Source organism: Microcaecilia unicolor, chromosome 2, assembly GCF_901765095.1.
Source record: "Microcaecilia unicolor chromosome 2, aMicUni1.1, whole genome shotgun sequence".
NCBI classification, from domain to species: domain Eukaryota; kingdom Metazoa; phylum Chordata; class Amphibia; order Gymnophiona; family Siphonopidae; genus Microcaecilia; species Microcaecilia unicolor.
The window spans coordinates 128,424,918-128,654,693 of record NC_044032.1 but is presented as its reverse complement, the minus strand read 5'-3'; the positions used below and the strand labels follow the sequence as shown (position 1 = coordinate 128,654,693).

At 42.3% G+C, this 229,776-nt stretch overlaps 1 protein-coding gene across 1 annotated transcript; it reads right to left on the bottom strand.

Moving 5' to 3' along the window:
* Positions 1-8,260: 8,260 nt before the first annotated feature.
* Positions 8,261-129,121, bottom strand: LOC115462292 (zinc finger protein 366-like). Its single transcript, XM_030192302.1, has 5 exons — positions 129,050-129,121; positions 57,365-58,682; positions 50,039-50,230; positions 25,336-25,510; positions 8,261-8,828 (listed from the first exon to the last, which is right to left on the bottom strand). The coding sequence occupies exons 2-5, from the start codon at positions 58,670-58,672 to the stop codon at positions 8,320-8,322; spliced, it is 2,184 nt and encodes a 727-aa protein (XP_030048162.1). The 5' UTR covers positions 58,673-58,682; positions 129,050-129,121; the 3' UTR covers positions 8,261-8,319.
* Between the last annotated feature and the right edge of the window lie 100,655 nt (positions 129,122-229,776).

Genomic DNA, 229,776 nt, shown 5'->3' with positions numbered 1-229,776 from the left:
GATAGTGGGGCTCCCCAGGGGTCTGTGCCAGGACTGCTGCATTTTAACATATTTATAAATGATCCAGAGATGGGAATAACTAGTGAGGTCATTAAATTTGCTGATGACACAAGTTATTCAAAGTTGTTAAATCACAAGAGGATTGTGAAAAACTGCAAGAAGACCTTACGAGACTGGGAAACTGGGCATCCAAATGGCAGATGATGTTTAATGTGAGCAAGTGCAAAATGATGCATGTTGGAAAGAGGAACCCAAATTATAGCTACATGATGCAAGGTTCCACATTAGGAGTCACCGCCAAGGAAAAGAATCCATGTGTCATCCTTGAGGCCCCACTTGGAGTATTCTGTTCAGTTTTGGAGGCTGTATCTTTCTAAAGATGTAAGAAGACTGGAAGTGGTGCAAAGAAAAGCTACGAAAATGGTATGGGATTTGCAACAGCAAACCGTATGAGAACAGACTTGCCGACCTGAACATGTATACCTTGGAGGATGGGAGAAACAGGGGTGACATGATACAGACGTTCAAATATTTGAAAGGTGTTAATCCGCAAAGAAACCTTTTTCGGAGACGGGAAGGCGGTAGAACTAGAGGACATGAATTGAGGTTGAAGGGGGGTAGGCTCAGGAGTAATATCTGGAAGTATTTTTTCACAGAGAGGGTGGTGGATACATGGAATTCCCTTCTGCGGGAGGTGGTGGAGATGAAAACGTTAATGGAATTCAAACATGCATGGGATAAACACAAAGGAATCCTGTTTAGAAGGAATGGATCCACGGAATCTTAGCGGAGATTAGGTGGCAACGCCGGTAATTGCGAAGCGAAGCCATTTCTGAGGAGACTTCTACGGTCTATGCCTTGATCATGGCTGACTAGATATGGATGGGCTGGAGTGTAAATTTAAGGGGTTTCGATGTTAGCTTCAGAACTTAGTAGAAGAACAGTGCTGGGCAGACTTCTACGGTCTGTGGCCTTGAGAATGGCAAGGACAAATCAAACTTGGGTATAAAGTATCACATACCAGGTAAAATGAGTTTATCTTGTTGGTGCAGACTGGATGGAACCGTACGGTCTTTATCTGCTGTCATTTACTATGTTACTATGTTTGATGATACGTGAAACTTCTCTGCTCAGTGTGCAACGGTGGCTAAGAAAGCAAATAGAATATAGGAACTAGTAAAACAGGCCCTTTTCTGACATAAATGAACTGGGTGCTAGCAAGGTTTTCCTCAGAGTATGTATGTTTGAGAGAGAGAGAAAGTGTGTGTGAGAGATGGAGTGTAGTTGGTGTGTGGTGTGTGTGTGTGTGTGTGTGAGAGAGAGAGAGTGAGAGAGAGAGAGAATGAGTGAGAGAGAGACAGAGTGTGTGTGTGTGTGTTTGTGTCAGAGAGAGAGTGTGTGAGCGAGAGATAGTGTGTGAGAGAGAGAGTGTATGTGAGTGTGTGTGTGTGGGGCTCTGAGTTCCATGACCCCCTCCTTCCCTCCCTCTCCTCCGAGTTCCAGGCCCCCCTTCTGTCCGAGGTGCAGGCCTCCCTCCCTCTCCCTCCTCCCTCTCCTCCCCTCAGAGTTCTTGCCCCCCCCCTTCCCTCCGAGTTCCATGCCCCTCTCCCTCTCCTCCCCAGCGTGTTCCATGTCCCCCTTTCCTCGGAGTGTGTATGTTTGAGAGAGAGTGTGTGGGTGAGAGATGGAGTGTGTATGTGAGAGACAATGAGTGAGTGAGAAAGAGAGAGACAGACAGAGTGTGTGTGTGTGTCTGTGTGTGAGAGAGAGTGTATGTGAGAGACAGAGAGTGAGTGTGTGTGTGTGAGAAAGTGAAGTCTTCAAGCCTTGAAGCATTTGTGCGCTCTGTAAGGCTCCATCTCCTCAATTGACGACACGTAGTTCCGGAACGTTGCAGGAATGCTTCAAGGCTTGAAGGCTTCACTTTCTCGGCTGCAGAATGTTGGAGGTGCGTTTTATTATATAGGATTATTAGGAAAGAAATGGATAACAAAAAATGAGAATGCACCTGGAGTATTGTGTTGTTTTGGAGGTCGTATCTTGCTAAGGATGTAAAAAAAATTGAAGTGGTACAAAGAAAAGCTACAAGAATTGTATGGGATTTGCGTTACAAGACGTATGAGGAGAGACTTGCTGGCCTGAACATGTATACCCTGGAGGAAAGGAGAAACAGGAGTGATATGATACAGACGTTCAAATATTTGAAAGGTATTAATCCGCAAACGAACCTTTTCCGGAGATGGGAGGGCGGTAGAACGAGAGGACATGATATGAGAGTGAAGGGGGGCAGACTTAAGTGAAATGTCAGGAAGTATTTTTTCATGGAGAGAGTGGTGGGATAAACATAAAGGAATCCTGTTCAGAAGGAATGGATCCACGGAATCTTAGCAGAGATTAGGTGGCGGGGCTGGTGGTTGGGAGGCAGGGCTAGTACTGGGCAGACTTCTACGGTCTGTGCCCTGAAAATGGCAGGTACAAATCAAGGTAAGGTATACACAAAAAGTAGCACATATGAGTTTATCTTGTTGGGCAGACTGGATGGACCGTGCAGGTCTTTTTCTGCCGTCATCTACTATGCTACCATGTTACTATGTTATAATGTCTTTGTATCACTTCATGGTGGGACTGCACCTCAAATACTGTGTGCAATTCTGGTCACTGCATCTCAAAAAAAAATATAGCAGTATTAGAAAAGATACAGAGAAGGGCAACAAAAATGATTAAAAAAAAAATATGGGATGAGTTCCTTATGAGGAAAGGCTAAAGCAGCTAGGGCTCTTCAGCCTGGAGAAGAGACGGCTGAGGGGAGATATGGTAGAGGTCTATAAAATATTGAATGGAGTGGAATGGGTAGAGTTAAATCACTGGTTTACTCTTTCCAAAAATACTAGGACTAGGGGGACGTAATAAAGCTACTAAGTAGTAAATTTAAAACAAACTGGAGAAAATATTTCTTCACTCAGCATGTAATTAAACTCTTGAATTCATTGCCTGAGAATGTGGTAAAAGCAGTTATCTTAGCAGGGTTTTTAAAGGTTTTGATAATTTCCTAAAAGAAAAGTCCATAAGCCGTTATTAAGATGGACTTGGGAAATTCACAGCTTATTTCTAGGAACACAAAATCTGTTATACTGTTCTGGGATCTTGCCAGGTACTTATGACCTGGATTGGCCCCTGTTGGAAACAGGATACTGGGTTTGATGGACCTTCAATCTGTTCCAGTGTGGCGATGCTTATGTTCTTATATGCTTATATTCAATTGCCACCAAGTCTGAAGCTCCATTCTTTTCTGTTATCCTATCAGCATCCGTTTCCCCAACTGTAGAACACAGGCTGACATTGTCTAAGAAGTGTACTCAGAATTCACCACCTCAGTCCACAGAGGCACCAAAAACAATGGTAGATGCCTACATGGCTTCTGCAGCATTAGGCAACGAGGCATATGGTTGTGCAGGAAGAGTTCTTTGCTCCAGACTCAAAATAGTATCCAGGCCAGGAGAGCTCATCAGTCCTCCTGTCTTCAAGGAAGCCCCCAGCAGCCAAATATCACCACAGCTAATTGCTTGAGTTTCCTCATGTTGAACATTGGTCCGGAAGGTGAAAGTAACAGGGCCTGCAAGGGAAAAACCCAAGTCCTGCCTTTCTGCTTCCCTATTAGGTAATTCAAAAAGGCAAAATACCCTAGGGAAGAAAGTCATCAGCCTGCTGCCATCTTGACTCCTCCCAAATGCACAAATGTGTCTTCTTGAAAAGATAAAAGGCTAAAGCAATGAGAGTTTCAAGTTGTGTCTGTTCACTAGAGTGGAAGAACTGAGGAGACCATTGCTCAGAGCTCTGAACTGAGGTTCTGAGCTTTGAAAGAGCAGTTCCATCCCTGTGCCATCCAATGATATCACCAGCTAGTGTGCCTGACTCAGTCCTGCTTGTCGAAAGAAAAGCTTATGTAGTACATATTATGTGTGCTGTTTTATAACAGAAAGAGAGAAGGCCAAAGAAGATAGACATTAACACACACTTGATTATTTTTTTAAAACTACATTTATTTAGACAACAAAATATATTTCCAAGCCAGAAGTTTACTGATGAAACTGTTCTTCAAACTGCTAATAAAGGCCCAATGTACAAGTTCCAGCTGAATGCCATATTTGAGCTGAAGTGATACACTGCATCTGTGTTATGTCCTCTGCACAATATGTGCTGAACTGGAGCAAGACTGGAGCATTTAATTTATTTATTTATTTTATTGCATTTGTATCCCACACTTTTCCACCTATTTGCAGGCTCAATGTGGCTTACATAGTTTGTTATGGCTTAGTCATTACATGATATCAAATACACTTAGTATTGTATAGAGATTAAGTAAGGGAAGAGAGAATGAAGGTGTTAGACAGGATAGTGTAGAAGGTGGACTTTAATAATTGGAAATATTGGTGTGGTAATGTTGTACAGGGTATGGGTTCTCTTAATATGCCTTGTTGAAGAGATGTGTCTTCAAAGATTTGCGGAAGTTAGTTATCTCGTCAATAGCTTTCAGGGCTGTAGGCAGTGTGTTCCACAACTGCATGCTCATGTAAGAGAAGGTGGTGGCGTGCATCAGCTTGTATTTTAGTCCTTTACAGCTGGGGAAGTGCAGGTTGAGAAATTTGTGGGATGATCTTATGGCGTTCCTGGGAGGCAGGTCCACGAGGTTTAGCATGTAGATTGGGGCGTCTGCGTGGATGATTTTGTGTACAATCGTACAGATTTTGAACGCAATGCATTCCTTAAGTGGGAGCCAGTGAAGTTTCTCTCTTAAGAGTTTTGCATTTTTGTATTTGGTTTTTCCAAATATGAGCATGATTTCTAGAATGGGTGAAACATCCTGTGTAATTATTTGATTTCTTATTTTTGACTTCCCTGTCTTTATTTACCTGCTCTTCTTTTATAGCGGTCTAAAGAAGAGTTGTAAATTATCTCTATGGTTTTGTGTTTCCTATGTTATATGTACGTCTGCATTTCTGTATCAAGAAGTGTCTTGTAATTAATTTTGAAATGCTTTAGAAATTATTTTTAAAAAGGATCACAGACTCAGGTAAAGGAAGAAAGTGGAGTATTGCAGGGTATATGCAATGCTGTACAACCTCAGGAAAGAAAGGCTACCTCAAAGTGATACTTGTTTTGTATGTATTTTCAGTAAAGAGAGATGGAATACCCCATCTCTCTCTCTTAGTTATCCTTTGGAGAGACTTTCTACTGCAGAGCCTTGAAAAGAAATCCCTTCCCCATGGAGAGAACCTGTTCCCCTACCTGAAAGTATGCATGCTAAAAGAGGAGAGGGAACCAGGAAGAAATAAGTGTTCTATGGGAGCCATGAGGTGCGAATCCATCAATGTACTACCCTTTGATTGGGGAGAGGGAATTTGGGATATAGTGGGGTAATAAAAGACCCTAGTTATTGTTAACTATATTGCAAGTAGGATATCAACAGAATTAACATATCTCCTGCTTAATTTTATGGTTATATTGTTCCTCTAAACAAAATGAATGGAGGGGGTGTATTACAGATGGTATAACCATAAATGTGAATTTAAAGAGTAATGTTTGTATTGTTACTGTGTAATGGTTGTTAATACACTGCTTTGATTAATAATACAGTTCCAAATGAAATGCACAATGCACTAGCATACATTAAGGCAAAGGTGTTTGACTAATGATGTATTCATATAGTCCAAGATACAACAAAGTGTAACCATTAATATCAGTAAGCAAAATATGAGTGTATTATCCTAGAATAATCTCAGTAAACTAACTTTTTCCTTAGGCTACTCATACAAAAATTATTTCTTATATTATATTCTGTGGTCATTTTTCTGGTTGCTAGCTAAAAATACAAGAATACTATTCTCACTAACAACAGCTATAGCTTTATTCTTTGGCTCTCATGTATCAATTTACTCTTGAGTCTTTGCTTCAATACCCATATCTTTTTACAAACAGCTGCCATAATCTAAACACCTCCAGTATTTCTCAGTTGTTTGACATCTGGGGCTTCAGTAGGATTTCAAAGAGAGCTGTCATTAGCTCAGAACATGATCATAGTTCATAGCAACCTAACTGCATTGAAACTTCCATGATTTATATTTTCAAGAATTTATCTAACACTTTAATATAACATATCATTGATGATATTACTATTAAACATGATAACAGTCTTTGTGTTAATCAGACTGAGGGGCCCTTTTACTAAAGGGCTAGCATGCGGCAACAGGCTTACCGCGTGCCAGTCTAGAACTACTGCCAGGCTACCGCAGAAGCCCGGCAGTAGTTCCTACCTCCAGCATGTGCCATTTCCAACGCTACAAAAATATTTTCTATTTTTGTAGCGCTAGTCCCTACCCGGCGGTAATCGGGCAGCACCACATACTGCCCAGTTACTGCTAGGTTAGCAAGAGAATCCTTACCGCTACCTCAATGGATGGCGGTGAGCGCTCCCCCCGAAATGACCACGTGGCAAGTGCTTCACTTACCACACAGCCATTTCTTTTTGAGAACAAAATCAGCCTTTTACCCGTTGCAGTAAAAGGGGGTCTCAGCACGCATCAAAAACATGCACTGATGCTAGCGCAGACCCCCTTTTACTACAGCTTAGTAAAAGGACCCCTGAATGCTGAAGTGTGTAACAAGCATTAATTTGGCAGTGGAAAATAATTTGATTGCACATTTATGATTCGGTTGCATTCTGACCCAGCACATTAATATTGCCTCAGGGGCCCTTTTAATAAGCTGCAGTAAAAAGTGGCATGCATTAGTTTGGACGCGTGAAATTAGCACGTGCTGGGCCATTTTTTACCACGGCAGGTAAAAAGGTCTTTTCTTAATGGGGAAGAAATGGCCGTCCGCTAATATTAAAAGTAGCGCAAGGCTATTGACTGCCTGAGCCCTTACTGCCACCTATTAACTTGGTGATAAGGGCTCACAAGCAATTCATGCAGTAATCAGTCAGCGAGCGGCAATGTGGCCATGCTGCCAATTACCATCAGAAACGCCCCCCTTGGTAGAAAATAGAAAATTATTTTCTACCAAGGGAAACAGTGTTGAGTTTGCACGCGCTACCCGCATGTTAGCCCTACATGAGGAGATTCTATATATGCAACCTAAAAAATCGGCACTGATTTTGTATTCTATAATCGGCACCTAGATTTAGACGCCGATTATAGAATTTGCTTAGTTGATATTTCAGCATCAATATCTGTGCGCATGCATTTATACCAATGAAAACCTGGTGTAAATCTCAGCGTGTAGATTTAGGCGCCCTGGGCCATATTCTATAACTAGGCACCTAAATTTTTAAACGCTCCTGAAACGCCCATTTCCTTCCCCATAACCACGCCCCTTTTTGCCTACATGCGTTAGACATTCGGTGCACATGGTTACAGAATACGCATAGTGAGTGGTGCGCCTAAATTCTAATCAGTGCCAATTGGTGTTCATTATTTATTTATTTGCAGGCTCAATGTGGCTTACATTGTAATGTAATGGCGATCGCCAGTTCCGGATCAAGAAATACATAATGTTATTAAAGTAAAGGTCAAACTAGATAAAGTAAGTTAAGCAATCAAGTGTAAAAGTTTTTTCCGGTGAAGAAATCAAGTGATATTGCTTGTTAAGTGCTGATATCAGTGCTCATTAGCTTGTTAAGCCAATTAAGTTACACGTGGTGTTATAGAATCTGCGCCGATTCTGGCGCCTAAATCTAAGCACACTATATAGAATCCGGGGACAGCAGCTTAGTAAAAGGGCCCCTAAGTTAATGGCAGTTTTCATCTAAAGCTGTTCTTAATGTTCAATTTTCAACATTTTTGTCTGATTGCAGACCACACCAATTATTTTCTGCTATCTAGAGGTCTACTAGTTTGTTATATTTCTTATCCTTCTTATAGGTCATCTATTATTCCTTAATGGCAGCCAGAAATGTATTTATAGATAAATGTTTTGGTTGGATGCATACTTGTATATGCAGGGCAGCTCTAGAAAGAAGAAATGTACACTTTATCACTTGCTCTAGATCTCCTAAAAATAACATAATACAATTAATACATATAAGTTTGTTATATTTTATGTTAATAATTGAAGTACTGTAAAGCATTCTGCTGAAATGATTCTCCGATTGCATCAGGGTTTTGCTACTTTAAGGTATAGAGATTGTTTTCATTTGTTCATCCATGAACACCCTTCGAGCTAAGAGCCCAAAGCAAATTATAGTTCGAGTCAAAATAGGCCTTTGATTTTGACATTTTCAAGTTTTCTGTGTTTCCTAAATGTACTTTAAAACCTCTTCATTTAAATTCCTAAAAGAGCTGTTTGGTTTTCAATGACATTCTGCATTTTCTTGTCAAATAATTTCCTTAAACTCCCTTTCCTGTGTTTAAAATAAGGGTAATCAGTGGTTGAATGTCTCCGGCTACTATTTTCAAAGCATCTTAAGTTCAGACATTCTTCTTTATCGTTGTCCTCTTCTTCTTCCTGACTTGCTCTCTCATTCTCTTCCAGTCCATCTTCTTCACTTAACATGTCCTCCTTTTCATCACAGTAGGGTTCTCTAAAGATGTGTGCAGGTTTGTTAGATATGCCCTCTGGCAGATACACCTTGTCACGATGGCGGTATGTACCAGGACTATAAGAGCTGTCGTCCTCTTCCTCATGACAGGAACTGCCCTTAGCACTCTCTCCATCTGAATGAAATGAAGTCAGCTGCGCTCTTCTTTTCTTGGAGAGGTCAAAGGGCTCCTCTTGTTCTAAGTTCCTCACGACATCTGCTTGAGACGGTACCATTCTTCCTCTTCCATACCCTGTGTCCAATGCATAAAAAATGTTGTTACTTTATTTATCCAACAAATACTATGATCTGTCCCTGGTATAATTGACTCAATAAAACCAACTGAGACATAGGAGGTCTTTTACTAAGCTGTGGAAGTGTTTTTAGCTTGCGGTAGAAATGAGCTGGTGGTAAATGCCGAGATGCTCATAGCAGTGGCGTAGCAAGGGCGGGGCGGTGGAGGCGGTCCGCCCCGGGTGTCAACGGGTGGGTGGGTGCTCCATCCACCCCCCCCCGGCGCAACGCCTCTCCCCCCGACAGTCCCCACCTGCCTACCAGCTGAGCTCCGGCCAGCACCTCCAATCTGCAGCGCTGCTGACTTTAAATGAAGAAAACTGTCTCGTCGTTGGCCCTTCACTACTGAGTCCCACCCTCTGATATAACTTCCTATTTCCTCGAGGGCGGGACTCAGTAGTGAAGGGCCAACGATGAGACGGTTTTCTTCATTTAAAGTCAGCAGCGCTGCAGATTGGAGGTGCCGGCCGGAGCTCAGCTGGTAGGCAGGTGGGTACTGTCAGGGGGAGTGAGAGGCGCTGCGCCGGGGGGGGGGGTAGGGTCCACGCCAGGGGGGTGCTGCGCAGGGGGGTGCCGTGTTGCACTGCACCCGGGGGGGGGGTGCGCACAGCAGCGATCCGCCCCGGGTGTCAGCCAAGCACGGAACGCCACTGGCTCATAACAATATAATGAGCGCTCGGCGTTTACTGCCAGCTGATTTCTACCATGTGCTAAACACGCTACCGCAGCTTAGTAAAAGACCCCCATAGAAAATAATGGCAGATAGAAGGAGAAACCCTAAGAAGCTAGACTCTGTGAGCAGTGCAGTACTGAGGAATAAGAAACAGAAATTAATTTTCTTCTGTTCTTTGCAAAATATAAAAAAATAAAAGAGATGTACATTTCCCAATATTGACATACTCCAATCTCTATTAACTAGAAATAAAATGTTCTCTTTTCTACCTTTGTATTTTTTTTTAATTGGGTTGGTCTCAGACTTTCTTTTCCACTTTTCTCTTGTTGATCTTCTCCTTAGGTGGTTTCCAGTAATTTCTTTCCATTGTCTACTTTTCTCTCCCCTTCTTTCCCTACATCTGTCTCTTGCATTAATCGTTCCATTTCATCATTTTTCTCTATTTCATCTACCTATCTTCGCAAAGCTAAATTTCGCCCCTCCTTTTCTTCCTTTCACACCCTCCAGTCTTCATTCTCTGTATTTTCAATTTGATTAAAATCATTTGGGGGCCCTTTACTAAGCCATGGTAAGGCTCATTCGAGGGAAACGCGTGCCAAATTGACACTACCACCAGTAGCGCGGGCACCTGGTGGTAATTCTGAAGCTGGCATGCACGCTGTTTCCCAGAAGTCATCGGCAGCACGGCCACATTGCCAAGTGCTGCCTGATTACTTCACGAGTAGCGCATGAGCCCTTACCACCAAGTAAATAGGTGTTACTTTTAATATTAGCGCACAACCATTTACTTCCCTATTTTAAAAAAGGCCTATTTACCCACCATGGTAAAAAAATGGCCCGGCAAGTGCCAATTTCACACGTCCAAATTAACGCAGGCCATTTTTTACCACAGCTATTAATAGGACCACTTATAGACTACCCCTCTAAATATTTCTATCTACTCAGCTTTCTGTCTTCCATTCTCACCTCTTCCCATTTCCATCTTTCCTTTTTTCAGCCTCATATTTCCCCTTCTGAATTTCACCTATTCCCTAACCCCATTTCCACCCTCAGTATTCATGTTCTTCCTATCTCTCAAACTGCTTCCTATGAGTCTCATTTTCTCACTAGCCACAGCTCCTTTCCAATTTCTCATCTCCTCTTGGCATACAGCAACTTTCTTCTCTCTTACCTCCCATCCACTTTCTTATTGCTTCTCTTTCACTTTCTCTTCAGTCCCATTTTCATACTGTCCCTTTCCTTTGTCTAATACCCCTTCCACAGCCTCCTGCACATTTCCTTTAGATCCTTCTCTATATTTTCCCTCCCTCTAGATGCTCTTCTCTCTTCTCATCCCTTTTTTTTTGTTACATTTGTACCCAGCGCTTTCCCACTCATGGCAGGCTCAATGCGGCTTACATGGGGCAATGGAGGGTTAAGTAACTTGCCCAGAGTCACAAGGAGCTGCCTGTGCCTGAAGTGGGAATCAAACTCAGTTCCTCAGTTCCCCAGGACCAAAGTCCACCACCCTAACCACTAGGCCACTCCTCCACTCCCTTCTACTTTAAAGAGCCTCTTACCTTTTCTCTCTCCTTCCATCTTTCCAGAAGCTATTCCCCCTTCTCATCCCATCTTTCTCTCAAAATTTTCCCCCTTTGTCACCCCTTCTCTCTTTCCAGACATGATCCCCCATCACCCCTCCTTTCCTTAACTCTTAGCCCTTCACAATCTCTCCCTCTTTCTCTCAGCTATTCCTCTGTTATTTTCCCCTTCCAGATATTCTCCTTCTTTTTACCCCTTCCTCCTTCTGCATACTCTTTCTCTCTTCTCAGCCCCTTTCTCCATCCCTTCAGATGCCTTTTGCTTCTTTTCATGCCTCCCTTCACTCTTTATATACATACTAACAAAGTAACATTGTAAATGAGGGCAAAGAAAGACCAATATGACCCATTGAGTCTACCCAAGAAGGTTGCTGGGGTTGTGCCTGCCGCACAGTTTACTTTCCCCATGCTTCTACTGTTGGAGTTGTACCTGCTGTGCCATGCAAGTTCCTTTCCCCATGATTTCTTAGAAGTGCAGATCTGTAGCTGAACTGCTCTACACTGTGTATATATCACTCTTTTTTGAATTCCTGCATTGTTCTTGCTTCCACCATCTCTTTTGGAAGGGCATTCTAGACATCCACTACCCTTTCTGTGATAAAATACAGTGGTGGAAATAAGTATTTGATCCCTTGCTGATTTTGTAAGTTTGCCCACTGACAAAGACATGAGCAGCCCATAATTGAAGGGTAGGTTATTGGTAACAGTGAGAGATAGCACATCACAAATTAAATCCGGAAAATCACATTGTGGAAAGTATATGAATTTATTTGCATTCTGCAGAGGGAAATAAGTATTTAATCCCTCTGGCAAACAAGACCTAATACTTGGTGGCAAAACCCTTGTTGGCAAGCACAGCGGTCAGACGTCTTCTGTAGTTGATGATGAGGTTTGCACACATGTCAGGAGGAATTTTGGTCCACTCCTCTTTGCAGATCATCTCTAAATCATTAAGAGTTCTGGGCTGTCGCTTGGCAACTCGCAGCTTCAGCTCCCTCCATAAGTTTTCAATGGGATTAAGGTCTGGTGACTGGCTAGGCCACTCCATGACCCTAATGTGCTTCTTCCTGAGCCACTCCTTTGTTGCCTTGGCTGTATGTTTTGGGTCATTGTCGTGCTGGAAGACCCAGCCACGACCCATTTTTAAGGCCCTGGCGGAGGGAAGGAGGTTGTCACTCAGAATTGTACGGTACATGGCCCCATCCATTCTCCCATTGATGCGGTGAAGTAGTCCTGTGCCCTTAGCAGAGAAACACCCCCAAAACATAACATTTCCACCTCCATGCTTGACAGTGGGGACGGTGTTCTTTGGGTCATAGGCAGCATTTCTCTTCCTCCAAACACGGCGAGTTGAGTTCATGCCAAAGAGCTCAATTTTTGTCTCATCTGACCACAGCACCTTCTCCCAATCACTCTCGGCATCATCCAGGTGTTCACTGGCAAACTTCAGACGGGCCGTCACATGTGCCTTCCGGAGCAGGGGGACCTTGCGGGCACTGCAGGATTGCAATCCGTTATGTCGTAATGTGTTACCAATGGTTTTCGTGGTGACAGTGGTCCCAGCTGCCTTGAGATCATTGACAAGTTCCCCCCTTGTAGTTGTAGGCTGATTTCTAACCTTCCTCATGATCAAGGATACCCCACGAGGTGAGATTTTGCGTGGAGCCCCAGATCTTTGTCGATTGACAGTCATTTTGTACTTCTTCCATTTTCTTACTATGGCACCAACAGTTGTCTCCTTCTCGCCCAGCGTCTTACTGATGGTTTTGTAGCCCATTCCAGCCTTGTGCAGGTGTATGATCTTGTCCCTGACATCCTTAGACAGCTCCTTGCTCTTGGCCATTTTGTAGAGGTTAGAGTCTGACTGATTCACTGAGTCTGTGGACAGGTGTCTTTCATACAGGTGACCATTGCCGACAGCTGTCTGTCATGCAGGTAACGAGTTGATTTGGAGCATCTACCTGGTCTGTAGGGGCCAGATCTCTTACTGGTTGGTGGGGGATCAAATACTTATTTCCCTCTGCAGAATGCAAATAAATTCATATACTTTCCACAATGTGATTTTCCGGATTTAATTTGTGATGTGCTATCTCTCACTGTTACCAATAACCTACCCTTCAATTATGGGCTGCTCATGTCTTTGTCAGTGGGCAAACTTACAAAATCAGCAAGGGATCAAATACTTATTTCCACCACTGTATTTCCCTGATGTTGTTCTTGACTCTACTACCATGTAGCTTCATATCATGTTCTCAAGTTCTAGAGCTTCTCCTCATATGGAAAACACTCATTTGTTCAGTAATTCCTTTCAAATATTTAAAGGTCGGTATCATAATTCCTCTGTTCCTCCTCTCCTCAAGGGCAGTGATTCTCAAACCTGTTCTGGAGGACCAACATCAAGTCGGAATTTCAGGATACCGCTCATGAATATGCATGAGAGATATTTGCATATAATGGAGATGCAAATTTATCTCATGCATATTCATGATGCTCCTTATAAAGTAACTACCATAAATAAGTATAAATTCTTTATTAGTATCAAAAAAATATTTAAAACATTTTTTTCACAATACTACAATACAATTCACCAACTTCTCCTGCTTTCCTATCTTACACATCCACAACTCTAACACACCTTCTTTCACAACCTACCACATTCATACACTCCACCTCGCACAGATTAATTAAAAAGGTACAGAGATATCCCATACATATAATAATACTTATTTTATTTTATTTTCTCCTTGTTATTTTCCACTATATGGCACCTTCCTGTTATTAGTAAACATTCTTCAATCTAAAGCTAGATGGACCGTGCAGGTCTTTTACTGCCGTCATCTACTATGTTACTATCCAGCTCATTTTCAAAAGTGATCGCCAGCCATTTCCCGATATAAATTGGGAGACGGCCGGCGATTTCTTAAAAGCGATGAAATCGGTATAATCGAAAGCGGCATTTTTGACAACATCGCCGCTTTCCCGTTGCTTCGCTTTCACGACCAAGCCTCAAAAAGGTGCCCCAACTGACCAGATGACCACCGGAAGGAATCGGGGATGACCTCCCCGTACTCCCCCAGTGGTCACCAACTCCCTCCCACACTAAAACAATAAAACTAAAAACCTTTTTTGCCAGCCTATATGCCAGCCTCAAATGCCGTACCCACCTCCATGACAGCAGAATGTGTTCTGACAGCCTTTCCCTGGTTGTGATGTGGCTCTCGGGTGAGTGTGACACCTTTTCTGCTAGGTGCACTGCAGAGTCACATTAGCAATGCATTGTGGTGGGTGTAGGGTAGTGGGCTCTACTCCCATGTTGCTTCCCCCCCTGTTAACTGGGTCAGAGTGTGTCCAGTTTTGTTTCCGGTAGTCCATGAGGTAGTGGCCATTTTTGTCAGCCAGTTTTAGATCCCTTTCATGTGTTACCCACGTTAGAGAACTTAATTATTACCTTGAATGTTGCTGAAAGAGGGCATTGTACACCATTCTACCAGCTCTGACCTACTGCTAATCTCAGTACCAGGGAGACTCTTTGCCAGTGGGGCACAACTTCTGATCTGCAGTTAACTGTGAGTAAACGTGCTTATTCAAATAAAGGACTTTTTCAAAGAGATTAGTCTTCAGGTGTCAACTGGTGTGCCAAGGTTATACAGCAGCAACAAGTCCTAGAGTCCAGCCGAGCTGAAGTCCTCTTCTTCCCAATCCCGCGCAAGGCTACGTTCTAGTCTGACGTCCTGCACGTTGTACATGCAGGACATCAGACTCACAGAAACAGAACAAAGCCTTGCAAGGGGGGGTCGAGAGGGTCATCGGCAGGGGGTCCAGAGGCAAATCTACAGGGGCCCAGGCCCCCGAGGCCCCATACTGGCTGCGCCACTGGTGTGACCCCCTATCTGATGCACATTGATGTGCTTTCCTGTTAATTTCTCTCCAATATTTTGCCCCCTAGTATATGCAAAACATGGCTTGGCTTCAAACCCTCGGTGAACCCCCACAGTCATTCACAAAGGAAAAACATTCAACATAAAGGAATCCTTCACATGCTCATCTTCCAATGTGGTATATATCATTCAGTGTAAAAAATGTAACGAAGGATGCTATATTGGAGAAACAGGCCAGATGCTTAAGACAAGATTCAATTTACATAGACACAACATGAAGAAAGCCGGTGCCAGTCAGATTCCCACCCCTGTGGGCCAACACTTTACAGGACCAGGACACTGCACCAGTGATTTCACAGTAAGAATTCTGAAAGGTAACTTTAAAACAATACAGGAACGTAAGACCTTTGAAGTCAGAATGATTGAATATTTTGACACCCAACAGACAGGACTTAACAAGGATCTGGGTTTTCTAGCCCATTATAAACCATAAAGTTGTATTTCTCTGTTTATCACTCTCCTCTCAACAACCCACACCCATCTTGTTAGACTATCAATGAAATGAAATGCTTTGATGTACCCATGCATACCTCCTACCCACCCCCACCTTGCTAGACTGTCATTGAAATGCTTTGAAGCTTCACTTATATATATTATCAACTAACACATTTGCTTATTTCCGATCTGACGAAGAAGGGCAACCTTTGAAAGCTAATCAAGAAATGTATTACGTTATGTCCAATAAAAAAGGTATTATCTTATTTTCTTTTCCATGTTTTATTTTGTTTGATTTCTATTGATAATCTATCAACCAGACAAAGAAGTCAATCAGATTCATTTGGTATGTTCTACCCTCTGGTAAAACCATGTTGCATTGGATCTTGCAATCCACTAGACTGTAAATCTTTTTCTACCACCAAGGGTGAGGCTTACTAACTTGAGGTTTTCCACCTCTTCTTTGTTACCACTTTTGTGAAGAAGGACCACATATGCTTTTCTCCAGTTATGTGGAACCATCTCCAAAGATCTGCTAAATATGTCCATCAGGGGACCTGCCAGAACTTCTCTCTCATTATCTTGGATTGTATTTCATAATGTCCCATGGCTTTGTCTGCTTTCAGCCCTACAAATTCTTCACAAACATCTTCTTCTTTGAATGGTACCATATCTACTTCATTTGGATATGTTGTTTTGCTAGTTACTTTTGGATTCTCTCCAGATCGTTCTTCTGTAAAACCAAACAAAAGCAATTTTTTTTAGCATTTCTGCTTTTTTTCCTCATCATTCTCCACATATCAGTCTTCATCCTCTTTCAGTTTTAGAATTCCACTTATGGTCTTCCTCCTTTCACAGACAGGGGTAGATAAGATGGAAGTGGAAGAGGAAGAAGGAAGGCGGCTCATGAGCAGACGTAGGCAGAACAGAGCCTTGCCTCCATTCCACCCCCAGAGAGTGAGAGAAGTAGTAATTCCCCCTAGAAAAGGGTGGAGGGAAAAGGACTACATTACCCAGCATCCCCCGAGAGAGAGAGCAGAGAAAGGGTCGTGACCCCTGTAAAATGGAGGAGAGGAAGAGACTACATTTCCCAGCAACCTCGGGGCAAAGCCTGGTACAGAAATTACCTTCCCCAGCAGGAACAGGGGGAGAACTCTAACAAGGAAAGGGTGGTGCCCCTGCAGGGTAATCAAGGGAAAGAGGAACAGCTGCCAAGTGGGTGGGACGGGGAGCCCATGGAGTATCAAGAAGCTGGGCAGAGAGAAAGAGAGGAGAGCGAGGAACAGCCTATGGACCTCTCAGCCTGGGCTCACTCCTTAGGTAACAAAATAAGAGAGCAGGTAACCTCATGGTATGGTAGCTGGGCTAAGAGAGGAAAGAGGAAAGGTCATGTGGGAGGATGGGTCAGTGCTTAGAGAGAGTGACCCAGATGGGTGGGGCCTTTTCATTTTCCAGAGCTCAGGCTGTGATTGAACTGTGAGTTTAAAGAGTTCTGGTTGAAGAGGGATGAGAGATTTTCTCGGAGTGGGCTGAGCCCCAGCAGGAGGAAGGTGGAGTGTGAACTGTGGCTAAAAAGCCTAAAAGAAGCTGAAGGGGTTTTGAGCTGTGTGCTGAAGCCTCAAGAACTGTGTTTGTTTTTTTTGGGCTGGAACTGCTTGCAGTGTTTTGCCCCCTCCCAAGGGAGAGAAAGGGAGAGGGGGGGGGGAGAAAGAAGACCCAGGGCTAAAAAAAACTGTCTGTAAGGAACCAGCTGGGTGCTGGAAGCCTGGGAGTTAAAAGTTGTTTTTTTTTTCCTTGCTGTGGTTGTACCCCTGAGAGGAGCAACAGGGGGAATTGGGAGGGTTTTTTTTTTTTCGCTTCAAGTATTTTGTCTTTTTGAACTGCTGGACTGTTGGATCCCAAGCAAAATAAAGAACTTGTTAGGTTTGCTTTGAAGTTGATTTCTTTGAGCCCTGCCCTGTGGACTGCAGTGAACCAGGAGGTGGAGTAGCAAGGGTGAAGGGGAGATCCCGAGGACCTTCAGGTGGAAGGGAGGATCATTTACAATCTACAGAAAGTCTTGTCACTTTTTTTTTTACATCTTGGGTCATCCTTTCTTTTGCTCTTGCTTTCACCTTTCTGATTTCTCTATTTGTTTCTTTCAGCTTTACCTGATTTCTCTTCAATATTCTTCCTTTTGTGATGCTTTGTCCTTTGTGAACACTAGCTTTAGCCCTCATTTTCTCAGCCACCACCTTGCAAAAACCATAATGATTTTCTTTTCCCTTTGCATTAAAAAGTCCATGTCCCCTTTTAGAGCTCCTTTTCATTTGTCCCACTGTCCTTCTACTTTCTTTATCCTCTCCCACCCTACCAACATTTCTTTCAGGTATTGTCTCATTTTGTTAAAGTCAGCATATTAGAAATCCAATATTCATGCAATATATTAATTACTGCACCCAGGTGGGTCCCTATTCAGCAGTGGCGTAGCAAGGGGGGGCGGGAGGGGCGGTCCGCCCCGGGTGTCAGCTCAGGGGGGGTGCTCCCTGCCAGCTCCCCCCCTCGGCGCATCGACACCCCCCCCCAGTGCCCACCCTCCTCCGTCCAACCAGCTCCCCCTACCTTTAAAAAAATATCGGAATCTGAAGAAAGGCGCAGCTCCTCGCGCCTGCACGTAAAAGAAATGTGCAGTGTCTCATCGGTCTTCTCTCACTCTGTCTGTCCCGCCCTTGCGAAAATAGGAAGTTGCGTCAGCAGAGGGCGGGACAGACAGAGCGAGGGAAGGCCAGATGAGATGGTGCACATTTCTTTTATGTGCAGGTGCGAGGCACTGCGCCTCGCTTCGGATTCTGATATTTTTTTAAAGGTAGGGAGCTGGTTGGACGGAAGAGGGCGGGCACTGGGTCGGGGGGGTGTCGATGCACCGAGGGGGGGTATGTCATTGTGCTGCACCCGGGGGGGTGCAATGGCGAACCGCCCCGCCCCGGGTGGCAGCCCCCCTCGCTACGCCACTGCTATTCAGACATTAGACACTACGGGGGCAATTTTATAACTGGGTGCCTTCATTTAGATGCTAGTATTCTAGACATGTATGCCAGCAAAGGGCACGCAAATGCAGGCACCTAGATTATAGAATTGCCCTTCACTGGGGTAATCCTATTATTAGGTGCTACCTTTTAGGCACCCTGAGACTGCGTAGGAGAAGCCTATTCTATAACAGAACCAAGGAGCCTAGGATCCATTATAAAATACTAGCTATGCCAGCCAACACTCAACATATAATTAAACTCTGGAATTCGTTGCCAGAGAATGTGGTAAAGGCAGTTAGCATAGTGGGGTTTTAAAAAGGTTTGGATAACTTCCAAAGAGAAAAGTCCATATTTCTGTAATAGTGGCTACATCTAAGTCCTCTTTCAACATTAGAGCTTGCAGCTCTGGTTTATGGTTATGGTTTATTAAATTTGCTATACCACTTAAACTGGCTAGCAGAACAAAGTGGTGTAGAGACTAATTAAAAAACAACAAACAATAAAAAGAAAAGGAAAAGGAACTACAATAACTACAGGACAGCATACAGTTATACAGAAAGGACAAAAAAGAAGGACAAGGCAAAGAAGAGTAAACAACTAATCAGGCAAGCTCCATTTTGAAGGCCATCAGGTGCCATCTCCATATGCCTGGCCAAACAACCAGGACTTTAATTCACACTTAAACATTTTGAAGATCGAATTGCTTTGTAAAGTGAGCGGAAGCCTATTCCAAACAGAAGGAGCAAGAACAAGAAGGCAGTGTAGATTCCAATTTTGCTAATCTAGGTCTAGGAAGAACCAAGCGGTAGTTGTTATGTGAACAAAGAAGTCTTAGCGGTGAATAAGTGTTTCTTTGGGATGAGAAACTGTAAGCAGTCAAGTCAGCCTCCAGGAATAAATGATACATAGACAGAAGACTGCCAAGGTAGAAGAGAACCTTGCAGAATATTCCTAAAGTATATAAATTTGATGTGTGTCCAGAAGGGACCTGAGGTGGCATTAGTTGCCAGAGTGTTTGAGCCTGGCTAGGAGCCAGCCCCATGAAGAGTACTGGTTGTGAATGTGTTAAGAGAGAGAGAGAGACTCTACTTAAAAGGACTAAGCCTGTGAAGTAATAGAGCTGACCTTTTGTGTACATAAAGCACTTTTGACTTTTACCTGCAACCTGTGTGTGAGTCTGCCACATTTGTGTGAAGTCCTGCAGCCAGTCGCTAGCCACGCTGCCACAAAGGGGAGCAAATCTAATGAATAATCATGTTCCAAAACCGCTTGTTTTTGAAAATCCAATACACAATGTAACAAACCAGCAAAATAGCTAATGCGGTCATGGCACACTATAAACTTTAAATATTGCCAGAAAATAATAAATAAACTAAGATAAATAAATACATTTTTTGTTATTGGAGATACCCTCAAATTATAAATTCACACTTATAGGGCTAGATTCAGTAAATGACACCTAAAAAATTGGTGCTGAAACACCCCCCCCACCCCACACTTAAGCGGCATTCTATAAGCCATGTCTAAAGTTTGGCGCAGTTTATAGAATAATGCTTAAGAGTAATGGTTGCGTGTAAATGTAGGCGCGACCATTTGAGCTATCGCAAATGTGATGCAAATGCCCATGCCTAAATTTAAGTGCGGAACACCGTTACTCTGTAATTGCAAGTGTAACAAAACCACATCCCTGTTCCACCCTGAAATGCCAATGATGATCCCCTTTCTGCGCACCCTTTTTCAGACTGTGCATAAAGTTTAGGGCTAACTTTATGCACACAACACCTAATTAAATCTAATTAGCACCAATAATTGCATGTTAAAAAGCCAATTATTGGCACTAATTGGCTTGTTAATCAAATTGCACACGCAAATCGGCACCACGACTAAATTTGTGTACACAATTTTTGGCGAACTTTACAGAATCAGGGGGATAGTGCCTGATTAACTAGACACCTTGAGGTGAACATGTCTTCTCTTTCATCGGGTTATTTCCATCATTTGCATTAAAAGCAGGAAGCCGGCTAAAGAATTGGTTAGGCCGCTGGACGAAAGTGGTGTTAAAGGGGTGATCAGGGAAGACAAAGCCATAGCGGAGAAATTAAATTAATTCTTTGCTTCAGTCTTCACCGAGGAGGATTTGGGAGGGACACCAGTGCCGGAAAGGGTATTTGAAGCAGGCGAGACAGAGAAACTAAACGAATTCTCTGTAAACTTGGAGGATGTAATGGGTCAGTTCTGCAAACTTAAGAGTAGTAAATCACCAGAACCAGATGGTATTCATCCCAGAGTATTAATAGAACTGAAAAATGAACTTGTAGAGCTACTGTTAGTAATATGCAATCTATCCCTAAAATCAGGTGTTGTACCGGAAGACTGGAGGGTAGCCAATGTTACTCCGATTTTTAAAAAAGGTTCCAGAGGAGATCTGGGAAATTATAGACCGGTGAGTCTGACGTCGGTACCGGGCAAAATGGTAGAGGCTATTATTAAGAATAAAATTACAGAGCACATACAAAAACATGGGCTGATGAGACAAAGTCAGCACGGATTTAGTGAAGGGAAGTCTTGCCTCACCAATCTACTGTATTTTTTTGAGGGGGTGAACAAACATGTGGACAATGGGGAGCCGGTGGATATTGTGTATCCGGATTTTCAGAAGGCGTTTGACAAAGTGCCTCATGAAAGACTCCAGAGGAAACTGGAGAGTCATGGGATCGGAGGTAGGGTATTACTATGGATTAAGAGCTGGCTGAAGGATAGGAAGCAGAGAATAGGATTGAATGATCAGTATTCTCAATGGAGAAGGGTAGTTAGTGGGGTCCCTCAGGGGTCTGTGCTGGGACCACTGCTTTTCAACATATTTATAAATGACCTAGAAATGGAAGTAACTAGCGAGGTAATTAAATTCGCAGATGACACAAAGTTATTCAGGGTCGTCAAGTCGCAGGAGGAGCGTGAAAGATTACAGGAGGACCTCGCGAGACTGGGGGATTGGGCAACCAAGTGGTAGATGAAGTTCAATGTTGACAAGTGCAAAGTGATGCATGTGGGTAAGATGAACCCGAATTACAGCTATGTCATACAAGGTTCCGCGTTAGGAATCACAGACCTAGAAAGGGATCTGGGAGTCATCGTTGATAAGACGTTGAAAACGTCTGCTCAGTGTGCTGCGGCGGCTAAGAAAGTGCACAGAATGTTGAGTATTATTAGGAAAGGGATGGAAAGCAAACACGAGGATGTTATAATGCCATTGTATCGCTCCATGGTGCGACCGCACCTCGAATATTGTGTCCAATTCTGGTCGCCGTATCTCAAAAAAGATATAAAAGAATTGGAGAAGGTGCAGAGAAGGGTGACGAAAATGATAAAAGGGATGGAACGACTTCCCTATGAGGAAAGGCTAAGATGGTTAGGGCTCTTCAGCTTGGAGAAAAGGCGGCTGAGGTGTGATATGATAGAAGTCTACAAGATAATGAGCGGATTAGAGATGACAGATGTGAAGCATTTGTTTACACTTTCAAAAAATAATAGAACCAGGGGACACAAGATGAAGCTAGAATATGGTAGATTTAAAACAAATAGGAGAAAGGTTTTCTTTACTCAGGGTGTAGTTGGACTCTGGAACTCGTTGCCAGAGAGTGTGGTGTCAGCAGCTGGCCTTATGGAGTTTAAGGGGGGTTTGGACAGATTCCTGAAGGAAAAGTCCATTGAATATTATTAAATATATTTTTTTTTTTGGGGTGGGGGGAGGTTGCCGGGTTCTTGAAGCCTGGGTTGGCCACTGTCGGAGACAGGATGCTGGGCTTGATGGACCCTTGGTCTTTTCCCAGTATGGCGGTGCTTATGTGCTAACGGGATAGATGCTACTGGGCAGTAGTTGGTAATGTCGTTTGTTTTTTTCTTGGTATCTTTTGGTATTGGGGTGAGCAGGATGCTTCCTTTTTCTTGAGGGTAGATACCCTGTTGAAGCATGAAGTTTAAGTGGGATGTGAGATCTATTATGAAGCGGTGGGGGGCAGATTGTATTAGGTAGCTGGGGCAGATGTCCAGTTGCCAATGGCTGTTTGAGTATTGTTTAATCGCTTGGGTAACTGTGTCAGTGCTGAGTAGAGCAAAATTTGACCATATTGGTCAGTAGGGTATTCACCCGGGGTTGGGTCTAGATCATTAATGAAGTTTTCTGTGTCCATGTTGTTCTGAGGTAGGGTTTTGCGTAGGTTTATGATTTTTTTCATTGAAATATTTAGCAAGGCTGTCTGCAGATGGGATGTCAGTGTTGGTTGTGGTGATCGGTGTTGTGTCTAGTAGTTTGTTCACGAGATGGTATAGTTTTTTCGTGTTTTTGTAGTCCGGCCCAATTTTAGTTTTGTAGTACGACCTTTTGGTCTGTTTTATTGCGTATTTATATTTTCTTTGAAGTTGTTTCCATGTGTTGAGTGTTTGTTCGTCTTTTATTTTTTTCCATGCGCGTTCCAGTTTCCTAGATTGTGTTTTTAGTTTTTTCAGTTCTTCATTGAACCATGGTATCGAGTTGTGTCTACGTGAAGTTCTTATTTGTAAGGTTGCTATTTCTCTAGTATGTGTCTGCATCTTTTGTCCCATTCTGAGAGGTAATATATGGATTCCGTTTGTGCTGTCCAATCGTTGTTGTATATCTATTGCCAGAAAGTATCCGGGTCTATTTATTCTCTCGTGGTATAAGTTGTGTGTTCTCATGTGTGGGGAGAACCCCTTTTTCGCCATTTTAGGGCTAGGCTTAGTTTGTAATGGTCAGTCCATGGTGTTTCTGTCCAACTAGTTTGTGTTATGGTTAGGTTCTGATCAGTGGACAATTTGTATGAGATGAGGTCGAGTGTGTGACCCTTCACGTGGGTTGTTTGCATGTTTGGCCATGTAAAGCCACATAGGTGAAGGAAGTCCTTGCAATCTCGTGCGTTGGTAGAGTTAGGGTCTTCAAGGTGAAGTGGGAGGGTGAAGAACCCAGCTGAAATGGAGATATTGGGAGTTAAGTGACAAGGGATGTCATATGAGGGGTTTGGATGTTGTTGTAGTATTAGAGATCATACGATCCTTGGTTGCCTTCACCCCAACCAGGACCCATGAGGACAGGAAGCATCCTGGTCAGGCCCAATAACTTAAGGCTGAATCAAGAGGTAGATTCTGCTCACAAGAGCAGTAGCTGAGAAGAGAGCTCCAGGAGAGTAGAAAGGGTAACCCCACCCCCACCCTGGGAGCAGAGCAGAAAGAAGCCTGTTCAGTGCCAGAGGCATCAGCTCAGAGAAGTGCACCTCTGGAGGTAAAAAAAACTGACAAGGCGGTCCAATCCTGAGTGGGTCCAGTGGCTGGGAAAATGCCCAGTGGGATGCTTGCCACAGAAGAAGTAGGAAGCCACAGCCTTGGATTGTTCTGCCAGAAAGGATAAGAATATAAGTGTTGCCATACTGGGACAGACCAAAGGTCCATCAAGCCCAGTCTCCTATTTTCAACAGTGGCCAATCCAGGTTACAAGTACCTGGCAAGATCCCAAAACAGTAAAATAGATTTTATGATGCTTATCCTAGAAATAAGCAGTGGATTTCCCCCCAAGTCCATTTTGATAATGGCATATGGACTTTTCTCTTAGGAAGTTATCCAAACCTTTTTAAAACCCTGCTAAGCTAACTGTTTTTACCACATTCTCTGGCATTGAATTCCAGATTTTAATTACATGTTGAGTGAAGAAATATTTTACATAAGAACATAAGAGTAGCCATACCGGGTCAGACCAGTGGTCCATCTAGCCCAGTATCCTGTTTTCCAAACAGTGGCCAAGCCAGGTCACAAGTACCTGGCAGAAACCCAAATTGTGGCAACACTTCCTACTACAAATCCCAGGGCAAGCAGTTGCTTCTCATGTCTCCAATTAGTTTTAAATTTACTACTTAGTAGCTTCATTGCATGCCCCTAGTCCTATTATTTTTGTAAAAAGTAAACAAGTCATTCACGTCCACCCATTCCATTCCACTCATTATTTTATAGACCTTTATCATATCTCCCCTCAACTCTCTCTTCTCCAAGTTGAAAAGCCTGGCTGCTTTAGCCTTTCCTCATAGGGAAGTCGTCCCATCCCCTTTATCCTTTTCATTGCCCTTCTCTGTACCTTTTCTAATTCCATTATATCTTTTTGTGAGATGCGGTGACCAGGATGGCACACAGTATTCAAGGTGCAGTCGCACCATGGAGCGATACAAATGCATTATAACATTCTCATTTTTGCTTTCCATTCTTTTCCTAATAATACCTAACATTCTATTTGCTTTCTTAGCCGCTGCTGCACACTGAGAGAGATTTATAAATATGCAAATACTCTAAGATTTTTTTCAAGTGAATATCAACTCAGTTATTAAGACCTCTACCAAATACAAAGACTGTTACCAATGCCTCTACTAATGACAGAGACTGCTGTTAATGTCTTTATCGATAACGTGGACTGTTTGTTAAGCGAATAGATGTAGTTTGGATATCTGCCTGTGGCAATGTTGCAGTAAAGTTATTGCATTTAATACAAGTTGTAGAGTAAAGAGTTTCTTCAGAGTGTGAGTGACGTCAATTTGCTCAAAGTCTACAAGAGTAAATAATCAAGCCTGGCCCCAGCCTGCACCCAGCTCAGTAAAGCAGAACTGTTGTTTGTGACTCTGGTCTCAGATACCTGATCCGAGAGCTTTGCTGATGCCCAGGAATTGTGCATGAGACCAAGGTTACATTTACATTACTGTGATATGCAAAGGAAGCTATTTACCTTACGGATTGGCACTGATTTGAATTCCTGGACAGTCAGGTTAATTATTCTTACCTTTGGAACTAAATCCTCTTTCCATAATGCCATGTTTGACTTTCATGTGCCTTGTAAGATTTCCCTTCAAGGTGAATTTGCTGGGACAGTAGAGACACTTGAATGGTTTGCTGTCTGAGTGCAAGTGCATATGACCCATTAAATTGTGCATTCTGTTAAATTCCTTTCCACACAGCTGTCAAAAACAAAGAGAGAAAAATGAGTAACCCTGTGATATTCTAACAAAAGTGTAAAAATGGATGTCCATTTGCAGATCAGAAACCACCATACATTGGACTTTGATATAAAAAAATTATCAATTGGACATGTATGGGCTTGCGTTTATAACAGGGGGTCTCTTTAGAGTAGCACCTGGTGGGGATTCCTGTGCTTACTTTGGGCACAAGGACAGTGGCCTGCAAAGCCCCAGAATTATATAATTTTGCATGTATTATTTTAGAAAGTCCCTGACCCCATTTGGGGTAATGGAGTTTGCAATACCACCTTTCTATGGTATGATTAAAGCAGTTAACTATTATTATATACAGGTCCATGTTCTGTCCCTAGTGGGCTCATAATCTAAGCGTTGTACTTGGGGCAAAGGAGGGTTAAGTGACTTACCCAGAGTCACAAGGAGCTGTAGTGGGAATCTAACCCTCTGCACTAACTACTAGGCTACTCCTCCACTATGGGAGTTGGGTGCCCAGGTTTACAGAATACCATGCAGTCAATTTATTGTGCAATTTCCTCTTATTTGCTCCATCATCTTCAAACTCTTCAGAATTCTGCTGTCAGGTTCTTATGTAATGCAAAACAACAGGACCATTGGTTATCCTTTCAATATAGATGTTGATTTAAGGTTCTTTGTCTTACCCACAAAGTCCTTCACCTAGGTTCCCCATCTTTCCTCTCTAACAATTCCATACACCACCTCTCGCATACTGTGTTCCCTCCTCCTAAATCTGCTCATGAGTCTACTTGTAAACCTGCCGTTTTTTTAAATCCCATTTTCTTTGGAATAATTTGCCACCCATACTAGGTCTGAATTGTCTTTTCCTAAATTGAAGGTTTTTTTAAAACCCCATTTTTTCCAATTGGCTTTTGGCACCCCTGACCTTGAGCCGCTGGCTTGTCATAAGAACATAAGAATAGCTGTACTGGGTCAGACCAATGGTCCATCTAGCCCAGTATTCTTCTTCCAACAGTGGCTAATCCAGGTCACAAATACCTGAATCCCAAATAGTAGCAATATCCCATGCTACCAATCCCAGAGCAAGCAGTGGCTTCCCCATGTCTGTCTCAATGCAAGACTGTGGACTTTTCCTCCAGGAACTTGTCCAAACCCAGATACACTAACCGCTGTTACCACATCCTCCGGCAATGAGTTCCAGAGCTTAACTATTTGTCGAGTGAAAAATTATTTCCTCCTATCTGTTTTAAAAGTATTTCTATGTAACTTCATAGAGTGTATTTTGTGAAATAGTAAAAAATCAATCGACAACCGGGGTGCTGAATGTTTGGTCTTATCATTATCTCTGTCTGTTTGTTTGATCCTATTCTTTCTTACACTCGGTTGGAGTTCCTTTCTTTCTTTATGTAATTTGTATTTTATTGTGAGCTGCTGCGTTCTGTGCACAGTAACAACAGGATATCAAGTCTTTTACTAAACATTTGTGCAGCCCTCCTAGACTTTTAATTCAAATGTTTAAATAGTGAATATTGTTGCTCCCAGATCACCCTAACCTGCCCCCTTTTTGGATGGCTAACTTTGACTGTATAACAATTTGTACATCCAAAATTATTTAGTCAGCTCCCAAGAATTTTTTTAATTAAGAGCACTTTTGCAGCGGTCACTGCCCCAACCACATAAATACTTTTGAATATTAACCTCATAGGGCTTTCTAAACACATGTAACTAGACATTCAAGGGGTCTTTTACAAAGTAGCGCTAGTGTTTTTAGTGCATGCTATGTTTTAAAACAGGCTAAATGCTAGAGACATCCATATATTCCTATGGGTGTCTCTAGCATTTGACGCATCCTTATTTTTAGCGCGCTCTAAAAACGCTAGTGCGCCTTCGTAAAAGGACCCCTCATGTTCCTACCTAGCAGGGGCAGACTGACCATTGGGACAATAGAGCAGTGCCTAAGGGCCCACAACAGTGGGGAGGCCCACTTTCCCCTAGTTTTCATCTAGTTTAATCATTTTTGATAGATGGTTAGGGGCCCACATCACTGTCAGTCCGCCCCTGCTACCGAGTCATCCTATACAATGTTTTCCTCCAAATCCAGCACTAAGTAGCAAAACTTGACCAGACCCTGCATAATTTTTCTTTAAGCTTTTGTCCTTTCAGATATTGCAGGAAATTAAGGCCTTGAGCACAAGATACACAATTAAAAGCTGTATTTTTTTAATAACTGACTCGAAGTCCTTTGCACAGCTGTGCCTATATTTTTTTAAATATCAGACTGGATTACTTCAGAAAACCTCGATCTTATCCTTATCAATGAAACATGGATTCACAACCAAAAGGACCCCGTAATCCTTGAACTATGCCCTCCGGGCTACAAAATCACTCATCGGACCAGACTAGAAAAGAGAGGCGGGGGCATAGCATTAATCTACCGAGAACAATTCACCATCGAAACCATCACGGACTCCATAACACCCCAACTAGAAATTGTCTCATTTAGAATCCATAACAATGCCCTGATCGATCACCTGAACTGTGTCCTGTTCTACAGACCACCTAGCAACCGAAATGAAACCCAGCCCATTTTCACAGACTTCATATCAAACAATTGTGTAAACAACTCCAACACACTAATACTAGGTGACATTAACCTTCACCTAGAGGACCCCAACTCCACCAACGTACAAAAATGTAAAGAATTTCTACAGTCCTCAGATCTCAAATGGCCTCACATGCAACCAACCCATATCAAGGGTCACACACATTGGACCTCCTATCACATAAATTGTCCACAGATCACAACCTATTAATGACAGACATCAAATGGACAGCAACACCTTGGACCGATCATTACAAATTGAACCTAACTTTAAACTGGCGGAAGAAGGGTTCAAACCGCAAACCAGAACATACAACCTACACTACAAGAGGGCAAATAGATCTACAAGTATTCTGGCAACAGATATACGACAACGAATGGACAACACGAATGGACTCTTAACTGCTGGGATGACAGATGTAGCAGCGTATTAAACAAAATAGCACCCTTAAAAACAAGAATATCAAAAAGACAGAATACAATACCATGGTTCAATGACGAACTAAAAAAACTCAAAACACAATCCAGGAAACTTGAACAAGCATGAAGAAAAATAAAAGACGAACATACACTCAACGCATAGGAAATACAAATATGCAATAAAACAAACCAAAAGCTCCTACTACAAAGCCAAACTAGGGCCGGATTACAAAGATATGAAGAAACTATTCCAACTCATAAATAAGTTACTGGACACCACCCCTATCACCACAACCAACACAGACATCCCACCCGCAGACAAACTTGCTAACTAGTTCAACGAAAAAATAATAAAACTACGCAGCACACTTCCTCATCACAACACTAACATCGAAAACTTCCTCAATGAACTGGACCTAACCTCCGACGGATACCCAGCTGACCGTATCTGGACAGTATTTAATCTCATCAACACCGAATCAGTTACACAAGTGACTCACTGGTTTGCCAAGACCCACTGCAAACTGGATACATGCCCCAGTTATCTACTAAAATCCGCCCCCGATCGCTTCATATTAGTCCTCACATCCCTCCTAAATTTCATGTTACAACAAGGTCCCTTCCCTGAGGAATATGGCAACATCCTACTCACCCCAATACCAAAAGACGCCAAGAAAAGCACAAACGATCTCACCAACTAAAGCCCAGTTGTGTCTATCCCATTAGTAGTAAAAATGATGGACAGTATGTTGACTAAACAGCTGAAGAAATACCTGGACAAGTTCTCAATACTACATAATTCACAATCAGGATTCCGCTCCTACCAAAGTACCAAAACTGTACTAGTCACCCTCCTGGCCAAATTCAAGCAGGAGATAGCCATAGGTAAAAGCATACTCCTCCTCCAGTTCAACATGTCGAGTGCATTTGACATGGTAAACCACAATATACTACTAAGACTACTTAGCCACTTCGGGATTGAAGGAAATGTACTTAATTGGATTAAAGTTTTTCTAACCACCAGAACTTATCAAGTTAAATCAAACTCAAACATATCACCACTGTGGAAAGCAGTATGTGGAGTACCTCAAGGATCACCATTATCACCAATACTCTTCAACATGATTTTATTTTATTACATTTGTATCCCACGCTTTCTGGCTTACATATTATATACAGGTACTTATTTGTACCTGGGGCAATGGAGGGTTAAGTGACTTGCCCAGAGTCAAAAGGAGCTGCCTGTACCTGCAGTGGGAACTGAACCCAGTTCCCCAGGACCAAAGTCCACCACTCTAACCACTAGGCCACTCCTCCACTGATCCACTGATGATGATTCCACTGGCACAGTCCCTATCCAATTGAGGCCTCAACCCGTTCATTTACGCAAATGATGTTACAATCTACATCCCCTTCAGACATGACCTGAAAGAAATAACTAATAAAATCAACGATGGCCTGAACATTATGGACTCCTGGGCAAACTCATTCCAACTGAAACTGAACACTGAAAAAACACACTGCCTCATCCTCACTTCTCAACATAACAAATACAAACCCACAACTATAACTACCCCAGGACACACCCTCCCTACCTCAGACAGCTTGAAAATACTCGGCGTCACACTCAACCACAACCTTACTCTCGAGAGCCAAGTAAACTCTGAGATAAAGAAAATGTTCTATGCAATGTGGAAGCTCAAACGACTAAAACCTTTCTTCCCAAGGGAAACCTTTTGAAACCTAATATAATCAATGGTCCTAAGACATGCAGATTACTGAAACGGAATCTACACGGGATACAAATAGAAAAAGGGGTGGGCTTTCCTTTATTTACTACAAACTGGAAAGATGTGTGTGTGTTGGCAGATGAAAGAATCATGGGGCCTTTCTTCACGTGAGATGTGAGATCAGGGACCTTCCTTTATTTTGGGGGAATGCAGATATAGGGAATGAGGATCATCAGTTTGGGGGGTAAAAGTTGGAAAGGGCCAGGGATTTGGTCAAGACTTTAGTGGATTTCCTTTCAGAATGAAGGCCCAGAACACTGCCTTTCTCCATTGTAACGTTGTAATAAAAAGGATTTTAGAGATTGCTTTTCAACTCTATCTGCCTTGACCAACAAGTGCACTGAGGGGTCTGTATTTGTGATAAGTAATTTTGTTTAAAAATGATTTTTTAACTTTGATTGTGTGAAAATAAGTTGGAATGTAGCTCTAATTAATTTGTTATGTGAAGGGAAAGATGGAACTTGTTTTCGAGTTCAGATTGGCCACCTGGATTTGGAAACATGTGACCACATTCCCACAGTATGGTTTGTTTACGTATTCTCAAGCAATCTGTAATATTCCGTAGCTCTGAACATGAGTTCTAAGCCTAATAAAAAGGGGAGTTTCTTTCAATGAAATTGGGAGCTCATCTATGAATAACGTACGAACTGCGCAGAGAACCTTGTTTCCTGGTCAAAGAAGCTCCTGGCTTTCGCTTTGAACAGGCCCCCCACCCCCCCCCAGCTGATGATAAGAGCCTGGATGATGTAAGGACCAGTGGATTGTATATAGTGTATTATTGCTTCTTTTCCTGGTCAAGGAACTCTTAGCATTGCTTAGATGTAGAGACCAGTGATGTAATGATTGTTTATAGATAGGTATTGCTTCTTTTTAGTTATATAGCTAATCATTGTGTGTATATATAGCTAATCATTGTATATGTCTTAATCATTGTATATATCTTAATCATTATAGATTTTAGCACCTCTAATAAAGGTCTCATTTACCTAATACGAATTCAAAAGAATCCACAGTAATTATTGGAGAACAGGCAGCTGAGGGGAGATATGATAGAGGTTTATAAAATATTGAGTGGAGTTGAATGGGTAGATGTGAAGCGTCTGTTCACGCTTTCCAAAAATACTAGGACTAGGGGGCAGGCGATGAAGCTACAATGTAGTACATTTAAAACGAATCAGAGAAAATGTTTCTTCACTCAACGTGTAATTAAACTCTGGAATTCGTTGCCAGAGAATGTGGTAAAGGCGGTTAGCTTAGCGGAGTTTTAAAAAGGTTTGGACGGCTTCCTAAAGGAAAAGTCCATAGACCGTTATTAAATGGACTTGGGGAAAATCCACTATTTCTGGGATAAGCAGTATAAAATGTTTTGTACATTTTTGGGATCTTGCCGGGTATTTGTGACCTGGTTGGCCACTGTTGGAAACTGGATGCTGGGCTCGATGGATCTTTGGTCTTTCCCAGTATGGCAATACTTATGTACTTATGAGTAGTCTGTGTTAGTGAAGCAGGCTGTAAATCCATAGCAGTACAAATGTCTAGCACACTGACCAAGTTGGTGCACCTTACCTACGCTTCCAAATATGGTGATAAATTTACTCTGGAATATGCTAGTAATAAATTTATTGTAATTTTATAAATTCTGTGGGTGGAAATGACTAATGAGCTAAATGCCATGGTATTTGCATGTTTTACAAATGTCACCATGTTAAATTTAGCTCACCCTTGTTATTTGTTTTCTGCTTAACTGTGTTAAGGGGGGTTACCACTCACAGTAGTCCATTTTGCACATGGGGCAAAATTTAACATGTGCCCTTTGTAGATAATTAGTAGATAAAACCATTTTTAACTAGTAACATGTGTTCCAACAACTGTGCTTGATAAGGATGAAAAGGCCTGCAATGCCTGTGTTCTTGTGATTGTTATAGATAAGAACCTGATTTGCTGTAGATTATGCTCCATGCAGGTCAGTGTGTACTGTAAGGTCTTTTTCCTTTTGCTTTGATTTTCTTGTGAGAAACAGAAGAAGACTGAAGCCTGCAGTGAGGCACAAAGGCCACTGCTGTGCTGTCCTTCCCTTGCCTTCTTTTATTATTTTTTTCGAATAAGAAGGGTGTTCCTTTCCTCAAACACAGAGAGAGAGAGAAAGAACAAGAGACTGTAAACTGTGCAAAAGGGCCGTGAGAAAACAGGAAGCTTTGAAAAGTACAAGAGAAAGCAAGATGAAATCTGTTTGCAGGCTGTCCCTCAGGGATATGTGAGCCATTGTTAAGTCGGGAGCTTATGCAGCTATATCCTTCCTTCTGATGAGGGGCAATCTTTTGCCAAAAGGCTGCTATCTGGTCATTGCCTTAACCCTCTGAACACCAGTTAAGTCCACTGGACAAGACCAAGAGTCCTTCATACTGGCTTACGGTCATTAGAAAGTGGCATCAAGACCTTTTTATTCTAAATTGGCATCATAATGAATTCTGCAAACGGTAATCTTGTTTTGCCTAAAGAAATGAACAGTGGAAATCCGAGAACACAAGATACTGGCATGCTTGTCCATGATAACTTAAAGTTATTTATTTTATTTATTTGTAACATTTCTATCCCACATTTTCCCACCTATTTGCAGGCTCAATGTGGCTTACATAGAACCGCAAGGCGTTAGTGTTGTTACATAACTATAGATCAAGAATAAAAGTGATGTTGAACTGTCAGGGACACTCAGGCTTGGTGCTATCAAATGTCTACATGTCATGAAGGAATTGGTCCTGGTTTTGTCCTCCTACTGGGATCTATTCTTTAACTGGGCACCTCAAGTTAGGCGCCTAGATGCAGCATGCTGACTGCTAATTCTATAATGGTATCTTGGTGCCAACATTACATAAGAACGTAAGTGTTGCCATGCTGGGACAGACCAAAGGTTCATCAAGCCCAATATCCTGTTTCTAACAGTAGCCAATCCAGGTCACAAGTACCTGGCAAGATCCCAGAACAGTAACATAGATTGTATGCTGCTTATTTTAGGAATATCACAAAAAGTGGCACTGAGTGTATAAAGATGAGTAACCTTACAATAAGAGCTGTTGTAATAACTAGGTGGATTAGAGTCTCATACCTTGCACATGATTATTCACATCACACCCAATGGTGCATCACTTTTACGTGCCCATTTACTAATCATTGACTCAACCTCCACCGGCCCATAGTTACCATTACATTCAGCCCCGTTAGTTCACGATTATTACGGCTGAATGATGTAAGAAACTTGTGACTTGAAAGCACTCAATGCAAAATATAACATATAATCAGCACTTAGCTTGTGCCGGCTGGCGAACTCTTACACCCCGACAGGTCCCCGTTTCGTTAATCTTTTTCAAGGGGGAGTAACACCGCATCTAGCAAGAAAAAAAGTATAGTCACATCTATAATTTATGTAATCTTCAACAATACTCACTTAAAACACTTTTACTCAATTTTTCTACATAGCATAACTTAGCTTAGCTGTGTGTGCTCAACCGCTTCTCACAATGAAAAATGACGCTCAGTGTTCTTATTAATGCTTTCAACCGGAAACAGCTGTCTACTAACCCTCCCCCCAGGATGCGTCACAAGTTATATTAGCAATCTGTCAGACCATCAGAAAAAACAGCCCCACTGTGAGTAAGTGTTCAAACCATAAGGTTCAATGGTATTTAAGGTGAAAGTCCAAAAGGTTTCACGTTGCAACACTCTTCTATTATAGTCACGCATCCTGGGGGGAGGGTTAGTAGACAGCTGTTTCCGGTTGAAAGCATTAATAAGAACGCTGAGCGCCATTTTTCATTGTGAGAAGCAGTTGAGCACACACAGCTAAGCTAAGTTATGCTGAAATTCGGTAAGCCAGGGGCATGCTAACAATGTAGAAAAATTGAGTAAAAGTGTTTTAAGTGAGTATTGTTGAAGATTACATAAATTATAGATGTGACTATACTTTTTTTGTTGCTAGATGCGGCGTTACTCCCCCTTGAAAAAGATTAACGAAACGTGGACCTGTCGGGGTGTAAGAGTTCGCCAGCCGGCACAAGCTAAGTGCTGATTATATGTTATATTTTGCATTGAGTGCTTTCAAGTCACAAGTTTCTTACATCATTCAGCCGTAATAATCGTGAACTAACGGGGCTGAATGTAATGGTAACTATGGGGCGGTGGAGGTTGAGTCAATGATTAGTAAATGGGCACGTAAAAGTGATGCACCATTGGGTGTGATGTGAATAATCACGTGCAAGGTATGAGACTCTAATCCACCTAGTTATTACAACAGCTCTTATTGTAAGGTTACTCATCTTTATACACTCAGTGCCACTTTTTGTGATATAAGTCTATACCTGAGTGAGGCCACTTTTATAGTGTCAATAATATTTTAGGAATAAGCAGTGGATTTTCCCAAGTCCATCTTAATAATGGTTTATGAACATTTCTTTGAGGAAATAGCCAAACTTTTTTTAAACCCTGCTAAGCTAACAGCATTTACCACATTCCCTGGCAACGAATTCCAAAGTTTGATTACACGTTGAGTGACGAAATATTTTCTCTGGTTTTTTTTTTAATTTACTACTTAGTAGCTTCATTGTGTGTCCCCTAGCTCTAATATTATTGGAAAGAGTAAACAAACGATTCACATCTACCCATTCCACTCCACTCCACTCAGTATTTTATAGACCTCTATCATATTTCCTGCCAACATTTAGGCATGCCCACTTACACAATGCCAAAATCAGGTGTAAGTGGGCACACCTAAACGTGGCCTTACACCTGTAATTTACAGTATTCTATAAGTTATGTATGTCGATGTTTGTCCTGCCTATGCCCCACCCATACCTCTCCCCTGTGAACACCCCCTTGCATTTACATCTGAGTGCACTGTGCATGTAATGTATAGAATAGCACTTACTGCTAGATTCTATATATCGCACCTTAATTTTCACGTGGAAATAGAAGAGTATTCTATAACAATGTACATAACTTAATTGGTTAACTTGCTAATCAACATTGTTAATTGGATGTTAACAAGCAATTATCAGCACTAATTGGCATTAATTAACATTTATGCGCACAAATTGCTGTCTATTCTGTAACGTGGTGTGCGTAAATTCTAAGTCACGTAGTTGAAAAGGGGGCGGGGAATGGGTGTTTCTAAAATCTATGCACGTTGTTATAGAATACACCTGTTCTGCACCTTATTTTGACATCGAGATTTACGCCAAGTAAAGCATAGCGTAAATGGCTACAACTAAATTTTGTCGCGTGAAGAGGCGCTCGACATATTCTAAGTCGGAAATTTAAGCCTATTCTTTAAAATTTAGGCATACTTTTTTTCTGAGCGGAATTTTCAGGCACCATATATAGAATCTAGCCCTTACACATATAAGTCTTATAATTGTCTTATAACATTTGCTTGTTACACTATTATCATGTTTTATCATTATCATGCTACCCAAGATCCTTCTGTAATACTAAATGTCTATTTTCTCATATATTTCCACCATTCATGATGTATTGTAAGCCACATTGAGCCTGCAAAGAGGTGGGAAAATGTGGGATACAAATGCAATAAATAAATAAGTGTGCACTTAACCTGGTAAATGCTAGTCTTCTATAAATCTACTTGTGTAATCGGTGAACAAATTTGGGCACCAAGTTAGAGAATGAGAAGGTCACAATGTTCCTTCTAAGCTGAGCGGGGGGGACCTCCAACTGCATTGCTGCCAGTAGGGGGTGGTGTTTCAATGTTGTGTTTTCTTGTCCCTAACTGTTGAAAACTTGATAGTGAAACAGCACCCACACCCCACCCCACTGACAGGACTGTAGATGGAGGACTCCCACTCAGCTTAGAGAGAACAGTGGAGGGACAGTGTGGGTAAACTTATGCATCTGTTTTTCTTAGGAGAAATCGTTGTTATCCTCACTCCTTTGCAGTCGAGGATAATCCTCCTATTTATGGGCCTGGAGATGACTGGCGAGACCAATCCAAGATTCACAACAAACCAGTCACATGACTAAGTTATAGCTCTGCTAGCTGTTGTATCTTGTGTAGAACACTTTTCATGATTAGCCACGTAATACTATTGGAGTAATAAATAAATAAATTTAATGACTGATGGCAAGTGATATAGAGCAACTCTGCCATAAATATTTAGAAGGGGTAATCTATTTCATGCAATTTAATTTAATAGGAATACCTACATGCCACCTTTTTATTCTGCCAATTTGCAAAGTGGCTAACAATTCACAATTGTCAGGCAGCATGGGATTTTTTTTAAATTTCCCTCTAAATTATTTACTTATATTGTTAACTAATTGTCATCCATGCTAACACATCCTCCACATGCATAATATACAACACCTTTTATCCATACTTTCATATCTCAGGTGCATAATATGTTTCAAAAGCAAGTTAAAAAAATGAAAACATGCTCCAAGCAAAGAGACACATAAGCCTTGTGATCTCCAAACGTTCATGGCTGAAGCTCATGGCTCTCAGATTCACAAAGATATGACACAGTCTGCATATCAACAAAAATCCCAGAAACAGCCTTCCATCTCACTCTGGCAGTGTTCCATTCTTTATGCTATGGTTCCTTTTCACAATGTATTTTATTTTATATATCACATGATATTTACAATCTCATATGTACAATTTTTATTCTATCTTTTTTATCTGAGTTTTAGTATTTCAAAGTCTTTATTAATCAACATTGCTTTTGTCAATACACGACACCTTTTATTTGATTCCTGTGTCTTACGTTTGTTTTTAAGGTTGTATGTGTTCCAGCTATATCAACTGTTGTAAATTTTATTTAATTATTTATGTATTTGCTTGTAGACTCCTGAAGCAGGCACACAGCCGAAACACGGTGCCGTGTCAAGTTGAGTCCAAGTCCTCGATACAATAAAGAGGTTTTTTTAAGATCGGCTCCTTGGTCCTTGGAAGAGTTATGTTGGCCACACTACTTTTTTTGTTGACTGTTCACCTATAGTATTTCACTTCCTTCCACCTCTGTGGCTTCCTTGCCTTTCCATACATTTATCTGACAGCTGAAATCTGACATAAACAACAATGTTGCAAACAGATGGTTTTGGAAATGGGCAAATGTTAAAAATCCCTGTATAGTTAATCTTTGCCTATTGCAGTCTCCATTGGATTTTTGTGAATCTTACACATGGGAATTTATAGCTTGGAATGTTCAGGCCAGTGGCGTAGCTACGTGTGGCCACGGGGGCCTGGGCTCCCGTAGATTTGTCCCTGGACCCCCTGCCAAAGACCCTCTCGACCCCCCCCTCCCACCACCAACCCTCCCTTTGCTGGGGGGGGACCCCAATCCCCGCCAGCTGAGGTCCTCTTCTTCTGACTCACAGAAACAGAACGAAGCCTTGCGCCAGAAGAAGAGGACCTCGGCTGGCAGGGGTTGGGGTCCCCCGCCAGCAAATGTAGGCGACTGCGAGGGAGGGTTGGCGGCGGGAGGGGGGTCGAGACTCTCAGCAGGGTTGTCGGCGGGGGGGGTCAAAGTTGTTGGTGGTGGTGGCTGCGGGGGGGTCAGCAATGGCGGGGGGGGTCGACGGCATCAGGGGGGGCTAAAATGTGCCCCCTCACCTCAGGCTCTGGAGCCCCCTCCTGCCGAAGTCTGGCTACTCCCCTGGTTTAGGCACTGTGAGGTGTTTTGAAAGTGAGACTATAACAGAGCACCTAGGATTAGGCGTCTGGAGGGCTTGCAGTAGGTGCCTACTTTCCTTTATGGAGTACTAGCATAACCTGTATATACACGCTTAACATTCAGGAGTTTGTACTTATTCTAGTCATAGAGCTGGAGTATGCGTGTGTGCCTAAGTGTGGCAGGTACCTGTGTAACTTTCAGTATGTGCACTACCATAGGAGCCAACTTTTTAAAATGATTGGGGGTGCTGAAAAATTTTTTTTTTTTACAGGTGGTGCATTCCCCCCCCCCCCCCCCCCCCCCCCTCCCCACCCCGGTACCTTAACAGCCTATCTGCTGCAGTCTTCACCTGAGCAGTGGCAGCGCCACTTATAGGCTGCCTGCAACCTGCACCAGGACTTCTTCCCTGAACAGTCCCGCCCCTCAGTCCCCCTGTATTGTGCAAATATTATACTATAAGTTAACAAATATAAATAAAACAAAAAATGGAAAACATGATAATATCATTTTATTGGACTAAATACATTTTTCAATCAGCTTTAAGAGGCAAAAACCTCTTTCCTCAGGTCAGGACAGTATACTGCTGTTGTGGTATTCTGTTCTGACATGGGAAAGGAGGGTTTGGTCTCCAAACATTAGTCAAAAATGTACTAAAATTAGTCCAATAAAGATATTAACTTATTTCCATTTTCTGTATTTATTAACACAGCTACCACACTATTTTATACTAAAATAAAATTCATTTTTTCCTACCTTTGTTGTCTGGCCCTTTACAGTTTCTAATTGTGTTGGTCTCAGTCTCTTGTTTCTTTGTTCCTTGATCTTAACTCTCCCCCCCCCCCTTTCCATCCAGCATCTACCCCCTCTCTCTCCCCTTTCCATCCAGCATCTGCCCCCTCTCTTCCCTCTTTCCATCCAGCGTTTGCCCCCTCTCTTCCCCCTTTCCATCCAGCATCTATTTTCTCCATCCATATGTAATTTTTCTCCTCTTTTCCCTTTCCCTCATCTCAGTCAGTATGCATCTCCTTCCTCTTTCTTCCCTCCCCTCCATCCATATGCATCTCCTTCCTCTCTCTTCCCTCTCCTCCATCCATGTCCAGCATTTTTCCTCTACTCCCTCCATCCATGTCCAGCATTTCTCCTCTCTCCCCTCCATCCATGTGCATCTCCTCCTCTGTCTTCCCTCCCCTCCATCCATGTCCAGCATTTCTCTTCTCCCCTCCATGTGCATCTACTTCCTCTGTCTTTCCTCCACTCCATGTCGTCCAGCATTTCTCCTTTCTCCCTTTCCCTCCATTCAAGTGCATCTCCTTCCCTCCATTCATGTGCATCTCCTTCCTGTCTTCCCTTCCCTCCATCCATGTCCAGCAACTCTCCTCTCTCCTCTGCCCTCCCCTCCATCCATGTCCAGCAACTCTCCTGTCCCTGCCCTCTTCTCTTCCTGCCCTCTCCTCCATCCATATCCAGCAATTCTCCTCTCTCCCCTGCCCTCTCCTCCATTCATATCTAGCAATTCTCCTCTCTCCACTGCCCTCTCCTCCATTCATATCCAGCAATTCTCCTCTCTCCCCTACCCTACCCTCTCATCCATATCCAGCAAATTCTCCTCTCTCCCCTGCCCTCCCCTCCATCCATCCATGTCCAGCAAGTCTCCTCTGTCCCCTGCCCTCTCCTCCATCCATATCCAGCAATTCTCCTCTCTCCCCTGCCCTCTCCTCCATTCATATCCAGCAATTCTCCTCTCTCCACTGCCCTCTCCTCCATTCATATCCAGCAATTCTCCTCTCTCCCCTACCCTACCCTCTCACCCATATCCAGCAAATTCTCCTCTCTCCCCTCCATCCATCCATCCATGTCCAGCAAGTCTCCTCTGTCCCCTGCCCTCTCCTCCATTCATATCCAGCAATTCTCCTCTCTTTCCCTTGCACTCCCCTCCATGTCCAGCGATTTCTCCTCTTTCCCCTCTCATCCAGCGATTTCTCCTCTCTCCCCTGCCCTCCCCTCCCTCCCTCCATCCATGTCCAACAAGTTTTACCTCTCCCCTACCCTCTCTTCCATGTCCAGCGATTTCTCCTCTCTCCCCTGCCCTCCCCTCCCATCCCCTCCATGTCCAGTAACTCACCCCAAATACCACCTGCCCCTTTTCAGCCCCCCCCCCCGAGTTTCAGTTCCAACCCCAGCCTGACCTCTTCTCCCACAACAGTCCTCTGTCCTCGCCTTCCTGCTGCCCAGAATGTAAAACTCATTTTACCTCAGGTCGTGGTGGCAGTGAAAGGCGAGCAGGCTCGTCTTCAGCCTTCCCTTCTCTCTGAGCTCTGGTCCAGCCCTTGCGGAAACAGGAAATGAGGGCGGGACCAGAGCTGAGAAAGAAGGGAAGGCTGAAGACGAGCCTGCTTGCCTTTCACTGCCGCCGCGACCTGAGGTAAAATGAGTTTTAAATTCTGGGCGGCAGGAAGGTGAGGACGGAGGACTGTTGAGGGAGAAAAGGGCAGGCAAGTCGAGCTGGGGTTGGAACCGGAGCTTCTGACGACTCGTTCTGGTTGGCTCAGGTGATGGTGGGTTAGAAAATATTGGGGGTGCTCGAGCACCCACAGCACCCACGAAGTCGGCGCCTATGTGCACTAAGCATGTAAGTGGAAGCCCCCCTGCCTATGTATCGCCTAAGCTCTGCCCTCTTTCAAATACATGTTCCTCCTTGCTCTCAGGTCCTTTTACAAAGCCATGGTAAAACGTGGCCTACATTAGTGTGGGCGTGTCCTTTTGGTGCATGCTGGGCCACTTTTTACCACAGCTGGGAAAAAGGCCATTTTTTAAAGGACCAGGAGATGAGCATGCGCAAAAATTATAACTATTTATTGCCTGATCCCTTACTGCCAGCCAATGACCTAGTGGTAAGGGATCACATGCTACCCATATGGTAACCATGCAGTGGGTGCCAACAAGGCCACGCTGCTGATTACCACTAGGAATGCCCCTCGCAGTAGAAAATAGAAAAATATTTTCTACCACAGGATTTGGCGTGCGCCAAACAGAATTACTTACTACTGTGTGCGTACTGCAGCTTAAAGGGCTTATCACGGGGCACGGCGAGGCATCCTGCAGTAAGTTTTTATGTATGTTTTTGTATGTTTCTGGGAGGGGGCATGTCTGGAGCACAGAATGGATGTTTTTGTGCTAATCAGTTAGTGTGTCTTCATTACCATGTACTAACTAATTAGCATGCATGTGTTGTCAGAGTACAGAAATAAAAGAAGTGGGAAAAGTGAACCAAGCTTGTCCAAATAACTGGGACCAAACAAATAATTAATAATAAAATCAAGACAGTTTATTAATATTTCCTTAGAAAACACTCGACACAACGTTGTGTTTCGGCCTGATGGCCTGCATCAGGAGTCTATAAATAAAAACATCAAACAATGTGTAAATACAACAAACTTAAAACAAAAATGAAAATAAAATTAAGGATAAGAGTGACAATGGTCAAAAAAAAGAGAAACAGTATCATTAAAGGTTTATAACATGAAGAATATCATACAAAAAAATAAATAAGATATATCCATATAAATAAAGGACTATCCACTGAATTAAAGGAAATATTAATAAACTGTTTTGATTTTATTATTAATTAATTATTTGTTTGGTCCCAGTTATTTGGACAAGCCTGGTTCACTTTTCCCACTTCTTTTATTTCTGTTTGCTGCCCCGTGGGATCTATTGAGTTCTCCACGCATGTGGATCCTCTTTAGCTTAGTTGTCAGAGTACAGAACATATTTGCAGTGGCTGCATGTGAGGGCTTGTATTTGGGCAAGTGAGGTGGAATATGCCCTTGTGAATGCTGTTAGGTCATATATGTCCTGTCCAAATGTGGTGTCGCCTCTCTTTCCATTTCCTTTCCCTTCATACATGCTGGTGATATGTCTCTGGCCCATCTGCAAATCAAACCCATGCAAACCAATTTTATGCATGCATATATTTTCAGTCATGTCTATTTCCCTTGCATATCCAATCATTTAGTCCTCTCTTCCCAGTTCTGGCCCTTTCTGGGGCATGATGATTGCCTATTAAACATTAATCCCAGTCTCCCCCAGACCCATACCACCAAAATACTGTAGTCATGTTAGTGCAGCCATTTTGTGAGTGTCCCTATGGCATCCACCCACATGTGTACATGCACGCATGCATGTGCTGATCACTAGATGCCCCACAGCATTTGAGTGCTTCCATTTTTCATTATACGCACCAATTCTGTAAAGTGCGCACCTGCCTGCTCACCCTTTATAGAATACATGTGCACATTTTGAAGCTGCTATTTAGGTGCGTCCCCATTAAAGTGCGTACCTTTTTTAGAATTGCTCTTTATGTGTATAGATATTCTTTCCCCTGCCCCATAAACTCAATTCCTCAATCTCCCCCCCTTGCACTGCATTGTCTTCCTTCCCATCCCTCTCCCTCTTATATTCTCTCCCACCTTGCACACCTGTCCTATATTTATCCTTCACTCACTCTTCCATCCCTCCCTCTCTTCCCCCTTGTACTATCGCCATCCTTGTACTCACTTTTCCATCCCTCCCTCCACTCCCCTTTGCACTCTCACCCTCCTTGTATTCCCCTTCCCTCCTCTCCCATTTGGATTTCCCTCCATTTTCAGTACCTTATTCTGCATCTGAGTCCAATCTTCTCTTCTGCCTCCTGGGGTTGAGACCCAGGCAGCAACCTGCAGCTAAGTTTGCTGCATTCATGGCTTCCTCTTCTCCTGCCATCAGAGATTATGTCCCTGGCAGCACACAAATAATAGTATTGCCATGGGTTATTTTCTTTTCACTTTTATGGTACTTCAAGGGTTGGCCTTACCTCCAGCACCAACTTTCTAAGGGATTGATTTCCCCACTGCCCCACTGACTTCTGTTTCTGACTTTTACTGTCTTTATTCACATGCATAGGTTTGCCTATGGATTGACCCTCTCCAACAGGCGCTATCACATGAGCAAAATGTGCCTATAAAGGAACAAGAATAAAAATCATGAGACCTCATTAGGGGTAATAACAAATTTCATTTTATGCCAGTGTGCCTATTTTTTTTAGTCAAAATTCTGGTCCCATTACTTCATTCCACGTGTGAAGTTATGAAAAAGACAAAAATGTTGCACTCATAAAGAAAAATACCAAAACATAGATTAGAATTATGTTTACAGCAATGTGCGGAGTCTGTAGGGTTATGAACAGCTTTGGTTTGTCGTTGTTTCTAAGATGCTGAGGGGCCAGAAGTACTCACGTTGTGAAAATTGGTGGAAAAACTGAATATTTTTTATACAGTTATTTCAAAATATATTTATATAAGTAATGCCACACTGGGAAAAGACCAAAGGTCCATCAAACCTTTGGTCTATAGCTACATAAAATATGTATTTTTTTCATATTTAATTGATCCATAATAAAAATGGAAAGGGCTTGGGCATATATAGTTGTGTATAAAGGTTTCATTTAATTGCTAAGTGAACAGAAACTGATACAAACTCTACATTGTACAAAATATAACATCATTTTGCAATTTTAATTTAAACTACTACTATTTATTTGCTGATTTTAATAGATTGAAAATAAGATTAAAGTGAGTATGGCATGTGCAACAGTGCAGGTGTGGTCCCATTAATTCATTATTACTTTAATATTGAAGACCCAATGAGTCAATAAACTATTGTGCTTATTAATTAATTATGTGAATACAATTCCAAAGCAGAACACTCTGACCCTTCTAACTTCTCTGGCTATGGTTGTTGCTTTATCTATTTTCAACAACCATAGGCTCTTCTAATTTGAAAATGAAAACAAACTGTGAGCCTACTAGGGACAGAGAAAGTACCTATATATAATAAGTAAACCACTTTGGTTGTACCACAGAAAAGCAGAATAAAAAATGCATTGCCCATTACACAGATAATTCACTCCTACGAAGCAGGGAGATGCTATAAAAATCTTTAAGCATTTCCAGCCAGCAATTTCAATGTCAGAAACATTTTTAAGAAATGGAAGTTACATAGAACTGCTGAAGACAATGCAAGATCTGGAAGGCCCAAAACAATCTCTGATAGAACTGCCCAAAAACTGGTCAGACTTGCAAAACAGAATGGATAGATCATGGCAAATGGCCTGCTGAAAAGTTTAGTTAAAGGGTGCAGTAGCATTTTTAGTGCGTGCTAAACGCTAAAGATGCCCATAGGAATATATGGGTGTCTCTAGCGTTTAGCGCACGCTAAAAATGCTTGTGCACTTTAGCAAACAGGGCTCTCAGTCTGATTTTCAAGGCCCTTAAAGGAAATGGCCCCGAGTACTTGAAGAACTAACCCTAACCACACCCTCTCCAAAAAACATTACACAATGTGATACCCGCAAGCGAACCTTCTCCGGAGTAGCTCCCACACTGTGGAATATATTCCCTGAAAGGCTCCGCTTAGCACAAGACTATCTCTACTTCAGGAAGGTGGTGAAACTTGGCTCTTCAACCAGGCCTTTAACGGAAGAAGTAACTAACTTGTTAGTCTCACACATACACACGAGGAGTGACACAGGCTGTATATATTGAAGTAGGACATGTTTATCCACTCCTACCCTAGCTGAGATAATATTTAATCATCTCTCTGACCTCATATGCAACTTTCTTTAAATTAGTCACCTTATTTTCTAACTTCTCTTACTCTCTTACCTGTCTATATGTTTCATCTTTGCTTATACCTACGCAGTCTATTACAATGTTTGCTATTGTGTTGACATTGTAAGTAGTATACTATGCCATACTTTGTATTGTTATTTGAATATTTTTACTGCTGTCATTGTCTATTGCTTATGTGTGATTTATTCTTACTGTACACCACCATGAGTGAATGTCTTCAAAAAAACGATCAATAAATCCTAATAAATAAATAAACATACAACAATGTTCTGCAAGGGACTATTGTCAGAAGAAAACCTTTTCTGCATCCTCATCATAAAAGTCAACATATAAAGTATGCAAAAGAAAGCATTGATAAACCTAAAACCTTGCAAAATGAAGTGTTTTGGACTTTTGAAATGAAAATTGAACTGCTCATTCACGACCACACAAGATACATTTAGGGAGAAGGGTGAAGCATTTCAAGAAAAGAATACCTTGTCAACTGATTAGCGCTAGAGTGGAACTGTTATGCTTTGGGATTGTGTGCTAGCAGTCAGCACAGGAAATACTGCGCAGGTGGAAGAAAGAGTGGATTCAACTAAATATCAACATGTCCTAGAAGAGACTGCTCCTCAGTCAGTGAAGAAGCAGAAGCTGAAAAGTGGCTGGATATTTCAGCAACACAATCATCCAAAACAGAACTCAAAATGAACCTTGAAGTACTTCTAGGAAAGAAAGATGAAGGTTTATGAATGGCCATCACAGTCCTCAAATCTGTGAGATCTCAAACATGCAGTGCATGCAAGGAGGCCTAAACGTGCTTCAATACTAGAAGAATTCTGCAAAAAAGAGTGGGAAAAGTTCCAAAAGCAAAAATCAAAAGGCTCTCAACTGGCTACAGGAAACATTTGCAAAGCTATTATTTCTGCCAAAGGAGTTGTTACGAAGTACTGACTGAAAGGGTTGTCCATATTATGGACCTGCTATAGTGTCTATTCATTAAAAAAATCACTAAAAGATGTCAGTTTTTAACCCTGGGCCCATTTAGAGGTTGTGTCAGAATCAATTCACTTAGGGGTCCTAACACTGACATTCGCACATCGTCATTCATTTTCCCTTCCTTCACCTAACTTCAACAAATAACACTACTAGTCTTCCTTGGCATAAATTTGGCCACAGCTTTATTAAAATTATATAATTTGGTGATATTACTTTAACTTTAACACAATACATTAACTTCTTCCAGTAAGATGTTGGCATCCACAAAGCGATTTTGAACAATTCGGAACCATTAGATAATGAAACTAGCTCCCTACCTTATCCCCAATTACCCCCCTTCAGTCCATGTGACTCATGGTACCGTCAAGCCACAGTTCACTCGTGGCGGTTCCACCCACGAGTTACCCTTTAATCAAACATCCTTTAACCAAACATTAATTTCACCACATCTGGAGCCTCTTTCTCTCCTCAAATCCCACCGACTACAAGCTGCGACTGACCCCCCACCCCCAAACCCCAGGCAAGAAAATTCAACCTCAACAAAATACTAACCCACCCCAACCCACTACCACTCCTAATACCAGACAAAACATAACAAACCAAGACAACAGACGTATAAGACCAATAGGGTGGGTAGGGATGGGCAAAATTTCCTAACCACCCCAGCCACCCACATCCGCTCCTGCCCACCCAAAGATTAACAAGAAACTGCCAAAACCTTTCAGCTTTCCCCAAGCCATCTCAATGCCAACCACCAATCAAACACCATTCATAATCCTCCAATCCGCTTCTTTCTAGTTGCTATCCTACTATAATGTACCATTAACCCTTTCAACCCTTCCTTCCCATTCCTCCGTTCTTACCCACCCCTCCCTCCCCACCTTTTCCATATCTATTATCCATCCATTCCTTCCTCTGACTCAGTCAGCATTATACATCCTCACAGTCAAAACTTTGGGGTCCCCTTATACTAAGCTGCGGTAAAAGGGGACCTGCGTTAGTGTCAACACATGTTTTTGACACCACTTGCCAAGTTGCCATTTTGGGGGGGTGGAGTACCTACCACCACCCATTGAGGTGACAGTAAGGACTCCCGAGCTAACCCAGTGGTTACCTCTGGGTAAGCACCGGTGCTACAAAAATAGAAAATATTTTTGTAGCACCGGAAATGGCGCACGCTGGGGGCGGGAACTACTGCTGGGCTGTTGCGGTAGCCCAGTGGTACTTCAGGATTTGTGCATGGCAAGCCTGTTGCTGCACACCAACCCTTTAGTAAAAGGGCCCCTTAGAGAGTAATTGAAATATACAATTATGCTAGAGTGCCTAAACTTTAAACACACAACCGTATATGATGCTACTGGAAATGGGCCCTACCACATTGCAGCATCTGCTTCCTCCCAGTCTATGCAAGCACTGTATACTACTAGGCGCTACAATCAAATAGACTCCAAGATCTTTATTTAGAAATTTGCAGAAAATCAGTGACAAACACAGAGGAAAAACACTGCATGTTAATAAAATCTTCTGCAACAAGCAAGTATTGTCACTATATTAGCCCTTTAAATGAATTTCCGGTTTATGTCATCTTTCACTAGAACGGGCTTCACTGGGACTAAAATGTGACAGGACTTGGGCTGTGCAGGGGTTTAATAGAAGATTATTGGCATTGGAACTGCTGAACTCTCCTTTTCACTGGTCTGCAGCTGCAGCAGCTTTAATAGAAATGGTAACATCCACTTAAATAGCCAGAGGGAAAGACAGTTGGGAAGTCTGACTGTAACTTGCTACACTGATATAATGGAAAAATTACTGAGTGGTCAAAGGAAAAATATAGAAGCCAAGAAAGAGAAGAAAGTTTTTCTAATTTTCACCATAAGATTTATCTTTACACATAACCACAAACTTGCCACTACTCACTGCAGATACATTGGTGGTGTTTGGAAAGGGTAGCCCACAGCCAACTACATGTAGTCTTGGCAGCTTCACTGAAATCAGTGCAGACATCACAACTATCTAGACGGCAATCAAAGTTTGCCTTCAGTTTCAGATTTGGCACAGAAACTGGCCAAACTCCAACAGTCACAACAAGGGTAACAAAGGGCAGGGCAGCAGACAATGTTCAAACTAACACCTTTATTAAACATCTAGGACTCGACACGAGTCGTGTTTCGGCCCACAAGGGCTTGCCTCAGGAGTCTTTGGTTGGATGTATGCTGATGTACAGCTAAGTCCAATGTGATGTAGGTAATATTTAAAACCTTGCTGTTTTCTTCCAATAAGCCCTGTGAAATGCTTGAACTCTCTAGAGCACAAACTTCAAGCGCTTCACAAGGCATCATCTGCTGCCCTCTCTTTTGTAACCCTTGTTGTGACTGTTTCGTCAGTGCGACTACAAGGGTTTTTGTTCTGCTGTTGTCCGCCAAAATCCATTTTTGGCATGATTTTCCTTTCAACAAAAAGTAAATTAAAAGTTTCGGCCTGCTTTCAGTTTCAGCTGAAATTTCCTGTGTGTTTGTGCCTTGGATGTTTGGTGACATTGTAAACACTGCAGCAGTATACAGAGACATGAATAAATTCAAAAGTATTGCTTAAACTTGTTAATTCCGCTGTTAGTTCACATAACAAAAGTTTGGGTTTTGGCTTCAGTTTCAATGAGTTTCAACAGTAGTTTCAGTTTCAGCTGAAAGTGTTCAGATAGGTTCGGTCAGCCTCTACAACTGCCAGTACCTGACACATGCCAGCAAATGACTCTGCACAAATTTAATCTCATTAATTAATGTTAGATTCATAGTGTGTGAAGAAAAGTGTACTTTGCTATTCTGAGTACGTAAAGTTTATCTTGAGCAATGTTTAATAAAGACTTCTATAAATTAAAAAAAATTGCTGCATGGTGCCATATGCTGTGAGACTGGCAATGTAGCCTGGTGCCTACTGCTCAGAAGTGGGAAGCCCAGAGACCCAGATGGTGTTTGAAGCCCATGTATTGTGTGAACTCCACAACAGGACCTGTTTATCCACTCCTACCCTAGCTAAGATAATATTCAAGCACCTTTGTGACTTGATGTGCAACTGTCTTTAAATTAGTCTCCTTATTTTTTTTTACTCCTGTTACTCTATCTTACCGATCTGAGGGGCCCTTTTACTAAGCAGCGGTAGGACTAATGCATGGGTAATGCACGCCAAATTGACACTACCGTCCGGGTAGCGCAGGCACCAAACAGTAATTTTGAAGTTGGCGTGCACTGGTTCTCAATTCAAGACACCATGGCTGAATTTGGTAGCACGCCAAAGAGTGTTTCAGAGGGGATCTGCTCCTGAGGAAGAACACGAAACAGAAACTCTGTTGAGCAGCGTCCTGCTTCTATTCATTCAGATAAGTGTTGCTTGACTGTATATATGGGCATTTTTTATACACATTTGTCTGAAGTGATGGCTGTCTATTGGAGTAATTTTGTATTTTGAACATGAATTGTGGACTGTTTTTGATTTATAGACACATTTCACTGATAGTTAAATAGATATGGAAATTTCTGTGATGTAAGGAGAGCACATTGAATGGCCTATCAATTTGGCAATTTCATGTTAAACTCTTAGGCTCAAGTGAGTCCTCAGTGATGAATTTCCACAATTTCACAAATATTTTTTAGAAATCAAGCTTAGATAGGAGGCATGAACACTTTGCCTGCTCAAGAACAGGTATAAATGCATGTACATACAATATGAACTTTTGTATGTGTTTTATAAAATATGCACATAGATCAATACTCTGCCCAAACTCCGCCCCTGAGCATACCTACTGTACAAGTTCATGCTGGTTTGTACCATGCGTACTTTTAGGCGTGACCTAATTTTACAAGATCTCATTTACAAGAGAAAATGGTTTATAAAATTACCTCCTAGGAGGGGATTACAAAGGGAACGTGTCCTTCCCCTCTTGGTAGATCTGAAGGCCTACTAGCAGTGCTCCATGTTGTTAGGTAGAAAACCCAGGCTTCATTCCCAAGCCTAACCCCTAGTTCTAAGGCCAGCAGAGTCTGGGAATACTTTGGAGTCAAAGTTCAAAGTCCCTCTCTCATCATGCAAAGAGTAACACATGCTAGCTACATTCATGGTGTACACTCACTAGATTCTGGAGAGAGCCTGAGGATTCTTACCGGGTTGGCTGAGCTAGTTGGCAAAGATAGGGTTAAAGTAGGGGAAGAACATTGCAGGAGGAGGTTCAAAGCACCATGGCCCCTACAGGAACAGTTACTTAATTGACTTTGAAGCCAAAAAGGAATAGAAGGAAGCCGTCAGGAATAAACAAAACATAAAGATGTCCTGCACCCAAAAAGATATAGCAAAAGACATGCTGAGGTTTCTGTATAACTTCAAAAGAGATGTGCATTACCTACCTTGCATTTAAAAGGTTTGACATCAGAGTGGACAATCATGTGTGCCTTAAGGGTCTGTTTCTGCACAAAGCTTTTGAAGCAGAGATGGCACTGGTATGCTCTGATATTGGTGTGGATGAGGATATGCCTCTTCATGTTAGCTAGGAGGGTGAACTCACGACCACAGATGCCACATTTATGCTCTTTCACACCCTAAAAGAATAATACACACTTGAAAACAGAATAATAAGAGAAGCACAGTACAGCATGAAGAATTTGTTTGAAGCAAGGATTTTGTAATCTTATAGAAATGATTTAGTAAGGTTTTCATCCCATTGTGACTATAGGGAAAAAAAGCTTATAGAATTAGGCCCTTGGGACAAGGGGATTTTGCTTACTCAGAAATGCTGAGTAACACCAGTGACGCTATGTCAGAAAACACTATAGACAAAACCAAACATACTTATCAATTCTAAATAAAAGCAGTGTACAGTTTTCAAAGATTTACTGTGATCATTTGATGCAAATCGGAGAGAATTTTTCTTCGCTCGGCGTGTGATTGAACTCTGGAATTCGTTGCCAGAGAATGTGGTGAAGGCAGGTTGGCTTGGCGGGGTTTGAGGGAGGTCTGGACAGCTTCCTAAAGGAGAAGTCCATGGACCATTATTAAATTGACTTGGGGAAAATCCACTGCTTATTTCTGGGATAAGCAGCATAAAATATATTGAACGTTTTCAGGATCTTGCCAGATATTTGTGACCTAGATTGGCCACTGTTGGAAACAGGATGCTGGGCTTAATGGACCTTTGGTCTGTCCCAATGTGGCAATTCTTATGTACTTAAGAACTTTTTCAACAAAATAAATATCTTGTTGCTTAAACAGAGTTGTGATTCTGAAAGTCTGAATTAGTCAATTAGGATAACATTTAGGCAAGTCAGCTGGGTGGGGCATGAACCAACTCAGTTACAACTACAGTGACTCCACAGAATGTCTATATGTTTAGCTGATTATAACAGGAATTGTTTTGAAGTCTTAATTATATAAGAAACAAAATTCAGCAATCCTGTAGCCAAAATTCAGTACTTCAAGGTAACAACAAATTAATGTGGGCTCTCCAAACTGGTTAACAGCATCCTATTAACACTACACATTCTGTAATATTTGAGGTAGGAATTTAATTTAGGTTACAATGTAATGGATTCTTCTTTTTCCTTGGCCTTTCTTTTTTTCCCCCGGGTCTTTATTCTCCTTCTTCTCAATGATTGATTTAGAAGCTCTAGTTGTTTAAAAGCTCAAGAGGACACCTCATATTGAAATCTCTAGTATTGCTGTTGTGCCAATGGAGGTCACTTCTACAGTGGCAGCTACCTTCCTACACAAACCTCCACCCCAAGTTCACCAACCAGGTGCATCAGCGTATCACCATTATCGCAGTCCTGAGCACTCTCAGACCTGCTGGGGGATCCTTATTTTAATTAACTTATAACTTGGTGATATCATGTCATTGTAATCAGGCAGTCAAAACAAAATATATCCCACTGAATAGTACATAAGTTCATAAGTATTGTCACACTGGGACAGACCAAGGGTCCAACAAGCCCAGCAGTGTTTCCAACAGTGGTCAATTCAGGTCACAAATATCTGTCAAGACCCCGAAAAAGTTCAATACATTTTATGCTGCTTATCCCAGAAATAGCAGTGGATTTTCTCCAAGTCAATTTAATAATGGTCTATGGACTTTTCCATTAGGAAGCCGTCCAGACCTTTTTTAAAACTCCGCTAAGCTAACTGCCTTTAACACATTCTCTGGCAACGAATTCCAGAGTTTAATTACACGTTGAGTGAAGAAATATTTTCTCTGATTCATATTAAATTTACTACTTTGTAGCTTCATCGCATGCCCCCTAGTATTTTTGGAAAGAGTAAACAAACGATTCATGTCTACCCGTTCCACTCCACTCATTATTTTATAGACCTCTATCATATCTCCCCTCAGCCATCTTTTCCTCAAGCTGAAGAGCCCTAGATGCTTCAGCCGTTCCACATGACATATGTATCAGTTATTAGAGATTTCTCATAAAAAGTTGGCAACTACCATCAATTCAACTTTAATTATTTCGCTGTTAAATATGCTATGCCCAATGGTGTCAAAACAGGGCTTTTATTTGGTTACTATAGTATATCATAAGCCTGTTAATTAGAATACTTTATTGAGTTATCAAATTCATCACCCTCAATCTTTATGTAAGGCTTTACCTATAGGACAGTTTTAAGGGTTAGGAATGAACTGTCTACTATGAGATCTATGAAATGTAGAGTGCCTCAAGGCTCAGCTCTGTTTGGGATGTTGTTTAATATCTATAGAATCTATCGATTGTAAGCTCTGTCGAGCAGGGACTGTCTCTTCATGTTCAAGTGTACAGCGCTGCGTACGTCTAGTAGCGCTATAGAAATAAGTAGTAGTAGTGCAAGATTCTCAGGAAGTTTGGAGTGGCATACTGCATTTATGTGGATGACGTTCAATTTTTTTCTCCCACTGACAGAGCCGGTGCCTGATATGGTTACTCGATTGCAGGTAATTTTAGGAGGAATTGCATCATTGGGTACTTCAGAACAATTTATCCCTAAATATGAATTACTGTTGGCTACTACTGAATCAACAATGTCTTTTCCATCTGAAGTGGTAATATCAGGTACTGTGTTTCCGATATCTACTATTGTAAAAAATTTGGAAGTATTGATTGATACTACACCGTCTTTTTCATCTCAGATATGTTCTGTGGTGAAAAGATCGTTTTATAAGCTACGACTGTTAACTAAATTGCATCCACTAATTTCTCAAGGTGATTTTTGTAAGGTACTACAGAGTTTAGTGTTGAAAGGTTTGGATTATTGCAGTATTTGTTATGTGGGCTACCTGCTGCACGTATACAAGTGCTCCAGGTTGTGATTGAATTCGACAGTCCACTTGTTATATGGGCTGTCAAAATATGAACACATTATATCTTGGTTTCAGAAGTTAAATTGGTTAACCATGCATGATAGAATTAAATACAAGGTGCATGAACACTGTTAATGCTGGTTCATTATTGTGTGCATCATGATTCATCTCAGTTTTTGTCAGATTGTATTCATCTATATTGCCCACAGCAGGCGCTTCGTTTGGACAATACTTGTTTGTTAAAAGTTCCAGACTTTCAATTGTTTCGTTTGGAACAGACAAGGAGGCATATCTTTTCTGTTGCTGGACCGCAAGAGTGGAATAAGATGCCAGAACATCTCAGGACACAGAAGAATTCAGGATTGTTTAAGAAACTGCTGAAGCAGCACTTGTTGGCACAGGCTAAACAGTGACTTAGGCCTTATGGACTTTATGTATGTGTTGATTTGGCTTTTGTTCTGTTTTGTTGGGTTGTTGTTGTAGCTGTTTTTCTTTTTTGTAATATTTGATTATGAATGTATGTTATGTACACCGCTCTGGATAAGGGCGGTATATAAATGATAATAAATGAAAATGAAATGAAATGATTCAACACATTTGTTCTCCTGAGGATCAGCTTGTGCCAGATCCCTATTTCAATGACTGCTATCTAGGTGGTATCCCCTAAACATTATTTGTCCTGCTTTTTAAAGAGCCATATGCATGCAAAGATCTGTGTTATTGTCTGGCTCATCATGTGAAGCTATGGATAAGTTTGTGTGTGTTTTGGGGTATTAAATTTAGCTCCCTGAATAGCCAGGATTATTTTTCATCACTGGCATATATTAGCTATACATCCAGTTTATCATCCAAGTCCAAATATTGCCTATTTTAGGGGCAAATATATATGTGATACTTCCCCCTTTAGATACGTAATTGGAGGCATGAAAAAGGGTCATGGTCGTGTGGGGAATGTAGCATTTGTGAATCTACATTGGATAAACCCTGTTACAGCAAAGACGTGATAATATTTTAAATCCTCTACCACTTGCAAGTCATCTTTTATTTGTTACGTTATTGATGTCCTTGTCAAAAGCTGAAAGAACAAAAGGGGGGATGGGATGGAAGGATCCAAAACTCACAAGCCAGGACGATGTAAAATAGACTCAATTTATTCAAACATAAAACAAAACACAGTTTTCCTGAAGCAAATATCCAATGTCAGTGGACAAAAACAGCGGTATACAAGATGTACTTGCCCTCCTTTAATCTCCAACTATGCTCCACCTCCCCCACTCATCAAAATGGTCACTGTCTTGATCTCATCTTCTCCTCCAACTGTTCACCCTCTAGTTTCCTTGCCTCTGATCTTCCCTTCTCTGATCACCATCTTATAACTTTCACACTGAAATCTCCTCCCTCCCAGTCCCATCCTATCTTATCTAATTTATCTAGGAATCTTCACGATATTGACCCTTCATCTCTATCCTCCCATGTTTCAAACCTCCTCTCTACTATGGCACCATCCACATCTGTCAACGAGGCTGTTTCTTCTTACAACAATACTCTATCCTCTGCCTTAGACACTCTTGCACCTTTGATGACCCGCCCTGTAAGGCGTACAAAACACCAACCTTGGCTGACTTCTAATATCCGCTACCTACGTTCCTGTACCCGCTCCGCCGAATGCCTCTGGCGGAAATCTCGGGCCCTTGCTGATTTCTTACACTTTAAGTTCATGCTGACCTCCTTCCAATCTGCTCTTTTACGTGCCAAACAGGACTATTATATTCAACTGACCAACTCTCTTGGCTCTAATCCTCGACTTCCCTTCACCACATTGAACTCTCTCCTCAAGGTGCCCCCTCCCCCAACTCCCCCTTCATTATCTCCTCAGACCCTTGCTGAATTCTTTCACAACAAGGTTGAAAAGATAAACCTTGCTTTCTCTACCTCACCACCTCTCCCTCCACTAGTCCGTTCCCCTATCTCTCCTTCCCCTCATTCCCTTTCCTCCTTTCCTGAAGTTACTATTGAGGAAACTACACTTCTCCTTTCTTCCTCAAAATGTACCACCTGTTCCTCAGATCCCATTCCCACCCACCTTCTTAATGCCATCTCTCCTGCTCTTATTCCTTTTATCTGTCACATTCTCAACCTTTCACTTTCCACTGCGACTGTCCCTGCTGCCTTTAAACATGCTGTGGTCACACCTCTCCTTAAGAAGCCTTCACTCGACCCTACTTGTCCCTCTAATTAACGACCCATCTCCCTCCTTCCTTTTCTCTCCAAATTACTTGAGCGTGCTGTTCACCGCCGCTGCCTTGATTTTCTCTCCTCACATGCTATTCTTGACCCACTACAATCTGGTTTTCGCCCTCTCCACTCAACCGAAACTGCGCTTACTAAAGTTTCCAATGACCGATTACTGGCTAAATCCAGAGGTCAATATTCCATCCTCATTATTCTTGATCTTTCCGCTGCTTTTGACACTGTCGATCACAGCATACTTCTCGATACCCTGTCCTCACTTGGATTCCAGCGCTCTGTCCTTTCCTGGTTCTCTTCCTACCTCTCCCTCCGCACCTTTAGTGTTCACTCTGGTGGATCCTCTTCTACTTCTATCCCTCTGCCTGTCGGCGTACCTCAGGGTTCTGTTCTTGGTCCCCTCCTCTTTCTATCTACACTTCTTCCCTTGGTTCATTAATCTCATCCCATGGCTTTTCCTACCATCTCTATGCTGATGACTCCCAAATCTACCTTTCCACCCCTGATATCTCACCTTGCATCCAAACCAAAGTTTCAGCGTGCTTGTCTGACATTGCTGTCTGGATGTCTCAACACCACCTGAAATTAAATATGACCAAAACCGAGCTTCTCATTTTCCCCCCCAAACCCACCTCCCCGCTCCCCCCGTTTTCTATTTCTAGGGAATGAGAAAGTTGCTGTAACCTGCCGGGAGGGTAGGGAACATCTGGCATTGATATCGGGGGAGATATTGGGAGGACATTCGCAGGGTGGGGTTCTTTTCAACAGCACTTTTGGGGGGGACTTCTATACAATGGCACTTATATTTATGTAACAACTATACAACATATACTGCAAATGTGTTGCCAGGTAAATAATACACCATAGAAATGCTCAACTCATGGGTGGTCAGAGGAGAAAAGGCCTCAGAAATCTTCGCCAACAAGCTGCATACACACTAGCAGCATGGCTGCATTCTCATGAGCAGCTAACTTTCAATCACTGTCCATAAAGACAGTTTTTTTTTTAATCTTTCTCTTTACTTTGTTTAAATTATTTTACTACTTTTAAGTTCAATTTATATATGAAAAACAACGCCAGGACAGTGCTGCTCTTATCTTTTAAAGAGACCTAATACTTATATTTATGTACCAGATGTGTGCGTAAATGCCAGTATTCTGCTTCAGCACTATTCTACAACCACAGACATATCTTTGATAAATACACATGGATGGATTCAGAGCAGAGCATGAGTGGGGATACACAATTGTGTGTATATCTTATAAATAGTATAAATTATGTGTGTATCTCCCAGAACTAGGTGAACGCATTTACACCAGCTCCATGACTGGAATATGTGCTTACACCTAAGCGCATATGCATGTATATAGCATTCTATAAAGGAAAGTAGGTGCCTATATTCCTTTATATAATAAGCTCCAATTAGGCAGCCTCTGAGTATCTAATTACGGGTGCACAGTTTTAGAATTGCCCTCTACAAGTATTGCCAATAGTACAGATGCTAACTATGTCCCCAACAGTAACTGCATAGGCTTTGCAGCTACTGTGAGGCTGGTGGTATGGAATGTTGCTACTCTTTGGGATTCTGCCAGGTACTTTTGTCTTGGCATGGCCACTGTTGGAAGCAGGAGACTGGGATAGATGTTCCATTAGTCTGACCCAGTATGTTCTTAACATTTGCAACTAATGCATCATAATTGCAAATCTCCATCACTCTTCAGTAAACAGGCCTCAAAATGTGTGAATGCCTCTCTCAAATGTGGCTAAACGTGTACATGGTGTAGGACAATTTGTATGACATTTAGCCACAGTGTAGGAGGGCAATTTTCAGATGGACAGTTCAGATGAGTAACTTACCCTTTGCTTGCCTAAACAGTTTTGAAAATTAAAGTACTGGGTGACTATTAAATTTTAATATTAAAAGTAATTAAATTACGGTAGATAGAAATTAGGGCACAGTTGAGTCTCCTACTGTTGTGGGCCGTCAGGCACTGCCCTATTGTCCCGGTGGTCAATCTGCCCCTGCTATAAGGTCTCATAATTCATTCATTGAACAAAACTTAGACATGGACTTTGTAAGATCTTTTGCACCACCCACAACATAAAACTGAAGAGCTTGTTGAAAACATGGATGAAGTAATCTATCTCTGGGACCTACCTTGTGTGTTAAAGAATGCTGCTTGAGATGGTGAGGTTGTACAAATTCCATGCCACATTCAGTGCAGATATAAGGGCGAATATCTTTGTGCTTCATCATGTGATTCTGTAGTTGGCTTGGATACTGGAACGTTTTGTCACATTCAGTGCAATTGTATTGGATAGGGCCTCGGTGACTGGTTAAATGCCTCTTTAGCTGTGCCAAGGTTGGAAAGTCAAGACCACACTCCACACATATATTTTCTCGTCCACTCTCATGCTTCAGTTCATGGGCCTTCAGTTCACTTGGATATGCAAAACCTCTACCACAGATTCTACAATTGTATGGCTTGACATCACTATGTTGCATCAAATGTCTTTTAAGGTGGCTAGTTTGAGTAAAGGCCTTGTGACAAACTTGGCACTTGTGGGGTCTAGTGCCTTGGTGGGTCAACATATGAGTATGCAAGTGACTTAGCTGCTTAAAAAGTTTGCCACACTGGGTGCAAGCATGTGGTTTTATGCCACTGTGTCCTAAGATATGAGTTACCAAGTTGTATTTGGATGTATAGGACTTTTCACACATTGAACATTTCCACCGTTTCTTGTCACCTCCTACATCAACATAATAGCTGTCATCGATCTGAATGTTGACATCTATCCTTTCCACATTTTGCTTACTGTCATCGTTCTCTTTAGGTACAGCCCTTTGAAATGATTGATCTTCTGATTTTTTTAAGTGGAAGGGATGTCTGAAGTACATGTTGGGTGAAGGCATAAAGAAAGGAAACATCATATTAGGGTGGACTTTAGAATAGTAAGGGTAGGTAGGTTGTAGGAAAGCATGACTGTTATACCACATCATACTTGGGCTTATAGGCTCTTGTTTTATTGGCTTAGCTCCCAGATGTTCCAGATTGCTATATAATTGAAGTCCAATGTTACACAAGTTGATCATCCGGGAATTACACTTAGGTGGCTGAGGTTGTGGAAATATTAAAGGAAGAGCTCCCACATTATCATCATTCATAGATCCATGAAAAGATGCATTGTAATCTTCAGAGACACTGCCATAAGGCATCTTAGAAGGCTTTCGCTTTCGAGATCCTCCTTCTAGGGATCCATGAACTTTTTCTAAATCCACCAAAGAAGGGCCGTAATGGAATGGTATAAGTTGTTGTCTGCATTCTTCACTAAATGGTGAAAATCTGTTACATTTCATGACGGAGGGCAGTTGTTGCAGGCCGTGTAGAAAGGGAGGTGGTGCTTCCTTAATGTCCACATTAAAGCTTGTGATTTCATTTCTGGCCTGATGAACTTCCTTCTGCATAGCTGTTTTCCTTCAAAAATAAAAAGTTTTACAAATTCATTCCTTAATTTTTTTAGATTAAAAAACTGGACATATCTAAAATGTATTGATAGACTGCAGAATACAGATCTAAATAGGGAAATAGGCTATCAAATAAAACTAGATCAAAGCTCCAGTTATTTATTTTTAGTTAAAAAATATTTACATTTTTAAATTCAAAGATATGATACTGCTGAAAGTTATGTATCAGGAGGCCAATTTTCAAAGCAATTTCTACAGGTAAAAAACATTTGACTGTATAAATCAGCCGTTTGGAAATTGCCAGCCTATATATGCATGCACTTTTACTCACTTTTGGGGAGTGGAATTTTAAAAAGCACTTGTAATTTTAGTAGACCAAATTCTCTGCACAAGAAACAGGAATGAGTGTGTGTGAGTATGTTTTTCTTAGGCAATTTTGATTGTAAAACTATGCATACATACTTGGAAAATTAATGCAAAGTCTGCCAGTAAAAGTATCTATGGACACTGAAGCCAGGTAGATAGTTTGAAAATTACCCTCAGTATTTAATCATATGGGGAACCTGGACAATTTATCACCTTTTTAAGAATAAGAAATTACAGCATTCTGCAACCTGTTGCAAGGATGTAATGTTCCTGTTTGCACTGGTGCTCACAATAGCACCTAGAGGCAATGCTACACCCAAATTTGTGATATTCCAGGATATTTAATCCACATATACTGAAAGCAGTTGGAGTGGACAATGACATTTATTGAACATTAGTACAGTTGTTATTTTTCCCTTCTATATTTGTTGAAGTTTTAAAGTTTAGAACAAGTAATTAAAAGTTGTACAGAAAACAAAGGGCCCAATATTCAAAAGCAGCAGATGCTGACTACATAAATACTTAAAAAAATGTTTCAATATTTGTAATAGATAACTATTCGCTATGTAGGCAGCTGTGAGGGTAATTCAATTTGAGGGTACACAGGCTCCTATTTTGAGTCTATTCTATAAGTAGGTGCCTAGTTTTCTTTGTAGAATACTAGCATAAGTGGCAGAAAACACATTTACATTTATGGCACAATCACTGTAAATGATTGGATGTTAGCCAGAGCATGCATAAATTATAGAATGCTTTAATTTACATGCATGTTTGTATGCTTTGCCCATGTTCCATCTAAACTCCATCCATGTCCATACCCACAGGCACTTATTTATGCAAGTTTTAAAATTCTTTAACTTGTAAGAATTTGTTGAAGGAGATGGTTTTGTAGACTGATGTGATGTACTTGATGCCATCAATTGTCGGGAACAGCAAGTATGCAAGGAAGTTTTGCAGTGATGCTCCCCCCCATCATAATTCTATGGATAGAGTATGGTTTCCTATAAAATTGATTTCACCCATGGGTTCTCATTCCAAAGCTTCTAAGGAGAAATGAGATCTTACCTGCTAATTTTCTTTCCTTTAGTCCCTTCAGAACATTCCAGACATGTGGGTTATGCACTCCTACCAGTAGATGGATTGAGAACAACTGGCTTCAAAGTCATCTTATAAATATCCTGTGCAGTACACAGCCAGCCAGTATTTCATACCAAATCTAACAAATCTATCAAGTAATCATAACTTAACCCCATAAACTAGGGAACAATCAGCAACAGACTACACCACACATTGTGCCCAAATAAAACCAAGGAGCACAGAAATAAACACCATGCAAGTCTGAAGTCTCTGCCTTTATTCTTCTAGGAAACAATCTTTTAACTGCAGATCCCCAGTGGGTTCTGGAATGGTCTGGACTGGAGGGACTAGTCACAGGCAACGTACATTCCATCAAAACATGGCGCCTACTTTTCTGCTGGTCAATATTCTATAAGAAGACATTTTTGTACGTAAGTGGCCATTTATATGCAGAAATGACTAGAATATTACCATTTATGTATGGTCCTGATGCCTAAAACTAGGCAGCTTCTGATGGAATCACCCCATAAGTGTAATTCTACATGGAAGCACCTAGATTTAGAGACTAGGAAAGTGCTTATTTGAAGCCTTTTCTATTAAAGAAAGTATGCGCCTACTTTTCTTTATAAAATATTATCATAAATGGCTGAAAACACCCCTGTATTTAAGGCAAAACATTTACACTGCATCATAGAACTGGTATAACTACTCTTTCCTAGATAGCAAAAAACAGCATGTAGATTACAAGATTTTATAATTCACCTGGTCAATATTCAGCCAGTTGCAGTCAGCATTTTTTTAAACACTGACTGTCACCAACTAAATTAGTCCTGAATATTCAATGCAGGGCCATGTACAAGCACTGGCATTGAATATCTGGGCCTGACTGGACGCCACTGGACGCTAAAACTTTGCAGGTCCCAAATGATATTCAGCAGGGACCTGCATAAGATACTTATATGGGTCCCAGTTGAATATCAGCCAGGACTCACATATCTCAAAGCTCATCACTCTCCTGTCCCCCTAAAGCATCTCCAATCTCCCCTCCCACTCTCCTGGAGCACCTCTGATCCCCCCTCCCACCTTACCCCTGAGCCCAGAAGAGCCTCTTGGGCCTAATTACTGATCTGGGTGGTCTAGTGGTCCATGGGGCAATAGGAAACCCCACTCATTCCTGCCCGACATGGTTCCTCATCGAAAATGGCAACCTCAACCTCTAGTGGTAGTTTTGTGATACTTCAAGAATACTGCTAGAGGTTGCAGGTCCCATTTTCAATGAGGAATCTAGTCCTGTGCTTGTAAGTGCTGGTATTCTAGACATTCACCTGCACAAGGGGTGCATAAATGCAGGCGCCAAGATTATCGAATTGCCCTTCACATGCCCAAAATTATCTGTTTAAAATTGGGGTGGAATTTGTGTTGGTCTAGAGGCAGTACCAAAAATTACACAGACAGTAGCAAAATTCAGCCATTTTCTGGATAACTTATGCATTCGAGTCTGAATGCAAAAATAGAAAAACATTTAAATGGATAAGTTATTCATTCAAAAGTTATGCGAGCATTTTCTGCATTCACACTTAAATGCAAAGTTCCGCTACATATTTCCATAACTGTAAACAGATAACTTAGGTTTCCTTCAGTTTATCTGTTCTCTGTGCCCTTACCTAGATGACACATCCTATGTGACGCTGCTCTGTTCTTTGGTTCTTACCTGGCTTGATTACTGCAATGCTGTTTTCCCCGGTCTTCCTCAGGCTCCACTTTAAAGACTTCAGACTACTCAGAATACCGCAGTGAGGCTGCTTGCTCATGCCTGCAAGTTTGACCATGTCTCACCTTTGCTGGCCCACCACCACTGGTTGCCTGTCCCACTCCAGGTCCAGTTTAAGCTTCTTACTCTGGTTCATAAGATCCACTATACTGGTTGTGCGTCCTTCTTGTCTGCCCTAATTTCTTCCTATACCCCAGCCCAAGCCTTACGTTCTGCCTTAACCTTCTGCCTTAACCTTCTGCCTCTCCCTCCCTCCTACCCACTCTGCTCACCCAGCATTCAGCCTTCTATTGTTTGGCCCCTTCCCTATGGAATGCACTCCTTCTAGTCCTTTATGCTGAACAGTCCTATCCATGTTTGTGGGTGCTCTTGAAGGCCCACCTCTTCACCATAGCTTTCCCCTCTTGAGTTGTTGCACGCTGATGTTTGACCGTCGGTCCTGGGCCAACATGTGGGGGGGTTTTCTCTTGCTGTCCTTTTCTAAATTTTTTGGATGGAGTTCCTTTCCCCTTTGAATATTTATTGCAAACCACTCCGATGCCTGTGAAGGGCAGTATATCAAGCACTCAAGAAACTAAACGAAACTAAACTTATTTGTTTAAAATGCATTAGATATCCTACTGAATATTGACCTCAAACACCAACTTCTCCCATGTTGACAGGGTTTCCTACCGCCACCATTGCAAGATCCCTTGATGTTCTAGAACTCAAATTAACAGGAGCTGCCTCCTGCTTCAGCAAGTCACCACTGGCAAAAACCCACAGAGAACTCACTGGAAAGGAGTGAGCAGTCAGGTTGGAGAAACCTCCCTCTCCAAGCAACACTGCCTCTCCACCAGCAGGGGCTGCAGCAGAAGACTGACCCGACTGCACAGAGGGAAGTGGGTAAGCAAATCACTAGATCTTAGATTGAGAGCTCTGCTGCACAGATTTAGCAGATGGGTAAACCTGAATCTTACCATGCTGTTTGGTAATATTCAGGTTTACCCATCAGTCGATTCTGGTAACAAATCCAATGGTAAGAGCAGAAGCTCTCAGAATGCTAACAGCACCTGCCACCATATTGACTCCACCCCAACTGTTACAAATTATATGGAGCATTCAAACTGTCATAAAGGACTAGATTCTATATATAGCCAAGAAAACCAGTGCCAAAAAAAATACACTTAGTGGATGGTCTATGTGGTTTTCATTATAAAGGATAACATGAGTCCACGAAAGACACATTGAACATGAACTGTTGGATGGATAATGATATGGGTCTTCTTGCCTGATTTACTTTTCCCACCATAGATGTTGAATGAGGAAAAAGTCTTAGTGAATCAGACCCTAATTAGTTTTAATAAGTGACTTTTGTGTTTGCTGTTCCCACGCTCATGCCAATCCAGCTATTTAAGTACATATGCAGTTATCTAATTATATGGTTGACACTTGCTTATAATTATATGATCTGTCTCAAAGTTCTGTTCAGGCTTCTGTGGTCTCTAATTTGGAATCATCAAATAAGTATTTATAATCCCCTTTTCCAAAGTGTAATACTGAATATCTTTATATGCACAAGCAAAAATAGTTCTAATTGCTAATGCCCTCTCTCCTTGGATAAAAACTATTTAGACATGCACCTTTAAAAAATGAATCAAACAACCCAAAAAGTAACGATGTCTTTCTAAAACAAAACAAAGAAGATGATTCTAAGTTAACGATAGGTTCCTGCCTGTTGAAAACGAAGAAATAACCATTCAAAAACAGAAACCATAAAGAGCAGCCTCATAAGTGTGCAGGTTTTATCTCCTGATAATGCAGGCAAGAAAGTGTTAAGGATCATAGGCCATGAGAACAGATTGAACGCAACCTGTTACAATGTACTTTAAATTCTGAACAAAGATTTGTTTTTACACTATTTGTATAAAATCACATTCAAGCTTGACCAGATGACCACAGTCGTAATAATAGTCATCTTTATTCGATATAACACTCATCAAATGAATATCTAAGTAATAAAAAGTAATAAAATAAGGGAGAAAAGATGGCAAGGAGAACACAAGGGGAGGCCTTGGTTACAACGTCGAGCAGCATTTTAAAAGGAGCGTAATATCCAACTCAAAATAAGGACCTCCAGGAAGTACTTTGCCAGCGGTGGTAGTATTTTAGACCAGGGTCTGCTGACAATGAGGGGCATAATCGAACGGCACCGGCCATCTATATGGCCGGCCATCTTCGGGGCTGGCTCTGCAAAGGGGCGGAGCCAACCGTATTATAAAAAAAGATGGCCAGCCATCTTTTCTTTCTATAATACGGTTGGGGCCGGCTAAATCTCAACATTTAGGTCAAATGTTGAGATCGGCGGGTTTAGAAATGGCCGGCTTCGGTTTTCAGCCATAATGGAAACTGGGCCCAGACATCTCAAACCCAGCAAAATGCAAGCCTTTTGGTCATGGGAGGAGCCAGCATTTGTAGTACACTGGTCCCCCTCATATGCCAGGACACCAACCGGGCACCCTGTCATGGTAGCAGCTAACGAAAACGGAATGCAAATGATCTACAGGTTATTATAATGAGCTAATTAAGAGATTCACAGCCGTTTTCCAACCCCATGCACCGTGGAAAAAACAGGAGATCTATACCTCTCGTTGGGGCTGCGTGAGACCCATGCACGGGAGGACGCCCACGCTGTTGGGATATGGTACTTCTGGATGTTTAGATCTTGCTGATCAGTTATGCTATGACTTACTTGTTCTGGAGTGCTGTATTTTGTGATGCTGTTTTGATAAATGTTCAATAAAGACTTCACACAACTTTAAAAAAGTGGAAAAAAATCCAAGTGCTTGTCAGGGACATCCTTTTTTTTTTTTTTGCACAGCCACTTCTGGATTGGATATGCACTTTTTTTGGCTGGCCATCTCTGAATTACAAGACCAGTGCTCTAACCACTTGGCCACAGCTCCACTTAATTGAATGTCCCTCCCTTTTGATTATGCCCCTTCAGGTCTCTCTCAGCCAATCACAGCGCATTTAGCTGTCTGTGAGTGGCTGAGAGACCCCTGTCTGTGATTGGCTGAGAGAGACCTGAAGGGGCATAATCAAAAGGGAGGGACATCCAAGTAGGTGGAGCTGTGGCCAAGTGGTTAGAGCACTGGTCTTGTAATCCAGAGGTGGCTAGTTCAAATCCCACTGGTACTACTGAAAAAGCTGAGCAAAAATAGCTTTGATTTAGGACATCTCTGACGAGCACTTGGATTTTTTATTTTTATTTTTTTGGGGGGTGGGAGGGGATTGGTGACCACTGGGGGAGTAAGGGGAGGTCATCCCTGATTCCCTCCGGTGGTCATTTGGTCAGTTGGGGCTCCTTTTTTAAGCTTGGTTGTGGAAAGAAAAGGGACCAAGTAAAACCGGCCAAATGCTCATCAAGACCGGCTTTCTTTTTTCCATTATCTGGCGAAGCCGGCCATCTCGTGAGCACGCCCCCATCCCGCCCCCATCCCACCCCCGTCCCGCCTTCACTACCCTACCGGCTTTCGATTATACCGATTTGGCCAGTTTCAGGAGATCGCCGGTCATCTTCCGATTTGTGTTGGAAGATGGCTGGCAATCTTTTTTGAAAATGAGCTGGATACAACCTGTTCTAAAATACATGAGAAATGGACTTCCAAGTGTTGGTGACGTCCAGCATGAACATTCTTTTTTCAAACTGAAACATCCAAATTATGAATGGGACAAAATAAGGTACTTGGACATCATTGTGGCAGCATAGGACCATCCATGTTATAAAATGACCACAAAAACATCCATGTGAAGTGGAGGGGTAGCCTAGTGGTTAGAGCAGAAGGCTGAGAAACAGGGAATGCCAACTAAAATCCCATTTCAGCTCTTGGTGATTTGTTTTTTAAACTGTGAGTTCTCTAGAAACAGAAAAATATCTATTGTACCCAAATATACACCTTCAGTAGCCTTCAGGTTTTCGGTTTTCTTATACATTCAGGAACAGGCATTTTTCTGTCCCTGAAGGGCTCACAATTAAAAAAAAAAATCACGAAGAACTGCAGTGGGATTTGAATTAGGACTGTCTGGTTCTCAGCACCCTGCTCTAATCATTAGGCTGTACCTCCACTCCACATAAAGGTCTATTCTGGTGTTAAAAAAGCATTTTAGAAGCATAAACATCCATAGTCCCTGAAGCTATCACAGAGTCCAATATCCCTTGCCAGTTTCACATTCAGGGAAGAGAGAACAGCAACAACAGAGGAATTAAGGAGGTGACTTCCCATAATCTCCAGTTAAGAGTTGCTCATTCAGAGGACCTTTCTACCACTTGGACGTGCTGGGTACTAGGTCTACATACCAATATTCCTTCCCCTTATGAAATCAGTAGGACATACGTATTTTGACTCCTTCTTAGTCCTGCCCAAAACAGGCCTAGACAATGCCCCCATGCCATAAGGTCGTACTGCAGTTTTAGACATCTGTATCCTGACTTTATAAGGGGATTTGGACATCCATGCAATATAGATGTCTAAATGCTGGTTTTCAGACATCCAAAACATCAATAGACCTCCGAAAATAAGGACCATAGTGTCAATAACATAAAGAAAAATAGGTTAAAATGACATTGCTGCTAAGATACCAAAGGAAGGGAGTTTGGGGTCCCTTTACTAAGTCATGGTAAAAAGTGGCCTGTGGTAGTGAGGGTACATGTTTTGGGTGTGCACTGGGTCATTTTTTTACCGTGACTGGGAAAAGGGCTTTTTTAATGGGCCGGGAAATGGGCATACGCTGAAATTAAAACTAGCCTATTTATTTTATTTATTTATTAGGATTTATTCATTGCCTTTTAGAAGAAATTCACTCCAGGCAGTGTACAGTATGAATAAATCAAACATGAGTATTAAACAGTTACGACAGTAAAAATATTCAAATAGCAATACAAAGTATGGCATTGTATACTATTTATGACCTAAGTACTTACCATCACCCACTGACCTAGCAGTAAGGGCTCACGCGATTCCTGCACAGTTACCATGCAACACACGCCAACTGCTGATTACAGTCGGGAATGCCCCCCACGGTAAAAAATATAAAATTATGTTCTACCACAGGATTTAGCGCGTGCCAAACTTAGATTTTGCGCCGGGCGCATTCGCTAGCCCAGCAGTAGTGCCAATTTGGTACCTATTACCTGTGCGTTAGCCTTCCCACGCCTTAAAGGGCCCCTTAGTGAGCAGAGACAAGACAGTGAAAGAAAGACAACATGTTGCTAATGGATCCACCAGAATCTGTCCTAAAAGCCAGTAGGAAGCAGCTACGATATCAAACTGATCTATAAGAAACGTGGTGATTCACGGGGAAAGCCTGGGTAAAACAGTTTCATTACTTTGATCTTCCTAACCTTAGCAAATTTTTGTGTTCTTGAATGTAGCCCATGCTTCTCCACTTTTAGTTCAAGGTACGTTAGATCCAGGTACAGTGAATATTTCCCTGTCCCCAGAAGGCTTACAATCTAATGAGCTGATATTCAAATAAAGATATACATTCACAGACAGATAGCAACCCCCCCCCCCCCCCCCGCGCAAGTCAAAAACCTCCATGGTGGTTGCATTTGACAATTTACCAGTAGCAAACACTGACCAATGCACAAAGAGGATGGCATGCATGAAAATTTAACAGTGACCTTTGTGCATTGGCCATTAAATTTCCCTTTGTGCATCAATTGCTGTTTGCGACTCAGTAAGCTCACCCACTGCTGCTGTATTTAATGACAACCTCTGTGCATCGGGGCCTCATGGCACAGAAATGCTCATTTTAATACTTATGAGCTCATTGTAATGCATTTGCCTAGGGTTGTCTCTAGCTGCTATGAGGAGCGGTAAAAGTAATGCAGAACCCTTTTGTGCATTAGACGCTAAGTGTTGCAAGTACAGTAAGCTTTGGGCATCAAGCAATTAGTTCACTGCTATAGTTGCCAATATAATTGCAAATAGCATGGTCACTGGTGCTCCCGTTGGCTGAACAATGATGGAATCCATTCCAGCATTCCCTAATGTGCTTCAGAGCTTTCTCACTCATTACTTTCCATGCATACTTGCTCCCTGAACTGTCCCAGTACCCAGTTCAGTTTTCTCCCCCCTCCCCCGTTTTCAGTCCCCATGCTGCTCGTTTAATATCTTCTGTACCTCCAGTGTTGAATCAATGCAAATTCCAGAGAGGCACAGCAAAAGTCATTTTCATTTTCTCTGTGTAGTGTGATGACTGGCATAAAGAAGCAGCACCACTTGTAGTAGGAAATGCCTAATTATCTGATTTATCATGTTACTCATGAAAAGGGAGGTCTCTCTCCCTGTTAGTAAAACATATTCTGTAAAAATGATTCATCTCCGTATACGCATAAGGCCAGATTTTTATAAACGGCACCAAAAATTCAGTACTAATCAAATTTGGTGGTCAACACTAAGGATACTTCAGGATAGCTTTGGTGCCAAATTTGGTACTCAATTTGGGCACTGAGTTCAGCACTCAACTTTGGGCACAAGGACTTATGCCAGCTAAAACCAACACTGTGCATCTTTTATGAATGCCCCTGACCAGCCCATGCCCTACCCATGGCCACACCCCCTTTTAAAAGTTGTGCGTGATCTAATTTAGACGCCCATTGTTAAAAATACAGCATTGCCAGATTGGCACCCAAGTCATAATTAGTGCCAATTAAGTGCTTGTAAGCACCAATAATTATTTATTTATAAAACAACATATGCATCCAGCTTCTCTTATATAAGCACGCAACTATGGAATGCACTTCCAAACGTCATGAAAACAATGCATGACCTAACAAACTTCCGGAAATCATTAAAAAACAACCTGTTCACAAAGGCATACCAGAAAGATCCAACCTAAACACCTGAACCCTGCAACATAATCGAAACCCTTACCAGAACTGGACAAAACTTAACTCTCTCTCCTTGAATACTTAATATACTCTATCATCTATGAACATTAACACTAGACCACTCTGTATTTCTCTTACCGGAATTGGCGATCGCCATCATGGTACTATGTAAGCCACATGGAGCCTGCAAATAGGTGGGAAAATGTGGGATACAAATGCAACAAATAAATAAATAAATCATTTGAGCCCAATTTAATTGACTAATGAGCTAATTAGTGCCAATAATTGGCTTGTTAACAAGCAAGTATTGGCACTAATTAGATTTAGTTGGAATAAATTTAGGTGCAGGATCCGCCTCTACATTTTATGCCCAAGTTTTGTTGTCAAGATCATCTTGACCTATTTGTCAGCTATAGTATTGGTGTTTTGAGTCAGCTGCCTTCTTTTTGTAGCGTCGGAAGGCTGACTTCCATTTGGATTTATCAGTAGTATCTGTGTTCTTTCTCATCGCTTCTCAAGGCGCCAACATTCCTTTTATAGGATGGATAGTTCCTCTGTAAACCATGATGAATTTCTGGATGTCTTGACCTTTCTAATGGTAAATGGAGCAATTTTGTCTAGTATGGCTTTTACCTTACAGGCTCATTTTCGAAAGAGAAGGACGCCCATCTTTCGACACAAATCAGAAGATGGGCGTCCTTCTCCCATGGTCGTCCAAATCGGTATAATCGAAAGCCGATTTTGGACGTCCCCAACTGCTTTCCGTCACAGGGATGGCCAAAGTTCAAGGGGGCATATTGGAGATGTAGCGAAGGCAGGACATGGGCATGCCTAACACATGGACGTCCTCGACCCATAATGGAAAAAAAAGGGCGTCCCTGATGAGCACTTGGACGACTTTACCTGGTCCTGTTTTTTTTTATGATTAAGGCACAAAAAGGTAGCTGAAATGACCAGAAGACCACTGGAGAGAATCGCGGACTACCTCCCCTTACTCCCCCAGTGGTCACTAACCCCCACCCACCCTCGAAAAACATTTTTAAAAATATGTCGTGCCAGCCTCAGATGTCATACTCAGGTCCATCACAGCAGTATGCAGGTACCTGGATCAGTTTTAGTGGGTGAAGTGCAGGCGGACCCAGGCCCATCCCCCCTACCTGTTACATTTGTGGAGGAAACAGCTAGCCCTCCAAAACCCACCAAAAACCCACTGTACCCATATCTAGGTGCCCCCCTTCACCCATAAGGGCTATGGTAGTGGTGTACAGTTGTGGGTTTTGGGGTAGTTTGGGGGGGCTCCGCAGACAAGGTAAGGGAGCTATGTTCCTGGGAGCATTTTATGAAGTCCACTGCAGTGCCCCCTAGGGTGCCTGGTTGGTGTCCTGGTATGTGAGGGGGACCAGTGCACTACAAATGCTGACTCCTCCCATGACCAAAGGGCTTGCATTTGGTCGTTTCTGAGATTTGGTTTCCATTATCGCTGAAAATCAGAAACATCCAAGTCTAGGGACAACCATCTCTAAGGACGACCAAAATTTCAAGATTTGGGCATCCCCGACTTTATTATCGAAACGAAAGATGGACTTCCATCTTGTTTCGATAATATGGGTTTCCCCGCCCCTCCATCGGGACGTTTTGCAAGGACATCCTCAACAAAACTTGGGCGTCCCTTTCGATTATGCCCCTCTTGGTGTTTCAGTGGGATTTGATCGAACCATGTGTAGGAGATGCAGTACTGAGAGAATCTGTTATCTCAGACCAGAAAGTAGCCTTGTTGATTTTACCTCTAGTGGAGATGAGTTTGGATGACTTGTGTCTGGTTAAGCTTAACATACAGATATCAATGGTGAATCTAGTTGGAAATGGTCAGACCACGGTACTGACTTCCATTTGAATGAACTAATCAAGCTATTAGGATAAGACGTCACGAAGTCTAACATATGTCCTTTTTCATGAGTTGCACCCTCAGAGAATGTAGTTAGTTCGCAGTCCTTCAGGAATGATTTGAAGTTGTGGACATTGGTATCTGCATCATTTTCCAAGTGTAAATTTAAGTCTCCCGGGACGATAATCCTTGAGAATTGTGACTATGGCAAAGGAAGTAATCTCTACAAGTAGTGGTTCTGCCTTGGACCAAGCTCCTGGAGGATGGTAAATGAGGAATGGGGTGATTTGATTAGCCTCTTTTGAATCATCACAGAATTTGCATAGCATGTATTCCAGTTCCGGGAAAACCCCAGAACTAACTAAAAACACGTGGAAAAAATCTCTTAAAGATAAGAGCAAGTCCACCTCCTTTTTTACCCTGTCTTAGAGAAGGAAGAATATCATAACCGGGTAGATAGATGTGGGGCAGTATCAGACTATCAACTTCTATGAGCCATGTTTCTGAGATAAACAAAAAGCCCAGATCTGAAGATTCTAGCAGATCCCTGAGTAAATGAGCCTTGTTTCCCCATAGATCTAGTGCTGATATAGATGGCTGGGACAGGAGTGAGTTGAGACTTGTGTTCCAAAAAGGAGAGTTGTTTGGTTAATTGCAAAGGGTAGCGAGGTGTTTTAGGCTGTTGAATGTTAGCCATTTTGTTCTAGTCTGTAACCATAGTATTATTCTGATGATACATTTTGGCATTGTCTAGCAGATATCTGACATTACAATTAGGGTCTTTTGTAGTACAGGGTTTTCTAGACTGATTATAAATTAGGGGGATAGGATTAGGCATGAAGTTATCTGGTAGGTTGCTGCCCGATGTGCTCAAGAGAGCTAAGCAAATCCATGTGAGCCACTTCATGGTGATAGCTTTTGGAGCTAGTTTAAGTCAGTTAGGTTTAGCACTCTTTTATCAGTTTTAAATGTGCACTGTTAAAGATTTCAGAACTGAGTTCTCCTTGTAGGTAGAAGCTACCAGTGGTGAGGAGAAGTCATGGTGTCTCAGGGACTCATAAGGTGGGGAGCTGTGGATGTGCCAGTGTGGCAGACTTCAAAATGACGCTATGACTCGCTGCAGTTAGGTAGGGTTCCTCATTTAATCTGCCATTCTTCCAAAGTCAGTCATGCAGCAGTAGGGAGAGTTTATATCGGGCAAGAGACCACAGTGTATCTCTCTTGTTATAGAGTTGTTGATTTCCTTTGTTTGCTGTTTGAAGTATGTCTATAAGTACAGAGCTGAGCAGGTCACGTATTTGGAGAGAATTGACCTTAAGCATTCCTTGGGTTCCTCTAACAGGCTGCCATTCTTCCATAGTCAGTCATGCAGCTTTGAAGGGAGAGTTTAGGCCAAATACCGGGCCACAGTGTGGCTCTCATGGTTGTAAATCCAGATAGTTCTCTTATTTACTCAGGAAAAATGTCAGGAAGTTTTATTTCACGGAGGTGGTGGTAGATATTTGGAATGCCTTCCCGCGGGAGGTGGTGATGAAAATGGTAACAGAATTCAAAAGTATGTGTGATAAACCAAAGGAATCCTGTTCAGAAGGAATGAATCCACTAAAGCTTAGTGGAGATTGGGTGGCAACACCAGTAATTGGGAAGCAAAGCTAGTGCTGGGCAGAATTCTATGGTCTGTACCCTGAAAATGGCAAGGACAAATCAAGGTCAGGTATGCATATAAAGTATCACATGTCATGAGTTTATCTTGTTGGACAGAATGGATGCACCATACAGTTCTTTATCTGCCGTCATCTACTATGTTACTATATATTCAAGATACAGGCTTGGATTTACTGCAGGCAATGGAGAGGGGAGGAGGAGATGATCTGAGTAGTTCAGGTATTTGTGAGACAATGTGGCGTCATTGACCTTAACCATACATTGGAATGTAGCCAGGGGAAATGCGTGGTAATTTGGTTTTTAAAGTCCAGTATCTAATACTTAAGAGAAACTTCTGTTCATTAGAGACATGCATCAAATGGATATGTGAAATTATTTTGAAGTTTTAATGCTGATGAAGCTTCTGCAAGATAACAGAGCTTTAGAGATAGTATAAGTTATAGATATGAACTTTAACTCACAAGTTGTAGTGGTGGTTTCAGTTAGCAGTTTCTGATCCTGGTGTCCTTTGCTCCAATTGATGCAGCTTTCTGAAGGTTTTTCAGTTGTAAATTCAGCTTATTTTACAAGCAAAGAGAGTCAAAGATCAAAGGTTTCCAGCAATAGAGAAACAAATGGCTGTACTTAGCACTTCTATGTGAATATCTTTGGAAACTTAATGCAGAAAAGATTGATGGATGACTTTAGTTTTAAGGAATCTAACAGATTTAGAAATTGTTATGTAGTTAAGATAAAACTTTAACTCGAGGATTGTAGGCGTGAACGTTATAATTTCTAGTTCTGATATCCTTAGATGATCCAATTGATACAGGTTGCTGTAGGCTTTTTCTTTGTTGTCCAGAAGGAGGGTTAGATGTAAATATAGATCCAGCACTGATCACAGGGCATGAGGAGTCTTTTCTCCAGCCAAAACATTAACACTGTGGATCGCAATATCATGTTAGCACAACTGTCAGAAACAGGTATCAGTGGATACTTGACTGCCTCAGTTACTCTGTCACGAATGAACTTTAACGCAATACCACTTTATTTCTCATTACAAATATGAATTCTCTATACTTGACTGTTTAATCTACTCTGTCACTTATGAACTTTGTATTTCTCATTCCAGAAACGGCGATCGCCATTATGGAATAATGTAAGCCACATTGAGCCTGCAAATAGGTGGGAAAATGTGGGATACAAATGCAACAAATAAATAAATAAACAGTACTTGCCTGCTTTAGATCCAATCAGACAGGCAACAGTCCATATTGTTCAGCAGTACCTCATCGCCACCATGGGCACTGACCTGTGGGGTACCACAAGGATTGTTACTGTCACTTATTCTGTTCAATATCTACTCAAACCACTAGCTGAGCTGATTCATTTAATGGACACTCAGTTCTACATCAATGCAAATGATATGCAGCTACTCATACCCATTTAACCTGCCTTGCCCATAGCCTTGAATAAAATGACTACCTGTCTAACATCAATTCAAGAATGGGCTACAAACAACAAAATTTGCCTGAACCCAAGTAAAACCGAGCTTCGATGGGTCCCTAACACCAATTTGCTTCATTTCTTTGAAGGCGAGAATAAACATGTGGATAAAGGTGAGCCGGTTGATGTAGTGTATCAAGTTTTTCAGAAAGCTTTTGATAAAGTTCCTCATGAGAGACTCCTGACAAAATTAAAGAGTCATGGGATAGGAGGCAATGTTCTGATGTGGATTAGGAATTGGTTATTGGACAGAAAACAAAGGATAGGATTAAATGGTCATTTCTCTCAATGAAGGAGGGTGAACAGTGGAGTGTCACAGAGACTGGTACTTTTTAACATATTTATAAATGATGTGGAAATCGGAACGATGAGTGAGGTGATCAAATTTGCAGATGATACAAAACTATTCAAGTTTGTTAAAGCATGTGCAGACTGTGAAATATTGCAGGAAGACTTTAGGAAATTGGAACACTGGGCATCCAAATGGCAGATGAAATTTAATGTGGACAAATGCAAGGTGATGCACATTGAAAAGAATAATCTGAATCATAGTTACCTGATGCTAGAGTCCACCTTGGGGGTCAGCAATCAAGAAAAAAGATCTAGGTGTCATTCTAGATAATACGCTGAAATCTTCTGCTCAGTGTGCAGACAGAATGCTAGGAATTATTAGGAAAGGGATGGTAAGTAAGACCAAAAATACTATAATGCCTTTGTACCACTCCATGGTGCGTCTGCACCTTGAGTATTGCATTCAGTTCTGGTCGCCGTATCTCAGAAAAGATATAGAGGAATTAGAAAAGGTTCAAAGAAGAGCGACCAAAATGATAAGGGATGGAACTCCTCTCACATGAAGAAAGGCTAAAGAGGTTAGGGCTCTTCAGCTTGGAAAAGAGACGGATGAGGGGAGATATGATTGAGGTCTACAAAATCCTGAGTGGTGTAGAATGAGTAGAAGTAAATCAATTTTTTACTTGTTCCAAAAGTACAAAGACTAGGGGACACTCAAGGAAGTTACATGGAAATACTTTTAAAACAAATAGGAGGAAATATTTTTTCATTCAATGAATAGTTACGCTCTGGAACTATTTGCCGGAGGATGTGGTGACAGTGGTTAGTGTATCTGGGTTTAAAAAAGGTTTGGACAAATTCCTGGAGGAAAAATCCATAGTCTGCTATTGAGACAGACATAGGAAGCAACTGCTTGACCTGGGATTTGTAGTATGAAGTGTTGCCACAATTTGGGTTTCTGCCAGGTACTTGTGACCTGGCTTGGCCACTGTTTGAAAAACAGGATACTGAGCTAGATGGACCACTGGTCTGACCCAGTAAGGCTACTCTTATGTTCTAAGTGGGCACATAACTGACATCAAAATCTCTTTTAGGAAATATGAACTCTCCCTCAAATCACAAGTCAGGAACCTTGGAATACAGCTAGATTCAACACTCTGATCCCCCAAATCCAAGCAACCTTCAAGAGCAGCTTCTATCACTTGCAACAGCTACGCTGTCTCTCTCCTTACACTGAGAAGGCAACTCTTGTCTCAGTTGTGCATGCTATGATAATATCAAGACTGGATTACTGTAATGCAATCTACACTAATCTAACTACATAGGGTCTACATCAGCTCCATTTGATTCAGAATGCTGTAGCAAGTCTAATAGAAGGTTGTAAACAGCGTGACCACATCACACCATTTTTGCAAAAACTTCACTGGCTACCAGAACAACACAGGGCCAAATTTAAAACTCTAGGTTTGATCTTCAAGGCCCTTAAAGGAAATGGCACAGAATACTTGAAGAACAGAATCTCGCTCTACACACCTCCAAGGTCACTGATGTCCTCCCAAGGAGTATCCCTAGCCACACCCTCTCCAAAGAGCATCACACGATGTGATACCCACAAGCGAGCCTTCTCCAGAGTAGCCCCTACACTCTGGAATGCACTCCCTAAAAGACTCCACCTAACACAAGACTGTCTCTACTGCAGGAAGCAGGTTAAAGCTTGGCTCTTCCACCAGGCCTTTAATGGAAGTAACTAACTTGCTAGTCACATACATACACACACAGACAAAGAGTGACACCGGCTGCACATACTAGAGCAGCACATGTTATCCACTCCTACTCTAGCTAATATTCAAGTACCTTTCTGACCTCATTTGCAACTTTCTTTAAATTAGTACCTTGTTTTCTTACCCCTGTTACTCTATCTTATCTATCTGTATGTTCATAAGTACATAAGTACATAAGTACATAAGTAATGCCATACTGGGAAAAGACCAAGGGTCCATCGAGCCCAGCATCCTGTCCACGACAGCGGCCAATCCAGGCCGAGGGCACCTGGCAAGCTTCCCAAACGTACAAACATTCTATACATGTTATTCCTGGAATTTTGGATTTTTCCAAGTCCGTTTAGTAGCGGTTTATGGACTTGCTTATATCCTATGTTGTCTATTAAAATGTTTTATTGTGTATTGTGTTGACATTGTCATGTAGCATATATTTTGTGTTGTGTATTGCTATGTTTGAGATACTTGCAGTACACCGCCTTGAGTGAATTCCTTCAAAAAGGTGATAAATACATCCTAATAAATAAATAAATACCCCAGATTCTTCCTCCAAATATTTGGGAGTTATCTTGGATTCAATGCTGATATTTCAGCCACAGATTAATGGGTTAATAAGCATTTTTTTTAATTAGGACAACTAAGATCTATCCATTCTCTGTTTAACTCTACTCACTTTGCAGTATTAGTTCAATTTACAGTTCTATCACAGCTTGATTACTGCAACTCCCTTTATGGGGGTATTGCAGCAGGAGTTCTAAAGAAATTGCAACTGATCCAAAACACCGCTGCTCGTATGATTTTCAGACAGTCAAAGTTTGACCCTGTTACTCCACTCCTAAGGAAGTTCCATTGGCTCCCTGTACAGGCATGGATTGCTTTTAAAATTTCCTGTTTCGTTTTAAAAAATTTTAATGGATTAGTCCCAGATGAGCTTTTGGTGCTTTCCTTCAAGCTTGGTGGCTTGTCGGCAATTCTGCATTAATTTTTCCTTCTTCTAAATCAATCTGTTTTAAAAGGATTCTGGAATAATCATTTTCCTATAGGACTGTCTCTGTCTAGAATTCCCTTCCATTTTATATTCAGAACTGTAATTCTTACCCTCTATTTTGTAGAAATGTAAAGACTTTTCTTTTTTTAGAAAATAATGCTTAACTCTTATATGTTATTTTATTATTGTTATTTTCTTACTCTGTTTATTTCTTTTATTTACTTTGAAAACCACTTTGGGCTCTGTTTTCAGGGAAGAGGTGGTATTAGATTAGATTAGAGAGAGAGGGGAAGATACTGGATCATAGGTGGGGTGGGGATGGAGAGAAATACCAGATCCCTGGGTGGGGAGGGCACAAATCCAAAAGTTGGCTCAGGGTGCCACAGACCCTTGAGCTGGCCCTGAGCAAACCTTTACACCCATACATAGTTCATTTCTTCTCTAAAACCACAGGTTAAAATCAGTCTAGACTTCAAGTGAAAAGTTAGCCAATGCACAAAGTTCCTACACAAAATTAATTCAGGCCCAGCCAATTCCAACAGGAGATGTTGAATCAATAAAAACTGTAATTTAGGATGAAATCAATGGGCATGTAAGACGTGCATAAGGTTTTTTATAAGACTTATTTTGTTGTTGCAAACCTTTTTATTACTCCTTATTTCCAATATATACAACAGAATAATCCAGGCTTCATACAATTCCCAACATATATAAAGAGAAAAAAAAAACAAGGAAGAAAAAATCAAAAGGGACATTGAATTTACAGCATTCCTTGTTGGAAATCAAGTCATCTGTTGCATGTACATTTACTGTTCACAAGAAAAGGTATAATACAACAAACAAACAAAAAAAAGCTAAGGTAAAAAAAAAAGCTAGCAATAGATACACACTAGCCTACCTGGGATGTGCGCCCCACTCCATAGATGGAAGAACTCTGAATCCAGGCCAGAAGCAGGGCTCTTAGAAAAATAATAGCAGCCCCTGAGTCATAATTATTTAGAGGAGAAGTCATCAACATGCGCTACCATTAAGACAGGCTACTTTACTACTAACTCAGGCTACTTTAGCACAGGTTCCATTTTATGCAATGAGTCCTAGCTAATAATGACCTGGGTTACCAGTGAAATAACTTGTCTCAATGGTAGCCCAGGTTGATAACTCCTCCCCCCCCCCCCTCCTTATTATGGCAAAAAGTGGTGTGAATCCTTTTATGCAAAGTTTTTCACAAATTTCCAAATTTGTCAGCTGCTTTGCTTGAAGTTGCATTGCACCTTCTCATTAATTACTAAATCTTAACATTATACACGATCTATACAAATCCGAACTTTGATCACATGACTGCTTAACCTCTTTACTATTAATGATCAAGCACTACCACTTTAAACCTTATGTTGAATAGGACTTCTTTACAGTCAATGACCTAATGTCTGTCACAATCTAATTTATTACTCAGGAACCTTCTTGCACTACCATAACGTATTCTTTACCATGTATGTATTCACATGGCATATATATATATACCACGATCGGTTCCATATACACAATGTTCCATATATGTTACCATGTATGTATGCACCATGTATGTTACCATGTATGTATGCTCCTTAATGCAATACCATCTGTAATTTTGTTACCCGGAAATGGCATCCACCAGTACGGCAAATGTAAGCCACATTGAGCCTACAAATAGGTGGGAAAATGTGGGATACAAATGCTACAAATAAATAAATAAATAAATAAAATTAATGTGAGAACTGTTCTAAAATACATATGAGATGGACATTCATGTGCTGGAAACATGCAGCATGAACATCCATTTTACAAAATGAAGTATCCAAATTATGAATGGCACAAAATGAGGGACATGAGCATCTTTGTGACAACAGAAGAACATCCATATTAGAAAATGGCCACACAGATATTGATATGGGAGAATAACCTAATGGTTAAAATAGTGAGCTAAGACCTAGAGCAGCAATCCAGAGATAGCCAGTTCAAGTCCTACTGAAGTTTTTGTATTTCTTTTTTTAATTGTGAGCACTCCAGGGACAGAAAAATACCTACTGTGACTCATAGGCGCCCCATATAAGAGGACTGGGGAGGCTAAGCCTCCTAGCCCCAAGCATTAACTTCCCCTTTCTACCCAAGTCCACGGTGGCAAGAACAAATAGGAACAGTGATCTTCCCTTCCTTTCCCTGCTGCTGGCAGGGCCGGTCTTAGGCAGGGGCGATAGGAGCGGTTGCACAGGGCCTCGTGCCTCAGGGGCCCCACGGCGCTTCCTCCCACTCCCTGCCATTTGATCCTCAGCTTTCCTTCCAGCTGCCCTGCGTTTAAAAAGTCACAGTGGTGGCAGCGGCAGAGGCAGCAAAAGAGCAGGCTTGCCTCTAGCCTTCCCTTCTCTCTCAGCGTGCACTGTGCCGCCTTCACGGAAACCGGAAACAAGAAATTGCATCAGAGAAAGGCGGCACAGTGCATGCTGAAAGAGAAGGGAAGGTTAGAGGCAAGCATGCTGCCGCTGCAACTTTTTAAACACAGGGCGGCTGGAAGGAAAGGAGGGCTGTGGAAAACTGAGGGCACAGGTGGGGCTGGGGTTGAGAACTGAAACTCAGGGGCTGAAAAGGAGGGGTAAGTTGGGGCCTGGAATGCATCACTGGACATGGAGAGGAGGGCAGAAGAGAATTGCTGGAAATGGATGGGAAGGGAGGGGAGGGCAGGGGACAGAGGAGAATCACTGGATGTGGATGGAAGAGGAGGGCAAAGGAGAATTGCTGGACATGGATAGGTGGGGAGGGCAGGGGAGAGTGGAGAGTTGCTGGACATGAATGGATGGAGGGGAGGGCAGGAGAAATGCTGGACATGGATGGAGGTGAGAGAAGACAGGAAGGAGATGCACATGGATGGAGGGGAGGGGAGAGAGGAGAAATGCTGGACATGGATGGAGTGGAGGGCAGGGAAGAGAGTAGAAATGTTGGAGGGAAGAAAAGACAGAGGAAGGAGATGCACACGAATGGATGGGAAAGGAGAGAGAAGAAATGCTGGACATGGATGGAGGGGAGGGAAGACAGAGGAAGTAGATGCACATGGATAGAGGGGAGGGGGAGAGGAGAAATGCTGTACATGGATGGAGGGGAGGGAAGACAAAGGAGGAGATGCACATGCATTTAGGGGAGAGGAGAAATTCTGGACACAGATGGAGGAGAGGGGAGAGTTGAAATGCTGGACATGGATGGAGGGGAGGGAAGAGAGAGGAAGGAGATGCATATGGATGGAGGGGAGGGAAGAAAGAGGAAGGAGATGCATACTGACGGAGATGAGGGAAAGGGAAAAGAGGAGAAAAACTGCACATGGCTGAAGAAAATAGACAAAAGCTGGATCCACTCTATACCTCCTCCAGTCAAGTCCGCGGAGGACCCAGCTTTTACCTATGGATGTAGGGCAAGAAATAAAGAAGAAAGGAGGAAAGTAAAAAAATAAATGGAAAGGAAGCCCTGGAAGTGGAGTTAAGGGAGCAGTTAGAGAGCAGCAGGATCAGAGACTGGGACCAACATGATCAGAAAAACAACGTCACAAGACAACAAAGGTAGAAAAATTCATTTTATTTTCATTTTAGTGTTTGGAATATGTCCAATTTAAGAATTTACATCTGCTGTCTTATTTTGCAATGTATAGCAATGTTCTGTTTTTCTGGTATTGTGCTGCATGCAGAGTCTGTATGCTAATTTGGTTTGTGTCATTTTTGGTATACTGGAGCTGTACATAAGTACATAAGTAATGCCACACTGGGAAAAGACCAAGGGTCCATCGAGCCCAGCATCCTGTCCACGACAGCGGCCAATCCAGGCCAAGGGCACCTGGCAAGCTTCCCAAACGTACAAACATTCTATACATGTTATTCCTGGAATTGTGGATTTTTCCCAAGTCCATTTAGTAGCAGTTTATGGACTTGTCCTTTAGGAAACCGTCTAACCCCTTTTTAAACTTTGCCAAGCTAACCGCCTTCACCACGTTTTCCGGCAACGAATTCCAGAGTTTAATTATGCATTGGGTGAAGAAAAGGTTTCTCCGATTTGTTTTAAATTTACTACACTGTAGTTTCATTGCATGCCCCCTCATCCTAGTATTTTTGGAAAACGTGAACAGACGCTTTACATCCACCTGTTCCACTCCACTCATTATTTTATATACCTCTATCATGTCTCCCCTCAGCCGTCTCTTCTCCAAGCTGTATAGCCCTAGCCTCCTTAGTCTTTCTTCATAGGGAAGTCGTCCCATCCCCGCTATCATTTTAGTCGCCCTTCTCTGCACCTTTTCCAATTCCACTATATCTTTCTTGAGATGCGGCGACCAGAACTGAACACAATACTCAAGGTGCGGTCGCACCATGGAGCGATATAACGGCATTATAACATCCTCACACCTGTTTTCCATACCTTTCCTAATACCCAACATTCTATTCGCTTTCCGAGCTGCAGCAGCACACTGAGCAGAAGGTTTTAGTGTATTATCGATGACGACACCCAGATCCCTTTCTTGGTCCATAGCTCCTAATGTGGAACCTTACAGCTTACAGAAATTATTTATAATGAAAAAAGTTATTTTTCTTCTCCTGTACTGGTGTAATATTTTCAATGATTACTGTTTACATGCGCCATGGCTGGTGAAAGGGTGTGGCTAAATGTGCCAACATTGTCCAGTTCAGCACACTATTAGCAGCCAAATTCATACAAAGTTAATTATGTTTAGTGGAAAATAAATCTGTTGGCTCAGGCTGCTTGCTATCTGAATATTCAATCACTGTTTCATTATTGCTACCAAGTATTACATATTAAGGGGGTTCGTTTTAATTCATTTATCCAGTCCTTACGTGCACATGGTTTTGCTTTTTAAACCCAAAGGTTTCCTAGTATAGCATTTTTCATGTTTGAATTAGTTTTTGTATACAAGTTTTGCTTGATTTGTCTTTATTTGGAGCATACACAGAAAAAGACCTTTTGGGGTGTTTTGGGGGAACCTGGCACTTAGTATAAATCAGAGAGGAACGGGACTTTGTTACCAGCTACCAGCATTAGGCAATGAAGTGTCAGAAGAATAATATGTTCCTTCTTATCTTTGATCCAAGCCCAAATACCCAAATAATGAAAGAACTAGCTCCACACCAAAGATATTATAAAAATATAGAGCTTATTTATTTACAACAGTAGCAGAAATAATAAGCAGACAAGAATAAAGACAATGAAAATCTCACCATAAAAACAGCTCAGAGTAAATGCACATTACCCTAGACAGACTTATAAATCCATCAGCTACTCTACCCCCACAGCACGTCTAAACATCAATACATGGCAATTATATTATCTTAGTAGATGATACAGGCATATTTATTTATTTGTTATTTATTTATTTATTGCATTTGTACCCCACATTTTCCCACCTCTTTGCAGGCTCAATGTGGCTTACAATACATCATGAGTGGTGTACATATATTAGAAAATAGACATTTAGTGTTATAGAAGGATCTTGTGCAACATGCTAATGAAAAAACATACTAGTAGTATAACAAGAAGGAAATTTGGGTAACATGGTAATGAGAAAATGTGATAGTAGTAAGACATGCAGATATTGTAAGATAGTTCTAATGTATGTGGGGGAGCTGCGTATAATCACATTGGCTGATCTTTGTTGTTTGCCTTGTTAAAGAGATGGGTCTTCAGTAGTTTGCGGAAGTTTGTTAGTTCGTAGATCGTTTTTAAGTTTTGCACGGCAGTGCGTTCCAAAATTAGGTAAAGTTTGACGTCTGTGCGTTCTTCAGATGGTTAAACAGATGCGGAGATAGGCCTTACTCCAGATGTAATCCTCACCTATCCTAGCTTGCAAGCTCTCATACTGAAAAGAGCCCAACTGAGGCTAGGTTGATAACATACATTCTTGGCCTTGTTGTCAATGCACAACAACTTATTTGTCACCAATGCTGTGGCTCTAGGGTCCACAATATTGTCCCGCTGGCACCACAGTGAAGGGCACTTTAACTATGAGGTCAATATTTCTTCTGGGGTGCAAAGGTGCCACTAAGTCTAGAACAATAGGCTTGGTGTCATTCTGCTGCTCCAGCCATTATGTCATTTTAGTCACCAAGGGGATTTCCAGGAGTCCTTAGCCAGCTGGCTGGCAGTCCTTGATGAGGTTTGTATTGCTGACTACATACATATTCACAGGCCTTAGCAACAGGCTTCAACAGTGAAGGATGAAGTTAGCAAAAGTCTGTATTTTCATGTCAGGTTGGAAATGCCAAACAGTGCCATGTATTGGAACCCATATACTTTTGTTATATTGGCAGGTAGTGCTTTATAATGCTTGTCTTGTTCCTAAAGTCTCTCTCCTCCTTCTCCCTCCTTGAAACAGGAAGTTACATCAAGGGTGAGTGAGGGAGGAGGGAGACAAGCAGATCTGGCAGCCATGCGCATAGGGCTCCAGTCCCACACATGATTTCATTTTCTTTGCAAGTTGGTGAGACAGTGGCAGGGAAGGGAAGGGACGATCACTGTTCTTATTTATTCTTGCCACTCTGGATTCGGGCAGGCAGCAGCCTGATGGATGTATCAGTGAGTGAAGGGGGACAGAGGGAGAGATGGGGTGATTGTGGGATGAGGGAATGAGATGGGACAATGGTGAGAGATGGGACTCATGGTAGAAAAGAGAAAAAAGGACTGTTGGGGGGAGATAGACAGGTGATGCAGGATGGAGAGGGGGAAAGAGATAAAGGGACAATGTTGGGTAGGGGCAAAAGAGAGAGAAACAGAGGAGATCCTGGATGGCTGAGAGAGAGACAGAAAGAGAAGAGATACTGCATGGCAGGTGAAGAGAGACAGATGAAATCCTGGATGGCTGGAGTAGGGGAAAAGAAAGAAAGAGAAGATCCTGCATGGGTGGGGTATGGGCAGGCAGGCAGAGAGAGAGAGAGAAAGAAAGAAAGAGAGGAGATGCTGTATAGCAGGCATAGAGACAAACAGGAGATTCTGGGTGGAGGAGGACAGAGGTGATGCTGCATGGTTCTGGGGGAAGAGGAGGGGAGATAGGAGATGCTGCATGACTGAGGTGATAGAAGAGAGATACAGAGAGAAGATGCTGCATGATGGGAGGAAAGAGAGATATAATGTAGATTATGTTCCTCTACATTAGAGTTTAAAAGGCAAGCAGAAATTTTGAAAACTAGATTTAGGGAGAAACAATACCCGGAGAAATCTTTAAAAAGAGCATATTTGCGTGCACGATGCTGTGTGGCAGAGCGAAGAGAGGGAACTAAGTGAAAGACCGGGAAATAAGAGACGCAGAATGGGGAGACCAGGGTGGAATGGGAAACTGTAGGTAGATTGAAGAGTGTAAACTAAGCATGAATGAAATCTGAGTGGACAGAGAAACAGTAAAATAGAAGAAAGCTGAATGGAAAAGATCAGTGTCGGAGATGGATGTGGAAGAGGTGAAGAAGATACGAAGAGAGATGCGACAGGGTCGCCTGGTAACATATCATCGAATATGGGACTCATATACTGAATGGTTGGCGCAGCCGGACCCTGCCTTGACAGTCACTTAATAGGAAGGGGGGGAGGGAGGGAGGGTGGGGGAGGGGGCATGGGCTGAACAGGGGGGATTATAGAATATTAGGAACAAAACAAAATTTATGTTGATATTGAAGAGTGCAATGGAGACACTGTTTGTTCATAAGTTTTTGATGTGCGATTTGTGTATGTTCAATAAATATAAATAAACATTTTAAAAAAAAAAAAAGAAGATACGAAGAGAGAGAAAAATGACAAATGGAATGAGTTAACAGAAGATAGGAAAATAGTAACCAGAGACTGCCACCTACAATTAGAAAAATTAAATGGCCAGACAACAAAGGTAGAAAAAAGAATTGTAAATTTTATTTTTAAATTTAGGGTGAAATAATGTGTAAGCCATGTTAGTCCACATTAAAGTTGATAAATAAAAATAAAAAAACAGAAAATAAAACAATACTAGGCCAAAACATACATTCCTCAGGTAAGTAAACTATCCTGACCTAAGGAAGGAAGTTTTGGCCTCTGAAAGCTAATCAAAAATTTATTAAATTAGTCCAATAAAAATGTATAATCTTATTTTCTATTTTAGTTTTATTTTTATGTATACATTTTTAATTTAGTGAGTAGAATACATGCATTTTTAAATTTACATCTGCTATCTTTATATTTTGCACAGTACAGAAGGAAATGCATCACTGTTTCTAGTTCTCTGTGTCCAGCTTCTTGGGGTTTCAGTTTAATTTTGTGTACATATTTCTATTTTCAGTTTGTAGTTACTTATCGGTTATATCTGTGTGCTGCATTTGTGAAAAAGGCCAGTTATTCTGATAGCATTGAATGTCTGTGTAGAATCAATCTATACTAATCCAGTTTGTTTAGTAGGTATATTAAATACCTATGCATAGGTATATGCAACTGCCTATGCATCAAGTTTCTCCTATATAAGTGCACAAATATGGAACGCCTTCCCAAAAGCTGTGAAAACAATCCACAACCACCTAAACTTCAGAAAATCACTAAAAACCAACCTCTTCAAAACGGCCTACACTACAGATCCAACTTAAATCCCCACATCCGGCCATACAACTAAACCAAAGACCATACTGGACAATATACAACCTCCCTCCTTTCGACCCTAATTGGAGCTTGAAACACATCTACCTTATTCGAACACAACATAACCTTGTATCTGTTCTCTCTACCGGATTTGGCAAACGCCTTACGGTACTGTGTAAGCCACATTGAGCCTGAAAATAGGTGGGAAAATGTGGGGTACAAATGCAACAAATAAATAAACCCATTAGTGCCCAATGTTCCCATAATAAGTGCCCATATGGGAACATTGGGCACTAATGGGTTAATGTTCTTGTGTCCACTGATACATTTACAGCATTACCTTTTCCTAGGTAGGCCCTTGTTCTTTGATTTCTGGAAGTAAGTCTTATTATGGTACAAGCAAAAAGCCCCTTTCACGAAAAAATGAAATGGGCCACAGCAAGGCTTTCCTTGCTCAGGACCATCTATGACTTTTATAATTGCATCCGAAGACTTTCGAACGCGGGAAAATGCCACATACAGTTGTCCATGACTAAATACTGGTTCTGACAAGAAAATGCCAACTTTTTAAAAAGTCTGCCCTTATGATGTGTTAATTGTCATTGCAAAAGCCAATTTTACAGGAAACTGCTTTCGACGCAATGTAAATGGGAGGTCTGCGTTAGATGAAAACACGTGGAGTCAGTTCTGCACTTCAGAACCAACAGAGACACTATTTTAAATTTGGCAGATCCTGGTGGATAGTAGTTAAGGTGTGTTGCAGTAGATGGCGTGTGATGTACAGTAGGTTGGAGTGTGCTTCTGCTTCCCTGGAGCAGTGTGTGGTGGTGGGAGCTCATTTGCATACGGTTACGAATCCAGCCATCCAGGGCCGCAGATTGACAAATTATTATAGGAGATGGTAGCTTTGCTTTCTTTGTCCTGTGTGACTTTAAAGTTTTATATTACTTCACATTATGCCTAATACTCGATTTTGGATTTGGATTTAGCTCATGCCATTCTAAATTGTAGCTCAGTGTAGCTCACTGTTCCCATGGCCAAGAGGAAGAGACTGGACTTGGAAGCTAGGACTGACTGGGAGCCAAATGTTAAATTATCTCCATATATTTCCAGAATGATGCAAATACTGTTTTGTTTAATATGTTGTATTATTTTGGTGCATTGCTTTGAATTTGATTTTTGGCACATTACTCCCTGGAGTTAATATAGGTACTAGGTGGGGTGGGGGGAGATAGCTGTATTCAAAAGTGCCCCCACTGTCCCTTTACTGCTGACACAGGGCTGAATGTGTCACACCCAAAGGATTTTAACTTGGACCACCACACCCTATATCATCACACCCTATCCCCACCTCAGCCCCGCCCCAATTTAGCGTCCCCAAATATCTGAGTCACCGACCACCTTTGCTATGGCTTCTTTTAGCTCCATTCTGTGGAGAATTGCTCAATCAGAGCAAGTTTCTGTAACCTCGACATGTCAAATACCAGGTCTAAATACAGAAATCCATCTTTTTTTAGCATGGACAGTTCTTCCCCTTCTGCAATTGGAGCTGGGTGTCCATTTTTTGGCCCCTCCCTAGTGCCACCCAAAACACATCCCTGCAGCATTAGACATCCATATATAAAACTGGTATTTGAATGTCTATGCAATATGAATGTCTAAATGCCAATTTTCAGACATCCAAAACATGGCTAGAGCTTCTAAAATAAGCACCATACTGTCACAACAGCTATAATCCTGTCCAGTACAAAAGATCCAAGGTGAAATAGTGGGTCTGGTTTAAAATCCTAGCTTACAACTTTGCATGCTCTGAACAATAAAGGGGCACATATTTTTAGGAACTAAAAGGCATCTATTTTGAGCCTATTCTCTAAAGGAAAGTAGGCATCTACTTTCCTTTATGGAATACTAGCATAACATTTCAAATTTGTGCCTATATTTAAGAACATAAACATTGCCATACTGGGACAGACCAAAGGTCCATCAAGCCCAGTATTCTGTTTCCAACAGTGGTCAATCCAGGTCACAAGTACCTGGGAAGATCCCAAAACAGTAGAACAGATTTTGTGCTGCTTATCCTAGAAATAAGCAGTGGATGAATTGTTTGTTTACTCTTTCGAAAAATACTAGGACTAGGAGACATGCGATGAAGCTACAATGTAGTAAATTTAATACGAATCAATGTGTAATTAAACTCTGGAATTTGTTGCCAGAGAATGTGGTAAAGGCGATTAGCATAGCGGGGTTTTAAAAAGGTCTGGACGGCTTCCTAAAGGAAAAGTCCATAGACCATTATTAAATTGACGGGGGAAATCCACTGCTTATTTCTGGGATAAGCAGCATAAAATGTATTAAACTTTTTCAGGATCTTGTCAGGTATTTGTGACCTGGATTGGCCACTGTTAGAAACAGGATACTGGGCTCGATGGACCTTTGGTCTGTCCCAGTGTGGCAATACTTAAGTGCTTGTGATGTTCCCAAGTCTATCTTAATAATGGCTTATGGACTTTTCTTTTAGGAAATTATCCGAACCGGTTTTAAACCCTGATAAGCTAACTGCTTTTACCACATTCTCTGGCAACAAATTCCAGAGTTTAATTACACATTGAGTGAAGAAATATTTTCTCTGGCTTGTTTTAAATTTACTACTTAGTAGCTTCGTTGTGTGTCCCCTAGTCCTAGCATTTTTGGAAAGAGTATACAAGTGATTCACATCAGATCACTCAGTATTTTGTAGACATGCCCCCTTATACCAATCATAGAGCTGGTGTAACTGTTTGCACCTAGATTGAAAAGAATACAGAAATAATAGTATTCTATAATTCACATACATAACTATGCACCCGCTGACTCTCTGCATCATCACATTTAGGTGTCATGTATAGTGCACACCGGATATTGGCATGCATGTGTGTGCACACCAATATTCCAATCATTTATGCATTATCTTGGTGGCTAAATGTTGGCACCCTCCTTATAGAATTGCTGTTATTTAATAGTCACTCAAAATTATACGTTTTATGAGTGACCAAAAATGTTTTCATCTACATTATTTATTTTTTGCATTGAAGGTTCTTGGCTAGGAGAGAACAGCTGTGCAAGCCCGTTTTAGTCAGGACATAGAAATTGGCATTGATACATCCTGCTTGTGACATGTACAATTCCAGTGATATTTTAGAAAAGGATCTGCCAACATCAGGAGTCCTTTTATGATGCTGCAGCAAAAGGGGGCCTGCGCTGGCATTGGCGCGTATTTTTGACGCGTGCCAAGGCCCCCTTTTACCGCAGCAGGTAAAAGGCAGGTCTTTGCTTTTTTCAAGAAATAGCCGTCTGGCAGGTTGTCACGCAGCCACCGGGCAACACGCGGCACTGCACAATTACCGCCGGTTACACACCGGTGCTACAAAAATTGAAATGGCATGCGCTGGGGGAGGGAACCCCATCGGGCTGCTGTGGTAGCCCGGCGGTACTTCCCTTTTAGTGAGTGGTTAGCCCCTGTTGTGTTTACCACCACTTTGTAAAAGGGCCCCGGAGCCTTTTCTAAACACATGGAGGAGTGCACATGTTTTTGCCTGCATGTGCAGTGGAAGCAACCATTTTTCTAAGATACATGCTGGAAAAACTAAATGGAGGAACTTGGCAACTAAAACATACAAAATTGCACATGCAAGTTGTTGTCTCCGAACTTATATATGCAAGTTACACACGTATGTTGTGAAGTACCAGCTGGCACGTGTGACTTACAACTAACAGCTATATGTGTATGCTTACCATTTTGCAAACCTATGCCACTAATTTATTTATTTATGCATTCTTGTATTTTCCCAAAACAAGTTTCGGTTCAAAGTGGCTTACAATTTACAATCTGGCGAGATTACGGTAATGTTTTATTTCAAAATGTCTCCAGAATATATGCTAGATTTGGTTGAACTATCCGCAAGAAATGCAAGCCCAGAAACCACAGGCTACCTACTTCTTCACCTACCAACTGCAGAAGCATAACTTATAAAACCATCTACACAGCTGGATTTGGTTATCTGGGTTCCAAATGGTGGAACTCAATACCCAAAGCCATAAGAAGCATTACTAACTATCTACAATTCAGGAGAGAGCTGAAGATCCACCTTTTCAAAAATTTTGTAACTAACAGCCTAAGACACCACTTCCTAGCCGTAAAACATTACTGTAATTAGCAACCAAGGCTGCAGTCCTTATTTATTTTCATTTTGGAGGGCAAAATAAGCAACAGAGATCAAGGGAGAGAAATCCCTTAGACCTTCCAGTAAAGGGCTGCCCAAATGAGCAATTTTTACAAATGTATACGTGCTAGGGAGCAGCTGGAATTCCCAACATTGATATGTCAGGACATGCACGTGCATTCCCTAGTTCTGCCCAAATCCCGCCCAAACTACACCCCCTAGAGGATTTACACATGTAAAAACTGGCTTTCAAACTTGGATTTTACACATGTATGTGATATACACATGTAAATTTAGGTAGTTGTATGACTAGGGCTTCTAAAAGAAGAGCCATTAATTAATTAGAAAGAAATTGACAAGTGGATGTGACTGAACATTTACTCTGCTCTTTCTCTGATTGTGAATCTCCCTCCGATGCTCAAAGAACAGCTGCTTTGTTTTTCACTTCTGTCTGGGAAATTACCTTTCTTTACTGATTGAGATAGATGAAAAAAACTTCTCTTTTTGAAATGAAAAAATTTCAGATCCTCATTTTTACTGTATGTTTAAAAGTGGAACAGAATGACTGGCAGCTGCCTCTGATTGCTGCTCATAGAATCAGGGACCAAATTAGTTTCCCACTGACTTCTGAAATAACAGACATTACCATGAAAACGTTTCTGCTGTGTAGCTGATGCGTCACAGTTCTTAAGCCTGTGATTATTTTAATGTGGCATAGGATCAGAAGTACTAAGCACTTTCCAATAGGTATAAACCCACGGATTCTATATAGAATGCCTAGATATCTGTGCCAATATACAGGCGTTTTCTATAATAGCGCTCGTAACTTAATCGACTTAACAAGCTAATCAGAATTGATAACAGCACTTAACAAGCAATAATAAATACTAATTGGTAATAATTAGAATTTACACGCACAACTCACTAAGCATATTCTGTAATGAACTGTGCCTAAATTCTAATGCACACAGTTCAAAAGGGGCATGGCTATGGGCAGGGAAATGGGTGTTTCATGGGCATTCCAAAATTTACACGTGAAGTTATTGAATATGGCATGGCCCAGTATGTTTAAATCTACTTGCAGGGATTTACGCCACGTTTTCATTGGTGTAAATGGAGGCACGTAGTTTTAGACACTGGGATATTGACTAAGCATATTATATATATTGCGGTTAAACCTAGGTACTGTTTATAAAATGTATAAGATTCCCCATAACGATCTGACTTCCTAATTATTCCAATCACAACTATTAAGGAACCCTCCTATCTGTTCAACCTAATTACATCCTCATGACTGAATATTATATCTTGTCCTGATATCATTATGTTATGTTATGTTATGTTAATCTTTCAATCCACTTCCAATCCAATATGATTTACTTATGCACTCTTATTTGTAATAATTATAAAATTATTATTCCGTTAATATGATTGCTATGATATTCTATGTACCCATCTATATCTATATTCTGAAATTCTTATCCTATAATGTGTACACGTTGCTATAACATTTTGAAAGCCACATTGAGCCTGCAAATAGGTGGGAAAATGTGAGATACAAGTGCAGCAAATAAATAAATAAAATATGCTTAGTCGGAAATGTTTTCCATGGGAGTTTTTAGGCATCATGTATAGAATCTGGCCCAAAGGTGCCTAAAAAATCTGCACAGTAAACATTTCTACCTAAGCATATTCTATAAACGGCGCCTAGATTTAGGCAGGGCCGCCGAGAGGGGGGGGCAGGGGGGACAAAATACCCTGGGCCCGGGCCTCCAAGGGGGGCTCGGCACCGCAGTCCCCTCCACCCTTCGGGCCTTCCCTCCCTGTGTCCCGCTCTCGTCTGACGTAACTTTCGCTAGGGCGGGACATAGGGAGGGAAGGCCCGAAGGAAAGCAATCTGCAGACTGCCACTGCTGCACTTCTTTCACACGGAGCGAGGTCGAGGTGAGGCGCTATGATTTGAATTCAGGGGGGCCCGGCCCGGTGGTGAATGGAGGGGGGCAGGTGGAGGGGGGTGGCAACGACGACGACCTCGGGAGGGGGCAGCGATGGCGGGGCGGGGCCTCAGGTGCGGCCTTGCCCCGGGCCCAGCCCAGTCTCTCAGCGGCCCTGGATTTAGACATGGGTATATAGAATATGCTTAGTTGATATCCCAGTGCCTAAAACTTTACACATCCATTGACACCAATGAAAATGTGGCATAAATCCCTGCATGTAGATTTATACGCACTGGGCCATATTCTATAAATACTTGTGTAAATTTTGGAATGCCCATAAAACACCCATTTCCACGCCCATACCCATGCCCCTAATTTAGGTGCTTCCATTTATGATAGAGCTATTGTAAGTTCATGTGTCCAAGTGTGGTAAAAAGGTGTGCAAACTATAATCTCTATATATAAAAGGCACCACCAACGTTCTAAATGAAGCCTCCAGCCGGAAGTGTGAAGGGGGAGAGATATCCGGTTTCCCCATGAGTGTCTGCCCCGCCCTCGCTCTCTCTGTAACACAAACAGTGAAGGAAAACACAGCAAAGCACGAAATCAAATCGCTCTCTCTGTAACAGTGAAGGACTCAGAGGGGGGAGGGGAGAGAGGGCAGAAGCCCTCACTATCTCTGTAACACAAACACAGCACAGCAGGAAACTTAACACTGAAGGACTCGACTCCGAGGGGGGAGGGGACAGAGAGGACAGACAGCACAGGGGAAGGGAGAGAGGGCATAGGGCAGAGACACACACACTTCCACATGCACACAGAAGAAAACCTTGCTAGCCCCCATTTCATTTGCATCAGAAACGAGGCTTTTTTACTAGTATTATATATTATCCCCCTGATTCTATAAAAGTCACCAAAAATTGCGTGCACAAATTTAAGTGTGCGCTCAATTTGCACACACAATTTAATGGAATAAAGAACCAATTAGTGCCAATAATTGGTTTTTTAACAAGCAATTATTGGCACTAATTAGATTTAATTGAGTAAATTTAGGCATGGAATCTGCACCTAAATTTATGCACAGCCCAAAAATGGGGACATGTAAATAGAAGAGTCATGGGCATTTTGGGGTGGATCAGGGGCATGGTTTTGAGTTATGTGCATTATTACAGAGTATGGGTGCTCCACGTGTAAATTTAGGCATGGACATTTGCACCACGTCTTTATTAGTGCAAATAATGGTGCCTAGATTTATGCACGACCTCTCTGCATAAGCGTTATTCTATAAACCACGCTGAATTTTAGGTGTGGTTTATAGAACATTGCTCAAGTGGGGGGGGGGGGGGGAGGGTTTCAGCACCAATTTTTTAGGCACAATTTATAGAATCTTACCCTATGTTTGTAAATAGGAACCCTACCTATGTCCTGTCCATTCCCCACTCCTGTGTACACCCCACCCCCTTGCAAATATGCACTATGTAAGTTAAGCTGATAATTGCAGAATAATGTTTAGGCACAATTATAGTATTTATGCATATTAAGTGTTTGGATAGTTTCCCAATAGAAAAGATCAAAAGCCATTATTAAGATGGATGTGGGAAAATCCACTGCTTGTTTCTAGGATAAGCAGCATAAGATCTGTTCTTACTACTTTGGGATCTTGCCAGGTACTTGTGACCTGGATTGGCCATTGTTGGAAACAGGATACTGGGCTCGATGGACCTTCGGTCTATCCTAGTATGGCAACGCTTATGTTCTTATGTTCTAATACGCTCATAAATGTTAGTATTCTAAACATTATGAAAATGGCAAAAAAAAAATTTCAGTTACAAAAATAGAATAACCACCTTTGTCAATAGCATTGGAATTTAAACTGATTGTTCTTGATGAGTTTGTCAAGAGCTCAGTTGTCCAATTTGATGGATTTCACTCATACCATCAAGAATTAAGCACTCACTTTGTCATTGGTCTTTGTTTACATATATTTCATTTTTCATATCTAAATGTTGTCCCCAGTGGGCTTCTAATACCTTATATGCATAAAAGACAGAACACTTATGTTTGTCAGCTCAGTACTACTTACCCCTGAGCTGACAAAGATAAGTGTTCTGTCTTTTATACATATAAGATATTAGAAGCCCACTGGGGACACTTAGCAAATTGAACTATATATATAAATGTTGGGAAAAATGAGGGAAAAGAAAAAAAGAAAAGAAAAAAATAGCAAAGCGACTTGAGATCTTATATGGGTTGATCAATGAAGAAGTGGGCGTCACCATTATAATGCTGGGGGTTTCCCCAGATGGTGGAGGTGGTCAAAAAATCTGACGATCCCTGTTTAGAATAAAAAGAAAAAAAAACAATGTGTAGCTATAAATAGTTTTGGATACTGCTGTGATAAATTTAGGCATGGGCATTTACACCAGCTTTTCATTGGTATAAATGACTGCATCTAAATTTTAGTCGTGTGGACGGTGCTATGCGTATTCTGCAAAATGTGTCTAACTTTAGGCGCTGTTTTGTAGAATACGCATAGGCATGTTTTCCACATTGGCACTGATATTTTCAGTGACAAATATAGAATTTGGCTCTGAGTGAAGAAATATTTTCTCTGGCTTGTTTTAAATTTACTGTGTAGAAGTTTCATTGCATGCCACGTAGTCCTAGCATTTTTGGAAAGAGTAAACAAGCAATTCACATCTACCCTTTCCACTCCACTCAGTATTTTATAGACCTCTATCATATCTCCCTTCAGCAGTCTCTTCTCCAAATGGAAGAGCTCTAGTCACTTTAGCCTTACCTCTTAGGGATGTTGTCCCATCCCCTTTATCATTTTCATCGCCCTTCTCTCTACCTTTTCTAATTCTGCTTTATCTTTTTGAGATGAGGTGACTAGAATTGCACACTGTATTCGAGGGGCGGACCCACCATGGAGCGATACAAAGGCATTATACATTCTCATTTTTGTTTTCCATTCCTTTCCTAATAATACCTAACATTCTATTTGCTTTCTTAGCCGCCACTGCACATTGAGCAGAGGGTTTCAACATATCATCAACGATGACACCTAGATCCTTTTCCTGGGCAGTGACTCCTAATGTGGAACCTTGCATCACATAGCTATATTGTGGGTTCCTCTTTTCCACATGCATCACTTTGCACTTGCTCATATTAAACATCATCTGCCATTAGGATGCCCAGTCTCGTAAGGTCCTCTTTAATTTTTCACAATCCTCTTTCAATTTAACAACTTTGAATAACTTTGTGTCATCAGCAAATTGAATTACCTCACTAGTTATTCCCATCTCTAGATCATTTATAAATATGTTAAAAAGCAGTGGTCCCAGCACAGACCCATGGGGAACCCCACTATCTACCCTTCTCCATTGAGAATACTGACCATTTAACCCTACTCTCTGTTTTTTATCTTTTAACCAGTTTTTAATCCACAATAGGACATTACCTGCTATCCCATGACCTTCTAATTTCCTCCAGAGTCTTTCTTGAGGTAGTTTGTCAAAAGTCTTTTGAAAATCCAGATACATAATATCAACCGGTTCACATTTATCTACCTTAGTAAAAGCAGCCCAAAGAGAGCTATCAGGAAAAGTAATGAGAACACTAGAAACATTTTTTTTGTTCTATTTGGCTAAAGGGAATAGGAAGGGACAAGTCATTTTTGTAATGAATTGACTCATAGACATACAAAAGAATCCATTGGTAATCAGTCAGTTTTATTTTGAGAGATTTTATATTCTTTGAGGAGAGAGCGAAAAAAGAATACCCAGAACTGTCTTTTTATAGCGCCATCTGCCATTGCACATACAAAGAGTGAATGCTCTGTATGGGTTTGCTAAGTAGATGATTTGCTTGTCATTAAGCTAAATTGGAAAGAACAAGTGGTACTTCAGTTGGTGCACTTCTGGAAAAAGCTAGTTTTAAGGTTTTTGTTTGGTCTGTTGTGGTTTCTGTAAAAAGAGAAGCAAGATGTAGCATTGAAATACAGCATACGGTGAGGGGCATTTTCGATATGACATCTAAATCCGATTTTGGATATTTTACTGAAAACATCCAAAAATCAAATAGTGAAAATGACTATTTTCAGACTAGAAAAATATCTATGAAAATAACCTTTTCCTAGATATTGTGCTTAGTATGTCTATCTTTTTGGAGTATTAAAAAAAAAAAGTCCAAGTGCAAAACATACAAAATCAAGCCATTGGACATAGGAGGAGCCAGCATTCTTAGTAGACTGGCTGTACAGACATCCCAGCAGAGCAGTGGGGCACCCTAGGGGACACTGCAATGGATTTCACATAAAAGGTCCTAGGTACACATCTTACCATTACCCCCCTTATGGTGAGCCCTTCAAAACCAACAAAAAACCTACTATACCCAACTATATACCACTACAATAGCTCTTATGGTTGCAGGTGTCACCTATATGTAGGTACAGTAGGTTTGGGGGGTTTCTTTGGGGGGGGGGCTGACACCACGTGTAATAGTTAGAGTGGATTATGGGCCTGGGTCACCTTCTGTACAATCCATTGCACCGACCACTAGGCTATTCCAGGAACCTGCTTGCAGCTGTAATAGGACTGGCCATAAAATCTGAAGCTGTCATAGAGGCTACTATCTATTGTTTCATTTACATCATTGCGGGGTGGGAGGAGTTCAGTGGTCATTTAGGATACTTTTTTGTGGCTTATTCATCAATAAAACAGGTATAGCCCTGGATGTTTTTGTTTTGTTCCATTATGGCAGAAACACTTCCAAATGTTAGGATCACCCAGATCCCACCCATAACACACCCCTGACACGCCTCCTTGTGATTTGAATGCACTTTTGATGGACGTCATAGAAAAATATCTAAAAATTGGTTTTGATACCAATTTGGATGTTTTTGTGAGAAAAACGTCCAAATGCAGCTTTATGCCATTTTGTGGATGTTTTTCTCTTTAATAAATGAGCCCCATAGTAACCTGGTAGATGACGGCAGATAAAGACCTATACAGTCCATTCAGTCTGCCCAAACAAGATAAACTCATAGCATACACGCATGAGCCTTCAAATTATCGAACTGCCTATTCCTTGACTCTGTTACTTCCTATTTTCATTGTATCCCTTGGTCCAATTTATTTTTAGGAGGGAGGCTAACTTTATTTTGTTTCTCTTTAAGGGCCCTACGCACTAATTCTTGAAAATGCTCATGGGTTATTACCCATCTCTGCACAATTTGAGCTATGAGATGCAAATGAACTCTTGGCTCATTTGATTCCTTAGCTAAACTTTGCAGATAATTTCTTACACATTGTCACAGCCACAAACCTCACGTGTTTCTTGGGAGCAATTTCTACAAATGGGTTAGTTTTGCACGTGGAGAGACAGACAGTGGGAAATTGACCATGAACTCAAGAGTCAGGGACAGCGAGCTTAAACTTCTTAAGCTGATATTATTGATCAGAAACTCGACACAGTACTGTGTTTCAGCCACAGGCTTGCTTCAGGAGTCTTCTAAGCTTGTTGGAAAGTATCGAAAGATCCAATATGCGCTTATGCTTGAATAGTAGTTGTAAAACCTGGTCTTGAAAAAGACACTTTATGAAGGATTATTGGGTGACGTGGAGGGGAATTTTCGATATGACGTCTAATCCGAATAGGAAAGGTTATTTTCAAAAAAGAAAAACGTCTTATCTTTTGTTTTCAAAAATACTGTTCCGAACAACATTTTGTGATTTGGAAGTTTTGTTTTTTGGTCCATTAAAAAAAAAAAGTCCAACTGCAAAGCGCACAAAATCAAGCCATTGGGATGTAGGAGGAGCCATCATTTTTAGTAGACTGGTCCCTCTGACATCCCAGGACAGCAATAGGGCACCCTAAGGGGCACTGCAGTGGACTTCATAAAATGCTCCCAGGTACACATCTGACCATTGCTCCCTTACGTTGTGTGCTGAACCCCCCAAAACCCACTACCCCCAACTGTACACCACTACCATAGCCCTTACGGGTGAAGGGGGCACCTATATGTGGGTACAGTGGGTTTCTGGTGAGTTTTGGAGGGCTCACAGTTTCCTCCAAAAGTGTAACAGGTAGGGGGAGGTAGGAGCCTAGGTCCACCTGTTCACAGTGCACTGCACCCAACACTAAACTACTCCAGGGACCTGCATGCTGCTCTAATGGACCTGAGTATAACATCTGAGGCTGGCATAGAGGTTGGTAAGTAATGTTTTTCTTCACATTTGGGGGGATGGAAGGGGGTTAGTGACCACTGGGGGAATAAGGGGAGGTCATTCCTGATTCCCTCCAGTGGTCATCTGGTTATTTAGGGCACCTTTTTGTGCCTCATTCGTAATAAAAACAGGTCTAGCTCAAAACGTCTTAAGCTTTAGTCCTGGATGGTTTTGTTTTGTTCCATTATGGCTGAAAAACGTCTAAGTCTTAGGAACGCCTAAGTTTCGCCCTGAACATGCCCCTGGCACTCCTCCTTGAGATTTGGAGGCACTTCTGGCAGACGTCAGAGAAAAACGTCTAAAAATAGGTTCAGAAAATACTGATTTGGACATTTTTGTGAGAAAAACATCCAAATGCAGCCTTATGCCACTTTTTTGATGTTTTTTTCTTTAAAAATGAGCCCTATAGTATCGTTGTAGTGCCAAAAGTAGCAAAACGCCAAAACACGGTACTGTGTCAAGTCTCTGATCAATAAAATCAATGAGAAGTTTAAGCTTGCTGTCCCTGTCTTTCGAGTTCATGGCTGATTTCCCACTGTCTGTCTCTTCTTGGGTACCTCTCGTGAGAATTCAGTGTTCTTCTACCTTGGTGGACTTCGATTTTAGTTTTGCACATACAATGACAGGACCAAACCTCACTCCTAAGCCAGGATATGTGGAGTATGATCTCGGTCTCTCAAACTTAATGCTAACCTCGCAGTAGTATTTTGCATTATGCCAAAGGGAGCTTCTTTCTGGAGTTCATAAGATGTAATTTGTATGGGCAATTTATCCAGGTGTGCTTGGAAGTTCTTTTCAATCAGGCCTGTGGCATCCAAAATGATGGGAAATATTTCCATATCTTTCTGCCACATTTTCTTGGTCTCGGATTGCATTTCTTGGTACTGGAGGATCTTCCCTCTCTCCACGCAAATCACCAAGTAATCACTTGGGACTGACACCTCTATAATCAACAAAGTTCTGATGTTTTTCTCTTTTACCACTATATCCAGTTTTCTGGCATCCAGCTTTTTATCAGTCGGGATTGTGATGTCCCAGGTGATCACAACCTCTTTGTTTTCCACAATTCTTTTAGGGTCATGATCCCAATGCTTTTCCGGTACACTGATGTTGTAATGCTTACAGAGTTTCCAATGAATGAGACCTGCCACCTTATTGTGTCTTTCTGTGTAAAAAGTTTCCATCATCAGCATTTCATAGCCAGCCTCAAGATGAGTAACTGTTTCTAGCTCTTTCTTACTGAATCTACAGTTATCTGCGGCACCAGTTTATTCAATGCTTGCTGTAAACCATCTCATCTTTAATCTGCTGTCCTGGGCTGCAACTATCAATTGCTCACCCTTAGGTTTCAATTCACCTCTCCTTAACCATTCATGTGTCCAATGTTGATCCACGAATGGTTCCTAGAGTAGCATCTTGAATTTCCCACTGTACTTAGGCATTTACCACTTATTGTTTCTCCCCTGCTGCTCCAATTCCTTGAAGAATGTTTTCTCTTCCTTTGCAAATTCTGTTGCTTCCTTTCCTTTTGGCACTGATGGATTTTCACCCATTCCATCTACTCTTCAGAACACTTATCCAAGTTTAATGATGGAACTGGATTCTGGAAGTTTTCTTTCATATTTCATCACCTTTTATGCATTGGGGTCTGATGATGTGATGAGGTAAGCCTGGAGGTAATTTCTCATGCACTGACACAGCCAGAAACTTCACATATTTCTTGCTGTGAAAAGTGAGAAGTGTTTTTTAGAATTTTTCTTCACATGGTGGTATAGTAAAATTAAAGGGCCCAGGACCCCTGGACCTCCTCTCCTGGGAGACCTTGATGCACTGGTGGCCTAATTGGCTCAATGCCTCCCCTTCCCAGCCACGACATGAGGATAAAAGATTTAGTTTAGTTTATTTGAGGACTTATTATATCACCTTACAACCTTTATTAGAGATAAAAACAAAGTGGCTTTCCCTCAAAGGCCTCCCCCTTATGAATGAAGATCATACTGGTCCCCCCATATCCCCTCCCCAGTATCCTCATCTTCCCCTGCAGCTCAGCTGACTCCAAAGGGTCAAGGGGATGAGGAGGGGAAGAGCAATCCCCAAGGCTCCTGCCCTGTAGTCTGCTGGCTGTAAAATTGTGCAGGGCAGCCCTTATCACTGGTCTTGTGCTACCACAAACGGTCAGATTGCAAGACAAGTGCATGTGCTCCTTATTTGGCAAACTGAGCATAGCAGTGGTACCACAAAACTACTGGCAGGGGTGAGTGTGAGCCATTTTGAAGCTGTAGCTTGTGGAGCAAGAACGAGAGGGGATCGATCCTGCCCCATCAATCCCCTGGACCCCTTCGGTTGAGTCAAAGGAATGAGAGAATGCTAGGCCAATCCTCACCTCATAAGGGGTGGGACTTCAGGATGAAGAGAGTTTTAAATCATTTAACCCCCACATCAGGGTTGAGGAGGGAGAGTATTACCAGGAACCACTAGGCCACTAGTGTTCAAGTCACCCTGGAGGAGGCAGTCCAAGGGAATCTCTGATTCAGGCTGGCAGACCCTTTAATTTTCAGTAGCCGCCATGTGAGGAGACATCATTTGTGTTTTGCAAATTTGGAAAAAGTAACTACAACTATTACACTGGTTATTTTCTCAGTGAAAAAAAGGCCTATGAAGCCTTTTTCACATGCTCATTTTTAAGCATAATGAGCTGCTTTGCATGATTTTGCACTGCAGCAGCCCATTAATTTCAAATTCACATAAACTTTCATGTGAAACAGACTGTACAAGTTTACTACAGCAAGGTCTACTTTTTCAAAGCGACTTCAAAAAAAGTTCTCTTTGCATGAAAAATAGCACAAAATATCATATTTCCCAGTATTTGGCATTATTTTTCACATGAAGAGCTCTTTTGTGAAGTTTATTGACTCCTGATATAGCCTCAAGGTATTTAAGTAATTTGCTTAAAGAACTACATCAGATGTAGACGTAGCTGTCTTTTAAGTAATCTCAGTTGAGATGTATGTCAAGGACCCTAATGCTGTCTTTGCATCTTCAGCTGCCTAACCAGGGCAACTGTATCCAATACATCATTAAAGGTATCACTCAACACATCTAGTGGACACATTCAACACATCTAGATTTGGAAGTCAAGGAATCATGAAATCCTTTAAATCTTTGATATCATTAGGACTATGCATTGTTTTGATTGTAAGGGCAAGAATTACAGCGGTCTAAAAAAAGGGAAATTAAATAGTGGATCATATACAGTACAATAGGAGAACTGAATCAACTAATTCCTTAAGAAAAACAATCAGATCGAGAGATTGACCATCCACATATGTAGGTTTGACACTGTCATTTGGGAATAGACCAGGGAGGCCATTAACTGAAGCAAGCTTTCACAAGTAGATGATAGAGATACATTATGAAAATGTAAACTAAAATCACCTAAAATTAGTGGCACTAATGCACGTGATCAAAAACAGACCTTTCAATTAATGAAAATAAGTCAGCAGGGTAGGAGGACAATAAACTACACATAAATTAATTAATTTTATTCATTTATTTATTTACCACTTTTTTTAAAGGAACTCACTCAAGGCAGTATACAGCAAGAATAAGTCAAACATGGGCAATAGATAATTTTAGGAGCCATACCTCATGAAGGGTTTCATTGTTTCCCTCAAATTCATGTCAGAAAGTTAAATACACTCTTATAATTTGCAAAAATATCATGTCCCCATTTTACAGTCTATGGCTTCAAGATAATGTCTCCAGAATATATGCCAGATATGATTTATTTTATTTATTTATTTTTGTTACATTTGTACCTCGCGCTTTCCCACTCATGGCAGGCTCAATGCGGCTTACATGGGGCAATGGAGGGTTAAGTGACTTGCCCAGAGTCACAAGGATCGAACTATCCTCAAGAAATGCAAGCCCAGAAACCAGAGACTACCTACTTCTTTAGCTACCCAACTGCAGAAACATAACCTACAAATCCGTATACATGGCTGGATTTAGTTACCTGGGTTCAAAATGGTGGAACTCAATACCAAAGATCACAAGCAGCATCACCTGCTATCTACAGTCCAGAAAAGAACTGAAAACATATCTCTTCAGAAAATTCTACAATTCAATAACTTAGCTATCGATGTCCCCACTTCCTATTTGAAATCCATCTTTGTAAATTCAACCAGAATGTAAACTGCCAAACCATCACTGTAGCTTTCAACCAATATGTAAATTGTAAGCCACTTTAAACTGAAACCTGTTTTTGGAAAACAGTGGGATACAAGAATGCATAAATAATATAAATAAATATACAATTGAATAAGAGAATGGACATAATTGACTTAATAGCACAGAATCAGCCTCTAATAACCATGATTGTGGTCTCTTCTCAGCTAATAAATCAAATACAACAGAGACTTTGTTCTTCCTTTAATCCCTTGTGTAAGGCCCAGGCTGAAACGAGCACATATTGTAAAATCCATGCATGCCCTGGCTATTTATAAATGAGGTGCAAATTACAAGCAGCCTGATCTGATGCCAGCACTGTTTAGTGCACCAGTACTGACCTCAGCTCTATACATCAGAGTCCTACTGGAAAAAGGCTTTTTCCCAACAATTTCTACAAAGATAGGAAGCTTGGTAATAGTCCTAAGTGGATAATTGTGTGGAGCAAGCCTCATACTTTGGAAAAAAAAACATAATCCTGGAGTGCAATGAGGTCTGGGCTTTGCAGCCAGCATTTTCATTTGGAACTTGTATTAAACAGCCTGTTATTTTTTTTTATCTGTTCTTGATTTTAATATGGAAATCACAGCACAAGTGAGTGAGTGAACACAGCGTGCACATTTAGTGGTCGGTATTCAGCCGGCAACACTCAGAATTTTGCTGATTGCCACCAGCGTTATACCTAGAAATTTTATGCCAGGCCATGTCCGGGCACCAGCATTAAATTTCTAGGTTTACGGAGCCGGCAAAGTCATAGCCAGTTAAATGCAACATTCAGCACTTAACCAACTACGATGAACTGCAGAAAGATAGGACTGTTTTATGCTGTCCTATTTATGTAGTTATCTTAGCTGGCTAAGGGCTGAATATTGGCACTTATTTATTTATTGCACTTAACCAGTTAAGTGCTGACTCTGCCCCTGCAACTCCCAAAAGATGTGCATTCCCCTTCTGAAATGGGAAATATATGTTATAGTTTGGCCCTTCCCTAATCCCACACAAACCACAGTCCTTTGCACATATAAACCCCGGCTTTCTAAAATTGGGTATTTGGGTTTTACATGGGTAAATTGCGAATAGAGCTTCTAAAATAATGCATACATTTCTTTGTTGTCTTTTTTCCCTTTTTACTCTATAGCATCTCAGGAAATGCTTACTGGCCTAAGGGCTGTCTCAGCACTACTTATTAGTCAGCCCAGCCATCTTCCCTCCCTCTTTGGACCTGAAGGTATCATTCTTGATGACACACCTATGTCCAATCAGGCATTATAGATTTGAATCATTATGAGTGGTGGTATTATCAAGTTTCAATAAATAAATGAATATCTGTATTTCCCGGCACACACAGTAGGAGCAGCCATTTCACAAATATATATGTGGGAAACAAACCAGCACAAACCTGGCAGCTTCCACATGAAACTGTCCGGACTTCCACTGGAACCAGATGTTTTGCTACTTCCATTTGTAAGTGGCACCGCTTCCCTGTGTAGCTATCCCATTTTACAAACATGTGGAGATACATCTAAACCACAGGTGGGCAACCTCGGTCCTCGAGGACTGCAACCCAGTCAGGTCTTCAGGGTTTCCCCAATGAATATGCATGAGATCTATTTGTATGCACTGTCCCCATTGTATGCAAATAAATCGCATGCATATTCTTTGGGGAAATCCTGAAAACTTGGCTCGGTTGTGGCCCTGTAGGACCATGGTTTCCCACTCTTGGTCTAATATGGGAGGAGCCTCTTACTGAATAGCACCTGATCATCAACTCAGATTTTATTCTGATTGAAAACAAACTGAACCCTGGGAATACAGCCAAACTATAGAACACATAGATCTGAATTCTCCTTCAAATATAGCATCTTTTTGTAAATTTCATATATTTTCTTTGTACTCTTGCTTTGGATCCTGATCATCCCAACATCGCGAGCCCGTAAAAATGCATAATTGGACATCATACTTTAAAATATTGCATTGTTTTGCACATGCCTGTTTGTGTCTGTGTGTGTGTATATGGCTCTTTGAGTTTGTGTGGCTGTTTTGCTTTGACTGCAGCTGTTTTTTGCTGCCAAACCAATCCCTAGGCAAACACCTAATCTTGCCTAATGGTTAAGTCAGCCCTCACAACATGATTCTGACACTAAGAACCAGATTCTATATATGGTGCCTAAAAAATTGGCACTGAAAAAAAAACATGCTTAGCACTCTTCTATAAATCTCACCTTAAGTTAGGTGCAGTTTATAAAATATGCATAGTGTCCATTGCCATGACTAAAATTTAGGTGCAACCATTCATGCCAACTAAAACCTAGTGTAAATGCCTGCACCTAACTTAGACATGGATCAGGCATATTCTATAACAGTGTGTGTCATTTTTAGGAATGTCCGTGATCCACCCATGCCCCTCCCACGGCCACGCCCCTTTGGAGAACCACACGTTAGAATTTACGTGCTGTACTTTACAGAATACGCTTAGAAAGTTGTGCATGTAGCATAGTAACATAGTAGATGACGGCAGAAAAAGACCTGCATGGTCCATCCAGTCTGCCCAACAAGATAAACTCATATGTGCTACTTTTTGTGTATACCTTACCTTGATTTGCATCTGTCATTTTCAGGGCACAGACCGTATAAGTCTGCCCAGCACTATCCCTGCCTCCCAACCACCGGCTCTGGGACAGACCTTATAAGTCTGTCCAGCAATGTCCTCGCCTCCCAACCACCAGCCCCGCCTCCCACCACCAGCTCTGCCACCTAATCTCAGCTAAGCTTCTGAGGATCCATTCCCTTGGAACAGGATTCCTTTATGTTTATCCCACGCATGTTTGAATTCCATTACCATTTTCCTCTCCACCACCTCCCGTGGGAGAGCATTCCAAGCATCCACCACTCTCTCTGTAAAAAAAATACTTCCTGACATTTTTCTTGAGTCTGCCCCCCTTCAATCTCGTATCGTGCCCTCTAGTTCTACTGCCTTCCCATCTTCGGAAAAGGTTCGTTTGCGGATTAATACCTTTCAGATATTTGAACGTCTGTATCATATCACCCCTGTTTCTCCTTTCCTCCAGGGTATACATGTTCAGGTCAGCAAGTTTCTCCTCATACGTCTTGTAACACAAATCCCATACCATTCTCGTAGCTTTTCTTTGCACTGCTTCAATTCTTTTTACATCCTTAGCAAGATACAGCCTCCAGAACTGAACACAATACTCCAGGTGGGGCCTCACCAACGACTTATACAGGGGCATTAAAACCTCTTTTCTTCTGCTGGTCACTCCCTTCTCTATACAGCCTAGCAACCTTCTACTTATGGCCACCGCCTTGTCACACTGTTTTGTCGCCTTCAGATCCTCAGATACTATCACCCCAAGATCCCTCTCCCCGTGGGTACCTATCAGACTCTCCCCGCCTAACACATACATCTCCCGTGGATTTCTACTCCCTAAGTGCATCACTTTGCACCAATCAGTGTCAATAATTGCTTGTTAGTTGCCAATTATCGGCACTGATTGGCTTTTTAAACAATGAAGTTGCGCACGCAACTTTAGTCACCATATATAGAATCCGGGGGTAATTCTTTAAAGAGCCACTAAATTTAGACAACAGAAATGCACATAAATGCCAGTATTCTAGTCACATATATGCATAAGTGGACACACACCCATAAATATCATTTTCTAGCTAAATGCCAATATTTGGTGAATATTTTGCCGGTGGCTGTTCACATGGGCAGAGTTGGGCAAAGCATGAGCACGATGCACAGTATAAAACACTATAATGGACATGCATTCCTTTAAAATCTCAGTATGAGCTTTTACACCAGCTCTATGGCTGCTGTAAGTAATTGCACTTAAAATATAGGTATGTTTTTGACCTATTGCATTTGCATTCTATAAAGAAAAGTAGGCACTTGCTTTTTCTTATGGAACACGCTCCAAATAGGCAATGTTGTTCAAAGTACTTAAGTAAAAGTAAAAATAAATGTGCATTTTAATATTTAAGTAAAAGTAAAAAAGTTATTGCCTAATACTATACTTTTTGAGTAAAAAGTAAAAGTACCACAACTACAATAAATACAACTATTGTTAACGTTTTTAGCCCATCAACTTTATTGCTCTACAATTCAATCCACTTTGTTGTTAGTAAACTAAATTTGTTTAAATGACTGTCACTCATGCCAGTGAGTCATTAGTCCAGCACAGCTAAAAAGGTGTTTAACTGCACTAGCAGGAAGTTCCTTCAAATCAGGTCAGTTTGCAATATTACTGATGCCTTCTGACTGGGTCTGCAGGTTTTGATCAAAGGAATCTCTGAAACACTTGACTTCCATATAGAAAAGAATAATTTATCAAGTAGACTTCCTCTCTAAAGACTCTATCAATGCAGTGGACAGTCATCCCAATGTAAAATTTTTCATGGGATGATCAGATATAAACATATGTCTGTTCACCAAGAATTGCTAAATGCTTCAGCTTCATCTCCACTTTAAAGTGACCAAACGCATCACTTTTCTGTTTGGCTGGAGACCAGTAACCAGTTCAACAAACACAGGCAACTTCACTGTTCTTATAGGATATATTCACTGAACTATAAAATTTAAGATGAGATGATCTCTGTTTGTGTGACAAGGTTTGCAATAGCAAAATCTTGTTCCAGGTTTTTTTGGTTTCATTTAGTTTACTGTGGAATCATCATTTACATTTCGCTTCCATTTTTACTTTCTACTTTTAACTGCAAACATCGGATGTAACTTGAGTAAAAGTAGGAAAAAATGGAAAAATTGGAAAAATTATTACTTTTGTAAAAGTAACAAATGTTATCCCAGTAGTGAACTGACCATTCAGGCAACCAAGAAGTGCCTGAGGGACCAGAGGCTCTAAGGGGCCTACAGGTTGCCCGCCACCACTGCTGCCTCATACTACAACCCTCCCGGTCCTACCTTGAAGGGCCCTGGTGGTCTAGTGGCCTCTGCAAGGGGGCAAGAAAGAACAAGTCTCTTTCCTGCCCACTGCCGCTATTCTGCCCAGCGCTACCATGTTTTAAAAATGGCTACCAAGACTCCCTAAGGCAGTCTCGCGAGACTGTCGAGACGCAAGAAACTACCGTGGGAAGTCTCAATCACCATTTTGAAAACATGGTGGCACTGGGCAGAATAGAGGTAGTGGGCAGAAAGCTACTAGATCACCAGGGCCAAGATAGGACCGGGAAGGGTCCACTGAGGCTTGGGGGACTATGGTGTGTGGGAGGGGAGCGGCAGCTGTGGTGGTAAGAGTGGCAGCAGCACAGCGATGGAGGGGGCCCAGATCACTCTCAGTCCACCCCTGTGTTATCCTGTGAAAAAACTTTTACTTAAGTTCAGTAACTAGTTACATTTACTTAGTTACTATATAACACTGCAAATAGGTGCATTCTTGGCACCTAGAAATAGGCACCTCTTTATAGAATTACCCTTCATATGCTTTTGAAGAAATAAGGGAACAAAAGAGAAAAGATGGTCATGTTATGAATTAAGGGCCCCTTTTACTAAACCGCATTAGTGATTCCCAGCACGGCAAATGCAATGCGGCCCATTCAGTTTCAATGGGTTTCATCGCATTTGCTGCATGGGAATCGTTAGCGCAGTTTAGTAAAAGGGACCTTAAATGAAGCACAAAAATTAGTAATGCTGATATTTGGTTAGATCGTGCCAGAAGATGTAGTTAACAGCAGTTAGCACATCTGGGTTTTAAAAAGGTTTGGACATGTTCCTGGAGGAAAAGTCTGTAGTCTGCTATTGAGACAGACATGAGGGAAGCCACTGCTTATCCTGGGATTGGTAGCATGGAATGTTGCTATTATTTGGGTTTCTTCCAGGTACTTGTGGCCTGGATTGGCCACTGTTAGAAACAGGATACTGGGCTGGATGGACCATTAGTCTGACCCTGTATGGCTATTCTTATGTTCTTAATCAATTTGTGTTTACCTTTTCAAGTCTACACAGGATTTTGTAGACATCTGTCATATCCCTCATCAGCCGTCTCTTCTCCAAGACATCTATTTAGCCTTTCCTCACATGAGTCTTGTTCTATCACATTGATAATTTTGCTCGCCCTTCTCTGTACCTTCTCTAATGCCACTATGGGCTAGATTCTATATATGGCACTAAAAAATGAGCACAAAAAAGAGAGTGCCAAGTGCTATTCTATAAATGATGCTCTGAGTTGGGCACCATTTACAGAGCAGAGTTTGGCGCCAGACTCCACACTCAAATTTACACCAACTAAAACCTGGAGTAAATCCTCACACCTGAAGTAGGTGCGGATCTGTCTTCTTCTGTAACAAAGTGCACAAATTCCAGGAATGTCCCTGACCCGCCCATGCCCATCCCATGGCCATGCCCGTTTTCAGATCCATGCGTATAGAATAGCGACTATAAAGATGCATATGTAAATTCATATTATTGGCAATTAGCACTAATAATTGATGGTTGACACCAAATTATCTGAACTAATTGGCTCATTATGCAATTAAATTGTGCATACACTTTTGATCACCATAAATCGAATTAGGAAGTTTAACCAGAATTGCACACAATACTCAAGGTAAAGTTGCACCATGGAGTGATAAAGAGGCATTATAAATGTCCTTTGTTTTATTTTATTTTATTTTCCTTTCCTAATTTATTTATTTATTTGTTACATTTGTACCCCACATTTTCCCACCTATTTGCAGGCTCAATGTGGCTTATATAGTACCGTAGAGGCGTTTGCCAATTCGGTTGATAGCAGTTACAAAGTTATATTGTGGTCAGATGAGGTAGGTGTGGATCAGGCGTCATGGGGTTGAAGGAAGTGAAGATTATAAATTGTCCAGTACAATCATTAATTATGCTGTGTTGCTGGGTGCGAGGATTTATGTTGGATCGGTGGGATAGGCCTTTTTGAAGAGGTGAGTTTTGAGTGATTTCCTGAAGTTTGAGTGGTCACAGATTGTTCTCACAGCATTTGGGAGTCCGTTCCATAGTTGTGCGCTTATGTAGGAGAAGCTAGATGCGTACGTTGTTTAGCTCCTAACATAGAATTAATTGACATCTCAATGAATGGTGTGAACCAGTGGCGTACCAAGGGCGGGGCAGTGGGGCGGTCCGCCCCGGGTGCACGCTGCAGGGGAGGGTGCAGGGAACAGCCGCGCAGCTGTCATCTCCGCCGGTTCCCTGCTCCCTCTGATGTTACTTCCTGTTCCAGGGCAGAGGGAGCAGGGAACCGGTGGAGCTGACAGCCGTGCGGCTGCTCCTAGCACCCCAGGAGGTAAAAGCAATGCACCAGGGGAGAGGGTGTTTGGAGGTGATGCACTTGGGGGATGACGATGCTGCACCTGGGGAGGGGGACAACGCTGCATCGGGGGGAGGGGGTTGCGCAGCAGTGACCATGGAACACCACTAGTGTGAACCCTTGGTACAAACAGTTCCCTAACACACATGCCTGGCACCAGGGGTGGACTAACAGTGATCTAGGCCCCCAGGCACTAAGGCTTGTGCACCCCTAACCACTATCACAAATGATTAAATTATATGGAAGCTATGGGAGCATGGGACCCCCTACTGTTGTGGTCCCTCAGGTGCTGCCCTATTGTTCCAATAGTCAGTCCATCCCTGCCTGGCCCAAAACAAGTGTAAATGCTAATGTTCATTTTTTTCTACATATAGGTATATTTGCATTATAAAATTGAGAATATATGCATAAGTTAACTTCATTTAGTTTATTTGTACTTGATAAAACCACTGTTTGTAAATTTGCCACAGCGGTTCACAACTGTTATATTAATGGTAAAAGAGGTGAAAAAGAAAAAATACAGTTACATCTTCAAAAGCAAAGGAGTTATGCTGCTGAGGTCTCTGCCCCGCTCAAACATGTCCATTACATGCCCACAACCCAACCCTTTCCAAACTATGCACTCTGTGACTTTTTCACAAGCAGAGATTTTCTAAAAATGCTTAGTAAATGTGTTAGTCATTTGCAGGTGTAAATGCCACTACTGATGCAATGCAAGTCTTTTAAAATCACCTCTCACGTCTGCTTGAGCACTAAATACTATATGTGGCTGCTGTAAAAATAACATCTGGGTACTAAACTAAGCAGCATCAATTCCCTTTTCATTGTAGCTCTGTTTTTGTGCTCGAAAGCTCTATAAAAGTTAGGTACAAGGATCTGGGTATCAGTGCAGAGGAGAAGAGAGCAGCAAGCTGAGAACCAAAGAAACCAGGGATCGAATCCCACTGACACTGCTTGTGACTGTGGACAAGTCATTTAACCCTCCATTGTCTCAGGAATGAACTTAGGGGCCCTTTTACTAAGCAGCGGTAGGGCTAACGCGTAGGTAGCATGCACCCAATTGGCACTACCGCTGGGGTAGACTTTCTCCCGGCGCCAATTCAAAATGGCTGCCAAGAGTTCAAGCAGTGACCTTGCAAGACTTTGGCAAAAGTCTCACGAGGCCGCCACTTGAACTTTTGGCAGCCATTTTGAATTGGTGTCGGGAGAAAGACAGACGCACTGGACAGGAAAGAGGGGGCTCTTTCCTGCCCCGAAGAGGTCACTAGACCACCAGGGCACCACACTAAGGTAAAGGAGAAGAGGAGAGGAGAGGACGCCCGCCTGCCCGTCCGCCCACCAGCCTTCCCGTTTGTCCATAAATCTGGACAAAAGGACAGGCTGGCAAAACCCGCCCAGTTGCCCAGCCATGTCCTCAAAAAGAGGACATGTCCGAGTAAAACCAGATGTATGGTAACCCTAAGCAGAAATAACCCTGATCCTGCTCCTCTATCAGGGTTGGCTCTGCAGGTACCCCTTTTTTGTTCCAACGGGTCACTTGGCGGGAGTTATAGACTTCTTAACACAGGCCTCATCTCTGGCCATCTTCAAATGTAGGCTAAAAACCCACCTCTTCGATGTTGCTTTTAACTCTTAAACCTAAACCTTCAACTGTCCCCTATCCCTGATATGTCCTGTCTGTCCTAACCCTTATCCCTTACTTGTCCTGTCTGTCTGTCTTAATTAGATTGTAAGCTCTATTGAGCAGGAACTGTCTCTCCATGTTCAAGTGTGAAGCGCTGCGTACGTCCGGTAGTGCTATAGAAATGATAAGTAGTAGTAGGCTATCAAGGACAAATCTTACAGTACTGTCCTCCCTTATACAGAGATCATCAGCTCCACCCCACACTGAAATTCTAAGAATCAGGACATCCTCAAGTGTGAGATGGACTCATGGCTCACTTCCATGTTAGACTCCTCCTATCCAGGTTCCAGTATAGCAAAGGGTTACACAAGGACTCCCAACAGCATGTGTCTCCTATGTTTCCCATGAAGGTAGAGGACATAGGGAAAGGGAAGGGATGGGATTTGATGTACTACCTTTCTGTGGTTACAATCAATATGGTTTACATATTATATACAGGTACTTATTTTGTATCTGGGGCGATGGAGGGTAAAATGACTTGCCCAGAGTCATATGAAGCTCCGCATAGAAGTGGAAATAGAGAGAGAGAGAGAGGGAGGAACAGGAGACAGAGGCTATCCTAAAAATTACAATGGAAGGCAAGGCATGCAAGGTATTGGTGCTTGATGCTCATCACTGAAGAAGAAAACAATCACATTCTGGAGCTGATATTGGAAAATTATGGTGTGCTTTTTGGGAGATATTTCAAAAGAAAATCACTGACAGCATAGGAGCAAATTTCTAAACGATAATCATTTACATGTTTGATGTAAACTTCCTGGACTGGCACAAGAAGTACTAGTGGCGCTGCAGAGAGCCGGGTCCTGCGTGTCTCCCATAGTAGTTTATTAGCGAGGTCCCAGCAGAGGTGCACGGGAGGGAGGAAATGAGACTGTGCTGCAGAGCCGCAGTGGATGGGAGGGGGGAGAGAGAGAAAGAAATTAGGCAAGACTGGATGGACGGTGATGGAGATATAGAGTAACAGAGAGAAATGGGATGATACTGGAGGAAAGGGGGGGAGACAGAGGCTATCTGGGGAGAGAGAATTTAGGCAAGACTGGATAGGTAGGGAGGGAGAGAGAAACAAGGCAAGGTTAGATGAGAGAGGAGGAAGAGAGAGAGAGAGTGATAAAGAGAGATGGAGCGATACTGGATAAAGGGGGGAAGAGACAAAGGCTATGGGCTGGGGATGGTGAGAGAAATTGGGCAAGATTGGACAGATGGGGAGGGAGAGAGAAATGAGGCAAGACTGGATGGGGATTGAGAGAGAAAGAGATGGAACGATACTGGATTAAAGAGGAGGAGAGACAGAGGGTATGGGCTGGGGACAGGGAAAGAAATTGGGCAAGACTGGATAGGTGGAGACATAGGAGTCAACTTTTCAAAATGATTAGGGATGGTAAACCCAATAGAAATTAACCCTCCATGGACACAAAGGGTTTGCTCAATATTCAAGGTGCTCAAGCATCCACAGAACCGGAACAGATCAGTATTGTAGTGAAAGAGGTGAAGAAGAGAAGAAAAAAATGGCACATGGACAGGAGAACTTGGATAGAAAGTTAAAAGAAGAAAGGAAAACAGTAACCACAGACTTGGACCAACACAGTTAGAAAAATTAAATGGCCAAACAGCAAAGGTAAAAAAATTTGGGGGGGGGGGGGTGCACTAGCCGTGTTAGTCCACCTTAAAAATTAATAAATATAAAGAAAAGAAAAATAAAAAAAAAATAAGGTGACACCTTTATTTTGGACTATATACATTTTTTACTAACTTTCGAAGACCAAACCCTAGTTCTTCAGGTCAGGACAGTATACCGCTGTAATAGTATGCTTCTCCTGACTTAAGGAAGGAAGTTTTGGCCACCAAAAGCTAGTCAAAAAATGTAGGGCCCTGTTTACTAAGCTGGGCTGTAGGCGCACTAATGCTGGAGACACCCGTATATTCCTAATGGGCGTCTCTAGCATTATCACATGCTAAAAAGTTAGTTTGCCTATAGCGCGGCTTTGTAAACAGGGCCCATAATGTTTGTCCAATAAAATGGCATCATTTTATTTTCTGCTTTTGTTTTATTTGTTCATTTTTAATGTAGCAATTGAATATGTAAGTTTTTGAAATTTACATCTGCTCTCTTTTATATTTTACCTGGTACAAAGGGGATGTGTCACTGTTTCTGCTTCTTTGGTTTTGCACTGCATGCAGAGTATGGCTTCTTGGGGTTCAGTTTAATTTTTGTCTACATATTTCTATTTTTAGTTTGTGGTTACTTATTCTATACTTCATGGGGGGCTTCCACTGTTCATATGTGAAAAAGGTGGGGTATTCTGTTAGCATCAAGTGTCTATGTAGGACTAATCTGTACTAATCCAGTATGTTTTGTTTTCCAATAGGTGTATTAATGGTTTTCTGCCCAATGCAATGTTCAGGGTGGTTTTTTTTTCTGGGAAGGACCTTGTATGATCCCCCTAGAAGTTAGCTTGTAAACATGCTAGATTCTGTGATTCAACTTGTTAAGAATACTTTTTATTTATAATAAAAAAAAAGTAGTTTTAAGAGCTGTACTCTGTACTTTATTACTTTTACTTGAGTACATTTTTTGGTTAAGACTTTCTGGTTTTACTTCACTACTTTTGAAGCCAGTACTTTTAATTTTACTTAAATACTTTTAAAAAGTAATGAATCCATCTCTGCCCTCTTAATCCTCTATGCCCTTCCTCCCAAAAACACTCCGCTCCATGGATAAATCCTTCTTATCTGTTCCCTTCTCCACTACTGCCAACTCCAGACTTCACGCCTTCTGTCTCACTGCACCCTACGCCTGGAATAAACTTCCTGAGCCCCTACGTCTTGCCCCATCCTTGGCCACCTTTAAATCTAGACTGAAAGCCCACCTCTTTAACATTGCTTTTGACTCGTAACCACTTGCCTCCACCTACCCTCCTCTCCTTCCTGTACACATTAATTGATTTGATTACTTTATTTTTTGTCTATTAGATTGTAAGCTCTTTGAGCAGGGACTGTCTTTCTTCTATGTTTGTGCAGCGCTGCGTATGCCTTGTAGCGCTATAGAAATGCTAAATAGTAGTAGTAGTAGTAGTAACTGGCAATTGATACTAGTCTCTATGACAAGCTTCAGGAAAAATAAACATTTACGTTTCTAAAATGGCTGACATAAATATTTATGTTCCCACCACACAAACATTAATGTTGCTATTTCATAAGAAGCATTTATGTGCTGTCATAAACGTTAATGTGCCCATGTTGATCTGTTGGTATTTTAGAAATTTAAGAGTCTAAAATGGATGCTGCTGCACATAACCAGCACATGAATGTCAATTTCTCCATGAATTTTAGAATGTGAGATGTCCTGACCTAGATATCTCAATTCTGATTGGAATGCCCTTTCCAAAATCTGCCTCTACTTGGATGTCCTAGGTTCGCCCTGTTTTTATTTTTATATCTGAGCCAAATATATAAGCTATATATGGCACCAAAAAAATCAGCACAAAAAAAGTGCTATTCTTTAAGCCACACTTAAAGTTAGACATGGTTTATAGAAAAGCACTTATGCCTGTGGAGTGGCGGAGTGGCCTAATGATTAATGGAGCAGGCTTTGATCCTACTACTACTACTACTACTACTACAGTCAAATTGGTGCAGTCTAGATACCTGGGCTTAATTCCCACTGCAGCTCCTTGTGACCTTGGGCAAGTCACTTAACCCCAGGTACAAAAACTTAGATTGTGAGCCCTCTAGGGACAGAGAAAGTACCTGCATATAATGTGTACAGTGCTGCATACATCTAGTAGCACTATAGAAATAATTATTAGTAGTAGTAGAATCACACCTAACTTTAGGCACAGCCATTTGCACCAAGCATAGTACAGATGTACACACCTACATAAGGCACATAGCCCCCTTATTCTATAACAATACGTGCTAATTTTAGGAACACCCCTATTACACCCTCCTATTTCCACACCTCCTTTTTCAAATCACATATAAATGCCAATTAAATCTAATTAGTGACAATAATGCTTGTTAAGAAGCCAATTATTAGCACTAATTAGCTCATTTTTCAATTAAGGTGCACACTCAAATTTGTGCATGCAATTTTTGGCCACTTTTATAGAATTAGAGGAATAGAGACAAAATAGTGCCTATGCATACAAACCGTGGGGGTTGTTTACTAAAGCTTAGCTCAAGTTATCTGAAGCAGGGCCCATAGGAATAAAATGGGCCCTGCTGAAGATAACTGGAGCTAAGTTTTAGTAAACAAACCTCTATATGTATTTTCCGGCCCACCATGGCATTCCTAACTCTAGGGTTACCATAAGTCCTCTTTTAAGAGGACATGCCCTCCTTTTAGACTCCTTCAGATATGTCCTCCAGGTTTTTAAGAAAATATCCTCTTTTCCGTTATGTACTTATGACCAATACACCACATAATGAGGAGGAGTATGGCTGGGTCATGAAAATGTCTGTGGAATATGCACATGACTTACAAAATACTCTAAGTTACACGCACTTTAGGGCACTATTATGTAACCCATGGTTTGTCTAAGAACATGATAGAGTGGGCCTCCGGGTAGCAGGTCATTAGGGGAGTGATTGGAGGACCTGGGAGGAGCTCAGAGGGTATATAAGGGAAACCCTGTGGGAAGGATTTTGTCTCTGGTTCTGCCTCTTAAATAAGTAACCAGCTGTGGTGTGGGAGTTAGGTGTTACTGTTAGTTCCCCTGCCAAATGACCCACTAAAGAGAAGGGGAAGTCCTGTAGTATTGTGACAAGTGGATAGATTACCTGGACAGTAAGCTGTTATATTGCATCAGCCATTAGAGGAGCCAGAAACTTGGAGGATTTGGGAGTCCGTCCGTAACCAGGGCTAGGGTGGAATTGTAGTGTACCTTGGCTGATAGCGAGACCTTTGGGGTGGCAGCCCGAAGGGAGTATGCAGTTACTGGAAGTCTAGACATGATGGTACTGAAGTATATCAGGAGTGTGAAATCCGCTCTGGGTTGTAACTGAGCTGCAGGACAGGCATGAGGGTTAAGCATGTGTATTAACTCAGAAAATGTATTATTGCTTATGATCATCTGGAAAGCAATATGATCTATAATTGACTGCATGAAGACCAATGCAGTGAACCATCAGTTAAGAAATGTTCCAGTTCTTTTAATCCTATGAGTGTCATATGGTTCCTGAGTAGATGGATTGATGGGACCAGAGTAAGTGAGTAAGTGATAAAACATTCAGTGCCTCTTGAGCCCCTTCTAACCCTGGATAGTAGGACCGGGTTACAATTAGGCACCAACAGTTACAACTATCATTGACTTGTAACTGTTGTCACCTAACTTTAGGCTCCCCAGTGCCAACTTAAGCCAGCATTGCTTTATGGAATCTTAGCACGAAAAGCCATTATAGAATTTGCACTAAGGAGTGAATTCTATACATAGTGTCCAAAAAACTGACGCTGAAAAAAGCACTATTCTATAAGTCATGCTTAAAGTTAGGCGCAGTTTATAGAATAGCTCTTATACCCAGGAATTACGCCTAAGTTTAGCCGTTGCTATGTGCACCAACTGAAACATGGTGCAATATCATGTCCTGTCATGGACCTGGAAGAGTGCCGTCATCCAGAGGGCGAGAGGCAGCCAACAGTGCCCTTAGTTCTTCGCCTAGACCAGCCACCATTCCCTGAAGGTTGAACCCTTGGGTGTGGGCAGCCAGCAGGACTTGGGATCCTTAGGGGAAAAGGCATATGTCAGACCGGCCACACTAGAAGATGATAATAAACCAATACAGAGTAGGACAGGCGGCGAGCACAGCGTGGCTGGAAATCAGCATAGGTCAGGATATGCAGCAAACACAGCATGGTCAGAAGTCAGCGTGGGTCAGGACAGGCAGCAGAAACAGCGTGGTCAGAAGTTAGCATGGGTCAGGACAGGCAGCAGAAACAGAATGGTCAGAAGTCAACATGGGTCAGGGAAAGCAGCAGAAACAGTGTGGTCAGAAGTCAGTGTAGGTCAGGAGGGGCATAATCGTATGCAAACGCCTATCTCCATGGGCGTTTATCTCCGAGAACGTGTCCGTGAAGTGGCGGGCCGAACCGTATTTTCGAAAAAATGGACGTTTGGTTTTTTTTAGCGATAATGAAAACTAAAAACGCCCAGCTCAAAAACGTCCTAATCTGAGCCATTTGGTTGTGGGAAGGGCCACGATTTGTAGTACACTCGCCCCCCTGATATGCCAGGACACCAACTGGGCACCCTAGGTCAGTGCGGTGGACTTCAGAAAAAGCTCCCACATGCATAGCTCCCTTACCACGGGTGCTGAGCTCCCAACCCCCTCCCCCAAAACCCACTACCCACAAATGTACAACACTACCATAGCTCTTAGGGGTGAAGGGGGCACCTACATGTGGGTACAGTGGGTTTTGGAGGCCTCCCATTTACCAGCACAAGTGTTACAGGTGGGGGGGATGGGCCTGGGTCCACCTGGCTGAAGTGCATTGCGGTACCCACTAAAAGTGCTCCAGGGACCTGCATACATGCAGGCCTCTAGGACTTGTTACTGCTGTATAACATTGGCACACCAGTTTACACCTGAAGACTAATCTCTCCGAAAACATCCTTTATTGGAATAAGCACGCTTACTCACAGTTAACTGCAGATCAGAGGTTGTGCCCCACCACTGGCAACGAGTCTCCCTGGTAGTGAGATTAGCAGGTCAGAGCTGGCAGAATGTTGTACAATGCCCTCTTTTAGCCACATTCAAGGTAAGAACTAAGTTCTCTAACATGGCTAACACATGGAAGGGATCTAAAACTGGCTTACAAAAATGGCCACTACCTCATGGACTACCGGAAACACAACAGGGCACACTCTGACCCAGTAGGCAGGGGGAAAAGCACCATGAGAGAAGAGCCTACCAACTACCAACATCGTGAGACTGTAACAGAAGCTAATGAAATCACGGAGCCCAATACCCTACACCCACCACAATGCAATGCTGATGTGACCCTGTAGTGCACCTGAGAACCACATCTGACCCAGGGAAAGGCTGTGACAGGATCGAACATATTCTGCTGTCATGGAGGTGGGTACAACATTTGAGGCTGGCATAGAGGCTGGAAAAAAGTTTTTAAAGTGGGTTTTTTTCTGGTGGGAGGGGGTTAGTGACCACTGGGGGAGTCCGGGGAGGTCATCCTCGATTCCCTCCAGTGGTCATCTGGGCACTTTTTTGGGACTTGCTCGTGAAAAAAAAGGGTCCAAAAAAAGTGACCCAAAATCGCGGTAAAAACGCCTTTTTTTTTCGATTATCAGCTAAAGACGCCCATCTCTCCTCGGCTGATAACCACACCCCAGTCCCGCCTCCACCACGCCTCCGACACGCCCCCGTCAACTTTATTCGTTTCTGCAACGGAGTGCAATTGGAAATGCCCAAAATCGGCTTTCAATTATACCGATTTGGGCGCCTTTGCGAGAAAAACGCTCATCTCCCGATTTGGGTCAAAATATAGGCATTTTTCTCTTTCGATTATAAGCTGGCAGGACAGGCAGTAGAAACAACATGGTCAGAAGTCAGCATGTGTCAGGACAGGCAGCTGATACAGCGCGATCAGACGTCTGTGTGGGCCAGGGCAGGCAGCAGATACAGCATGGTCAGAAGTCAGCGTGGGTCAGGACAGGCAGCTGATACAGCATGGTCAGAAGTCAGCGGGGTGAGGACAGGCAGCAGAAAGTGTGGTCAGAAGTCAGCAAGGGTCAGGACAAGCAGTAGATACAGCATGGTCAGAAGTCAGTGGGGGGGTCAGGACAGGCAGCAGAAAGTGTGGTCAGAAGGCAGCGTGGGTCAGGAACTGGCAGCAAACACCAAGCAGAAGATAAGGCACATGCAGCCACAGCGCCAAGAGACAGTTGGCGAAGCCACAAGCGAGCTGTGGAGGTGTAAGAAGAAGGGACACACAGCCAATGTCAGAGGATACCCGACGGCCTGACATCACCAATGATACGGGTTGGAGGATTCTGCGCGTGAGTGAAGGTGGCGCGCTGGAGTGGGCCCAGTGCTGTGGGAGGAAGCCACAAGCCTGCACGGTTGCAGAATATCCCTTGCCCCTGTGTCGGCCCTCAAAGATCTGCTGGGTTGAAGACACCCCTGATGTTCCCCCCAGGTATGAGGGCAAGACATGCAAATCTATGCACCTAAATCAGGCGCGTATCCCCTTATTCTATAACAACATGCATAAATGCTAGGAATGCCCCTTTTTGGCCCATGACCCTCCCATTTCCACACCACCTTTTTATTTAATCACACTTAAAATTTAGGCATGGATCCCACACCTAAATGTATGCACGTAAATTCCAATTAAATCTGATTAGTATCAATAATTGTTTTTTTAAGCCAATTATTGGTGCTAATTCACTTGTTATTCAATTAAATTGTGCATTCAAATTAGGTATGCACCCAAATTTGCATGCGCAATTCTTTGCAACTTTTTTATACAATTAGGGAATAATCGTATGGGATTGGGGTGCCTAATTCTTGGTGCTACTTTGTAGAATTGCCACTATAATGTTTTAATTATAATGTTCTGTGTAGTTTTGATTTTATGGGTTGTTCTCAATGTTTATATTGTAAAGCACTTTGGGCAACTTATTTTAGTCAGAAAGGTGGTCTAAAGTTTGTAAATAAAATACATATATGCCAACCTTTTTGTCTTTCCAAGTGCACAACAAAACACATATCTCAGCTGCCTGTAGTCAGTGATCTCTGGACTTTTTCTCTGTGATTTTCTGTAGAGTTCCTGCAGTTTCATCACAGTCTTGGAGGTGGCAGTGACATCTAGTGGTAGGAGTAGAAATTACTTTCACACCACAGTCCCAGAAGGGACATTGGTTTTAACCAATCCATACCCTGCAATCTGAAAGTTATATTGCATGTATAGAGCTTAGGGACCCTTTTACTAAGCCGCTGTAGGCTCTACGCACATGCAGTGCGTGCTCAAACGAGACTACCACGAGGCCAGTTCACCCTCCTGGTGGAAATTTCAGATTTGGCACGCGCCCATAATGCATGGATGAATTATTTATTTATTTCCATCTATGCGTGCCAGTTCTGGCGGTACCAACTGGTCACCGTGCATGTAGTGCGTGAGTCTTTACCACTAGATCAATGGGTGGTGTTACAGGCTCAGGCCGGTTTTGGGCGCGTGCTGGTTTCATTTTTACCACAGGCCCTTTTCCTGTCCCATTAAAAAGTAGCCCTTTTTTGTAGATGTGGTAAAAACTGGCCCAGCGTGTGCCCAATATACTCACCTACACTACCACAGGCCACTTTTTACCGCTGCTTAGTAAAAGGGCCCCTCAATGTCTGCTAATGGAATGATTGTGTGCTAAATGTTAAGAAGCCCATAGATATAAAATGCGCTTCATAGCATTTAGCATGCACTGTTAGTTCTCTGCTCTCTAAGCTATAGTAAAAGGACCTTGAAATCTCTATCTAGTCAGAGATTTGATTTATTTTTATTTGGTCATTCTTTCCTTATATATAATGTGTTAAACCATTTATTACTGAATAATAGAAAGTAAAATATTATGAGCTAAATATTCTTTGTCCTGTAAGGGACCTAAGGCCAGAAGTCAGTTTCCAATATGCAAACCAGAGGAGATAACATTATGTAAAGCAAAAGTTGGCTTTGTTCAGGAGTATTGCAATGGAGGGCAATTTTCAAAGTCATTTCTGCTAGCAAAATAGCATTTTATCTGCAAAATTGGTCATTTAACAGTTGCTCCTCCCTTCTTGTAGGTAAATAGTGCATGCATTGATCAGCAATGTGTATGTTTATCTAACCTGAGTGGAGGAATTTCTGGGGGCATAAAGTTAAGGCATGGATTTAGACCACATGCGTACTTTTACCCCAGCTCAGGGTTAGGGCATGAATTGCAATAACACACATGCTTTTCTATTTCTAAAATAGCACAGGCCCCACAGGACAAAGTAGAGATCAATGCCTGTGTGGATTTTTTCCTCAGGCAGTTTTCAAAGTGCAAATGTGCCCATGCTCTCATTTTTTAAAGTGATGCACAATGCACAAGAAAAGGTACCCGTGAACTTTGCCACAGTGCAAGCAGTGTGCTTTGATAGAGAAAATCCACCAGGTATAAAACCCAATACATTTTTATTCCTTAGATACTTGATGTTTGCGTTAATTTTTCTGTATGTTCAAAAAGGTACCATTTTGATCATGTATTGATCACAAATCACAGGGAGAAAAAAAACATCTGTTAATTTGTTGGACTTAGCAAGGACTTCCTGTCACTCATGGCAGGCTCAATGCGGCAATGGAGGGTTAAGTGACTTGCCCAGAGTCACAAGGAGCTGCCTGTGCCTCAGGTGGGAATTGAACTCAGTTCCTCAGGACCAAAATCCACCACCCTAACCACTAGCCACTCCTCCACATTGAAATAGGTGCTAACATTTACATGTCTGTTATATATGTAAATGTTTAGAATAATGGCATTTACATGTATATGTATTCACATGCACATGTAACTGCCAAAAGTCTGCCTAAGCACTATTCTATAAATACAGTTAACTTACATAGGGGTCCTTTTACTAAGCTGTGGTAAAAAGTGGCCTTAACATGGAGTAGAGGAGTAGCCTAGTGGTTAGTGCAGTGGACTTTGATCGTGGGGAACTGAATTTGATTCCCACTGCAACTCCTTGTGACTCTGGGCAAGTCACTTAACCCTCCATTGCCCCTGGTACAAAATAAGTACCTGAATATATGTAAACCGCTTTGAATGTAGTTGCAGAAACCTCAGAAAAACGGTATATCAAGTCCCATTTCCCTTTCCTTTATACAGGTCTTTCCCAGCCCTGGACCGACCCGCCGTCATCGTCTGCTACCCTTGCTGGCAGGGGACCCCAACCCCCGCCACCTGAGGTCCTCTTCTTCCTTCATTCTGAGTCTGACCTCCTGCACGTACAGCGTGCAGGATGTCAGACTCAGAACGAAGGAAGAAGAGGACCTCAGCTGGCGAGGGTTGGGGTCCCCCGCCAGCAAAGGTAGCAGACGGCGACGGCGGGTTGGCAGCGGGAGGGGGGTCAAGAGGGTCATCGACGGGCGGGGGGGTCAAAGTTGGTGGTGGCGGTGGCGCCGGGAGGGAGGCTAAAATGTGCCCCCTCACCTCGGGCTCTGGACCCCCCTCCCGCCGAAGTCTGGCTACACCCCTGCTGTTTACTAAGCCATGCTAGCATTTGTACTGCACGCTAAGCATTAGCGCGGTATCCGTGTAGATGCCCATAATATTCTTATGGGCGCTTACATGGTTAGCATGTGCTAAAAACACTAGCGCACCTTAGTAAACAGGGCCCTAAGTTTTTAATAATAATAAACCCTTTTCATCCAATATTTTCCAAAACCTTTTAAACAATATAACCTATCCATTGGAGTCCAATCTGAAAATCCTAGGAATAACTATTGATCAACAATTATCATTTGAACCACAAGTATCCACAGTAGTGACTCGTGTCTTCAAATCACTGTGGAAATTAAAAGATTGAGACCATACTTTCCAAATTTAATTTTCAGATCCTTAACTCAATTACTAGTATTATCTGAATTTGATTGTTGCAATGCCATTTATGCAAGTCTAAAACCTCATTAATCAGAAAATTACAAACTGCCCAGAACACTGCAGCTCACCTTGTACTCAGAGTTCCCCGTTATTCTAAAGCAACCTCACTTCTAAACTTACATTGGCTTCCAATAAACACACGCATCACATTCAAATTATGTGTGCTCATTTATCAAATAATTTATAGCCTATCTCCATCTTATATGCAGAACCTTATTGAGTTGCCAACACATAACGCTAAGAAATCCTCGAGAGACTTCCTTGTCTTACACTTACCTCAATGCAATAAAATTAAATATAAAATAATTCACACTGCTGGATTCTCCTATCAATGTTCTAAGAGAAGGAAATTCATTGCGTAAGCAATTACATCACACTGCTGAATATTTCACATTTCACAGATTGCTAAAGACACACCTGATAAGATCGTTTATTAATGACAGAAGCAACCAATCTAACATCTAAACTACAGGCTGCAACACTCATGACTCCATCACATTTTATTCTGATTATCACCATGTTTTTTTAATATAATCTGACTTTTTTAATTGATGTTACCTGGATTTGACCCTACAAGTTCTATGACAGCTACAAAGATCTTTGGAAATAGGTTCACCGAACCTTAAACAATTTTACAGGTTTATTAAAGTAGCTCAATGAATTAAAACAAAAATCAGCAAGATCTTGAGTGTGTCAAACAATCTGCTTCAGATCTTTAAAATCTTGGAACTGGATTTTGTTAAATCAGTGTGTCTGCTTGGTATTTTCCAAAGATTAAAAGTGCATTTAAAAAAAAATCAAATTCAGATTTTGCACAGTTAAGCATTTCTCTGGTAAATCTAAGGAAACCAGGCTTCAATTCACTTGAAAAATGCTTGGTTCAAGTTAGACTGTAAGGGGGTGAAGTCATCAACATGGACTGCCATTAAGATGGGTTACTTTACCACAAGTCATGCTGTTTTAACAATAGCGTTGCCATTTCACGCAATGTGACCCCGTGCTAAACTGGTATGATGTGTGGTAAAATAACCCAACTTAATGGTAGTCTATGTTGATAAAGTCCCTCCTAAATTGTTTACGTATTTCTACTCAAGGCATACAGGGTGTCTCTTGCCAAGGTGCATTAACGGTTTTAGTGCACGCTAATGATTAGCACACACTAAATGCTACAGACACCCATAGGAATAAATGGGCATCTCTAGCATTTCGCACATGCTTATTTTTCATGCATGCTAAAGACGCTCCCGCGCCTTTGTAAAAGGGCTCCACAGTTTCTTCAATCTTCTAGATAAATTCTTTTAGAAAACAGAAGTATAGATTTTAGAAATTATCCATAAAAATATTTCACTTACATGACACTGAAGTACAATGTACATATAAACTTATTATTATACTATTATATTTCATCTGCTTATAACAATCATCAGCAAACTGAACAATGCCTGAACTACTACTACTACAAATCATTTCTATAGCGCTACCAGTGGTACGCAGCACTTTACAATTGAACATGAAGATGAGACAGTCCTTGCTCGAGAGCTTACAATCTAAATCAGGACAGACAGACAGGACAATTAAGGGTAAGGGTAGGACAGACAGATAGGACACATAGGGATGAGGGACTATTGAAGAAAGGAAGACAAGATAAAGGTTATGAACAAGTGAAAAGTTAGGAGTCAAAAGCAACATCAAACAGGTAGGCCTTTAGTCCAGATTTGAAGGCGGCTAGAGATGGAGCTTGACGTAGCCGCTCAGGAAGTTTATTCCAGGCATAAGGTGCGGCGAGATAAAAGGAATGGTAACCTCTCCAAAACTGTAAAATAGTCTTTCAAACATTTTATGTAAATACAGTAGATAATTTAACCCTGTTTAAAGCTTGTGATAGAAAACTTATTATCTAAACAGACCATGCTCTCGTGTTTTAAACTGATGCACAAGAAAAGGTACCCGTGAACTTTGCCACAGTGCAAGCAGTGTGCTTTGAAAGAGAAAATCCCCCAGGTATAAAGCCCAATACATTTTTATCCTTTAGATGCTTGATGTTTGCATTAATTTTTCTGTAGGTTCAAAAAGGTACCATCTTGATCATATATTGATCACAAATCACTGAGAGAAAAAAAAACATGTTTTAATTTGTTGGACTTAGCAAGGACTTTCTATCACATCAGGGCCATAGAAATAGGTGCTAATATGTAAATGTGCACACAAAACGTGATCTGATTTTCACACAAATGATGAATTGCGAATTTATCTTTCAATTATAAAATCTACTACTGTAACTATGAGTTATGGTGTGACAGCATTTCTAAGAAAGCCAACTGCCCCTACTAACAAAACTCTCCAAATCAGTAAAGTTCACATTCACATCAGAGTCAGAAAATTTCTCTGATCCCTTTATCTGTCAGGTTTACTCAGTTGCTTCAGGTGGAATAAAATTTGAGTCTGATGTTGAACTGAAGTATTCGTAATTTAGGGCCTCTTTTACTAAGGTGAGCTACCGTTTTTAGCATGTGCTAATATTTAGGGTGCACTAAACTTTAGAGACTTCCATAGGAATATATGGACATCTCTATCGTTTAGCGAACCCTAAATATTAGCGCGTACTAAAAACGCTAGCCTGCCTTAGTAAGAGATCCCCTAAGTCAGAAAACATATTTACAAGGATCCAATGAATGTTTACATTACAGAAATTCAAAATTGCATGGTCTGAAAATATCTTCATGTTTCTCTTGTCTTTGGAAAATTAAAAAGCAATGAAACCCCAAATTAGAAAATAAAAAACATCTAAGTAAAGGTTTTTATTTTATAATTGGGGCTTCATTGTTTGGAGAAAGAGGGGGCAAAAGTAATTAACTTCTAATTACTTCTGCCCCTCTTTCCTTATGCTTTTTTGTGGATGATTTCCTGATCTGATGAAGAAGGGCAACCTTCGAAAGCTAATCAAGAAATGTATTAAGTTATGTCCAACAAAAAAGGTATCATCTTATTTTCTTTTCCATGTTTTAATTTTGTTTGATTTCTATTGATTACCTGCAGATATTTGGAAGCCAGTCATAGAACTTGTAGGGTCAAATCCAGGTAACATCAATTAAAAAAGTCAGATTATATAAAAAAAAACATTGGACATAACTTAATACATTTCTTGATTAGCTTTCGAAGGTTGCCCTTCTTCATCAGATCAGGAAATCATCCACAAAAAAGCATAAGGAAAGAGGGGCAGAAGTAATTAGAAGTTAATTACTTTTGCCCCCTCTTTCTCCAAACAATGAAGCCCCAATTATAAAATAAAAACCTTTACTTTGGTGCACATCTGCTATGCGCGTCTGAAAAATATTTTTTATTTTCTGGTGCGCGTAATGGACATGCGCCAAGTGGCATTTGACGCGCGTAGGTCATTACCGGCCAGATTCTTTACCGCTAAGTCAATGGCTGGCAGTAAGGTCTCAGACCCAAAATGGAAGGGCGGCAATTTTGATTTTGCCACAAGTCCTTTTTTGGCAAAAAATAGGCCTTTTTTACAGGCACGCTAAAACATGGATCTGCGTGCACCCAAAACCCATGCCTACACTACCGCAAGCCATTTTTCAGTGCGCCTTTGTAAAAGGACCCCTTAATTGGTGATAACTATCAATAATTGGTCTTATCAAGTGCAAATTGGCACAAATTAGCAGTTACGTGCATAACTGATCTACACCCTATTCTATAAACTGTGCACCTAGGTGCAGATGATCATAAGCCCCACGCTGTTCCAAACAGTGCTCTAAAATTAGCACCCAAACAGCGCAGGGCAATAATGCCCCTATGATCAAAGCTAATTGCAGGCAAATTTATGGGCGCTATTATCTCTGTGGTCTGTAGTAGTGTGGATGCATCTTTTGGGTGCACACTGGACCACTTTTTACCGCAGCTGGATAAAAGGCCATTTTTTTTAAAGGGCCGGGAAATGGGCGTGCACAAAAATTGAACCTAGCGCACACCTATTTACAGCCTGAGCCCATACCACCAGCCACTGACCTGGCAGTAAGGGCTGATGCACTACCACACAGTAGCCATGCAGCATATGCAAAGGAGGCCACGCTGCCGATTACCACTGCAAATGCCCCCCATGGTAGAAAATAGAAATATATTTTCTACTGCAAGGTGATGCATGTGGGAGAAAAGAACCCGAATTATAGCTACGTCATGCAAGGTTCCACGTTAGGAGTTACGGACCAAGAAAGGGATCTGGGTGTCGTCATCGATAATACACTGAAACCTTCTGCTCAGTGTGCTGCTGCGGCTCGGAAAGTGAATAGAATGTTGGGTATTATTAGAAAAGGTATGGAAAACAGGTGTGAGGATGTTATAATGCCGTTGTATCGCTCCATGGTGCGACCGCACCTTGAGTATTGTGTTCAGTTCTGGTCGCAGCATCTCAAGAAAGATATAGTAGAATTGGAAAAGGTGCAGCGAAGGGCGACTAAAATGATAGCAGGGATGGGATGACTTCCCTATGAAGAAAGACTAAGGAGGTTAGGGCTTTTCAGCTTTGAGAAGAGACGGCTGAGGGGAGACATGATAGAGGTATATAAAATAATGAGTGGAGTGGAACAGGTGGATGTGAAGCGTCTGTTCACGCTTTCCAAAAATACTAGGACTAGGGGGCATGCGATGAAACTACAGTGTAGTAAATTTAAAACAAATCGGAGAAAATGTTTCTTCACCCAACGCATAATTAAACTCTGGAATTCGTTGCCGGAGAACGTGGTGAAGGCGGTTAGCTTGGCAGAGTTTAAAAAGGGGTTAGACGGTTTCCTAAAGGACAAGTCCATAAACCACTACTAAATGGACTTGGGGAAAAATCCACAATTCCAGGAATAACATGTATAGAATGTTTGTACGTTTGGGAAGCTTGCCAGGTGTCCTTGGCCTGGATTGGCCGCTGTCGTGGACAGGATGCTGGGCTCAATGGACCCTTGGTCTTTTCCCAGTGTGGCATTACTTATGTACTTATGTAATTACCGCTGGTAGCACACGCTACCCCGGCAGTAGTGCCAATTTGCCGCAAGCTACCCGTATGATAACCCTCCCGTGACTTTGTAAAAGGGCCCATAGATGCACTAATGTGCCATTCTAGAACACTAGCTGAGCATTATAACAGACTAGATGCATTAATGTGACCTTATAGAACAGTAGCTGAGAACTATAGCAGATTAGACGCACTAATGTGCCACTACAGAATACTAGCTGAGCACATTGGCATACTGAGGGCGGGGTGGTGGGGGCGGTCCGCCCCGGGTGCACGCTGCAGGAGGGGTACAGGGAGCAGCTGTACAGCTGTCATCTCTGCTGAATCCCTGCTTCCTCTGATGTTACTTCCTGTTCCGGGGCAGAGGGAGCAGGAAACCAGCGGAGCCGACAGCCACACGGCTGTTCCCAGCACCCCAGTAGATAAGAAGAATGCACCTGGGGGGGGGGGACGGTGATGCACCAGGGGGGGATGCTGCACCCGGGGGAGGTGTCATGCTGCACCTGGGGGGGACGGGCAATGCTGCACCCGGAGAGGGTGCACAGCGGCGATCCGGCCCGGGTGACAGCCGACCAAGGAACGCCACTGGCTGAGCACTATAACAGACTAGATGCACTAATGTGCCCTTATAGAATAGCAGCTGAGCACTCTAACTTTAGGTGTCTATGTTTGAGCGTCCTTTTATTCAGCTGACCGCATAGTGCGCCCTCTTTCAAAAGAAAGCTTGTTCAATAACTTTGCTCCTCTGATGAAAAAAATGGCCAAAAAAAATGAACATCCCCGGAAATGACACAGGACACAAAACGAAACAACATTTTTTCTGGTTGCCCATCCCTAGTTGCTAGCGTCTAAAACTAAGCATCAATTTATAGCATTAGCCCATATGTGTATTTTATATAATACACGTGTGCATTGCAGCTCTGCCCCCACCTGCTAATGGTACATGTAGCGGTACACATGATTATGTAAGCACACATAGATATGCATGCACACACATAAATGGTTATACAGTTTTATAAAAGGCCTTTTCTGTGCATAAAACCAGCCTTGCACATGGGAAAACCTGTATAAAATCGCCCCTATAATGCTAAACTACTGACATGAGCATGAGCATTTGTAGTGCAACCTCTCTTTCTGAACATAAGTACAATATCTTAGAAAAACAAACCATGCTCTAGGTCATGGCATCAGTCTGCAGTACTGCATGACATCTCTAAACTTAGCAAACACTATAGCCTTCAACCAAAATAAATCATAGAACGCCCTTTTAACTTAGTACTAAGTATCAGTATATAACATATTTTGCACTTCTAAATAAAGTCAATTCACTCATATCAGCCAATGAAGAAGACACCCCAGGGTTCCTACCTGCTCTTCCCAGTTTTCTGTCACCGTCTTGTGCAGAGACTGCAGTGTCACAGGAGCTAGCAGGGACAGCCTTTAATGTGACTTAAGAAAGAGAACAGAATGGTCACTTGCTTCTCTTTTTTTCTTAGATGAGTACCTTCGGAAAGAAGGAAGGAAGGGAGGGGAGAGGAAGTCAACAACCCTTAGCTTTCCTGAAAAAAAAATAAGGAAATGGCAGATAGACATCTTTTGCTCCTCGGACAAAAAAATGTTTGGCATAGAGAAATGAAAAGAATTCCACAAGTATTAGAGCGTCTACATTGGTTTTACAAAACAAACAAACAAAATGGGTAAACTATATGCGATTCCTTCAAAGCACATTTTCTGCAGATAGGTTTTGGTTTTGACGCTAAAATGTGCACATTCCAAGGCTTAATTCTATCACTCAGCGCCTGCATTTCTGCGCCATTAGCACCCCTAAAAGTACAGAACACTAGTATTTTGGCAGATAAGCGTACACTTACACAGGTCAATGGCAGCAAATCGACTAAGCACTGTTCTGTAAGGGTACCCGCAAGTGGCACACCCCCTAATTCTATAAACTTGCCCTGGGATTGGTAGCATGGAATGTTGCTACTATTTAGGATTCTGCCAAGTACTTGTGACCTGGATTGGCCACTGTTGGAAACAGGATACTGGGCTAGATGGACCGTTGGTCTGATTCAGTACAGCCATTCTTATGTTCTTATGCTTAGTGCACAAATTTGTACATACAATTTATAGAATAAGGTCAGTTTAGCACACAACTTAATTTAATAATTGGCTGTTAATTGGAATTAGCAGTCAATTATTGGCTTAAATTGGTGTTAATTGGCACCAATTGGCAATTGCACACCCAAATGCCCTTAGTTGCTATTCTAGAAGTTCTACGTGGAAATTCTATTGCGCTCAACTTCCAGGAGGTTTAGATGTGGGAGAGGCATGGGCAGATCCGGGGCATGCCTAGGAGTTAAGCACACATGTTATAGAATTATGGAAGTTATGTGCCTAACTGCCAACAGTTAAGGTGCAAGCGCTTATACCAGCCTTTGACGTGGTATAAGTATTTGCACGTATAGTTAGGTGCAAACCTGCAGACTTACAATAGTATTCTATAATGGCAGTTCCACACAGAACATTTATAGAATTCACAGCTAGCACACATCATCCTGGCACCTAAATTCTGGCGCTCTTGCTTGAATTTACCCCACAGTTGTAAATGCAAGACATGAGAGGGGCATGGGCAGTGCTGCTACTTACACGTGCAACTTACTGTAAATAAATAAGTAAATATTCCTTTTTTTAAAAAATTCTATCCCAGAACATGCTAACATGCAACACATAAAAATATGTATATTCAGCACTCCTATATGAATAAGTGATGGCAATAAACATACATGGACAGTGCTCACCATCAGTGACTAGATGGATAGTAGTGATATTCACCCATATAGTTAAGGAGGCCGATATTCAGAAGAATATGGTCGCTAAAATGGCACATAGGCAGCTATCTGGCGATATTCAGCGCTGGATAACTGGATATCTGGTGCTGAATATCGCTGGTAAGCGACTTAAAGTTAGACGGTTGTATCACGCGATATAACCAGCTATACGCTGATTTTAAAAGTCAAACCAGCCGAGTTTGGTGGCCATATTTGACCGCCACAATAGGTGGAATAACGTTGGCTGGTCTGACTTTAACTGGCCAGTGCTGAATATCAGCTTGGCTGGTTAAAGTCGGACTGGCCAAAGTTAAATTGGTTATTCAATGCTGATCACTGGAAATGGCCTGGCATTGAATATCTGGATTCAGCGTGGACTGTGGGAGACAGTCCGGCTATCTCCTGTGGTCCGAAAATTGAGCGGTTGAAGTTTAATTTAGAACACTTTCAAATATCTTGAACTTCCATCCACTCCGTAAATGCCCCTGGCTCACCCATGTCCCTCCCATGGCCATGCCCCTTTTTGAGTTACACACAATCCAATTTAGGCACCCATTTTTACAGAATACTGCATAGCCAGATTGGCACCCAAATCATAATTAGTGCAAACCCCACATAACCAACAAAAACTCCAAACTAAGTAACATAACAATTAACTAAGTAACGGGCAATACTCAATCGCTCACCGAACGATACCACCCTTGCAGCCTGCATAGAGCAAACCGCCCTAAATCTTTAAATTGTACGATCTACTTTGTATTTGTTCACACTAGAGTCTGTAACAACCTCTCCGGAACTATGTAAGCCACATTGAGGTGGGAAAATGTGGGATACAAATGTAACAAATAAATAAATAAATAACATTAAGTGCTTGTTAATTCTAATAATTAAATCTTTGGAAGTCATTAACTAATTAATTTGGGCACCAATCTGGGATCTGCACCCAATTTTGACCGCCCTTCATAGAATCCAGGGGTTAGCACCCAACTATCACTTACGCACAAATAGCACTTAAATTTAGGCACTGAAGTTATAGAAAGAGTGGGGAAGCATTTAGGAGTTCAGCTTCTCCTGAACTGACTGTAACTATACTTCAACATTTTTGCTTAGCTAGAATCATTTTATTCATTTCATATTGCATCAGTAAATGTAATACTTCAGTATCCAATTGGGATTCATCCAGTTTTCAAAGGTCCAATGGCCTTTACTCACTCTTCATCCTTCATGACCTGCTATTTTTGATACTGTTAATCACTACCTACTCCTTGATTTGCTCGCCTCACTTAGATTTTGGGGTTCTGTTCTAGCTTGGTTTTCTTTTTACATAGTACAGTGGAACGGAATTTTAGAAAGGATGTCCAGCTCAGAATATGGGCATCCAAGTCTGTATATCAGATATGGACATCCATTTCTCATATATTTTAGAGCAAGGCCTGCTGACATACAGCCTATTCCAAAATACATGAGAAATGGACATCCATGTGCTGGCTACATCCAGCATGCAGTGTTGTTCAGAGTACTAGGTCAAAGTAAAAATAAAGGTATGTTTTAATATGTAAGTAAAAGTAAACGTTCAGTGAAAAACACATTAAGTGAAAGTAAAAAAGTTATTGCCTGATATAATACTTTTTTTTTCCAAATCATGTTTATTGATTTTTTTCAAATAGAAATCAACAATGACAGCAAGTATTGTTAACATTTTTATCCCAACAACTTTATTGCTCTACAATTCAATCCACTGTTTTTAGGGGCCCTTTTACAAAGCCGTGGGAGGGCTAACATGCGGGTAGCACATGCCAAATCATCACTACCGCTGGGGTAGTGTGTGCACTCGGTGGTAATTCTGAGTTTGGCACGCGCTGAATCCCACAGTAGAACTCTCGTCAGCCATTTTGAAGCAGCGCCAGGAGTGAGAGGTCTGCAGCAGCACCGGGTAGGAAAGTGGGGGCTCTTTCCTGCCCTGAAGAGGCCACTAGACCACCGGGGCACAACAGTAAGGTATAGAAGGTGAGGGGAGAAAAGGACACCTGGAGGGCCACCCACAAGCAAGCCTGTCCGCCTGCAAACCTGTACAAATGGGCAGGATGACAAAACCTGCCTGGGTGCCCCGCGGTGTCCTCAAAAAGAGGACATGTCCGGGTAAAACTGGACATATGGTAACCCTAATCCAGTACCCACACCAACGATGCGCTTAAGACGGGCTGGGGTATAGTACCATTGAAAGAGTATCATGTACCAATATTCCACATAGTTTGAGGCAATGGAAACCTTTAGCAAGTTCACATAAAGCAAGAGACTTGCAGGGAAGGCTGGGGGAGCTCAGTAAGAATAAAAAGAACATCATCTGCATAAAGTAAAAGTTTCTGGACCTGATCACCTACCCATTTCCCACACACTTCCAGACTATCCTGAATCACCTGGGCTAGAGGCTCCATGACCAATGCAAAAATTAATGGGGAGAGCAGACATTCCTGTTGGGCGCAGTGGTGCAAGGCAAAAGAGTCCGTATATGCCCCAGTCACCTGCAGACAGGTCACCGAGTCCTGATAAATCAAAGAGATCCAACTCAAAAAATGCCCATGAAAACCAAAACACCGAAGGGTAGCCATCATAAAGGGCCAGCAGACCCAGTCAAAAGCCTTCTCTGCATCCACTGCCAACAACACCACTGGAGAAGGCCTCCGACCAGCCACCCAAACCAGATCCAGAACCCGTCAAACATTGTCATTCTTATTACCGGCAATGAAGTTGGACTGATCACCATGAATAAGCTCCTGAAGGAAACACTGAAGCTGGGCAGCCAATATCCAAATCAGTAACTTATAATTGACCCCCAGCAGAGAAATACGCCATTAAGAGGCACAGCAAACGGGTTTTAGTATCAAAGTAACTCCTGCTTGATGCAAGGACAGGGGAAGCAGATCCTCCTGAAGCAAAGAGTTATACATATGCATCAGTGGCTCCACCAGCAGATGCACAAACATTTTGCAAAAGAGATTAGTAAAGCCAACTTACCCAGGGGCCTTAGAAGAAGGCAGATAAGCTATGGCCTCCAGGACTTCCTCCATCACCACTGAAGCTGACAAAAAATCCTGCACATTTGAGGATAATTCTGGAAGCATAAGTTCCACCAAGTATGTCTCAGTGTCGCTAAGCGGACCCTCAGCTTCCAGCGAGTACAACTGAGCATAGTATTGCGCAAAAGCGTTACCAATAGCTGTATCACCCTGCACCACATGGCCTGCTGAGTCTTTCACAGGCACAATCAAATTTCACACTTGTTGCTTCTTAAGCTGAGTGACAAGCAACCACTCAAAAAACTCTTAACGGACCCACTCAAGCGTATAGTCTACATCCAGGACCCTTCTACTCTGTCCTCCAGTGTTTCAAATCTCTTCTCTACCACCATGTTATCCAAGTCTGTCAATGAGGCTGTCTCTTCCTATAATACTATCCTCTCCTCTGCTCTGGATACTCTCGCTCCTGCCATTCCCCGTTCTATAAAACGTACCAAACCCTAGCCTTGGCTGACCTCTAGAATCCGCTACCTACGTTCCTGTGCCCGCTCTGCTGAACACCTTTGGCTGAAATCCCGTGCCCATGTTGACTTCATACATTTCAAATTCTTGCTGACCTCCTTCCAGTCTGCTCTTTTACTTGCCAAACAGGACTATTACATCCAGTTGACAAATTCTCTTGGCTCAAACCCTCGACGTCTCTTTGCCACACTGAACTCTCTCCTCAAATTGCCTTCACCTCCAGCTCCCCCTTCACTTTCCCCCCAGACTCTGGCTGAGTACTTTCATGATAAGGTTCACAAGATTAAACTTGAATTCTCAACCAGGTCACCTTCTCCTCTCCTTCCCTTAGTCCATTCTGTCAACCCTCCAACCCCTGCCTCCTTTTCTGAAATCACTGAAGAGGAAACTACACATCTTATTTCCTCCTCAAAACTAACTACCTGTTCCTCTGATCCTATTCCCACCCATCTACTTAACACTATCTCTCCTACTGTCATCCCTTTTATCTGTCATATCCTCAATCTTTCACTTTCCACTGCAACTGTTCCTGATGCCTTCAAACATGTAGTCACACCACTCCTTAAAAAACCTTCATTGGACCCTACCTGTCCTTCCAATTATCACCCCATCTCCCTCCTCCCTTTCCTATCCAAAATACTTGAACGAGCTGTTCACCGCCGTTGCCTTGACTTTCTTTCATCTCAAGCTATTCTTGATCCACATCAATCTGGCTTTTGCCCCCTTCATTCAACTGAAACAGCGCTTGCACTGTTCCTGGCCAGATCCAAAGGTCTCTATTCTATCCTCATCCTTCTCTATCTATCTGCTGCTTTTGACACTGTTGATCACATCCTACTTCTTGATAAGCTGTCCTCACTTGGATTTCAGGGCTCTGTTCTTTCCTGGTTTTCTTCTTACCTCTCCCAGCGTACCTTTAGTGTATACTCTAGTGGATCCTCCTCTACATCTATCCTACTGTCAGTTGGTGTACCTCAGGGATCTGTCCTAGGACCTCTTCTTTTCTCCACATATACTTCTTCCCTTGGTACTCTGATCTCATCCCATGGTTTTCAGTATCATCTTTACGCAGATGACTCCCAGATCTACCTTTCCACACCAGAAATCTCAGCCGAAATCCAGGCCAAAGTATCAGCCTGCCTGTCTAACATTGCTGCCTGAATGTCTCAGCGCCATCTGAAACTAAACATGACCAAGACTGAGCTTCTTATCTTTCGCCCTAAACCAACCTCTCCTCCTCCCCCATTCTCTATTTCTGTGGATAACACTCTCATCCTTCCTGTCTCATCAGTTCGTAACCTTGGGGTCATCTTTGATTCCTACCTTTCCTTCTCTGCACATATTCAGTAGACTGCTAAAACCTGTCATTTCTTTCTCTATAATATCACCAAAATTCTCCCTTTCCTTTCTGAGCACACTACCAGAACCCTCATCCACACTCTTATCATCTCTCGCTTAGACTATTGCAACTTGCTTCTCACAGGTCTCCCACTTAGCCATCTCTCTCCTCTTCAATCTGTTCAAAATTCTGCTGCACGACTAATATTCCGTCAGTGTCATTATACTCATATTAGCCCTCTCCTCAAGTCACTTCACTGGCTTCCTATCCATTTCCACATACAGTTCAAACTCCTCTTATTGACTTATAAGTGCATTCACTCTGTAGCTCCTCAGTACCTCTCCACTCTCATCTCTCCCTACATTCCTCCCCGGGAACTCCATTCACTGGGTAAATCTCTCTTATCTGCACCCTTCTCCTCCACTGCTAACTCCAGACTCCGTTCCTTTTATCTTGCTGCACCATATGCCTGGAATAGACTTCCTGAGCCGGTACATCAAGCTCCATCTCTGGCCGTCTTCAAATCTAAGCTAAAAGCCCACCTTTTTGATGCTGCTTTTAACTCTTAACCCGTATTCACTTGTTCAGAACCCTTATTTTTATCATCCTCACTTTAATATTCCCTTATCTCTTGTTTGTCCTGTTTGTCTGTCCTAATTAGATTGTAAGCTCTGTCGAGCAGGGACTGTCTCTTCGTGTTCAAGTGTACAGCGCTGCGTACGTCTAGTAGCGCTATAGAAATGATAAGTAGTAGCATCATCAAGATCAAGCTTCAAAAGCTTCCGCTGACAACTCCCTAAATCCTGGAGAACTTTTGCACACCATAGCTGAGCCTTATGCAAAAGGTCAAGCCTACCATGCTGAAGCCATAGAGTCAACCAACGCTCCCAACACCTACAATTGTGAAAACTGCTGCAAAATGCACATTCCTCTCATTTAGGATTTAAAGCTCTCTCACACTGTCACAGGTCCCAGTTCACCAGTATCACTGAAAACAAAAAACTCGTTAACATCAGCCTCTAATTCAAGCAGTGTCTGGGGGGGGAGTCCAACAATAACTGATCGTTAAGTCTCCAAAACCAGTGACCCCCAAAACCATTAGCAGGAACAAGATGCAGGGCAACTGGGGCGTGGTCAGACCAAATGCGAGGATCAACATGCACTCCAGAGAACATAGAGCAAAAACCCTGCTTAGGCAGCCAGAGTTCTATCTGGGAATAAGAACTATGGTTAATTGAATAGAAATTATAGTCCTGCTCACCTGGGTGATAAAGGCGCCACACGTCCTCCAGACTAATCCAACCCACAAGCCCACGTAGACAAGCCCTATCCCATTTAACATAATGAATCTGCAAAGTAGAATTATAATAGCAAGGATCACAAGTCAGATTAAAGTCTCCACCCACTAACAGGACACCTTCCTGAAACTCCAAAATCTTCTGCTCTATACATTCAAAGAAAGAGCATTGATCAGTATTGGGGACATAGAGTCGACCTTGTAGCTCAGCCTTCACAAACAAATAACGACATTCTGGGTTGGCCAAAGTATCACGGACCACACACCTGACCATCTTATGGATCAAAATTGATACCCCGTTGGTCTTTTTACACCTTTTAGTAGTAGCTTGAAAAATAAAGGGATAGTTATGCACTAGCAACTTTTCATACAGTGGAAGCAGATGAGTCTCCTGAAGAAACCCCACAGACATATTGGTGCAAAGAGCTTCCTTAAAAATGAGCTTCTGCTTCTGGGGTGAAGTTAGGCCTTTAACATTAAAGGTGAGAAAGTGAAAGCCAAACAGAAACAGGAACCAAACAAACACAGCTTTCCAAGCAGCATCCCTCCACACACACACCCCACACTATCCAAACACCCCATTACATGCACAAAATCCAAAGCTCCATCCAACCACTCAAGCACACCAGTCCCACCCCCCCCCCACCCCACTATCAGACTGAGATATTATAGACAACACAACACCCCACCCCAACCCATTCTCATCCCTCCCTCTTTCCTTGTCCCCCTTTTCCCCCTCCTCCTCCTCACCTCACACAAAAATTAGGACCCATCACTCAACTAGAGGGCCCACCAAAAGAGGAAGAGCAAGTATCCAACTTATAGAGCCACCCCATAGCTTAACAAAACAAACACAGAAACTGCTTAGGCAAAGCTAACCAAAAAAACTTTGAAATATCAAGATAAATCACACATGCAAAAGTGCAAAGTACCCCTTAGCAAACCAGTCCATTGACAGCGAACAGAGGTGCAAAGAGAAAGCAAAAGCAAAGCACAAATGGATTAGAGAATCAAACAAGTTTCCCAGACTTTGAGACCTGCTGCCAGCCAGGTCCACACAGGGAGCACTTAGGCTGCAGATGGCTGGAGAAGGGTCTGAATCTGTGAAAGCCACCAGGCTCACAACAACCAAATGATCCTTAACAGTAGCAACAGTAGTGACTGTATAGGTTTTACCCTGCTGCACTGTAAATGCCAGCCCGATGAGAAACAGCCACCGATACCGGACCTGCTTCTCCCGTAGTAGTTGAGTCCAGCCCCGATACTTCCTCCGAAGGAGCAATGTGGCTGGGGCAATGCCAGGGTAAAATTCTACATTGAATTCATCCTAGCGCACAACACTTCCCTTGTGGTGAACCGCCTGCAGGATCTGTTCTCGCTCCACATACTTGTTAAAACAGATGATAATATTCTAGGGCGATTATCACCATGAGGACCCACTGCACAATGTGCCTGATCCAACACAGGCGGAGGAGTCAGAGGCGTAGAGTCCCCTCACATTCTAAAATAATGCTTACTACCTCCATGCAGAGCATGTCCATCACCGTGTCTGGGGCCCCCCTCCCCAGAAGTGAATGTTGCAACACCTCAAGCAATTCTCAAGGTCTTCCATCTTGAGCGCTGCTGCCTCAGCTTGCTGCTCAAGCTGACCCACATGCTCTCGCAGGCGCACCAGGTCCTCCCTGTGAGCCTCCAACTGCACCTCTGTCTCTTCTACTCTAAGCCTGACGTTACCAATATCCTTGTGCAAATCCTCCTGGATATCTTGCAGCTCTGACCGCACGGAGGTAAGGTCCAATTTCATTTCCTGGAACCAACCCTTCATCTCTGTCTGGAGGAGAGTAAGTTTGGCATCAGACCACACAGCGGGGCCTGGTGGTCCCGCATCACTCGTCACCATCTTGCCCTCATGGTGTTGCCAACATTGGGGAGACACTCGAGGAGGATTTAAGCTCGGTCTATCATTTCCTTGTGGACATCCTCAACCACCCAGGAAGCTGGAGCAATAAACGCATAATATGAAGCAGGGGACTCCGGAGCAGAGCAGTCAAGCTAACATCTCATCTGGTGACATCACTTCCTCCCACTACACCAATAATTTAAAAAGTTTGATGCTAGAAAACCAGACTTACTTGTACAGGAGAAAACACAAGGAAAATACTGCTGATGAAAGTATCTGCACCGAGTAACTATTCTGCACTTGGTACAGAGTGAAAAGAACAAAGTGCCAAGGGATGCAATCAGAGACAAAAGAAATGTGGTACAGAGATAAATAAATCACGGCATCTGTGGTATGCTGGGTCAAGGTCCAGACAAATCCTCAGTTTCTTGGCTAACAGGCCATCCTTTCTGCCCGAAGGTGACCCCCCCATCAATTGACGGTACCCCTGTTCCCCTGACAAAGTCCTTCGGATATCTTGGTGTTATTTTTGATCAAAAGCATAGTTTTGATCTTCATGTTTTCTACACAATAAAATCCTGTGTTGCAGCTCTCTGATACTTTCATGTCATACGCCCTTCCTTTGATGAAACAGCATGCCGCTTAGCTTTATTTGCCCTAGACCTCTCACACATGGATTAATGCAATGTTGTCTATTCAGGGTGATCCGGGAAAATACAGACAGGTAAGCCTAATATCAGTGCCGGCCAAAGTAGTGGAAACTATTATAAAGAATAAAATTATGGAACACATAGACAAACATGGTTTAATGGGACAGAGTCAGTATGGGTTCAGCCGAGGAAAGTCTTGCCTCACCAATTTGCTTCATTTTTTTGAAGGCATGAATAAACATGTGTGGATAAAGGTGAGCCGGTTGATGTAGTGTATCTAGATTTTCAGAGGACTTTTGATAAACTTCCTCATGAGAGACTCCTGAGAAAATTAAAGAGTCATGGAATAGGAGGCATGGTTCTGGTGCGGATTAATAATTGGTTATTGGACAGAAAACAGAGGGTAAGGTTAAATGGTCATTTCCCTCAGTGGAGGAAGATGAACACTGGAGTGCCGAAAGGGATCAGTACTGAGACCGGAGCTATTTAACATATTTATAAATGATATGGAAATCGGAACGACAAGTGAGGTAATTAAATTTGCAGATGACACAAAACTATTCAAGGTTGTTAAAACACGTGCGGACTGTGAAATATTGCAGGAAGACCTTAGGAAATTGGAAGACTGGGCATCCAAATAAATGGCAGATGAAATTTAATGTGTACAAATACAAGGTGATGCACATTGGAAAATAATCCGAATCATAGTTACCTGATGCTAGGGTCCACCTTGAGGTTCAGCACTCAAGAAAAAGATCTAGATTGTAGATAATATGCTGAAATCTTCTGCTCGGTGTGTGGCAGCAGCCAAAAAGAGAAATAGGATGCTAGGAATTATTAGGAAATGGATGGTGAATATGACCAAAAATACTATAATGCCTCTTTATCGCTCTATGGTGCGACCGCACCTTGAGTATTGCATTCAGTTCTGGTTGCCATATTTCAAAAAAGATACAGTGGAATTAAAAAAAAAAAAAAGAAGAGTGACCAAAATGATAAAGGGGATGGAACTCCTCTTAAATGAGGAAAGGCTAAAGAGGTTAGGACTCTTCAGCTTGGAAAAGAGATGGATGAGGAGAGATATGATTGAGGTCTACAAAATCCTGATTGGTGTAGAATGAGTAGAAGTAAATTGATTTTTTACTCATTCCAAAAGTACAAAGACTATGGGACACTCAAAGAAGTTACCTGGAAATACTTTTAAAACAAATAGAAGGAAATATTTTTTCATTCAGCGAATAGTTAAGCTCTGGAACTCTTTGCCGGAGGATGTGGTGACAGCGGTTAGCGTATCTGGGTTTAAAAAAGGTTTGAACAAATTCCTGGAGGAAAAATCCATAGTCTGCTATTGAGACAGACATGAAGAAGCAACTGCTAGACCTGGGATTTGTAGCATGGAATGTTGCCATGATCTGGGTACTTGTGACCTGACTTGGAAACAGGATACTGGGCTAGATGGACCATTGGTCTGACCCAGTATGGCTACTCTTTTGTTTTTATATCACAGCATAAAATGATTTCAATCAGTGCAAAACACAGCAGTCCATATTTTATTTTTCAGAGCTAGGAGGTTTGATCGGGTTTCTCTGCTTCTCATATGCTCACACTGGGTTCCTCTATCGTACAGAATTCAGTTCAAAATTCTGATTTTGACACATAAGTCTCTCTTTTCTACTGCCTTTTCTTATGTTTCTTCTTTAATCTCTACATATGCCCTGGTTAGAACACTGCATCCAGCCTATGTGCGTATGTGCCCATCTGTCTACTGCTCCTGACTTGATTTGACTCGTCAAGCAACTTTTTTTCTGTATGGCCCCTACATTATGGAACACTCTCCTTATCCCCCTCCATTCAAAACAGTTATTTATTTATTATGTATTTATTTATTGCATTTGTATCCCACACTTTCCCACCTCTTTACAGGCTCAATATGGCTTACAACCTGCTGGAGTCTGAGACCTGGCCGGATGGCCGATGATCTTCTTCCCTTCCTTTATTAATCTTCTTTTGATTTGTATTCTTTTCTGAATTATTTGCAAATGGATTTCCTTTCTTCCTTTATTGGTTAGTCTGTAAACCACTCTGTGTGTTCTCGTTTGGGCAGTATATTAAAAATTTAATAAACATAAAAATAAGTTAGCCCAATTATTTTAGGTGCAACCAGACTGATTTAAAAAAACTTCCAGGTGCATGTTAGTAAGTTGTTTGTATAAATAAATAAACTAAGTTTCAGGCTAGGTACGTATCAAGCTGCCAAATAAGGGAACACTGCCATGTTTGACAGCTGTAGTATAGCAAGACTACCACTAGGGGTCCGAGGCTGCCATTTTTACAGAGGGAGCCACTGGGGCAGAAGTGACCACAGATAACTCTTCTTCTCCACTACTCATCAGGGGTATCACCAGTAGGTACTAGAGCAGGTGTGAGGTCTTTTCATTTCAATGGGATCAGGGAGTGGGAGGAGGCTATTAGGGAAAGGGAAATGGGACTTGATATACCGCCTTTCTGAGGTTTTTGCAACTACATTCAAAGCAGTTTACATATATTCAGGTATTTATTTTGTACCAGGGGCAATGGAGGGTTAAGTGACTTGCCCAGAGTCACAAGGAGCTACAGTGGGAATCGAACTCAGTTCCCCAGGATCAAAGTCCACTGCACTAACCACTAAGGTACTTGTGATTCAAACAGATCAGGAAATTGTGGGTATCCAGAGGGGGGGTCTTGTCTTTTCAAAGAGAATAGGGGTGGAAGTGATTTTGAGGGATCTTGCCATTTTTCACAGGGATTGGAGGTGGACGGCCTACATTTTTCATCATGAGCTGGCTCTTCAAAAGATAGCGGGACCGATCTGGGACCCATTATCTTTGCTTTTCTGCAGCTAGGAACATAAAGAATTCTGAGCTGCAACAATGCACAACCAAATTTGCTGTAGAGTTCAATAATGTACAGCATTGAGGTACCGCAAGTTAGTTTGATTCAACAATCAAGTAGCACACAAATGTACTAGTTTACCACAGGTTGGTAAAAAAGCCCCTATGTTTGTACCTGTAGGATGACTTGACAGAGGTCACAAGGACTGTCATTGGGATTTGATCCTTCACTCTCAGCCTCTTGTTCTAACCACTCTACTACTCCTGCATTCAGAAAGTGTTGCCGATATGTTGTAATACATCAGAAATTGAATTAATAAAAATAGTCCGCGGCTAAATTAGACCCAGCTGTGTAGTGGTGGGTCCTATTCGGGCAGTGGCACTAAATATCCAAGCACAAGGCAGCCATGGGGAGTACCAGGTACCACTGATATTCAATGGTGCTACCCAGATAGCTTAAAAGAGCCTTTTTCTGTTCAATGCTAACTGTGTAGTTATCTGGGTACCAACAAGAAAAAGGAGTGAGGTAACAAAAAAATGAGGATCCCAAGCATACAGTACCAAAAATCTTTTATATGTATCACATCCAAAGGCCTATTGTGGGAAGACTCGACACGGACACGTTTTGGCAAGTGTGCCCGCATCAGGAGTCATTATCCCTTATCGATCGGCAATCAGTATAATCAAAGCAAAACCAGGAATAACACAATTTGTATCGAACGCGAAGCAACAACAGTCTAAGGAGGAGCAGCGTCTCGCTGCTGCATATCTGTGAAGATTGGACCTTCTCCTTTTTTTTTTTTTTTGTTATCTGGGTACCACAAATATCAGCAATGCCTAAGTAACTCCAGGCTCTGTCATCTCTACCCCTGGACTGCCCCAGCACAACCCAAATAGTGCCATGGCGGTCCCAGCTGATATTCAGCAGCTGTATCTGGTAAAGCTGACTATCAGCACCTGGTCATGTCAGCACTAGATAACAGGTAAGAGGCCCTGTCCTACCTGGTTAACTAGTGCTGAATATCACCCCACCATTTATACTAGCTTTCATTTTGGTTTCTGAAAATTTAGCTACTTCTGAACTAAGCTTTGTTTTACTTGAGGTTATAAATCCATTTTAAAATCTGGCAACACTATATGTGAGGCAGTTGCAGACAGAGCTGCATCTGTGGAAGGAAGAAAGAAGAGGGAGCCAGGAGCTTCTTAATCTGCTGGATTTTTCAGCAGAAGTGCTGCTTCAGCGGTCTGGTGACGCCCTCTGCCTCCTCTGTGGAGCTGTGATATGAACTGCATTTGGATTTGCTGTAAATCGACCAGATGTGGACAGGTTGAGGGTGAAGAGAGAAACAGGAACCAGTGTGAGCTTTTGTCGTCTCCTGTTAACAGCTCCAGTGTCTACTTGCTACTGGGCCTGAAACCACTTCTGCCCTTTGAGAGGACACAAACAGCACTATCTTTTCTGTGACTGCCTGAAAATCCCCAGAGGAGTGCCACTGTGCCCAGAAACTGACTGCTTCAGTTAATCAGGCGCAACCAATAGAAATATAAGCCATAAACTGGACACTTTCCGTTCTGGAATAAGTGATTCTGAGCAAGCACAGCAATGACAGAAACCTGTTTGTTTCCTTTACAGTGCCAGATGCTCACAAATGTTGAGTTGCTTTTTCATATAGTTTTGTTGTCTGCATCATTGGGTTAAACTGCCTTATAGGTTGCTAAATAAAGGTGTTTGATATTTCAATAACTATTAGATTTGTATCTGTCTTTAAAAATGTAGCTGGAAGGAGGGACCAAGCAAAGCCCATTTTAAGAGGTTTTGTGTAGCAATAATAACCCCAGAGATGCACAAATTCATTTACTGACAGACAGATTATCAAAACCCCGCGCTGTTCCAAACAGCACTCTAAAAGTAGCGCTGGAACAGCGTGAGGCGTTAATAGACCTGTGATCAGAGATAATTGCATGCAAATTTAAGCACGCAATTATCTCTGATAATGGGGTAGAAGTGCGGGAGAATTGTGCCTGAGCATGTGCTCAGCACAATCCTCCCGCACTTGTTTGACAGGTCTGGGCTGTCAAAAGTCCAAATCTGTAAAACACAGGGGCTGGAGGTCCATGGGATCACCAGGCCCCAACTACCCCTGCCCCGAGCAACAGGGGGCTGAAGGTCCGGCGGACCTCCGGTCCCCCCGACGATCCCCCCCCCAGGTTCAGGGAGGGCTGGAGATCCATTGGGTCTCCAGCCCCCTCCCTACTCCCCCAGCAAAGGGTCCCTGGTGGCCTAGTGGGCGGCCAACCAACCCCCCCCCCCCCCCCAGTGACAGGGGGACTGGAGGTCCGCTGGACCTCCGGTCCCCCCCAACGATCCCCCCCCCCAGGTTCAGGGAGGATTGGAGATCCAGTGGACCTCCAGCCCCCCCAGTCCCCCAACAAGGAGTCCCTAGTGGTCCAGTCCCCCCTACCCCCCTTCCTTGTGTGTTGGAGGAGGAGGGTAGCCTGCCTCCCTCCTCTTCCTGCGATGTCGCAAAATGGCGGCGCCAGCCCTGCCCAGTGTATCCTGGGATGTGCTGGGCGGGGCTATACACCATATAAGGGAGTTTCTGTCGCTGGGGGGGGTTGGTTGGTCGCCCACTAGGCCACCAGGGACCTTTTGCTGGGGGAGTTAGGGGGGGCTGGAGACCCACCGGATCTCCAGCCCTCCCTGAACCTGGGAGGATCTCGGGGGGGGGGGGGGACCGGAGGTCCGCCGGACCTCCAGTCCCCTGTCACTGGCAGGTTTGCTGTTGGGGGGAATGGGGGCCTGCTAGCATAAAAATGCATGCTGGACAGGGCTCACCATTCCTCCCCAATGATCTGCAAACCCTAACGCTAGCTCGGAGCTAGCGTAGGGTTTGCCGCGGCCAGCGACCCAATCTTTGGCACGCTGGCCGCTGATCATTGGGGATGAATATGTTTTGCCCTGTTTGGCATGCATTTCCATGCTAGTTGCATTCAGAGCCCTTTAGCGCATTGTTTCATGCACTCAAGGGCTCTGATCAAGGGGCGTTAGCAAACGCCAGCGCTAGTATGGTGCTAACAGCCTCTAGCGCCGGTGTTTGCTTCTGATCATCCCTCTGTGAATGTTTCTGTTTCCAGAAATGAAACAGAAGACCATGAAGAAAGATCTCTTCCCCTGCTGCAAACAATGCATTTTGTTATAAGCATTTGGTGAAGTAAAGTTTCTTTTTTACTGAATGCCCTTCACTCCCTGTAGGGTAGTCACAGGTAAATAAAGACTGAAAAACTACCTAGTGCCCTTATCTTGCTTCCCAGCTGCTAATGATCTCTTGGGCTTCTCCTATGCTTTGTATGTTCATATTATGCATTTATGCAGGGGAAGGCTCTGGTGGGGGGGGGGGGGCATCCTGAATGGACCCTTATTTATTTATTTATTTATTTATTTGTTTGTTTTTTAAAATGCATGGCAGTACCCTTCTTCCTGCCCTCACTCCCACTGCCACCCCCCATTCTCTGCAGGAATGGCACTCTACCCCCTCCCCACTTTGCCCCTGCTCCTAGGGCCAATGCTCAACACCCACAATGCAACAGCAATGCAAAACAGCAGCACAGCGATGCTCAAAACAAATCACATTTAAATTTTATGCACGGTTAAATTGTGCTATTAAACCAAAAGTGGGAGGAGGAAAGTGCCTGGCACAGGTACAGAAAGGTTTTACGGTAAGCGTGGCTCTTGTGCACATGCCCAGACAAAAACGGAAGTGTCAGCACACATCAGCGCATTTTCTTCAGCAGCTAAATATGAGCCTCACAAATATTACTAGCATATTAACTTTTGCAAGGCTCATATTCAGGCACAGAAGAACAGGCAAGGATGTCTTCTTTTACTTTTGGTTTTGCTCAGATTATATATGTTTATTACTTCCTGTCTATCTTTAAAACTTGCAGGAGCCTCCTTCTGCTTGTAAAAGAAGACAAAAACCAGCAAGTCAATGTGAAAATTTGACAATAAATCCTGTCCTCAAAACCTTCAACACTGCTCCTAACCTGGTGAAAACCTTTCATCGTTAGAGGCCATCATTTCTTTCTTCCCTGTGCATTGTGAAGAAATGCTAACTGACCTCATTAATATCTATTTAAATACATTTTAGTACAATTTGCAGCCATCTTTATTGCACACGTTAACACCCACACTCAAGCTCTCTGAGTATTCAGCATACAGTAACGTGAGCACACATCCAGTGTTAACTGCTCATTTATGTTCACAGTAGCTTTGACCATCAGGCCCCCACTCCCTGAAGTAAAAGACCTTCTTGAAACCTCCTTTTCTTTTCTTTTTTTTTTTTGGCAATAGGGATGGCCTGGAAGAATCAAAAGCAACAATGGCAAGGCTATTTTGAGGTGAGTAGGCAGGACATTGGCATGAGTGTGGAAATTTCCTTTTCCAGTTCATGTATGTTCTCAGTCTCTCTTCTCCTCCTCCTCCTCCTCCTCATAGCTCCTGATAATGCTCCTTATAGCTCCTTCCGCTATTTAGGTATCATTTTGGACTCAACCTTTTCTTTTCTCAACACATTTTTTCTATTCTTAAATCAGGATTCTTTTCTGTTCATCGCCTCCACTCTATTCGTTCCTACTTTGACTTTGAATCATTACATACTCTGGTTCATGCTTTTGTCATTTCCAAAATCGATTATTGTAATTCTGTCTTCACAGGCCTCCCAAATTCTCAACTGAAAAGACTAAAAATTCTTCACAATTCAGCTGCTCATTTTCTCTGCAAGGCCAAACGTTCTGACCATGGCACTCCTCTGTTGCCTTTCCCTTATCAGTCTTTTTTCAAGATTCTCTGTTTAGTTTATAAGGCATCACACTGGTTTCCCCTCTTTCCTCTCCTCTGTGATCATTCCCTACACAGCTGCAACATTACTGCATTCCCTCCACTCTCACCGTTTGGTTCTTTCCACTCCTAAGTTAGCACATTTGGAATCCACACCTCATTCTGCCTTTTATTTTCTTGGCCATAAACTTTGGAATGATCTCCCTACCCCCCTCACCACCACCACCACATGCTTGGAACCCTCCTTAAAAAAATTTTCAAGACTCTCCTTAAAACACACTTTTTCTCCAACGCCTTTGGTATCAACTCCTAGTGAGACTTTGTTTTTTGACTTGGGCTTTTCCATTATGAATATTATTTAAGATTTTGTATGTCCCTATTTTCATATTATCTTTCCTGTCTCAATGGAATTCTTTTTCTTTTTTTTCTTTTTCCTTCTCTATCTGTTTTAAAATGCATTATTTTTGCATTGTTTTTAGTTTTGTAAACCGCCCTGACCTGTTTGTTCAAATGGGCAGTATAGCAAATTTTAATAAGCATAAACATTGCCCCAGGAGATCATTGTACTCCTACACTAAATTAAATCTGTATTTATGTGGACACCATTTCTATTTGACAGCTGAACTGCATTCTTTTGTTCACCCCTGAGTTTACCCTCATCCCCAACTCAGTACTGAAGGTCATACTTGAGAACGCTGTGATTGGCCCAGGGACTCTCCATCAAAAGCCCCACACTGGGTATCTGGGATTTCCCAGATTCTCCAAACTGTTGAGCAAAGAAAGACAAAAAGATTTTTTAAAATCCCACGGTGGAAATGGTGCACAAATTAGTGCAGGGGTTCCATGGCTAAAAATACACGCAAAAACTAATGTACAAGAATGTCAAAAAAGAGACTAAACCACAAAGTTAGAAAATATATTTAATACACAAATTATAGTTATCAGAACTAGCTAAACAAAATCTATTAGATCAAAGGACAAGAAAAACAACCATTCTCAATGATTATCAATCACAGTTAGAAAAGTACTACGTTATGCTTGCATAATAACTCATAAACATGACATAGCCATCCAAGTTTCATAGATGCTCGTCTCCAAAGAATCTCACAATACAACTCTCACCTAGAAAATACAGCTTTCAGGATCAGAGACTGCCCGATAGTCCATAAAGTGAACAGTGCTCACTTTAAGAGACAAGAACAAAAAAGGAGGACAGGCATAAGAGCACAGATACAAAGACAAGAAACCTAAAAATGCTTAGAAATGGCCTAGAAATCTATACCTAGTTTTTTGTGGGGGGGGGGGGTATTTTTTTGGAGATTTTCCACATGTAATGCTTGTTTCACGTACAAAAAAGGGCTTCTACAGCATTGCATGACAGCATATTCACATAGAAAGTATGCACATGTGAAGGTTGCACCACCTATTTTGTTAGGGGGCTTCGACATTAACTTCAGAAATTTTAGTACAAGAGCAGTGCTGGGCAGATTTCTACGGTCTGTGCCCTGGAAATGGCAAGGACAGATCAAAAACAAACAAAGAGGAGGAAACGCCATAAGATCAGCCCGCAAATTTCTCAATCTGCACTTCCCCAGCTGTAAAGGACTAAAATACAAGCTGATACACGCCACCGTCTTCTCTTACCTGAGCACGCAGTTATGGAATGCATTACCTACAGCCTTGAAAACCATTGACGAAATAACCAACTTTCGCAAATCTCTGAAGACTTATCTCTTCAACGCGCCTACAAAGAGAACCCATAGCCTTACAAAACTACCTCACCACCAACCCAGCCAGTTATTAAAGTTCACAGTCTATACTATCCTGCCTAACACCTTCCTTCTCTCTTCTCTTACTTAACCTTTGTACAATATCAACTGTATTTGATATCATGGAATGACTATGTCATAACAAAACTCTGTAAGCCACATTGAGCCTGCAAATGGGTGGGAAAATGTGGGATACAAATGCAATAAATAAATAAATAAATAAGGACCTCACGAAGCCATGAGAAACAAAACAAACCAGTGAGGTGAATCCAAGGAGGATAATAAAAGATCCTTTATTGAAAATACATAAAAATGACCGACACGGCCATGTTTCAGCCCAAAGGCCTGCCTCAGGGGTCTTGATGAATCTCTGATGTTGTAAAATAGGGCTTGACAACAGGATAAATTGTTGTGAGGATCTAGCTGTAAAGTCCTTCAATTATCTTCTGTCTTGCGGATGTGCTGAAAAAACAGTGGCCATATAGTTGGACTCACCTCACTGGTTTGTTTTGTTTCTAAGGACAGATCAAGACAGATATACATATGAAATATCACATACTATGTGTAATAAGTTTATCATGTTGGGCAGACTGGATGGACCACACAGGTCTTTATCTGCTGTCCTAGACTATGTTACATGATCTGTGCTCCCTGGAGCAGAGGGAAAGGCAGAATTGTGATGTATGCACATATTCTATAATCTACTTATGCATACCTATAGGGTATACCCACATCTTAGACCTTTCTAGAGCAGTTGTAAATTTTTGTTTCGGTATTTGTATGCCATTAAGGCTGGTTCTGGGTATCTAGTTTATAAAAGCACATAGGTGCTTATTTCCCCTTTATAAAATAAGCTTTAAAAATGTGCCTTTTTGATTTTTCACCTAGGTATCCTTAGGGCCAGCTTAACCATTAGACAAACTAGGCAGTTGCCTAGGGTAGCGCTTCCAGGGCTGGAGGGCAAGGGGCAGTGACAGAGAGCAGCTGCAGAGACAGCAAAATAGTTCCTGACAACCACACAGGTCAATATTCAAAGCGATTTAACCTGCCAGAAATGGTTTTTGCCTGGTTAATGCCAATTAGCACTGATAATTGATTGTTAGGGCTCAATTATTGGTGCAAATTAGCTTGTTGGGAGAATTTTATGAAGTCCATTGCAGTGCCCCCTAGGGTGTCCTATTGCTTTCCTGGGATGTCAGGGCAACCAGTCTACTAAAAATTCTGGCTCCTCCTACATCCCAATGGCTTGATTCTGTGCATTTTGCACTTGGATGTTTTGTTTTGTTTTTTTTAATGGACCAAAAAAGAAAACGTCCAAATCACAAAACCTTGTTCAAAACGGTATTTTCAAGAAAAGAAAAAAAAAGATAGACGTTTTTCTTTTTTGAAAATGGCCGCCTTTCCTATTCGGATTTTGGACATTTTTTGCAAAACGTCCAAAGTCGGACTTAGACATTATATCGAAAATGCCCCTCCACAGTTTTTCTTTGTTAATGTCTAATTTTCTTGTATACATATATCATATGGTAAAATGTTATAATCTCAATTTTAAAAACACTGCTGCTCCTTGTGATCTTGGGCAAGTCACTTAACCCTCCATTGCCTCAGGTACAAGCTTAGATGTGAGCCCTCCTGGGACAGAGAAATATCCAGTATACTTGAATGTAACTCACCTTGAGCTACTACTGAAAGAGGTGTGATCATCCAAATAAATTAATTAATTAATTATTATTTAATTAAATTGTGTGTGCACATTAGGCATGTGCCCAAATTTGTGCACACAGTTTTAAGTACCATTTATAGAATTTGGGGGGACATGTATAGCTATGCAGTTTAAGTTAGAAAGCCCTAGTGGCTTTCCTATCCAAAGAGTTAGGTGGAATGCCTATGCTCCACCCCAGCACCATTCGGATAGTGCTAGGGTGGCATGTAAAACTTTTCAGTAGCACCATCTAGCCAATGCTCCTGAAAATTCATGGCTACCACCCTTATTTTCTATCTAACTTGAATATAACTCTGTTATCTCTCTCTGTATGTTCCACCTCTGCTTACACCCTGTGCTGTCTATTAAGGTTTTAATGTTTAATTGTAAGTAGTATACTATGCCATAATATGTACTGTTATTTGAATCCATTTACTGCTGTAATTGTCTATTGACTAAGTCCAACTTATTCTTCAAAAAGGCAGTAAATAAATACTAATAGATAGATTATATAGGCAGATAGCAGTGGCGTAACCATTCAAGGTGCGTGCAATTCGTATGCACTCCCTATCAGACAAGTACTATTAATGGTGCCATCCTGCATTTCTCTCTCTTCTCCCTCCACACATGGTCCGGCATCTCTGCCTTCCCTTTCTGGCACTGCAGAGCTTTCACAATTCCCTCCCTCTCCCCGATCTCCCCACTCCCCCCATCCATGCCTTAAAATCACCTCCAGACTGCACTGGAGCTTTCTCTCTCAACCATCCCGTCCCTCCTGATACAACTTCCTGTTTTCTATCAGTGGGACAGTTCAGAGAGAAAGCCCCAGTGCAGGCCGCAGGCAGCCTATGATTTCTACTGCCCTTTCAAAAACTGGAGGTGATTTTAAGGTACAGGAGGGGAGAGAGAAGAGGAAGCAATTACAAGAGCTTTGTGGGCTGGGAAGGGAAGGGAAAGATACTGGACTCTAAACAGAAGGGGGGAGCACAGGAGGGAGGAAATTGTGAGAGTTTTGTGCACTGGGAAGGGAATGGAGAGATATCGGACTGTAAATGGAGGAGTAGGAGGGAGGGAATTACGAGTGATTTGTGGGCCAGGAAGGGAAGATACCAGACTCTAAACAGGGGTGGAGGGATAGGAGGGAGGAATTATGAGAGCTTTGCAGGCTGAGAAGGGAAGATACCAGACTATAAATGGGGGTGGGGATGGGAGGGAGGGAATTGCAAGAGCTTTGGAGGCTGGCCTAGAGATGCACTGCCTATTGAAAATTCCTAGCTACGCCATAGATAGATAGATAGATAGATAGATAAGAGCTTTTTCAATCCTGGGCCATCTACATTTACTCCACTATCAGTACCTGTAGATACTATGGCATTTTATTTAAATTTCTAATACTAATCAATTGTTACAAACAGAATATAAACAGGATGGAGTTGGTCCAGAGGGTAGCTACTAAAATGGTCAGCAGTCTTCATCATAAAGTGTATGGGGACAGACTTAAAGATCTCAATATGTATAATTTGGAAGAAATTACATTTCAAGTTCAGGCAGCTCCAAGCAAACAGAGCATCATGCCACCTACATAATTTTAGGATCTTAGCCCAGGTGATTTTGTTGTTACTGTTGGATTATTGCAATTCCTTACATGGGAAAGGGAAATGAGAGTTGATATACTGCCTTTCTGTGGTATTTTTGCAACTACATTCAAAATGGTTTACATATATACAGGTACTTATTTTGTACCTGGGGCAATGGAGGGTTAAGTGACTGGTCCACAGTTACAAGGAACTGCAGTGGGAATCAAACCCAATTCCCCAGGACCACAGTCTGCTGCACTAACCACTAGGCTACTCCTCCACTCTATATGGTGGCATCTCAGTTAAATTGCAACATCAGTTACAACTGTTACAAAACACAGCAGTTAAACTGATATTTAGTACAGGTCGCTTTGATTCTGTGCCTAGCTTTATGAAAGATCTTCACTGGTTGCCTATTAAACAATGGATTAGATTTAAACTAGCTTGCTTGGTTTTTAAAGCAATTTGCAGCTTGAATTCTGAAGATGTAATAGATCTTTTGGTTTTTCTGACCATTGGGCAGAGTAATTGTTTCTTACACACTTTACAAATGGGCTATCCCACATCTAAAAACATACGTTTAGAAAGGGTTCATGAGAATTCATTTTCTTTTTAAGGCAGTCAAGGTTTGGAATGATCTCCCTTGAGACATTAGGGGCCTTATTCTATGAAGATTAAGCTCCTAAATTTATGCTCCTAAATTAGGAGCATACTGTATGCTCCAAAATAGATTATGCTCTTAATTTATGAACCCAAATTTAGGAGCGTAAATTATGCTCATAAATTAGGAGCATAAATTTTAGGAGCATAATTTAGGAGCATAACCTTTATAGACTAAGGCTCTAGATCTATTCCATCACATTTTGCTTTTAGAAATGCCTTTAAAACATTTTTGTTTGAGTTATGACATAATTGTACTTGTTTGATGTAACTTATAGTTAACTAAACGCAATTCCCTTTTATGTGAAGGTTTAATCTGTTTGTCAACTGCTTCAGATCCTTTGAGAGAGTTTGCAGTATATAGAATATGAATAGAAATAGAAATAGAATAGAAATAGAAAAGGCGGGAGGGGGAGATATGATAGAGACATTTAAATACCTATACAGCATAAATGCACAGAAGGCAAGTCTCTTTCAATTGAAAGGTAGCTCTAGAACGAGGGGACATAGGATGAAGGTGAAAGAGGATAGACTCAGAAGTAACATGAGGAAATACGTCTTCACAAAAATGGTGGAGGATTCGTGGAACGGCCTCCCGGTGGAAGTGGTAGAGACGAAAACAGTATCTGAATCTGGTTGAGTTTTGGACAAGTACATAGGATCTCTAAAGGGAGTGTAAGGAAAGTAGATGACATGGATGGGCAGATTGGATGGCCATATTGTCTCTATCTGCCTACATTTGACTATGTTTCTATGTTTTCAAGTATCTTCAATATGGTTTGATTAGACTTTTCATTGAATATAGCTGCTGAAAGAATATAATGACTCTATTACTTTATGTGTTTGAAAATCCCATCCTGATTTTTTTTTTTAGTTCAGCTCATTCTCACACTGCAATTTTAGCAAAAGTCATAATCATTTTAAACTTCATAATATTGTGTATGCTGGAATCAACCAGCCTAATAATTAATTGATGGATTTTCCAGCTACTTGGGTTGCTCACAGAATAGTAATGAACAGTGCTTTCATTCTTCATTCTGCATTTAAAAATTAACTACCAAGTTGAACTTGTCATAGCAGAAGTGTCCACTGTACAAGACCTGTACAAAATATCCACACAAAAGAGAAACAGAAATAATCCACTGAGGGAGAAATTTAATCAATGTAGGCTACCATTAAGCAGTGTTATTTTACTGTTAACTCCAGTTATTAGTAACTAGGGGCCCTAAAATATGGGCTTAACGCATTGTAACACAAGATTTCACCGCACATTAGGCCCAGATTTTATAAGGCACCTTCTGGAGGTGTTCCCTCTACTTTTTATTGCAGGACATGCATTAATGTTACCACTGGTGCAAGGTACCTGCAGGATATTAACATAGGACCCCTTACTGCCTCTTATTTACATAAGTACATAAGTAATGCCACACTGGGAAAAGACCAAGGGTCCATCGAGCCCAGCATCCTGTCCACGACAGTGGCCAATCCAGGCCAAGGGCACCTGGCGAGCTTCCCTAACGTACAAACATTCTATACATGTTATTCCTGGAATTGTGGATTTTTTCCCAAGTCCATTTAGTAGTGGTTTATGGATTTGTCCTTTAGGAAACCGTCTAACCCCTTTTTAAACTCTGCCAAGCTAATCGCCTTCACCACGCTCTCTGGCAACAAATTCCAGTATATAATTATGCGTTGGATGAAGAAAGATTTTCTCCGATTTGTTTTAAATTTACTACACTGTAGTTTCATTGTATGCCCCCTAGTCCTAGTATTTTTGGAAAGCGTGAACAGACGCTTCACATCCACCTGTTCCACTCCACTCATTATTTTATATACCTCTATCATGTCTCCCCTCAGCCGTCTCTTCTCCAAGCTGAAAAGCCCTAGCCTCCTTAGTCTTTCTTCATAGGGAAGTTGTCCCATCCCCGCTATCATTTTCGTCGCCCTTCGCTGCACCTTTTCCAATTCTACTATATCTTTCTTGAGATGCGGCGACCAGAATTTAACACAATACTCAAGGTGCGGTCGCACCATGGAGTGATACAACGGTATTATAACATCCTCACACCTGTTTTCCATACCTTTCCTAATAATACCCAACATTCTATTCGCTTTCCTAGCCGCAGCAGCACACTGAGCAGAAGGTTTCAGTGTATTATCGACGACGACACCCAGATCCCTTTCTTGGTCTGTAACTCCTACCGTGGAACCTTGCATGACGTAGCTCTCATGCCTCTCCTCTCATGCCATCCTTGATCCGCTTCAATCCGGTTTTCGCCCTCTTCACTCGACAGAAACAGCACTTTCTAAAGTCTGTAATGACCTGTTCCTTGCCAAATCCAGAGGCCACTACTCCATCCTCATCCTCCTGGATCTATCCGCTGCTTTTGACACTGTCAATCATGACTTACTTCTTGCCACACTGTCCTCATTTGGGTTCCAGGGCTCTGTCCTCTCCTGGTTCTCCTCCTATCTCTCCCACCGCACCTTCAAAGTTCACTCTCATGGATCTTCCTCCACCCCCATCCCCTTATCTGTTGGTGTTCCCCAGGGATCGGTCCTTGGACCCCTTCTCTTCTCAATCTACACCTCTTCCCTGGGCTCCCTGATCTCATCTCATGGTTTCCAGTATCATCTCTATGCTGATGACACCCAACTGTATCTCTCCACACCAGACATCACCGCGGAGACCCAGGCAAAGGTATCGGCCTGCTTATCCGACATTGCTGCCTGGATGTCCAACCGCCACCTGAAACTGAACATGTCCAAGACCGAGCTTATCGTCTTTCCACCAAAACCCACTTCTCCTCTTCCTCCACTTTCTATCTCAGTTGATAACACCCTCATCCTCCCCGTCTCATCTGCCCGCAACCTCGGAGTCATCTTTGACTCCTCTCTTTCCTTCTCTGCGCATATCCAGCAGATAGCCAAGACCTGTCGCTTCTTCCTCTTTAACATCAGCAAAATTCGCCCTTTCCTCTCTGAACACACCACCCGAACTCTCGTCCACGCTCTCATTACCTCTCGCCTGGACTACTGCAACTTACTCCTCACCGGCCTCCCACTTAGCCATCTATCCCCCCTTCAGTCTGTTCAGAACTCTGCTGCACGTCTCATATTCCGCCAGAACCGATATACTCATATCACCCCTCTCCTCAGGTCACTTCACTGGCTTCCGATCAGATACCGCATTCAATTCAAGCTTCTCCTTCTTACCTACAAATGCACTCAGTCTGCTGCCCCTCACTACCTCTCTACCCTCATCTCCCCTTACGTTCCCGCCCGTAACCTCCGTTCACAGGATAAATCCCTCCTCTCAGTACCCTTCTCCACCACCGCCAACTCCAGGCTCCGCTCATTCTGCCTCGCCTCACCCTATGCTTGGAACAACCTTCCTGAACCCTTACGCCAAGCCCCCTCCCTGCCCATCTTCAAGTCTTTGCTTAAAGCCCACCTCTTCAATGCTGCGTTCGGCACCTAACCCTTACCGTTCAGTGAATCCAGACTGCCCCAATTTGACTGCCCCGATCGGACCGACCGTTCACTTGTCTATTAGATTGTAAGCTCTTTGAGCAGGGACTGTCTCTCTTTGTTAAATTGTACAGCGCTGCGTAACCCTAGTAGCGCTCTAGAAATGTTAAGTAGTAGTAGTAGTAGTAGCTATAATTCGGGTTCTTTTTTCCCACATGCATCACCTTGCAGGAGATAAGTGCTCCTGCATTAACTCTGTGTTAGCCAATTAGCACACACTAAAGGGCATTTTTACTAAGGTGCGCTAAGAGATTTAGTATGCACTTAGGGGCCCGTTTACAAAGGCATGCCAAAAACTGGCCTGCGGCAATGTGGGTGCATGTTTTTGGCACCTGCCGGACCTTTATTGTACCCCGTGTGGAAAAAAGGCATTATTTTAATGGGTCAGAAAATGGATGTGCAGCAAAATGAAAACCAGCATGCATCCATTTTTGGCCTGAGACCTTACCGCCACCCATTGACTTAGCGGTAAGGTCTCGCACACTACCTGGGCAGTAAGCATGCAGCGCATGGCAACTGCCGTTTACCGCTGGGTAGGCACCCCGCGGTAGAAAATATAAAATATTTTCTACTGTGTGTTTTCGGCATACGCCAAATTCTGTATTACCTTGGGGACATGCAGTAGCTGGGCAGTAATGACAATTTATCACACTCTGGGCATGTGTAGGCCCTTACATGCCTTTGTAAAAGGACCTTAAATGATAAAACACCCATAGGAATATAATAGCTGTCTTATCATTTAGCGCATGCTAATCATTAGTGCGCACTAAATCTATAGCGCACCTTAGTAAAAGGACCCCTAAATAGAACATGCTAGCTGGCTAACACTTCCATGTCCTCTCAAAGAAAATTTCAGAAAAATGTAGTAACTCATGGTTTAACATGTTTTTAACAAGCAAACTACTGCAGAACCCCTTAACGTGTTTCTGTGGTAGCCTGTTACCATGCGCCAACTGCACATTAACCCCCAAATTCTATAAATGGCGCTCAAAATTGCACATCTTGGGTGTGCACCCAAGGGCCTTTTTACTAAGGTGCACTGAAAAATAGCCTGCGCTGGTGTAGATGCTTGGATTGGACGCGTGCAGGTCCATTTTTCAGCGCACCTGTAAAAAAAGGCCTTTTTTGCTGAAAATGGACGTGCAACAAAATAAAAATCAATAGGCGTCCATTTTGGGCCTAAGACCTTACCACCATTTATTGACTTAGCGGTAAGGTCTCACGTGTTAACCGGGCGGTAATCGTCACCACGTGTACACTGCCCGGTTAGCGCCATGCGGTAGAAAATAGACATTATTTTCTGCCACGTGTTTTGGACACACATAGAAATTAGAATTACCGCCAGGGGCATGTGGTAGATGGGTGGTACTGTAGTTTTAATTTGACGCATGTTGTACACATATAGGCGCCTCCGCATCTTAGTAAAAGGGCCCCCCAATTTGCGTGTGCAATTTTATTGAGTAACAAACCAATCAATGCCAATAATTGGGTGTTCCATTCTACACAAGTTTCTAAATGAATAAATACTGCACACATGTGTATGTTAAGGAGGCAAAAGCCTCGAGCAAACTCCTGTTTAACTACAACCAATGGTTTAGTAGGAGTTGGACTTCCTCATCATCGGCTAAAAAACCTCCTGGGTCAGATTTTAATGCTATACTGTGTTTCAAAATTCTGGACTATCAATGCATTCTAAACGTAGCTTTAACACTTAGTTTAACAGTCCTGGTCGCAATGCCTTTCTCCAGACGGTAACTGTGATCATGTCGGCCAGCGTTTCGAATTACTGCTTCTGCTTCAGGATCACAGGCAAAAAGTTCTGAAAATCAAAATCAGTATGATATTAGGAGATAAACGGCATTCATTATTCATATGTAATTTAATGTGTCTACCTCTGCTCAATTAAGCCGGCAGTCGCTACTGAGAAGCCCTTCCTAGGAAATGGCGGATGTTTTAAAAGGACTTTGGATGTCTTACGTCTTACTTATGGTCCCTCCTACTTACGTTACCGTATATCTTTACAGAATTGTCCTACCTAACTCAGACATTTTTGAGGGTCTTTTAACTAGAGAAAATGGATCCATGGGTGGGTCAGGGGTGTTCACTACAGATGTGTGCAGTATTATAGAATACAGATGATCTACATCTAACTTACACCCCTGTTTACTTAGTTGCACTAGCAGCTGCCATTCACTAATGCCAACACAGCCCATTCACTTTGTTAGTGTTGCTGTGTGGCAGCCGCTAGCACAGTTTAATAAACAGGGGTTTAGTCATGAAGATTTACACCAGGGTTCAGTTGGTGTAAATCCTTGTGCCTAAAATTGGGCGCAGGTCCTGGCACCAAGCATTATTCTATGAATGGTGCCCAACTCAGAGCACCATTTATAGAATAGTGCTCAGTGCTCATTTTTTTCAGTGCCCAAATTTGGTCACCATTTACTGAATTTAGTCCTAAGTGCTTAACACGCTTATTCATGTATGTATGTATGTATTTATTTTTTAATTTATATACCACTTAAACCTAGGTGGTTTCCATAAAAACATACATAAGAAGACAGTTATACAAGCTTTATTTACGCTGATGACATTACTTTAATCTTCCATGTTACTATTACGTAACTAACTGATAATGAGGCATATTTTCAAAGCACTTTGGGAGGCTAAGTTCCATAGGTTTCTATGGAACTTTGGGAGGCTAAGTGCTTTGAAAATGAGCCTCACTGTCTCTCACTGTTTTCTTGCTGTTGCTAAGTGGATGTCGTCTCACCATTTGAAATTGAATAAAGAAAAAACTAAATTTTTATTAGTAGGGGCACAACATAACAAAGAATTAAGATCAAATCTGTTGATTGATGGGAACCATTTTGTGCTTGATAAACCCATAAAAATTTTGGGTGTTATATTCGATAATAAATTATCTATGAGACACCAAATCAGTGACGATCCTAGGTCGGCTGCCACCCGGGGAGGATCGTCGATGCGCACTTCCCCCCCCCCCCCAGGTGCAGCACAACACCCCCCCTGGTGCAATGACACCCCTCCCCTGGTGCAATGACACCACCACCACCACCCCCCGGTGCATCAAACCCTCCCCCCGCCCCCCCGGGTGCATTCTTAGCTGCTGGGAGTAACCTGTTCCGGGGCAGAGGGAGCAGAGAACCAGCAGAGCCGATAGGCGTGTGGCTGCTCTCTGCACCCCTCCAGCGGCGTGCACCCGGGGCAGACCGCCCCCCACTGCCCCGCCCTTGGTACACCACTGCACCAAATAAATTCCAAAGTAAGGAGTGTGTACTATACAATGAGAAAATTAAGAATAATCCATAAATACCTAACAGCACATTTGTTTCAATTGGTGGTGCAGGTCCTGATTCTTAGTAAACTCAACTACTGTAATATAATCTACTTGGGACTACCAAAACATCTAATAAGAAAAATTCAAACAGTTCAAAATGTAGCTTTACACGTAATATCCTCTTTACATAAAACAGATAGAATTACTCTTTATTTTATTAAGGTTCACTGGTTGACTGTTGAGGCGAGGATATTTTTTAAGCTGGGCTGTTTGTTATAGAAAATTACATTTGGACAAGTTCCATTATATATGATCAATCTTGTACATTATACATTAACGAGCTATCTATATAATTTCCAGAATTTGTCATTATTTGATCTCCCGAGTCCTAAAGGCATCACCTCACAGAAGCTTTTTAATTTTCTGCTTGCTTTTCAAGGTGCAAAATTCTGGAAATTTTTACCAATCTTAGAAATATTACCAATTATACCATATTTAAGAAAGGTCTGAAGACACTACTGTTTCAGATCTATTTGATCCATAGTTGCTTTCTGTCTTTCTTTCTTTCTTATTATTAGTATATTATATTATTTTAAGGTTAAAGTAATTGTTGCATTTATATTATGTAACTTCATAGACAATTGTGCTCTGGAATCTTACTGTAATCCGCTGTGAACTATATTCATGGGAAACGGCAGACTATAAATGAACTAACTGTAACTGTAAAAACGCAAACTGCAATGTGCTATTACATGAACACAGTTGACCTGCCAAGGCATTCCATAAAGATACCCCTGCCACAGAGAAGGCTGAAGCTCTGGTCACAGCATAGGGAATGTTAACAATATCACTCACAGGGAGGTGCATAGCAGTCCCAGATCTTAATGACCTGCTTGGACAATAAGCACGAAATATCTGTTTAAAATAAAAAGGAGCACTTGGATAAAGAGTCTGATGCACAAGTACGAACACCTTAAACTGTATCCTTTGTTTAATAGGCAGCCAATGTAATTGTTTAAGTATCAGAGCCATATGAACAAACTTAGATACACCCACAATTAACCTTCCAGCTGCACTCTGAACCACTTGTTTGTTTAGATTTTGCTCACACCTTTTTCAGTAGATGCTCAAGGTAAGTTACATTCATGTACAGGGGTATATCTTTGTCCTGGAGGGTTCACAATAGAGAATGACACAGGGCACAGGTATAGGGACCAACCCCCCCCCCCCCCCCCCCCCCCGTAACTGCAGGGACAGGGACAGAGCCTGAGGGGATGGGGCGGGGACAGGAAGAGATCCTGCAGGGAGGGGGCAGGGATGGGGACAGTGCCTCTGGGGATGAGGATAAACTTTGTGCCCATGTCATTCTCTACTTTGAAGCCTGTTCATAAACTGGACCATTATTTATGTTTGAGTAATGCAGACAATGATATTTTGATTTTTTGGAAAAACAAGCAAACATGCTGGCCACAACTGGCAAAATTTGCATGGAGGACTCTGTACATTCCTGCTACCAGCACATCTTCTAAGAAAACATCTTCTATTGCAGGAAGGACTGTGGAAGGCAGGAGAGCTAGACTGAATCCTGAGACTGTTGATGACTTATTCATCCACCGATTAAAAAATCATAGCAGTGCTTCATAGGGCATATTTGTCCCCTGCTAGGGCATACAAAATGGGTTGTATTTTGTACCCCTATACATTTTAACAGGGTGGATTAGAATTCCTTGGGATAGTAGAAGTCAACTGTTGTTGGGGTTAGAAGGGTAGAGGGTGATGATGATGGGAGGGTTTATTATAGTTGCTCATTGTTATTATTGTTTTCTATTTGTGATTTATAAACAGTAGTTATACAGCATATTGTTCCTTTTTATACTTTAATAAAAAGATTTAAATATAAAATCATGAGTGTTTAAGACTTCAGCAGATGAGGACAGAGCCTGCAGGAATGGGTTGGGAACAAACTTTGTCCCCCATGTCATTCTCTAGCTCATAATCTAAGATTGTACCTGAGGCAATGGAGGGTAACGTGACTTGCCCAAGATCACAAGAAGCAGCAGTGGGGTTTTAACCAACCACCTCTGGATATCAAGACTGATGCTCTAACCACTAGGTTACTTCTCCACTCCATGTAGCAATACCTTTTATACCTGTAGCCACTAAGGGCCCCTAATTCTCATTGCATAAAATGGGACCTGTGCCAAATAATTATACATAAAATAGAACAAGTTAGTGATAAAATGTATTTCCTGCCTCTGTGATTTTGTATACCGCGTGAACTCTTAGGGGACATTGTGGTATAGAAGTGTAAAATGTATTATAAAATAACAAGTCTGAACGGTAGCCCACATAGTATATACATCACAGAATATTATGAGAATGCAGAGGTTCTGGCAGAGCTGTTGAAGAAATTATTCAATACATCTGTGGAATAAGAAGTAGTTTTGAAAGACGAGATGAGTGGATGCTGCCCCTCTTCATAAATGGTTAATAGGAAGAAGGTGGAAAATGGTCTGAAGGAATGTGCATTTGTCTGAAAATGAAATGAAAACACAATGAAACAGGCTATTTCTTTTTGGGTCATTTTGAAAGTAATGAAATATTAATTTCATTTCCTTTTTATTGTTGTTTATTTGCCATTCTAGTCCATGGGCAATTAAAGTCTATTATGAAACAAAAGCACTGTATGCTTACTGTCAACCCTAGCAGCCTAAGGGATCCTTTTAAAAGGTGCACTGAAAAATGGTTTGCAGTAGTGTAGGCACGGGTTTTGGGCGCATGCAATCCATTTTTAGCGCACCTGTAAAAAAGACCAGTTTAAAATTTTTGCCAAAAATGAACGTGTGGCAAAATCAAAATTGCTGCGAGTCCATTTTGGGTCTGCAACCTTACTGCCAGCCATTGACCTAGCGGTAAAGTCTCACGCGGTAACCAAGTGGTAATGACCTGCACATGCCAAATGCCACTTGGCACGCATCCGATATGCGCGTCTAAAAGTAAAACTTTTTTCGGCAACGCATATCAAACAAACACCAAAAATGAAATGACTGCAAAAGCATGCGGTAGCTGGGCGGTAACTCCATTTTGGCACGCGTTGGGCACACGTAGATGCTTAAGTGGCTTAGTAAAAGGGCCCCTAAAACCGGTAAGGGAGAGGGAATGGAGCAGGACCAATTCCTTGCAAGCAGGTTTCCATTCAACCAATCCAAGATTTTCCCAAAGTGAAACCAAAAAACAAGTCACTGTTTTGCAGCCCTTGTTGAAAGTACATAAGTAATGCCATACTGGGAAAAGATCAAAGGCCCATCAAGCCCAGCATCCTGTCCCCGACAGCGGCCAATCCAGGTCAAGGGCACCTGGCAGCTTCCCAAACGTACAAACATTCCATACATGTTATTCCTGAAATTGTGGATTTTCCCCAAGTCCATTTAGTAGCGGTCTATGGATTTCAGACAAGCAATTTTTGAAGCTCTGTGTTTCTTGGGGTAGAGGGAAAATCAACTTTTTCAACTGAAGGAAAACTCTGGAACGAGGGGGCTTATGATGAAGTTATGAGAGAATAGGCTTAGGAGGAATCTAACAAAGTATTATTTCACAGAAAGGGTGGTGGAGGCGTGGAATGGCCTCCCAGAGGAGGTCGTGGAATTGAGGACTGTGTCAGAATTTAAGAAAGCATGGGATAAGTACGTGGGATCCCTTAGGAAAAGGAAGTTGGCCTTTATCTGTCGTCATGTTTCTACTATGTTTCTTCTCACCTCAGAACTTCCTGTTACAGAGAGACGCTTCAGGCTAGGTGAGAAGCAGCACTGTTCTCATTGGGCATGACCTGATATCACAGTGGGATCAATGGTAGCCGAGCAGATTCTAGAAAATAACCCCTCACTTACCAGAAGATAATCTATACGAGACTGAGTTTGATGTGCTCGAGACAAGTGTGTGAAATCCCTTGAAGGCAGGGCTGCTGAGAGACTGAGCCGGGCCCGGTGCAAGGCCACCCCCGGGGCCCTGCCGCCGCCCTTCCCAATCGCAACTCAGGCCGCCGGCGCCACAGTCCCCAGTCTCCACCCGCTGACCCCCAGCCCCATTGACAGCCCCCCTCTATCCGCTATCGAGCCCCCTGCATTCAAATCGGCAGCGCCTCACCTCCGTGGAAAGCGCAGTGGCAGATCGCCTCCCTTCGGGCCTTCCCTCCCTGTGTCCCACCCTCACGGAAACAGGAAGTTACATCAGATGAGGGCGGGACACAGGGAGGGAAGGCCAGAAGGAAGGCGATTTGCCGTTGCACTTTCACACAGAAATGAGGCACTGCCGATTTGAATGCAGGGGGCCCGGTGGCGGATGGAACGCGGCTGTCGACGGAGCTAAGGGTGGGCAGGTGAGACCAGGGACTGCGGTGCCAGGACCCCCTTGGAAGCCCGGGCCCAGGGAATTTTGTCCCCCTGCCCCCCCCCCCTCTCGGCGGCCCTACTTGAAGGGATTCCTGCGAGATTCCTACAAACCCTGTTTCCATGCAATTGTACATCCAAAGCTCAAGACTGCATGGATCAAGAACTCTAGGGAGAAATAGCTAGGACTGGATTTGCTGTTGAAAAAAAAAACAAGCCAAAAATTCAGTCACAGATAAAACTACTGCAGATGCCACAGGGGCTCAGACGCAGTTCAACGTGGATGATAATTTCTTCACTTTCAACACAGTAAACACCAGCACCACAAGTGTCAATGCTATTCTGTCTACCTACATGAACAATGTAAATTCTTTGTCAGAACTTGTTGGATATCCTATTCTCAAAGACGACTTTTCTGAACTAAACACTGTTTTACCAGCCAGTGCTGCATGTGAATGTTTGTTTAATGCTGCTGGACAGTTGTTTAGTCCAAAAAGGGGTAAAAAGACTGATGACTATTTTGAACCTCAGCTACTGTTGAGCCTTAACTCAGCAGTTGATAAAAACTCAAATGAGAAAGACTAAAATAATTACATGCCCAACTTGTTCAATAACCTCAGCACACATCACACTTCATGGGGACTGGGAGGGCGGGGAATGACAGATTTTTGGTCAGACCTGGTATTTGTAGTCCCTGATTCTGCTTGTACTTGTGTTTATCATGTTGAGACAAAGATGTGGATTCTGTTTCTTTTCCTTAGGTAAAAGTATCACTCTGGTGTGAATGCAGATTAGAGTTAGAAACAGTGGTTTCTGGTTTTCCTCAGCATTCAATATGAGTTTAGGGAAAGGGGCATATTCCACCAAAATAGTTTCAGCACAGGCTCACAAATAAATTTAATAAGCTCGTTAAAAAGGTATTAATTTACATTTGTAATTTCATTTATTAAGTTTCTGTTCCATTGTACCCTCAGCGATCTAGACAGATTACGACTTCATATGTACACATGATCCTTGCAAATTTTTGAATCAACGTCTCTCTGTTGCATCAGGAGTCCAGAAACTCTAAAAGACAAAACATTTATAAAAGTAAAATTAATCTACATTGAAAAATGCTGTGCAGATAGGGCCTCTTTTATAAAGCCGCACTATCGATTCTCGGTGCGACAAATGAGAGGAAGGCCATTCAATGCCTATGGGCTTCCTCTCATTTGCCACATGGGAATAGCTAGCGTGGCTTTGTAAAAGAGGCCCATAGTTATTAAAGATGTAGTAACAGGAATCATTTGAAAATGTAAAACACACACCCCTTCCCTCCTTCACCCGCTCACAAATAAATTTAACAAGCTTGTTAAAAAGGTATTACTTTAAATTTGCAATTTCATTAATTAAGTTTCTGTTCCATTGTACCCACAGAGATCTAGACAGATTATAAATTGATGTGTGCATAATTGTAATACAGTACTGCTTGTAAACATGTAAGATTCTGTTGTTCAACTTGTTAAGAATACTTTTTACTTTGTAATAAAAAAGTAGTTTAAGAGGCTGTACTTTATAACTTAGTTGAGTATTTTTTGGGGTAAGACTTTCTACTTTTACTTCACTACTTTTGAAGCCAGTACTTTTACTTTTTACTTAAGTACATTTAAAAAGTAACAACCCCATCTCTGCTCCCCCTCTTCCCTGGAGGAATATCCTCTAAGAAGGTTTCAGAATAAAACTCACCCTTCTTGAAGAAGCTTGGTGCTAACTCCCACCTTGTCCTGCTCTCTCTAACAGCAGCAGTAACAAAGGCTCTTTAACACCAGCTTACCCAATCTCCATAAAGCACAGTTTCTTCCTACACTCAAGCAATGGCCACCATAGGATATCTTCTGGACAGAGAAGGGTCCCCGCACGGGTCTACTGGGCCCAGGGACCCAAAGTTCTGGGGGGCCCTTTTCATTATCGAGGTGGGCTTTGCGCAGCAGCAGCCTAGTGGTTAGGGTGGTGGACTCAAATGAAGAGGTGGAAAGGACTTTAAGTAACAGGTTGAAGAGACAAGATGTGCAGTCCTAGTGGAGGAGTGGCCTAGTGGTTAGGGTGGTGGACTTTGGTCCTGAGGAACTGAGTTCAATTCCTACTTCAGGCACAGGTAGCTCCTTGTGACTCTGGGTAAGTCACTTAACTCTCCAGTGCCACATTGAGCCTGCCATGAGTGGGAAAGTGCAGGGTACAAATGTAACAAAAAAAAATCCAGTGGTTGTGTTTTTCAGGAACATGATAAATCTATTTATAAACCCTGAATCTGCTGAAACCCTGATGTTTACCATTTATTAATGCTCATATCAATACTCTATAACAGTAACTTGACCAAGCAAAATATTTTCTTCCATCTACCAATATATACAGTTCGTACTCTATGCAAGGTAACCAACTTCTGCTTAGGTCATTGACATTTTGACACAACTGGGCCAGATTAACACTGTATTGGGCCCTAGGCAAGCATATATTTGTGGGCCTATGGCCCTACCATGGGCCCCTTCCCAGATTTACTTCTTTTCTCACCTCTGCCCTCTTCCCCCCCCCCCCCCCCCCCCCCCCCCCCACTGCATTTTCCTCTCCAAAAGTAGCAGGGGAAATGCAAAGCCTAGCTGTGAGTATGATAGCATAATAGTTTGTGATTGAAGTGGAGAACTACCAAGTTACCCAGGTCCATTTAACATTTATTTTCAGATTTGTGAACAGCAACAGTAAAGCTGTAGAATGATATGTAATGTTCTAGCCAATCTAAAGCCACACCGGAGAAAGTTTGGCAGATTGTATGGAGTTGATAATCTTTTATTAAGATTTAGGGATAGATACACAGAACTGCCACAGCCAGATGTGTGATAATGCCAGTAATATATCTGGAACCTACAATGTCTAGCAAGCAGAGGCAAAGCTAGGTGGGATTCAAGGGGAGCAGCTGCTCCCCAAACAGATTTTGAATGAAATAGTGCCTATGCAGACTGTCCCTTCAGCCTTGCACCGGCACCTTTTTTACAAAAGGTCTGCTCCCCCTGACATCAAAACCTGGCTACACGTCTGCTTGCAAGCACGGCTCAAGAAAAAGAATCCTTTGTTCCAATATATCCCTTGTACTGCACATTTGTTGAACTTAGTTGGTGTGAACAGTATTGATCCATGCAAGACAGTAGTTCATAACTACTTTGACCTGCTGCAAGCTCTCTATGAGTATACATCTTCTTCCACCAATCATTGGAACATGGTGTTTCCAAATGCCAATTTGCCTGTCACTCTAACATTAAAATCTCTGTTGACCACACGATGGAGTGCTCAGGCAGATTCTCCCAAGTCCTTTGTAATAACTATAGCAATATAAAGTCAACATTGCAGGAGATGTAGCTGAAAATTGCGACACACAGAGAGAAGCTGATGGACTCTGTGGACTGTTAGCCACTGTATAAATTAGCTTTCATGGCAAATTTCTGTAATACTATTCTAGCTCGACTCAATGGAACATCTGCTGTACTGCAACAAAGCAATGTTAAACTTGCCACGGGTGTTGGAACCCTCAAGTCACTGCTGACTTTCCTGGATGAGCAAAGAAATTTGTTCGACAGCTATGAAAGCGAAGCTCTAGATGTGCCTAGTGTTAATCAATCCTACAAAAAGAACATCCAGCAGAGAAGGAAACACAAGTATTTTGATGATGAAACTGATGATGAAGATTCATACTTTACTCTCAAAGGCAAGAGAACATTTCAGATAGAGACATTTAATGTGGCTCTTGACAACTTAACCAGTCTCAGGCACCATTCTGATGCTCATAAGCATCTGTTTATGCTATTTAGCGTACTTTTTGCTACAGAGGCAGATCCTACTCTTTCAATCATCAACAAGGTCAAGCACCTCTCAGTCACGTATCCATCAGACCTAGACAGCAGCCTGGGCGATGAGCTGACTCACCTAAGAGCATTTCTCATCTGGTGTCATGGACAGGAGTCAGATGGCAGAATGCTGCCACAGAAACTGATGGCTACTTTGCTGAAATAATGAGTTGGAATCGCTGTTTCCTCTAAGCTGGTGCTCAGCCATGCACCTTTTGATAAGAAGTCACACAGCCGGCACACCAGGCCTTCCCACACCACTCTGCCACCCTCATAAGTACATAAGTATTGCCATACTGAGAAAGACCAAAGGTCCATCGAGCCCAGCATCCTGTTTCCAACAGTGGCCAATCCAGGTCACAAATACCTGGCAAGATCCCAAAAAAGTACAAAACATTTTATACTGCTTATCCCAGAAATAGTGGATTTTCCCCAAGTCCATTTAATAACGGTCTATGGACTTTTCCTTTAGGAAGCCGTCCAAACCTTTTTTAAATTCCGCTAAGCTAACCGCCTTTACCACATTCTCTGGCAACGAATTCCAGAGTTTAATTACACGTTGAGTGAAGAAACCTTTTCTCCGATTCGTTTTAAATTTACTACTTTGTAGCTTCATCGCATGCCCCCTAGTCCTAGTATTTTTGGAAAGCGTGAACAGACGCTTCACATCTACCCGTTCAACTCCACTCATTATTTTATAGACCGCTATCATATCTCCCCTCAGCCGCCTTTTCTCCAAGCTGAAGAGCACTAGCCGCTTTAGCCTTTCCTTATAGGGAAGTCGTCCCATCCCCTTTATCATTTTCGTCGCCCTTCTCTGCACCTTTTCTAATTCCACTATATCTTTTTAGAGATGCGGCGACCAGAATTGAACACAATATTTGAGGTGCTGCCTTCCCGAATCTGCAGCAAAAAACAAAAATTCAGCAGTCACGGGACCTTCCTGTACACACACGTGGCTGCCGGTCTGCCCTCCTCCGTTGTCACTTCTTGTTCCAGAGCCGGCAGTCGCAGTTATGTACAGGAAAGTCCCAGCGCATCTGGTGTATTTTGGTTTGTTGCTGCTGGTTCAGGAAAGCAGCTTGGTGGAGTCCATACTGGCCACAGCTTGATGTAACAGTGCTCATCTGTAAGGAGAATCTCTAGGAACAAGTTCTTGTGGCCTAAAACTAAGTGGCGCCTTTTGGAATGACTGAATTTCAGGCCCATGATTTCAGGGTTCTAGAAGGAACACTGGGGAATGGTCTCTGACTAAGGCCATTGCTTCAGTTACCTGACTGATACAAAGGTTTAATGAAAAGCAATGCCTTCACCTCCATAGCTTTTGTTGAAATCAAGATAATGTAATGAATAAAAGATGAAAATAATGCTTGCAACTTGCTCTTTTATTACATGTATTTACTTTTTTACATAGTCACCACCATTCACCATACATTTCTGCCAACAGTGGAGAATTTTTTGAAAACCATTGCAAAAGAACTGCACATCTTGTCTCTTCAACCAGTTACTTAAAGTCCTTTCCACCTGTTCATTTGAGTCGAACAGATGCCCCCAAAGGTATTCCTTCAACTTTGAAAAAAGATAGAAATTGCGTGGTGCTAAGTCTGGACTGTATTCTGTGGTATTTAGTGCTTTGTGAAGCTTAGCTCATTCTTTCAAGATTCTCAGGGTTGCAATGTAATACTTTGAGTGATTCTCTGATTCTCCTTTATGAGTTCATCAACCTATCTCATGTGAGACTTGTCCTTTGCTGCCACAGTCAGCCATTTTTGATCACACAAACTAGCCCTTGCCAGTCCACAATCTTTACATTTGTTTTGCCCAGTGATACACAGTACTCACATTAGAACATAAGAACATATGACTAACCATACTGGGTCAGATCAATGGTCCATATAGCCCAATATCCTGCTTCCAAAAGGGACCAATCCAGGTCACAAGTACTTGGCAGAATCCCAAATTGTAGAAAGATCCCATGCTACTGATCCTAGGGCAAGCAGTGGCTTACACTTGGTCTATCTCAATAGCAGACTATGTACTTTTCCTCTAGGAACTTGTCCAAACCTTTTTTAAACTCAGATATGCTAACCACTGTAACAAATAGAAGGAAATATTTTTTTCACTCAAAGAATAGCTAAACTCTGGAACTTGTTACCAGAGGATGTGGTAACAGCGGTTAGCATATCTGTAAATCATAAGTACAAACCAAAGGTCCATCAAGCCCAGCATCCTGTTTCCAACAGTGGCCAATTCAGGTCACAAATACCTGGCAAGATCCCCAAAAAAGTACAAAACATTTTATGCTGCTTATCCCAGAAATATTTTCCCCAAGTCCAATTTAATAATGGTCTATGGACTTTTCCTTTAGGAAGCCGTCCAAACCTTTTTTAAGCTCTGCTAAGTTAACCGCCTTTACCACATTTTCTGGAAACGAATTCCAGACTTGAATTGAGACAGATATAGGGAAGCCATTGCTTGCCCTGGGATTGGTAGCATGAAATGTTGCTACTATTTGGGTTTCTTGTGACCTGGATTGGCCACTTTTGGAAACAGGATACTGGGCTAGATGGACCATTGGTCTGACCCAGTATGGCTATTCTTATATTCTTATCATTCCCTCCCTCCCCCCACCCACCACCCCCCCCCCCCCCCCCCCCACACACACACACACACTGCTGTGTGTTTCCAAAGCTGAAGAGCCCTAACCTCTTTAGTCTTTCCTCACACACTCATTGTCATAAACAACCTGCATGCAGTACAGAATTTCAATTGGAGGGACTCCTTCAACAGTCAGAAATTCTTTTACAGTAGATTGCTTAAATCACACTAATGAGTGTTCCCTGCATGTTTCCATTTCAGAAGCAAAAGCAAAACAGCCTCTTCACTCAGACACTTCTCACCATCTGAGGAGAAGGAAGAGATTTAAAAGAACAAGTGAACACATGTAGCACATCAGTGTTGCCATCTATTGATGAATTATGGAGGTAGAGGCATTACTTTTTATTTAACCCTCGTGCTTGTGAATCAAGACTCATGGAGCAAGATCTCAGCCCTGGTTCTGTCTGAACTGAAAGTACATAGGAGCAGGAGGAAACTGCTGGGTCAGTAAAAAAAAAGATTGCAAGTATTCTAGGTTTCTCTATCACCTGGGGCATGTATAACTGTGGCAGGATAGGTAGCTTGTCTTGAAATGGGATGGATTTTGCTAGGTTTTCTTTACTCTGTTTCCTGGCTAACATATACAGAGGGATCCCCACCTTTTGTGCAAGATGTTAGCTTCTGCCATGGTAGTCGTCCTCTTAGACTCTGACCTCAACAGATACTTACATGTACAGCAATAGTCTGATGTTTGGAGGAGGAGAGAAATTACTTCCAGACCCCTCTATGACAAATGTGATATATGGGGTGGTATTGTACTATGTTGATATTACATTACATTACAGGACACTTATACCCCACACATGACCCATGAGTGCAGTGCGGCTTACGTGTCAAAGAATCTGGGCATTCTCGGGAATAATTGCATCACTAAAATCATAACATAATTAAAACAATTGTATTTATTTGATTATATTAAGGCTTCCAGCTAATTAGGGGTCCTTTGAGGGTACAAAAATTGATGTTTATCAGTGTTTTCGTACCATAGATACAATTGCTGGGTACCTTTTTCAATGAAATCAAATATGCATGTTTGTGTAACTTAGGACAAAACAGTCACAACAAGGGCGACAGAAAAAAAGGGGGGAGGAACAGCAGATGATGTAAAGAAATTCCACTTTATTGATCATCCAGGACTTGACATAATGCCATACCTCAAATTGGATGTATGCTGATACAACTACAGAAATGTTCAATGTCTGAATAAAGGGTTAATCCTGTATTGCAAAAAAACATTTTAAATAAAATATTTGTGTCAATATGTACTGTAAACTATATAAGTTGTATAGTAGTATTATGTGGTATAGACAAGAAATAAATTGTATCATAGAAATATGAATATATATATATTTTTTTTAAAGCTCTAAACTATTTAGAAGTGAAAAACTGAAACTACATGTACGGAGAATGAAGAGGGTAGAACATCGAATGCGCATAATAACAAACTAAAAAAACTAAACTAACTAAAAAAACTCAATAATAATAATACATGGATTCAAAACCATCAATTATAACTAAATATCCTAGGACAAACTAAACAAAAGATAAGGAAGAAAAACACCTTAGAAATCAAAACCCGCAAAATAAAAGACAAGCGCTAAAGACTAAATGAACACAATGGCCATGTTACATGAGACACCCAATACATACGGACAAATTATTAAACTAAAACTGCATACAATTCCTCTGAAAAAGATAGCAGACATGGTAAAACCATGTATCAACATATATCCAATTTGAGGTATGGCATTATATATTTGTACTTTGCAAGCTCATTATTGGCTTACACATTATCAGAATTTTATGTTTGATTATCTTTGGACCAAGTTAATAACCATATCTGACTATAGTCATCATTTACATCTCATGCATTTAATTGTTACTGTAACTTGATTTGTTTTTTACATTTTCAATGTACTATTTGTTCAAGTCTCTCAGGACTTGTTAGACTACAAAGTCTTGATATCTTGAAAGTATAACCTTGGCACACTAGTCACACCTGAAGTCTCTATTATTTTTATGAAGTCTCTTTTATTAAATAAATCACAGGTAATTTACTCACAGTCAGATGTTCAGAAGTGCAGCCCCAGGGTACAGAGACTCTGTAATTCTGAGAGCTGTTTCAGTGGTTGGAGGTGAGAAATAGTTGAGCAGATAGAAGTATCTCAGAGTTGGGTGACTGGAACATGCAATATCTCGTTAGGGAGGAGATATTTTCAAGGTAAAAAACCAAGTTTATTGCAGGGAGTTTCAGCAGGACAGTGCTGTCTGAAGCAAGATGGTGAATGCTTCATGGTGAAAGGGACAAGGAAGTCAAAAAGCCTCACACAGGCTCAGGGAGGAGCAGGTAAGGACCAATAGGGACAGAGCCTGCCACCAGGTAGCAAGGGAGGTGCTAGAGGATGGCTCTTGATTGGAGGGAAAGGTCATACCTGGCAGACCTCTCAGGACAGAGATAGTAAGAATGACCAGAAAATGATAGCAGGTAGACAAAGGGGCCAAGCTTGGCTGAGAGAGAGAGAGAGAGAGAGAAGGTTTGGGCAGCCTCACAACCAGTGGTAACTGTTCTTATACAGACAGACAAGTGTGGCTGCATTGCCTGTGAACTACATTACACACAATGCCTTGCTCACGTATCTTTGTAGGGTGAGAACTGCAGCCATGAAAATCCTTAGAAATGAGAATAACAGAAAGGTATTACACACATTTTAGGATCACATTATAAACTAGTGCAAGGCTGTCAGAGGACAGAACACTCCCTGCCTGATATCGGTAGATACCACTATCATTATTATCACAATTTATCAAATTAATAGCATGCAAAGTCCATTATTTGCATTCAGGCTGTCCATCGGCTGTCACGATCCCAGGCTTTAAACAAACAGTCACAAACTCTGGAACAACGTGGACCCTTGGCCTACTGTCGTCGAGCGGCAGCAGAAAGCAAAACCTCCCAAGCAGGACTGGACTAACAAGCATGGCTTAGCTGAAACCAGATGCTGGGATGGACTTGGCTTGACAGGAACAGGATTCAGGATACTGGAACAAGATTCAGGATACTCAAACACGCTTGGCAGGAACAAGATTCAGGATACTCAATCAGGATTCAGGATTTTCACACAAGCTTGGCAGGAACAGGAGCTGAAAGCAAACAGGGCAGAAAGAAGCAGGAAGGGGACTGGAGCTGAAGACAAACAGGACAGACACAAGCTGACCCACACAGACCAACAACAGAACTAAGGCTGAAGCTAAGGTAGAGGGGGACTAGAATAAGCAAGGCAGACTAGGCAGGACACAAAGCTGACCTACACAGACAAACAACAGGACTATGGCTGAAGGCTGAACCTAGCACACAAACAGATCGAGAAGAACAGAAGCAGAAGTGCCCACAGGCACACAGACTATGAACAAGGTAGAAGTGCTACACTTCCTTATAAACAAGACAAAGGCAGGAAATACACGGAACCCAAAGTGAGGCTTGAAACACACAGGAAAGAAACAATGCAGACAGTAGCCAGCACAGCAGCTGACCATTGGGACAAGGGGGTGACGACCACAGTCATGACACGGGCTGTAGGGTCATCTTCTTCATCACACAGGAGCTGAAACGAGAGACAGACAACAACAATACTAGACAACACAAAAGAGAGAGAGAGAGTCTCTGGTCTTCACGGGAGGATGGCGACTCTATGTGCTTGTGCTTCTTCGGGTGGTCCAAGAAGCAAAATCTTGGTGGTGGGTCATACGGGCCGTTCACTGTAGACAAGATGCTTCATTGGGTGCGCTGTTGCGGTTGGGTGGAGACCCAAAAGGTGAATTCCCAGCTTAGGCCAAGGCAGCGTTGAAATGAGGGTGTGTCCACACCCAAGTCTAGGTCCTTCAGGTCTCTGGCACGGTCTACTGAAAGGAATGACTCATCTTTACTGAACTCTTTGTTCATCATGTTCAGGAACGCTTTATCTTCTATGGAGAAGGCAGGTTTGTCTCCATCTTCAGTGGTCTGGAACATTGAGCTTCCCAGGTGATCTAAGTCTGCTGGAGAGACTGTCTTGTAGAGTTTTGGGACAATGCTCTGTTCCTTCTTGGCGGGAGCTTCTTTGGTGGTTAAATGGTTGGTATGTGGCTCGAACAAGGAAGAGCACCCGCTTTCTAGGACACTGGTGGAAAGTACATCAACACTTGACTTCCTTGTTCACTTGAGGCAGACGCCGCCTACTGTTGTCCAACCCAAGTTAAGTGGGTGTGCATAGGGAGCACTGCGTGGGCCCTTGCATGATTCACGGATATCCAGGGGTTCTGGTGCATCTCTGTCCAGCAGGAGCGAGATCTCAGCATCTGGATTCAAATGTGCAAGCTGGCCAGTTATGGGCCTCAGGTGGGGGTGATTCCGGGAGTCTCACCCTTGTCATCTGGTCTCTGGTCACATTCGACCCGTGTGGGTGACCATTCATAGCCTTTATCGCGTAACCGCTTGCTGCTTGCCCTGCCGCCTGTACGGCCCTTGCACAAGTTTTGATACTGTGTGGGGAGTAGTTGTGGTGGATGTTGAACAGGTCATAGCGCTCTGATCTTGTGAGGGACCTGTTGCTCTGCTCATCTATGACGAAGTACATTTTGGCTGCTTTGTCACATCGTCCTTCAAGGTGTACTTCGGTCAGGCATGTCTTGGTGCAGGATCTCCCTTCGCGGTATCCTTCGCACACCTTCGTGCATCTTGGAGTGGCTTGGAATGTTGGTTCCTTCTCTTCCTCCGTCTCCCCGCCATGATTCGACTCGGGGTTAGAGTTCGGTTCGGCATCATTTGGGTGTACGGCATAGATTCTCTGGTCGATGCCATGTTCTGTACACTTAATAGGTACTTCGCAATTTTTGGCGAGATGATCTGAGTTCAATTCTTCTACACATGCGGCTGTTTCCTTTCCCAGCCCGTGTGGCATCGTATACATCGTATCTCTTGCTTAGGAGTAAGCCTCATACTCTCTATGGTACCCTTGGAATCAGGTTTCCATGCCTTGTAACGCTCAGGGCGGTCATAGAATTGGGTAAGCTCTGCGCTCCTCAGATCTTTGCTAGCCCGATACTCTGCTGGCTCATCTCTTGCTGCGCTTTCAAGTCGAGCAGCTGACATCACTTCTGGTTGGTTGGCTTGTGCTCTTCGGAAGCCTGATGAGGAGTGTGGCTGTCCAGCTCCCTCTGGTTTAGGCCAAGGGAGTTCAGCCGATATCCTGCTTGAGAGCGACTGCTCCAGTCTCTTTTGCCCCCACCCTGTGTGAAGGCTCAGACTCTGCGATGAGCGTTCTTGCTCGGGTCCCTTTTGCCCTCACCCTGTGTGAAGGCTCAGTAGTAAATTTAATACGAATTAGATAAAATTTTTCTTCACTCAACGTGTAATTAAACTCTGGAATTTATTGCCAGAGAATGTGGTAAAGGTGGTTAGCTTAGCAGGGTTTTAAAAAGGTCTGGACAGCTTCCTAAAAGAAAAGTCTATAGACTATTATTAAATTGACTTGTAGAAAATCCACTGCTTATTTCTGGGATAAGCAGCATAAAATGTATTGAACTTTTTTGGGCTCTTGCCAGGTATTTGTGACCTGGATTGGTCACTATTGGAAATAGGATGCTGGGCTTGATGGACCCTTGGTCTGTCCCAGTGTGGCAATACTTATGTACTTATGAACAGAAGCCCTAATTATATTTCATATATTTAATAATTTTATTATTATGTATTATATTATCTTGATGTTTTATTATATTTATTAAATTTTTTCATGTATTTAGTAATTGTATTATTAGGTTTATTGCTGCTGTAAGCCGCTTTGGGTCTTTTTATAAAGAAACACAGGTTACAAAGGGAAATGGGAAAAAATTACTTCTAAATCAGGAATACCGAGTAAAGTAACTCTGAACCTAAAAATTTGAGAGCACGGTCACCTTTTTGCTCATCACTATGATCTCTTTCTCCTTCTCTTCACTATTCCCTTTCTTCCTCCTGATCTTCTTTCTTCTTCTTCTCCAATCTCAATCTTTCTCTCTCTCTCTCTCTCTCTCTCTCTTTCTCTCTCTCTCTCTCTCTCTCTGTTCTCCTTGCTTGCAGCAGCATTTCCTGCTAGTCACGGGACAGCCACTATGCATATTCTATAAACCGCGTCTAACTGTAGGCAAGGTTTATAGAATAGTTCTAAGGTCCTGATTTTATACATGGCGCCTAAAATTAACGTGCATTCGGCATTACGCATAGTATTTAGAATATGCTTAGGTGCAGTTCATGTGACTAAATCTACACGCGTCCATTTACACCAACGAAAAGCTGGTATAAATCCCTGCACGTAGATTTATGTGCACTGGCCCATATTTTTTAACAACATACGTAAATTTTGGAATACCATAAAATGCCCATTTCCATGCACTTAAGCACACCCCCTTATGCCTGCACGTGTTAGAATTTAGGCACAGTGCATTACGGAATATGCTTAGCAATGTAAGCCCGTAAATTCTAATTTTTGCCAATTAGTGCCCATTATTGCTTGTTAAGAGCTGTTAACAATGATTAACAGCTTGTTAAAACAATTAATCTACGCACATAGTTATAGAATATGCCTAGATTTACATGCAGAACTTCGTGGAACTCTAGGCGCGCTATATAGAATCTGTGGGTAAGCGCAGTTTTTTTGGCACTGGCACCATATTTTGAATCTGGCTGTATGTGGACAAGAAAGCACCTACTGTACCTGAATGTTACTCACCTTGAGCTACAACTGAACAAGGCATGAGCTAATTTCAAAATCCCCTCCTCCCAAACTGCCTCCTCTTTTAAAACAAAGCACACACATTGAATAGCATCTGCTTTTGAATGAATGATAAACTTTGCCTTTTGCATGCAATCACTAAATAAAGAGAGATTTAATAATCAAGGGGTTTAGCCAGGCAGTTGTGCACTGAATATCTCCGCTAGCAGGCCATTCCCTAATTTGCTAGGTTGGGGGTGGTCCGGGGGCAGAGGATAGAGCCACAATTTAGTTTGTTAGCAGCAATATTCAGTCCACTAAGTAAACACATAATGTTAGGACAGCGAAAGACTGTCTTAACTTTATGCGCCGAGTTAACTAGGTACTGGTCTGAATATCGGTCAGTGCCTGGTTAATTTCCAGGTCAGCAGATATCCAGTTCTGGGAGCCGCACATGCCCTGGCATTGAATATCTGGGGTTAGTTCAACCTGCGGCTGTGAGCGACTTACAAGTTGCTTACTGCCGCAGGCTGAATATTGCCCCTTGAGGCAGCCATTCTCAACCCAATCCTTGGAGCACACCTAGTCCCATCAGGTTTTCAGGATATCCACAATGAATATGCATCAGATAGACTTGCATGTACTGCCTCAATGGCATGCAAATCTAACTCATGAATAGTCATTGTGGATATCCTGAAAACCCAATGGGACTAGGTGTGCCTCGAGGACTAGGTTGGGAATGGCTGCCTTAAGTGATAACTCTTAGTGATCTCATTATATAAAAATTTGCATATTCTTTTACTCATTAGCATGTGTGTGCCCTTAACAGCAACTACTGCATACACTCTAAGCACTTTGTGGTTATGCTGCTATTTAGCAAGTGTGCTAGCATGAATTAATGTGGTTATTTGAGCTTTTAGTTTCAGGAAAATTGTACTTAAAGCTTTCAAGAAGGCTGAATCATGCTGTTTCCTGCATTTTAGAAGTTCAACCATCATTTGGTATGTACCTTACAAATGTTGTGTAAACATCTGATGCATAGCTAAAGCAGGATCCTACTGCCTGTCAGGGTTGACTATTGGCAGGTCTCAAATCAGGGGCATGAATGACTAAGAGGCTGGTACTTTGCCCTCTCAGCCACTGGAGGGCACTGATGATCTTAAGCTACGCTGGACTGAACTGGAGAAGTAACCTTGTGATTACGGCAGTAGGCTGTACACTATGGAAGCCAGGCTTCTCCCACTGATGATCCTTATGACCTTGGGCAAGTCACTTTACCCTCCTTTGTCTCATTTATGAACACATGTTAGCAAGTTCATGCAACTTAACATGTTATTTAATACAAGCCTAATATTCTCCATTAACTAAGCACATAGGAGCCGACTCTGTGGGTGCTGTGGTTGCTTGAGCACCCCCAGTATTAAGAAAATTCTTTGTATGTGTCTAGGAAGGAGTTATTTCCTTTGAGCTTAGCACCCCCAATAATTCTGAAAAGTTGGCGCCTATGACTAAGCGCATAACATACATTAATGCACATTAACACAAAAAGTTAGTAAATGAGGACCTTCGATTGTATACGCTCTTGGGAATGAACCTACCAACTATACGTGGATTTGTAACTTCAACTTGGATGTAAAAAGTCAAATAGTTAACTTCTAAAATCGAAATGTATGTGAGAACCTTATATTGAGCCTGCTGGCAGAACCAGCAATCCCACATCTGGGAAACTGGATTCATCATTGGGACTAGAAAAGTAATACATTTTGGATTTCTAATTTATACCAAAGTCTAGCATCACATATCTTACTTAAAATTTAGTAGCAAAGATTCTTTGAAAATAAGAGAAAAAGAAAGCATACAGGAAATTGTAGAAAAATAATGGGCCTGATATTTAAAACAATTTAACTGGGCAGAAGGAGCTCCTGCCCGGCAGGAGCTTGTGAGGCAGGGGTCACGGTAGCTACTGGCCCTGGGGACTCTGCGCCCTTGTCGGGGACTGGACTAAGCGACGGAGGTACAGACGCCGGAGCGGAGCGACAGGTCAGTGCCGGGTTGCAACGGCAGCAGAGCCGAGCTTGATGGGGGAGATCGCCACGTGATTGGTCTCCTGGTCCTTTCCCCTGACGGGAAGCCTGGGGCCGCTGGGGTGGAGGCTTGAGCGTGTGGTGCTGGGCTCTCGGGCTGGGATCGGCCCAGTGAGAATCCCGCCGCCATTCGGAGCCAACGGTGGTGGTGCTGGATGTGCCACAGATGGACAGGCAGCGAAACTTGATCTACTCTTCACCACTGAAACATGGATCCATGATCAAAAGGACCCTATCATCTTAAACCTATGTCCTGCAGGATATAAAATCATCCACTGGATCAGGAAAGCAAAAAGAGGAGGGAGCATAGCGCTCATATACCAATCCCACTTCACGATTGAAACCACTGCAGAACCTATAACAACCCACCTCGAAATAGCCTCAATCAGAATCCACCATAAAACCCTGCCTGACCACCTAAATTTCGTACTATTCTATAGACCACCATGCAACTGGAACAAAAGCCAGGCGGACTTCATGGACTTTGTTTCAAACATATGTGTATCCAACTCCAACACACTAGTACTAGGAGACATTAACCTTCACCTTGAAGACCCAAACTCTACCAATGCACGAGAATGCAAGGACTTCCTTCATCTGTGCGAACTTACATGGCCACACATGCAAAAACCCATGCGAAGGGTCATACACTCAACCTCTTCTCACACAAACTGTCCACTGATCAGAACCTAACCATAACACAAACTAGATGGACAGAAACACCATGGTCTGACCATTACAAACTAAGCCTATCCCTAAAATGGCGAAAAAGGGGCTCTCCCCACACACGAGAACACACAACTCACACCACGAGAGGCCAGATAGACCCAGTTATTTTCTGGCACCAGATATACATAAGTGCATAAGTACATAAGTATTGCCATACTGGGAAAGACCAAAGATCCATCAAGCCCAGCATCCTGTTTCCAACAGTGGCCAATCCAGGTCACAAATACCCGGCAAGATCCCAAAAATGTACAAAACATTTTATACTGCTTATCCCAGAAATAGTGGATTTTCCCCAAGTCCATTTAATAACGGTCTAAGGACTTTTCCTTTACGAAGCTGTCCAAACCTTTTTTAAACTCCGCTAAGTTAACCGCCTTTACCACATTCTCTGGCAACGAATTCCAGAGTTTAATTACATGTTGAGTGAAGAAAATTTTTCTCTGATTCGTTTTAAATTTGTAGCTTCATCGCATGCCCCATAGTCCTAGTATTTTGGGAAGGCGTGAACAGACGCTTCACATCTACCCGTTCAACTCCACTCATTATTTTATAGACCTCTATCATATCTCCCCTCAGCCGCCTTTTCTCCAAGCTGAAGAGCCCTAGCCGCTTTAGCCTTTCCTCATAGGGAAGTTGTCCCATCCCCTTCGTTGCCCTTCTCTGCACCTTTTCTAATTCCACTATATCTTTTTTGAGATACGGCGACCAAACTTGAATACAATATTCGAGGTGCGGTTGCACCATGGAGTGATACAAAGGCATTATAACATCTTCATTTTTGTTTTCCATTCCATTCCTAATAATACCTAACATTCTATTTGCTTTCTTAGCCGCAGCAGCACACTGAGCAGAAGGTTTCAATGTATCATCAACGACGACGCTAAGATCCCTTTCTTGGTCCGTGACTCCTAACATGGAACCTTGCATGACGTAGCTATAATTCGAGTTCCTCTTTCCCACATGCATCACTTTGCACTTGCTCACATTAAATGTCATCTGCCATTTAGATGCCCAGTCTCCCAGTCTCATAATTTTTCACAATCGTCCCGCGATTTAATGACTTTGAATAACTTTTTGTCAGCAGCAAATTTAATTACCTCACTAGTTACTCCCATCTCTAGGTACAGTTGTGTGCAAACATTTAGGAACTACTGGTCTAATTGTATGTTTCAGAGAATCTTACAGTGATCAGAAACTCAACATGGTACAAAGTTAACCACTGAGCCTGAGATAGCCAGTGTTTAACATTGACCACTGTGGACAAAAGAAATCCTGATATTCAGCTACAGCATCCGGATAGTGGCTACTGCTTAATATCCACATACAGCAGTGAGCTGGCAGCACTATCCAATACTGGCTACATTCATCTGTCCTAAGTTACCTGCAATATCTCTCTCAGCAACATTTAACCAGGTAGCATATGCTGCTCCCCTGATAAATACTTTTAAATGTCAGCCCTGATATCTTTCTGCAGTGTTTAATGCATAATTGCTATTTATTTGCAGGTGTTCACAGCTTCAAAATAAGAAATGAGTATGGCTGGTGCAAACATAAGGGCGTCCTTGAAGTCAATACTTTGTAAATTTGAAAAGCATCTTAAGAGCTCAGATTTTAAAAGGACTCAGAGAATATGGGAGTCTTCCAACATTCCTGTAACATCCAACTCTTTTTTTTTTAATGTTGCATAATGGTCAGTTGCAGCAGTAGCACGGAGGATCATCTATTCTAAAAGGAGATTTTGCATGGACTTGTGGTTCTTCTGAGTTGACATTGAAGATTGTGATGAACCCTGATGAAGACTATCGCCAGAACTTGGCCAAGTAGGTTCATTCTTCAATAAAATGCTTGTTTTGTGAACCCTTGGTTATTTCCTTCTTTACTGGGCCACCTCTGCTGTCTCTTTGGACATCCAAACTGTTACCAGACAGAGACACGCTCTCCAAATTTCTGTATAACCTACCCAAATTTGCATGCAGTGATGCCCCAGTGCTCAGAAGCAAATGCAGGCACTAGAGGCCATTAGCGCCAGACTAGCACCCTCATTTGCTCCCACGGAATGCTCTGAGCCGGTGACCACGTGAAACAATGAGCTCGCTGGCTCTGAATGCTAATTGCTTGCTAAACAGGGTCATTAGTATTCTTCCCCAATGCTTAGTGAGCAGCGCACCAAATAAGGGTGCTGCTCCCGCAGCAAAGCTCTATGCCAGCTCGAAGCTGGCGGAAGGGTTTGCCAGGGCACTGGGGAGGAATTGGGAGACCCTGGTTAGCTTTACAGGATCCCCAGGCCCCCCATCCCTCCAAACATGGGCCTGAATGTCCAGTGGACCACCAGAACCCTCACCTTCCCCAAACACATACCCCCCCCCCCCACACTGCAATACATAGAACCCTGGTGGTCCAGTGGGACCCTTGCTGAGCTGACCTGACCTCCCTCCCAAAGGCTAGCCCTGGTGGGCTAGTGGTGGTTCCCCCCACAAACCCCCTCATACCTTAAAGCAGGAGGAGGGACTAGCACTCTCTCCCTCCTGCAGGCACTGCCTCAAAATGGCGGCTCCATGCCCAGTGCATCCTTATATGATAGTTAAGCCCCACTCAGCACATCCCAGAATGCATGGGGCAGAGTGGCACCTATAGGAGGAGGGAGGGAGTGCTAGTCCCTCCTTCTGCTTTAAGGTATGAGGAGGTTTTGGGGGAACCACTGCTAGACCACTGCTAGACCAGGTCAGCCCGGCAAGGGACCCACTGGACCACCAGGGTTCTTTGCATTGTGGTGGGAGGGTTATGTGTTTGTGGGGGTCTATGGGTCCACCAGACATCCAGGCCCTTGTGTTTGGTAGAGTTGGGGGGTCTGGAGGTCCATCAGACCACCAGGGCTTGATAGGTCCATGCTTTTTTCCTGCGGGAGAAAAGTCTGGACCTGTCAATCCTCTTCTGCGGGGAGATTATGCCTGGGCTCTTGAGTGCATGCACAGGCACAATTCTCCTGCAGAACTGGAAACAGCTCCCTAATATTCAGCGCTCACATCATGCCTATATTTGCATGTCATTAGCCCTGAACATTAGGGAGCTGTTTTGCACATTGACTGGGCAGTATTTATCCAGCACTGTTCAGAACAGTGCCAGAGTTTTGAGCATCTGCACATTAATTAGTGGTAATTAGGAGTTAGCTATGGATTTGGCCTACACCCTATTCTATAACATCTGTACCTAAGTATCATAGCAGGCAACTCCAGAAAAAGCATGGCTTTGGAAGGGGCATGGGCTGGTCAGGAACATTCCCAGGATTTAGGCGTGAGGTTGTAGAATACTTTGCACATCTAATTGACAGTAGTTGGGCACAGCCATTTTGCACCAGTCTTTGGTAGGCAAAAATGTTTTCACCCAAAGTTAGGTGCAAAATGCACACTAAGCTAGTTTTCTATAATGGACGCTTCACGTAGAGCACCCTTTACAGAATACTATCTTAGCTTGGATCAACCCGGTGCCTAACTTTGGGTGCTATTTATTGAATCTAACCCACTGCCCTCAGCTTCTTGTTTCCTCCCTTTAGCACTCTTAAAATAGAGATAAATGCTAATAAACATCTTGATAAAGTTAAGAAACTTCAAATTTTCTTATAATACATTTCATAAAACATCCATCCTACAGTAGACTAAAGTGTTGTCCTTATCCAAAGCAGCATCCATCTTTCACCTGCCATTCTCATTCTCTTCAATCTTTTTCTCAGAGTCTACAATCTTTTGCTGTATAATTTCTACATGTGTAGCCTAGGGGTTAGAGGAGTTGAGTGAGAATCAGGAAAGTCAAGGTTCATATCTTGCTTCTCCCACTAATGCTCTTTGTGACCTTGGGCAAGTCATTTCATCCTCTATTGCCTTGGGTACAACAACTAGGATCAGAAACCCACTTGGACAGTAAAATAACTAGGGTATCTGCTTGTGGCTCACTTTGAACTCAGATCTGGAATAGAAAGTAACTGAATCTAAAATTTTACTATTGAGATACAATCAATTGTGTCCAGAAGAGACTTCTCCAAAATGAAATAAGCATTTCAGAGTCTAAAGTGACTACACAGGGTTTTGGATAGGTAGCCATATTATAAGTTGATAGAGCCTGTGTCCTTGAGGTTTTAACAGCACTTCTAGCTTGAGGAGCCCAACCCCTTCCCCCCCCCCCCCCCCCACACCAAAAAACAACCTAACATTCACTATTCAAAGAGATACTGACATAGATACAGTAGAATCTGAAATTTTAAGAGCTAATAGAGAAAGCCCCATACAGGTATAATGGAGCCTGAACATCTTCACCTTCCAGTCTGAGAGGGAAAGAATGCACACTTGAACAAAGAGAGATGACATTTTCCTCTATAATGGCTACTTCACTACCTAATCCTGCACTGAGCCCTAATCCCTCCTCAGGCATACCAGAATTAGAAAACTGGTCTACAGTTGTCTGCACCAGTCTTATGACCTGTAAAGAAGGAAAGGAATAGCCTCTTTCACCCATTACATTGTACCATAATCACCAGTGGGATAGGTACCATACTGTTGGCACTGTCCAACTCAGAAAGAAATAAACATGGATTGCTTTAAATCAAAGAAGCCAGAGAATACCAAGGCGAAAGCATCAAGGAACCAGGCACTAATTATTCCCTAAAGAATTGCCAAAGGGCATGCTCCTTTGGCATGTGCCAGCAGCTGTATGCTGCTGAGTTGGATTTTTAAAGAACAGCTTTGGTATGCAGGTGATGTCTTATGTGATAAGTAAGAGGTGGTCCTATCCTGGGCAGGGCTCTAGATGGCGCTGTTCCCCTAAAAATGTCCAGAATGTCCGGGTGTGTCACTAGAGGGTGCCAGTAGGGGAGTGCATAGTGGAGGTCGCTAGGACCGGGGAGAGTCCTGGGATGGCTACAGGTGCAGGCGGTTATGGGCTGAGTCCTGTTTAGCTATTAACCACTTTATACCCCACCTGAGTTGTGAAAGGAAGAGAAGAGAGCTGGTAGCTGAAGCAAGAGGATCCCCCTGGAAAGAACTGGCTAAACCCTATGGACTTGTGGTGGACGGCGTGCTCAAGGAAGAAAACCAGGCTGGGGTAAGAAGTCCCTAAAGCATTAGTGTTGGACTGTGTAGCCTCAGTACTTAGAGGAACTGTGTGTTCAAAGAAAGGACTGGGTGTCCAAAGAAGGAAGGACTGGGTGTCCAAAGAAGAAGTAGGACTGTGTGTCCAAAGGCGGGGGGGCTGTGTCTCCCAGTACTGAGAAGCAGGCTGCAAAGCCTGGGGTTAGAAGTCCCCAAAGTATTGAATTTAGTACTGAGCCCAGGTATCTGTGTGGGGAGGCTCAGGGTGAAGACATGTGAATGTATAAAATATTTAAGCTAGAAGAAGCATGCCCAGGGGCTGGAATAAAGAATTGCCTGAGGAATATGCTATTGGTAAGACCTGTTTAATTTTGCCTCTGGAAAACCAGGTCACCCTGAGCGAGAAAGGGTAGCATGCTAATCTGCATACAATTTGCATACTGAGAACCAGCTCACCCTGAGTGCAAAAGGGGACCAGAATCTTGAGGTTGGGTGCTCAGAATGCTGGGCAGAGACCGGTTGGAGTTCTGCTCAGAGGCCACAGGCCAGTGAGGACTGCTGGAGAGTGGGAGCAGAAGCCTCATCTTCACACTTATAGGAACAGGACTTCAAGTCAGGACAGCACAGCCAGCACATAAAGGTCAAGCCTTCATGGGACAATAGTAACAAGTCCCTGTTTTCCTCCCCAGGTAAACCATGATGGCATGCTTTTCTCAGCTGCCATGCAGTTTTTAGAAGGCATTACCACTACACACCTGAAAGCAAAGCATTGAGCCCCAAAGACTACAGCTGAGACAGGAGGGTTGGGTCTGCATTGGGCAATGGTAACAAGCCATCAGAAGGAAAAATGTGCCTGGTCTAAAGAACTATAGCAGTGGTTCTCAACATATCTTTAGAGACTGCCTGGCGATGCGGCATATACATTTTCAAAGGGGTAGCTGTGTTAGTCTGATATAACAAAAGTAACAGAGGCTCATGGCATCTTATGGACTAACTATGCATCTGACAAAGTTGACTCTGGTCCTCAAAAACTCATGCATCAATAAATTAGTTACATTAGTCTATAAGGTGCCACCTACCTCTGTGATTTCTTATACTTACATACAACAGAGGCAATGCATCCAAACATATCTCATACATTTGTATTCATTGTGGATGTCCTGAAAACCGTAGTGATCAGCCAGTACCTGAGAACTGGATTGAGGCCCACTAAACTATAAACCAGTATTTTTATTTATTTATTTATTTATTTGTTACATTTGTACCCCACATTTTCCCACCTATTTGCAGGCTCAATGTGGCTTACATAGTACCGTAATAGCACTTGCCAATTCGGTTGATAACAAATACAGGTTATGTTGTGGTCTAATGAAGTAGGTGTGTATCAGGCAACATGAGGGTTGAAGGGAATGTAGATTGTATATTGTCCAGTAAGATCATTGGTTATGGTGTGTTGCTGGGTGTGGGGATTTACGGTGGATCGTGGGGTAAGCCTTTTTGAAGAGGTTGGTTTTTAGTGATTTCCTGAAGTTTAGATGGTCTTGGATTGTTTTCACAGCTTTTGGGAGTCCATTCCATAGTTGTGCGCTTATGTAGGAGAAGCAGGATGCGTAAGTTGTTTTATATTTAAGTCCTTTGCAGTTTGGGTAGTGTAGGTTTAGGTATGATCGTGATGATCCGTTTTTGTTTCTGGTTGGTAGATCTATGAGGTCTGTCATATATCCTGGGACTATACCGTAGATAATTTTGTGGACCAGGGTGCAGATTTTGAAGATGATCCTTTCTTTGATTGGGAGCCAGTGCAGCTTTTCTCGGAGGGGTTTGGCACTTTCGAATCATGTTTTACCAAATATCAGCCTGGCTGCTGTGTTTTGAGCGGTCTGGAGTTTTTTTATGAGTTGTTCTTTGCATCCCGCGTAGATTCCATTGCAGTAATCTGCATGGCTTAGGACCATTGATTGTATTAGGTTTTGAAAAATTTCTCTCGGGAAGAAAGGCTTTAATCATTTACGTTTCCACATTGGGTAGAACATTTTCTTTATTACGGAGTTTACTTGGCTCTCAAGGGTAAGGTTGCAGTCGATTGTGACTCCGAGTATTTTTAGGCTTTCTGAGGTAGGGAGGGTGTGTCCTGGGCAGTGGCGTAGCTACAGGTGGGCCTGGGTGGGCAGAGGCCCACCCATTTTTGGCTGGGGCCCACCCTGTCTGGCCTCCAAAACAGTTCAGCAGCAGCTGCCTCACTCGCCTCTCTCCCTCTCCTCCACCCGTGGATTTGGCATTTGCCCCACACCCACAGCTTGGCAACACTCCCCTTTCTTGTTCTAACTCGGCACCTTTCCCAGCAGCAACAGCAGCAGCAGCAGCAGCAGCGATGCAGTCTGTTGCCTGTGCCAAACTCAGTCTTCTCTTTGTCACTTCCTGTTTCCTCTCTGACACGATGCAGCAGAGGGAAGTCTACAGGGCTGGTGCAGGCAGTGGATGTACATCACTACTGTTGCTGCTGTCGAAAGTACTAAGGTATGGGGGTTGTTTCAGAGAAAGAGGTATTGCTAGGCTGCGGGGGGGGGGGGGGTAGAGAAGTGCTGGATCTGGAGGCAGAGGAGAGGGAGACAGATGCAGGACAAAAGGGGAGGACTTTAGAAAGCCCACCCATCCAAACTCTGGGCCCACCCAAAATGACAGGTCTGGCTGCGCCCCTGGTCCTGGGGTGTTTATGGTTGTGGGTTTGTACTTGTTATGTTGAGATGAGAGGATGAGGCAGTGTGTTTTTTCAGTGTTCACTTTCAGTTGGAATGAATTTGCCCAAGAGTCCATGATGTTCAGGCCGTCATTGATTTACTACTACTACTACTTAACATTTCTACTTGTCTATTAGATTGTAAGCTCTTTGAGCAGGGACTGTCTCTCTTTGTTAAATTGTACAGCGCTGCGTAACCCTGATTTCATTGGTTACTTCTGTTAAGCCATGTTTGAAGGGAATGTAGATTGTAACGTCATCTGCATAGATGAACGAGTTAAGGCCTCGATTGGATAGGGACTTTGCCAGTGGGATCATTATTATATTGAAGAGTATTGGTGATAATGGTGATCCTTGGGGTACTCCGCAGGCTGCTTTCCATGGTGGCGATATGTTTGAATTTGATTTTACTTGGTATGTTCTAGTGGTTAGAAAACCCTTGATCCAATTAAGTATGCTTCCATCAATCCCAAAGTGGCCAAGGAGTCTTAGTAGTATATTGTGGTTTACCATGTCGAATGCACTCGAGATGTCGAATTGGAGGAGAAGTATGCTTTTACCTGTGGCTATTTCCTGCTTGAATTTCACCAGGAGAGTGACTAGGACAGTTTCAGTACTGTGGTGGGGGCGGAATCCTGATTGTGAGTTGTGTAGTATTGAGAACTTGTCCATGTATTCTGTAACCTGTTTGGTCACTAAGCTTTCCATCAGTTTGACTACTAGTGGGATAGACGCAACTGAGCGGTAATTGGTGAGGTCGTTTGTGGGTTTTCTTAGTGTCTTTTGGTATTGGGGTGACTATGATGTTGCCATATTCCTCTGGGAAGAGACCTTGTTGTAGCATGAAGTTAAGGTGGGATGTGAGGTCTGCTATGAAGTGGCCGGGGGTGGATTTAAGTAGATGACTGGGACATATATCCAGTTTGCAGTGGGTGTTGGCGAACCTATGTGTCGCTTGTGTAACTGATTCAATGGTGAGGAGGTTAAATGTTGTCCAGATACGGTCAGCTGGGTATCTACCAGGGATTAGGTCCAGATCGTTGATGAAGTTTTCGATGTCAGTGTTGTGCTAAGGAAGTGTGCTGCGTAATTTTATTATTTTTTTGTTAAAGTAGTTAGTAAGTTTGTCTGCGGGTGGGATGTCTGTGTTGGTTGTGGTGATAGGGGTGGTGTCTAGTAACTTATTTACAAGTTGGAATAGTTTCTTCATATCTTTGTAACCCAGTCCTATTTTAGTTTTGTAGTATGACCTTTTGGTTTGTCTTATTGCATATTTATATTTTCTATGTATTTGTTTCCATGCATTGAGTTGTATGTTCGTCTTTTATTTATTTCCATGCTCGTTCAAGTTTCCTGGTTTGTGTTTTGAGTTTTTTTAATTTGTCATTGAACCATGGTATCGAGTTTTGTCTTCTTGATGTTCTTGTCTTTAAGGGTGCTATTTCGTTTAGTACGCTTCTGCATCTATCCTCCCAGCGATTGAGATAATGTATGGAATCCATTCGTGTTGTCCATTCGTTGTCATATATCATTTGCCAGAATGCTTGTGGGTCTATTTGCCCTCTCGTAGTGTAAGTTGTATGTAAGTGTTGCAAATCAAGTATGACTCCCATTAAAGGAGTGAACACGGAGAGGGTAATTTGATGTAGAGACACCCAGGTTATGTTCCCTTAAGCATCCAGAGAGACCTCTAGTGGCTCTACAAGTATACTGTAATTGATCTTGTTTTTAACCTAACTATTCTAGAACAAGGGATAACCCCTTCTGCCTGGGTTGATAGTGTAGGAAGGAGTCACCCCTTGGAAGGAAAACTGGGGTACTATAAAACCCAAGCCCAGGGGGAGTTTCTTGTCTTTGTCTCCTGCTCCTTGGCCACTGCACCTTAGAACTAAGGGGAAGAAAAGGAAGGAGAAAACAGTAACAGTGCCTACCTAGCTACTCCACTGGTAGGAACCAGACCACTACCACTGTTTTCACAAGAGATAGAGAAGAGAAGCATTTTAAACATCAAGCCTGAAGAAGAAAGAGGGGACCAAGGAATGTCCCAGAAAAATAGAGATAACGAACCAGAACTAGAGTCCCATCTAGGAATATTTACACCTAACAAGGACTTTGTGTTTGAAGACTCAGAGATCCCTATTAAAAAATAAAGGACTTGCAAAGAAGCTCAACATCTGAAGAGAGAGAGGCTGCAGTGCAGAGCTAAAAAAAGGACTTTATCTGGAACTTCCTTCAAAGAGAGGCTGCAGAAGACAATCTGCTAAGAGACTGTAAGTGTTAAACAATAGTTTTCTACTTTACTTCTGCCTGTATATACAGTAGTTGCTACTAACTATTGCCCCAAGTATGATTGAAAAATCTAAGCTAAAATAAACCCTTCTATGGATTAGAACTAAAATTCTGGCCTGGACTACCTTATTGAGTGAAAGAAGAGTACTGAGTGAGTGGATTACTGTGCCAGTTGGCCTCCTTTCCCAAGCTGGTCCTGGCCTTGTTCTCCCTATATTTACTAAAGTTTACAGTTTATTTAGAATTTGATATACTGCCCTTTGGTATATTGTCATAGTGGTTTACAAACAATATCTTGGTTTAAATAAGAAAAAAATAATTACCATGTAAAGTAAAAATAAAAGAAAATAATTGCTGCATTGCTGAGGTCGAACATGGTCCAGCCACCCAACTCTTCCAGCCTATTAGAATAATTTGCTGCAAAGAGTAGAGAAAGCTTTTAAATTTAGTCTGAACAGAAGGCAACTGTAAAGAATGTGTCTTAAGACTCTTCTTAAATGTCTGATACACAAGCTCCATTTGTAAAAGATTATGAAGTTGTTTTTAAAGTGAAGGACCTACAACCCTAAAAATAGAATGACAGATGATGCCTAGATGAATATGTCTAAAAGAAGGCACCACAGGTTTTGCTGTGTCAGTCTGAATGCTCTAGATGAAGAATATGGTATTAACAAATGGGATATGAAAGATGAAAGTCCTGAATAATGAATCTTGTAAACTAATATAAGTATTTTGCATATAATCCTACATGGGATTGGTAGTCACTCTTCACTCTTCAATAGCGTAGATACATGATTCCATATTTTAGCCCCTTTAACAAGTTTTACTGCTGTATTTTGAATTATTTGAAGGCAACAAATATCCATTTATCAAAGGCCTGAGAACAGAGAATTACAGTAATCAGTATTGCTGATGGCAATCCTGACTCAGGATACAAACTGCACAGAATCACCATTCCATATCTAAACAAATCAGAATATCTTTTAGTCCAGCTAGGAGAAGAGAAACCAATCTGGCTGCTGATGGTATACCATTCACCTCATAGCAACACATCATCTGTGCAAGAACTCCTTGATCTGATTACATAAGTGACCCTGAATGGCCTAGGACATAGCAGCCAACTTTTCAAAATTATTGGGGGTGCTAAGCCCAATGAAAATAACCCTTCCTTGGACACAAACAAGGGATTTTCTCAATATTGGGGGTGCTCAAGCACCCACAGCACCCACAGAGTCGGCTCCTATGGCCTAGGATGTTGATCATGGGAGATTTCAATCTACACATCGAAACCCCAGATACCACCACAGCTGACTTCCTGGACATGATGACAGCTCTAGGATTCACACAGGTGATCAATTCTCCAATCCATGAAAAGGGTCATATACTAGACTCGGTATTCTACAAAGGCATTTTCTAACTAAGTTTTCCCTAAGTGACCACCTGAAACAAATAGTTCCTCCCAGAGTTTGGCAGGAGATCAGAGACAAGAAAAGGCTGACTGCTGAGAATTTTCTAGAGGCCCTGGATTATCCACATATGGATGAAAAGACAACTACGGTGTTAGAACAGGTTGATATTTGGAATTCACACTTAGCTAAGACCTTAGAGAAAATGGCACCACTTAAAAAGGTCTTATGCCCCCATTCACAAATGCTCACTTTGGTTTTCTCCAGAACTTAAAAACGATCTACAAACTAACTAACTTCCGCAAACTACTGAAGACCCATCTCTTAAACAAGGCGTACCACAAAGAGTAACAAATATGAACATATATAACTCCTCCATATATATTCAGAACTGTCTTACTATATCTGCTTGTTATACTATCATGTCTCTTATTATAATGTTACCCAAGATCCTTCTGTACCAGTAATTGTATCTTTTCTAACTGTATTTCCACTTATCACGATGTATTGTAAGCCATATTGAGCCTGCAAAGAGGTGGGAAAATGTGTGATACAAATGCAATAAATAAATAAATAAACTTCAAACCCTTAAACACACAGGATGGAAACTGGAAAGGAGATGGTATAAATCTTGCGTGGATGAGGACAGGCTAAACTGTAGGAAACACATGACAAAGCACCACCAAGCTTTAACAGCAGCCAAAACACACATTTCTCTCAATACATTGAACAGATTGCCTGTTCAGCATAGTAAAAAGCCTACTGCAACACCCACAACAGAACCAGCCTGCCCAGTCAAAATTGAACTGCAATGATTTTTCTGCATACTTTGCCAACAAAATTAAAAGTCTCTGCCAGGATTTACAGACAGTCCCATCCAGTCCCAATCAGCTAACCAGAAGTCCCCAGATATATGGGACACTTTTAACCCAATTGACAAAATCCTAAGAGACCTTCGGCCAGCTACCTGCTCCTTCGACCTGTGTCCATTAAAGATAGAGCAGGAGGCAAGCAGGGGCTTCATAGAATGCACCACAAAATTGTGAACTCCTCTCTTTCTAATGGGCAGCTACTAACAGCATTAAAAAGAGCAATGGTGTGGCCTTTGCTAAAGAAGAACAACCTTGACCAAGCAAACTTGAAAATTACCGGCCACTTTATAGCATCCCATTTCTATGAAATAGAACAAACAGTCTGTGTTCAACTCAGTGATTGACTAGAAGAGAGAAACTGGCTAGAGCCATGTCAATCTGGATTCAGACCCGGTTATGGAACATAAGCAGTCCTTGTACCCCTACTAGATGATGATCTTCACAGAAACTAAGACAGGAGATATGCGTCGGTATTAGTACTGCTAAATTTCTCAGCAGCCTTTGGCACTGTGGATCATGATATTAGGGAAAGGGAATGGGACTTGATATACTGCTTTTCTGTGGTTTTTGCAACTACATTCAAAGCAGTTTACATAATATACTGTATACAGGTACTTATTTATACCTAGGACAATGGAGGGTTAAGTGACTTGCCCAGAGTCACAAGGAGCTACAGTGGGAATTTAACCCAGTTCCCCAGGAACAAAGTTCACTGCACTAACCACTAGGCTACTCCTCCACTCCAGAGGCAATCTAGTATTCTTGGTCTTATTTACCATCCCTTTCCTAATAATTCCTCACATCCTGTTTGCTTTTTTGGTAGCCACCACACACTGGGCAGATGATTTCAGCATATTGCCTGCATTACACCTAGATCTTTTTCTTGGGTGCTGACTCCCAAGGTGGACCCTAGTATCAGGTAACAATGATTCAGATTATTCTTCCCAATGTGCATCACTTTGCATTTGTCCACATTAAATTTCATCTGCCATTTGGATGCCCAGCCTTCCAGTTTCCTAAGGTCTTCCTGCAATTGTTTGCAGTCTGCATGTGTTTTAACAACTTTGAATAGTTTTGTGTTACAGACCTTGGTGGGGAGGGGGACTTCAGTGAAAGAAGGAAACAGCTACAGGCTACTAAACTGCTTTTGGATGAGAGGGGGGCATTGGTGGCTCATGTATTATGCTAGCATGACTGGCAGAAACAGGTATCAATGGAACAGTACTTGTTTGATTCAGATCCTATCTATCAAACAAGCAACAATCCATACTGTTCGGCAGCACCTCATCGCCACCATGGGCACTGACCTGTGGGGTACCACAAGGATCGATACTGTCACCTATTCCGTTCAATATCTTTCTCAAACCACTAGCCAAGCTGATTAGGTTGATGGACACTCAATTCTACATCTACACGGATATATGCAGCTACTCATACCCATTGAACCTGACTTACCCTCAGCCTTGAATAAACTGACTATCTATCTAACATCAATTCAAGAATGGGCTAAAAATAAGAAACTTTACCTGAACCCAAATAAAACCAAGCTTCTATGGGTCCCTAATACAAGTGGGCACATACCTGACATCAAAATCTCTTTTGGGAAATTTGAACTCCCCCTCAAATCACATCAGGAACCTTGGAATACAGCTAGATTCAACACTTTGATCCCCCAAATCCAAGCAACCTTTAAGAACAGTTTCTATCATTTGCGACAATTATGCTGCCTCTCTCTTTACATTGAGATGGCAAGTCTTGTCTCAGTTCTGCATGCCATGATAACATCAAGACTGGATTACTGTAATGCACTCTAAGGGTCTACACCAGCTCCAATTGATTCAGAATGCAGCAGCAAAATTAATAGAAGGTTGCAAGCAACATGACCACATCACATCATTTTTGCAAAAACTTCACTGGCAAATTTAAAACTCTTGTCTGATCTTCAAGGCCCTTAAAGGAAATGGCCCAGAATACTTGAAGAACAGGATCTCCCTCTACACACCTCCAAGGTCACTAAGGTCCTCCCAAGGAGTATTTCCTAACCACACCCTCTCCAAAGGGCATCATATGATGTGATATCCACCAGCAAGACTTCTCTGGAGTAGCTCTGACACTTTAGAATGCACTACCTGAAAGGCTATGCTTAACACAAGACTATCTCTATTTGAAGAAGCAGGTGAGAGCTTAACTCTTCAACCAGGTTTTTAATGGAAGAAGTAACTAACTTGCTAGTTGCACACACACAAGAAGTGACTCATGGAGGGGCATAATCGAACAGGGCGCCCAAGTTTTCCTGAGGACATCCTCACAGGACGTCCTTGCGAAGGGGTGGAGAAACCCGTATTAACGAAACAAGATGGGCGGCTATCTTTTGTTTCGATAATACGGTCGGGGATGCCCAAATCTCAACATTTAGGTCAACCTTAGAGATGGTCGTCCTTAGAGATGGTCGTCCCAGATTTTCGGCAATAATGGAAACAGAGGACGCCCATCTCAGAAACGACCAAATCCAAGCCATTTGGTTGTGGGAGGAGCCAGCATTCGTAGTGCACTGGTCCCCCTGACATGCCAGGACAGCAACCAGGCACCCTAGGAGGCACTGCAGTGGACCTCAGAAAAAGCTCCCAGGTGCATAGCTCCCTTACCTTGTGTGCTAAGCCCCACAAAACCCACTCCCCACAACTGTACACCATTACCATAGCCCTTAAGGATGAAGGGGGGCACCTAGATGTGGGTAGAGTGGGTTTGTGGTGGGTTTTGGAGGGCTCACATTTACCACCACAACAGGTAGGGGGGGATGGGCCTGGGTCCGCCTGCCTGAAGTGCACTGCAGTACCCACTAAAACTGTTCCTGGGACCTGCATACTGCTGTCATGGTGCTGGGTATGATATTTGAGGCTGGAAAAATATTTTTAAAAAATATTTTTGAGGGTGGGAGGAGGTTAGTGACCACTGGGGGAGTAAGGGGAGGTCATCCCTGATTCCCTCCGGTGGTCATCTGGTAATTAAGGGCACATTTGTGTGGCTTGGTCATTTAAAAAAAAAGGACCAGGTAAAGTCGGCCAAGTGTTCTTCAGGGACACCCTTCTTTTTTCCATTATTGGCTGAGGGCACCCGTTAAGCACGCCCGAGTCCCGCCTTTGCTATGCTTCCAACACGCCCCCGTGAACTTTGGTCATCCCCACGACGGAAAGCAGTTGAGGAAGCCCAAAATCGGCTTTCGATTATGCCGATTTGGGCGACCCTGGGAGAAGGATGCCCATCTCCCGATTTGTGTCGGAAGATGAGCGCCCTTCTCTTTCGAAAATAAGCCTGCATGGTGACTGGTAAGCCTGCAATAATTATAAAGGAGATCAGTTTTGAAGGTACCCTTCTATTAAACACCATGGGCCTAATATTCAAACTGATTTAAACAGCCAGTTTAAGTTGCCTGTCCAAAGCTAACCAGGCATTTTCATTGGCACTTAACAGGTTAGTGCCACTGAAAATGGCCAGTTAGCGCTCAAGCTGAAACTTGCTATTTTATGGGCGTCCAGAGGCAAAGTCAGCACTTAGCCAGTTAAGTGCCGATATTCAGCACTTAACTGATTAAGATAACCACATTAAAAATCCACTGCTTATTTCTAGGAAAAGCAGCATAAAATGTATTGACTGTTTTGGGATCTTGCCAGGTACTTGTAACCTGGATTGGCCACTGTTGGAAACAGGATGCTGGACTTGATGGACCTTCAGTCTGTCCCAATATGGCAATGCTTATGTTCTAGCTAGGACCGCATAAAATGCAATCCCATCTTTACGCGGTTCTTCATAGCTGGTTAAATGTGAATATCACAATTAACTGGCTATATTTTAGCCAGCTCACTATATCTGGAGTTTCAATGCCGGAGCCTAGACTTGGTCCAGCATTGAATTTCCAAGTATAACACCAGGGCAGTCAACAAAAGACTGAACATCGCTGGCTGAATATTGGGCCCCAAGTCTTTAGATTTCTCAGGGTTTGGTTTCATTTTATGCAAAAGAAGCCAACTAGCTATCAAAGAAAATTTAGCATGTAGGGAGGCAAATTCCTGAGGCTCCAGGAAGTTGAGTGTAGACATGATCTGGATGTTATAAGCATAAGTAAAGGGTGTCAGATCAAGCAATTGGATAAGCATGAGTAATGAGGCCACAAATATATAGTACCGGTGCTAACACAGAACCCTGGAGCACTTCACACATTAGTTTACAGGGTTCTGAGAAATGTTTATTCCACATGTCTCCTGATGCTCACTAGGCCAAACAAGGGTTACATTTATAAGAGGCCACCTAGGTTAAGAGGTCAAGTAAGTGCCTAGTTTAAGAGTGTTCATTTTGTTTAGTTTCTCCTGCATATTTGTTGTTTTTATTCTTATTTTATTTTATTTTCATGGGCACTGTAATCAATAGTGCATCCTATTACTCAGTACTATGCACTGTTCTTCAATAGTGATCCCATTGATAGGCTGCACTATCAAGCTATTGTGTGCATTGTTTGAGCAATAGTGTACAATATTGATGGCACATAAAAGATTACATTTCAGCTTTTCCCTGTCGTGTTGGATCCTTGCCATTTCAAATGAATCTACACCCCTAGCCCAATTTAAAGACACATGGAGGGGCATTTTCAAAAGAACATCCAAGTCAGCATTGGAACATCCCACTCATAATGTCCAACAAAAAAGTCCATCTCACAGCCATTTTCGAACAGGAAAAACATTGGGGTTTCCTCTTTGAAAATACGCAAGAACGTCCAAAATGAATAGTCATTTTCCCCAAAAAACATCCAAATTATAAACCCCCTAACAACCAGGAACAAGGATATCTGTCTGGCAGCATTTGTACAAAAATGACCACACAGATGTCCCTGCAGAGCAGAGGAGCCGCCTAGTGGTCAGTGCAGTGGACTTTAATTCAGGGTACCCAGGTTCATATTCCACTGCAACTCTGTTCTTTTACATGGTGAGCCCTCCAGAGACATGGAAATACCTACTATACCTGAATGTGCATCAACTCAATAGCCCTCAGGCTTGAGGATGCCTTTAATATTTAGATACAGTAGGTATATCTATGTTTCTGGAGGGCTCACAATTAAAATGTTTTTTTTAAAAAGCAAGAGTTGAAGTGAGAGTTAAACCTGGGTCCTCTCCTTTACAGCCCACTGCACTAACCTCTAGGCTACCCTCAGGCCAGCTTGCTGCTGTGTTCAGACTGCCCATAATACCTGATGTTCTCAGGGAGCCTAGTTTCCCTTCCCAGTGTCACTTTTAGGGGCGAGGGAGGGTACAGTCACCACGGGGGGGATTAAGGAGGGGTCATGCCTTAATCCCTCCAGTGGTCAGCTATTCAATCAGGACACCTTTTTATACCCTGGACGTGACTGAAAAAGGATTTCCTTCTTTTTTGACTTGGGTGTTTCTTCCCATTCGATTATCACTGTTGGAGGGCCTAAATTTGGGTCCTTCCTAGTCCTGTTGTAAACACGCCCACAACACACACACCCTTGCTATTTGAACAAACTGCAGTATAGGATGTCCAAATTCTGCCTTTAGAAAATCACGATTTTAAAATTTTAATGAGGTTTCTTTGGCCATTTTGAGACATCCATCTGCTTTGAAAATGAGTACCATAATAGTCACCTCTGTACTTTTATAATATACCAGCACAAAACTTGCTGGAATCACATCTATTTCTTAATCATATTAATTTACACCTGCTCAAGAATGCATGTAAATATATGCAGCTGAAGTATGCTCAACTCATACTTCATGACTCCACCTGTGCTCTGCCCAATCTTCTCCCCTGAACATGCCTATACCTGGGCCACACACAAATTTGCTCCTACTTAATATAGTATGTACTTGTACATACTTTTACACACATATCGAGTTATATACACATGAACAAACCTTTCAAAGATTACCCCCAAAAGGCCTTCATGTACTCCAAAAGTGGTGAGTACAGTGTTTTGCTATTAAAAATAACTGAACTTCAGCTTACTTTTTACATTTTTCTCTCTTCCTATCATGAATGTTTGCAGGAGCTACAGTATATCACAGCCTTAATGGGTTAGAGCCTAACATAAGAAATCCATGAATGCTTTTGTAGTTTTAAATCTTCCATTGCTCTGTTTCCAAGGTAACAAAAGTAACATCCTTTTTTAACACACTAGTGGGAGTGTTTTGAAATGCTTTAATTGTCTTTTGCAGTCCTAGGCTGCAGAAATGAGTTTTGCATTCTGGATCGGACACGTAAACTGATAGCTGCTTTTTTTAAAATGCCTGACTCAACTAAATCTTTTTCGAACCAGATGGGGAAAGGTCTTGTCATCCATCATGCAGTGAACAACATTATCACATTCTCAGAAGCGGCAGGCTTACTGCCAATCAGTGTATAGCACAGAAAAAAACAGTTTGATGTTATTCAGATTCTCAGAATTCACTTGTCCCCTATATTACTTTTTAATTTTAGGCAAAGGCATCCTCATATATGTATATTTTTCAAACAGGTAATAATAGTAAGGCACATTGGGCTAGATTCTATATATGGCACTGAAAATTCCACGCAGAAAAAAAATACGCCTATGCATATTCTGTAAAGTATGCCTAAATATTTTAGAATAGGCTTAAATTTCCGCACAGTATATAGAATAATGCTAAGCACCTCTCCACATGTTTTACTTGGCGTAAATCCCAACGCTTATATTAGGTGCAGAGTGGGTGTATTCTATAACAAAGCGTATAGATTTTTAAAATGCCCACATCCTGCCCATAGACACGCCCCCTTTTCAACTAAGCAACTAAGAATTTAGGTGCACCATGTCACAAAATACGCTTAGCGAGTTCTGCGCATAAATCTTAATTCCAATTAACAGCGCTGATTAGCTAGTTAACCAATTAAATTATGCACATTGTTATAGAATACACTTCGATTTCCGCTTGAAAATTAAGGTGCCATATATAGAATCCCAGGGATTGGGACTAATTCTATAAATATTTCCCAAGATTAAAGCATGTTTTAAAGTAAAGTGCTGTTATAAAATTGTGTGGGTATATATGCATGTGCCACAATGTATGCTGAAAAGAACACATGTGCAATCACCAGACTGGCCAAGTCTCCCACACTCCTGCTGGGGAGCGAAGAACTCCCACTGAGCAGCATTCCAGTGGAGGAGTGGCCTAGTGGTTAGGGTGGTGGACTTTGGTCCTGAGGAACTGAGTTCAATTCCCACTTCAGGCACAGGCAGCTCCTTGTGACTCTGGGCAAGTCACTTAACCCTCCATTGCCCCAAGTAAGCCACATTGAGCCTGCCTTGAGTGGGAAAGCACAGGCTACAAATGTAACAAAAAAAATAAAAATAAAACAGCCGGAGATGTGTTACTTAGATGTCATCTCCTGATGCCGCGGACCAACCTCATGAAAAGAACTGCAAAATGTCACAGCTCTCATCACAGAACTGGACAAGCAGCAGGAGATGGCATTTTATTAAGGTGTTTCCTGCTGCCAGAGGGGGAGGTAGCTTGTTAATGCTACCACTAAGGTCTGTCAAGGGTGGAGCCAAGAGGTGGAGTGGGCGGGTCTGGAGCATGGCTGGGTGGAATGCAGTGTAGATCTCCCTTTTAAAGATCGGGCCCCTTTGGCAGGTCTGCATTACTCACACAGTGAATAGGCACCACTGGAGGCTCAGAGTTTGGGCAGAGAGGGAGAAAATTGTGAGGTAAATAAATAAGGCTTCTGATTTTAGGTGTTAACTGAAACGTGAAGCCTCTATGGTTCTCCAAACAAGTGGCTGAAAATAAGGGCAAAAGAGGCCTGCATTCAAGAAATACAGAAGAGGAGGATCATGGAAAAGATTACCGGAATAAACCCAACTCCCGCCCACCTCTAGCACAACTCTTCATTTAAAGTCAGTTATTCTAATTAGGATAACAAGGGAAGAGTGCTCTTACAGAGTTTTAATTACATTTCATTATTACTACTACTACTATTTAGCATTTCTATAGCGCTACAAGGCGTACGCAGCGCTGCACAAACATAGAAGAAAGACAGTCCCTGCTCAAAGAGCTTACAATCTCATAGACAAAAAATAAAGTAAGCAAATCAAATCAATTAATGTGTACAGGAAGGAGGAGAGGAGGGTAGGTGGAGGCGAGTGGTTACAAGTGGTTACGAGTCAAAAGCAATGTTAAAGAGGTGGGCTTTCAGTCTAGATTTAAAGGTGGCCAAGGATGGGGCAAGACGTAGGGGCTCAGGAAGTTTATTCCAGGCATAGGGTGCAGCGAGACAGAAGGCGCGAAGTCTGGAGTTGGCAGTCGTGGAGAAGGGAACAGATAAGAACGATTTATCCATGGAGCGGAGTGCACGGGAAGGGGTGTAGGGAAGGACGAGTGTGGAGAGATACTGGGGAGCAGCAGAGTGAGTAGAAGAAGTTTGAACAGGATGCAAAAACGGATAGGGAGCCAGTGAAGCGACTTGAGGAGAGGGGTAGTATGAGTAAAGCGACCCTGGCGGAAGATGAGACGAGCAGCAGAGTTTTGAACCGATTGGAGAGGGGAGAGGTGACTAAGTGGGAGGCCAGCAAGAAGCAGATTGCAGTAGTCTAAACGAGAGGTGACAAGGGTGTGGATGAGGGTTTTGGTAGAGTGCTCGGAAAGAAAGGGGCGGATTTTTCTTCTGTATTTGTTACAGTAAAGAAAGAAACGACAGGTCTTGGTGATCTGCTGGATATGAGCAGAGAAGGAGAGAGAAGAATCAAAGATGACCCCAAGGTTTTGAGCTGAGGAGACAGGGAGAATGAGAGAGCCATCAACAGAAATAGAAAACCGGGGGAGTGGGGAGGTGGGTTTGGGAGGAAAAATGAGAAGCTCGGTTTTGGTCATGTTTAATTTCAGGTGGTGTTGAGACATCCAGACAGCAATGTCAGACAAGCATGCTGAAACTTTGGTTTGGATGCAAGGTGAGATATCAGGGGTAGAAAGGTAGATTGGGAGTCATCAGCATAGAAATGGTAGGAAAAGCCTGGGATGAGATTAATGAACCAAGGGAAGAAGTGTAGATAGAAAAGAGGAGGGGACCAAGAACAGAACCCTGAGGTACGCCGACAGGCAGACGGATAGAAGTAGAAGAGGATCCACCAGAGTGAACACTGAAGGTGCAGAGGGAGAGGTAGGAAGAAAACCAGGAAAGGACAGAGCGCTGGAATCCAAGTGAGGACAGGGTATCGAGGAGTATGCTGTGATTGACAGTGTCAAAAGCAGCTGAAAGATCAAGAAGAATGAGGATGGAATAGAGACCTCTGGATTTAGCAGTAATACTGCTTTTCTACAGTATTTGCAACCACATCCAAAGCAGTTTATCTGGGGCAACGGAGGGTTAAGTGACTTTTACCCAGAGTCACAAGGAGCTGCAGTGGGAATCAATCCCAGTTCCCCAGGACTGAAGTCCGCTGCACTAACCACTAGGCTACACCTCCACTCCAGGTCATTGGAGACTTTAGTAAGTGCAGTTTCGGTTGAGTGGAGAGGGCGAAAACCAGATTGTAGTGGGTCAAGAATAGCATGTGAGGAGAGAAAATCAAGGCAGTGGTGGTGAACAGCACGCTCAAGTAATTTGGAGAGAAAAGGGAGGAGGGAGATGGGTCGGTAAATAGAGGGACAAGTAGGGTCGAGTGAAGGCTTCTTAAGGAGAGGTGTGACCCAGCATGTTTAAAGGCAGTAGGGACAGTTGCAGTGGAAAGTGAGAGGTTGAGAATGTGACAGATAAAAGGAATAAGAGCAGGTGCGATGGCATTAAGAAGGTGGGTGGGAATGGGATCAGAGGAACAGGTGGTACATTTTGAGGAAGAAAGGAGAAGTGTAGTCTCCTCTATAGTAACTTCAGGAAAGGAGGAAAAGGAATGAGGGGAAGGAGAGAGAGAGGAACGGACTAGTGGAGGGAGAGGTGGCGAGGTAGAGAATTCAAGGTTTATCTTTTGAACCTTGTCGTGAAAGAATTCAGCAAGGGTCTGAGGAGATAATGAAGGGGGAAAACACTAAATAAACCACACAATATACCATATAACCTAAAGGTTTTTTTAATATTAGACTAATATCCTAAATACCTTAGCAAGTTTTAAATTATTGAAAAACTCGGAAATACTAAGATGGAGACAGGAGTCCAGCAGTGAAAGGGGTGCTATCCAGTTTTTTGCATTGAGTGTCAAATGTATGATTATCTCTGAGTTGATGAGTGGTTCTATGTGTGTGCCCGATGCAAACAGCTCCGAACTCTCAGAGAGTGGGTCCATTCTCTTGAGTTGCAGATTTGGAGGAACTGAGGGAGACAGAGAGGTTCATAAAGGAGACTTATAGGGATGTTGTAGAGAAGTCCCATCTCCAAGATGGCAGCCCCTGTGCTGCCTTGGAGGAGGGAGGTCTTTTAGAAGGAGAGCATCACCCTGGTTAAGTAGGAATACTCCTGTAACCAGGACCTGCAAACCAGGGGATGCACTATCGTCTCACATCAAGGATGCATCTCCAAGAACTTCTGCCCAGAATGTTGCCCAGTTCCTAACAAATCTAAATCTCTTATCCCTGTACCATCATCTCAATCATGCATAGAGACTTCAGAGCTCTGATTGCCTCTTGGGTCCTGCACTTAGAGCAGGAAGCATTTCTGAAAATGCTACCCTGGAGGATCTGGACTTCAGTTCTCTACCTAAAAGCCTAAAATTTGGCTTCCAAACCTCTCTCCCACATTTTCCAATGTCATTGGTACCCACATGTACCAAGATAGCTGGCTCCTCCCCAGCACTATCTAAAAATCCTATCTAGGTGAAGCATGAGGTCTACCACTTTCGCACCAGGCAGGTAAGTGACCAGGAAATCTTTATGTCCACCAACCACCCAGCTATCTACATGCCTAGTGATCGAATCACCAACTACAACACCTGTCCTAGCCCTTCCCACCTGGACAGAAGTTCTTGGAGACATATCCTAGCTGCAATAAGATATTGCATGCCCTGGTGGGCTGGCCCTAGCTGCATAAGTATTTCCTACTTCACCAGGGTGATGCTCTCTTTTAGATGACCTCCCTCCTCCAAGGCAACACAAGGGCTGTCAGATCAGAGGTGGTTTTCTACAACATCCCTGTAGGTCTCCTCTATGTATGTTTCTGTCTCCCTCAGCTCCTCCAAGTCTGCTACTCTAGCCTCAAGAGAACAGACCCATTCTCTGAGAGCTCAGAGCTCTTTGCATCAGGCACACATATATAATCTCTCACCAACTGGGAGATAATCATATATGTGACACTCAATGCAAAAGGCTAGATAGCACCACTCTTGCTGCTGGACTTCTGTCTCCATCTTAGTATTGTTGAGTTTTTCCAGTCATTTAAAACTTGCTAAAGTACAAGGGTTCTTAGTCTGGAACAAAAAAAAATCCTTTAGCTTATATGGTATATTGTATGATTTATTTAGTATTTTCTTCTTAGAAAATAATGAAATGTAATTAAAACGCTATAAGAGGACCCTTCTTGTTATTGTTATCCTAATTAAAATAACTGACTATAAATGAAGACTAAACTAGACCCTGCTGTGCCTTCTAGAGGCTATCTGTTAATGTAGGCTATGGCAGAAAGTTCAAGTTTTAAAACTATAGGGAAAATGGTTTTATACTATGGAAACTAAGCTGTGCTGAAAAACTAAAGTTAAATCTCTAAACTGGGGTTTCCTGTGACTACCAGCTCTGTATTCCATATTTGAACTGGCTAAACTGTGCAGCAAAACTAAAGTTAAAACTCTATATTGGAGTTTCTGTGACTATCTGCTCTGCTCTCCACTGATGCTATGGTAAAATCTAGAATAGCCCCTTAACTGCTTGCCTATGGAACTGTAATGGAGACTTTAAATGCTAAACAAACAAAGAAATCCTTCATTCCTTAAACTGCCTTTGCTAAATAAGTAGAGTAACTTTAAAAGCAATTTCCCAATAAGTAACTTGTTCTGTTCTGGAAGTCCTCATTTTCACTTGAAAATCTGAAAGTGAACAAAGCTAAGGGGCCAGCTGGGATACACCCCAGGATACTCAGGGGACTCAAAGAAATCCTGGTGGGACCTCTTCAGAATTTATTTAATGGATCTTTAGAGTTGGGAGAAGTTCTGCGGGATTGACGAGTGGATGTGGTCCCTCTTCACAAAAGCAGGGACAGGGAGGAAATGGGCAACTATAGGCCAGTAAGCCTCACGTCAGTGGTAGGAAAAATAATGGTGTGTTGCTTTTCGGAAAACCAATGTCTCAAATCTATTCTGATAAACAATACAAATATCCAAAAAATCTAAACTCTGCCCTCTTATATGAGATTCAAACCAAATGTTAGGATCACATGAGTTCAAGTACTGAATAAATGAACTGAGAGTAGTGATGTCTCCCTTCCAAATTAAAATTACATCATCAATGAAATGCTTCCGAAGCAGGATATAGAGCATGTAGCTGGACTGATATAAAAAAATTATCTTCAAAATCAGCTATATATAGGCATGCTATGGTCAGGGCTACAGTTGCCCCCATAGCTACTCCCTTAAACTGCAAAAAATTTCTTTATCACCAATAAGCAATTGATTTAACAAGATTGCTTCTCTATATAAATATCCAGATTTTGAATATGGTCATTCTATAATTCCAATGCCTTGAGGTGGTAGAAATGAAAACTGAAATGAAATTTTAAAATGCGTGGGATAAACACAAAGAAATCCTGTATCGAAGCCATTGAACCAAACAAGCTTAGTGGTGATTAGATGACAACACCAGTAATTGGGAAGCAAAGCCAGTGCTGGCAGACTTCTACAGTCTATGCCATGGTCATGGTTGGACAGATTCAGCTTCAGTAACTGGAGAACAAGGCCAGTGCTGGGCACACTTCTACTGTCTGTGTCCTGAAAATGGCAAGGACAAATCAAGATCAAGTATACGTATGTAGTATGACATCATACCTTATACTATGAATTTATCTTGTTGGGCAGACTGGATGGACTGTACAGGTCTTTATCTGCTGTCATCTATTATGTTACTATGTTATGTTACACTAATAACACACCCCTGCAGCACAAATAAATAAAATAAGTAAAATAAATAAACATCTGAAAAAGTCTACTTCCCCTAAGCCTAAATTTAGGTATAGACAGTGTAGTCATCTGCCAACTTCTGATAGGAACTGAAGCATTACCACTGCTGCCATGCCTCAATGTAGACCAGCACTAGTCTCCTTCAATGGATTCATCCCAGAGCAACAGCAGCAACAAACATATTTCAAAGAGTCAGTGTGGGGTATGTATGCCCTCACACTCTAACAGGCTCTGCAGCACCAGCCCCCCCCCCCACCACCACCACCACACACACACGTGTGTGGAAGGAGGAGGCAGTGTACCTTAGGTAGGGATACCATATTTGCAGAGACAAAAAAGAGGACAAAAATTTTAAATGGTTGCTACCTTTGCTAAAGAAATATTTAATTGTAGCAAATGTGTAAATGGCTTTTAGTTAATGAAACTGCAACATCACAAAACAGGAAAAGAGCCCCTACAATGAATCCAAATCCCTGCTTTTTTAGTTAATGAACACACATCAAACAGTGACTGACTTACAGTAAAGCAGTAGACAATAATCTTTGAGTTTCACCAAATGTAGTGGTAATAGCCTAGACTATTGTCCATTGCCCTCTGGCCTATACTATGTAAGCAGGTCAGCTGGCTCTTAGAACATCTGCTGTCCTTTAACTGACCTTAGTATCTTGTGCATGCTCTGTTGCTATATGTTATATAAGATGTTTTGTTCAGATCATGCAGTATACACATGATCACTGTATACTCACTGAGAGGAAGACCCATACAAGGAATTAAGCAAGGCATGCCTGTCTGGACCTTTGTCAGTTGACCCAGACAGGCAGGATGTGAAGAGACACTATTATTTAATTGGGCTGTAAAGTTCCAGAAGCTGAAGTCTCATGCCCGGGGATGACGAGTTGCCAGGCTCTTCCTGCAATATCACTCCTGACTCACTAGCTGGATGGAGGGACTTTCCCAGTTTGAATTGAATTTAGTGACTGCGTCAAGATGTTGCACTATATTGTGATGATGTATTGTTATTATCATTATTAGCTGTAAATATATACATTTCATTTGCTTTTATATATTCAGACATATTGTAGCAAGTAGAGGGCATGCCTTGCTGTAGAGATACAAATGGGGGGGGACAGGGGAACTCTGCCATTAAAGGGCCTGCTCATTGATCTGAAATTCAAAGGTCAATGGTGAATCTAGGATCACATCTAAGACTTTAGATTTACTTTTGAATTTGAGCGATTCCCCTGAGGACAAAATAACATTAGTTGGAGAGATTGCTTGCAAATCTCTAAACCACAGTAATTTAGTTTTCTTTTTTTTAATTTGTCCAATTATCTACTATGGTAGTATAGAGCTAGATTCTATATATGGCGCCCTAAACATTGGCACTGAAAAAAATTGCACCTAGGCGCATTCTATAAACCATGCCTAACTTTAGGCATGTGACTAAATCTAGTGTCAATAATTGTCTGTTAATTGGCAATTATCGGTGCTGATTGGCTTGTTAAGATAATTAAGTTGCATGTATAGTACAGAATACGACCTGAATTGTATACACAACTCAAGTTGCACTATATAGAATCTGGAGGACAATGCTTTACATAAAGAAGAGTATCATCAAAAGTGTTTTCTTCTGCAAAGGATAATGAAAACAAAATTTTTATTCAGTCAAATACCTACCCAAATAACTCAAATATATGTTAAACAGTTAGGGGACAGCGGAGATTCTTGTGGAACCACATAAGTTGATAGCCAAAATGTAGATTCTTCTCCATTTTTTTCTGACATTATGATGCCCATTTTCAAAGCCTATAGACTTACAAAGTTACATAGGGGCTCATTTTTTAAAGAGAAAAACGTCTAAAAAGTGGCATAAAGCAGTGTTTGGGCATTTTTCTCACAAAAACATCCAAATCAAGATGAGTGTAAATATGTTGATGCATCTAGATAATCAGAAAATTGTATATTGACAATAAATTACAAAAGTCTAGCAATCCATGGAATGCTTGCTACAGACCTGAAGTTATCCACTATAGTCAAATCTGCCCTAATGTTCTTTGGTATCAGGGTATAAGCATAATTCTAGCAATGTTCTTAAGATAAGATCCATCAGACAAGGTTATATTAACAAAGCTAGTCAGTCACTGTAAACATACATCCAAGGAGCAACCTTTACTTGCTAGCTATTTAAGAATCCTCATTTCTAGATAAGATGAGACTGGAGCAAATTTATCCCAAAGTCTGAGTAGGTATTCCCTCTAGCTGATCATTTTCTCTCAAAACTCGTTTATTAATTAAGTCCATTACTACTAAACTAAATTAATTTCTAACTTTTCAGCAGAAGGCTGAACAGACTCAGGAATCATCAATACCTCATCCAAACTAATCAAGGTGTGGTAAATCCTAAATCTCGATCCCTTCTGGCTATTGGTTTAGTCCTTCAGAGATAGCACCTCAGAGGAAGGGGATTCTCTTCTTTATTGATAGCCACTTTTCTAAAGGTTAGGAAAATCCATGAGTTCTGGTATAGGTAATGTTTCCTCTCCTCTTGGAAAGTGTAGGTTCTGAATGTGCTGGAGTTCCTCCAGAAAGGGTTTCAGCAGATGTTAGCCCATTGTGAGGATAAGGTGGCTGTGCTCACTTGTTACAAGGGGAAGATCCTTGGAATCTCCTTGGCATCACAGGTGGCTAACAAACTGGGGAACACAATAATAATGGGTGATTTCAATTATACTACTACTACTACTATTTAGCATTTCTATAGCGCTACAAGGCATACGCAGCGCTGCACAAACATAGAAGAAAGACAGTCCCTGCTCAAAGAGCTTACAATCTAATAGACAAAAAATAAATAAAGTAATCAAATCAATTAATGTGAACGGGAAGGAAGAGAGGAGGGTAGGTGGAGGCGAGTGGTTACAAGTGGTTACGAGTCAAAAGCAATGTTAAAGAGGTGGGCTTTCAGTCTAGATTTAAAGGTGGCCAAGGATGGGGCAAGACGTAGGGGCTCAGGAAGTTTATTCCAGGCGTAGGGTGCAGCGAGAATTATCCCAATATTGACTGGGTAAATGTAGCATCAGGACAAGCTAGGGAGGTAAAATTCCTTGACGAAATCAAGGACTGCTTTATGGAGCAGCTGGTACAGGAGCCAACAAGAGTTGGAAAAATTCTAGACCTAGTCCTTAGTGGAGTGCATGATCTGGTGCAGGAAGTAATGGTGCTGGGACAGCTTGGTCATAATATGATCAGATTTGATATCAGCTCTGGAGTAAGTACACACAGGAAATCCAATATTTTAACATTTAACTTTCAAAAAGGAGAGTATGATAAAATGAGAAGAATGGTGAAACAAAAACTTAAAGGAGCAGCTACGAAGGTCAAAAGTTTATATCAGGCATAGATGCTGTTCAAAAATACCATCCTGGAAGCCAAGGCCAGTTATATTCCATGTATTATAAAAGGAGGAAGGCCAATTGAAGACTATTGAAGAGAGGAAGACAAGATAAAGGTTACGAGAAAGTGACAAGTTAGGAGTCAAAAGCAGCACCAAACAGGTAGACCTTCAGCCCGAATTTGAAGGCAGCCAGGGATGGAGTCAAGTGCTCGTCAGTGCAATAATAAAAACGTTTATTTTGGCCGTCATCCCCCCCCCCCCCCGAAGACACCGCGCTGCTCACCCCCTCCGATGCACCACGATCCAGAGGACAGTGCAGTTGAGGATGCCTATCCAAAAAAACGCCCATTTTGGCCGCCTTCCCCCCCCCCCCCCCCCCCCCCCCCACAATAATAAAAATGTCTTTTTTGGCAGTGCTTCATCCAGCTGAGAGACCTGGAAGTCTCTGAGCCAATCACAGCACGGCCAAAATGGGTGTTTTTTTTGGATGGGCATCCTCAACTGCACTGTCCTCTGGATTGTGGTGCATCGGAGGGGGGTGAGCAGCGCGGCGTCTTCGGGGGGGGGGGGGGATGACGGCCAAAATAGACATTTTTATTATTGCACTGATGAGCACTTGACTTTTTTCCCCCAATTTTGTTTCTTTACTTTTGTAGCAGTTTTTCAATCCCACTCAGCCCCAACGAGAGGTACAGACCTCTCGTTAGATTTTCCAGCGTTAAGGCAATCGGAAAAGGTTAGTGCATCTCATTACAATAGGGTTTTTCACAATTTGCTCATCTGCATTCCGTTTTCGTTAGCTGCTACCGTCGTCGGAAAAAAGTCTTTAGTGCATGCCAGGGTTTACAACTTGCTTGTTAATGGCTCGTTAAGTTTAGTGCATCTGGCCCCCAGTCAGGATAAAACAAGACAAGGAAGCAAGACTAGAACTGGGTCCTGACAAGGCAAGGCAGGACAAGAACTGGATGCATACATGACAAGTACTACATAAGACAAGGCAAGGCAAAACAGACATGACAGGACTGGAGCTGGGAAGGAACTCAGAGAGAAAGCGGGGTGGAGCTCAAGGAGATTTGATTGAGAACAGGAAACGGTATGACATTAAAAAGTTGAAGCCACTTAGGTTAGTCTGTGTTTCCCTTCCCCGCGCAGCCGTTGTTCTGCGTACACTCAAAGCAAAGCAAACAAACCTATGAGCTGCTGCATCCACAATGTTGTTCTTTATTGTTGGTAGCATTTTTATTTCATCTCACTTATATTTTCAAACATGCCAGCTTGTGCAGCATACGGATGTACACATAAGAAGTATAATAAAGGAATAACTTTTCATAGGTACAGTAGTAATTTGTTATAAATCATGATCAGTGTGTCATTTGGAGTGGCTGGTTATAGGGACACTCTAGCATGTGTTATATTCATGCAGAGATTTTTTTTTTCTCCTAGTAAAGAGCCACTAAAACAGACATTCAGAGTTTCTTTCTATCTATTTATGTACTTATTTATAACATTTATATCCTACATTAAACATGAATTAGGTTGAAACCTTGAAGCATTTAAAATCTTTTTGTTCCTGTGCCTATATCAAAAAAGAAAGATAGTTTATGGAAACTTTTCCTCTTCTTTTGTGGAATGCACTTAATATTGTTTATTACTACTATTTAAAAGAGAGATATTCGATAATGAGGGCAGAGCTACCTTCTTGCAAAAGTCCAGTTCTGTGATATATATTTATTTCTTCTTCAAGTCATTTCTCAACTGCATTTTCTCAGTTATTACCCAAATGCAAATACAATTATAATGTTAATTAATACATTTTGGATGTTACTGAATTATATTATTCTGTCTCACTGTATTTCCAGTTTTGGCACAATATAAGTCATCACAAGGACAAAATATAAGAAAACCAATAGACTGTATTAGGGGCTTATAGCCCATTTAGTAATGTTTAAATAAATGATAGATCTGCATGAAAGAAAATATCTAATTTGATTATTTTGACTTATGAAAATCACATCTCTGAAACATGCTCAAAACAGAATAATCCATTTGTACAAAAGAGATGACGTGAACATGTGAATCCATGTGCCCCAATGAAAGGAGAGTTTAATTTTACTTCCAATCTTTAAACTCCAGGCTTCCCAAGGCACATTACCACAAGTTAAAATGAACCCATCAGTAAACAGGATATCCTCACTTAAATTTGGCCATGTATTACTGTTTTGTATAGAATATTTTCTCTGACTACCCATATTGAATGTGGGCAGGTCAGGGGCAGTACAAGGGACAACACTGGGGAGGAGCCAGTGGTTATGTGGGTGCCGGCAATATTCAGTGCCATCATTCTCCCAGTGCAAGAAATGAAAACTGCCGATACAATTTTCTGTCTCTGGGCTCAGCTGTTCCAGTGTGTTTCTAACAAGGCAAAGACTGGCCTTCCTCAGTAGATTGCTAAAAACGTATATCATCCTGGTTCAAATGTGCACTGTATATGTGTTTGCTGTATCCTCCAAAAAAGATTTAATCTTTCAGTGTTATCTTTATTTCTAATTGACAGATTTTCAAAACTGGCTTTGGCTAATGATAAAATATCTGTTGAAACAATATGCCTGAACAGTTACAATGAGATATAGTCCAATAGGAGAAGGAAAGTCATACTGAAGAAGAGAGATAAATTACATGTTTTGGATGTGGAAAGCATCTTGGGTTTCTGCCAGTTCATTTTGTACCCTGTAAGCATGCCAACATTTTAGTTTTGTTCTGAGATTTTCGGGCTTCAAACAAGAGTCCAGACATTATCTGTGTACTATAACAAATGGTATTATATTTATATAAAATTGCAAAGATTAGTTACTCCTACCTAACCAAAACCAAGTCAGGTTTCAAAGATAGGTCAAACAATAATAAATAAAGAAGGCAACCTGCATAATTGATCTAGTAAAAAGAAGCAGAGTAGGCAGTAATCCATTAGCATAATCGGAGGCCAAGAATTATTATATAAAATATCAATCATGGTACAAATCTGTGGATCATGCCAAAATCTTAAAATATATATTGTACAATGGCCAGTTTATCTTGACAAGACTTTCTTAGTATTCAAAGTCACAGCAGTTAAAAAATGCAGGGCCAGAATATGACCTGCAGTCTCCATTCTTCACTGGCATCACCACTGCTGATACCTCCCCTAGTACTATGGTGCCCAACATCTCCTGCTGATGCCCCCTACCATGCATCTGCCATTGCTGACAACATAGCTCTTGCCCATGCTGTATCTTAGCCCCTACAAGCCCTCCACCACTGCTAACACACGCACTTTACTCTTCAAATACTCCATCTGGTTGTTTACTATGAGTGTGAATTCTCAAATATACAATGGGGCAGTTGTGTAGGCATTTGGATACCTCCTAAAAAGGTGCTGAGAGAATATATTACCTGCTGGGAAATTGCATTCAAACTAGGGGAAAGGCAGACTTGGCCTTAAATAGGTAATTCCAATGTCTTTTTTTAAGTTACTCTGCTTATTTGGCAAGAGCAGTTTAGAGAATAGTTTAGCATTTAAAGTCTCTGTTAGAGTTAATATAAAAGCTTTTTTACCTACTCTTTCAGGGTGATCAAGATGGCGGTAGTGCTGTAGCATGCTGAGAGCTTCTGCTCTTACCTTTGAATTTTGTTACCCTTCATGGCTCCTGAACAGTGCGACAAGATTTGGGTTTACCCACCTGCTGATTCTGGGCAACACAACTCTCAATCTAAGTTCAAGCAGTTTGCTCAGCTGCTTCTCTCTATATAGCTGGGTCAGTCTTCCGCAGTGACTCCCGCCAGTGGAGAGGCAGTTCTGCTTTGAGAGGGAGGTTTCTCCAACCTTACTGCTCACTCCAGTGAGTTCTCTGTGGGTCTTTGCCAATGGTGACTTGCTGAAGCAGCAGGCAGCTCCTGTTACTTCTGTGAGGTGTACACAGTTACACTCTTTCTGGGGCGTAAGTGGGAACATGACAGTATGGATTACAGAAAAATGTGACATCTCCACGTTTTGATATTAGACAGTGTAGTGTCTGAAAAGTAATTATGTTCCCTTTATCTATAGACCTGAATTCATAATTCCCAAATAATAACACAACTAACCCTACACACAAGGGTATTATAAAAATAAATTGCTTCTTTATTTACAATAGCAGCAAGAACAGTGAGGGAGATGCAAGAATAATGACACAGATGTTCTTATCTTTATTCAGCCTAAAGCAAACACACACAAAACCTTAAAATAGGCTTCTAGTTCAGCCAGCTATATTACCCCCAGAGCACTATACAGCAATTACATGACAACCATATAACCTAGATGTAGATGAAGACAGAATGTCCCTCAAACAACCTCAGATATGAGCCTTTTTTTTATGCAAAACTGTCATTAGTGGTAGCAAACTCTGGCCTGTTTCAGTCATGTATCTCTGTCCAGCATTTACCACACTGGGCAGACAATAACCACATATGCATGTGACATGTTTCAGCAGGTAGCTTGGATGCACGTATGCTATTTGTTGATGCATGTATTGCTGGCCCCCAGTGTCAAAAAGAACTATCCTTGCAGTACCACAACTCAATGTTTTTTTAATCATAGGGTAGCCAGAAAGAGGAGAGGAGGAAAAAGTGGAACTGTGGAGCTAGCTTAATCTATGGGCACATAAAAACAGCATGCTTGTGCAGTGTCTTCTACACTCTCTTGCATTTTGGTGTTTTTTTCTATGTGCCATTAAGTTAACTAATTGAACAAGATGAAATGAAAGTATTGCAACGCCACTCGAATCTTATCCTCGGGTGATGCTCTACTGTTTATATTTAAAGCATGACATCTGAGAGAATATTGGTAGCAGCATTTCCTTTTGCTTCAATCTGATAACTTTAGTGTGGAGAAAAAATGAAAAATGAAAAAAATTTTCCCATCTCTCTTGTGAGACTGTAACGTTTTTGAGTGCCACACTTTTAAAATCTGTTAAAAGGTTCAATTTGATCATTGCATTAACCCTTGAACATTCTTGTTCTACTGTTTGGTTGTTGTCTGTTATTCCTGTCTGGCTTTGATTTCTGGTTCTTCTTCTTGCTTATACAAACAGCCACAGCTGTTTCTGTCTATATGGTATAGGATCCGTATGTTTATGCCCGTATGTTGTCCAAAGTCACTATGTTGCTCAACATAACTTTTTGTTTTCTGATCATCCTAGCTCGGCTTGTTTTGGCATCTTGTAACAATTCTACATCTTTTAGCATAATAACACTTGCGAGTGCCTTGAGACTCCTCGCAAAGCAAAAGTTATTACCCACATTGTTTAGATCTACTAAAATGTCTTCACTACATCTTTTGCAATGGATTTTTACCATGAGCATGAATGGGAATTCAAGGGGGGTGAACTGTCTCACCGAGTTCATAGGTTCCTTTATTGACAAGCGGTTCAATGACAACACTTTCATAGAGCACAATTCAAAAGGTTACGACGATTATTTTGTCATCAGTCATTTGTTGCAGGAAATGATGGATATATATTTGTTAGCCAAGGGCTGTAATCTTTTACAAAACGGTGTTGACGCGCTGGGAATTCACTTCATTGATTCTCTAAATTTTCTGCCCACAAAGCTTAGCAAGTTCCCACCAGGGACGTAGCCACGGGCGGGCCTGGATGGGCCCAGGCCCAGCCACTTTCCCTCCAGGCCCGCCCCAACATTCTCGTACCAAGGCGGGGTGATCCGCCTCGCCGGCGTCGCAGTCCCCACCTGCCCACCAGCTCCGTCGAGGAACAGACCGACCCTCTTCTGCCACCCAGAACCCAACCTTAAAAGAAGAATTGGTGAAGCGCCTCATGTCTGCTGTTCTTTCTGCCCTGCTCTGCGCTGCTGCAGCTGTAAAGCGATTTGCTCATTGGCCCTTCCTTCACTGTGTCCCGCCCTCTGATGTAACTTCCTATTTCCGCGAGGGCGGGACACAGTGAAGGAAGGGCCGACGAGCAAATCGCTTACAGCTGCAGGCAGAGCAGGGCAGAGAGAGCAGCAGACGCGAGGCGCTTCACCGATTCTTCTTTTAAGGCTGGGTACCGGGTGGCAGAAGAGGGTCGGTCTGGCCCTCCATCGACGGAGCTGGTAGGCAGGTGGGGACTGGGTCAGGGAGGGGGGCTCAGATGGGGTCTTCATAGTACTCAAGTGTAAATTGCAGGTTTTGCTTTGAATGCATTCACAAATTGCTTCCCCCCTACCCTCCTCCTACTTCCCTCCTTTTCCTCCCTCTGTTACCTGTCCGCTGATATTCTTTGGTGTGATTACCTGATTATTTCTTGTAATTTGTATTTCCTACCCCTGTTATTAAAATGTAATAAAAAATGTCTAAAAAAAGAAACACTACTCACACCTAGTGCCCACCCATATTAGTTCTGGGCCCACCCAAAATGTCAGGTCTGGCTATGCCACTGTCAATTACCCTGGGCTTTTTCGCATTCAGCGCACACTAATCAGTAGTGCCACTTTGTAAAAGGAGCCCTTAATTACCCCACTAGTTATTCCTATCTCTAGATCATTTATAGTTATGGTAAAATGCAGCAGTCCCAGCACAGACCCCTTGGGAAGCCCTCTATCTACTCTTCTCCATTGGGAATACTGGCCATTTAATCCTACTCTCTGTTTTCTATCTTTTAGACAGTTTTTAATCCATAATAGGACATTACCTCCAACTCCATGACATTCTAACTTCCTCAGGAGTTTTTCATGAGGTACTTTTTCAAATGTCTTTTGAAAATCCAGATACACAGTATCTGGCTCACCTTTATTCATCACTTCAAAGAAATATAGTAAATTGGTGAGGCAAGATTTCCTTTTGTCTCATTAATCTATGATTATATATATGCTCTGTAATTTTGTTTTTTATAATAGTCTCTACCATTTTGCCCATTTTACCAGATCAGCTCTGGAACCCTTTTTAAAATTTGGCATTATATTGGCCACCCTCCAATATTTTGGTAACATACCTGATTTTAAAGATAAATTACATATTATTGACAACTAGTAAAAAAGCCCCGTTTCTGATGCAAATGAAACGGGGGCTAGCAATGTTTTCTTCTGTGTGCATGTGGGAGTGTGTGTGTCCCTGCCCTCTGCCCTCTCTCCCCTCCCCCCTCTGAGTCCTTCAGTAAAAAAGCCCTGTTTCTGATGCAAATGAAAGGGGGGGGGGCTAGCAAGGTTTTCTTCTGTGTGCATATGGGAGTGTGTGTGTCCCTGCCCTCTGGCCTCTCTCCCCTCCCCCCTCTGAGTCCTTCACTGTTACAGAGCCAGGGATTTGATTTCCTGCTCTGCTGTTTTCCTTCACTGACTGTTTGTGTTACAGAGAGGGCAGGGCAGACACTCATGGGGAAACCGGTTATCTCTCCCCCTTCACACTTCCGTCTGGAGGCTTCATAGAACGTTGGTGTTGCCTTTTATATAGAGAGATAGGTGTGCAAGTTCATTTTTCAGTTCAGTACTCTGGGATGTATACCATCTGGTGCAAGTAATTGGTTACTCAGTTTGTTAAATTGCCCTATTACATCTTTCAGGTTTATAGAGATTTGTTTCAGTTTCTCTGACTGATCAGTGTAACTAAGGGGTTAATAATAAAAAAAATATATGTACTTACCTGAGACAGGTGAGAGCTTTAAGGTGGCAAGAAGAAGGAGGGAGAACGATTGAGGGAGTTTTCGGGCGTCCCGACTTTGTAGTGCTGCTCCGGTGACCTCGGGCCAGTTTTTAAACCAGGGAGAGCAGGGCTGGGGAGGTTGGAGAGTCCGGAGTCAGTGCTGCTGTTTTAGGTGACCTGAGACAGTGGAACATGTCCAAAGGCTGCCGGGAGGTGAACCGGGTTCTTCCGGTATTTTCGGGCCTGGCAGTAGGGTTCGGGTCCAGTTTCGGGAGAGAGAAGCGGCGTCACTGTTTTTGGACTCCCGGGGATGAGTTGGCAAGTCCCCGGGAACGAAGAGGAGAGGGAGACGCGAGGAGAGCGCAGGAGGAGCAGCGCAGCTGTTTCTGTGGCCCGGGGATGAGTGGGAACGTCCTCGGGTCGGCGAAAAAGATGGGCAGCGCCAAATGTTTCGGACTCCCGGGAACGAGTGAGCGTGTTCCCGGGAGTGGGGAAGTGCCGGGGTAGGGCTGGCATTTGCGGGCTTGTTCCCGCGATTTTCGGGTGGACCGGAGGGTTTGGGAGGCGTCCAGCCACGTTGGAGAAGGGGGCCCAGCAGCTGAGAGTTAGCGCTGCCGGCGAAGAAGACGCTGGGAGGAGTGCGCGCACGCACATGAACAGTTTTTTGGGTGGGGGCTCCGGCGAGGTCTACAAGCCTGGGCCTCGATTTTTAAGCCGGAGCTCCAGAAGAAACGCCATTTTTGGGGAGCTTTTTGGTTTTTGCTCCGTTTTCATGCCAGGACGTCGGAGACCGGAACCGAGGGCAGGCGTCAGGTGAATGGAAATTCTACTATAAGGTAAGGGGTTTGAAAACCCAAAATTTTAATTGGTTAATTTTTAATTTGCATAAATAGCGTTTTTTATTTTTAAAAAATCAGGGGTTCGACGGATTTGATTTATTTTTGTATATTTGGGATCGGGGTATTTTTGTTTATTTTTGTGGTGGGTTGGATTTTAAATTTGAATATTTTTAGGGGTCTTTTGGGGGGGAGTTCATTTTAGAGGGGTTCTGATAGGGTTAAATTAATTTATTCGATGGGTTAAGTTAAGGAAAAGTTAATTTAATTTTTGAATTGGTTTTTAAGAAATTTGGGATTTTTGAGAGGAGTTTATGGGTGATAATTGCAGGCGGACTGTAAAAATTGGTATTTTTAAATTTTAAAAGCAGGATTAAATAGAGGACAGGAAGCTTTATTAGTTTGGAAATTTTGGGGTGATTTAGAAAAAGTTTTATTGGGTTTTTATTTAATTTTATTACTTTTCCATTATTTCTTATGGGTTTAAAATGGGGATTTTGCAGTGCTGGCCAGAATTCTGCTGGTCAGCAGTGGAATTTAGAATATTGAAAATGGTCAGGGATTGGCCACGGGGGTCTTGGAACGCAAGCCAAGGCTGATTTGGAAGGCAAGCCGAGGCTGGTAACCAAGGCAACTGGGGAGTGGGCAGTTGGCAGAGCGAGATTGACGGTCGGAGAGTGTGGATGTGCTGTGAAGGTGTTAGCAGAGTGGGAAGTGTTTTAGAGGTTAAAGTTAAAATATTGGGTAAAATTTTGAAGTGATTGATGGTGAATGAGTGCCAGGTGTGTGAAGAAGGTGAAATTTGCAAAATAAGTTTTAAAATTTTTGAGGTTTGGGAGAATTGATGAAAAGGGTAGAAATTAAGGGGAGTTTGTTAAAGGGGGTGTTATTAGGGCAGTAGTGGGGACTGAATAAGTTTTTGGGTAGAGTTTTAGAGTTAAATTTAGGGGTTTATTTAAGGGGTTGGGAAAAATAGAGATAAAAGGTTGTGTGAGCGTTATAGCGAGAGTGGGACTGTCAATCTCTCACAACTAAAGTATAGGGACCCCCAAAAATATAGTTTAGGTTTGGAAGACAGGGCATTTAGTTAATTTTGTTTTTTTTAATAGTTGGCCACAGTTTTTGAGGTTCAATCCCTTAGAGTTCCAGTTCAAGCAGGAAGAGAGGGTTTTGCCTTTATTTAATTTATTAAGGGCAGGTGTAGGAGGAAGATTACAGAAAGAAGAACACCGGATGACATCAAAGGAAACCGGACAACTTTCAAGGGCCCCTGCGCAAGAAAGACTTCAGCAGAACGGAGCGAATACTGAGCGCAGCTAAGTGACATTGTTGAAAAGAGAAAAGAAAAAGAAAGAGAGAGACACAAACACACGCACATAAAACTATCATTACCTTATTTCCTTAGAGAGAAGGGTGGGTTGTCCTTGGAAACCTGAAAAGAAGGAAAGCCAAAGAATCAAATTCAGGAAATAAATATATAGGATATAAAAACACATAAAGTAATTGAGATTTCTGATGTTAAGTTTTACTTATCTGAGATTGGGCTTGTCCTGAGGGGAGCAGATGAGTACCTAAGAGAGAAAAAGAAATTTAAAGTTAAGTATCACAGCAAAGTGTTAAACTGAATACTGACTTGTGATAGACATTAGCATTTACTGTTATTAGTAATGTTATATTTATTTTTTAAATTAAAATCGTCATTTTATTGTAAGATTCAATAGTGGTGTGGTTCTGTTTAATTTAAGTAAGTATCCAATTTAGTTTATTTTCCTCCCGCATCACCGTTTGGTGTGAGGGACGAGGTTAGTATTCCTGCACCTTCACCTGAGCTCTGTGAAGTACCTGACACAAAACATGACTACAAACAACTGGTGTTGGGTAAACCACCTCAGATACGACGGAGCACAGGAGGGAGGTGACATCAGCATTGAATACCATTTCCAGCGCTGGTATCTCTCCCACATCTTCCTCAGTGAAAACCAAAGCAAACAATTCATTTAGGGCCTCTTTTTTCAAGCTGCTCTAGCGACTCCTGGGTTGGTAATGCAGTGCTGTTAAATGTGTATATTTTTTATACTGTTTCATGGTAGTTCTATTATTAGGTTTCAATCTACTTTTTTCAAGTTTACCCCATTTATTGTATTTATATTTATTCTTGGTTATTTTACTATTGTTATGCTGTTAACACAGTTGTAAGTTTTATGTTCAATTGTATCTGCTGTACACCTCCTTGGGTGAATTTATTCATAAAGATGGTTAACAAATCCCAATAAATAAATAAATAAATAAATATGTACATCTACTCTTGAATAGGTGTAATGACCTCACCTTCAATCTAAGTGTAATTTCTGCAGGATTTGTGTTAGTATTTTATAAAGACACATGGAGGGGCATTTTCGAAAGGGACGTCCATGTTTTGATTTGGACATCCTTGCAAAACGACAAATCCAGGGGCGGGGAAACCCGTATTTTCGAAACAAGATGGATGTCCATCTTTCATTTCGAAAATACCATCAGGGACGTCCAAATCCTTAAATTTGGTCGTCCTTAGAGATGGACATCCCTAGACATGGTCATTTCTGATTTTCAGCGATTTTCGAAACGAAGGACGACCATCTCAGAAATGACCAAATGCAAGCCGTTTGTTTGTGGGAGGAGCCAGCATTTGTAGTGCACTGGTCCCCCTGACATGCCAGGACACCAACTGGGCACCCTAGGGGGCACTGCAGTGGATTTTCATAAATTGCTCCCAGGTACATAGCTGCCTTACCTTGTGTGCTGAGCCCCCCAAAACCCACTACCCACAACTGTACACCACTACCATAGCCCTTACGGGTGAAGGGGGCACCTAGATGTGGGTACAGTGGGTTTGTGGTGGGTTTTGGGGGGCTCGCTGTTTCTTCCACAAACGTAACAGGTAGGGGGGGATGGGCCTGGGTCCGCCTGTCTGAAGTGCTCTCACCCACTAAAACTGCTCCTGGGACCTGCATCCTGCTGTCATGGACCTGAATGTGACAGCTGAGGCTGGCACGAAATATCTTGAAAGATGTTTTTTGAGGGTGGGAGGGGGTTAGTGACCACTGGGGAGTAATGGGAGGTCATTCCTGATTCTCTCCAGTGGTCATCTGGTCATTTCAGGAACCTTTTCGTGCCTTAGTCGTAAGAAAAACAGGTCCGGGTGAAAACGTCTAAGTGTTCGTCAGGGACGTCCTTGTTTCTTTCGATTATGGGTCAAGGACATCCAAGTGTTAGGCACGACTAAGTCCCGCCTTCGCTATGCCTCCGATACACCCCCTTGAACTTTGGCCGTCCTTGCGACGAAGTGCAGTTGGGGACGTCCAAAACTGGCTTTTGATTATACCGATTTGGACGACCCTGGGAGAAGGATGTCCATCTTCCAATTTATGTCAAAAGATGGGCGTCCTTCTCTTTCAAAAATGAGCCCAATAGGCACCTCTGTGTCTTTATAAAATTGACTAAAAATATCTACCTCCCTGCCCTATTAATCTATATAAATAGAAATAAACCAGTGCTGCAAATTCCCATGAAGCTACTGTGCCAGACTTACTACATTCCTATAGCCTATACTATACACTATGATGCTCTATGGGGACATATTGCTTAGTGAGGGGGAGGGGTTGAAGTACACCTCTACAATAACCTTTATGGGTGAAGGAGGCACCCATATGTGGGTACAGTGGGTTTCTGGTGAGTTTTGGAGGGCTCACAGTTTCCACCACAAATGTAATAGGTAGGGGGAGGTATGGAGGTGGGTTCTCCTGCCTACAGTGCACTGCACCCATTACTACACTACTCCAGGGATTTGCTTGCTGCTTTAATGAACCTGGCTATAACATCTGAGACTGTCATAGAAGCTGGAAAGTACTATATTTATTCACATTTTTGGAGGGTGGGAGGGGGTGAGAGGGGGGGGGGGGTCAGTGACCACTGGGGGAATGCATAGATAAACATCTGCGAAACAGGTTTAAAAAATACCAATTTGAACATAAATACAAATATAAATTCAAATAGGCTTCTACGTTTCTCCACTATAACCAGTCTGCCTGATATTCAGAACGATTTAATTGGCCAGGAATGGCTTCTGGCTGGTTAAATAGTGCATAATCAACTATCTGCGAATATTCAGCGTGAGATAGCTGATTATTTCCACTGAATATTCATGGTCAGTGCTTAGCGTATAACCAGCTATATCACGTGATATGGCCGGCTATATCACTGAAATAGCAGGCCTATCTTTGGCTGGTTCAAACTTAATTGGCCAGAGCTGAATATCAACTTGTCCAGTTAAGTTGAAATCATAGCTGCCGAGAGGGAGGGGCGGGGGGGGGGGGGGCAAAATTCCCCGGGTCCAAGCCTCCGGGGGGGGGGGGGGGGGGGGGGGGCTCAGCACAGGGATCTCTCTCTCTCCTGCTCCTGACAGGACCCGGGTGATTGCTTACCGACAGGAGCAGGAGAGAGAAAACTCCGGCGCCAGGCTCCCCCTTGCATTGCCTGCCTAGCAGCTGCTGGGCCCTCAGGCTGTGCATGCTCAGTTTTGACACTGAGCATGTGTGACCTGAGGAAAGCAGCTGCAGGGGCAGGTAATGGTGAGCAGAGGAAGGAGCCACGCTGCCTGCAGCTGGCAGGGTCAGCCAAGGTAGTTCAGGTGGGCGGTGGCAATGATGATTTGGGGGGGGGTGGCGGCGGCAGCAGCGATGATGATTCTGCCCTGGGCCTGGTGGCGGCAGCCCTGCCCCAGGCCCGGCTCAGTCTCTTGGCTGCCCTGGTTGAAACCAGTCAAAAATAAATCCTATCATTGAATATCTGGGCTCAGTGCCTACTGTGGGAGGCATCCTGGCAACTCCTGTGGTCTGAATATTGGCCCCAGTGTCTTTATGATATAATTTGTTTATTTGCATTTTGCTCCCACCTTATTCAGTGGCAGTTCAAGGTGAGTTACTGTAGGTATTTTTCTGTTACTGAAGAGCTCACAATCTAATTTTGTATCTCAGGTAATAGAGGGTTAAGTAACTTGCCCAAGATCACAAGGAGCAGCAGTGGAATTTGAACCAGCCATCTCTAGATATCAAGGTTGGTGCTCTAGCCACTAGGCTATTCCACCATGCTATTAGGGCAGTTCTACATAGTGCATCATTAGTTAGGTGTGATAATGGGCGATAATGGTAGTTAAGAACCAAAACGGGAGTGAAATAGCAATTAGACACGAACGTGCACTTAGGCGCAATTCTATAAGTGGGTGTCTAAGTGTTCTTGAATGTAACTGCAAAAGGGCAGTCACCTGGGAGGAGCAAGGACGTTCCTGCTATTCTTGTGTGCACTTCATAGAATTCCCATATTTACACATGCAACTGCTGCATTTAGGTGCAACAATTTACACTATGCATAGACATGGTATAAGTGGTAATGCCCAAATTTGGGCACAAAACTGGGTAATTATGCTAGCATTCTATAACAGTTTTGGCACAAAAACATTTCATTAAAGAATACTAGCTGAGCACCCAAATTTTTGGCCCTAAGCTTTAGCACCCTTTGGTTCTGATCCTTGTACTATGTGTTTCTCCACTCATAAAAAAAAAAAAAAAAGAATTGACTGATCTATAAAATAATGAGTAAAGTTGAACGGGTAGATGTGAAGCGTCTGTTCACGCTTTCCAAAAATACTAGGACTAGGGGGCATGTGATGAAGCTACAATGTAGTAAATTTAAAATGAATCGGAGAAAATCTTTCTTCACTCAACGTGTAATTAAACTCTGGAATTTGTTGCCAGAGAATGTGGTAAAGGCGGTTAGCTTAGCGAAGTTTATAAAAGGTTTGTATGGCTTCCTAAAGGAAAAGTCCATGGATCGTTTTTAAATGGACTTGGGGAAAATCCACTATTTCTGGGATAAGCAGTATAAAATGTTTTGTACTTTTTGGGGATCTTGCCAGGTATTTGTGACCTGGATTGGCCACTGTTGGAAACAGGATGTTGGGCTTGATGGACCTTTGGTCTTTCCCAGTATGGCAATACTTATGTACTTATGACCTCTATGTGTCTATGCTCCTACTGTTTACATGTGTATACACCTAGGCAATTCTATAACAGCCCATCGAAATTACCCCTACAACAATGGTTCCCAAATCTGTCCTGGGAAACCCCTGCCAGTCAGTTTTTCAGGATATCCACAATGAATATTCATGAGTTAGATTTGCATGCACTGCCTCCATTGTAGATATCCTGAAAACCTGACTGGCTGAGGTTCCCCCAGGACAGATTTGGGAACCAATGCCCTAAACCATTCTAATTGTGCAAGCATTAACAACTGTAAGCCACATAGGGTGCTTTTCAATATTGGATCCCTCCATCCCTACTGTTAATGAAATTTGTCCACTGTTGTTGGTTAGGTGCCAAGAGCTAATGAATGAACTGGCATAGTGCAACCTCTAAGCTGATCTCTGCTGATAATATATTTTTATACCAACATGAGAAGCAAACCCTCCCACTACTTAAGTTACTAAATTTGGCTCATTAACTGTTGCTCATTTCTGCTCTGCAAATATATTTCTCTGCAGAGTCATCCACATAATGTTTTTGGGTCAAATTTCATTCAGAGGCAGATACTGTATCTGTGTCATCTACTCTACTTCCACATATGTTTTCTGCTATTCTGTTTTCTGTATAACTAGTCAGAAGACTGAGTAGACATTTTTTTCTTAACATAAGGAGTTGACTTTCTGGTTGCTGACCTGTGTAAGTGAAAAGGTTACAGCAGAATACATCTATAAAAATTCAGCAGTAAATCAAAAAACACTAGACTATAACAGCTGTCACTGCTAAGACCTGGTACTATTTCCTGAGCACCAGAAGGAAAGCACTTCCAGAGAGAGCTCTGTGCTAGAGGATCCCTTGCATAAAATTCAGGAAAAAGCAAAAACATGAAACCTACCGTAAATCCTGGAGACATATATACTGATACCATGAAAGTATATCAATAACACTTTAGTAATGTTTTGAACAACTAACTGGACAATTCAGTGACTTTAAGGTAAACCACACATCTTTCAATACAGTTGATCAAACAATCAACTAGGCTGGTGATTGTAAACACTTTGGGGGTAATTCCAATACAATGCACCTATATTTGGGTACCCAAAAGATACATATGTGGTGCCTACTTTTCATTAGAGAATACTAACAGAATGGAGTAAATGCAAGTGTATGCAGTTAGGTGTGAGCGAGTATACCAGCCATAGAGTTGGCGTAAATGCTCACACCGAAAGGTGTATAATACTAAAAGTTGTGTGTGTATGAGTCCTGCCCATGTCCTACCCAAACACTGCCTTTGTGTATGCCTACCTAGAAAATGTAAGATATACACCTTCTTTCCTTTATAGAATAGTTATGTAACTCGGTATATGCAGGTGTATGTGGTTAAATGTGAGCACTTATGCCAGTCATAAAGCTGGCATCAGTGCTCATGCCTAAATGACAGAGATATATGCATAGAACACTGTAAATTACTTGTGGAAGTCTAATCTAATCTAATCTGAGATTTGTAGACCGTGCTACTCCCAAAATGAGGTTCAAGGCAGTGAACAAAGCAAAATGACTCACAAAACCTGAGGAGCTACATAAAAACAATCTACAATTTGTCAAATAAAAATGATTTCAATTTCTCAATTGCATATAATTTAGCTCAGAGCGAATACACTGAGGAAGCGCATTCCAGCTCTTAACAGCTCGAGAAGAAGACACAGCCTCAAAACGATGCTTCAATCGAATACCATTACATGCAGGAAGTTTTAAGACATAATTATCTCATAATCAAGAAGAAAAAAAAGGTCTGAAAACAATAAAATAAGCAACTTCAAAATACAACCATTTAAAACTTGAAAAATCACACAAATAAATGTAAAACTAATTTTTGCCTTAAGAGGAAGCGAATGTAATTTCTAACATATTGAGATACACTCTCATATTTTTTCAGCCTAAAATCCAAGCGTGCAGCTGTATTTTGAATCATCTGTAACATATATAAAAATTTAGCACTATCCAATATAGAGTTGTAATAGTCCAGGTGTGACAGTGCCAATATCTGGACCAGTACAGCAAAATGTGACTCAGAAAAATATGACCTAATAAGATGCAACTGCCTCATTCGATAAAAGGTTCGCTTCTATAATTCATAAGTAAGCAAGGACTCCAATATAACTCCTAAGCCCATTTCTCCAGGATCAAAGGAGGTGCACTAACCATTAGGTTAATGCTGCACCTGAAAAGAAAAGCACTGTGTCACATCTTCATGAGACATGTCCAAAAGCAGAAGGATGAGGATGTGAAGCTCAGTTTCTGCCTGTGGCAGTGTATTCCCATGTTGGCTTCATGTCATCAGTGCTTCCTCTGAAAACCGTTCCACAGTTGGAATGGTTGTTGAGGAACATGGCTGTAGGAATCACTGTTGCACGTGCCATTATTATTATTATTTGTAGCATTTGTATCCTACATTTTCCCACCAATTTGCAGGCTCAATGTGGCTTACATTTGCCGTAATGGCGGTTGCCATTTCCAGGTAACAGAATTACAAATGGTATTGCGTTAAGGTGCATCCATACATGTTAACATACATGCTCTGATCCAGCTTCTGCCTTGCTCCAATCAAGCTCCAGCCTTGCTCCAGTCTTCATCTCTAGCCTTGCTCCAATCCAGCTCCTGCCTTGCTCCAATCTGGCTTCAGCCTTGCTCCGATCCCAGTCCAGCCTTGCTCCAATCTGGCTTCTGCCTTGATTCAATCTGGCTCCAGCCTTGCTCCAACTTTCCTCCAGCCTTGCTCCAATTCGGTTCTAGCCTTGCTCCAATCCAGCTCCAGCCTTGCTCCAATTCCTGCCCAGCCTTGGTCCAATCCTGCTCCAGCCTTACTCCTTTCTTGCTCTAATCCAACTCCAGCCTTGCTGAAATCCAGCTCCAGTCCTCATCTCCAGCTTGTTTACAACCTGTTTCAGTTTGTGGTTTCAATCATGATTCTTTCAATAAGTTCCAGTCTGGCCATGGCCACTGTTTTTTGGGTCTTTGGGTCCTGCTGCTCCCTGATCTTGACTCCATTTGGCCAGCCCCCAAGGGCTCTCATAAGTCACCCTCCACCCTGATGTGTCAGTTTGCCCCTGAAGTGCTCTTTTCAAAGCTACACCCTGGCCTATATTCTGTCTGGACAACCCCCAAGGGCTCTTTTAATGGCCCACTACGCCTGCCGTAATTTGAGTCCCGCTTAACCTTCAGGTTGGGTAGGCAGTATAAACTCAACTAAAGCCTAAGGCTTCACCTACCCTGAGCTGTCCACCAACAGAAAGCAAACAGACATGAGGTTTGAAAAACAGTGGCCATATGATTCTCCGGATGTCCTGCATCCTGTTTGGAGTAAAGCATCCAGATGCATAGCACCTTATTGGAAAATCTTCAAACCACACAAAGCAGAGGAGGAGGCAGATGACATAAGAGGTACCCAGACTACACACTCACAGCAATGGCAGAATGTTCCCCCACCTCCAATGTGTGTTAGGGTGTGGCTGATCCCCAGCACCCAGTCAAACCCTCCCACTAACCCTATTTCCTATGTATCTCATTCTCCTTTTCAGCTACCTGTTCAGAAATAGCTGAATAAGATATGCTTCCTAACAACAATCATCCCAAGAAAATCATAAAGCGCATTAAGTTAAGACTGGTCAGACCCAAAAAAGTAGTCTGGAGTTGAAATATGTTTAGTAATATGTTTGGAAACATTCTGGTGCCTTAAGTGGTCTAGGAGCTGGCAGCTGTAATGCACCTACAATGTATGGTCAAGTGTGGTGGCTACTGCATCCTGCTCTATTTGACAACAGAGACACTAGTGTATAGATATATGTAATGTGAGAACGCTGTAACTGCAACACAAACAAGGAGGTCTGGAGTATAAGCCTCCTACACCAGCTGGACAGGGACCCGCACACATAATGTAGTGTTTAAAAGGAAGGCAGAAGTTATGCCATGCACATTTCTTGACCACATAAAGAATATGATTTTGAACCCAAACTGTATTAAATGTGAATGAACAGCATCACAACTAGGTGTCTCTTCTGTATTGTCTCTTCCCTCCACCAATGATGCAGAGCCACCCACTACCCAATATGGCCACCATGAGTCAACCAGCCACATCTGAGACCTCCCTATACCCCTATATACCACAGTTTCAATATCCTATGCTACTGAATGTTGAACACCTGCAAAGAGATGACAGTCTCTCACCTGCCTTGCCACGAAGCACCACGAACTGCCGAGATGTTGTAGCAGGCCATTTTCCCGAGGCGCCGCAGGGGGCAGGAGTGAGGGAGCTGCACTCCTGTCCCCAATGACTCTGCTGGACCACCAGGGATGTAGGTAAACCCAGATAGGGCTTACCTTTACCCTTGGGAAGGCGGGGAGTCTTGCATGGGGAGGGTCCTTAAATGCATGGGGGTAGGGAAGGAAGGAAAGAGGGGACATTGAGATGGAAGGGGGCTCTGGTGCTTTATTGTTTTTTTTTAACCAAACAATTATGCGGGTTCTGGCACTGATTATTGACAGCACCTGCATAACCTGGGGCTCCTTCCCAGTGCCATCCTCAGCACTGCCCCTGACCTGCCCACTTTTGGGGGGGGGGCGGTCTCAGGGGATACTCACGGCACGGCACTGTCAAGTGCTGCTGAATACCCAGGGGTAGGCACCACGTGGATATTCATGGGTAAGCCTGCCCCTTAAATCACTTTGAATATGGGCTCCTAGCTGTTTTGATATCCGTTCACACAGGCAGGAGAAACCCCTCTCACACACAGAGCCATATCCTGGGTCTGTGAATTCTAGAATACAGGGATAGTTAAAAAAAAAAACCAGCAGCCCAAGAGGCTGCAGTGAGACATAAAAAAACGCTTTTATACAGAGGTGTTTTGTGTTTATAGATGCAAACTTACAGAGATCTCCCTGCCAACATAACTGAGGAAAAATAGTTACAGATAAGCAAACTTTTTCCTGAAGAACTAACCATGTTGTACAAAAGCCTTTATAATGACAATGTGTGAACTCTGCATTGTAACCATGCTGTACTGCCTATGTAAGGATCAAACAGCCTGTAGATACTGATTGCTAAAATGACAGCCCTTTTAGGATTTAAAACAAAAGGATACCTCACTCCTTAGTTTTAAGCTGGATCTTCTGTTTTTAACAATGACAGACTGATGCTGAATGACAGCCATTTTAGATTTTAAAAAACAAAGGATGATGACCCTCCTCCTCCTTCTTCTCTATTGCTTTAAAGGGTACATATAGACAAAAGCCAGGCTGTGTGGATATCTGCTCACACAGGCAGGAAAATCCCCTCCCCCACACAGAGCCATATCCTGGTCTGTGAATCTAGAATACAGGGTATAGTAAAACCGAAGCCCAAGAGGCTGCAGTGAAGACAGAAAAAAAAATGTTTTTGTTTGTTTTTAAACAGGGGTTGTTTTGCATTACAGATAAGCAAATTTACAGGGACCTCCCTGCCAACATAACTGAGGAAAACAGTTGCAGATTAGCAAACTTTTCCAAAATAACTACTGTGTTGTACAAAAGCCACAATCTGTGAACTGCTTGATTTGTAACCATACTGTATAGCCTGTGTAAGATGAAACAGCCTGTAGCCTCCCTTCTCTCCTTTAGTAAAACCAGCAGCCACCAATCGACTTCTCTCTCTCTCTCTGCTGTTCAACATTAGTACACCACTGTGGAAACCCCTGATACTTTCTGCTTTTGACATATATGCATGTTTATGTATTATGCAAAAAGATGTGTAGATGTCTGTTCAAAATGACAGCATTGACAAGTAGTCACACACCTGCATTTTGTCACCCTTTAGAGCATGCCTGACTTGTATGTGTGCTGTAGCACTTTTTCCTCAGGCATTTCCCCCACATAGTTTTGATTTTCCAGGGTGTTAAAAAAAAGTTTAAAAAGTACCCTTTGCTGCCTTCTAACCCCAAGGCTTGTGGGAACCAGTGGTGTAGCCAGACCTGACATTTTGGGTGGGCCCAGAGCTAATATGGGTGGGCACTATGTATATAATAGAGTAGTGTTTCTTGAAATACTACAAAATAATGCCTTGGAATGCATTTGATCATGAATTTCTAAGTAGTCTGGCCAACAGCTGCCCTGCATCAACATAAACCACATACATACTTAATAGAAAAAGCAATATTTTTATATAGTTACATTATCCCGTATCTTAAGCTTGACCAGACATAAGTCTACTATAATGGCAAACACCTCAACATATGACAAGATCTCCACCATCCCAGTGGCATAGCCAGAAGGCAATTTTTGGGTGGGCCTACAGGTTGGATGGGTGGGCACTAGAGTTGCCAACTTTTTTGAAAGAAAAAACAGCAACCAGATGCACCCATGCTCTGTCCCTACCCCACTCCCCATAACTTCAATG

What these genes read in the sequence shown, in the direction of transcription:
- LOC115462292 (XM_030192302.1), bottom strand. Translation starts at nt 58,672, where the DNA reads ATGCAGAAGGAAGTTCATCAGGCCAGAAATGAAATCACAAGCTTTAAT. An exon ending in TCAAACCTTTTAAATGCAAG is followed by an intron (nt 25,511 to 50,038) that starts GTAGGTAATGCA and finishes TGTTTTTGACAG; the next exon opens with CTGTGTGGAAAGGAATTTAA. An exon ending in AAGAGGATTTAGTTCCAAAG is followed by an intron (nt 8,829 to 25,335) that starts GTAAGAATAATT and finishes CATTGGACACAG; the next exon opens with GGTATGGAAGAGGAAGAATG.